General features: G+C 44.8%; 11 protein-coding genes across 42 annotated transcripts; 2 read left to right on the top strand and 9 right to left on the bottom strand.

The window, feature by feature from the left end:
- Window positions 1-40341: 40341 nt before the first annotated feature.
- Window positions 40342-53806, bottom strand: rab27a (RAB27A, member RAS oncogene family). Its single transcript, XM_049031500.1, has 6 exons — window positions 53598-53806; window positions 46501-46673; window positions 45106-45191; window positions 44888-44991; window positions 44495-44618; window positions 40342-43565 (listed from the first exon to the last, which is right to left on the bottom strand). The coding sequence occupies exons 2-6, from the start codon at window positions 46651-46653 to the stop codon at window positions 43361-43363; spliced, it is 672 nt and encodes a 223-aa protein (XP_048887457.1). The 5' UTR covers window positions 46654-46673; window positions 53598-53806; the 3' UTR covers window positions 40342-43360.
- Window positions 53807-54573: 767 nt separating this feature from the next.
- Window positions 54574-55754, bottom strand: LOC125752000 (uncharacterized). Its single transcript, XM_049031501.1, has 2 exons — window positions 55639-55754; window positions 54574-55250 (listed from the first exon to the last, which is right to left on the bottom strand). Exon 2 carries the CDS (start codon window positions 55179-55181, stop codon window positions 55005-55007), a length of 177 nt encoding a protein of 58 aa, XP_048887458.1. The 5' UTR covers window positions 55182-55250; window positions 55639-55754; the 3' UTR covers window positions 54574-55004.
- A 229-nt stretch (window positions 55755-55983) lies between these two features.
- pigb (phosphatidylinositol glycan anchor biosynthesis, class B) lies at window positions 55984-59500 on the top strand. Its single transcript, XM_049031495.1, has 12 exons — window positions 55984-56170; window positions 56438-56558; window positions 56728-56845; window positions 56941-57045; window positions 57164-57294; window positions 57431-57571; window positions 57664-57715; window positions 57854-58065; window positions 58196-58260; window positions 58669-58876; window positions 59029-59209; window positions 59300-59500. Exons 1-12 carry the CDS (start codon window positions 56056-56058, stop codon window positions 59429-59431), a joined length of 1581 nt encoding a protein of 526 aa, XP_048887452.1. The 5' UTR covers window positions 55984-56055; the 3' UTR covers window positions 59432-59500.
- Window positions 59501-59803: 303 nt separating this feature from the next.
- On the bottom strand, window positions 59804-72053 carry ccpg1 (cell cycle progression 1). 4 transcript variants are annotated; one of them, XM_049031490.1, is made up of 10 exons: window positions 71902-72053; window positions 70944-71014; window positions 68169-68310; window positions 67811-67908; window positions 67348-67531; window positions 65298-65558; window positions 64057-64184; window positions 63237-63362; window positions 61536-62902; window positions 59804-61089 (listed from the first exon to the last, which is right to left on the bottom strand). In XM_049031490.1, the coding sequence occupies exons 2-10, from the start codon at window positions 71001-71003 to the stop codon at window positions 60894-60896; spliced, it is 2562 nt and encodes an 853-aa protein (XP_048887447.1). In that variant the 5' UTR covers window positions 71004-71014; window positions 71902-72053; the 3' UTR covers window positions 59804-60893. The 4 variants fall into 4 exon arrangements, with proteins under 4 accessions (XP_048887447.1, XP_048887448.1, XP_048887450.1 ...); XM_049031492.1 differs by lacking the exon at window positions 59804-61089 and adding an exon at window positions 61212-61285; XM_049031491.1 differs by lacking the exon at window positions 63237-63362.
- Window positions 72054-73326: 1273 nt separating this feature from the next.
- dnaaf4 (dynein axonemal assembly factor 4) lies at window positions 73327-76026 on the bottom strand. The gene is made up of 9 exons (XM_049031498.1): window positions 75748-76026; window positions 75446-75593; window positions 75202-75335; window positions 74887-75100; window positions 74649-74785; window positions 74299-74408; window positions 74056-74209; window positions 73860-73965; window positions 73327-73665 (listed from the first exon to the last, which is right to left on the bottom strand). Exons 1-9 carry the CDS (start codon window positions 75868-75870, stop codon window positions 73535-73537), a joined length of 1257 nt encoding a protein of 418 aa, XP_048887455.1. The 5' UTR covers window positions 75871-76026; the 3' UTR covers window positions 73327-73534.
- Window positions 76027-76155: 129 nt separating this feature from the next.
- Window positions 76156-81993, bottom strand: pygo1 (pygopus family PHD finger 1). Of its 2 annotated transcripts, none has more exons than XM_049031497.1 (3): window positions 81735-81993; window positions 80652-80737; window positions 76156-80336 (listed from the first exon to the last, which is right to left on the bottom strand). In XM_049031497.1, the coding sequence occupies exons 1-3, from the start codon at window positions 81781-81783 to the stop codon at window positions 79179-79181; spliced, it is 1293 nt and encodes a 430-aa protein (XP_048887454.1). In that variant the 5' UTR covers window positions 81784-81993; the 3' UTR covers window positions 76156-79178. The 2 variants fall into 2 exon arrangements, with proteins under 2 accessions (XP_048887454.1, XP_048887453.1); XM_049031496.1 differs by lacking the exon at window positions 81735-81993 and adding an exon at window positions 81467-81716.
- Window positions 81994-88693: 6700 nt separating this feature from the next.
- On the bottom strand, window positions 88694-119347 carry prtga (protogenin homolog a (Gallus gallus)). The gene is made up of 19 exons (XM_048969439.1): window positions 119215-119347; window positions 117551-117853; window positions 107365-107509; window positions 106998-107131; window positions 105659-105955; window positions 105359-105518; window positions 104695-104942; window positions 102559-102723; window positions 100575-100880; window positions 98790-98978; window positions 93592-93687; window positions 92860-93046; window positions 92640-92767; window positions 92350-92520; window positions 90888-91070; window positions 90642-90765; window positions 90309-90447; window positions 90107-90220; window positions 88694-89074 (listed from the first exon to the last, which is right to left on the bottom strand). Exons 1-19 carry the CDS (start codon window positions 119279-119281, stop codon window positions 88694-88696), a joined length of 3537 nt encoding a protein of 1178 aa, XP_048825396.1. The 5' UTR covers window positions 119282-119347.
- Window positions 119348-124142: 4795 nt separating this feature from the next.
- On the bottom strand, window positions 124143-154156 carry nedd4a (NEDD4 E3 ubiquitin protein ligase a). Of its 4 annotated transcripts, none has more exons than XM_049031489.1 (29): window positions 153734-154156; window positions 152836-152909; window positions 151853-151931; window positions 151693-151731; window positions 147658-147711; window positions 138032-138082; window positions 137197-137258; window positions 136507-136609; window positions 135833-135996; window positions 135612-135726; window positions 134907-135074; window positions 134610-134681; window positions 133877-133996; window positions 133356-133556; window positions 133051-133128; window positions 131792-131846; window positions 131628-131686; window positions 130907-130972; window positions 130275-130504; window positions 129865-129986; window positions 127937-128007; window positions 127741-127836; window positions 127580-127653; window positions 126662-126722; window positions 126377-126436; window positions 126156-126263; window positions 125801-125897; window positions 125601-125673; window positions 124143-125383 (listed from the first exon to the last, which is right to left on the bottom strand). In XM_049031489.1, the coding sequence occupies exons 1-29, from the start codon at window positions 153779-153781 to the stop codon at window positions 125281-125283; spliced, it is 2703 nt and encodes a 900-aa protein (XP_048887446.1). In that variant the 5' UTR covers window positions 153782-154156; the 3' UTR covers window positions 124143-125280. The 4 variants fall into 4 exon arrangements, with proteins under 4 accessions (XP_048887446.1, XP_048887445.1, XP_048887444.1 ...); XM_049031488.1 differs by having other exon boundaries at window positions 151853-151934; XM_049031487.1 differs by lacking the exons at window positions 147658-147711; window positions 151693-151731; window positions 151853-151931; window positions 152836-152909; window positions 153734-154156 and adding an exon at window positions 144241-145750 and having other exon boundaries at window positions 134610-134675.
- Window positions 154157-158621: 4465 nt separating this feature from the next.
- On the bottom strand, window positions 158622-187837 carry LOC125751885 (DNA-binding protein RFX7-like). Its single transcript, XM_049031283.1, has 9 exons — window positions 187384-187837; window positions 173746-173779; window positions 167272-167357; window positions 166408-166530; window positions 165577-165696; window positions 164269-164350; window positions 163636-163843; window positions 162951-163252; window positions 158622-162585 (listed from the first exon to the last, which is right to left on the bottom strand). Exons 1-9 carry the CDS (start codon window positions 187515-187517, stop codon window positions 159286-159288), a joined length of 4389 nt encoding a protein of 1462 aa, XP_048887240.1. The 5' UTR covers window positions 187518-187837; the 3' UTR covers window positions 158622-159285.
- A 64-nt stretch (window positions 187838-187901) lies between these two features.
- Window positions 187902-196417, top strand: tex9 (testis expressed 9). Of its 22 annotated transcripts, XM_048969570.1 has the most exons (13): window positions 187907-187984; window positions 188440-188510; window positions 189336-189460; window positions 189644-189707; window positions 189907-189992; window positions 190831-190876; window positions 191116-191195; window positions 192209-192375; window positions 193021-193103; window positions 193622-193795; window positions 195254-195388; window positions 195901-196035; window positions 196127-196417. In XM_048969570.1, the coding sequence occupies exons 1-13, from the start codon at window positions 187978-187980 to the stop codon at window positions 196202-196204; spliced, it is 1251 nt and encodes a 416-aa protein (XP_048825527.1). In that variant the 5' UTR covers window positions 187907-187977; the 3' UTR covers window positions 196205-196417. The 22 variants fall into 22 exon arrangements, with proteins under 22 accessions (XP_048825542.1, XP_048825547.1, XP_048825528.1 ...); XM_048969585.1 differs by lacking the exons at window positions 195254-195388; window positions 195901-196035; window positions 196127-196417 and adding an exon at window positions 193352-193378 and having other exon boundaries at window positions 187902-187984; window positions 193021-193270; window positions 193487-193788; XM_048969590.1 differs by lacking the exons at window positions 195254-195388; window positions 195901-196035; window positions 196127-196417 and adding an exon at window positions 193217-193270 and having other exon boundaries at window positions 187902-187984; window positions 193021-193135; window positions 193433-193788.
- Window positions 196418-208741: 12324 nt separating this feature from the next.
- znf280d (zinc finger protein 280D) lies at window positions 208742-220301 on the bottom strand. Of its 4 annotated transcripts, none has more exons than XM_049031349.1 (20): window positions 220144-220301; window positions 219218-219437; window positions 218778-219097; window positions 218520-218595; window positions 217668-217976; window positions 217490-217576; window positions 217272-217381; window positions 216882-217108; window positions 214192-214349; window positions 213945-214045; window positions 213508-213654; window positions 212339-212473; window positions 211993-212243; window positions 211761-211901; window positions 211608-211670; window positions 211184-211326; window positions 211054-211084; window positions 210347-210392; window positions 210196-210254; window positions 208742-210028 (listed from the first exon to the last, which is right to left on the bottom strand). In XM_049031349.1, the coding sequence occupies exons 2-20, from the start codon at window positions 219375-219377 to the stop codon at window positions 209476-209478; spliced, it is 3117 nt and encodes a 1038-aa protein (XP_048887306.1). In that variant the 5' UTR covers window positions 219378-219437; window positions 220144-220301; the 3' UTR covers window positions 208742-209475. The 4 variants fall into 4 exon arrangements, with proteins under 4 accessions (XP_048887306.1, XP_048887305.1, XP_048887302.1 ...); XM_049031348.1 differs by having other exon boundaries at window positions 211184-211302; window positions 218520-218619; XM_049031345.1 differs by having other exon boundaries at window positions 218520-218619.
- Between the last annotated feature and the right edge of the window lie 5955 nt (window positions 220302-226256).

The following is a 226256-nucleotide window of genomic DNA, read 5'->3' on the forward strand; positions in this document are numbered from 1 at the left end:
TTACAGCATCCTCACCCAAAGCCCCCAGTGAGTAAGCCATAGGCGACAGTGGCAAGGAAAAACTCCCTAGAAGGAAGAAACCTTGGGAGGGACCAGTCTCAAAGGGGGAGCCCATCCTCCAGGGGCCGGCAGGGATAGTCAAATAGAGAGAAATATCCAAATTCAATTTTGCGATTATACTTCACATTGGCCCCACAGATTTTTTTATTTAGGGCCTTACAGGTAATTAAACATAAAAAACAGTCAAAACATTGTCAAAAGTCAAATGTCAAGTAAATGCAATGCTATTACATATTTTCCCAATAATGTTCTTAAAATGTGTGTGACCGTGTACATTTCATGTTCCAGCACAAATGTGAAACTGGTCTTGTATAATAATTCCAGTAAAGCATGAAAATACCAGCATGGGCTGCACTTATATACTGATACCACATATATCAGATTATATAATTGATAGTTATAATACGTGGTCTTCACATGCTTTTTAAACACTATGAAGCTCCTACTGACTCAAATTGCAACAAGTGTGTCTGTCTCTTCCATAGCCATTTCTCTAGAACAAGGTCATGGTAAGATTTGACTCATCAGCTTAACATACCACTCCAGAGATTAAGTGTCAGCTTGTTTGAACATCACATTTCTGTGACCCTTATATGCAATTATAATAAATGGGCACAATTATTCCATACTGCTCATTGTGGTACCTACAGGGTCAACATACACCAAACACCTTCTCAAACAGAGTAATGTCCTTTCTTCAGGTCTAAATCGTTTCGCAATAAATTATGGCTCTAGTAAAGCAACCCCCAATACATCATTACAATGACAATGCTGGAGATGTCTATACACCGTACATATTAACCTCAAGTTATAATAATAAAAAAAAAAAAAAGCACGCACTGATTTTTAGGACAAGTAAACAAATCGTGTACATGGCAGGGCACACAGGATCGTGCAAGTTCATCCACTGTGCACGTACGTGAAACTTTCCCTAAGAATTTTATTTGAAATTATAATAAAAAATATGAAATATAAACTTCCTAATCTTTTATTGGTATGTAAATTATGTCATACAGCTGTACGATATACAGGAAGTGTTAGAGCTTAAAATAAATCTGAACTAGAGCACATGTAAAATGTGCAAATTTACTCTTATTATCTAAAACCAGAGGGCTGGATTTGGTCTCCCTTTCTAAGGCTATTTCATCAGTGAAGAAAAACACATTTCATGAACTCCTTTGTGATCTTGTTTTATTAGCTTCCGATTGCCCATGCAGAAGGATGGAAACTGCACCTTCTGGTCATGAGGAAACTGCACTTCTTACCTCCAGCTGTCACTGCAATACTGAATTATGTATGATGCAGGACTCACTGACATATTTAGCATCAATGTTGCCACCACATAAATCTCAGGAATTGCCATTTGAGGACAGACACCACAAAAGAGGAAAAAAAACACTGACAGCAGATATAAGTAGTTATTTCTCATTTTAAATCATTTACTGCACAGGATACACACTGCTAATTGTGTAGCTCTTTTAATCTATTTAACCATAACAGAACACTGGATCCTGTTACCTACACTGGCAAACAAAACTTGCATTCGTTCTTGACCCTAAAGTACCCTAACCTCCAATTTCAAATGAATGTGTCAGCCAGACTTGCTTGCATTTATATATAAATAGATACTGCATTAAAAACCGTAAAATGTACAAAACGTGTAGCATGCATAAATCATTTGTCAGTCATATTCTTATATGTATGAATACATAGCATTGCTGTATATGTATGGAACTAGTTTTGCAAATGTCAATAAGCTTATTATAGTGTAAAAATGTCTGCCAATTTGGAGTCTGATTTAATCTTTAACCTTCCAGTAATTTCCAAGCTTGTCAGTCTGTTAGTCAGGCGGCCAGTCAGTGACCAGCACGAGGCTGTGCACAGTGCCGTGTTGTGATCCTATCACTGGGCACTATGACACGGTCATTGTCGTTATCCTGTAATCCCTTTATCATATAATTCCCATCCATACTTACTAGCAATTTTCATTCAATTCAAGATTTACCTTAATATGTGGCAGCCATTTGGACCCTTGGAGATCCCTTTTCTCTCTTGTATTCTGCAATTTCTGCTACATTTCCCACTCAGAATTAGAAAACATGAATCAATGTTTACATTTTACACCATTCGTACTTTTGGGCACTAAATAAAAATAACCACAGCCAGGAGTCATACCAGTTGCAGTTCAGACTAGGTAACCCTCCTGAAGCTAAGTGGGCTTGGGCCTGGTCAGGATTGGGATGGAAGACCAACTATGAGAGCTGGGATGCTGTTGGAAGAGGTGTTGGTGTGGCCAACAGGGGAGTCTATCCTGTGGTCTGTGTGGATCCCAAAGCCGCAGTGCAGTGACGGGAACACTATGCTGTAAAAATGGGGCCGGATGAGATCCTGACACTCTGAGGTCATAAAAGATCCCTGAGTATCTCTCGAAACAGTAGGAGTGGCACCCCGATGTCCTGGCTAAAGCAGGTCTCAGAGTTATCAGTCAACAGTTCTAACCACTAAAAATGGATCAAAATGGCTTTTCACTGCAAGTTATATTCTTGCTAATTCATTTGTAATGTCCCAGTGAAAATGCATTAAAATATCAAGGCATTCACATATCGCTTCTTACACACATCTTACTTCTAGCAGAGTTTAGGTAGTAAATGAAGTTTTGGTAGCAGTACAGTAAGCAAAATAAGTCAAAGTACAAAAACATGGGACAGAAATCAAGGCATGAAGTAGGAATATCTCAACCACTGGAGAAAGTAATGTTTGGTCAGAGCTACTAATGAAAATTAAAGCTGATGGTGAAAAAAATAATGATTTTAGCGAAAAACTGACATTAAGCTATTCATTTTGTTTTGTTTTTTTTCCAATTCTTTAAAATTACGAAAGACAGTAGGAGGCAGAGCAATTTAGACATACGGAGCTGAAGTTGGGCTCTGTCTAATATTTAAACCCTGGGTATTGCGCATTAGAGGATGCCATTATGACTAATAAAACCTTAATTTTCATGCTTATCAATTCCTTCCAGGTTAACATTCTAAGTATCCACATTATTAAATAAAAAAAAAGACCCCCCTCCAATCCCAATCCATTGCCAAACACAAAATGCAGATGCTGGATTGATACATAACGCACATCTAGTCTATGTCAGCAAAGAAGTTTATTTACCACCATTACATGTCATCTAGTCAATGTTGACTCCTAATGCCCATACAGACAGCATTTCACCAGAAAGTGATGTTCTCTGTCGGGGCCTCTTCGGGCTTCCCAGAGGTGTGTTCAAACTGGCATGCTTGTAAGTTTCCAAAGTCAAAATGGATCACAGCCATACACATTGTGCCTCTCTCTTTTGATGCTAAATTATACCTCTTTACCACGGCGGTGATATTGATCTGCTGTTGAAGCCTCTGCCCCTCTTTGGTTCCCTAAACGATATCTATGTATCCATCTGTAGCTCGTGCTGAAATCCACCTCTATCTGCTCAGGCCTCTATGTTAATAGCCCAAATCCAGTTACTGGCCCTGCTTCCAGACATAATCATCCTGGTAAAATTCTGCATGAATAAATAATTCTTGATTCCTTAGATGAGATTTCCTTGCACTCGGCATTTGTTCAGTTTCTGACATAAGCCAGACTGTGTCGAAGTAAATCACCACCTGAGACCTTCCAGGCCTCCGTTTTCTATTTACAAGTGCGATACAAACACTGCAGGCAGTATAAGGGACTTGCAGCAATCTGATAAGACTGATGATAGGACTGGTCAAATTTTTACTTTTTGTTACACAAATCAAAATATCTGAACCTTGCAGTATTGTTTGTGCTGAATTCAAATATCATATCTAATTAGAACTGACCTATCACGCAAAGATTTGAGTGACACACAATTAGCTTCACGCTATAGGTATATTTTTAGAAAATCATACTGTATGCATGGTGGAAGTGACTCATCTTAAAAAGGTAGAAGCGTATGATTTTCTGCAAGCATTCTGGGACTCCGCTTGCCTTGATATCATTTTTCCATATCAAAAGGAGAGCAGGACCCCGTCAACACGTCCAAACATGTTACAGCCTGTAAACTCTGGCAAAATTGACTTACACTACTTTACATTCTTCTGTGAAGTCCTAAAACGTTAGGAAATATCATTAAAATATTTATTCCTGAATTACTCTTAAATATGCACTTATATTCTTAATAAGAAGTTGCATATCAATACAGCCTAAAAATGACATCACCGAAAAAGTAGGGGTGAGGGCTAAATTCTGAGCGCATTTCTTAAATCAGCATTAAAATGTACATAAGACACAATCCTCAGATGTTCCGTGTAAAAAATCTTTAACCAGTGTTTTGCAAAAATACCCAAGTTTTAAACATTGTATGTAACTAACAAAAACGACCAATAAACTTCTCAAGAACTTCATGTGATGTGAAAATCAATTTCTGTGACCAGCATCACAAAATCTGTCTGGCACACCAAAAATTAAGAGAAAAAACCCTTGTAAACTACAGTTATGATCAATTAAAAGTAGAAATAATAAAGCTAACAGTGATATTACAAAAAAAAAATCAAAAACCTGAACCTTTCCGAGAAACTAGACCACAGAACAGCTTTTCATGCATTTTATACAGAAAGATTACTTACCACGGCAGTCATATCCAATAAGAAATACAAAAGTCCAAGAACTATTATAAAGCAGAGCAGCAAAATGTGCAATATTAACATCAATGTTAGATGTTATGCATATGTAACTGTCACATTGCAAGGACTGCAATAGTCAGCTGGGTTGAAACAATTAATAATTTATGCTAAAACATCTTTAGGCAGTGACAGGAAACAACACTACCTAACAAGATTTGCAATTTCAATTACTGTTGCTTTTCAAGATTATCTACAGTAGGCCTAGTTCATGTTACAAAATTAGTCTAAAGTTTATCGCTGCTGCTTTTGCCTGAGCTCCTCATCGGTTCACAGCCAATCACAATCCTTGCCGTCAGACTCACTCATAAACAATGCAGCAGATTTGTGAGAAATTCAGCAAAAATGATCAAGGAGTAGAAAAGCAAACATTGGTAACCAAAATACATTAGTCTTCCACTGTTTGAATATCAATTCTGGATTCCATAAAGGCAATATTGATTAAAAGCAAGTGATTTGCACAGTGTTTCAGCACAACTCTCAGCAACACAAACCAAATTTTTCTGACAGACTATATTGTTTTATAGATGTGGCAATATTTATCACAAAAATTTCAAAAATTGCAATGTGAATTTTTTCCAATTACCATGCAGCCCTATTCTGGAGTTCAAAGTACAAACGATACAATAATGACAACTTAGATTTAGGCAAGTTACATTATTAAAATGTCTGAAGAGGTGGGACCTGAAGGCTGGCCGATATACCACACAGCCTTCCGAAATTACTTGAAGCAGATCCAAAATTCTTTGCAAGCATGAGAATCGGAAGGATCGCCGAATGTTTTCAAATCACCAGACTTCAGAACCATCAGAAGAACCTTCAGTTCAACTGGCAACAATCGGCAGGCCTTCAAAGCCCCAGGCCTGTGTACTCGGGATGACAGGCAGACACACTCACACTCTCTGTACTACTTCCTAGAGAGCTATGGCAAGTGCTTTCATATCCCCTTACAGCACATTTAGATCTAAAATACAGCTACTCATCTCTTAAAAAAAAAAAAGACAAATTGACACAAGAGTAAGACATTAAACTAAGTGGGGGGGTCTACAGTACATTACCAAAGAAAGTGATAATCGTCACCCAAGGAGCCATGCCATTTCTTGAGCGTGGCGCGACGAATCGGTTTTTGCTACTCTAATGTACTTAATTATGAACAACTACAGCTACTGGCAAATTAGAACTACAGATATCTGAATTTTATAAGAAAGAACAGCAAGACAAATCCAATTTTATTCTGCCGTGGTTAGTGAACGTATTCTGGTTCATTGTCAAAAAGACAATAATACTTGAAAGGTTGTGCGCACTTTACCTCAGGTTTGACAATAAAAACAGAGAAAACTATTTCCAGTGGTCATCCTTCAAAAAACTGCAGTGGGTACTGCTTTCAGTTTCATAATCTGCTGAGAGAAACAGTGGTTCGGGGCAACAGCAGGCCCACAGTTTTATCCTGGGTAATGATCGGCCCTCGTCTTTACACAGACCTCCTGTCGTCATGCTGAAAAAAAGCCACCCTCTCTCCTCAGCAGAGGTTTCCGGAAAACAGCAGCCAGCAGACAGACTAATGAAAACTGCACCCAGCCATCTACGGTAAAGTGCCAATAAGAGCTTCTGTCACCGATGGCACTGCCGGCACCAACCACTCCCCCCACCCACTTTCTCTTCTGTTCATCCAATCACAGGGGTGTACTTACACCTACGCTACAGCATAAATGAGGGAGAACTGCAAAGTGTACTAACTCTGTGTGTGTTGCTCCTTGACCATATGGCCGCCAGTTCATGTTATCCATAATATTTGTATGTGCCCTTTAAAATTAATCCGATACCTTATATATTTACACACACACACACACACACACACACACACACAGTATCTTACAAAAGTGAGCCTATTGAGCATCTGTCGGGCGCAAGGTCTCACATAACCAGTCATGCCAAGCCGCCAGCAAAGCAGGGTGATTCATCACATGGTTGAAAAAAATAATAATAATCAAAGTCCCAACCCACAGAACTGCCCCCACCCCAAACAATTTTTTTGGTCAGTCTCTCAAATGCGCTCCATCATCTCCAGCTCTTCACTGTTGTTTTATATTAATTTTCCAATTCATATTAATTTCTATGGGTAAAACCTGAATCCCAACAATTAACTCCATCTATCCATCCATTTTATAAACCGCTTATCCTACTGGGTCGTGGGGGGTCCAGAGCCTATCCCGGAAGCAATGGGCACGAGGAAGGGAACAACCCAGGAAGGGGGGCCAGCCCATCGCAGGGCACACTCACACACCATTCACTCACACATGCACACCTACGGGCGATTTAGCAACTCCAATTAGCCTCAGCATGTTTTTGAACTGTGGGGGTAAACCGGAGTACCCGGAGGAAACCCCACGACAACATGGGGAGAACATGCAAACTCCGCACACGTGACCCAGACGGCGACTCGAACCCGGGTCCCAGAGGTGTCAGTGCTAACCACTGCACCACCATGCCGCCCCTACCCAACCCATTCCTTAAATAAAAAAAAATACAAGACTTTTGCCGTTTATAGTTTTTTTATTGCAATCACAAATTTTTATACATTTTATATATTTATATATAAAGTCTTCCCTTCGTAGGGACTGTAAAAAAGGTCCCCAAAACATAAAAAATAGACTATCACCACATTGTGGGGACATATGATTCCCACAATGTAATATATACCTGACCCACACACACACACACACACACACACACACACACACACACACACACACACACACACACACACACACACACACACACACACACACCACACCACACCACACCACACTGTCCTCGCACTTGTGACCTAAAGGTCGTCCCCATTAACAAAGGTCACTCACTGAAAGGTCTTGGGCCTTTAAACAATACCATGCTTCAACATAGAGTTAGTCATGGCAGCAAGTTGGAGGGGAGCTGGGAAGAGGCAGCTGTCTGGCCTGTAATCGCTGTGACGAAGAGCCACATAGCCGTGCCACCGCTACCCAGCCCTCGGCATTGCCGAGCACATGCCCGGTGACATGTAGCAGGACAGAGGCAACGTTTGACTTCTTTGCCCCTAGCTCAGAAGTGCCATCTGGATCTTTGGGGCTGCCCAGGGAATTTCAGTTAGAGATGTGTGATGACAGCGCCCACAGCCCTGTGGTGTGTGCAGCCAGGGGTCACTCCTGTCCCGCCTGGGGACCAAGCTACATAACAATCCCTGAGCTGTAAACCCATTAAGGTCAAATGGTTTGATGTTCAGGTCTACCTTTCATGACCATGACTGGTAAAAAAGCAGTACTTTAGTTTGTAAACCAAGGGCTGCTGAAATTTTAGGCATCTAACAGTTGCTAAACTATATTTTATTTCTTGTTTAACGAGGGGAAAATTGTGTTGTTCTTTGCAACAGGATTGAACTTTTGCTAAGCAACTGAAAAATCCATATGAAAAATATAGCTTCAACAGCGACTGTTACATACTACATTAGCTAATGACAGGAAATAAGGAGCTACACAAACTATACAGCTTCAGCACAGACTGTTACACAGCGCAACACCCTACATTACTTAATGACAGGAAATAAGCAGCTAGCTATTGCCTTGCCCCTATATTACAGCATCATTATACCCTTAATGGTGATCTGCAGGTATTTCTACTAGTCACAAAGAGAAATACAGCTTAAAAGCCTAAGTTATGAGTTTTTTAAAAGGTCAGCCTGAAAAGGGTGACAGCCATCATAACCTGAAATAAATTACATTGAATTCAAACCTGCCCACTGTCAGAGTTTATATATTCTCTCATCAGATACAGCCATTTCAAGTAACAGTGATGAGCTATGACAATATTAAAAAATATAACCCTTTAAAAACCCCTTCAGCCACACCAGAAATTATTATATGAAAGACTATATTCACTTTCTACAGGTGAGACATTTTTTCCTTCCATTACAAATTACATTAAATTAAAGCCGCCATCATTACTCTACTGAACTTGATTACTGGATTTAAAAGCATCAATTAAAAATTTCCTTCTCGATTACTCTGCGATATGGCAGAAGACGGCGCATAGCGGATGAGGGCCCAAATTAAGAGTGAAAGCATCATGTGCGTGGAAGCATTACAAGTGCAGTAGTCTGTCAGTATTGCAAAGCAGAACTTAAATATCACCACAGCAATGCAAATATGTCTTCAAAGAAGACATTTGAGCTTGACGGACTCACCATATGTGCGCCATTTAGCCTCGGAGTAGTCTAGCTTACCGATTTGACTAATATTATTTTTCTGAAAATCGGTGGTTCTTAACGTCTCTTTGCACCGCGACCCAATTTGTACCATGCCAGCTCTGTCGCAACCCTACATCAAGTACAGGTTTACTATGATCCAGCACGCAGTGCACAACAATTTATGGCAATCGATCCCAATCGCACAAATCTGATTGGATGTGGCAGTGAATTTTAAATTAACCATCGGTGGTTTAACTTCTTGGATTGGTTGAATGTTCACTAGTTTTGCGCTAAGCAAAGACCCGTTTATATCGCTTAACTCTAGCATTAGGGCTGGAAAATCTGATCACGGACCAGCATAATAGCTGGCTGGTTCTAAAATGCTTACATTTCCAACTCTGCCTCACAGCCCTTTCAGAATTTGGGTCATGACCCATGGGTTGAGAATCACCGTCTTAAATTACTTTCTACCATTCCATTATGTCAAAATAATCACTGCTAGTCACATCTGACATAATACAGCACAAGACCCATACAATATTAATTATTTTTTGTAAATGTATTGTGTTTGGGCTGATCGATATTGGAAAAAATTTCACATTGTGATATCTGAAATTTTTGAGATACTTAGGAGTTGAAAATTAATTATATGGACAGATACAACTTATCAATCAATAGAGCAGACGCAAAACAATGCCGACAAATCACTCCCTTTTGCTCAATATCGTCTCAATGGAATACAAAAAACAGCAGAAGACAAATGTCTTTTCATGACCAGTTCTTGTTCACCTTTCTCCTCTTCACTCATTTTTGTTTAGTTTAATTTATCTCTTTAATGTCCCACAAACACACTGCACTGTCTATAAACAAGTGAAAAAGCAAGGACAAGAATGATTATGATTGTCTTGAAGGGCACACGCCGAGCTCATACAAAACCAGAGGCAGTAAACATTACACTGATTTTTGTAACATACTACACAGGCCTAATGTTGAAATGGAACCATCAGTAAAATTGCAAAGCTTGCTAAGTTTTGTTTCTTATGACGGAGTCAAAATGTTTTTTTTTGTGCAACATATTGATGGTTGGAAGCCAGCCAATTATCTTGGCCCTTGCAATGTGACAATTGCATATGTGCATGTAACGCCATGTCGATGTAACCTACTGCTTCGTGTGTGGAGTTTGCACGTTCACCCAAAGTGTGCATGGCTTTTCAACAGATCCTCCAGTTACTTCCCACTGTCCAAAATAAAAGACAAGCATTCTCCTCTATATAATGAAGCACTCCGGTACAGCAAACGCCGCACATTTTGTCATGCAGTACATTGTTCTGTCCACTTATTTATAGTATAGTCATTGACCAAATAATAAAACGCTTAATGGCCAGTTGAACGCCCAGAAAGTTCTGTAGTGCTCCACACAGTAAGCATGTGGGCGAACAACAAAAAGAGGTCCACAGCATGTGTGAAGCCTGCTCACGCCCAGACATACAGATGAACCTATTTCAGGGTTTGTCTTTGTGAGCACAGGCAGAAAATATGGTCCGTCTTTCCTCCCTGCCAGCCTGCCCCCCTACCCTTTATGGCAGTTTGTGTTTCTGGAACTTTCGTCACTACTGGTGTTTATGGGGTCCTCTGTTCAAAAGTATTGGATTGTGCATGTAAAATGATGTGCGGGGCTTTTCTTGCGCTGCGAATCAGAGCAAACCAAAGGCATCCTTAATACATCTCTCAGGTTCTTCTGAAAGGTACATGACGGCTCATTTCACTGGGATTTTGTTCAATTAACTTCACTTGCGATCCTACGGTTTGCATGGGCAGAGGATATGCATAGATCTACCCAAGTGACTCAAGTAACCTTTCAAGCCTGTATAATTATAGTCAATTCAATGGCATCTCTCTGCTTCTCCATTAATCTCCGGGAAAACCAGAGTCAGGCCCCATGTTAAATAAAGCATATTCCATAAACACTGCTCACAGTGCTGTTACCCATTCTGCAGACTTCCCCTCTGCATTCTTCCATTCATTTCCTTTCAGGATTAGCAGCTTAATGACCACTGTGGCAGTGTTTTGAAGAGAAGGATACCCTGTTGACAGAAGAACCCCCAAGCAGAAAGACCATTTCACCTATAAATAAAAGAGAGGGCTCGTGCGGTCTCAGGATTCAGGTGACTGTTACTGATCAGTACCAGTTTAAACTATAAGGTCTGATTCATTCTCAGACACCTGTCCAAAGTTCAGTACCCTCTAAAGCAGTGATCGCAATCGGCAGGACGATCTTTAAGACATTCTTAGTCGGTTGTGACACTTTCACACAAAATAGTCAAAATCTAGCCCTAGGTACCCAAAATGACCAAGAAGCACTGCAGTGCTTTCCTCTGACGCAGTGCGAGTAACAGCACAAGTCTATGGCACAGAGGCTCCCAGTAAGCCAAGGCACAAGCTGCTGCCCTTGAAAGACCAGAGGATCCTGCAGAGATCACCACAGAGGAAAGAGATGCTCGCAAGAACATACCACCACATTACATTTCACTTCCTTCAGAAAATGTAATAAGCTGTTGAAAAAAGACAGTTTTGAAAATTGCTGTGTTTTATTGTTTCAACCCAGTACATTGTAACACAGAGAATAAGAAATATAGAGAATAAGGTGTGTGTGTGTGTTCCACACAATGTAATAAAAACCTGTTGTAATGGTTCAATGGTGCCTATTGCTCCATCTTAAAATTAAGTACATTTCTTGTTACAATTATGATGATGATCATTAGGCTGTTTTGGTGTCCCCTCCAGCACTTGGTGCCAACAGTGCGTGATGCGTGTGTACATAGCGCTGGCACTGCCTTAAAATATTTATAAGATATATAGTGATATAAAGGTTTAAGTAAGCTGTAAGTCAGACTCAGACGTCAGTTGTTCAAAGTGAAGTGATTTTACTCCCTGCTCAGTGATATTTCCAATTGAAAAGGTGCTTTTTGCAATTCAGAGGGTGCACTTCATTTCATTTAGCGTGTGGGGAAAAAGCGCAGCATGGCGGTACATCAGACATCTAAGAAGCCCTTTCAGGGCTCTTGCAAGCAGTGCTCTGCTAAAACACCACTCAGCTCAAGGCAGAGACACTCCCCCCAGGGGAACAGGACCACCCCCTACAACTGGTGGTCTGGGTTTGTGGACTGCCAGTGGATCAGAAGCAGCAAAATGAAGTCCAGAATGATGATGTTTAACATCTGAGTTGCAAGCCCCCGCCCAGGGCAAGAAGAAAATTCTGGGTAAAGTCCTAGAATATTGCATGTGGACTATCAACAAAGTCATCATCACTGCACGCACAGGTCCTGCATGCAAATGAAACTTTGTCCAGGTATAAATGCAGTAAATAGGCTGTTAAACCCAGTGTGCTCTGGTCTGCTCTGGTCCACTTACACGTACAAACCCAATAAAAGCAACATCAGAGCATTTACCAAAACAGCCTGTTTATAAATGCTAATATGCATGTCTGACAACCTCTTAAGGGCTGATATCCATTAGAGTCCCTCGCTAATGGGCAGCAATACAAGTGTCATTTGGAGGGAAAAAAAAAAAACATTACATACATATACACACATATGCATACACACACATATGCATACACACACACATATACATACACACACACATACACACACACACATACATAAACACACACACACACCCAATGTATTACATCAGCAATAAAAATCAACTTTTGATTTTCAAAAAGACATCAAGGCTTGCTCACCATAGACAGTCAACAGTCAATAGATTTCGTTACAGCTCAACAGCCATGTTTAGACAAAAACAGAAAATATATAGACCTGTTTCTCTTCAGGAAACTTTTCCTGCCTTGACATTCATGATCAGCGTGCAAAGAATCTTTCTTCATAGTAACTAAAAAAAAAAATCCTTAATATCTATCTGGGTGATTAATAACAAATAAAATGGGAGAATTGAGGTTTGGGGTCTCACTAGACAGATATTTAGCAGATAACCGGTACATTTCTAAGTCAGTTATTAAATAATTGCTTTAAGACCCTAATAACTGAAATAGTCATTATGTCCAGTTCCAGATTAGCAGTTGTGTTGTAAATGACTAGAGCTTATACACAGAAAGGCTATTTCCCAGGGAAATGTTGGCCTGACGTGGGGGAACATTGGGTCAAGCTTTATTACCGCACAAATGACTGTGGGTGATTACAGGCAGCCCTACCCCAGCGAGGGGGGCTCAAGGCAGGGATGACCCAGCCCTCCTCAGCCGACAAGCTCAAGGTGACTCTGTTCCTTCCGCCCATGCGGGGCATCCCCCTAGTACGCACATGCCACCGCACAGTCGTGTCACATACTCTGCGGGAAAGAGAGTTCGCCGCTGGGCGACTACTCATCCCCATGCTGTCACTTCACCCCTCCTCTGGGGAAGAAAACCCCCCCTCCCCCAGCTGCCAGCCTTCTGTCCTGAATCTTCTTTTGCCTCGAAGGTTCCAGTGTGAGATGCGCCAGTGCTGTTTGGACATAAAGGTCACCACTGTATAATGTGTACAGCTTTCCAGATGCATCCCAAACGAGATGGTCACATGATGCGCTTGGCGATCCACATCCCCTGGGAATATGGGGAATTTAAGCAGAGCTGTAATTCCCACCCCAGCACTGTGTAGATACGTGTGACACTAAACAGCACTATCAGAAAATGCTGGAGAATTTTCCATGCAAGACGTGGGTTAATTTCAAGTATTTGACGCTATGATCACAGCCAGCATTTTGACACATGGGGATGCCTATTAGTACCGCCTACGACAGTCAGTCACTGAGAGAACGGGACCTTCTGGAAGAGCATGCAGTGCTTACTGTGATGACAGGTGAACAGCACGTCAACTGAGGAGAAACAAGAAAACAATATGGAAAAGCACTGTAGCAGACACTGCCATTCATTGGGAACCCGCTGCCACCTCATGGCTGGAGCCCTCAGCCTGCAGTGGTCTTCACTTTCGAGTTCGGGGAGGAAGAAATAAAGTGCTGACAGAAGCAGAATTCAGTGTGAAGAGCTATTTGTGCTTTAAGGATCTCGGTAAACAGAGTCAGAGGTATCAGAAACACTGTATCAAGATAACGTCTTTCCCCAGCCACACCGACAGTTTCTGGGGAAACTAACAGCAGAATGAAACCCTGCCAAACTGAAGACTAGTGAGCAAGTTAAACACCCATAAATATAATCCATACCCAATCAGAACTTCAGAATGAGGAACACAGACAGACAACTGGCTATCGGAGGAAACAGATGCTAATGCATGACCATAAGTGGAAAAAGGCATCCGGAATAAGTGAAATTGACATGTTATGAAGGTCTCCAGCACGGACTACTCTGGAACTATCTGAGGTGGATAGTTCAGTTCAGGTCAGGTCAGGTCAGGCTGGGGAGCTTGTACTGATGCAGCGCGTTGCCGCACCCACCACATGGCAAAACTCCTCAGGATCCTGGCTGGTGACCCCCCCAGGGAGACACACGGTCCAGTCCCACCCTCCAGAAATGGCTGTCTAGCTTATAGACGTGCCACATGACCGTAAAACTCTACTAGCAATCGCTCGTTCAACACATAGTCAAAACTGTGGTACCCAAGGATTCTTCAAAAGAGACACAGTACTAAAGTCCAGTCTTCGTCTCAGCTCACTGAATAGCATCCATGTCACAAGAGGACATGGATGCAAGACAGGGAGCTGTGACTCTGACTTTCCACTCAGCTGGTTAAAACAAAATCTTGATCTGGATTTTTACTTTCTGGACCTGAACTCCCCCCATGTCTCTGAGGGTTCAGTTCCTGAAAGTAAAAATCCAGATCAAGATTTTGTTTCAACCAACCAGCAGAGTATAAAGAGTCACAGTCGCAGAGGACTCAGCTGGTTGGTTGAAATCAGCTGGGTTTCTACTATCTGGACTGGCTAATACCCTGTGACTTCCTCATGTAAAACACATCCACACACAGGAAGAATGAGACTTTCCTGGACCTGCAGCTAACCCACACGATCCACCTCTCCCTTCCCCAGCAAACAGCATCTCGTTTTTACTTCATCTCTTCACTTAATTTCATCACTTTTACTTCATCATTGATCAGTTACGATAGTGTGTATTTCACGGGGAAAGCTATATCAGTTAATGATTTGTTCATGAATAGTAAATTAGTTAAATTATTTTTGCCCCCTCAAGTGGTTTTACAATTAACTGATTAGTTAACTAAGATAGTGCCTGAATGGAATACATGAATTGTCATGATTGAGTAATGATGAACAAGCATGGGATCAGTACATAACTAACACTTAGTTACTGGTTAATTACTGAATTAAGTAAGCATGCATTACTACATTATTCATGACCCCTCAAGCAAAGCATGACCGAATATTCTTCTTCCCTTTTGATATACCATACTCCATTTTGTCACTGTTCCTCATGACTTCAAGCTGAAGCGCTGCAATAAAGGGTAATAAAACTGCATGACCTGGGCATTTAAGGAGTGTTTCCAAAAATCAGTTAAAATGCTGGAGTTACCAAGCTCCCAGGCCAGCTTACTGACATGTCCCGCAAATTATATCTCACTTCAGTAGGCAGAGAAGCAGAGAGACACACAATTTCATACACGAATGGAGTGACAACGGATCAAGCATTGAGCAACATCTTGGCAGAGGCTGAATTAATTTGTCTCTAAAAATGCAGCCGACTTGCAGGGAAAGAGTCACATGTTCAAGATCTAGGATAATACTACTTATTCAATACAGTAATAAAAGTCAAAGAGTCAGGCACCATAAAGAGAAACGATTTGTGAAAACGAAAGCGTCCTACTCCCATACTCCACTGCGCAATAATGGTGCCATTAAAAGGATTAGCACATACCCCAGAGCAGTGGCAAAAATGCTAATAAGTTATTACGCTTCTTAACAAATGACCACTCTCCCTCCCCACCTCAGCCGACCCGGCTGGCCTTGCCCCCGCACGCCCAACATGAGCTATATGCTGGAGCACACTGCAAGAGCCGTGCTTTCACCGGATGAGCATGCTAACTGTCAGAAGCCTCTCTGCTGTCACCATATGCACCTCCACGCCAAAGTCTATCGATCAAACATGAAGCGCACACCTGAGTATGACGGATGACTGCTGAAAGTTATATTGCACAGGGTCAGTGTGTTACTTAAAAAAATTAAACAGCTAGAAAAGGGCAGAGTAGCCAGCTCACACACCTGGTGTGACACACACACACTTTCAAAGGCAAGGCTCACGCAAGAAATCTTACGGCAAATCTATATCATTCCATCATAAATCTAAAATTAGGTACATCAAAGGCGCTGGGGTGAGTTTTCAAACCCAGACTATTTTCAAGGTAAGAAAATTGTTACATACGTGTACATGTATGTGTAGATTTGTCTCGAATTGAAAATCACTCCACCCAGCTGAACAAAAGTTGGCAACCATGAAAAGGGTTCTTTGCACTACAGTCTTTATCCCTCAGTCACTTGGCTGGCATTTTCCTACATTCTTAGTATTTAAGACGGCATCATGGCAGGCAGCACCAGTCCCCTGTTTTGTAAGATTTGTGAAGAATGTTCAGTCCTCTTCATGATTAGCATAATGTAGCCGATCATTTCCATAAGTGTAAAAAAATTGACAAAAACGTATCTGGCATCGTTCCTGTGTATTAATGTTTACATTGCAGTGGTGCCATATGATTCCGCAGCATTTAAATAATTAAAGCTCATTAAATCCTTATCAGCACATCCAGTGGCAACAGTGATGTAAACGGCAGAGTGCAATGATGGGCAGCCTCAAATTTTCTTATATTTACAAAATGGGCACATGTTACAAGACATGGAACGAAATCACCTTGAGAAAGCATCACCCACCAAACACCACACAGGTCTGACCGAGACGATGTTCACAGCTTGAGAGACATGGCACTTTCCCAGACATCAGTGTCCTGTTTTTTACCACAATTAGCCCAGAGAAGAATGAGGCTGGCCATCATTTTAGACTCTTGCCACCAGACCGATATGTGTTGCCATTGCTTGTGTGCATGTAACTGCTGGGTCGATTTGGCCTGCAGCCTCACTGAAGAGCTGATGCGAAACAAATGCAAATAGCGCCCTCTACCTGTAGATGAGAGGACAACAACTACTGCATTATTAATCTGCAGAAATTAATGCCAACCAAGCACCACCCTTCAAACTGAAAAGGATGCCACTGACATTTACCCCTTCAAAAGGATCAAGTAATTTTTATGCACATCCTCTGACTATACTTGATGCTCTACACTCTTCTGAAGCCACACAGTTTGGAACAGAACAGAACATTGTACAGTGAAACTCTGATATGGCACCAAGATGGCCGCACATCCAGGTAAGATGGCTAATGAAAAGTCACATGTATTTGTGAGATGTCATGTGCTAATAGAGCCTCCTCGGGCTGTGATTTCTGTACAAAGTAATTGCAAAACTGACATCCTCTACAGTAATTCTGGTCTCTGAAAACTCCAAGGACTCAATCCACAGATGATTTCAGCACCATGTCTTTACTACAGATATAGGTTGCCATACCTCGCATGCATTAAAAGAAAGTTATTCATGTTTACAAAGAGGAAAGTCGCACGCAGGTGACAGCATAAGCCATGCATTTCCTCTCTGCACCTCCAGGTCACACAGGAAGCTCTTGAGCTAAATTATCATCCGTGAGTCACAAGGGGATAACAGCGTTCAACAAATTCAACAGAGATTAAAAGGATGGAACAGTCCTGCGAACCATGACCTCACAGATACATTAATGTATGCAGCTGAGACCAGCAAGATGGCGGGTGGAGGGGGGGGGGGGGGGTGAAGGTGGATATCTGGCTGCGGGCCACACTTGTGGTGAATTCCTCTCCCTTGTGTAATGTTATCCATTAGTATCCACTCTGCGAGTCTGTACCGATATTGGATGAGAGGTGAACAAAATTACCCTGGAAAACAACCTTTGGAAGATAAAACCCATTTCACCAGCATCTAGCTAGAAATATAAAAACATGAATAGAGAATTCTCTAGTGCCCCCCTCCCCCATCCCCAAGTCCACTTTCTGGCCTTCACTCAGGATGATGTAGCGTGTTTTCAGTGCCGACCAGAACACGTCCATTTTAGCACATTAATCAAGCCTGCTACAGACACTAATCATGAGGCCATGGCAATAAAGGGCCAGCAATGCAAGCTGTCTAAAGCCACAGTGAGTGAGATGGAGAATGAGGTGCCTTTCTTAACAACACTGAAGCTGCACTCTAACACTGCTGCACGGCAAGCCCACTCCACCGGCCGCCTGGCCATCTGCTCTGGCAAGCGGCGCCTCAACGCCGCCTCAAATTAAACTTCCTCGTGGGTATCAGCGTTTTCATTATGCCAGAGTGTGTGACAAGCAGGAGGCCGGGACCATGCAGGGAGATCACGCCTGCCAGACTCTCCTGGCAAATCATGGGGGGAGGAATTCTGTCCGTACACGCAGCTGGATGATGGGATTATAGTCTACATCCCCCCTCAGCCTCAGGTCTCTCACATCCATAAAATACAGGACGATGGTTTTGTGAAACCATACTACAATATAGGCTCCAAAAATGCATTGCTTATCAGAAAATACAGCTAAATTCCCAAACGCAACAAAGCAAGTCATTAACTCTTATGATAATGTGTTCATTCATCTGGCCATTCATTATCTATAACTGCCCATCCAACTCAGGGTCGCAGCCAGCCTGGAAGACAAGGGCATGAGACGGGGGATATCCTGGAAGGGATGTCTGTTGGCTGTTGGCACACAACCACATGCTATGGGCAAATCCCCCCAAACCACCTTTCTGGAATGCAGGATGAAACCAGAGTGCCTGAAAGAATCCCCTACAGGGCAGAAAATGCAGAGTACGACCGCAGCGAGTCGGGGTTCAGATCAAACCTGAAGGGGAGAACCAGAAACTCTGAAGGGGAGAGATACTCATATGTTCAGTTCCCAGTCACTGCATGACCCCAAACATAATGAACAGCTAATTATACTGTGTGTGTGTGTGTATATTATATATATATATATATATATATATATATATATATATATAAAAAAAACACACATACATACATACATATACACACACATTTTTAAAAAGGTTGAGTTACAAAAAACTTCTGAATGTTTTGACATGAAACTGACATACAACTGTCAGACCACAAACGCTTACTGTTTAACTTTGTCTTCATGGAAATTACCATACAGTATATTACATTTATTACAGTCGATTTATTTATCTGATGCTTTTATCCAAAACTAATTACGATAGAGGGAAGAGTTACAATTTGTGCACTCAACAAAGACTCATAAAAAAATAATGAATTCACTGTGAAAAATCTCTCTGTGGTGCCTGAAGGGGGGATAGAATTGACACTGTAAACTGCCTCTTTTATAGACAAGGTCTAGATGTTTGATTTGATACTCATTAGCGTCCTTTTGCAACAGAAATTCCACAGAAATTTCGAAAAAGTGTGGCAGATGGCATTATTATTTAATACTCTATCTACAGTGCAGTTATCGTTGTCTTGTATTGGCAATGTTGTCTGAAGAATACATCTTATTTCTACTATGCACACAACTTCAGTACTTCCTGGTAAAAGCTTCCTGGTACATGAACAGTACGTGGATGCACTGAAAAACAGACACACCTGCAATAAGTGCACATATTGTAGTAAGGTGTTAAACTTAATTCCATCAATTAAACTAAAGTTGTAACTTGATACCACATAGGACAAATGCATTTTCACAAGAGTCTTTACACAACAGAGTAATAGTGAAAAACAGTGAAAAGGGCAGTGTATCAGTTCTAACTGATTATTCATCCCAGGCGTCTGTCACAGTAGCAGTGGGGCGTCCCGCCAAGCCGTGAAGAACACATCCACATAGGCCACACTCGACATTTAAAAACAGTACAAAATTGACCATGTTACATTTAAACGCCTGACTGCGACAGAGCACAGACATCCGGCACATGAACACAAATCAATAGACGCCAGAAAAAAGGCAAGCAAGTGGTGGAACTACCATACAGATATCAATATATACGAGAATTAACTACGCAGCAAACAAAACCATGTGATAACATATGCTAGTTTAACAGGTCTATGAGCTATTGCTCACAATGGACAAGAACATATATAGTGCACAATAGCTATTTTAACCAATCCATACCCTCAGTTTGCACAACACATCAAAACATATTCATACATATTTGCAGCAAAACTATCAGCGTGAAACTCTTTGGTAATAATGTTAACTGCTCGGCGGCAGCTAATAATAAACCAAGTTCTTACCAGCAGCTGCACTTAGGCCTACTGTATTACTCCAAACGCGGCCTGGCGCTCAGGGGTCACGGGAATAAAAGTCCGGCATGAAAGCTCCGTTAATGCAGCCAACATGCTAAAACCGCCGCCATCGGCACGGAGAAATGGAGGGGGGCGGTCTGGCACACTGACAGAAATCGTTCTTGTCGATGATCTCTGAGACCAAACCAGGGCCCAAAGCAGCAGGAGCTGATGTGCTGCTCCGTGTCGGAGTGCTTTCTTCGATCCGCTGGTATTCCACGGTGCTCTATTCAGCTGCCATTTTACTAAAGAAATCGGTAACGCGTTTCAGTGCCATTGGGTCTTAGCTTAAACAACGTAATAGAGTATCTGGCTATATAATGTGACGTTTGTTGACCATGATACATAGTGTTAGGCTACTTATTCAGAATTGCTTACTATTTCTCAAAAACGTCATCAAATGTTTAATTCTTGTATAAAAACACGGGGGAAAGCATTTTAAAAGTTTTAATAAGTTTATTTTTATTATTATTATTATTATTATTATTAATCGGACAGGGGGTGCTGTGATGTTTACTTATCCAGCAGGGGGTGCTGCAGCACCTCCACTTCCCAGGGCTATGCATAGTAGTCAAACCAGAGAATTGGGTCAAGCACTTTTATCATAACTGGAGGAAACTAAGCAATGTAAAAAAAAAAAGAGTGAGAGAGAGAATTCTGTGGCCTGTACTACGAAGCGGGGTTGCTGGCTTATTGTGGTAATTTGTCGGATTTAAGGAACCACAGTTTAAATGGACTTCATATTTGTTCACCTACATTTTGCCCAGACTACCCTAAATCTGACAAGTTGCCCCGATAAGCCAATAACCCCACTTTGTAGTACAGGCCACTGGCTTGTGGAGACATATTCAATCGATTAAAAATCTCACAACAAAACGGCCTCCAACTTCCAGCAGAGGCGTGTGTGATCCAGAGGAGACCATGACCAGATTGACGACATGATGTCACAGAATTGCATGTGCATGCCTGTGCCATGTCCATCAGGCAGCCCTCTGCCAGCCAAGCCTGCCAAACCCCCAAAGGAGACAAGTGGCGGCAGCGGGAGGGGGCGTGTCTCCCCTAGTGACACCAATGCCAGAGGAGAGAAGGTGTGCCTCCTCTACTGACACCAGTCCCAGAAGAGAAAGGGTGTGTCTCCCCTAGTGACACCAATCCCAGAGGAGAGAGGGAGTGCCTCCTCTACATACACCAATCCAAGTGGAGAGGGGGGTGTGTCTCCCCTAATGACACCAATCCCAGAGGAGAGAAGGCGTGTCTCCTGAAATGACACCAATCCTAGAGGAGAGAGGGTGTGCCTCCTCTACTGACACCAGTCCCAGAGGAGAAAGGGTGTGTCTCCCCTAGTGACACCAATCCCAGAGGAGAGAGGGAGTGCCTCCTCTACAGACACCAATCCAAGTGGCGAGGGGGGTGTGTCTCTCCTACATACACCAAATCCAGAAGAGAAAGGGGGGGTGTGTCTCCTCTACATACACCAAACCCAGAGGAGAAAGGGGGTGTGTCTCCCCTACATACACCAAACCCAGAGGAGAAAGGGGGGGTGTGCCTCCTCTACAGACACCAATCCCAGAGGAGAGAAGGCGTGTCTCCCGAAATGACACCAATCCTAGAGAAGAGAGGGTGTGCCTCCTCTACTGACACCAGTCCCAGAGGAGAAAGGGCGTGTCTGCCCTAATGACACCAATCCCAGAGGGGTGGGTGTCTCCCCTACATACACCAAATCCAGAGGAGAAAGGGGGGGTGTGTCTCCCCTACTGACACGAATCCAAGTGGAGAGGGGGCGTGTCTCCCTTAATAATACCAATCCCAGAGGAGGGGGGGTGTGTCTCCCCTACATACACCAAACCCAGAGGAGAAAGGGGGGGGGTGTGTCTCTCCTACATACACCAAATCCAGAGGAGAAAGGGGGGGTGTGTCTCCCCTAATGACACCAATCCAAGAGGAGGGGGGGTGTGTCTCCCCTACATACAGCAAATCCAGAGGAGAAAGGGGGGGTGTGCCTCCTCTACAGACACCAATCCAAGTGGAGAGGGGGGTGTATCTCCCCTAATGACACCAATCCAAGAGGAGGGGGGGGTGTCTCCCCTACATACACCAAATCCAGCGGAGAAAGGGGGGGCGTGTCTCCCCTACAGATACCAATCCAAGTGAAGAGGGGGGTGTGTCTCCCCTACAGACACTGGGCGTTTCTGAAAAAGAATGCAATGAATCCTGTGTCAGTGAGGATGCAACAGTTGCATCCTTGATATTTGGGGTGGGGCAAGAATGACATCTGGGGATTTCTACTGTCATCCGTACTTCTCTTAGTATTACAACTGGTCTCCCACAATGGGAGATGATGTGAAATGGGTCTGCAAGAACACAAGTGTGCTTAGGTACCCATACTGAGAAACGCCCACCAAGAGTTTCACCTACAGACACTGCACAAAGAAGAGGGGGTGTGACTCAACAACAGACATCCCGCCCACAGTAGGGGGGGTTTGTCTCCCCTACAGACACACTCCCTGAAGAAAAGGTTCGTTCCCATCAAAAGAGTACAAAAACACAAAAATGAAGGACGGAATTCTGGGTTACGAAGCATGAAATGAGTTACTAAAAAAATAAATTATATTTAATAATGTCCTGTTTTGGCTCCGTATACTAGATCCAATGCAACACTAATTAAAATGAAAATTTTGTATTTAAATGATAATTAACACCTCGAGCTACAGTACAGTGATAGCAAGAATGTTTGATCTAGTCAGACACAGATATTCTCCTGTTCACCATCTGCCTCTGGGCACTGCATGGCCCCCCAGCCTCACTACCACACGCCCTCTTCTAGTCTCCTTCCATGGCACCTCTGAGGCACTAAACATTCCCCAACAGCCATGCTCCTGCTGCACCGAGTGGCCCCAATCGCCTGCAACGCTCCATCCGGCAGAGACCGTTTTTCATGACAAGGATTTTATCACTTTAACATTTTGCTGATTAGCCAATTCCCCCCAGGCCAGACAGACATCAAAATATATTTCTATATCTTACAGGAGTAATTTGGGGTAAATACCAGCAAGAGGCTTGTGTGAGCTTAGAACCAGTAGATTTCCACTTCTGAGTGTGTGTGCTGCAGCACTTTGCTCTGTGTTTGCGCCCTGCAGTCTGGTTGTAGTGGCCGCTGCCAGGGCCCCTGTGCAGTCAATCATATTGATGAACAGGGCAGCACTGCAGCAGCATATGCATATACATATGCGAGCATGAAGAATGCGTGTCCTCCAGGCCTACTTTACGAAGGTGGATCTCCAACTTCTGCATCGTCCCCTAGCTAAACCCCTATTTCGAACAGGCAACCAGCCACTGATTTATGATCCCGGTGCTTATTCCTGGGAGCATAACGAGAGGCACTGCTACCGAAAGAAGTGCTAACGATGATGTTCTTTTAAGCAACATGACAGTTGTTTGTGATTCAGCTGGCACTGGGGCCAGCAGGAAGACGGTACAAATTTCAAGTCTGCCACCTGAAACAGTGTGTAACAGTTGTAACAGTTTGTAAAAATAAAATGCGACAGGACATACTCAACATGTGTATGAGAGTGAGTGAGAGAATAAAATGAAGTGAGACTTAGATGCTGTCAAAGCCTAATTCCCTTTTTTAGTGGAAAGGCAGTTGGGGATTCTTTTCAAGGATACAACCAGCATGCACAAACATTTGCTGCAGGTCAAGGTTTAAAAAAAAGCAGGATAACAACAAAAACATCAGGGACATCAGGGCAATAATCACCAGCAAAAAATCCTTCAGCATCCTGCAGGAAAAGCGACTGTCCTTCTAGTATGAAATTCAAGTAAATTCATAAGCAAAACAGTTAACAGGCATCTTACCCAGACAGAAATAAACAGGCTGCAGGAAATGGCATAGAGGCATGAGGAATTTTTAAAGGTGCTGCTTAATGCTGGGCTGACAGGAGGGCCTGGAGCATGAAGAACATGCTGCTAATGTTGTTCGAGCTGCACTATTCACTCCTCTCTCCTCGGTAGGGTATTGCACTTTGTCAGGTTTGTGGCTCTCATGAAATCTAAGAACTATGCTGCCTGGAGTTTTAAACTCCTGTCAGAGGTAACCATAGCAAACAGGTCTCAGCAGAAAGCTACCGTCTATCTTGGCCATCAGTGATGTAGGATTCTATCAGCAGCAGATGATCACACTTGTAACGTCAACAATACAGTGTCAAACTGAAGGCAACTGTGGACCATTTCATTTATCATACGCAGAAAACCTGGATAGCTACACAAGAACAAATAATTATATTATGCCGATATAATGGCTCTCTAGTCCAAAGGCACTTAACATGTTAATGTGAAAAAGCTAAGGATCCTTTGGAGTACAGCTGAAGTTTATAATGTGGCTGGGTCAATGTCCTTTGGCGGTTAAATAACTAGCAAAAAATTAAGCACCAACAACTGAGTGAAACTAGCACATAAAGATCCATCCATCTTCTACAATGGATTATCCTGTTCTGGGTTCCCATGAGGAGCCTGCAGTGTATTCTAGGAAGCACATGGCCCAAGGCAGGTGGGGGACCATCACAGGACAGCAAGAGATGACTGTTGTAATTAAAAGAATGAAATAGCACTATGTTGCTACACCCACCTCTCAGAACACCATCTGAGTATCTGTCTGTTCAAGATGGATGTCACTCTAGGATGAGAGGAGAGGGACAGCAGAAAGTGCAACCAATCACCTCAGTCACCTACAAATCACACTCACAATATGAAATGTAACATCCAGAGTCTTTTGTGTAGATTTTTATTGATTATATTGACTTCTTTTTTAAAAAAAACTTACAGGTTAATCATTAGCCCCAAGGCGATTTCATTCAATTATGGTTATCGAGCAGCAATTTCAATGCATTGGAAACCTTTCACTATTATCAGAATTCAATTAATTGATTATTTGATTATTTTTATAACCTAAATTCAAACCATATCTAACTTCACTGAAAAAAATCACAAATATGATCATAGGAACATTTATTTTTATTGTTATTATTAAACTGGGAGAACAAGCAAATGTAAACGGACAAATGCAAACGGTCAAAAAAAACTACTGAACTGTACAAGAACAAAAAATCAAGCACATTAAACTTGCCAAGCTTGCCGGTTTAAAATTAGGGGAATGCGTCACATTATTTTTTGTTCGTGGGAAATCAAAGACCAATTTGTAGGTCCGATTTAAAAATGTATTTTAAACATGTCACGGGACGGTACTTTGGGGCCTCTAAGCGTTAAATGACCTAACAAAATCCATCATCCTCCACTACAGAAAATGGCTGATTGTCCAATGAGAGCATCTCCACTATTTCAGTAGTTGTGTCTTTAGCTCTGGTGCCGCTAACTGCAAAGGTTTAACTATTGGCTGGTAGCGTCGGTCAAGATTGTTATATCAGACCAATGCCAACATCTTGCTTTTCAATGAATATCGCCCCCTATTATCCAAAATGTCATGCATCACTAAAAGGTTAACATTACTTTTTAGATAGCTATTTAGCTACCTCAGGATCTTGACATTTCTGAGATACAATGGAGGCATTTCCCAAAAAGCATCACAGCGCCAATATTATTAGAGAGAGCAATCTGTGCTACAAACAGAGGCGATCTTCCCAAAAGCATCGTAGTGTGAAGATCATCAGCACTAGGTCCTCTCAGCCAAAGAACCTGGAAGCAGCACCCAGACATCCCCCAGAGAGGCGACCTAACAGGACCGCAATAGCCAACACCCACCCCCCAACCACCACCACCACCACCAGGCAACATGACATGCCAGGATCCCAGGTAATTAAGACCAAAATCAAAATAAATCTCCAATCATCAGACATGTACAGCAAGTACCATAGTCAGATTCACAGTCAGATGTATGTGACTGCATATGACCCATAAATACACCCACAAACTGATATTCTTTTAAATGTGAGTGCATGCGTTTGCATGTACAGCATACATAAATACCGAACCTTTATCCATATATGGACAAGCAGAATCTTCCCTTCAAGGACACTGCCTGTATGTCTAATCACAAAATGCCTCTTCACATTACCTTTGTCTCCCTTTCACATGCATAAACCATGGCTACACCGTCATACACACACACAAACTATGTAATTTTTTTCTCTATCAAAAGAAAAGTCCACATTACTCATTTTAAAGTGCACACATGTGTACACGGGACCAGTGAGAGGCATTGTTTACTGTTTAAGCTGATGCTGATAATTTCAAAACTTTCAAAAGCTTCAAAATACAAACAAGTGAATGGCTTAAACCCTTGGGAGCAAATATGTCAGGTTTCTCAAACACAAACGGTATATTTTAATATGCTGTTTCACAGGAAATTATGGTGCCTGTCATGTCTGCAGTATTTTTCATTGGTAAGGGAAGTGCTGACCAGCTGTGACCGGCCATCGAAGCGACAGACATTTCACCGCAGCTCATTGACCCATTTTCTGCATTTTTAATCTCTGCCTAACCAATTTAAATTAAATGAAGCTTTATTTGCTGTTTGTAAGAATACAATGGCATACGTTTTTTCACATACCCCATCCTGCTCTTTTTTTTTTAAGCTATACCCATACATATACAGTTCAGAGTGATGCTTGGGCTCTGTGTGCAGCCCCCCTGGAGCATTTTTCAGAGAATTAAGGACCTTGCTCAAGGGCCCAACCGAAATGTGGCTGATCACAAGGAGAGAAGCCTCACCCCCCCCCCCCCCCCATTCACTAAGCTTTTGATCAGTTTAAGGTTTACACATATCACTGTTATTTTGATAAATGTGCTTTTGTAGGTTCCCACATACATTACAGGCACACCTAACATTTTATGGAACAGACAGGCTTAAACTTTCCTAATTGCACATTAAACAGGGAGCACGGGGCTGAACCGCCGGGTAGCGTTTAACCCCGCACGGTGCCGTGAACCCAGCGGCCGTTTCTAATTACAGGCATAGCTCCGGATGAAATCTGCTGCCCGGCACGCATGCTGCGTTTATTAAACTCAGCATGATGAAATGCATCATTAGTTAAAGCCGTACTGTGCTCCGGGGTTCCGTGGACGCCGCTCGTGTGCTCTTTGGGGGCAAGAAATATCTTGGTTAGATACTAATTAGCTCATTTTCACATAAAAAATAAGCGCAAGGATGTAAAAAAAAAAATAGAAGGCACACATTATGTGTGCTGATTCTCCCACAAATTAATTCCGGTGGTTGCAAACAAAACGTCCATAAAGTCATTTGTAAATGATGATTGACAGGTGGAATGAAGGCTTAAAATTAGGCCTTATTAGCTTAAATAAAATAGATCACAGCACAGAAATCGCAATGCCTGTTACACATGAAAAAGATCTCTATTATTCCATCATTCAGTTCATACATCCATATTTATTATGAAATGTTTATTGTGCGGGGGGCGGCATGGTGGTGCAGTGGTTAGCACTGTCGCCTCACACCTCTGGGACCCGGGTTCGAGTCTCCGCCTGGGTCACATGTGTGCGGAGTTTGCGTGTTCTCCCCGTGTCGTCGTGGGGTTTCCTCCGGGTACTCCGGTTTCCCCCCACAGTCCAAAAACATGCTGAGGCTAATTGGAGTTGCTGAATTGCCCGTAGGTGTGCATGTGTGAGTGAATGGTGTGTGAGTGTGCCCTGCGATGGGCTGGCCCCCCATCCTGGGTTGTTCCCTGCCTCGTGCCCATTGATTCCGGGATAGGCTCCGGACCCCCCGCGACCCAATAGGATAAGCGGTTTGGAAAATGGATGGATGGATGGATGTTTATTGTGCAAGAAAGTTGGTTTTTCCTCATCAGAATAACTACAATGTTTTTTTAATCAGGCAAATATCATTCGAATGGCTTCAGACTTGCCATCATGCACTCAGATACGCCAAGGACCTATTGTGTCCCTTGGAATACACACAAATATCTGCTTGTAGTCTGCAAACCTTCTGTTTTTGCTGGAATCCACAGTTAGCATATTTACAAAGCATTACCTGCTTAAATCTGATTAAAAGTCACCAGAAGTCACCTGAAACACAGCAGAACCTGTATTTGTGCAGCAATATTCAACACCAATACTGACGTCACACTAAGGGCCAACAGATGCCACCACTGCATGAAACCCTTATAGACTATTTAAGTTTGTTTTCACATCTCAGCATCTCAGCGTTCTGTCTTCATCATGCATTTAGAGGTCAGAGGGCCCGTGGAAGGACAAAAGAATACAGGGAGCAAAATGGCCGGTAGCACATGCAAAAGACAAGGGTCACTGCAGGTTACCATGGTTACCTGGGACTACTGTTGGAGAACACCATGGCATCCCGCTAGTCTTGGTACTCATGCAACCCAAACAAACACACCATCCTCAGCTAGGAGTCAGGACCACATTGAGGAGACATCAAATGAGAGGAACTTCTCAGAAATGCATATTCAACCATCATTAGTAGATTGAACTGTTGCCTACAGCTTTTGCATGAGGCTGGAGAAAAAAAAACAACCAAATAAATGTAGAGAATCCATATATTCATCTGAAGGAAGAAAAAAGTGGAGGCAGCTCAGTGGTGCAGTGGTTAGCACTGTTGCCTGGGACCCGGGTTCAAGTCTCGGCCTGGATTACATGTGTGTGGAGTTTGCATGTTCTCCCCATGTCGTCGTGGGGTTTCCTCCGGGGACTCCGGTTAATCTCAAACAGCACATAACACCAGTGTAAGCATTAAAGCCACAAGATGAAGATAGGAAAAACATAAATAATTCAACATCAGCTCCACATGGAATTGAAGTATTAGAAAACTGGCAAGTTTACAACAAATGTGGTTATATCACTCAGCTAATGAGGTCTGCATTTGTTTCAGTGATGACGTGCCAAAAAAATGGTGGGGAAACCCAACCTCAAACTGCCATTTGTAAGCCGATGGCAGATGACCAGATTGCAAACACTACTCACCATCATTCTGGCAGGGAACCATGGCGACAAGCTCGACACTGCACAGCACAGCAATCATGTGACCTTCAGGGACAGAGAAAGACCCTCTAACTTGGGTTCTTCTGTCTTTCAGATTTTCAACTCAGTATCATTGACTTTCAACAACGAGAAAAATGATGGTGTAAAAGCAGATGAGTGCTATTTTTACATCCACCTACAAAAAGTCACAATGTAAGAAAACACTTTGGATATGTACATTGAGGAGACATCAAATGAGAGGAACTTCTCAGAAATGCATATTCGACCATCATTAGTAGATTGAACTGTTGCCTACAGCTTTTGCATGAGGCAAAACCAAACAACCAAATAAATGTAGAGAATCCATATATTCATCTGAAGGAAGAAAAAAGTGATGGCAGCTCAGTGGTGCAGTGGTTAGCACAGTCACCTCAGACCTCTGGGACCCGGGTTTGAGTCTCCGCCTGGGTTACATGTGTGTGGAGTTTGCATGCTCTCCCCAGATCACCGTGAGGCTTCCTTCGGGTACTCTGGTTTCCTCCCCACAGTTCAAAAACATGCTGAGACTAACTGGAGTTACCAAATTGCCCGTAGGTGTGCATGTGTGAGTGAATGGTGCATGAGAGCCTCCTGTGATGGGTGGGCGCCCTATCCTGGGTTGTTCCTCTCTTAGTGTCTGTCGTCTCCGGGATAAGCTCCGGACCCCCTGAGCCCCAGAACAGGACAAGCAGATGGATGGGTGGAAAAAAAAGTAGGGATTCAAGTCACATAAACAACACCATAGGCAGATAGCACATACATACAAGCAAGTAAACAATTTTACCAAACATTCAACATTTGAAACCACCTCCCTCACACAGACCAACATGAATGTCATCCTTGTTTCTCAAAATCACAAGACTGCTGAAAACGGGCCTGAAGATCATATCCAAAGGTAATCCGTATTGGGGGTGTTCCTTGACAGGAAGATTGCTCCTGCATAAACGGCAATGGATTGTGTCTGCCATCTTTTTCTCCGGATCACCGATAACATGGGTCTGATTTCAGAACAGGCCTCTGTAACCAGCTGTCACACCATTTTGGATTCTTCACCTCCAAGTTCAATTTACAGCCCTTAAAGAAAAAATCAGTGGGTTCTCCATTGATCAGCATTAAATAGAACATTTAGATAAATATGTTCCAGTTGAGAAGGTACCACTAACAGAAACATTAGAAATTAATTATCTTTAATTTGCAGCTGTCACTTGTGGGATTGAGACCAGGAAGCTTAATTTTGAACCTAATACAGATTTTTAGTTAATACTAAAACAAGATACATTAGCTTTTATTGCTGAGCATTTCAATTTAACATCTCCAATTATGTTAATCTTAAAGTGTCCCAGAAAAATCTAGTAGGGTGAATAAAGTACATCTCTTCATCCTCAGTAAGGGTTTCCTGTTTCCACAGTGAACAGCTAAGAGTTTCTGCTGATCAGATCCAGTGAAATTAACGACAATTACTTTGAAAAGTTTATGAATACATTAATTAACAATCTTTATTTGCAGATGACCTAGAAGTTACTACATAACCCCAAAGGACTTGGCCTACTGATCCCTATCTTCTGTACCAGTTAAAAAGAAGTAATCATGTTTATCCTGAGAGGTTCACAAGCCAGTAAGCTGGAATGACATTTAAAGCAACCACTCAAGGTTTAACTTGTTCTCTTAATTGACATATTTTAATGATAATTTTCACTAGCCATAGCAAACTGGGTGTAGTTGAATAAATTTATATGTCTACATAATGCAACCCTGGCCAGTTAAATGTAAAGTGCTTTGTGACAATGACTGTTGTTAAAAGTGCTATATAAATAAAATTGAATTGAATTGAATCCATATATTCTTCGCTATATGGCTTTTCAGCATACTGTACATACACACAGGTAACTGCTAAGCAGTAAGATTCTGAATAAGCAAGAGCATTCTGTAATACTTCTATAAAGCTGTCATTCTGTAAAGCTGTCAACTACAATATGTTATAAATTCTTCATAATGTATTATAATGGCCAGTAGAAGAATTAATGATGCATTACTGCGTCTTCTATTGACAGTCATAAGACATTATAGTGTTGATTATAATACTTTATAAGGTCCACTGAAGTTCTGCTCTATAAAGCACTATAGATACCTTCATAATGCCTTACAACAGTCAGTATAGTAATTAAGGATGCTTTGTACTGCATTATGAAGGTATCTTTAGTGTGTCATATATGAAAGCTTCATAAAGCATTCACAATGCGTAATAAACATGGGTAAAGTGTGTTATGCCTTCTTATAAATATTTATAGCCCTGTTCATAATGCTTTATTAATGCATTAAAATGTTTTATGTGTTTATAGATTCTTATACACATGTTAGTCATAGAAAATGCTGCCAAACATTCTGTCATACGATAAGCAATGTTGTATACATATATTTGTTATATTGTTTATAATACCCCATAAATCCCTGGTAATCTATGCTCATTTCTCATTTTTCTTTTTTATAATAGGAAATTGTGTTGAACTGCATGCATTTCCCATTCATTAGTCAGACTGCATATTTATGAAGCTTTGCTGTGCTGGGAATCCCCAGCTCACTAAATAAGGTGTACACAGTGCATATACAGTACAGGTTATTTCTCAATAATATTATTTCTTTTTTGCCCTTGGGTCATTTAACAACACATTCCCCCCAAATTGCCAGAATAAAGAACTTAAATTATTACTAAACCTCACAAGAATAAGCTATAACACAGTAATTGCTACCACTGTCTATAATGCATTTTGAGTAGTCTCACGTAGGAACATTTGCAAAGGAAGTATTTCCCAAATACAAATTTGAACAAACACAACATACATTTCCCTTGCTTTAACTAGACACAGGGGTTATACATTTACAGGACCAGATGCACAGAAAGAGCAAGGATTACTAAGAATCCAAACTTTGTATTGACTGCAACATGAATAAACAAGACTTGTCTTTTATTTATTTATATTTATATTTGAAATATGCAAATAGGAATTAAGGGGGGACATTTAGGCCCAAGAAAATGTGCTAGTTATTAATTAGCATGTCTTGATGGAATTATGATGATTGATGTGTATTTCAAAACAGGCACTGCATTTGTTGGTTTAAGGTAAATGTAATGGCTCTTTGTGAGAGCCTCCCAAGTCCTGAATAGTTTGACTAATCAAACCTCAGATCATTGACAAAATTAAACATTCTTATATAGACAGCTGATTGCTTCTGTTACTGTTTTAACAGTAAAATAAAAAGAAAAGGACACCTGGCTTAATGATCATGATGGGTGGACTGTCAGGAGATAAAAGGATAGTTTAAAACTCTTCTCTGTTACTAGAACATTTGACAGTATTATGATAGGTCAATTAAACAGACCGAAAAAAGTAGAGGAAACTAACGTGATTTTATAACAGTACAGTAGTACAGTTACTCCAAATTCCGATTATAGTAGGAAAATGACAGCAGTCTCTCACATTTATGCAGTGATAAATTAGAAAATCCCTATCAGTAGATCATGTGCATAACCTGATCTCACTTCATATTAAATATTCTTCTACTTTTTTATGAACAATAAAAACCACACTCCAGATAATGGCCTCTTTGCCAAAGTGCTCAAAAGTGTTTCACGCCCACAAAAAGTATGGCGGAGGTTATGATCTCTCTGCAATAAATCATACACAAAACCCTTTCAACCATGACCAATGTGCACAAACACACACACACACACACTCGGGTAATCATATCTTTTTTAGGGACCGCTCATTCATTTCTATGGGAAAAATGCTGACGCTAACAATGACAACTTTAACCCTAACCCAGCCCTAACCATAACCATAAGTAACCAAACAAAATACAAGAGTTTTTGCATTTTTTGTTTTTTCATTGCAGTCGCTGATTTTCATAAAATAAAGTTTTCCCATATTGGGACCAGGAAACTGGTCCCCATAAGGTAAAAAACAGGTATTCATTATGTTATTATGTTTGGTCCCCACAAGGTAAGGTATACCTGGACCACACACACACACACACATAGACAAACATACACAACTAGTTTTTCATATTTCTTCCACTTCTAGCACTTCAAATTTGTTGTATCACCTCCAAATTTTTTTATATTTGCGATATTAACATTGCACATTCTAATTTTTTCAAACTTAAATGACACAATCTGAATGCACTGACATAGCATAGATTCCTTTGTCATATTTCAGCAATGAACAGATGTGCATCTGACTACCACCAAGAACTCAGTGTCTATCCATATTCCATAACCTGTCATCCAGAATCATGATGCAGCTGGAGTTTATACCAGGAAGCACAGGGCATGAGGCAGAGGTCCAGCATGGATGGCATACCAATCCATCGCAGGGCACACACTCATATACAAAGTCACTTACTATGGGTAATTTAGAAACACCAGTTCTCCCCATACACAGGGAGAGAACGCAATCTTCACACAAGCAGCCAGGAACAGTAATCAAACCTACAACCATGGAGATTTGAGGCAACAGTACTACCCACTGAACCACTGTGCTACCCTGCTAGTTACTCAAAACGAAACGTCAAACTAACATTGCACAGAATTTACTTTTGCCAAGGCATTTTACCATCCACTTTGATTTTTAAAAATGGAACAAAAGCTTGAAAAGTCCAAACATTATGTCATTGCTGCCTTATCAAAAAAAGCTTAAAACCATAAACCTTTGGAAAAACTGGGCGATTTTGTGCCGCTTAAAATAAACAGGCTCCAGATCTAATGCATGTTTGCTTCTGAATAATCCTTGAATGGAATTCAAATTTTCAAATATCAAATTACAGAAGATTTTTCAGCATGTGAAAACCACATAGTAAGTGAGTCTTCTCCTCCTGGGGATAGCATCCAGGTGCCCCATTTACTCATTACTGTCAGGGCCTGAGAAATTACCCAGCAGGCCGTTCTGCTGCCTTCCCTGCAGTCAACACACAAGTCCTGTGGATCTATGGAGTTAAATTTGTGCCACATTCCTGGGTGCGCAGAGGGACATTCGCAAGCGCGCAGAAGGACATTTATAAGCAATATCTTCACATCTCTTTCTTTTTTTTCCAAAACTTTTATCAATAAAAATAAATGAGGAATAATGGATCATAGTTCATACAATACATACAAAATTTAGAACCTTGCAAGGGGTACATGCACAGATACATCAAAGAAAAACAAGAAAAAAATATTCAGAATTTGAAAGTCTCTAATAATCTTACATGTCTTCAATGCTTTCCTATTTTTGGACTTTTGTATAACATGTATGTATGTATGTATGTATGTATTGCTTGAACTCCTCAAAAAATCATAAAAAGTTAGGTTTAGTACTAATCCATTTTGTTTTATGTATATGAATTAGTAATAGTAATTGAATAACATATCATTTGTTTTGCTCCCTGTCATTCCAGATAAAACACAAAATTCCTTAGGCTTAATGGATACTTGAAATTTTTCAAGAAATCCAGTACATGTTAACAACTAACCTTCAGAATTCAACAGCTGCATGGGCAGAATAATCCCATGTTCAAACCGAAAATGATCAAGAAAGCAATTTATTTCTAAATAAAATATCTGTGTTATTCCAAATAAAACACCTATGCAGTGAAAAATTATACTTGTATACTAAATTGCCTGTTTATGAAAATTGGCTAATTTTAGAGGGAGTTTGTCAATTGAAACATTACATTTCAGCAGGAATTGAATGCCTCCAACCATGCCACATAAATGATTAGGAAGGATATTACACAAACTATCGCTATTTTTCTGGAAGTCAATAATCCATTTGATTTTAAAAGTGTAGTTCAGTGTTTCAAAATCTAAAACCTCAAGTTCCCCATTTTCTCTAGTATTACAAATAACTTCCTTTTTTAATGAATGAGACTTATTCTTCCAAATAAATCTGTCGAGCACCTTACTCAAATCCTTAATCACATTTAAAGGTATATTTAGTGAAAGAGAAATATACACTGAAAAGGATATTCCTCATTATATTTTGAGATATTTTGATTATAATAAAAAAATAACGAGTTGCAAGTAGTCTGAAGTCAATTTAAGAGCAACTCGAGTACGACTCAGTCTCGAGTCGCAAACTCAAGTCCCCATCTTTGTAATATGCATCCTAAACATTATACAGATAGGCCTATACAATGCCATATCTTTCTGTTTTGCCAGTGAATTTACTACTTTGAATGTACTGTCATGATTTAGACACAACTTAAAAAATATAACGAATTACCCAGTAAAACACATTTTAGCACAAATTAGACAGATAATTATCAGAAAATTTTGAATGATGTGTTTACAAACAGTAACCCACAAGTCCTGCTCATTCTGCCTTTAACGAACCTAATGCGATAAAGTCAACCTCTTCTGACTAAAGGGGAATGGACTAGACTGAGGGCAAGCAGTGAAATTTGGGCACAATGATAAAAAGGCATTCAGCCACGTGCTCAGCCCATTCAGTCACGTGGTGGCCCAGGGAGCAGGGGGACAAACTAGGGACAATAAAAGGCACCAACCATAGAAAGGAAGGGGATGACTTGCAACACCTGCTGGCCAACCAGGGAAATGACAGACATTGCAGGGACTGATCCTGACAAAAACCAAATGATATCCCTTGGCAATGAGATAAACTGTGCTACCTCCCGGCTAATACACACACAGTGTTGGTCAGTTTATTATGACCCATATCACTAATGGCTCTAATACAGAAGCCTGGCAACCATCAAAAGTGTGCTCAATAACTAGGGGAACAAAATCCTCATTTAAGGTATAAGCCTCCAACAAATAAAACAAATATTGAAAATTATGATATTTTTGCCCTGTAACGCTGAATAGGACAAGTTGTTACAGAAAATAGATTGATGGACGGATGACATTTCTTATCCTATGAGCTGTCTGGTAATGTTTAAAAATGGATTCAACAAAGTAAAGCTTCCTTGCCTTTCCTCTCCATCAGTTTCCCCAGGAGACGCTAACTGAATGTTTTGATGTTATGAGTTTTTTGCTGCCAGCGCCTAACTTTGACAACCCTAATTCTAACGCACAATAAAAGTATATTGATATAAACAGTATTCACTTCATACATCTCATTTGAAAATATATAAATTATATCAAATATATCAATATATCAAGCTGCTACTGTACCTTGATAACTGATGAAAAGTGACGCCATTTTAGTCAAATTTATCCTATCTTCTAACACTTTGTTTCTCTTTAGTTAGCCTTTTCTGTGTTCCATCTACACATTTTCCTCTGTCCTTCAACATTTTTATTTTTGTTTTTCACAGTTTCAGTTACCTGCAGTCAGTCGTGGTCCTTGAATATTCAATGGAAAACTCCATTGAAATAAGCAAGTCATAAGTTTTAAATTGTACGCCGTTTTGAGTAGCGTAATAAAATCTCGCGCCATCCTACCACTGTATATGCTACCTACCCATTAGTCACAGTTATCAGATTGACTGTCATGGTATCAATACTTGTGTTCAAATAACCCCCCTTTTAAATAATTGTTGTATTTTATTATTAGTTATTGTTGATACTTTTGTGTGTAATTTATAAGCAAAACTGTATCATAGGTATGATTGTACATGAAAACCAAGTTATATATGGTGTTTGCTTACTGTAGGTCTTGGAACGCATCCCCATGGATATGGGGGCACTACAGTACTCACTCTTGGAGACGGTTTTGCCTTGACAATGGTAAGATGTAATATAAATATTTGTAAACAGTTTGAAAGAGTGTAGTTTGACAACTGTATTGCTTTTTTGTTTCTGCTTGTTTTTTGGGTGTTTTGGTGCATTAGCTAGTTTTGCCATAAAGCAGGCAAAAAAGGGATACGAACGGTGCTAAATCCCATAACTTTCTCTCTGTATTCCCTATGTATGCAAATATCTCAGGAGTTTTGTTTCATATGTTGGACACAAACACATAATGCAATCTAAGGACCAGTCATGATGTCGGAGTCCTACTGTTTAAAAAATGTAGTAATTGACAGAATATCTTTTGACTGCCTACTTTTTGAAGTCGGTTTTATCAACAGTGTTTAGTCTAAGAATCTTTAAACTCGATGCCAACACTTTTCCCTAAGATAAGTTATCAGTATCTACAAAATACTTGACTCTCTTTTTAATATATTCTGAGTAATAAGCCTTTAGTTATTTCAACATAAATTACTAACATGTTAAGGCAGCAATCTGCCGCGACCAGTGGGCCACGGCCCCCTAGCGGGCTGTTAGGGTATTGATGGTAAGCCAACAAAAAGTTAAGCTAAAACCCAGCAGAAAATGGCTTTCAATCTATGGCTTTCAACTGGATCAGTCAAAAAAGAAAAAAAAAGAAAACCAACGAATGAAACCAATAAAGATAATAAACAAACATTAAATTAAGACTAGGAGAAAATAGTGAGTATTTGGTGTTTGCATTACAACACCAGCCCTCTCATTAGGTGAGTATGTTTATGATTAAACAGAAAACTACTTTCACTACAGCATTGCAAATATGCAATGAAAGTTGATGTTTGTATTCAGATTTCATATGTTTGCAGATTGGCATTTGTTAATATGTTGCTAATAACTAGTGTTGCACCAATACCTTATTTTTTCAGACCAAGTATGAGTATTACATTTTTATACTTGCCGATACCGAGTGCCAATACGAGTACTTAAGACAGCATTTATACCACGGAAAATAACAATGACCTAACCTGGCAGAACCAGACCAATACTCAAATGAGAATTTGTCTGGACCCCCCCCCCCCATCAGTTCATTTGAAATTTTCATGGGGTGTAACCAATGGGTAATTTAAGCTTAAGAGTTGGTATGTTCAAGTTTTACAATAACCTGTTATACCAGGCTAACAATTACCATCACAATGCAAAGAACTGGAAGAGGTTTTATTTTTGTCTCAGATTTGCTTAGCTTGTTACAATCCACATATTAACATGAATATCAAATAAAATGGTAACGAGGCCAGCCACATATAAACAAAATTTTGTGTAAACGAAGTCTGTGAGGTACAAGAGTTCTCCCTCTCAATTTAAATTATAATGCAAGCAATATTTTTAAAAAGATGGTGTCCACATTATCAGAAATGGTATGTGCTTTACAAGAGAATTATGTTTTCTGAAATGATGCGCAAGTATACTGGACTGTGTTTGTTTTCAGATAATCCGATCTGGCTCTCATTTTTAAGGCATACATCACCCTATTGAGGTGAAAACGAAGATTGGGATTTGAGAGCAGGGTCCATCCAGCATTTTTCGTGAATTTATGAGCATTACTCAAGGGCCCAAGGAAGATCTCTGACACTGCCGTGATTCAAACTCAATACTATCTAGTACTGTGCTTTCACAAAGCAGAGTACACAAATCAAAACACGATCACGTCAAGCCACCAGGTCGCTGATCGCTAACTGTTCTTTCTTTCTTACTCTTTCGTTTTGAGGAGAACTTCAAGAAAGGCAGCAATGACATTGAAAAGAACAGTTTGACTGGAGTAGTGTAGAATTAAACCAATGACATAGTCGGTAGAATTACCCTAATGTGAATGATATTACACAGAACAATTTAGGGGCATGGTGGCATAATTGTTTTCCACGGGGAGTGACATCCGCGTGCATCCCACAACAATTCGAACCCTGTATCATAGACATTCAGAGATATCACACACACAGACGCCGCCTTGGTTACTGCTGTTCATTGGCGCTATGCGTAAATGCAGACGCCATCTTGGTACGGCGTAGTCACTTCTTCTTAAGTCACGTCCGTCTGTAGAAGCAGATCTCGAGGTTTATCCACAATTACATAAACCATAAATCACCGAATTTTAAATAGATTTTCAAGCGGGCTGGTTTGTTACGAATGTCAGAAATGTGTTCATGATACACAATACGTGATCAAATTAAAAATTAAGGTTTTCATATTTACGATCTAATATAGACAGTAAATTGGCCTAGTATTTCTATTCCAAATTACTAATTCTTTTTATAAGGATATTGTATTTTCTTGCTCCATGTAAAAAGACTACCATGGTGTATTTTCTTTATAATTTTTGAATAAATATTTATTCAATTTAAATGTATACAGTGTATTATGTACCAAAATTAAGTGAAATGTTATTCCCTGTTCTTTAGTTTTATCATTTCTTTCATTAGACCATCCATAAGCAGCACAAAAGTCCGGCACCTTCCATGTGTGTCGTACTGGTCAGAACCTCGTCACGGGATGGCGGCAGAATTTAAGCTGCCAGACTCAATGCGGCATCTATATATTTATCTATGTCTGTAAATAACTATGACGTGTCGACTTAAGCATAAAGAATCAGGTTACTCCATTAATGTTTTATGAACCTACTCAATTTCACTCGCCAGTATGTTAAATAAGTCGGCAAAATTGGGCATAATTGTAACGACTTTTCTGTCACTGATATTGAACGGTTACGTGTCTGATAAACGCATAAATCTAAAGTTTTGCTCAGCACGTTTGTGTATTAGTATGGTTTAACGTCCGGCTTCTTATAGAATAAAATATGTTTGATAATACACAACATTGATTAGTAAAAAATTAATAAAGGTACGTTTCACTTACTTCAGATCGAGTTAATCACGCGGAGGTGCCTGAGGCGCGAATAGCTCAGCTGCACGCGACAGAATGGCATCACCGTCTGCAGTACTACGGACTCCATTAGTTCATAAAATAATTGAAAGTGTGATTTATTCTAACACAATTACGTCACGTGTGTAATGCAGGCATTCTAGTGCAAGACAGACCATGCTGTGCTTAAAATGACCTTTAATAAGGAAGAGTAATAGACGTATAATATTGACCTGTGAGAAAACAATGACTAAAAGTACAACCAATTTATATCCAAACACCACTGCGCAAGAATAATGCATTAAAATGTCTGCTTAGAGCTGAAACCATGGTATTTGTAAAACAGCACAGCAAAAATTATCAAACAAAAACAATGTCCAGTTTGCATTTTATTTGATTTATGAACATCAAGGTGCTTACAATGGATAACACATCTTTTAACTCTGTGACTGCCGTATTGAAATCAAAGGAACATTAAGTAAATAGTGAATTTTCTGTGATACGACCGGAACCTACTCACCTGTAGGCCTATCAGCAGCTGTCCTGCGCCCAAGTTTATTTATAACAGTAATAGTAACATGCACGTTGTATATATAGGCATATAAGTATTCACTAAAAAACTAGTGTAAAATATGCCTATATCAGTAATTTAAAATTAATTCCAAAAACGTGTCAACTGACGTTATGCAGGCAAGATAAATATCAAAGTCCAGAAAACCTTTCTCTCCTCAATCCAATGTCCCAGGCCTAAAGCATGTACAGAGATTTCAGGAGAGAAAATGATTTTGATAAATAAAACACAAGCATCTTCTGAATAAGGAATACAGTATACATATTTGGCATTAAGTGTGTTTAGGCAGTGAAACAGTAACAAACAGGATGGTAGATTCAAAACAGCTCACAAAACCTTTGTCAGACCTTTTAATGTTAAAAAAACCTGCGGTACAAATGTACTTAGAACGCAGCCAATTTAATGCATTGATCATATTTCAGCTTTAAATTCAAGAGATATTCAGATGGTTTTAAGTCTTCGCTAAAAATCACTCTCAACCGGCAGAGGGCAGCACTATGTCGCACGTGGGTTTCCTGTCGCGATTAAGGCAGCCGATGACCACGGTTTTATATTCCAAATTTCTCCGACATTTCCTTTGGGAGATCATCCCAATGTCTAATGCTGTTTATAACTATTTACACTGAAAAATGGCACAGTGTCTTAAAACTATAAAAACCAGTACAAAAAAATACATTTTTAAAAATTTTACCCCCACAGGAGCAGCTCCAGTGAACATGGTTAACGAGTGGTTCCTACACGGACAGTTCACCACTAAATCGTTCGTCACTTTCGTTGTGCTCCCAACAAACAGCGCTAACTTCATTTTCATAAACAGCAACATTTTTGTAATTGATTACCCCATATAGAGTTTATACTTGGCACATTTTTATATAATCCTTCTTTAAAAAAAAACAAAAAAAAAACCAATAATAATCTAGACCTACTTGCTTCTATTTATAGAACCAACAATTCATTAAAAACTGAGAATTTGGAAAGTGGTGGAGCGGATCCTGTTCTTAAGAAATATTACATTAAGAAATCAAATTTTCTGAAAAACTAAATTCACAATCATCAACAGGTAGTCAAGGTGTACGTACACCTGGCAAGTGCTGGTACAGTTTGTTCAATTCTCATAATTATGGCTTTGTATGTCACCACAATGGATCTGACATAAAACAATCAAGATCTGATTTAAGTGTAGACTTTCAGCTTTAAAGGGGTTTAATAAATTTATAAATTACAACCCTAATTTTTAAGAGTTCAAAATTAACTGGACAATGACTAACAAGCTGTTTCATAGCCCGGTGTGGGCTGTCCATAATTCTATTAAATACACTGTAGTGGATGACTGCAGAATGCTTTCTTTGGCGAAAAAAAAAACCCTCTCAACATCTAGCCAAGTTAAGAACACTCTGAAGGAGGTAGGGATACCTCGTATCATTTCCAAAGTCTGCAATCAAAAGACGACTTCATGAAAGCAAATGGAGGGTTTACCACAAGGCGCAAACCACTGGTGATCCTCACTAATATGAAGGCCAGGTTAGACTGCCAGAAAAAATTTAAAACGTTTGCCCAGGTCAGAATTCTTTGTATAGATTTAAAAAGTATGGAGAAGGGAAAGAATGGCTCATGATCCTAAGCATACCACATCATCTGTGAAACAGGGTGAAGGCAGTATTATGGGATGGTATGTATGGCTGCAAGTGGAATTGGATCACTGGTATCTCAGGGACGGATTACGGACCGGGCCAGCGGGGCCGCTGCCCAGGGGCCCTTGAGGTGCAGGGGGCCCGTGGGGCCCCTAGCCCAAAACAATTTGCAACGCTTATCAACAATGTATTTTCGTTTGTCTATTTTAGAGGGCCTACATTCTTTGATCCTCTGCCTACAAGAGCCCCTGACCCTATAGGGAGGGCGTTTGGCTGCCAAGGGCCCTTGAATTGTGGTGGCTGTGGTGGTGGGGGGCCCTCGCGAACGTTTTGCCCAGGAGCCCACACAACCCATAATCCGTCCCTGTGGTATCTATTGATGGTATGACTGCTGACAGAAGCGCCAGGATGAATTCCACAGTGAATGAGGCCGTACTATCTGCTCAGATTCAGCAAATGCTGCAAAACTGGGAGGACAGCACTACCCCAAACAGATGGACAATGACCCAAAGCAGAATACGAAAGCAGCCCAAGAGTTCTTCATGGCGAAGGAGGAGAATACTTTTCAATGGCGTTGGTCACCTGACTTCAACCTAACTAAACATCTATTCCACTTGCTGAAGGCAAAACCAAAGGCAGAAAGACCAACAAATAAAAAGCAGCAACTGAAGACTGAAGGCCTGTCGAGGCGTCACTAGGTAGAAAACCCAGCACTTGCCGATGTCTTTGGATTCCAGGCTTCAGACAGTCATTGACTATAGAGGATTTTCACCCAAGTATTAAAATGATCACTATTGTTATGATATTGTTAGTTTGTCGAACTACTTCCCTGAAAACGGCTGTAATTCACTTCAATCACATCTTGATTGCTTAATTTCAAATTCATTGTGCACATGTACAGAGACAAAATTATAAAAATCGCGTCATGGTGGAAATACGTACGGACCAAAATGTATGTACATCGAAATAACTGACAATTTCCTTGGGACCCACGACTAGTGCAGATGAGCAAAATTAACTTGATGTACCTGGTGGACATACGTTAGCAAATCCCACTTTTCACCTGCCTAGCAGAGGACTCCCAGTGCCGTTGGTCGGTAAACACGTGACACACCGTAGTACTGTGTAGTACCAGCTCTCCCCAGTGATGGCGATGGGGTCGGCTCAGTCAGCCCTGCCTGCCTTTCATACTCTTAACAGCTGCATTTGCCTTTCGTCTCCTCCGTCTGCTCTGCCATCTTCTCGCTGGTGCTGTGCCCGTTTGACCTCACCGTGCCATCTGGGATCCACGACTTGTCCACGCAGCGCTCCATCCTCTTCATGATCAGGTCCAGCAGAACCTCCACCGACTGATTCACGTTGGTGCCGTTTGCCGCGCTCGTCTCAAAGTAGGGAATTCTGCAGGGAACCGTGGTTACACAAACATCTTAGATAAATCATAGAGAGAAAAAGAAGTATTTAAGTCTTATTCACCAAAAACATTACTGACCACCTCCTTACCTCCTGAGGAACATAACAAAAACATAGCAACCAATTAGTCTAACAAAGCGGGATGACTCTTGCTGACAATAACAAAGTGTTTTCAGTCTTGCCTTATAAAACCCCTGACCAGCTTCAGTGGTGATCAATAAATACTTCAGGGATGAGAACAAAAACCAATCACCAATCAACACAAATGCCACATCACAATCACTGCGATTTTGGTCATCATCAGTGAGGTGAGATTCCTCCTCTGGGCTATTTTAGAGTACCTGCACTTCAGTGGCAGGGGTGGTTCAGATAAGACTGTCTGCCATGAATTTCTGTGATCAGACCTGATATTTGAGTCACACCTAGTCAACTGTGGAAACTGACCCCAGCATATGGGGTCACAAAAGTAGATCTGGAAGCACAAATTCCTTCATAAGTAAATGTACCACCCATCAAACAATATACTCATTTTAATCCCTTATTATGAATTTATTTTAATAGCAAAATTGCCTGCTACTTACTGTAACGTGGAAATGACAGAGGAAATATACTACACAGTATACTAAAGTACTACGGTAAGCAGTATAAATCTGAATCAAATGCGGCACTTTATTACTGGGAAAAATCTTCAAGAGTCGTGACATGGCGACTGACACATACATTGTGCAAGTCAAGAGAAGAAAGCAGCTTCCCTGTGTGATCCATGTACACATCCATGTATGAAGTGTACACACACAGAAACTGCCTACCACATTAGATGGATAGCGAGCGCTCAGATTTGTGTGAGTTTCGCTTGGCCCCACCTTAGGAACACTCCTCTACGTCCCAGCCCTCGAGGGCCACAGGAGGATGCATACCCATACTTCTCCGCCAGCTCCTTGGCCTCCTCTTCTTTGACGGCTCTCTGCTCATCCAGGTCACACTTGTTACCACACAGCACAATGTCTGGGTTCTCGCAGTATGCGTGCATCTGTAGCTGACCTGGAGGGTGGAAGAGCAATTCTCTCAGGTTAGGCTGTAGTAGGTGCCCTGTGAAATTGATCTTGACCTGTGCATGCTCTTTCAGGATCATACTAAAATCAGTGTTTGCCAAGCCAGTTCATGTTTTTGCTCCCTCCGACCACCCTGCCAGACATTCCACATTTTTGCTTCCTACCAGGAGCTGGGAGGAAGAAAAAATATGGACTATCTGTGGGTCCCTGAGGACCGTATTGGGAAACATTGTACTAAATGATTCTAAAGAGACTTACTCATCCAGTTTCTGACGTTGAGAAAGCTTTGCTCATTTGTGAGATCAAACAATAGAAGAAAACCCATGGCATCTCGGAAGAAAGCTGTCGTTAAGCTCCGAAACCTGAGGTCACAAAAAAGTCACTTCTGTTAAGGATCTGACCTCATGTAAGGGTGACATATCAGTGGATGGGTAATTCCCATTGGAAGCTTCGGACGTGTCCCATACATGCCTTACCTTTCCTGTCCCGCTGTATCCCACAGCTGAATATGGATTCTTTGGCCTTTTCCCGCTACCCCGTCAGGACCGTTGGATTTGTATACCTACAGCATGTAGACAGGACAGGATTTGCAGCCAAACCATCCCTTAACACAACTAAGCCTGCATCAGAGAGCTGGAAAGTCATCTCGAGAATTCAGACAAATGGAAACCTGCGCTTGACCAAAATGCAAAAGTAAAACCCAACTCTGCTAGTAGCTGACACTGGGCCTCAGGAATTAACGTAAATGGTGGGCATGGCCACGGGCTCCTACACCAGAGTTCTTGTTGGCACACTTGTTAAATATTTATCTTATAGGAGTGTGCAAACCAAACATGCTTGGCGCGTTGAGTTTAACGTGGGCACTCCTATCGTTCTCCTCCACTGAAAGTTCTCCTCCTTAATTGAGGCTTTACCTGGAGACACCAGATAACATATTTTCAGGGCGTTTTCAGTAATAAATAACTGCGGGAAAACGGCTCTTTCTTACGGAGGAGGAGGATTTGAGGAACTTCCACAATTCTATGTCCCTCGACTCAGGATGTTTAAATACACCGGTGACTGTCAGTCCAGATTATTTGTCCATACCCACTAGCTATACACCTGACTGTCAGCTAATTATAAAGCACTTTATTCCCCAGCTCTGAAATTCAACAAGTCGAATAGAACAGAGACAGGAAGTGGTTAGGGGTGCCACTGAAGCTGTTTATAGATAAATTATACATGACTGGTCTATTTCAGAGCTGCACACAGTTAATCAGATTCATCTGAGAGCCACAAGATTTGCTTTATTTCATTACCAAAAGACTGGAAAAGCGTAAAACACTTTCATCACTTCTGCCTCTCAGGCTGATCCATTCAACAATTTCCCATATTCAGCAAATAAATGTCTACTAGCTACATGCTCGCATTGTTGTTTCCATGGTGAACGATGACTCTGATATAAAAATAAAATCTTATCAGTGAAATGCTCTCAGCTGGCTAGATAGCAGTTTTCCGGAAAAGGGTGGGTCCACGCCATTAATTTTTCCCGCCCACAAGCAGAATATTAAATACAGACTTGGGGGAGGCAGATAAAAAAAAACCTGATTGATGGCCTACTGATGCCAAAGATGGGTAAGACAGAAAGATCAGCAGCTGACAGGATAACAACGCCAAGACCAGCAGTCCTACAACTTCCTGTATTCCTTTCCAAAACTCTACATGAAAATTGTCCCAAAATATTATAATATATCGTTAAGAAATACTGCTTCTGAAGTTTAAGATTAGTGGAATATTTGTTCCATTTTGGTGATTTAACATGCTGTTATAGGATGTACCAAACTCAGCAAGCCTCTCTCTCACATCATGACATTACCAGGAATTCCACTTACCACCCGCTTTTCTCTGAAATCGATGCCCACTGTGGTGATGAACTTGGAGCTGAATTTGCCATCTGTGTACTGATACAGGAAGCTTGTCTTCCCAACCCCAGAGTCTCCAAGAGCTAGGAACTTGATGAGGTAATCGTAGTCCCCATCAGACATAGTGAGTTCCTGCTTCTGTCCTGTAAACCACACGAAGAACTCAGCGTTACATCGAAATGGTTAAAGGTTTGGCGGAGACAATGCAGTCATAGTTACTTAGGATATTCACAAGAAAAGCTCACGGCAATTATGACTCTTTATTTCACTAGTTATCCTGAAATGACTGACAGGGGTCACGCTAAATGAAAAGTCAGCGAGACAATTTGAAGCACGCCGGAGAGATATTCTCGGACAAAGAGAGTAGAGAATAGTGTAAATTCAGTTAAAGAGAAATTCTGATTGTTATAACAGATGTGTGCTAAACATACAGAGATCATTTCCGTATTTCAGTTAAAAAGCATCTCTTTATAAGATGACTATAAAATCACTTTCACTTTCTAGCAAAGGCTGCACTCGCAGGGCTATGTCATCATTTCCCCTTAACACCAAAACCTGACTTAACACTACATAACATTGTAGGTCAGCAACAGTATTCTAGGCTTGTGTATACATCCATTCATTTCTTTGTTTAAAATTACTCATGAATGTATAATTCTCAAAAAGTATTTCGATAAACTGAAATGGTTCCTCCATCGCTCTTTATACTCAGATATATATTACAGATGATGTGACAAGCTGTTCAATTTCATTTCAATTGTACTATCACAAACATATATAGTATATTCCTCATCCACATACAAGTGCAAGTAAATTGAGCTACATGTATAGACATGGGACAGGCTTGCGGAGCTTCAGTATGGATCCGTGACTTATCTGTTTGCCTCTTTAGGCTGGTATCGCTGATTTGGCCCTTAAAAGCCACAACGTACTGCTCCATTAAGACACGACGCTGCTGACAGGAAAAAGGGCCACAATGCAGAATCCTCCAGTAATGAAATTAGTACATCTTTCGTCACCAAGGCAGACCTTTGTGTTTTAATTGAGTTTAAACTGCCCCCTAAATGGAATTAATCATTGTGACTTGTGTCAATTTTTTTACATCAACTTTTTTTCCCTTGCTAAAACCATCAAATTATATTTTTTTGTGTCAAATGTACATCATTTTAACAATCAAAATACCTTTTAGCTGGGGGTTTGCAAATGGGTAAATCCCTGCAATTTTATTTATCATGTGGCACAGCAATTTTCATTTCGCAACTTGTTTTGCCACTCCGATTGTACCATAAGGTACTTGGCGATTTTAAGTCCCGCTGAGCCCGTTTGTGAAGATTAATGCTCAGAAAGGCCAAGACTTACAACTGCAGTGATTGGCTCAAGCAAGCATTTATGGTTCACCCAAACAGCCAATCAACAAATGCATTTATAAAAGTTTAAGACTAGACAAAAAAAAAGTGGATGCCAGACTGACCAAGAAAACAGGCTTATTTATAAAGTGATTTTCAAAAACAGAAGCTCAGTGTGACCCTCAGTGGGAAAGCTGGAAGACTGTCATATGACTGCACCGGGAAAAGCAGCGAAAACAAGTCATACGCTCCTCCTCCCTCAGCAGTACTAAATCCCCATCCTCAGCCTTAAGTGGCTTAACGTCCAGAAGAAAAATCGAGCTCTGTGAGAAACGCAGGGTTACCCTCACCCTGGCCCTGGTCAAATCTCGCTGGACGGGAAGGAAAGGAAAACCTGGAGAGATTCGTATGACAGCCTCACATGGATCCCAGCACTGGCATCCTGATTCTCCTGTAAATCGAATTAGTGGGAATGCTTTGGGAAGTAAAAATTCAGTCTAAGCGTCAAGCTCATTATCTCATTACGGTAGAATCACATGGGGGTTAATAAAGAACCACCAAAACACAATGCTATTCCAGGAGAGGACTCTTCACAATTATTTGTTTCTCCTCTGCAGACAACGTGCTTCACCCCCCATTAATGAATGATTCATTTGTTTTAGCCACATAAAGTTAGTGCCGTTTCTTCAGTCATATCTGCCATCTTATCTCCTGCCTCCAAATTTCCCCCTAGAAGTAATCTTCTTCCGAGGCCATGTCTTATCATGGCGTTAAGAAGGAAGGACTAGCAGCTGCCGCAGCAAAATGCAGCACGCAGTCAGCAATGGCAAGCAATGCCCTGCAGGAGACCCAGCAGAGGAGGCAAAGACTGAGGGGGGAGGGGCTGGTGACACTGCGGGGGAGGAGGGGGCGGAGTCTGGCTGCTCACTGAGCTCACATGGTCTTTCTCCCAGCCAGGGAAGGAGAGTAATCCCCCTCAGGATCAATTCGTTTAATGTCACTGCATGCATTTTGGATGAATACAAATAGTGAAAAACTGTGTTATGGCATGTTACACTAACTGACAATGCTCACATACTGGCACCGCATCACAACATAAAACTCTAAGGTACAGAAAAACTGTAAAAGTGTAAAGCGTGTCTCTGCAATGGCTGGCAACAAACAATCGAAAAAGAACCTCTGAAACAGTGAACCCATTTCCAGAGCAAAGGGCTGGGGAAGGCAGGCGTGCTGCTCATCGTCCTCGGACCGGATGCCGTCCAGCCTGACTGCACAGCAAACCATGCAGCTTTTCAACATGCAATCTGAGATTAAACTTTCACAACTTTTTATCTGCTTAAAACACCGCAGCATCAATGAAAAAATGCATAGCATGTCAGAGAGGCAACCTCCAGTACCATTAACTTTTAGCCTATTAATACGTAGTTTTGCGGAGCTGACCTCATTGCACGCTGCACAGTCATGTTTCTCCACCTTCAATAAATATTTAGACAATTAAATTTCACACTTGCAACACACCCTTGTGTGAAAGGTACCCTCGCAAAAATAGACTGCTGAACAGAACAAGCTGTGGAATTACACTAAACTTCATACTATTCGCCGAAAATTTTCTTTCTATAACCACACAGGTGTTTATTTATAACATAAAATGCCTTGTTCTCCGCCATACCACTCCGCGATGACACCATGTAAACACTTCCCAGCCGGAACACCGTGGGGATTTCTGCCCCACCCCTGAAATTGTGCCGGCTTTGGATCCATGGAGGAAATTAGCGTCCAGGTCACGTAAGTAACTTCAAGACAACTAAGGGGAGGGGTTGGCACCTATCCGCCAGGACCTCTCTCACCCTGTGTCACGCAGAGCCATTTAATTTCATCATGTTTATGCCTAAAAAAAAAAATCAGGGACGATTACATTTAGGCGGGTCTGAATTATTTCATTAGCTGGCTTATCGTGCAGCCCATATCACATTAAATGCACAAATTTGCAACTTTTCTTGGTTTGCGTTAACTTGTATAATGAACTTCAGCTAAACCCCATTTCCTTAGACGCTGGATGGAGAGAAGGCCAGACATATTCCTCCTCCTCGTAATGAGTCATTAGGCTAGATGTAACGTGTCCTTATTTGGATGAAGCAAGAGACACAAACGTAATGGTCTATACATCTATCATAAACTTTACAGCTAACATTCTATAAAACCCAGATCGTTTCTGACAATACAGCAGTGTGTTTTATATACAGAACATAGTGTTTTAATACTTTGCTATTAAAATGGCAGTAGATCTGGAGTAGGTATACATAGAGAAGGCTCTAAAATGTCTGAAGAATTAAAGTAAGTCACAAAAATAACTTTCTGCAAAGGAAGTCCATCCGCCCATCCATCCACTTTCCGCCTCTTATCCAGGGCTGGGAGGTGGGTGCAGCAGCCTAGGCAGGGATGCCCAGACCTCCCTCTCCCCACCCTCCTCCTCCAGCTCCTCCAGGGGAATACCAAGGGGTTTCCAGGACAGCAGAGAAATAATCTCTCCAGCTTGTCCCCAGGGAGCCATCCAGGAGGCATCCTAGTTCGATGCCCGAACCATTTCAACAGGCTCCTTTTGGCGTGGAGGAGCAATGGCTCTACTTTGTGCCCCTCCTGAATGTCTGAGCTCCTCACCCTATGTCTAAGGCTGAGCCCAGACACCCTGTGGAGGAAACTCATTTCGGCAGCTTGTATCTGCGATCTCAGTCTTTCGGTCATTGCCCAGAGCTCATGACCACGGGGTGAGGGTAGGAATGTAAATCGACTGGTAAATTGAGAGCTTTGCCTTCCGACTCAGCTCCCTCTTCACGAAAACAGAACAGTATAATGTCCGGATTACTGCCGATGCTGCACCGATCCGCCTGCCGATATCCCGCTCGCTTTTCCCCTCACTCGTGAACAAGAACCCAGGATACTTCAACTCCTCTGCTTGAACCAGTACCTCATCCCCCACCAGGAGAGGCCAATCCACCCTTTTCCGGTCAAGAACTATGGCCTCAGACTTGGAGGTGCTGGTCGTCATCCCTTGCAGTCTAGGAAGTAAACTTTCTACATGGGAATGTGTGTCTACTTCTAACACCATGTGTAATCATTTATGCCGACTGGGATTGAGCTGTAAGAAACATTTAATGCCGGCAAGGGATGCCTTAATTCAGTAATAATTGGATGTTACAAAGAACTTCAATTATATGAGCGGCGAACAGAAAGGGGCTCACAATGACTCCCTCCCCTGACTACAAAAGCGATTTGAAATGCTCTCAGTCAGGGCCTTTCTTTGCAAAGCATTGATTAGCAGACATTAATCCAGCTCCCCACACAAAATACCTCATCTATAAGCATCAGCTGCTTCTCATGTGCTTCCCCTGACTGGTCAGGTGACCTAAGGCGTTCGACAAAAGCCCAGGAGCCTATTAGGTAACCGTATCTTACCAATCCTGGCGTAACAGCTGGGCCTTGCAACACTAAACAGCTACTGGAAGCAAAAATATACACTTAACATTGAAGTACTGTTTGATAACCAACACAATAAACATCACATAGCAAATATAACAACTCTGAAAGCAGTAACACCAGATTCTATGAACTAGGTTATTTAGAAATAAATCCCTACTGTCTCCATGACACAGGCCAAGAGAGGGTCTTTACTACATGTATTCAGGATGCTGGTTTCTTTTTATGCAATGTCAATAATAAAATGATTATTAAAGGCTATAAAAATATATAATAGAGGATAAGATAAAGGTATGTGCGACAATCTCGCAAACCTAGCTGTCAATTCATTACAAGCTTTAGATAAACCGGTACCCAAGTCATGCCATCAGCTTCCGGGAGACTTGTGAGAATTTCACACTGGAAGCGACTTTAACCATGCGATTAGAGAACATTCTGGAAGATTTGGTTACAGGAATTTGTTCCACCAGAAAAATATAAAGGTTTCTTAGGAAAACAAAAACAGGAGAGAAACTTAAACCTGTTTTACATTTATAGAAATGAATACGTATCTAACCATAACCTCTTCAAGATTCAGACACAAACAGTTTACTTCAACATTGTTCAATATGCTTTACATATTAGCAAATACTCAGAAATGTCTTTAACTGAATAAAGCAGAAATGCCTGTTTACGTTTGTCCCCGTTCTACATCTGATCATATCTGGGTTACAAACACCTACAAACACATTTTTGTTTTAACATTTTGATAAAATGCAACCACTAGGGAAAATATAAATCTCTACTCTTGATGCTAAATCCTTTCGTCAGATTTCTATTAAAATAATGATAATATGTCATACCTTTAAAGTTTGGTCAACTCACTAAATATATGATACTACACCGTCTGTATGTGTTTTCAGTTGAAATTACTACCAAGACTGAAATGGCCACCATTCACAATGAACACCAGTCTTCTGATCAAACTTTCAGGTCTGCACTGACGGGCAATTCTTATAACTTTACAATACTACTTCACGATAAACATCTGTTGTTTTTCCAAAATATTTCTAGAGGGTTACGGAGCTAAACTCTTTGCCAAGGGAAAGTTTGAAGTGTCTGCTTTTATTCGGTATTTTACTCCTTTATCACGAACGGAGGTGGCTGTTCGTGTGCGTCTTCCGAATCACGCCTAAAGTATGGTCCGTATGCCAAGGACAATGTCCTCAAGGCGTTTTACAGCAAGTAGACCTACTTCGGCATGGCTGTGTCACTAAAGACCGTCAAAACTGTGACCGTTTTGCCATTTTTTTAAACTCCTGTGATCTTAGGCCAAAACAAATACAAGTTTCGAAACAGCATCTTTCCGTATCGGCTTGCTGGTCAGTGCATGTGGGACAGATCGGGACACTTCATGGTGCCGAACTGTTCGCATGTTTATAAAAGACATCTTAAGAAACGTCAAAAGTTTAGGCTGTAAGTACCGCAGGCTCTCCACCTCTACTGAAATATGTTACCACCAGCAGTTTAAAGCGATTGGGAAAGAGGAAGGTTCATATCACAGACCGCAGTTGGAGCAGAGCAGGCGGAACCGAGCAGCCGGGAGCAGCTGTGCGCTTGCGGGGAGCTGCAGAGCAGCCGGTCTGCGCTCGCTGTGCGGACTTCGCTAAAGTCAATAAAGTCGATGGAGTCCTGAATGGCACCTGCCTTAAACTCAAATGTCACAGTCATTATTAAAACGTATTAAAATAATCGTGTCTCTTTTGTTCTGGTATTAATATATATGCAGTAGGTTTTATGCGCAGGTTGATGATTGTGTTTGCCCCCAAGACCATTTACAATTAAAGGAATTAAATAAGGTCTTAAAACATCTTCAGCATAAATTTTATCAGAGGAATGCCTAAAAAGAAGTATACATTAATAAAGCGGATATACAGAAACAGCCACATTAAATGCCAAAGAAATGAATATTTATATCCCGTTTTGTACAGTTTTCACAACTTCGCTTCAGTCTCGTCGGAACGTGAATATCAGATAAACTCCAAACGGTACAGTCACTGTCAAATGCATTTTGGCGAGTTACATGGCCTGCCTGCAGGGGAACTTAACGGAATGAAGACTAACAAAGTTAAAGTCGCCACTTTGATAGATATTAAGATGTTTTTATTTCATTTGGAAACCTCGTGGAGTGATTACTCATTTAGCTGCTCTTATAAGTCGTTTACGGAACCAGTTTAAGACATACCTGCTGCACACAGTTACACTCACCTCTGTTGTTGGTTGGAAAAACACGACGATACCTGATTCCTCTAGGAATTTAAGGATAAATTAAACTTCCATTCGCTGCTCTGTCCTGCTACCTACTACGTGCCTTTCAAAATGTCCCCTTTGTTCATATACTGTGAGAACAGCTATTACAGCCCAGTCAAATGTGAACGCATTTCCCGTTTTGGCAGGCAGAGCCCCTCCTTCACTAACCCAGGATGTGGAGACCTCCCCGGGTGAGCTGGAGCGCCGCCCTTGCCGCGACATCGCGGGTCTACTGGGTCCTCACCAGTGGACGAGTGGATACATGCACTATCAAACACAGTTAAGTGTATTAGAACGTGTAAGGTTTATGTTAACATTTTGTAATACTGATATTTAACAACATTTAAGTCTTTATGTGATAGTCTGTAAAGCCGAAGAACACAGCTTTGCCTTGAGCCCTGCGATTTGACCGTGCAAAGATTGGCGTGATAAGTGTTTCTGTATAGTGCCACCCAGAGGCATTTAACAAGAACAAATACGCCCCTCTGTAATCGCCAACAAAAATGTGCGTGTAAGAATAGCAGCACTCGATATCTTATGCTGGCGATCTTAAAGCAATATCAAGTTCGTCCAATACGGCCAGTTCTCTCCCAACTGTGAAAGTTTGCAGCAATATAACAGTTTATTCAGCTCACCAGCAATTGCCAACTTCACTATGTGTGTTTGAGCAGGGAAATTTGCAAAGTGTGTCACAGACTGACCCTCCAGGCCCGGAAGTGGGGAACCATCTGCTCAAATTAGTAATGCCCTTAACATCAAGCATGCGACGCTGGAAACCAGACATCCCTTTCTACATGGCCATTTGGAAACTGTTTTTGTTGGCTGATTACTTAGAATTCAGTGGGAAGCGCGAGCAAACGTAAAATAGTCGGAAAATATCATAACACATATAACATCTTATCAAAAAAGAAATTAAATCATTTAAAAATATATGTTCCATGTATTTAAACACATTTTAATAAGCCTACTTTACACTGGGTAAACATCGCAAAGCTCCGAAGCTCCTTGACAGAAAAAAACTTCAAACCAAACAATACTTTGACAATACGAGAGAATATAAAACCGTTAACAGATATTTTTTGGCAATCAGTTTTATCCAAGGTGTCGTGATTTGATTTACAACTCCCACCACGAAGTAATTATGATGATAATTAAGTTCTTTGACCACATGCAGCATTATCAATTAATGGGTATTTTAAAAGTGGGGATTTCGAGTCTTCAAGTGTACAACAGACATTCCTACAACGTGCAAAAAAGTTTCGTAGACTAAGTAATTTATTTAAGAGGAGGAGGAGGAGGATGATGATGATGATGAGGATGATGATGATGATGATGATGATTATAATTATAGCACAGGATTATGGGTTAATCTTTAACATTTTCTTCTGCTTTGCCCTCCAGATTCCCGCCGGGGTTTGGCTCAGAGGAGCGGCGCATCCAGTCAGGTGAGTGAAAAATCGGTCTGTATACATAAATGCCACCGACAACCCCGACTATCACTGCCATGGCTACCTGGTGAAAGGGAATACGCCGGCGAAACATTTCCCATGCAAGTCTTCCAACAGTAAACGTCCACCGATGAAAGAGAATGATTTTTTTGAAAAGACAATCCTGTTGAGAATGAAAATATATTAAAGACAACAGACCTAACACAACTTCAATGCACAAGAAGTTTTCAAACTCTGTGGTTGAATTCTGTTTCAGCCACCTTATTTAATGTGCTTTGATGGCACTGTCACTGAGCGATTACTTAGAATTCAGTGGGAAGCGCGAGCAAACGTAAAATAGTCGGAAAATGTTATAACACATATAAATATTTCTGAGGGGTCATGAATAACGTAAAGACTATTCATCAGCCAACAAGTTTACACTGGCAAACTGTCACCTAAAACCCCAATGCCTCAAAACACATTGTACTAGTATTTTTTATTATTATTTAAAGGCAGATATGTGCTGGATAGATATTTCTCATTAAGAACAAAATCCTCTATCTCCATACCTTGTTATTGTTTCATAAGCGCCAGACACACGAATCCTCTTTTGGGTCATTCGAATATCTGCATACTGCGGTTGAAAAATGCGCCGATAGTACAGCTTCCGCACATTCGCTACTTGTATTTCATAGCCATATAACCATACATATAAATACATGTATTTTACAGATGAGCGATAACTACATTGTTATTTGTCGCATAACGCTAAACTAGGTCCAATATAATTGCTGAATATAGCAATAGCCTGATGTAATCGTTATAAGAAAGAAGAATTTGCTAACAAAAATCAAAGCCACTTTTACTCGGGGTGTGTCGTCATCCTATGTCGTCATCCTCCGTCACAACAGAAACACGGAAATGTGAATTGCGTGCTTTTCAATGAGTTCCGGACCCTTTCCAGTACTAATGTGGATCCATGCAGTATGGAAAGGCTCCGGGAACGACTAAGCCGAAGGTCAGCCTCTGAGCCTGTCAAACTAAGGAAAAGAAAATCTCATCTGTACAGCAAAGATTATACGACCGATATATTTGAGAATGGTAAATATACCCCCACTGTAAACTACTATGTCACAACTGTGCTAAGCGTGTTCATGAAATATCACACCTACTTTACAAAAATAGTCTTACCCGATTTCTCACCTACTTCAAAATATCTGCACTCAATTATATTACGCTTTCAACAACAACAACAATAATAAGGATGATAATAATAACCAGAGTTTAGGGTTCATAGTGAAAAAGCATATCGCCTCTCGACGTTATACGTATGTATCACTATACATACATTTCTTCGATTTTTTTCAGGATTCGCTATCATTGGTTTCTCGGTTGGATTTCGGCTTATAAACTGCTTTCTGGTGCAGAGCAGCTACGTTCCTGATGAATACTGGCAGTCCCTTGAAGTTTCCCATCGCATGGTTTTCGGATATCCTTTCAGCTGCAAATGAAATCCAAGCAAACATCCCAGTATACCACTTCAACTTGTAAAATTAATAATGTTCGTTTAGGTGCTATACATTTTAGAATTTAAATACTTATGATTGCTTGTTTTCAAACAACTTGCTTTTCTCCCGTTAAATCCTTAAATATCTCACGTATGGGTACCTTACTTGGGAATGGACTGAGAGGATCCGGAGTCACTCTTACCCAGTCCTCATTGCAATCCTGTACAAGATGCTACACATTCTGGGCTACGACACCGTTCAGCTGCTGGTTAGTTTGTAACTGTCATGCACTTTGATAATTCATGGTGAAGGGAGTTGCAGACTTTTTCTTATTTACCAGCCGTATGATTTTGGAAACTGCAGGTGTGGTCACCTCGCTTGATACACGCGTTCCTCGCTGCCATGGCTGACGTCAAACTTTATGCTTTTGTCCGAAGACTGGAGCATCGTGATGTCGCCAGATGGACGGTAAGGGACCGTCACGCATTTTGAGGGACGCCGCGTGGCGAGAGTGTGGAAATGTCCTACAGAGCGGCAGGGAAGGTGTCTGATGTCGCACCACATGCCTTTGTTTTGTTCCCCTTAGTACTTCTGCCAGCTTTCCTCGTGGTTCACGTGGTACTGCTGCACAAGGACTCTGACAAACACCATGGAAACCATCCTCACCACTCTGGCCCTCTGTTATTATCCAGTGCCTGGCTCAAAGTCACACAGCAGGTGCTGCGAGGGCTCATTGCTCATTGGCTTCTCTGCAGTTCAACTTGGCTTAGCATTAAAATAAAATAGAAAATGTCATTTTGGGGCTTAATAGGAGTTGTTGGTTATATTTAAAATATAATTTCATTTCTTCCAGTTCAAAGTACTTAAGTTTGGTTGCACTGGCAATCCTTGTTCGTCCGACAGCTCTTATTGTGTGGATGCCTCTGTTGGGATTCCATTTCCTCCAGGAAGATGACAAACTGAAGCTTATAATGAACCATGCACTTCCTATAGGGTACGTAATGTCTCCTGTCCATCCTTCCATCATGACTTAATTAGCCTATCTACTGAAATTTAATGGAAAATGTATTTTCTTTCATTTTCCAGGGCTTTTACACTGGGGTTGTCAACAGTTTTAGACTGCATACTCTATGGCAAGGTAAATGTATGTGTGTGATGTGGACTTATATGCACGTTATTATATCATTTTTGACAATTGTGTATTTGATCCATTCTTGCATCTTGCTGGAGAATGAGTTAAGGCATTCCCAACAATCCAGTGCTTCCTTCTCCTTAGTGGACTCTGGTCCAGCTGAACTTCCTCAGGTTTAACATCTGGCATAATGTGGCCGAGTTTTACGGCTCTCACCCGTGGCACTGGTACTTCACACAAGGCTGCCCCGTCGTTCTTGGCCCTCATCTCCTCTTCTTCATCCACGGTTGCACACTGACACCTAAAAGATACAGGATCCTCCTGGCAGCGGTGATTTGGACAGTTTTAATTTATAGGTATGTGGGGATTTATCTATTTTATGCTAGGTATGAAATGTTACAGACTGCCGAAGACCGCTGAAAGATGAAATCGCTGTCCTCTATGTGGCCCCTTTAAGATATCTTTTGCGATTGTGTTTCTGTCTAGTTTGCTGCCACACAAGGAGTTTCGCTTCGTTTACCCCGTGCTGCCCTTGTGCATGCTGTTTTGTGGTGAGTGCTGAGACGATGCATTATGCAAAATTACAAAACCAACAATGGAACCAAAACTGCAAGATTTCTTCTCCCAAATTCAATAACAAAACGCTACTTTTTGCACATCGATGACCTTCCTGAAAGCATGAGAAAGCATCAACCCACTGGGGGTCAAAACTGCTGAGGATATTTGCTTAGTTTCTGCATTTAGTATGTGTTTTCATTGTAATGTCCTATGCATTTTTTAAGAAGTGCTTATTTTCTCAGTCTTTCGATTAAGCTAATGAAGTGTGCTATGGAGATGGAATGTCAAGTTAGCTTAACTTTTGACAGATAAAGGCATTTGTACAAATTTCATAAACATTTTAGTAAGGACACACCGTGCTAATCCTCTTTGCATATCAATCACCATGGTCTTGGCTTCAGGCTTTTCCCTGGCCAGGCTGAGGTCCTGGAGGAGACCAGCAGCAGGTGCCTTGGTGCTTATGAACCTGCTCCCTGCTCTGTACACGGGACTAGTCCATCAGCGTGGGGTCCTGGACGTCATGGGCCACCTCCAGCAGCTGTGTCACACTGCCAGTCCTCAGCCAGATGTCCTTTTTCTCATGCCCTGTCACTCAACACCTTTCTACAGGTAATGGGCTTGACACCTCATACTCCAGGTGCCTCCCTAATAAGATGACTGCACGCTCATTTTTCATGTTCTCTCCCAACCCGTAAATGTATTCATAGTGAAATTTTAATAGTTCAGTCTGAACTCTGACTCCTTTAAAATATCACATGTAGCCACATCCACTGCCCTATCAAAATGCGGTTCTTGGAGTGTCCGCCGGACCTCAGTGGAAACAAGAGTTACGTGGATGAGGCGGACGACTTCTTTGCCAACCCAAAGCATTGGCTGGAAGTCACTTTTACCCAGCAGGCATTGCTTCCCTCCCACCTCGTGCTGTTTGATGTACTGGAGAAGGTACGGTTTGTTTTTGCGCAGTCATACTAATGCAAAGAGTCTTCAACACGTGTAGGTGGTGATCATTTGTATTCGCTTCTCCTCCTCCAGGAAATCCTTACATTTTTGGAAGTAAATAAATATGTACGACAGAAGGAAGTGTTCCACACCCATATTCCTGACGGTCGGGTCGGAGAACACATCTTTATTTATGAAAGGACTTTGAACGATGCTTCTGATTAATTATGTAAATCAGCTTGGCATTCACTTCGAGAATAAAACCAAGGCTTGCTGTGCGAGCTGCGTAACTGGGTAGATTTTTTTTTGTGTTTTGTTTTTTAAATAGCTGATCTACCTTTAAAACGGCTGTCATAAGCTGACTGACACCAAGTCAACTGATTGTAGTGTAACTGTTTACATCCTCTTCTTATTGACTGTGGTGTTAATTATTTCATCTGAACAATTGTGTAAATAAACAAGCAAACCTTTAAAGCTCATACATGAGGCACTTGTGGTAGCACAATAAATCATCTTACAAAGTTTCACTGTCACAGGAAAGCCTTGCTTTACTTTTATACACATCTGTATTCATCCACACAATGGAAAGAAAACTGCCACAGGATAAACTCAGTTTTTATTAGACAACTACTGTCTAGTTTTTTTTTCCATCCTAACTGCAATCTAAAGGAAATTCCATCAGCCCAAGGAAGACAAACCACTACTGGAATGTTAAAAATTAATGACAGCACAGAAAAACAACTCCAAAGCCAATAGACGGTAGCTCTGTACTTCCTGATGATTATCTATTTAAAGGGGTGGCAAAGAGCATCAGTTCTCACAATATGGTTGGTAAGATAAACTTCTGCTACAACTGATATAAGTGCTTAATGTTATTTGTACGATGATTAAATTTAAGCTGTTATCCTGTTAAATTCCAAGCAGAGTCAAATGTATATTTCAGAATCTTTTGGTCACAAACCATTCTTTGAATTCTGGGCTATAGTGCTATAAAACTTTTTGAGTTCTACTCATTTTAGTAAAATGGAAGTAAAATTTGGCTGGAAAAAAATGATTAACAGTTCTAATTTGAAGTTAATATATTATTTCAGAATCCTATGTTTTACTCGATAAATGAATCCTCAACACTCGGGCCAGCCTATTACAATAAATAGTCAAATATGTTTTCTTTCAGATTGGATTTACACAGTAAAAAAATAAGTGCTGTCCACTTACAGAATCTGTAAAGTCTTCCAGTCATTAGCGATTTCAGAGCGTTGCATTGCCAGCCAGACTTCGTCAAAGACGCAAGCATTAACAGGTGCTAATTAACCTTCATGTTTTAAACTAAGGTTTTCACAACTATTCCCCACAAGGCAAATTAAAACGCATTGATCTCAATGTCAATAATTTACAAAAAACAATATTGCAGCAATTCTGCATCGCTGAATCATGCCACTCATATGAAACAAAAGACACGTTTCACAATTAGCAAACCAACCCAGTGCTGTTGCACTGCACAGCAAAAGGATATCAGGCAGCCAGCGACAGGGTTGCATTCCTAAATCCATTTGGAAAGAGAAACTGTGCAAAGTCACAAAACAAGAAGAAAATTAAATATCTGCCTCAAACACATCTATAATATGAACTTTAGCAATGACAGAAATTCAAGGAAAAAATGTTTATATAAACTAAGTTTTTTTTGTTTTTAATATTTTGGATCAAGTGGCATCGGCCCCAGCTGGATTTTTACGTTTGGCATGTGCCTCTCAGAGCCACGGGCCGGCTTGCTCCACTTCCTCTCTGCCTGGGGACGAGGGTGGCTCCGCAGAGGCCTGTGCTGGTACCGGTGCCTTGTCTGTCCGTCTTCTTTACTTTTTGACACAGGCCTTTCAAGGGGTCTACTGCAAATTTTCAAACAGAGATAATACGCGCACAGATACACGCACATGTGTATATACATACGTTTATGCAGGCACACGTATAAACAAACATCATAGTAAAATGTTTCCCCCTTCAGTCTGCCGTGTCTTTTTTTTTTAATCTTCACAATTCGTGCAGAGCATTCACTGAATGTGTAGGAATTACTGACTTTCCGACCTATCAACAAACAGAAAAGCATGGCACACTGAGTACGCAGTCATGCAACTGGAAAGAAAGCATCATACTCGAAGCATATTAGAAAATCCCACCAAAAGCATGCAAGAGGGTGTCCTGTATCTCTTCTAGATAATTCATCTAGACCATAATACAGTTCATTCCACTGCATTTTTTTAAAAAGTCACCTATTCAAATATGTTAACCAAAAATATGAACTAGGCATGCTGCACTGGATAAATTAAAAACTCACCTAGGCCCATATTGTTTTGAATAGGTATCTCCGAAAAAGTGCCTGTAGACATAGTCATCAAGATCTTCAAAGACGTCGTCATCATAACGCTGGTACTCGTCCATGTCCTCCAGGTAGTCCTCCACACCACTGACGAAGTCTGTGAACAGCATCTGGTCATGGATGAACACGCCGTTGTGAAAAAAGCGATTGATGAAGCTCTCCAGCTCCCTCCAGTGGTGGAAGTGGTCCACTTCTTGCTGGAGGTAGCTGTGGATCAGCTGGTTGAACTCCTCCGCCCTGATGGGATCCAGAGCCTTGTTGAAGAGGCTCATGGACTCCTGATAAGCACAGTCGAACACACCAGAGCAGCCCTTAGAAGTACTGCTATAATCCTTCTGTTCTGAATCTTGAGCAGCTTGGTTTCCTGACTTCCGTGTGTTGGAACCTACTTGAAAAGTATCAACAGTTGATTTTCTTGGGTGCCGATGGAGAGGCTTATGGGGCCAGGAGTCGTCAGAGTTTTTGGACTTGGGCTCCCTAGAACATTCCCGTTGCTTCTCAAAATCTTCAGCTTTAGGATCCTTCCTTTCATGGAATCTCCTCTGATGAGGCCGGCGAACCTTGTCGAACATGTGTGTGGCCGAGTCCTTGAAATGACGGAAGGTAGATTTGACAGAATCGGAGAACTTGCGGAGGTTCTCCTTGACTGCCTCCTTGGCCTTTTTGATCTGCTCCTTGTGGTGGTGCACAAACTCCTTAGTGGAATTCTTCACGGCGTCGAACGTCTCCTTCACCTTGCCCATCATGCTGTCCTTGCCTTTCTTCGCCCTCTGCTGGTCATCTCCCTTCGCACGCTCCTCCTTGGTCTCGACATACAGCCTCTCCCATAAGTCAGAGCGCTGCTGCTCAAAGCTCAGCTTCTTCTCCAGCTCCAGCAGACGTGTCTGCAGCTCCTCAGTCTCTAAGTCGGCTATACCCCCAGCACCTGCTTTCCTGCTACTCAGCTGCTCCACCTCCTCCTTCAGACGGTCAGTCGCCCGACGCTCCTTGTCCAGCTCCTTTCGCAGCATCTGGGCTTCCGCCATCAACGTCTCCTTCTGGTTGAGGAAGCTGCGGATTCGCTGCCTTTCATCCTCCAGGTGACCCTTCAGCCTTTGGTTCTCTGACAGGACAGCATCAGCTGCCTCTCCCTGCTCTTCCAGACTCCTGATTTGTGCCCGGAGGTTGCGTAGCTCCTCCTGGAGAGAGGAGACGGACTCTTCCTCACGTTCCAAGAAGCTTTTCAGCTGCCGGTTTTCCGTCGTCAGGTGCTTCTCATGAGATTCTACCTCCTTCATCTGCTCCACGGTCTGCTGGAGGTGCACGGACATATCTTCCTTCTGGGCCTAAACCCGGAAATGAGCACAAGGTCACATTTACACGGCATCATCTGACCCACAACGTTTGCCCTTTTCGTGAAATGGTCGTATCTAAAGCACTTACCCTCAGTTAGGTGCGATGTGTGACAAGCAAAAAAATTAAACAAAAATGGCAGGACATGGCAGATACATTTCAAAAGAAACTGCTCACACAAAGCCAACACTGGTGAATTTTGTTGCTGAGATGGAATGCAATTATGTTTTATGCAACACAACATTCTTCTGTTGCTTTCATCTTTGTTTACTCGACTGTTTCTGAAGAGCTTGCTGTGTAATAAGCTACAATATTAACAAGAATTACCTGTAGCTGGGCCTGTTTGAGTCTAAGCTGTTGGTTCTCTTTAGTTATCTTATCCATAATGCCTGTCAGGGACAACAGCATGCTGCTCTTTTCCTCTAGGTCCTCCTGCAGCCGCTGAACCACTTCCTAGACGTGTGGAAACAGCGGTGTGAGGGTGGAGAGGGTCTTTTGCAAACTCAGAAGTCTGCCACTCAGAGACGGACATGACGTTTAGAAGATTGCGAGGGGTTAAATGCAGTTTTGTTTCGCAGAGAAGACGCCAAGAACAGGGACCCGCTTCTCTCTGCCTGGAATTAAGGTGGTGTGATCGAATTTTCATTTCGAAACCGGCCCTCAAATCATTACTTTTCTCGGTTACTTGAGAGAGCAAAAATTGACTACTTCCAAAACGGTTACCCTGATTTCACTATGACTGGAGGTAAACTAATGCAGACCATAATATACCGCACGTTAAAAAAAAAAAAAGATTTTCTAAAATGAGCAAAGAGTCTCATTTCATGTTATGGGAGGGAAGCTGTTTCTAAGAAAACAACTTTCTCCTTGAAAGAGACAAGAGGGTAAGAGCTAAAGAAAAAAAAAACAAAATCAAGAAATTAATAAAGCCGACATCAAAAAGATGACATGACATGACAAACCACATGAAAGCCTTCAAAGATGCAACTGAAAACACAGGCAAAGTATAGTGTCATGCCAAAACGAGTAAGTATTTCGTCAGTGTGTGTCACAACGTTAGTGGCAAACCGGGGCTGTGGAAGTGCTTAACACCGCTTGAGCGGTGGATCCGCCGAGCTCGTGTGAGAACGCTGCCCACATTCCTGACCTTGCTCTTCGTGGCAACGTCCTGCTCTGACTGGCACAGACGCGGGTCGCCTCTCATCTCCGACAGCTCGTTCACTCTGAGCTTCTCCACCACCTTCTGTCTCTCTCTCTCCTGAATCTGCACGGTGCCTGTGGAACAGGGAAAAAAAAAACATTGATGGTCTGCACTTCTGAATGAAAATGAAAAGGAAACTGCAGGCAGTTAAATTAACATTGCAAAAAAAAAGCCTTGAAAAGTATGTGAGGACAACCTGATGAGGTCCTACCCAAGTTACTAAGATGCATTAAGCTGTCACACTGCAATGCCACACGGTGCCTGGACTCAGGTCTCCAGCAGCCAGCGCCATCATGCCTGACACGAGCTAACAAAGTGTCCTTGACAGCGCAGTGACCCATTTGTCACCCACTCTCTCACTCTCAGAGCAACATGCAGGGTCTGTGCTCATTCCAAGCCGCTCGAGACCCGTGCTGAGGGGCTTTGCCATTCGCCACCATGAATACAGGACGCATCTTCAAGCCGGACTATGGAATGACAGCTCCTGGCCACGTAAAGCTACTGCATGACACTGCTACTTGGTTCTAGTTAAAAGCAAAAACAGGCATCATGCATTACCAAGGACTCACCATGCGCTGCACTCTCAGGTTTTAAAACATTTCATCACATATCAAATTCACTTTGCCCAAACCACCTCTGAGGACACATTTGACTGACTTTTCCCATCCAGGCAGTTTGACTCAACCCCACTTACTTCATACCTTCAAATTTCCCTGGAAAGCAAAATCAACACAACTTTCTGGGGAATGCCAACCGTGCCAGTTATCAGAGCAAAGAACACAGAAACCCACTCATTTATTCAGACAGACAGAAATGAACTAAATTTATATTTTGCTGTCCTGTCGACTAACTGGTCCCCCACGTGGCACAAGCACTGATCCCCCGTAAAGGTTCTCGAAGGGGGGTGGTTTGTGCTTTTAATGCCCATGTGAGGCACCCACATAAACATTTACTCAGACAGAGGATACATCTCCGCATAGATCCCCATACCCCCTTAAATACACATTGACCGCATTGTTACATTGTTCATCTGCACAAACGGTACTTTACATTACTGTACTATATCAAAGAACACATTGTGTGACTCATGTTTGTTAAAATGTATCTATTCTATGTATCTATTCAGCTACACAGAAGAATGTAACAGGTGTTAAAAGGGCCAGCTGGCTGCTGGATCACTGTCTCACCATAGAAGTGGCCGAAGCCCATGCTGATGGCAACGACCAAGGCCAGTAAAATGCACTTGTTGAGGGTGCCACTGACGTGTCCCCGAGGGGGGGGCCCAGGCGGCCCCTGTGGCTCCGGCAGCTCGCCGTGCGGCTCTTCCGCATCGGCTTGGGTGGCGGTGGGTCTTCTGGTCCTGCGTCTGCGCAGCGCGGCGCTTGGCTGCGCCTCCGTCTCTGTTTCGCTGCTGCTGGAGTCAGCCGGGGGGGGCAAGGGCGGGAACACTGTGATACAGGGGAGCAGACGCACTCAGGCAAGACGCAGGACCCTGGAGCTCCGTTTGCCTTTTCAATCGTAAGAAGAAGATCATTTCTTTCTTAAGCATGCCTCTTCCCCCAATCACACCTTCATGCTGCCATAGTGAAAGATCTCTTCATTCCTAAAAGCATTGCAGTCTCGCCCCTTTGAGTCACCTAGCATCAGGGCTCCATACCACAATCTGCCACCAATTACAGAAATGCTTCAAAGAGCTCTCGCCACACAACATATTATTCTTATGAATCATTACAGAAAAATATGCATCGCTGACCGGAAAGAGCAAAAGCAGGCTGCCCTGTCGGTTTCTGGGAACGGCTCTTTCCACAGCTGGTATACAAACACAAAACACACCTCACTGCTGTAAAACATACTTCTCCTTTATAATGGCAGTTATGCAGAGCTCTCTCTCTCTCTCCCTCCCTCTCTCTCTCTCTCTCTCTCTCTCTCTCTCTCTCCCCCTCTCTCTCTCCCTCTCTCCCTCTCCCTCTCTCCAATGCCTGAGAGACAGGAACAGAGTTACTCTGCCAGAATTACTACGATAACTGTAAGTGCCATTTTTAATCAGGGCAACCGAACATTGCCTTGAAAGCAGTCCCTGACTGACACCATCTGTGACCTTCACAACCAGAAGTTAAACAGAAATCTGAGGGAACAGATAATGAGAAAGGACCCCGGGCAGAGAAACGCTGGCAAACTGCTTTGCAATATTATCCGACAGCCTCTTACGGCCAGAGCCAACGCGCCCATCACCTCTCTGACACCTCATGTGACCAGGGATTTCAGAAGCTGATTGGAGAATCACACCGGTGTTGCACAACCAAACTGGGAGGTAAACAAGGCAGTGCCCATATCAGGTTTGACTCTGGTAAATAAGCAGCCCAACAGAGTGAGCATACCAGCGAAGGAGGCCGGGATTCATGGTACCTTCGGCTCGGTCCATCAGTCACACTCGTAACAACAAACAGATTAAAAGAAAATACATATTAAAAGGATAGGAAGATGGAGAATCAAACAAAGAAATGTGGCAAAATTGACTCTGAAACACGTCTACCTAGCTGTATTCCAATGGACAAGTCGGAAGAGATGCATTCGAACGATATTAATAGTAAAAATATGTGTGTTCTCTCAGCGAACCGGTTCCACAACCTTCGGCGTGTTTACCGTCCGTCCCAGCCGAGCACGCACACGCAGGCAGAAACACAGATCCCATCATGCACAGCGCAGAGGTTCACCAGAGGCCACATAAGCAGGACCCCTTTTAATACCCAGGCAGCAAAACACCCCCGCGGGATCGTATCTGCGTCACGAGTGCCGGACACACCATCACCATCCCTTAGAGAGACCCGCCAAACAATCCCACTTCAGGCATGTCCCTAGTCCCAGAGACTCCCAGAGACTCCCAGAGACTCCCAGAGACTCCCAGAGACTCCCAGAGACTCCCAGAGACTCCCAGAGACTCTAATTTGTGGTGAAATACAGAGGAGTGAAGTAATACTTTTGGCTGCCTCATTTCTCCTCTTCTTCCAGTGACCCCCCGCCCCCCCCCCCCCCCCCCCCCCATTCCCAGGAGACACTGAACAAAAGAGACATTGAAACACACGTTTAAAAGCCTTCACTGACCATGTGCTTTAACGTATTTTACAATGCAAATATTGTAGGAGTTCCTGTTGCAGTTGGGCGTTTTATCGATGCCTCATCTCGGCTGACACACGCACAGCTCAGAGCGGATACAGAAGGTGAGGCGGCTCTGCTCACAGGTCTCGGCGGTGCTGAAGGTGTACTGGCTGCTGGAAGGGGTCCCCATGCGCTGCTCCCCTGGGGCCGCAGAGGCTTCCTCCTCCCCGCCCTGCTCGGCCGCACACGGCTCCAGCGTCACAATGTCAGAGTGATCGCTGCCGCTCAGGGTCACCTGCTCGTCCGCTGCTGCCTCCCCCACCACCTGAAATGGGGACCGGGCAAGTCCCTTGGTATCTCAGGGTTTACCAAACCCGCTGACAGGTAACACACACAGATGGAGGTTTCATTCTTTACAAAAAAAATGCTGTACATGGATTCTGAGACGAGCCAAATGATTCATGAATCATTATTATTGCTACCATCTACCTAGCTACATCTTCCATAACTGTCTATATAGTTCAAGGGCGCGATGACTAGTATCATCAGTATTATCATCAGGTACTAGTACCAGCATCATTAACTTTCCTAGTTATTATTGTACCTCTGAGATGGGTAGATTTTCTTCAAACCCTTCAACTTTCAAAGTGGAATCAAGCGACATCTCAGCAACCTCTTCATCAACCTCTTCGGCGCCCTCAGCTAAAATAAAAAAGGCTGTGATTTTAAATCATCATGTTTACAAGATTTACAAGTTTGGCAGGAAAAACACGTACACAAGCTGTTTATCTGTATTAGGCTCAACGACTTTTTTGAATGTAATACAATGATTGAACTCCACTGGCTTTCTGCACCAATGCCACATTTTTATGCCGTATCGCATCACGAAGTTGATGACACAATGCGGAGAAAAAAAAAAGAGACAAGAAGATAAGAAGAGGCTGCCCTGACCGGCCACTTACCGGGGCATGCGCTCAGCTCCTCCTGCTCCAGGACCTGAGCAAGCCCGCTCGGATCAGGAGTACCCTCTGAACCATCATGGAGGCCGACGTCTGCTCCACCGTCCACTGCAGTCTCCGGCCCCAGGGTCTCGATGTCTGAGCCCTGACAATAAAGCAAAAAACAGGAAGTTTGAGTGAACTTCATAGCCGCTCAGGAAAGAATACACCTATTTGTGTGTATCACTGGTATATATACATACAGTGCTCCGTAATACATGCACAGGTCCCACACATATGTTGTGTGGGTGTCCTCCAGGGAATCTGTTCTCCTCCCTCTGTTCTCTAACATGTGCTTAGACAATCTGCCATTGGCAAATTGTAGCCAACTTGGCCAATGACTGATTGTGTGTGTGCCTGTGTGTGTGTGTGTGTCCTGCGATGGACTGGCATCCTATGTAGGCACCCATCATGTGACCCGTGTGTCCCAAACTAACACCTCAATCTCACACTGAATATGCAGCTGAATAACGGGCGTATTGGTGTGGTCCGAGTCACATAATAATCGGTCAATAATTGGCGCGTTAACGGACGAACCATCTAAGCTGAGAAAAGCAGCGGCTGCCTGGCGAATAAAATTAACATCAGGCCTTGGGTTTGTTTACTTCTTGAAGGCACCTGCAAGTGTGATGTCTTACATTGACAGCTTCTGCCAACAGCGTGGTTATATTACCTCCCTGGGATCTCCGGGAATCAAAGAGGATAAAACAAGGGGGTGGGCTTCGCAACTGGAGACACGCAGAGCGCTCTAAATCCAGCCCAGTACGCGCGCCACATCTCAGGAGCACGCAAAGCCGTCACAGAGTCCCACAGAGAAGGAAAAGCAACACGTCTTAACTGCAGGACCCCCCCCCCCCCCAACACACGAATTTAACAGAACGGCGAAAAACATCTTTGGCTCTCGCATCCAATCACACGGCTGCACGCACAACCGAAAACCAACCTGCACGATACACAGGATGTGGAGTCTCTCGAGAATGACATTACTAACAGCACAGCTCAGTCAGACGCTCATCAAGGAGTCAGAGCGGTATGGGGGGGGGGTTAATTCTGCTCCGAATACAAACCATCAGGGTAATTAGGAGATATTTCCTTTAACCCCAGGAATCATAATAAGGTAAACTATGTGCATAATTCAGGTAAACACAACCTACTGGCTGTCCACTGCCTAGGTAATCTGAGCAAGCTAGCGAACCATTAAATTAACATGGAGCCCTAGATGACTGTGGTCGTTACCAACACAGTCACACATCCTGAGTGAAAGAGGCAGCTTCCCTAAGGACAGTACTTATATAGACTGACTCACTTATCTGTACAGCGTATCACACAGTCCTCACAGTCCCTACATCTATGTAAAAAGGTAAAACTGAATTAGAATCACAGTTACACCAAAACAAATGTTTATTCCAACTCCAGTGACTGTATTAACTGGCATGTTTAAAATTTTTCCATATCACAACATGACATGGACTTCAGCTTTCAGCTCAAAATGCAGTAGGAAGCCTTCTGCAGTGCACTGGAACAAAGCACTTAAGCAAATGTCCATCACTTCCTAACAGCTGGACTTAAACTGAACAACCCTATAAAAATATAGGGTATATAAATACCCCCCTACATAAGTGGGCACATATTGAAAATCACCTGCGATAAAAGCATCACTTCGAAAAATATTAATTTCATCGGAGCAGACTGTTGAAGATATGTACACTTTGCAGTTCAGCTGAAATGTCAATCAGAAATTAAATGGTACTATGGGTGCTGAGTTACACCATTTATAACATGATTGTTGATGCTGTTATTTATTCACAAAATGATCTATCAAATCAAACAACAACATATGCCATTGTCCCAAAAACAAAATGTAATCCATTCTAAATTCCAAAGCAAATAAGTACACCTTCGACACGTCATTTATTTTGTTAAGGGGATCACATACAAAAAACACTGATAGAAAAATTCTGCGCTTACTTTTCTGCGCAAATGTCAGACTGACACAAAGCAGATTTGGATGAAAAATTCTGCTCAAGTACGTGTTTATTCTACGGTCTGTATCGATATTGTTATTGCACTCCATTGCTACATAATGATAACGCAAGAATCACTGTAAGTTACCCTAACAACAGATGAGAGTGAAGCTATCAATCTATTACAAACAACACTGATTCAATGAAGACGATTTAATCATAGAGATTTATATATTCTATTAAATGTTAATACACAATATTAAATTGTGTACAAATTTGCTTTTTTAAAAATGCCACGAGAGTTATTTTCTATACCAACACACTAATCACACAAAAACGGTAAGACTATATAAAGCAAATGTAAGAGAAAGATCTTGATAGAAACATAATGCCTCCACCTTCCAAAAGCTTATCCTAGTGATGTCACAGGACAAACACCATATGGTTACATTGTACACATGTGTACATTGTACACACAATGACAAATAAACAAATATTTTTCCACTCATCTTCAAAAAAACATGTCTATTAACAGCAATTTAAAACTAATAGAGTGAAGCATCAAGATATAATTATTTACATTACAATATTAATATAAATATACCATCCCCACTCCAAACCCCTAAGAGATACCACACATCAGTAACAGAGTGGGCAGAATCACTAACAGGGAGCGAGAAGGTTTGAGAAGGGCAGGGGTCTGCTGGAGGATGCTGGTTCTCCCACCGTTAGGGTACACCCAAGCTCACCGTGGTTCACCAGCGCAGAGGCTCACCTCGTTGTTTATGATGGTCCAGCCGCAGGAGGACTCGGTGTCGCTTGAGCTCTCTGACATCTTACCGCCAGCTGTTAATAAAACGTGAACAGTCCTTTAAACCGTAATCTGACTCTACAAAATATGACAGTCTTTTGGATGTGCTAGATACTTTCCCTTAATATCAAAATAAGACAGCTAATCTATAACACTAAACGCACATACCATAATCACGAGTCATATGAAGAGCCAAAATATTGTAAAACCCAAATCTAACAGATAGTACCAAAAGTAGGCTAGTTTTAATACATTTTGACTGCCAACTGAAAATCAGAAAAACTATAACCTTCGTAGCTTATTAAACAATATAAATTTCACTTAATTAAATACCATTACATATATTCCCAATTTAACGTCACTCATTTCACATTATCTTTTTGGTTTTGTGACGGTCTGTTTATTGCTGCAAGGTGAAACCCACTAAAGGAAACCAGTTACAGCACTGAATTACATCGGACGAGAATCACGTAACGCAAAGACAAATGCATACGCTTCTGAAACTGAGGGAGACCCATTCTGGTGTCCAAGATGGCAAAATGTCAAATGTTTCATTATGAAACTACCATGTATACTTGTTTACTGGGAATCCCGCGCCGCACCGTTGTTGCGTGGCCGCTCCGGCCTAAATGGAACATCAGCTCGGAGCTTCTCAATAATAACACAACTGCAAATAGAAACTAACGCACGAAGAGTCATGGGGCCGAGCAAATAAGTACGGCACTCAAGAGCACACTACAAATAAACCCAACAGCGGCGCTGTCACGATGCTGCACTGCAGCAAAGCGGGTGCGATTTTATCGGCAGAGAATCGTAAGGCTAGCTAGACTTAGGTTAACCACATAGGAAACTTCGTCACCAAACCGAAGACACATATTATCTCCGTAGCCGCTAAGAGGTTACATGCTTCGAAAATGCCTACCGTGTGTTTCAAAATATCCAGTGAAGAGTCCGAGGATGAATCAGTGAAATGTACAAAATAAACGAAATTCCCTTAATTAACCAAGGACGGAGCAGCGCCGTCACATCATTACAAACAACAAAACAAGACGGTTCGACAACATAATAAACTGAGAGCGGATGCAGGGATGCAAGGGAAATGTAGTTTTTATTCCTATCGCTAACTACCAATAAACACACACATTCGTTGAGTAAAAACTACATCTCCCATTTCTAAATAAAACATTGTGCTCGGAAAATGGCACGTATTTTTTTTCTGGAGCAGGTGACTAACTTCGCCGTCCAATCAGATGCCGTTGCTAGGGTGAGGTAACCATAACGAAAATCGTGCCTCGGAGGCATTTTCTCTCGCACCAGAGTGAGGTAATGTACATTTATGACATGACTTTGTCTTATAAAATAATCAGTTATTTAAACTATTCTAAAGCTTCACCAGCCCAAATAACTATATTATTATATAAACATCGATACCTTTATACTATTATATTATTGTATAAACATAGAATCACGTTCTGTGTATAGTATAAATATATGTATAGTTACCCTATTGTGCTTTTATTATAATCTTATAATCTTTTTAATAGATGCCATGCAGCTGTTTGGTTGTAATTCTAAAACAACATTGATCTATAATAATTCTATATTAACGATTGCACTTTTTTTGTTTTTGTTTTCTGTGATTCCTGTGATCATACCTTACAAACCATCTTATTTGTTTGTTTTTCTCAAGTCCCAAAATACCTCACCAGCGATGTCGCGAGCAGTTTATTCGGGGACAAGTCACAGTGACCTAACGTCGTGTGCAAATCCTGGTAACCCTATATTTTCCTGCATGATGACGACAGTGACAACCTCAACATCAGCGGGATTTTCGACCAAACTACAAAACCCTTTCTACAAGACCACATCCAGTGACTACGGAGCCCATCCTCCGGTGTATGAAACGGCACCCTGTACCTACCACCCATTATCACAGCAATTTTCCAGGGATCTCGGAAAATGTGGGATGTATCGCGATAATTCATTTAACACAAGTTTGGATAGTAGCAGGGTGTACGACTGCCCAAATTTACAACGCACTCTCTATTAGCCACTAAAGATAGTACTGCTATGACGATCTCCATGTACCGTTTGTTTCTACTCAGTAATTGTTCCGTGGTTCGTATTTGTGATGATATCAACTGAATTATATGTTACATTTAAAATGTATTCCTGGGTTGGATACTATTTCGCATTTTTTTATTAACTATTAGTGTTTAGAACATTTGTGACTGCTTAACATTGCTTATCCCTAACACGTCCATTTTAATGCAACTAGTCGTGTTTCTTTATTCAAATGTCCCACTTAAAAATGAATGAATGAATAAATAAATACGAGACAAATAAGTGAATAAGAAGGTACATGATATGGGTATCTTTATTGGCAATCAATATGCTGATAACCAGCTATCTGTATGAAAAGTTATTTTTTAAATATATAGATAGTGGCAGTAGAATGTTTTACATATGCAGAATAAACTCATTATTATTTTGAGCCACAAGTACTCATGTATCACATTAAAGCTATTAAAGGACACCTGTGTGAACTGTATGGCCTACATTTTCTTCTCGGGGTCCAAATGGTCAGGCATACTTCCTTGAATGAACTGTCGGATTTTTTCTGCATCAGACAGAACAGTTTGGTTGTAAGGGTCTATCTTGAGAGCCGCATCATAATCTTGAAGACCTAATAAAGTTACAAGCCAAAAAATAACCAGGTATCAGATATGCAACGAGATGAAAATAAGTATGTGGAGAAATACACACCTTTATGTATGCCTTTACAATGTAAAATTCTGTGAATATCATGTCGAAGAAGAAATGAGAGCAGACGCTGGTTAACAAGCAGTCCGGTTCAGAGATTCTCGATATAATACAAACCTTCAGCGTAGAGTTGCAGCTCACAGAAAGCCGTACCCCGCCTCACATAGGCTTTCATTCTGGCGTCTGCATTGTCGGCAACTGCCGGCAACAATAAATCAAGCGCCTGTCAAAAAAATGCCGTTTTAAATTGTACTCACACTTATTTATAGTTCAAAGGGGAGCATGCACTCTTTCAAAGAGACCAAGAACTCACTTGAGAGGAATCTTCTATTGCTTTGTGCAGGTTTTTCAATTTAAGGTGGCATGCAGCTCGGTTTAAATATAGTGCAGGAATCTTCCTGTTCAGCTGTATGGCAAGGTTATAGGCATTGACGGCAGCGAGGTAGTTACCAGTCACAAACAATTTGCTAATAAAAAAAAGAGAGAGAAGCAAAATAAGCCATAAGCATAATCATGTGCTCATGTAGCATGACTCGGCAGTGTCCGCCGTACTCACTTTCCCTTCTCTTTCAGCCAGTCAGGGTTCCGCTCATCTTCCTTCAGGTCATTCAGTTCTGATACATCTGTGTTCGTTTGTCTCCTGACGTCAGCTTGCTTTTTAAGCCACTGTCGCACACAACCAGATGTAGTGAATGAAAACTACGAGAAGAGTATCCCGTAACAAGCGCTCAACAGTAAAAAGATTCGGCTACTCCAATAGTATCTTTCTATATTTTGAAAGCTGAAATGTGGCAGTAACATTTTCTTATAATTTGACTGTTCACACAACACCTATACGCATGATTAGTTTTAATCGTAGCAGCGGACCAAAATAGGTATTTATTGGCACCAAAACAAATGCATTACTTCCTCTTCCTCTGGTACTCTGGATTCTCGCAGGGCTGTTGGAAATACTCGTGGGGTGAACTGAATTTTGATAGTGCACGAGGACCTTGGAGCAGGCAAGGGTGTCCGGTTTTTCTTGTCAGAATCTTTTCGCTGGTCTGCGTGATAAAAGAAAATAGGCTTTTGTGTGCGTAAAGACCTTAAAATAAAGATGTCAATTCAAAACGTCTGTTTTATCAGATTTTGATGGGGATATTACATTTAACGGTGCCTGCATTTTTCGTAGATGATAACTGGGACGTATGGTTTAGCTGCGTCTTCTGTTCTTGTGTTTGCTTTTGCCTATTTCTGCGAGCGTCTTCCTTTTCAGCCTCCCGCTTTTGTTGGAGTTTCCAGGCCTCCAGCTCTGCTGTAGCCCTCTCACGTTCATCAGCTTTTAATTTCTCAATGTTGTTCCTCTGTTCCTCCTCTATCTGAAGCAGTGTAAAATAGGTATATTTGACAGTGTTAATTGGGCAAATGGCACAAGTGCCTTCCCACAACAAAAAGAATAGATGTCATTGGCATTATTCACCTTCATCATCTTCTCCAGCGTGTATTTGTTTTCTTGCTGTTTTTTCTCAGCCCTGGCTGTTGAGTCTGCTGCTGACTTTTCCTGAGCTTTAAGTACAGCTCTCTCTCTGATTGATTTTAATATCTTTTTGTCAGCTAAGACGAACAGGAACAATTATTAATATTGATACGTGTTCAATTTAAAAACATACTGTTTGACATAGACCTTTGTATAACCAAATCACTCATCACTGGTAGCGCCGCACCGTCGTTTATTGTAAGTTGTTCCCACATCCTGTCCTCCTTTTTGCGCAACGTCAATACCGCTACTCCATTTCCAATCTTTGCGACACTTGTGTCATCGTCTATAGCTTCCGAGAAAAATACTTCTAACAGAAAAGGAGGAAAATGTACCTGAAACAGGCGGAAGCATGGTTATGACACATCATCAGTTGGAGTTGGAAATATATGGTTAAAATATTGCATCAGCGTTTCGACTTTACCATATACACGTTATTGTTGCTGCGAGCTCGAGTGAGTAACTTTTACAAATGCAATGGGACTCTACCTTAAGATATTCGTCTGTGGCGAACACATCCACCTTCCTAGGGTTTGTTCCCTTTAGCGGAATAGTTAAGCATATTGAAGACGGCGTCTGAGTCCACGAGTAATCCTTAACAAGCAAAGGCATTTTTGTTCATTCAGTTGCCATCAAACATTTAATGAGCGAGTCGTAATGCCGGTTGCTATAGACGCGTGAGTGGTTGTTAGGGGCAGAGCGCGTGGCCTTCTTCCGGGGACGCATGCGCCATAAAACCCTGTCCTCCTTCCGGTTTCCGTAATGATCTTTTCAAAGGGGCAGGTCGCGATGAAACCATAGGTCGAACACCAAACATCGAAGTATTTTATTAGCGATGATAATTTGATTAAACCGCAGCACATGGCTGGCAAAAAAAAAAACAATCGAAACGAGCGAAACATTTAAAAGATTTATTCATCATAATACTTCATGCAGAATAGAGCAAAGTTTTGAGAACTTTATACTACATAAGAAGTATTGAATTACCGTAACGTATTTTTGCCCAGTGCTCAATTACTTGTCATTGCATTCAAATATTTGAACGAACTAGACTGTGACCCTTAGATTTTTTTTTATCACTACTTCTCGTAATAATCTGCTGGTCAAACCTCACAGCACGTAACTGCTATCAGATTTTGCTGTCATCTTTTACAAGCATTTAGATAACAACAACTGCAGTCATTAGAACTTAAACACTAGATGTGCCTTTGTTATACTTCAGAAAACACTGTCTATACATTTAATAAAAGTCACATCACCTTGCATATAACAGAAAAAAAACACAAAATGTTGTACAACAGATGCACATTCAACGCTTGTAATGAGGAAATGTGCACATCCCAATACGTATTTCCTACGAAGCATTTCTCCGACGACAAATCAAAACCTTGCAATTAACAGAAACGCAGCAGGTGAAATGCATATCATCACACGTACGTGTGGAAAATGCAAAGGACCTGTCGAATCCACACTGAACCCACATGTTACAGTTGTGACCAAACACATTTAAGGCATCTGGTGTCAACAGTCATATAGCATTAAATGTAGATGTGCATAAGACCATCTTCCATTTTAATATTTATAAATTAGATGGGTGTGGAGAGTGCATTATATTAAAACATTTGCAACATTTTTGTCAGATTCTGCTATACAATAACGGAGCATGTTAGAAATCACAGCCTCACAAAACATCATTCTCAGCTAATGACGAAGAGTGTAAAAAAAAATAACAAATTCCAAAGAATCCTCAATTCTCAACATTTAATTAAGTTTAACTGGTCTGAACTGAAACCTTATTGTCATTTTTATATTCCTTACTAATTCAAGTGAAATCTGATTTAAATGTGTAAGATAAAAAGAAAAACTTATTTTTTTTTGGCATTCACAAATACCATTTTAGGAACAAAAGAATGTTGTAAATAAGTGTCTGATATGTGGTAACAGTACATAAGTAAACAGTAATATTTAGAAGTTGAAAACATTGTGTACCTTATACAAAAAAGTCAAATTCAACTGCATTAAAGCTACTTAACCAACAGCTAGATGACAGATCATTACCCACTTCAAACAGTGTAGAATATGTAGAAAAGTGTAGAACATGCCAGTCCCACCCTGCCGGAAATGAACTATCATTATTAGACTGGATGTAGCTGCTAATGTGACCTACAACTGGTGTACCACCATTTAGCTGCAAAGCAGTCTCACCACTTCATAATTTATCAGCAGTAATCATTTTAAGAATACTAAACAACACGGTATGCCTTACTGCACAACCAAACTTAGACGACTTGCTGGTATCTGGCAGGCCAACGTACTATATTTATTAAAAAATACTTGCCATAGCTCTTTCACAAAAATATAACAAAGATGTACAAAGTCTAACCTCTGTGTTAAATGTAAATAATCTAAACAAATTATACTCCACTCCAAATGGTACCAGTCCTATGTTATTTTGTTTCAGAATGATGCAAACAGGACTGCACCTTTAAAATGGTCAACTCTCCGTGTGCATCTGTGGTCACGAATGACAAATGAAGACTTGCACATTTTCCAAAAACCTCTGTATCTTTTCGGCAACATTAAAACGCGGCACCATTAAAGAATTACACAGGAATGACTAGTACAATTTAATAATGTAAAAGGAGAGACAAATAACTCTGCAGTCAGAACAGGAGGATCGCAATCACTACAGGATGCCACAATATATGCTGAAATTATTTATAAATGTGAAAAGAACAACAATGAAAGGTTAACAGGAAATGCAAAACTGTTTTTAAAACTTTCGGTGACATTTTACTTTAGGCCATGTTTTTAGTAATTTATAAGCACATTCATAATGCATTATAATGAATTTATAAAGTATAAACAACATGGCTATAAATATCAAAAGGCATAACATTATACTCATGTTTATTATGCAGTATGAATACTTTATAAAACTTCCATCCACAACGCACTACAGATAACTATTATTATTATTTATTAATGTGTTTATAAATTAAATCGTGGTCTTAAATGTTAAACTTTCAAAATATTTTCATCCTCTGTATTTTTAGAAATGGTCAGAGGATTGACCAAGCTGACACACACACACAAGACCCCAAGGCGCTCGTCAAATTCACTGTTATGAAAAGCTATGGAGACCCTCCCTCTCACGCAACAGTAATCCTTACTGTTACCATTACGCCGCTATTACAATCATCGTCATTTACCCGATAACAGAATTCTCTATTAAGAAGAGCATGTAAGCGGTTATCCGTCACAGGAAAGAATAAGACATAAGAAAAGCAGATTTCATTCAGCCAGATCACCGTCTGGCCCTCTCAGTATTGTGATTATGCTAAACAGTAAATGACGACTCTCTAAAAAGACGAATATCAGAAGAAAAAAATCCGATGCAAAATAAATTCAAACACTTTGTTAAATTAGGGGAAGCCGAGACAGTAATTAAACATCACACAGCACCTAATTGTGTTTACCTCCTTAGATGTCTGTATAAAAACAGCCATCTATCTTCATTATGCACTAACGAATCACACTGAAAACAGCCATAAGGGGTTAGTGTAAAACATTAGGAGACCGGATTCCAAAGGAATCTATAACAGCATAAAGAAAGATGTCAGAGCTAAAGTCATTCTGCAGAGACTTTGACGGGAGGGAAGTTACACCAAGACAAACCTAAAAGTCAAACCGGACAGCATCATCAAGGAGAGACAGACGCTACGAGAGACTGCAAGCGGAATTCCTGACTAAACAAATGAGACTGCGCTCACCAAGACCTCCACTGGGACAGATAACTGTAAGACCAAGGAAGAATGCGAGAATAAGAAGAACGCAACATTAATTTAGAAAATAAGAGCAAGATAGGCAGAAGAAATTAAAGCAAAGAGGAAAGGAGGGCCAGTCTTCAGTGGGGCCCGTTATCCCTCACTAGTGACCGCAGGTGGAGCGGCGAGGTCCCGGGATCTCAGGAGCTGTGCCCCCTTATCCTCCATACAAATGTCACAGCCCCACACAGCGGAGGCCTCTGCTGTCAGCAGGTTGTACGCCGTCTCAGTCATTCCCGTGCAGATCCTGTGAAACCACTTTTGGCAGGAGGCTTCACACATGATGGCTTCCTGGTCGTCGTTCACTTCGTTCAGGCAGATCCCGCACGGGTAGATGGGGTCTGAGGAGCAGGGGCCTGGCCTGCTGGGTGTTACCACGGTCTTGCTGCCGCCACTGCCTTGTCGCCTCCGGCCCGCCCGGGGGGGCACATCTTTGGGGCCACATGGCTGGGGGGAGTTTTTCAAGGTGTCAGCACTGGGGGAGATGATGCCGTTGAGCTTATCTACGGCGTGAGGGTGGGCTGGCTCCTGGCAGACGGGGGCATTTCTGCCCTTCGACTTCCGGTCGGGGGACACCTCGTGACAGGGGCTCTCCTCCAAACTAGGGCCCTGCTTCTGGGGGGAGCTGCCGTGAGACGCGCCGCCGCCCGCGGCCTCGCCCAGCTCCTGTTTGGGTACAGGAGGATCAGGCTGCTGGTTGCTCCTCTGCAGTGCAAAGCCCGCTCTGGGGTCCACACAGGTCCGCATGGCCACATTCACCCCAACATTGCCCTCGGGGCCAAACGCAGGACCATCGCAATTAGTGCTGCGGTTCAGCATCTGTGGGGGCCCCTGGCTGAAGGCATCTCCGTGACTGGCTCTGTAGGGCTGACTGCGAGCTAGGGGAACACCGCTATTAAACCCCGGCTGATTCCCATAAGCGGGGCTCTCAGGGTGCGGGTAGCCGAATCCCGGCACCCTGACAAACCCCATGCCCATCTGGTTCTGAGCAAATGGGTGCAGTTGACTTCGCAGCTGGTAAGGGCCCCCGTACGGAGAGGGGATGCGGGGAGGCACGTGGGGGGGCATCCTGTGGGGGGCGTAGCTGCTTAAGCCTGGGTAATGCGAGTGGCCGGGGTATGGGTTTCCGGAAGGCAGTGGCTTGAACGACAGCGCATTGTAGCTGTCGTCAAAGGGGTTGGAAGCCACCAGGTGGTCCGCACTTGGGTTAGGGGGTGGGGCATATTCAGAGACGGGGGGGAACAAAGCCGGCTGCAGAGATGGAAAAACATAACCCGAATCACTGAAAACAGCAAAAAAAGAAAAAAGAAAAAGAATTGCGTATCTCTATTAAAGCCCTAATATGTTAAAACCTTGCCATCTGCTGTAGGCTAACTCCACTTTCAAGTAATAGGCTATTTATTAGCATGTGATACCTTTAAAATTCTTATATGAGCTGAATGTATAACATCAGGGAAAAAAAGATCAGAAAAAGGAGTTACTTCTCCCTACTCTGACAGTTGCAAATACTGAAACGCTAGAAATGCAAGGTGCATCACAGCAAACAGTAAACTCAGTTGCAGCTACCTGAGTGTTTGACTTGCGCTTTTTCTTATCTGGGCTCGCCAGTAGTACACCCGGCCCTGCTAAACCATCCAGCCCACCGTCTCCACCTGCAAAATCATATCCCAACGCATGTTAGAGATCCAGCCCGCAAGCGCCGCCAACTGCAACACCTTCCCCGGCGAGCAACGCACTCCAGCGCCGCCGAGCATCCGTGTTTGGAGTAGCGTTGAAATATGCAATATCTGCCCGATCTCATAAAAATAACATCGAAACCATTTAATACAAGCTTATTATTGTAAAGGCGATCATTAAATCGACCGGTTTGTTCCGACCAAACGGTGGTAAACTTTGTTTCTCCAAGTTCGGCCCAAATTTGTGTTTATAAATTCGGCAGGGCGACAGTGTTAACTTCATGAATTACAGCCCGATTCCAGAACAGCGCAATTCGATCTTTTTTAATCAAAAGCTTCGAAATACAAAACATGGGTAATAACTTTTCTATTGAAAATCTGCCTCCTTCGGTTATTCGTCACGAAGTTATTATCGATCCAAAACATTATTTCACTGCATAAACTCGACGAACGGGACGAGAAAAAAAATAAACTCTCAATACGTTTGACGCAATTATACTGCAACTATAACCACATTTCCTACTGGAAAAAGGCTCAACTTGTAGCCTCCCGCCCGCAAATTCACTTTAATTACAGCTACCGACGGCTATAAAAACGTCAAGGAGCCGCAGTAAAAGTTCACGGCACTTTCCAGCGCCAGTGCGCACATTCCGGCGTGCAAAAATAAGGCGGACCGCTTCGGCGCGGCCAGCTAGCTAAACGCACCCGAGGCGCGGCGTGCACCGTCCCCCCTTCCCGATCCCCCTAAAGCCCGCTGCGGCGCGGCTCCATCCATTTACAGAGTTTCATTCAATTCTTCAAAGGCCTCGATGTAGGCCGACGAGCTCCTTCGCGGTCGTAATTACGGCCGGGACTCGCGTACAAACCTACCGTGCCCCCACCCCCCAGACACCAACACGGCGACGCACCAGCTATCGGAAAAAAGAAGAGGAGGAGGAGGAGAAGGGAGGGGGGACGAAAGGGGCAAAAATACCTCTGTTTCTTTTGAGGGACAGCGCGTCTTTATCCTGCTCTGTTGACATCACGGAGTCCCTTGCATGACTCGGAGCGGGGGGGGGGGGTAGTAATGTGTGCTGTTATTGCATTAAACTCGTGGGCTGGAGGGTAAAGTGCGCCTGTCCTCACCCTCCGCGGTGATCGCAAAGGAAGTTTGGGAGGAGCGGACGGATCGAACTGGGGGATATAAAGCGGCACGTGGCGCACGCGGCGGGGAGCCGCGCTGGCGGAGGGCCGCATATCTCCGGGGCGAGCGGCCGACGCCGCTAAAGCGCCGCAATCTGCCCGCCCGCCCAAAATGGTTATTAACATGCCGAGGTGGAAACCCCTGCATTAGCGTGTTAGTGTGTCTGATGTAGCGCCGCGATGAGCCGCTGATGTAACGCAGCGGCCGCAGGCTGCCCTGGCGGAGCCGTCTCTCTACTCTCGGCTGCCTCTGATCCTTTTTCTGCTGCTGAAACGTTTGATCCCGTTTGATTTTTTTCCAAGTTTTTATTTCTTCACTGTTGAGAGCGTCTGTTGTTCGGGACGTCTGGAAATAATGAGAAAATTATCGTTTTAAGTGTTTTGCATTACTGAAAGTGGACAAGATGTGTATGAAAGAAATTAATGTACCTACACAAAATTTTACTGAAAGGCAGAGAATTAGAAAAACAGTCTTGACTTACGACCATCTTGAGTTACGACTAGCCCTCGCGAATGAATTGAATTCGTAAGTCCAGGGCCTGTATCACTTCGCTTATAGAAATCGTAGAACTGTCCCAATAGTAACAAAACGATGAGTAGGCAAATTATAAAACGAATTAATTGAATGGTTATAATCCAAGTGTTCCGAACCTCCCAAAACACCCCTTACCTAACCTGCTGACAGGGGCGCTGTAAAGGGGGGGTAAACGATGACGATTCTCGGGGCCCATGACTGAGAGGGGGCCCAGAGAAGCCCCCAATAAATGTGTTGGGGGCCCTGTCAAGATTCTTTTCATGGGGCCAAAAATCCTTAGCAGCGCCCCTGCCTGTTGATAATAAAAAAGACTTGTGTAATGTGTACAATTTACCAGAAACACCAATAATTTTCCTGGTGTGCTCACCAAAAAGTTATAAAATGTGCCTAGCCTACCAGAAACAACAATTTCATACTGTACTCGCCATTCAAGTTGACATCTTTGGCTTGCAGGAATGGAGGAGGTGGGCATGAAATGGAAGGTGGTTATTGTTTGGAAAGAGAGTCCAGTAAGATTGTCAAGATGGTGAATTTCGACACACTGTACATATTAGCGAGATCAGTCACACAAACGAACTAACGTTAATAAACGTAAATAATAATCAATAGTAATGATACTAATAAAGCGCACCAAAGGAACAGTTTTCCTTCAATGGTATCTCTGGAGCTCAGCTGCTGTGTCAACCACCGGCTGCCGACCGTCCTGCCATTTCTCCTCCATCTCCTGCGCTCTGCATTGAGAGCAGGTGGTTCCCGGCCGGCCTGCCATTTCTCCTCCATCTCCTGCGCTCTGCATTGAGAGCAGGTGGTTCCCGACCATCCCGAACAGGGACCCCTAACAAGGCAAACGTAGTACAGAGTCAGGTTTTAATCGCTATTACACAGAATTATTTAGAGCTGCATCAAGGGGCATTGCTAGAGATTTTGGGCTCCAAGAAGTCATATCATATTGGGCCCCCAGTCCACAGCAATCTAGTTATTTTCCAAATTTCCTATGCCTCCTGTCACTCGGGGACCTCCTGGAATCGCCTTACAGCACCCCTGGGACCACCACTATCTCATGCAGCCAGGTGTAATATTCTTGTGCTGGAGAGTTCCTGGAAGAGGAACACGTCAGTGAGCGGAGTCTTGCATTGACCTCGGGCTCTGACAGGTCTTGTCTTTCATTCATCACACAGAAGTCAAATGCACTGCTACAAAATTTGGTATCACTGAATATTTTGCATGGATTCTTTAATTGGGTGACTGTTGCTCTGCATGTAACAGCAGTGGTTTTAGGGTTAGGTATTGTTCTGACTCTTGTTTTGGCTAGAAATTTATAGCGTATTCATTTATACATATTTAATATATTTATATATTTTCATTGTCCAAAAGTGAATGTCTTAGGTAAGCACTTTATCACAATATGTGTGCCATGTGTATACCTTGTAAATGATAACTTAAAAGCTTGTTTTATCTGCCAGTTGAGTGTGCTGTTTCTATAATGTGGCAGTATACTCGTATATTTGGAAACTGGTATCTCTTCCCCTCAGCGCAGCAAATTTACTCTTTGAATACACCTCCCTGTAGAATAAATGTGCAGATTAAAAGTGTATCCATTTGCGCAGACGAATGGCATATACAACTGGTGTGAAATCCTATCCACTGCTTCAAACACAAAATCCATTCATCCATGTTCTGGGGCTAGATTCAGCAAGCCCAGCACTTTATTGGGGCCCCTAAATATAAAACATGATATTTTATAAGCTTAGTAATTTTTATCCCGCTCACTCAGTAAATTCTATCTATCATGGGGAACTGATATTTCTTCAGATTTCAAAGAGGCATTCCAAGATGACGTTACATCAGTAGGCTCCGGTCTAGCTATGCTCCTGTCCATCTTCCAACTTCTCTCATGACTCCATACATGCTTCCCTACTTAATCATTTACACAATGATAACATAAATGTGAAATGTCGATGATGAGAATCCATCTCTAAATAACTGTAAATTAATGTTTTAAAGCACCACCGTGCTCCAGTTATTAGCGCAGTCGTCTCACTGATTCATTTTGTTGTAGCGCAGCTTATTACAGCAGAGGGCGCTGCTCTCTACATTACGTAAGTGGCCTTTGTCAGGTAATGAAGCTGCATTTCCCATCTGAACTTGCGTTCGGGCGGCTGCCAGAACACGTCGTGCACGTCAACATTGCTGAGCTGTTGTAGGTACAAGGCAGGCAGTCACCAGTGAATAAACACCAGTGAAGGACAGTGAATAAATGCTGAAAATGAAGTTTAAAAAGCAGTAGAAGATTAAAAACGAAGCCATGAATAATGGCTCGTGTGGACCAGATATTTCTATAAAACAATTCAAGGCAGACTTATGAATTTTGATTTCCTGGTACCAATGATTCTTACACCACTAGGAGGAAGAGCCCAGTGCTAACAGAACGATTTAAAATGAAAAGTAGAATTTTAATATATATTAAAATATATATTATCCTGCTTTAATAATATATATATTAAATATATATCTGCAAAAGCAACGAGCGAATGTTTTTATTACTGTTGAATATATGTATGTAATCGCACAACACACCGTGGTTCTTGTAAAAGATGACTGTGGATGGGTGCGGCAGCCGTGTTCAGTACTTTTACTTTTTTACTTTTACCCGCAGTGTCTGTGCACGGGCTCGGAGCTCCAGCGAGCACAAACTCACCACTGGATTGGTAAAACATTCAAACACGGCACAAGAAATCTCACAACAAAAGTAAAATGCACTAACCCCAAGTCAAAACTGGGCTCATTTAAAAAAAACAAACAAACCACAAAAAACTAAACAAACCATAAACAAAATCCATAAAAATCACGAACAAACCACCGCATCTTTCATGAAAATGTTTTTATTTAATCTAAGCAATTGATTATTTTCACAATTTATGTGAGCTTACAAAATCATTTTTTGGCATTTAGGTATAATTGTATAGCATTTTTGGCATAAAGCATTTATGTTGTAGCAGAGAGAAGAATCTTGGATACTGACAAAAATATAAACATTATGAATAGATAAAGCAGTAATAAGTAGAAGACATACATTCAACACTGAAGGCTCAGGCCCGCGCTCCTCTAGCAGTGGTGTGGGGGCTGCAGACCCCCTGAGCTTAACTGTATTTGCTGCCCACAGCCCCACACTACGGCCAGGTCGGTGCTGAACGTCCGGCGGCAGCCATGTGTCGCCTGGCAGACCCGAGTCTCCAGCCCAGTCCCTTTCACATTCGGAAAAGAACAAGCTTAATAACGTAACTGAATATTCGTAATAATGCTGAAAAATTGCACAGGATGAGGCCCAAACAGGTCTGTCTCCTGTATAACACCAGCTGTCGGGGCGTTTGCTTCCTCAGTGCTCTGTGAAACCCAGAGCTGGGATCTTGCTGCAAACACTCACAGTACATTCTTGGACATTCATTATATATATAACAACTCTACAACTGTAACAGAGGTATTCCTTTACATGTATTTCATGGTTTGAAATGTTGCAGAAAAAGTTTAATTTCCCAGCAAGAATAAAAGCAAAGGGATATCTCTGCTTGGCCTGCAGAGTCTCAAGCTGAGGTATTGCTTGGAAATTGCCTGAATAAAAATTACGATTTTCCGAAACCATTACAGAGCTGGATTGCAGTCACTGAATGATAACAAGATGTTCAAATTACACAAGGGGGGGGGGGGGGGGGACAGAAAGATCCAGATCACATGATAATGACAGAGTAACAGCTTCCCAAGTTAATGCTCCTATACAACATTTTAAAAGACAGTTGCACTTTAAAAAATATTTTAGGCATCTCAAGGGAAAACCTAAATAATTCAGTCACTGCTTTTCTCCTGATCGCTGGGGTGTATATTTTGCTCCCCGTTAATGTAATAGAGTAAAATGCACTTCTCCTCCAGTGAGAAATGATAAAAAACACCATTATAGAAATATCTGCTTCTGTTTGCATAAATGTTTTACAAATAATGTTTTGAAAGCACTGACGGTGAACCACTTCCATCTTGGCTTGTGGTTTTAAAGACACCTGATATTAAGGATAAAAACAAACCAAGGGAAAAAAAAACATTTAAACATCATGCAAAGATAGGAGCATGTTGCTTTCTAGGTGATTTGCAATGGTAACCGAAAAATCTTTGGTATATATTCTTTGCCACTCCAAATAAAACTAAAATGATTGTGTCACTTCAACGCCCAATCCTTAGAGTCCCATCATCAAAAATATTATCGTAACATCTTGGGAACTACTGTAGCTGCTGATCTAGCAGTACTTGGAATGTTAGATAATATTAGACGACGAACATCATAAGAACTTTCCCATGAGATTGAACCCCTTCTATCTCTCAATGTTATACACAAAGAAAGGGGAACTTGAGCTTGAGAAGACGTTTTTTCACTCTACATACAGCATGTCCACTGTGGAAAGCTGCACTGACCATCTCTGATCCACCACTTCATCCCCAGGACCAGTACAGTCAACCGAAATCAACCGAGGAGGCAAACAATTCTTTGGGGGAAAGCGTCGATTACCACTGCATACAAGCTAAAACTTTTACAACTCAAAAAATCACAAGCTGAAAGTTAAACTACGAAACTAAACAATTGTACTCAGTAGTACAAAGCAGCCAGCAAAAATATATCTTTGAAGATTAAAGGGTTTTTTTTTGGGCGAATAGTTCATTTCATTGGTTCTTCAACACTCTCTCTACCTTTCTCTCTCTCCCAGGTCTTAAAAGGGTCCACACTCAGTTAAATGACTTTGGTATTCACAACTTATTCCATCCCTGACATCTGGAGGACCTTTTTCAGCATTAAGGCCATTTTTAAAGCTTTTAAAAGTTTGTTGTACTGTGCATAACAGAACAAACATTTTTTTTGGTTAATTCTTATGTCCCTTCACTAAGGAATTTCACAAAACAAACCCACAAATTAAAAACTGGCACAGAAGAAATGTCTACAGAAAAGGTTCTACATGCAACTAAAAAAAACTGCAGCCAAGAGTGATAAGGTCATCTCAAGGCTGTGAACCAATACTGGCACTAAATTCTAGACACATTTATATAGATCTATAGCAACTAAAACCCTACAACAAACTAAATTGTAACAATATACCCTGTGAGTTAATCATGTGCCAACGAGCAACACGCAACTATTAAAACATACTAAACCTTGTTCCCTGAGTTAAGGAAAAGAACACTGAAACGACGCCTTAAAGGAGGTAGTGTAAAACAGAAATTGTAAGGTCAACAGCATTAAAACAACATGAACAAACATTCAGATTATATGCCTGGGTTCTTCTGCAGACGAAATGTCATCACACAATGCTTCATGGGACAGAAGCCAATGTATCTAGATTTCTCCACGTTGAAATGTCTCTATGAATCGCTGCATATGGCAAACACAGTCATAAGAGGTTTTAACTCCACAAATGACTTTGCCCCGTATTAATTATTCAGAGACAAGTCTGCCACAAAGTAAAGAGAGCTGCCAATCCTCACGACAACTAGTTATCTATGAGTACAATGTTCAGAAGTGCATACTGTAACTACAATTTTACAAGCAGCCATGTTGATGCGTACCAAGTGTCGCTACATTTTTCTTTTTCTTCCTAACTTCGGATGTCCTTGTACCGCTAGTGAAGGCAGAAGTCCCAGGCTTTAAGTGAAGTGCTGTTTCCTTACAATAACTTACTTCAGAACCAAAGACAGACAGACAGACAGACAGACAGACTCTGACAAACACAAAGTATTGCTATAAGTTTGAATCTTGCTATGGAAATGAAATACCCAATTTATATAATTCATGAAAGTAGTTAAATAATACATTTTTGGAGTTTACCGTGCGGCAAACTGAGGTAGATAATAAGCTAAGACAGGCCGGCCGCCCTCTCAGCTCCAGTGATACACTCTCTTAAATATAAAAGTCAGAAATGTAACAGTCCTAGTTCACATTTTTGACAATCTTTGGACACATTCATGGTGGGTGAGATTTTCTTGAACAGACACACATTTAAAATAAAGAATGATGCAAAAAAAAAAATTAAAAAACACATTCACAAAAAAGACCCTGAATAAAATCTTGAGAAAAAACAACATTCTTCCATGGATCTTTCATTCCCGCTCTCCTGCTCACAGTCCTTCAGAGCAGTAGTGGGGTTGGGTGGGTTGGGGGGGGGTCTGGGGTTTTCCAACCCCTATAGAGGGGGCGACTGGGGGGAATCTGGGGTCCGGCCTCGAGGAAGGTTGACGGTCTCCACTGAGCACCCCATCTCCACTACCAGGTGTGTCGGCTCTCCCACGGAGGCCTGGTCCTCCCCCACATCTCCTCCAGGCTCCACGCCCAAGGGCGACGGCTGAGAGCTGGAGGACAGGTTGGTCATCTCAGTTTCGTCGTGCGAGTAGCGCCCCGAGTCGCCCGTCTCGTGGCTTCCCTCGCTGTTCTGGGAGCCCTCGGTGTCCCCTGGGCATCTCAGAAGGATCTGGAGCGGGGATTCCGGGTGAGGTGAAGAGGGGGCCTCTTCGTTGTACCTGAGGATAGTCATGCCTGGCTGGTAGGAGCACGTTCTCCTTTGGACCTAGACAAGGTACAAGACACCATAATCAGTGACGTCCAGAGTACATCAGTGCAGATTGTAAGGATCCAGTGCGCGCCGCAGTAAGGATCCAGTGCCCGCTGCAGTAAGGATCCAGTGCCCGCTGCATTAAGGATCCAGTGCCCGCTGCAGTAAGGATCCAGTGCCCGCTGCAGTAAGGATCCAGTGCCCGTTGCAGTAAGGATCCAGTGCCCGCTGCAGTAAGCCTGAGACACTTGGCTTGAAACTACAAACTGAGATGTCAGCCGTGCGGAAATTCTTGAAATCGAAGAATAAAACTCGAAGCAGCCCAACAGCTACCCGCAGTGTTTGCGATGCCATTGTTTCATAGGAGGCAGCAACAGGGCCTCGTGGAACGCAACGAATATAATTAGGCACTTGGAGAAACCGCATAAAGCTTATCAAACGAAGAATGCACAGACGCCTACTGTATCTGCATGAATTTTGACACATTTATTAAAAGCATTGCATTGCATTGGAAACGACAAATATAAATACTGAATGGATCAGATTGGGGTAGCAAAGAAGTGGATTGGGACGTCCTTCCAGGATGGTTAAGATCATAGCCAAGAAGGCCAAAAAGATCCAAAAGGTCCTGGTTCAAAGCCCCACAGTAAAGGTACGTCAAATGTGTGAGATTTGATTAAATGGACAACCTGAGCTTTTATTGTAACTAATGAATTTAAGAGGCGCATGCTAAATGTATCTTAGCCCATCACGGGGAAATGGGTGTTCGGAAACTCATAGTTAGGTTTGACTGCTGGTTAAACACCGATTTAAGGGCACTTTTCACCGCGCCAGGTTACATACTTATAGTACTTCAAGAAAGTACAAAAGTACGGTACTGCAAGGTGGTATTGGTTGTACCGAATTTATGTCTTCAGAAGTGAGGACAGGAACAGATAAGCTACTGCCACTGACGTGCCCCCTTCCCAGGCCTTTGAGGACTGCACCTGCCTTCCCTTGCAGATCTGATGTCAGGTGAACCCCCCCCCCCCCCCCTTTCTGCCTTACCTGCCCTCTCCCGAAGTTCAGCTTCTCCTCCCTACCAAAGAACAGCCACTTCTTCTTACTTTGGCTTTTGGGGTTTACCGGGCCGGAACTATTGATTATTAGATTCGACCCACCCTAAAACACAACACAAAAGCTTGCATCTGTATGTGTTCATTTACGAAGCACATCTTACATGTAACACTTCCACCCGTCAACACAATACCTTTGCATCCACAAAATGTCTGCCTGTCACCGGAGTGGGGGCCTCAACGTTCTGCGCTTGCTGATCGTGGGCCAGAGGGGGTGTCCCACGCTGAGCCTGATTGTTCCCTTGTCTAACTATCTTAGTTGCTAACGGGTTTCTGTGAAAAGCCAGGAGAGACAATTAGCAATAATTATAATAAATGGACAGGAAATTAAACTGGTCATATACTAATGACAATTGTTTTTTTTTCTAGCACTTCCAACCTTAAAATCTGTGCTGGAACATGCAAGTCTACAGAACCTTCTGTGAACGTAGACAAAGGTCCTGTTTCTGCAAACACAGGCATCGTACCTTGCTTTGCCTCTATAGACAAGGATCAAGACACAAATGATGATGCAGGCCAGTGCGATAGACACTCCCACGATGATGCCGGTCATGGATTTCTCATCCAGCTGGTAGAAGCCATTGGAGAACTCTGCAAGTGTTAAGCATATGCAAAGCCCATTAAGAAGGCCAGTAAATATGGCAGCCTAAGAGAGAATGGAATTCGGAAAACTGGAGACATGTGAACATCGAGTGAGGAAATGCTGCCCAGACCTTCAGCTTCTGCTGAGCCGTCAAGGTGCTTCGAGTTGTGACCCAACGAGGAACCTCCAGGGAGAACTGGCAGCTCCACGGCGGTGGAAAAGGGCCCTTCTCCCATCTGATTAGACGCGGAAATTTTCACGAGGTAGATGTTCCCGGGCTCAAGGTTCTCCAGCAGCGCCATGGTGGTGCTTCCTGCAAGAGAGAACCGTGTTTTCTAACTATGTTCGCTGGCGTTTTTTGGAGAGCGTCAGCAAAAGGCCCAGATTGGAGATAAATCAGTGTAGATGTATGACTAGTGGCCAAAACTGCGGCAACACGTCCAATTTCTAGAGACTGCAGAAATTAATTCAACTGTTGCTTCAGCGATGACTTAGTTGTCCAATGTTTGATCTTTGGAACATTATTTGTTTATAAAAACATTACTGCCAATATACTGCCAATACTTGGTGTTTTCACAATTTTGGCCACTAGCATATGCACGCAGTACACTAAAGAGATGAGGAATGCAACAGCGTTTCCTTAACGTCCTGTGTGTACAAGGGCTAACTCGATTGTAGTTCTTGTTGCGTGTGACCGCTGTCACTGAGCAGTCATGTAGTGTGTAAACCACAACTTCAAGATTCACAATTGCGAGAGAACAAGTGGTGTAGTGTGAACAGTACAGCGTTCTGACGACTTTGAAAGTCATGCAGTGTGAACTTAGCAGTTATGTGTTTGGGACAAGACTCCAGTGAGAGGTACGTTTAGTGACCAAACACAGTTCCTGAATGTTTCCCCCTGGATCCTCTGCTCACTTTTCCCATGAACAAAAGTATTTATGATACACATAAAAACTTCAAGCATCTAAAGGGCCAACAGGAGAAAATAGCCAAAGAACGGGCCGCAAAAATGTCAAGTCCTGCTGCCGTTTGCCCACATAACACCACAGCAGTAACTGTCTGGGCATCAGTCATGACTTAGAGCGGATGGGGGCAGGGGGGTGAACCCTTTCATTTTTGAGCCCCCCCCCGGTGGCGAGACGCAGACAGTGCACACGTCGCATTTCCGTGGGCCATCTGCAATCGATTACACTTGAAGCTCTGAACCCACAGCACCCCTGTGGTTTGAGATGGGCAGGGGCTCGACCCCAACCCTCCTTCTTGTCTCCTGTCCATAAGGTCACCACTCCATCCATGACTTTAACTCGTTATATGTTCTGATAAAGCATGTGTCACACAGATCATTTTTAGTGGTTCTTGACTATAAAACATTCTGTCAAACGTGCTTCTACCTATTCATTGATAAAGCAACTTGGAGTCATTATCTACTTCGAAACAGAAATCGGTATAGACCAATGGTGTACAAAGGAAGGGATTACAGAATGAAATGAGGTATTGATTTCCAATGGGAACTGGGCCATGGATAAGAGCCAAGCCGTTATGGCTCCCTGGAGTGAGGGTGGAGCCAAGCAGGTAGAGGCGCGGCTGCTCACCTTCCTTGTGAAGCACCTGCCACTCGCCGGCGACCCAGGCCTTGCGCGAGGCGTACAGGATGGTGTAACGTGTCACGATCACATTGCGCTCCTCGGGCAGCTTCCAGGACACCAGCGCCATGCCGTCTTCGATCAGGGTGGCCTTCAGCGCAGACGGAGGCTGGATGGGGACTGGAATGGAGAAGCGTTGCAGTGAGGAATATCACTGGATGTTATGTTACCAAGGCAACCTTGATTGGGTTAAACAGGAGGGATGGATGGATGGTAAGAACAAAGTGTGTTTTGCTTACCACTAGGAAGAGTGGTTTGGTAAACAACAGGACTCCAGGGGCTGGAGAGCTGGTCAACATGCAGGCGTACGGCAAACTCGTACCGCGTGTTGGGCTCGAGGTCCGACACCTGCAGACTCTGATTGGCGCTGCATGAAAATGAAAGGAGGATGTTTTTGCACTGAAGAGCCTGCAGCCAATGGCGCAGAGGGGGCTTGGCGTGGACACAGAGCACACTCACGTCTGCAGGTACAGCACCAGCGAGGCATTCTGGAGGCCCACCGGATTGCAGCGCACGGTGTAGTTGACAGCCTGGCCCGTGGTGAAGGCGGGACGGCCCCAGCGCAGGTGCACCGAGGTGGAGCTGTTGGTCTGGGCGTATACGTGGTGGGGGGGCGGCGGAGGGGGCACCAACCGATCCCTCACCGCTGATGGAGCATTAGAGCACAGCGACAGCGCTCAGGTAAACGTGCATCAATAAAAGGACACTGCACACAACGTTCTCCACATCTGCCACTCAAAGTCACTACTAACAACACATAATTTTCTTGTTATATATCATTGGAATTCCAATAAACCTATTTTTCAGAACCACAAGAACAATAACAACATAAGAAATTTATAAATGAGAGGAGGCTATTCAGCCCATCAAGTTTGTTTGGGGAGAACTTAGCTAATAGCTCAGAGTTGTTAAAATCTTATCTAGCTCTGATTTAAAGGAGCAGGGTTTTAGCTTGTAGTAGACTAACAGGAAGACTATTCCATACTCTACACGCTGTGTGAAGAAGTGCTTCCTCAAATCCATTTTAAAAAGTTATCTTGCTAATTTCCACCTATAGCCACGAGTTAGACTAATATTAGCCAAGTAGCCATCTGTCTGAACAGCATCCAGACCTGTTCGGCTGACTGTTAAACTAAATGACCACGTCGATTTAAATGGAAAGTCCTCACCCCATCCACACTGTGAACTTACAGACACATCCGGGGGTGCTGATAGTCCGGTCCGCCTGGTAGCCTTCTCCCATGGAGCTGTGGGCCAGGAGCTTCACGTGGTACTTTCGCCTAGGGTCTGGACAGGGAAATGGAGACATCGGACTTCCGTCAAACTAAATGCGGCGTTTCCCTGGGAACGCTCACCATGCCTCTCACACTCTACTGTGATCGCCTGGGCAAATGAAAAGGCCTCTTCTTCCAGAGTTAGGAAGACTGGAACGCTCCCCCCAGGACCATCGTCCAGCACCAAGTGAAGTCTGACCCCCCCCCAGGCCCAGCCCATGTTTAAGGGCACAGCCTGACATACGCAGAGCTCCGGAGCACCGACACCTGGCCGGTACCCCCCCCCCCCCCAACACTACTCTGTCATGCAGCCTTTCCGTCAGACAGAAGGGGACGCCTGCCCTACCCCCTCACACCCCCCCCTCGTGAGGCCGTCCGTCTGCTGGCCAGTGGCTGCCTCCCTTTCAGGGCCAGGGCAGTTGGGGTCACGCCAGGTCAACGTGGCCCGCTGAGAAAAGTGGATGAGGTCCACAGCATGGCCGGAATCGCTGGCCTCAAAGGCCCCACGAGAACAAAAGCGGCAGCAGCAGATACTCTCCGTCTCCTGCGGACAGCACCCCGTTCAGCCCAGAATACTGCAGATACGTCAGTAAGCCTGATTTTGCCAGCTTAACGTCTTCACAGACGTCACAGTCGTCTCTGTTGCTTTGGTGTCTCCGGTTCAGAACATTAATAACCCCCCTGAGACTGAGAATATTTTTAAAGAACACTAAAAGGCTGTTTAACCCCTTCTGGACTTCCCCGGCATGACGGCCGCGTGCAAATGACATTCGGACTTTCGCCACTTCTGTAGTTTTTAATTATGGAATAGCGGATTACGGGCATCCTTGCATCTACATGACTCTAGCTGCCGAAAACCCATTTGCAAACCCAGTAGACAACGTCCTGGGACTACACAACATGACCACTAGGTGGTGCCCTCTGACAGAACAGATCCAACACATAGCATCATCAGTGCTGAACGTGGTAGACCAAGTATGACGAAAACATAATTTTCACGTCTTGATGTCTGATGACTACCGAAGAAAAATACTGAATGCAAAAAAATGCAAAAGAATCTGTTCTTAGATGTGCTCTACCCATTGTAATGACAACTGACTTTAAAAATAAACACCACATCCATTTTCTCACTCATCATAATTATTTTTTATCAGTATCTAGTTTTAAATCAGTAAAGACACACTGACCACAGTGTCCATCCTCTTAAAAGTGACCACAGCAGTTCATCCTTCTAGGCCTTGCGAAACAAGTAGATCTAAACTTTAAATGCTCTTTTAATGGTAAAAGACCAAGATCACATCCTTACTGAGAGTAATTTCCTCTCTGCCTCTCGTCATGAACACTTAAAAATCAAGTCTGTTTTTGTAAAAGTTTTTCCCATCTCTCCGAAGCTAAGAGGTGTGTGGAGGAGGGAGGTGGGGGCTGGGTGGAGGAGGGGGGAGGGGGCCGGGGGGAGGTGGGGGCAGGGGGTCGCAGGAGGTTTCAGCTGCTGGGATTCGAGGCCTGAGGAGCTTCATGGAGCCAGACTGAGGCCAGGAGGTCAGAGTCAGATAAAACTCAGAAAGAATCTGAGGTCAGGGGTGTGGAACACGAGCTGGGGGCTCCTCTCCTCCTTCCAGGATCTTCTCTTCCCCAAAATGAGCCGTTAGCGCTGCTAAGGGCAAGGTAAAGTAATCAACTGGCCAGCCTAAATAACAGTATCCCACAATGCAACTCAATCCAGCAAACGTTATCATTTGTCTGCATATTAATGAGACCTACAACATTTAGCATGGCCCCAGTCTGAAAAACCATGAAGTCAAAGAAGTCACAGGACGGAGATGTGGAGCGAGAATTCAGGGAGTGCACTCTCCACAAACAGAACAGGTCTGGGCTTGTTCTCATCTGGTCTTGGGAGTTACTTAATTTACATCCTCCATAAAAAAGCCACTTTATGGAGAAATTTAACTTTGGCCACATTGCTGTTTCCCAATTTTGGACCTTGTTCTTGTCAGTGTCCTGATGGTCCCTGGGGCTTTTGTTCCGACTCGCTGTCCAGCTGAACACAGGATTGGCCAGGGACCCCCCACTCCTCCCCGCACCACCCCCCTCAGCCGAACTCCACAGCACAATGGCCTGCAGTAATTATGCACAGCAGAGGTTGGGGGCTGACATCTGGGCCCTGACCTCTGACTTGGAATCTGGGCAAGCTAAATCCTGCTCCATGAGAGGTTTGGCAGCAGTTCTGAGGGGGGTGCGGGAGGAGGGAGGGGGGTCAGGGAAAAGGAGTTAATGGGGGAAACAAAGTTCCATAAAGGGGATCACAAATGAGGTGGACCGGAAGCAACAGTTCATGCAGGAATTCCTGCTTTTAAAGGGTGCGGATCAATACGCACTACTCAGTGCTGTAGAGTGTCGTCATTTTAAAAAGCTGCACTGCGCACGGCCAACTTGGAAACTTGTGATTCTTAGGAGCAGCCACATGGCGACGTTTCAGACCAGGTATGGGGGTGATCTGCTGCAGACCTGAGCATCAACAGGGCTCCCCGCGAGGATTCCCGTCTGCAAACAGCCATACCTGCACTGATGGCCGTTCACAGGCAACATAAACAGAGGACAGTGTATTATCCCAGCGCTATTCCAACTCACAAACCCCACTCACAGATAAGAGATTCTTTGGTTGTCAGGGGTAACAGCTCCGCTCACAGATAAAATATTCTTTGGTTGTCAGGGGTAACGGCTGCCTTATGCTACAGGACAAACTCATCAGTGCTTTTCGCCTTAAGTTGTACCACACAGCAAAGCTTCAATATCACCCACAGGTACAAAACCACAGCCGTAACATAATTTACAATATATACCTCATTACTGTTCTTCTTCTCTATTAACGGAAGAAAATATACAGCTCATCCTGCATGGGAAAATCTTTTTTTATGTCGTACATAAATTACACAGGCAGCTCTCACATGAAAAGAAAGTCTCAGGGCTTTCTGGTCAGCTGACTTTTACAGCCCGCGTGTGGATTCAGTTTGGGCTGCACATCTTTTTCCTGCCCCACCAGCAGGCTCCGGACTATAAGCAAGGGCTGAGAAGGGGCAATAAATGTTACCTCCCACCCAAAACAAAATATTACTAAAGATGAAAGGTGTTCACTGGGCGTTCCATGTTCTGCGCTGGTGCACCCAGCACCACACAAAAACAGACAGGTTTGGAACCTTTACTAAAATAAATGCTTTTTTAAATCCCCACACAAATGTAACTAATGTCGATTTGCCCAGAGAAAAAGAAGAAAATCGGCCTTGCTATCAATTTACAGACAGGCGAACCCACTAGGAAAGTTAGGGGCTAGCAGACAGGGAGGTGAAGTCACGGCTCAGAGAAAACCCTGCTGTGCTGTACGCTGGTCCTTACTGGTCTCCCCAACCATTTGGCTTAAGGAACGACTGTGGGCGGAGCTACTGTTTGCCATTGGTTCATTTCTGATAGAGCAGCAAACGGGTGGTAACTGCCTGAAGTGGCCCCGGTTACGGCTAAGGTGAAATATATCCAATAATAAGGCACTATATTAGAAAGCGCAGCGAAAATATTCCCCCCCCCCACCACAAACTTGCCATGTCACTTGCAGGGAACACACTACGTCTCTCCTGCCTTTCAGTTCACACCTCAGCCGCGCCTACTGATCACAAGCCCCCCTCCTCCGGCCGAAGTGGGACCAGGGAAACAGACATCAGAATGTGGGGGAACGGTGCCCAGATAATTGTTCACCGTCTCCAAGCGATTACCCACAATGCTCCGGACAGAACATGCATTAGAAAGCTGTGCTGAACAGTGCTAATAGGGCTCAGGCAAGATCTCACATGGTGTAAAGTACAGTAAGGAAAATGGGATGAAGGAACTTCTGGGCTGTGATGGCTGAGGGGCGTCTCATTCCCTACCAATAAACTCTTTGTGCCACCCTGAGGTTCAGCACAATGAATGCCTTTGATGTCCAAATCTCTCCACTGCAGTCATAAAACACACCATAAATCTTCTTCACAATAACAGCCCCTCTTTTTGCTTCCAGTGGGAAGGCATACGACACCCCCCCCCCCCCCCCCCCAGCCACCTAGTTTATCAATCATGCATGACTTGGGCCATAAAACGGAAAACCAAACTGCAGAGGCCTGCTTGAGTAGCTTCAAATGTGTAACTGATACAAGCCAGCGAAGGCAAGGTGGTTCTCATAGAGAGAAAGCAAAGAAAGAAATGGAACCAGCATATTGTAGAAACTGAAAAGAAGGCAGCAACAACCATGTGGATGGGAGCCAAGTGTCAGGTCCCCTTGGAAAAAAATGTAGGCCACTTAGAGCTGAATCATTTGTCCCCATTCTGCATGTGCTCGCATGCACTCCAAACTGACTTAAAACTTTGTCACCCAGAAGGGCGAGTCCCTCCCTGTCAGCATGGTAACACTTACTGTATTTATGACGCTAATTTGTCCTCACCTCCACCATCCCAGCTCACGGAGGCTTTGATTCAAACGTCAGCTGCCGGCCACCTGGTTGACCTTCCCCAGCCACAGATGGCCAGTTGTCCGCGCGGCCGGCGTGGGATTCCCTGCCCCCCTCCCCGAGCACAGAGAACCTCTCCCTCCCCCACTGGCACCCCATGTCCCGAGCAGGCTGTGTTCTCAGGAGCCACACGCTAGCATGCAGCACTATGTGCCCATAGGGTCCAAGAATAATCCCACAGTGATAAATAGCCCAATGGCTTTGTCTCTTGCGGAATCATCACCGCGAGAGCTAACTCTGAGCATGGTATCACCCAGGCCTTGGCAAAACCAAAGCACTGGTTAAAACCACTGCAACTTAACCAGGACGCCACAAGTCCATCATTACAGAGATCTTTACCCGCATACAGGCTGCGCTGTAGCTGGAAATACTTCTGATTCCTAATAAACACCTGAGTCAACCCCGCCATTCCGAGGTGTCCTTTGCGGGCTCCTTCTAACCTCGCCTCCTATCTCACACACATCACTCAAGGCGGCAGACACTCAACACTCGGACACCAGCAGCAATTTCCTGTGCAGAAACGTGCAACAGTACCAGAACTGCAACTAGGAACGCCTATGAAGAAGCGCGTGGTCCGGAGACTGACCTAAGCCGCCGATGAGGCGCTGTGTGTCGCGTCCCGGCAGCTGGATGGGGGCGCTCTCCGGCTGGCCCTCTTCGTGGTAGAAGAGACGGTAACCTTGGATCATGCCGGCGTTTCCTGGGGAGGGACGCCAGTGCACCACGATGGTCGTGCAATTCAGGGGCTCCAGGTGGAGCTCTGGAGCCAGAGGCACTGTGGGTAAAACAAAGGAAGAACACACGAACACACGCGTAAGTCAGATGTATGCACGACAACCACGGATTAAAGGTTAAAGACTGGGCCGCTTGTAATGGGTCTTCTGTTTATTTACTCTGCTCCGGCTCACGCCATAAAGGGAGAGGAGGGTGTAATTCCATTAGTATCACCGTCTCCCTCCGCCTCACCACTCTCATTGGTATTTCATCAAAGCGACATGCAGACCTGATAAGGTCCGAATGTCGGGTGGCTTTTAAGCACCGGATTTTTGCGACCCGTCGCATGATCTACATGTACAAACGCTCAGCACATTAACGGACGTGTTAAAAATTCAGAAAAACAAGAATTGGTAAGACACTTTATCAAATTACAGCACATATGCTATACATTTGCAAACGCGTAGCCAGTGATCCACTGCAAATCCTGAAAACACACGGAGAACAAAAAACACTGCGAATCTGCTTGCTACATGATGGCCGTGAGCCACAGTCCAGCAGAAAGAGGGGGACGAGATATACCACCCAGTCCTAATGGTCTATCAAATGTTATGGCATATCAATATATTTTCAAAACAAGATATAGGATGACAGAATACCGTTTATATCGATATACTTTTATCATGTGTTAAATTTAGAGCTCTATTAAAGATTATGAACCAATAGTATTCCTTCCTGGTTGTAAGCGACACAAGTGCTGTGGGTGTGACGTTGCACAGAATCCCGGAATTCACCGCTAAAATCAAACCACTGAGTCAGCATCTCAAAGGGATTTCGACGGAGGGGAAAGACAATGAATCTTTGTATGTCTTACTGTCGAACTGCACACACGCAGAAATATCATAATGCGATATTTCTCGATGGCTAATATCGTAAAATGAGGATCTTTCCAGATGTCAACCAAACTTTGTCAGGCTTCTGTTGGCTAAATATGTTTTACATTCAGGATTGTTCATGGACAGAAAAATCTTTCACCTCATGTGTTGATAGCAGTGCCATAATTGGAGAAAAAAAAATTATCTGTTGGTGGACATAGCGGAGTGAAATGCTATGACGTCACCACTGTTTTACTTAAGCCCTGCAACACAGATATGAGCAAAAATCTGCTTGGAATAAAGAAAATGTTTATACGGAATAGTTGTATATTTGCAAACAGGGACGAAACCCCTGTATCTGCATTTCATTTTGACCACACATTGTTTTAATACGGCTGTTTGTTATTTATGCGATATCTCACATGTGGTTTTGATTAATAACTGAACATTCAGCACACTTCATTGAAAATATAGTTTATCGCTATTCTGTATAAAAACAACAAGATATGTTTTTGGTTGTCACGGATCATACAGAGGACAGAAGGGACACACAGCCTCCCAAGTTATGAAGTAAATGAGATACACGATTTTTTTGCTAGCTGCCTATGACTACATTTACGTGCAATAACACGATTAAGGTGTTTACGTGTGTTTTTGAAAACCCGATTACTGTGTTTATAAGAGTAGCTCGTTAATTGGGTCATTAAAAACGCCGCAAAAAAAGTAACCCTACGAATGATGGGGTGATTCTCCTGACAATTCGGGGGCTTCAGCTCACAAACCTTTAGCGCTGGAGGCCCTGGGCGTCCGATGGGAGGTCCAGGCGGACTGTTCACCCCAGCCGACCTGTGTAGCGGCTGTGATGCGCAGCAGGTAGATGGTGTCTGGTTGGAGGCCTTCGACGACGTACTGGGTGGCCTGGCCCGGGAGCTCCACGGAGACCACTGTGGCATCCGCGGCCGTGCGGAAGGAGAGCCGGTAGGCGGACACAAGACCGCGGCTCAGCTTGGCCGTGAGCGGCTGCCAGGACACCTGGATGTCTGTGGGGCTGCGGCTGGTCAGGCTGAGCTCAGGTGCACGGAGGGGCACTGCGACAGGGACACACACACGCACACCGGGGGGTCAGGCGGACGTTACAGCAGCACCACCTCCACAATGCCACCAGAGGACAAAACACACAGAAGCAGCCAAAACCTGAAAGCAACTTTCAAAAAATGCATCAGGGACAGCGCGCAGATTATGAAAAACACGAGAGATACCTTTATCACCTACATAAACAGATCACTAACATCTTAACTATGGTGTCGTCAAGTGACAACAACAAATACGTAAATTCAATTTAATAGTCTGCCTGGTTTGGTCTTGTAAAAGGGAACTCTGCCCTGGTCGGCAGTCCTCTATAAAAACACCTCTGTTTGCAGACATAACATTTGGCCTCTTTCAGACATTCTGCTACATTAAGGGGGAATTCTGTAGGCTTGACTCTGGGAAAGGTTATCGCATATTGCTTCAGGGCGCCGGGACCACTAACTTATTCATAATCCCTTAAGAGCCCAATACTACAAAAAGACCACCGGTAGCAGGAAATGGCTCATGGACAACCAGGGATCAGTCGACACTTCCTGTTCAATTCATGAGGGCATTCTGCAGGAAGTGTGCTTTTTGCGTTACTCTGCTTCTTCAATTATATGCTTCTCTCTTTGTGAAACTGTAAACACTTATCCCTTGAACTACCAGCCTGATTTGTTCCTCAAAATCTGTTTGGAAGGTGAAAATTTGTGAGTCTGAAAAGTGATTTTAGTAGATGTAAATATACACAACCATTAAGATACATTATTCTTGCAAAGAATGCCACAAAAACATAGCAAACGAGTGATGCAAGCTCATCACAAAAAGTGCAAATAGGTGGTTTGTCTTTATACAAAAAGTTACAATATTGGGAGTATCATAGTACAAGTGACGTTTACAAAAAGAAACTGCAAATAATTCTATAAAACAGTGGTTCTCAAACTCGGTCCTCGGGCCTCACTGCCATGCTTGTTTTCCAGCTATCCCTGCCCCACACACAAGTCCCAGCTGTCTTTCAGTTTCTGATTGACTGAACACACCAGATCCAGGTAATCAGCAGTGTGTGGGGCTGGAAAACAAGCAGAGCAGTGGGTCCCGGGGACCAAGTTTGAGAACCGCTGCTATAAAGTCAGGCAAAAAAAGAGACAATTTATTTTACACAATGAAAAAAGACTGATGTCACGTGGGCTGGTAGAGGGATTGCACTGTTTTTGAAAGAAAACGTCGAGATTACAAAGAAAGACGTTCAGAAATGCACGAACTGGTCACTAACTCTTTAGGTTAGTGTAGAAGAACATTTGCATACGGAACACTGGAAAGTCAATGAGTGGGTGTATTAGATTACAGTAAGGTGTAGACTGTTTTTTTTCCCCGTTAAGTAATTCTGCGCTGAATAACATGTGTTTGGGCATCTGGTACAAATTGCCACCAGCAAAATCATTACTGACAGGAGAAAGTAGACTTGCAATCCCAAGGTGGGTGGGAGTATCGTGTGCCGTCAATCTCCCACAGCAATGATTGGATTACTTCCTCAGTTCCTATTGGGGTACAGCAGGCAGTGATTGACAGTTCCCTGCAAGTCCCACCCATTGTGTGTTTCTCACGGCCGTTTCTCCTGACATTACAGATCAGCTTCAGGACCCCGAGGCACTAGTCGAAGCCTGCATGCCCCCCCGAGTCCCTAGAGTGGCCACTCACCATCCTCCAGGGTGTGCTGGATAATGTGGTCGGACATACGGCTGGCTCCCATCGGCATGTAGGCCACGATGTAAAAGGTGTAATTGTTCGCCGGCTCCAGGTCATCGATAATGTAGCGCGTCGTGTCATTGCCAATGACGACCTGATATTCTTCATTGTTTAGACCTGTTTGAGGGTGAAAGTGTGGATTAATTTTAAACACAATTTTCACAGTTTGTTCTCTTCACACCAATTGTACGTCTTAACGTTCTTAAATAACAGAACACAAAGAAACAACTGTGCTATCCAGCTATGCCTACATATCATGAAACTGCAGTTGCATAGCAACAAGTTTCTACATGGTAACATGTATCACCCTAAAACCATCCTATAGCTCACTGTCTTTTTAGACGGGTTTGAAGCAATTAAGCAGTAATGCTTCCTTTGTCCTTTAGTCGGCCATATTTTTTCTGAGGGTAGTACAAAACCAGGCCACCCCACCTGAGGCTAACACGAGGAGTCCGAAGGCTTCCAGCAGCCATTAATGACAACCGGCACGATATGAAAGGTGAGAGTCCTGGACCTGGTCCTTAAGAGGCACTCAGGTGCTACTATCCATCCCACCAGTATAGAAAGAGCACAGAGAGAAACCACACCTTGAGGACCAGACCCTATCGAAGCTGTCATCTTCATCAGCCACGAATGTCGAGGATTTCCAGATTGCGGACTGAGTTTTGGGGGAAAATGCCTCAGCGCTACATATAATAAGTCGATTGTTTTCCAGTCTCCGGTTTAAGGTACTCGAACGGAGACCTTTCCTTTGCCAAAAGCATTCACACAGATCGTGAAGATCCGCATACATTTAATGCACAAAGGAAGGTCCTGACCGTTTTTCTTATAGCCAGTCGATGCCAATTAGAATATCGCCACAGAAGCTCAAGGAGGGCCTTGTCGGAGCTGCCTTTTTAACAGCATAATTGTGGGGAACTATGTGCTTCTGAAGGGCAGGGAACCACGCTGGCGGGGGAAAAAAAATAAAAAAATAGTAATAATAGCCGTCAACTTAATCAAATGTGCTCCGCCCATTTGAGAGAGCGATTTAATCAACAAGGCTGAAGGCACATTCCCCAGTTACACTTTCCCACATCGCTGAATGTGGCTGATAGCACTTTAATTGGTGCAGATTGGAAAGGTTACACAAAGGGGGCACTTACAGCCTGCATGCATCAAGCAGCAAGACCCGATTTCTGACCCAGTAAACAAGATCCTCAAGGGTAAACAGAAAGGGCCTTGTTCAGGCGCTGAATGGCTCCAGCGGGCCCCACGCGGGCCCCACGCGGGCCAGGCAGGACGGGAAACAAAGGGTTGCCCCCCGGCCGCACTCACATTCCGGCAAACGCGTGGTGCTGGATTGGCGCACTGCAGATAATTAGGCAGCCGTTTCGTTAGAGAACCTTTCACATTCGGTGACCCCCCCACCGGCTCTGCAGCGGAGGAGGCGTGGCCTCAGACCAGAGAGCCTCCTATCGTGGCCTTGGACAGGGACACGCACTACACCCTAAATGAGCCGGCCAAGAAGCGACACGTGACGGGTGCGGAACATTCTAGAACAAAAAGGCTGGTTTGTTCTCCATTAATGCCAGTGAAGAGGCAGAAACATTTCTTGGCAGGTGTTTCTTTCACAAATCACCCTCACCCCCTTTTCATTACACTATAATGCTCGTTATTCAACTCCGGACCTCAACTGTAAAGTGAGTGAAACTCTCGCATTACTTAAATGCAAATCATACCTCACTCAATCAATATGACACGTGAAATAAATGCTTTGTGGCAGCAGAAGACAGCCTTTACTGGGGGAAACTAAGAAAAATAACTCTGGCACCACACAGAGTGATTTATATATTCTCTGATCCTAATTCAGCCCTCCTCTTGGCTCCTAAAAATCCTAAAAGGCACAACCTCCTGGGTCTCACTTCCGGTGGGATGGCCATTCTGTTTCTTTGACTGCTGCCCAGCAACTACCTACAATTATAGCCACAGGTAGCTGATCATAGGGTTGCATGGTGGGTCAATGCCTCACTCCTGCAGGGTGTTGGTTCGAATCCCACATTTAATCTGTGTGTTCTTAAGCCACCGTGTCATTTGCCCGCATCTCACCTTCTGCCTTCATGTAGTGTACGGAGTAGGCGATAACTTTGTCCGAGTTGTAGAGGGGCCTGTCCCACGCCAGGAGGATAGCAGAGCTTGATACTGTCTCGGCACGCACGTTCCTAGGGGCGCTGGGCCGGTCCTCGGACATGACCACGATCAGCCGGGCCATGGACAGGACCGAGCCCTGCTCATTCTCCGCCAGGCACTGATAGATCGCGTCGTCCTCTGGGATGATCTGGTTGATCACCAGTTTGCTGGGCGATGGGGAGGAGAGGAAGCTCATATTCACCATCAGTGATCTTACAATCATCAAGACACATCGATCTCTGACAGTCAAGCAAATAAGAGAGTGACCTGAGACTCCAACCACAATGCAGAACTATTTTATAAATGTGACCGAGAGACAGAAAGGCTCCAGAAATCACACTCAAACTCTGCAGCCTGACTCCAGATTGCTGTCCATCTTGCTCCCAATCCCGATGTCTTAAGTGGTATGAACTATCCCATTGATATTGTTAGGTCCATTCCACTCCCCCATTCCTGTACTGAGTGGATCTGCCTACAGCTTGCAATACAGTATCTATTTGTACTCAGCAGATACCCAACTTGATGCAGGTATGGCAGAAGAAGCGAATGCAGTGAGAATATGTGACAAGTGCGGAAAACACACCTGTTGTACATCTTGATTCTTCCGTTAGAGTGCACCCTCTCCCCATTCTTCAGCCAGGTGATGTGGGGCGGGGGAACGCCGTCTGCCTGGCAAACGAAGCGAGCAGTGCCCGCCCGGGGGCGAGTCAGGCTCTCCGGCCACTCCACCAACGAGGGAGGGGCTGTGGGACATTCGAGGGTGACAGGTCAGTGTCGGCCTGACGTCGTCTTCATAACGTCACAAGCGGATCTCATCGAGATGCGCAATTCCACCAGGAGACCTCAGGCTGAACTAGGCTGGACGTGGCATTCAGGAACTCACCCAGGACAGTCAGGTTCGCCGCGGCGATGGTGTAGTTGCGTGTGCCAGGCGTGGTGGCCCTGCAGACATAGACGCCGGCGTGCTGCGGCTTGACGTCCGAGATGATCAGGTTGCCGTTCCCCAGCACCCGGGTGTTGTACACGTCGATGGGCTTGTGGTCCGCCCTGCTCCAAGAGACGAGGGGCTTGGGCCGACCGGTGGCCATGCATTCCAGGACGGCATTCTGGTGGAGCGTCGTGGTGAGATTCTGAGGCCCTGCCACGATACGGGGTTGCTGCGGGGGCTGGAGAGCCGGAGCTGTGGAGAGAAGTATCGTGTTCAGACTTCGCACGCGCCCCGCCCTCTCGCCCCGCCTTCTCGCCCACGCGCCCCGCCCTCTCGCCCCGCCCTCTCGCCCACGCGCCCCGCCCTCTCGCCCCGCCCTCTCGCCCACGCGCCCCACCCTCTCGCCCCGCCTTCTCACCCACGCGCCCCGCCCTCTCGCCCCACCCTCTCGCCCCACCCTCTCGCCCACGCGCCCCACCCTCTCGCCCACGCGCCCCGCCTTCTCGCCCACGCACCCCGCCCTCTCGCCCACGCGCCCCGCCCTCTCGCCCACGCGCCCCGCCTTCTCGCCCACGCACCCCGCCCTCTCGCCCACGCACCCCGCCCTCTCGCCCACGCGCCCCGCCCTCTCGCCCACGCGCCCCACCCTCTCGCCCACGCGCCCCGCCTTCTCGCCCACGCACCCCGCCCTCTCGCCCACGCACCCCGCCCTCTCGCCCACGCACCCCGCCCTCTCGCCCACGCGCCCCGCCCTCTCGCCCCGCCCTCTCGCCCACGCGCCCCACCCTCTCGCCCCGCCTTCTCACCCACGCGCCCCGCCCTCTCGCCCCACCCTCTCGCCCCACCCTCTCGCCCACGCGCCCCACCCTCTCGCCCACGCGCCCCGCCTTCTCGCCCACGCACCCCGCCTTCTCACCCACGCGCCCCGCCCTCTCGCCCCACCCTCTCGCCCCACCCTCTCGCCCACGCGCCCCGCCCTCTCGCCCACGCGCCCCGCCTTCTCGCCCACGCACCCCGCCCTCTCGCCCACGCGCCCCGCCCTCTCGCCCCGCCCTCTCGCCCACGCGCCCCACCCTCTCGCCCCGCCTTCTCACCCACGCGCCCCGCCCTCTCGCCCCACCCTCTCGCCCCACCCTCTCGCCCACGCGCCCCACCCTCTCGCCCACGCGCCCCGCCTTCTCGCCCACGCACCCCGCCCTCTCGCCCACGCGCCCCGCCCTCTCGCCCACACACCCCGCCTTCTTGCCCACGCGCCCTGCCCTCTCGCCATCCCCGCCGGCCAACGGCAGGTTACCCGGGTTGACGATGAGCGCCGCTTCCATGCTCCGCCGCCGGCTGGCGATGTTGGTGGCCACACAGCGGTAGTTCCCAGCATCCCCCTGTTCCACCCCATGGATCTGCAGAACTCCGTTAGGCAAGGCAGTGATCCTGGACAGAAAGCCGAAGACTCATTATGGCGTCCGTCAGCCAAGAGAGGCTCGGACACAAACAAAGAAACTAAAGTCTTCACGCTGACAACACAGCTGACTTTTAAATATTACATGAGCTTTAATGCATTTGTCTTCCTAATTTTAGAGCAATATGTTAAAAAAAGCATCTGGAGAAACTCCTACAGTGAGTTTAATCCTGGTTATGCACATTTCAATAACGCAGAAGTTTACCTTTGCGTGGATAGGGGTAAGGTTGCTCGATTGAACTCCCAGGTGATGATTGGTGGGGGACTGGCTGTGATCCGGCAGGTGAACCGGGCCACAGATCCCTCTGTCACCGCCGTGGACGTGGGCTGGATCACGAATGGTGAGATACCTGGGGGGGATTGCATATGGGGGAGGGCACGGCTTAATGAATCGGCTTAAAAACCCTGCCTTGTATCACGTCAGCTCAACACTTTGTCATTTTTTTGTGCAAAGTCTTTTTCCACAGCCTTAGAAATATCAGGACAAAGATTAACTAGAACGCATCATGTCACCACTGCAGGCTTGATGACTTTTGGTCCGTTTTTGCTCTAATATCAATACAGGCAAAACAATGGAATCCTATTTTGATTCCAGGCTAACAATTTTTATGTGCATTCACTAGTTACTCTCTGATACAAACCAGATCATCAACATAACTGTTGTTAGCTAAACATGTCACAGTTGAATTAATGCATTTAATGCAGTCACTTGTTGACTAGAAGCAGCATTAAAAGCAGGCAGTGAAAATCCTGCTGTCTTAGAGTAGATGTGTAATATCAGGCAACAAAGCTGTATCTTATAGTCAGGCATATACAAAGCACTCAGAAGAGACCTTGCCAAAGAAGGTACAGTATTAAATGTATTATCTGAACAGTAAAAAGATCTCGTTAAGGGAGATGGTCTGCAGACACTCAAACAGACCACAAAAGACCATCCAAGATCATCCCAATATACAAATGCTTCCCAACCCGGTTCTCTGGGATGCACAGGCGGTCCACGTTTTGGTTCTCAAACCGAGCCTGATTGGTCCCCAGGCTGGCATTGCTCCTTTTTAACACGCGCAAGATGAACAGCTTCCCACGTGAACCTGGACGACCAAAGATACTGGCGCAAGCGGCCCTATATTAGGGGAACCTTCTGGAAGGCAGCTTCTCCGCAGTCGACGACGGCCTCTTCCTTGACCGAACACTGAACACAATGGAATGCCTGAAGTAAGCTCTAGGTACCATTGTGTTGGGTAAAGAAGTTCCCTTACTTTAAGCGGGGGCTTTGACCGCCAAAGAGGACAGTGGCAGCCAATAGGGAAGCTGCAGCTTTAAATGACATTAGATAAACAGATAAAAGGGGCAAACTGGACGAGCAACACACACGCATCAACTGGAAAAGGTGGGATGTCGGTGGGGGGTGGGGCCGTTATCCAGGAGGAAGGTATTGTTACAGAGGCTGGAGGCTCCGTCCACTGGGCCGCGGGGGATGGGGGTTCGTGTTTCAGGAGTTTGCACCCCCCCCCAACCAGAGGCCAGCAGTGAAATGGGACCTGAGAGGACCCATGGTCAGCGGCGCGGCCCTGTCAGCCTCCCGCCGGCATCCGCTCCTCACTGCTGAAATATCTCTCCCCAGCTGTATGCCCCCCCCGGCCCGTTTGTTTGCCTAAACTAAATCAGGCTCCCTCTCCCACCCCAGAGCGGGAGTGTGGGGGGCCCAGGTGGACGTGTCAGGGGAAGAAAGGCCGGCGTGTCTGCACGTCGGGCCCGTTAATTACGGTTTTAAATAACACGCCGAGAAGAGCAGGCCGCCGTGGTGTTTCACGTGGAGCAGAGACACCGCGGAGTGAAGGCCAAACACGACACACACACACACACACACACACATACACACGCATGCGCAGTCCATGTATTCAAATCATAACGGGGACACGCCATTCATTTCCATGGGAATAACCTTAACCCCAGCTATCACAACCTTAAACCCTGCCGAGCCCTAACCTTCGCCACAAATAACCAAACAAAATATGAGACAGATTTTTTTATAGAACTGAGTTCCTCCTTGTAAGGACTGAAAAATGGTCCCTGCAACATCAAACTAGCAGCTTTGCGACACACTTTGAGGATGTCTGCTCCCCACAATGTAATATATACCTGACCCACACAAACAGAGAGAGAGAGAGAGAGAGAGAGAGAGAGATCTACTGCAATAGCTTCAGGTCAATAATTTGTTAAAATAAGTCAATAGGCATGGCACCCTTGGAGGAGTCCCGTAAATCACGTCTGGAAGGGGATGCTTCCAATCAATAAGTTTGGTTACTATATCTAAATGGGGAGAGGACCAATCGAACCTGCGGGAGGCACTGTGGGTCAAAGAGCACCACCGACAACTGCTGGGCCACTGCACTTGATGTCAAAGATTATTCCTAAGTCAAGAATTGCATTACAGGGTTTACGTTTAAATCCTGACCCGATTTTGTTTACCTCAACCACCAAAATCCCATTACTGCAGGACCAAACCACCCGAGGCTCCCACTTCAGAAGGACGCCGTTGCAGGTCACCCCGAGTGACCCCCGCTCTTAAGAAATGCTCTCCCATCTCCGCAATCACAACGGCTCCGCACCAAGAATGCAACCCGCCACCGGCGTTAGCCCCGCCCCCTTGTCCAGGACACATGTTATCTCAGGAAAGAAAATGCTCACATTGTCCTGGGAAGAGGCCCCCGGTAAACAGCGTCAGATAAGGGACTGGGAAAATAAAGGGGGGGAGGTTAGATGACACAGATCACTCAAGGTGGTAACTAGGTCTCCCTGAACTGCATCTACTGCCCAAGCAGGCGTTTGGATGGGATCATGACACTTAACCCAACAGCACGCATGACGGTTCCTGTGCTCCTCCATCCCCGAATGCCTGGGCCACTGCCGAATTTACGGAGAGAAAATGACAATGTCAGGTTCTCCGATGATGAAGGAGCACAGAAATGCTATTTGAGGGTGATGTGGGGGGGTAAATGATAAAAAGCAAGGGCCGCGAATCTCAGTCACCGTCCTGTTGCCTGTGGGGCTTCCCATCAGCCCAAACATGGTTGGCAAACCTTCAGCGACAATACAGAGATCTGAATGGCATCAATTCTGGTTTGAAGTAGAACAAACGCTATATTGTTCCCATGAATCTCTCGACTATAAGTGGATCCATGATCTGGTGGAGTCAGGTGTTTCATTTGAAAAGGCAAATGTTGCGTTAATTCTGGCACTCTTACTTGAAATTGGGAGCAAATATCCAGGAGGAGAGCTTCCCAAGACACACTTAAAGGACATCAAGCCATCTGCCCCTTCCTTTGCGCTCACATTTCACCTCTGACCTCCTCTATCCTGTCCAGCGAGTCGAGCCGAGCCCAACAAAGCCACCCCTCCAATGGCCAGCTCTCCTGCTGGCTCCTAACAAACTGCCGATCGATCCCGGGATAATGGATGGGGAATGTGAGGGAGCTCTGCCATTTACGATTCGCAGCCTATCGATGCCGGACACAAGCACCACATTGACCCTCACTGCCATTCAGATAATATCTCATTTTAATTCGTCACTAAATTCTGGTTCATCTGTGAATTCGGCTCAACTCCCACATGGTGCAGGTATCTCAAAAGAAATTAATTCTTGCCATAAGAATTAATGGCTATAAATAATTAACACCTATAAACAAGAATCATGCAGAACAGCTAATTCGAAAGGGAGAATCAAGCCAATGGATAATGATGAACCTGGTGCCTGATCATTATCACTGCCTGTATGTGACAGAGACTGAAATGAGAGGAAACCTATTTTGTCGGTGGAGGATCTGCAGTAGGATCGTAATGAATCCACGCTGAGGCTTACTGGTCTTTTCCCTCGGCAAATATGGCAGACGGGCCGAAGCTGGCGCAGTAAAAGCCGGGTCAGTGGTCTGGGTCAAACGCAGACAAAGGTTCCCTTAGAGACCCTGCGGCCAGCTCAGCTCTGCGGCCATCCCCCAACCACCCTCTCCATCACGCCGTCCATCTTGCCCCATCTAGTTATTAGGTAGTTCTCTGCTTGTCCAAATCCCTAAACACAAAACCTCTAAAGATTCAATCACAGAAGATTCTGGAACCCCACTGATACATGTCATTGTTATCCACCCTTTTCTCTGGCAACACGTTCTAGTTCTGCATTTTTGTATGAGTGTATTTTACCAGAAAATTTGGTTTTAGTTTTTTTTTCCCCCCTTCTGAATTTGGCCCCTTTTTGATTTGTCAAGTTTTGAAAAATCCTAAAATCCGCAGAATTTAAGAGAATCCTGCTCACGTTTATAAGCCTCGGAGCTGGGGCTGGAGGCTACAAACCCAGTAAAATAAGCATCTGTATCATATGCACAAGCTGGGAAGTCTGGCAACAAAATATTTTAAAAAATATTTAAGAAAATTTAATTCTACATGTCAATTTAGCGTATGTGGCTTTTTTTTGTCAACTGGGCTAAAAGTGTAAATAGGAAACAATTTTAGGAATTTTCACAAGGCTGGAATTCAGACTGTTTAGACAACAAAAAAAAGACAAGAGGTTTCACAGTTGTGCCAGCCAGCAGAACGGTGGACACTTTTATAACTTGGTAAGCAGTTTGGGAAGATGTGTGATTATCCCAGCAGATCTTCATAAATGGACGTTCTTTAGTTCTGAGGAGAAAATGTTAACATTTCTGCCTGTTGCACGGAGTGCAAACACAATCTGCCACCGTCAGATAAACAAGCAGATAAGCCATCAATCAGCCACATTCCAGCAGACACTGGCGGGACCAGGATTCCGCTCAGAGTCCGGAAGCGGCTTGGGAATGCTCCACTTGTGTGGCGTCTTTCTACCCCCTGGCCCGGTCAACGAGGATCAGGAGGCCTGGCTTCCTGGCCCATTGTCTGGGGTGGCCTGTCCAACAACTGACTGGATACAGCAGCTCCTAATCCTGTGGATGGCCAGAGCGGAATCCCTGCACTGCGTTACTGCCGGAACAGCCAGTGACCCAAGAACACTGCAAACTCACAGAGAGGAGGGAGGACTAGAAAGGCCGCCTACGACTACGGCTGCACACCTTAATTAGCATCTAGCTAAAACTCCAAATACAGCAAGACAGCGAATAAAAATTACTGCACAAAGACATAGGAAAAAAAAAATTCTAAACCAGAAATGTAACAGGAAACCATGCTTGACATCATTAATTCTGACTCTTCAGTGCTTTTTAGGTCTCAACTGCAATGCAGACCAGATAAGTGGATATCAGATGGATGGATTCACATGTAGACTTATTACACTGCAGGACGAAGGCGAACAATTTAGGCATCAGCACCCGCTCTCCCAAGAAGGACAATTCACGAGCCTGAGAGACAAAGCTGGACTGAGTGTTACCTCAGGATCCGAGCAGCAATCCTGACTGATGGGGTTAGAGTGCAGAGTCTCATCCCTTAGTAGCATTAAGTGATAATGAATCTTCCAGAGTGGGGGAGGGAGGAGGGGGGGCATGTCACATGCATCAAAGCTGCGGCTCCACAAGGGCATCTACTTCACCTTCTTCTGGCCAACAACCAAAGGCCACTCAACAGGTGATGCGGCAGAATGCCTGCAGTATGCAGCATGTGCGAATAAGCCTCTCTCAGGTTGTGTTATCCGAGCACGTCGCCTTTCGTTTACAGCTGCACCTAACTGTGTTTCTGTTTTCAGTTTTAATAAATAATGGGGGGAAAAAAATTCCTGCTATACCAAAATACGAACCCAAAACTGAGGTTTGCACCAAAGCCTTAAATTTTGTCTGCAGTTACTTGCGTGCTGTGTAGCGTAATCATACCGGAATTAGGACACCAGGAGGGCTCTCTCAGATCCCACTGAACTTTCACCCACGTTCCACCCTCACCCCGTTTAAGAGACGGCAGGCCGTGAAAATGAAAGCCGCCTGCCTGACTAATGACCACAGAAAAAGCTCCTCAGATCAATCAGTGGCCAGTCGTCCGCAGTGCCGCTGGCCTGTGAAGCCGGCGGCGGAGTCTGGTGGCCGGCAGCCAACTTGGCTGAGAGAGTCCATCCTTCAACGCAACTTCCTGGGATGCACTTAATGAGCTGCATCCCAGGGCTTGCAAAGTTAAACGATGGTCCAAGGAGATCAGGCACAGCATGCTAACTCGGCACATGACTCCTGCTAAGCTTAACCAGTAAAATGAGATTCAACTGCATTGATCTGTAACGTCAGAATTGGTTATAATCGATTTCTGAGGGTAGAATCCTCCTTAAAGACATTCCTACTTCCAGGTTGTGCATTCTCGCATTCCTGTTCTGCAGGTCGACGTGCAAACTAGCAGTGCCGGTGCATTTGTGAACCGTAAAATGGCAGGGGATCATTAATATTCATAAAGGAAGCATTACTTGATCTTTTGCCAAACAGGGAAACGCTCCCGTTTTGTAGACCTGAACACTCTCCCTAACAGTTCAGATAATCTTCGCACTATGACGCTTTAGCACAACACCCTTCTATTTTTAGAGTAAGAATGTTTTCCTCTTTCCTGGCCGGACCCTGGAGCAGCTACCTAGCCAACTAAATAAAAAGTTAGGGTTAGGGTCAGAGATGCAGGATATATTGTAATTAAAGTTCCCATGGTCTTACGAAACTTTTCCTGTGAAGCTAAAAAATGATTTGAATTTAACTTACGATAATAAGCGATTAATTAATTAATTAATTCGCGCTGGAAATCGACGATTTCTGATACATGGAATATTTTCTTTAATAACTTTTCTAATCAAATCGCCTTGGTGCCATCGATTTGTATCCCTAGTCGAACCAACATTACTTAGTTCCATCAACTTAATTTAATTCCAGTATACTCTGACTGGTGCCTGTATTGTGAGCTACAATCATTACTGGGAAAAAGTTTGCAAACCAAGGGGTTCGGACGTTTGACCCCCTTCCTTAAAGTAAATGCCATTGAGCTTTTCTTCCAGGAGAGGGTCAAACACGATAACGCCATCGGGAGTATCACTGCAGGAATATGGGAAAGGTGTGGAAAACAATGCTGCCATCATATCAAAATAATTTCTCATGAATCTCTGGAAACATGACCAGAGTGCTTCAACGGCATCCCAGTAAACCCAGTGTGCCCATATCCAGCTGGGACCAGTGATCCCAGGCCAGCAAACATCTTCCAGGAAAGGGATCCCCGCCATCTTTCATCATACAGCTTATATTTAAGTTGACCCAACGTCCATCTTCCTACTTCCAATAAAATGACATATATGACAAAATGATGCATCTGTTATGTTATATGACAAAATGATGCATCTGCTTTCAGAGTGTCTTTGGCAGACATCCACAACAGTACTGCATACTTGATCTCCTATAAGAGATCAAGAGTGGGCCAGTCGGAGGTGGCGTGCCTCCATCACAGGTACAAAACTCGGTGCCTGTGTTAAGAAGCGGAGAGCATGCGCAGCGCTCCAGGAGGAATATACTGGGGATATGGGGCTACTGCTTGGATGGCATGCCGAGGTCATAACTTATTTGGGGCAGCGTGTGGCTCTGTGGGCTAAGCCTGTGTGCCTGTAATCAGAAGGTCGCAGGTTCAAACCCAGCCTCAGACTGCGGGTCCTTGAGCAAGGCCCTTAACCCTACGGGTGGCAGCCCATCGCAGACAACTTAATCTATGAAAAAAGAGCAAGTTGTGGGAGGCATAAAGACAATTTCCCTATGGGGATCAATAAAGTATTGATTATTATTATAAAGCCATTTTCCCCACCTTTTAAGCAAATGTTACACCAATGTCTGATACCCCGCCTGTTTACAAAGTCACCCAAGCACTCGTCCCAACAAGATTTTTAACTACTGACCGAAGTAACTGTGTAGCGACGTTGAGGGACACCACCCAGGCCTGGAGGTGAAGAACTTTGAGGGCAGACGCTACAAAAGGCCCCCAAATGTTGGACAATCAATCTTTGTGACGACAGACACAGCACACAAAGGCAGCAGAGGCCAAAAAAGTCACACCTACTACTGACCCATCTCCTGCCCTTCACAGTGTGCTCCAGCGCACTGCTCAGTACAAAGCATAAGACCTGAAATGGCACTGGAGCAGTATTTTAACTGATTAAAAAGTAACCTGCCAGTGATGCTCCAGTTAGGAACGTCACACCAAAGGAGATGAGCACTGAACTGCGGCACCAGCAGAATATCACTGTATTTTTCATATAAAAGCAGTTTTACATAAAAATTTCACACGTTCAGTATGAGAAACGTTTTGAGGACAGCCATCTAATTCTCACAATTCTCCTGGTAGAGGTAAGAGAGTCCAGCTGTTCTGTCCAGTGATCTCTGGATGAATACGTACCCCCCTCCCCTTCTCAAAAAAAAAAAATCCTTTCTTTTCAGGCACTGGGGACAATAGAGGCCAGGCTGAATAGCATTTCATTAATTCTTAGGGGTAAAGGGGCCGAAAAAGCAGAAGCAGCCCACATAGCGACGGCCACTGCTTCCAGCTGTTGCGACATGCAGGGGGCTGAGGCACAAGCAAGCAACCGAGAGAATTAACACCACTTTAAGGAGGTTAGAAGCCCCATCCGAGTGTGCTGCTCCTCGCTGGGCGAGTGTGTGTGAAGGAGGACGACCAGCGCCGTTGTCTTCTCCCACTGACTATTTCTCAGGTACCTGCAAATTTTACGAGCTTCCAGATAGACCTTCCATCAGGGTCGAGTCTCTTTAAAACAAGCCTGTAAAAGCAACCGGCCTCTTTTATTACCCCTTTAGTTCATAACATAAAATGGTACACACCTTCAATTAATAAAAAAGGCAAGCAATTAGCCTCCATTAGCAGAAACGCCATTTGCAGAAGAGAATCTGAAGCTTGCGTGATTTTATTTTTAACAGATACCCCCTGTTACCAGACTTTGATGGATTACTTCCCCCCCCCCTTCACAAATTTTCAGCCCAACCTCAGGGTCCATAAACTGGGAGTTTTACGACCACTCCATTTACAACACTGTGCAATGGCCACTGTGCAGTGACCACTGCAAAAGTCATTGTTATTATTTGTGGCTCGATTGCTCCAAAAGTCAATTCAGACAACAGAAAACGGACAATGTGGCAAATATTCTGTTAAACTCAGATGTGCAAACCTGACTTACAAGCTTATTCGGGGTTGACGAGTTTCCCCGGTACAAGATTTCTCCACCCAAAAGGACACAGACAGAAACCAGTTTTTTAGTGGCTTGTAAATAAATTTACACATTTTTATAAAATACATTTATTTTCGTGTGTAACTGCAGAAGCTACCTTATCGAAGCAAGATGTCTAAATTTCTTGGAAGAACCCCTCTTATCTCAGCCTGACGTAAGTACATCCACATGTGGGCTCGCTCCTCATTCTTTTGATCATGGAGGCAAAACCGATGATGACGTAATCCACACGGGGGGGGGGGGGGGGGGGGGAAACACACTAGAGAACTTGTATTCTCAGAACTAGGTGCCACTGAAAAGATCAGGTTTCCAGCATGAAAACGAGAGCAGGGAAGGGGAAAAGGGTTGGCCAGCGGGCTTCTGCGAGGAACAGGACAACAAGCGCCTTGGCCTGGGGTGTTGCTGATGGGGGTGTGTGAGTGGTGATGTTTGGGGGGAGGTCCCTTAAGAGCGGTTCTGATAAAGCCTCACTACCTCCCTTCAAAAAGGCCAGCTCCTATATACACCACAAAAAAAATTGCATTCCAAAAGAACAATTCCTGGTGACCACGCACTTTGTGAATAACAACATGAAAGGCTCGGTGAGTGAATGGGGGGTCATCTCTTCCTTGGCGGGGGGGGGGGGGGGGGGGTAACCCACATCCTGGACGGCTCCTAACCTTCCAAACCCCACTCCCTGATTTGCACATGAATGGACCCATTTTCACAGAGTAACTTCTAAGTTTTGGGCTTCTAACTTTACAGGCATTAGCCCACCTCCCCCCTTTACAAAAAAAAAAGCACCCCCCAACACCCATGCCTCTTCAGCTAATAGATGGATTAGGGGACCGGGATTCCCAAAATGCAACAATGGAATTACACTTCTGAAGAAAGAGGTTAATCTATCCGCCCTAACATTAGACACAGGGAACTAAAAGGGAAATGATAGCACCCTGCTGCTGATGCGAGAAACCTTCCTTCATCCCTCTGATAGCCACAGAATAACAATTTCAATGCCTATCACTGCTTCAGGTCTCTATCCCTCTCTGAAGACTTGAAAGGTCTGGTAGATTCTACCGCAATACTGGACCCTGGCCTGCATTTCAGAAGAAAAACCCACACACTGTCTCATCCAGAATCCCATCCAACAGGTAACTAAAGTCAAGGCAGCCACTGCCCAATGCACGGCACGGAACCAAACTTCAGCAATACTTACTTGCAATAGTTAGACGAGCCTTTTGGCTCAAAATGGCACCATATTTGTTCTGAGCAAGGCACTGGTAAAATCCCTCATCTGACTTGTCCGCCTTCCTGCCCTCCGCCTCGGAAATGTACAGGGAGCCGTTGGAGAGGAGGTAAACGCGTTCGTTCTCTGAGATCCTCAGTCCGTTCTTCAGCCAGGTGACGGCGATGGGCGTCTCCCCGCGAGCCTGACAGTCCAAAACGACACAGTCCCTCCGCGTTACCGTCACGTCGTGGGGCTCCTTGATGAAGAACAGCTCACTGAAGCATGACACACCTGTGATGGGGAGAGAAGTGTGGCAGGTGAGGCACAGCCCAGGGAAGAACGCCGGGCGGAGCAACAGACACTCATGAATACATGACCACCAACTGTCCTGCTCTGGACTTCACTGAAGATGGAGGATTCTGAGCAACTCAAAACTATAAGAGTCTCAAGACTGAACTCACACAATGGATCTGGTAGAACCACCACAGTAATCAGACAAATATCTGCAAATTCATCTCTCCAGCAACATTCACACAAAATTACATTATATATAAAGATACTCGCTTTGAAGTTTCTCATTCCATCACAACTTAGAAAGTGCAAAGTATAGTATTTGTATAAAGACGTAAACACAGAAGTATTAGCAGCCTAATTAAACGCCTCTCATACAGAAGCATCCTGATACTTTATTTCCAAAGTGCCCTGGGAGGCGCTATAACTACGGTCATAATATGATCATACAGAATTTGCCGGTATTGATCCCTATAATTACAAGGGTATAAACATGCCTGTAGGGGCAATTAATAGGGATCTCCTACTCCTTAATATAAAGGAGGGTATTTGGCATGACGATTTCATTTCAAAATCTTAAATTGAGTACATTGAAAAATAAAGGCTTTTCCAATTATTAAAGATACAGTTACGTACGCATCACGTGGGTTGGTTTATTTTATACTATTACTTAAATGCCAAATTTCGTCTTGTATATTCGAAGCTTAGAGTAGGCAACATACAAGCCTCTGAACCCATTTAAATCACAAAAGTTTTTTGACATATAATGCTTTACAGTTTTCAGTAATCTCAAACCTCAGAGCGCTGTAAAATGCAAAGCACCGACTTATCAATCGAATGCTGCATTAACTGTGTGTAAAAACAGCCCATACAAATTCAGATGATTAAAATAAATATGTTGGGATGCAAGAAAAGAGCTCGTGCCCTCTGCCAGGCTGTATGTCATCTACAATGTTTCCCAAAGTGAGCAAAGATTTTAATAACGCACGTGTATCAAATTAATCCAAACTCAGGCCTGTGACTCACACAATGATCGAGAAAAGTACGACCGGTTGTTCATGGAAAAGCGACATGCACTTTCCATTAAATAACCCGAGAAGACACGATGCACAGTGGACAGGATAGGTCCTGAGACATTAAACTGACCACAGAGTACGTGAATGTACTACCAGACAAACACAAAACATTTAAGTCAGAGAAACTGTCTGCAGAAAACGAAAAATAAGCCTTTAATTAAAAATATATATTATAAAATTAACATAAATACAACAAATAACAGCAGGCATGTCAATGCGCTTTGCAATGATACACATGCATTACCTGTATGAAAATAAAACAACTCTCCTCAAAAATTCACTTACCTGATATTGAAAGAAATACTGCAAACACCAGCAACCGCTGATATATTTTCTTTTCAGAAGACGCCATTTATTGAGATATTTCTGGCATGCTAACTCGGCGGGCTACGTGCCTCGCGCTCTAACTCGTGCTTATCCTGGATCGAACTGAGCGCGCTTGGGATCGCATCCGGCACTATTTTCGCTCGGCGTAGCAACACAACCACTTTAACTCTACAAAATTGCGCTCCATGCCGGAGTGGTTCGGGAACGTGAATGTATTCATCCGCCTCTGCTACATGGGGCACGTGAGCTCTGTAAATATTTTCATTTGTACTGCGGCCGAGGCTGTTTAAGAGATGTCAGTATATGTGTGGGCCGCATGTAAGAAAAACTTATAAGATAATAAGAAAAAGATAAATCATCCAAAACATTTACTTTTACAAGTATTCCTCGTGTCTAACTCAATTTAAGTGCTGTGCCTGAATTTTCTATGTTATCTTGCGCGCATCAAGTTAAAACAAAAATGTAATTAAAAAATAACCGGAAAATGTTATAAAACGACTGTATCCGAATTTGCGTTTATTTGGTCTGTGGGAAAAGTTACATAAAGGTATAAACACATTTATCTAAAATCCGAAAGTGTATTTTGAATTTAGATATTCGTTCACATGCATGGGGCATTTTCAGATTTCATTTATTAATGATAAATCAGAATTACCCCATACATGAAAGTATGATGAGTAACATGAGTTTTTGTGTTTTGCCAGTTATGTAGCATATTACAATAGTGCTGTATATTAGTAAGGACTAGTAAATGCTGAGAAAATAATTCCCTGTCCATGTAGCTATGGCAGGGCGCGGCAGTCCAGCCTCTTGTTTTCTCTGCCATTTTGGCTGGCTCCCTGCAGAGGCTAATTTCATACGCCTTTAACCTCCTCACGCACTTTTGTGAAGTGACTTGTGCTTTCTGCGTTTTTAAACGTGCCTAAGGGGAGATCTTTCCCTCACAAGAGGAGCAGAAGACTTCGTGCCAACATGTACATTACCCGGAATTCAGCATCACATGCATCATCTGCATGCTTCCAGTACCACAAACCACAGCTTTGCTCTTTTTGGTCCAGTTGTTGGTCTGGTTATTTAGCGGCAGAATTCCTGATTCGCAACATTGAAAAATGATGAAAACAGACGGCATAACCATTCGGCTCGCTGAAAAACCCACAGAGATCCATTGCAGTGCCCTGGCATAGTGGGACGGAGAAGCAATGCAGGCCCCCACAGCCACAAACACCTCCAGGACTGACATTCAGCTGTATAAATGAAGCTGTTTTTACAGCCAAATAACAAGAATCACATCCTGTTTATGTGGGATGAAGACCCACAGAGAAACTCTATTCATCTTCTTTTCTTTGTGTGAAAATCTTCCTGCCAGACACTTACTGTATCTCTGATCTGTTATCTGCATTGTATTTTAATGTTACTGCCTGACTGTGACTAACGTCCCTATTAAACTGTGTGATAATTTCCTTCTCAAGTTAACCAGTCAAATTAAATGTCATAAATCCTTCATATAGTCCTTATTATGCATTGGAACGAAAATGTCAACGCCTGGTTGGATCACAGTCACAGATTACAGTGCTACTGTCACACCTGCATATGATTAACCCCAATCACGTCCCTCTAAGCCACCACACCTCCAACAGTGTCTATAAAGCCCTTCTAAGTATGTTCTCGTTTCTAACCTCCTGCACTTATGATTCTTGCCAGCGTGTTTTCCTGGTCTTGGTTACATCGCCGATTGCCTTCCTGATACCAAGCCATTGCCTGTACTTCAGTTCTCCCTGCTGCATCACACCTTCAGATTGTTTTGCTTCCCTGCTTCACTGCTTCTGGGCCTTCGCTGCTTTGCTGACTTTGATCTGAGCTTCGGAATTAAAACATCCACAGCTCCTGCATTTGGATCCACCCTTGTCTGCTCGTGACAGCTGTAAAAAGCAAGAGGAGCTTCTTCAATTCATTCTAAATGCAGCAGCATGTCTGGGGCCTTTCAGCACTTGCTTAGAAAGGAGATATGATACACGAGGTCACATGAGAGGATTTCTACAACAAAAGGTGAGGTGATAGCAGTGAAGAGACATTAGGCTTTGGCACCTGCTGGGATAAGCTCAGCCTCATGTGGATCCACAGTCCGAAAGCCGCGCTGTGTAATTATGAGAGGATATCGACGGCAGCAGGGCAGCTGCTGAGCAAATGCCGATATTGATCCAGTGTCCATTTTTTTTGGGGGGGGGGGGGGGGATCCACCTCCCCTCTTTGGATTCTCATTCAGGAGCTGCACAATAGGCCCAGCTGCAATATCAGCTGTTCACAAGGGCAACCAGAGACCCCACTGTGTATGTTTCACACACATACCTGTTTGTTAATTTCTTTCTTGTATGTTTTAGCAGATACTTCTTGGCATGTAAGTAACATTAAGCATCATATGATGCAGCCGCCAAATTATTTTTCCCCTTCATATAAAAGACACCTCAAGTATCAGGGCTACTTTTACTGGTGTACATTTTTTGCTATGAGTTCAATTTCAATATTCCTTAAATGAATATGTGAATTTAAAAATGATGAATCCACGTGAACGTTTTATTTAAATGGTTCTCCACTGACTTTTTTTTTCGCATTGATTTGAGGAGCTGTTGCATAGTATCACAGGTAAATGGCAAGGTCTTATATGTGCTGATTTAACAAATCACTTTTCGCATGACTTCTGTTGTAGAATTTGGTCCAAAAATCTGCAAATAGGGAATGGTACAGGGGGGAGTTTTGGGGGTTGGAAATATCCACTGTGGTGCAGGTTGAGCTCCCATTCCAGATCAATAGAGCAGTAGTCATCACCATTGTATGACTGTCCCACCAGCCCAAGGAAAGGAGATCCGGCACCTCTGGGCAATCCGTTCATTGGACAAGGACCAGGTCATCCCGCTCCAGAAAAGGACCATCCCCAGTGACCCTCAGTGTCCAAAGGGCTGAATTGTGTGTGACCTGACCCCTGGAAGGGTGGTCCCATACCCTGCAGCATTCACATTTGGTTGGGGGTTGGGGGAGAGGAGTGGTAGCCATTGCCTGGACAATAATGTCAAGCTTTTAATGCAGACCATCTCTGAAAGAGATCGCCTTCTGTTTTTTTCTTATTCCTGCTGCAATATTAATTCAAATAACTTCGTCAAATACTAAAAATAAGATTAACACAGTCCAACTCCGCAATCGATAGGCTCATTACACATTAGAAGAAATGCTAATGACTGTTTAGAGGATCCATGTTTCAGATATTTCATTTTTAGAATATTTTGGTATTTTGCCTACTTAGTTTATTGGTACTGGTTGCAATAATATTTAATGCACAGACATATTTGATACATGTTTTGCGTTTGTTTTAAACAGAAGAAGAAACCGTATTTTGACTTAGGTGTATTCGCTGTGACGAACACAATCACTGCAGCTGAATTTTTTGTCATTATATAGTAATAATTCGTAAGTATAAACGTATGCACACGTCGCCTTCACGGGGGAACGATTCTCCCACAAGCAGCCCAGACAAATACCTAGGAGCCGGAACATCCTTGTATACCACGTGTTTTTTTCTTTAAGTTACGCCTCCTGTTAAAATCAAGACCCAGAAAAGCAGTCTTGCTCAGTTTTAGGCGATGTCAGTACCTGGTGATTTTTCTTTGGTTAGAGGCATTCTTGATAAAAGAAATCGACCCTTTCGCTTTTAAAAAAGAACGCTGGAAACATCAAGATATTTCCGTTACTCTTTGAAAAGAAAATATAAATAAAACTTGTTTTATGTACATATATAGAAAAGTAATATGAATGTAAAAGAACTATAAAATGTACATATATTTTTACTCAATAGTCCTTTCAGCAGTTTCCTGACATGATTAATAGTATTTTATCACTGTTCTTAATCTCTATCTGTAAAATAGACTTAGGACCGCGTGCGACAAACATTGCAACGCCACCTTGTGGATCATCAGGGTACTGTAGCTTGTGCGAACACCGAAGCATAATAAAACGCGAAGAAATGCAAAGCAAAACTTTAAAAAACCCAGAAAAACTCTTAAGTTATATATTTTTGATGATAAACTGCATATTAATTTGCCATGTAGGTGCCTTGCAAGATGCTGGAAATTTGTCACTGATTTACACAGCAATAGAAACTTGGTACGGTCCAGCTATCGCCGACAAACCGGCTATGAAAACATTCGCATTTGTCCAGTGACACTTTTAGGTTGACCATTCCGCCAGCTTTTTTATGACTTGGAACAGTTCCATACATGTAAAAAGAAAGTTATTAATAGTAATTTAATAGATTTACCGCCCCTCCCCCTTTACTGTCTGGCACAAATCAGTGAGCCTTGCTACACTGAATTAAGACACCTTAAACTGACCATGCATGTTCACCAGGATCGCACTATAAAATGGCACGGCTGTGCACAGAACCTGTCTCCGGGACCCGGTATCCCATTCAGGGTGTATCCCCGCCTCGTGTCCTCTGCTGCCTGGGACAGAGGGACCTGGGACACGGTATCCCATTCAGGGTGTATCCCCGCCTCGTGTCCCGTACCACCTGGGACAGAGGGACCTGGGGCCTGGTATCTCATTCAGGGTGTATCCCCGCCTCGTGTCCCGTACCGCCTGGGACAGATGGACCTGGGGCCCGGTATCCCATTCAGGGTGTATCCCTGCCTCGTGTCCTCTGCTGCCTGGGACAGATGGAGCTTCGCACATGCGAAATACCGACACAGAAGTTCTGTACAGAGTGTAAATAGAACTCATATTTAATTGTGACACAAAAGTACTAGTATCAGTTAAGAGGTGTTGAGATCAAACTAGTATCTCTGCACATTCATGAATCTGAGGTAATCAGCCTGGTTAACAAAGCGGGACAAATCTAGAAGAAGTCACATTCTTTTAATTATAATACTTTGTATAAGAATCCACAAATTACTTCCATGCACATTTTTAAACACCAAAATAGCTAAATTATGAACTATAGCTATTTTAATAATTTATTCCAGGTTTGAATTAATATTCTCATAATATATACATGAAGTGATTCATTATTCAACTTTATTATTAATTATACATTTTAAACAATCTCACCATTGTTGAATACAATTTTCTTAATCAAATATATTTCATACAATATTTTATAAAAAGGTTTGTAATTTAACAGTCTAGTATATTACTTGCAAAACAGGTCTGTGCTTATATCCAGCTATGTTTACATGTAAACATTTATTCAGGAGTCAAGTATACACAAAAGCAGAATTAGGAAAAACTATACATTTTAAATAGCTAATTGGGTGAAAAACACATTTGAAGGTTGAAAAAGCTTCAGAAACTGAAGGAGGCAAAACTGATTTTCAAATAGAACAACAGTAAAAAAGTTACTTCTGAAAACACGAGATTAACATTGTCAATCTTCTGTATACTTACAAGATTCTGTAAACATAAGATCACTCAAACCTATACTTTAGAGTGAAGAGTAAAAAAAATGTTCGATAACCTGAAAAGAACAAGTCAGTTATAGAAGGAAAGTGTTTTTAACGACTGGGATGGTCAGGTATTTCAGTAAGTCTGCATCTGTGTGTAAGAAACTTTAAACACTGAAGTTTATAAAGTTTCCTAATAACTCAAGGCTAGATCAAAGTCTAAAGTCAGCTTCCTGGAAACAGCAGCGAGCCGCTTTCTGATGTCATGTCATGTCAGTTTGTAGCGCAGTGTCTGTGTCCGGTCTACAGGTTATCCAAGCTACAGTCGAGGTTTGCATACACAAATTATACTTAAGTAAATGGATGACACATAAAAAGCTAAGAGTTTCCAAACTATACAGGTGATCAGTACTACAAACACTTAAGTAGGGATACCACCACGTCAGTCTGCTTGGGGTCCGCAGGAGAGGATCACACGAGGGGGGGAGACACCTGGGACATCGGCCGCTTCACAGGTGTGGAGCGCGGAGACTTTGCGGAAGCGCGACGTGCGGCCGCTCGCGCTCAGCGGTGATGTCACTTCCGGGGAAACGTCGCTCTAATCCACTCCGTCGAAGCCCTGCGCGTTCTCTATCGCAATGTGAAGCTTTTCGCGCAGCTCCTCAAACGATTCGTATGGGGGGAGATCCAAGCGGTTGAAACTTTTTTTTTTTGGGGGGGGGGGGTTACAGAATAACAGAAACCATGTGACACAAAGACTCTTCCTCTGCACGTAAACAAACACAGCTTAAACTAAATTAAACATCGCTCTGATAATCATTTTATTCATGGAATGCAGTGCTTTGCTTCCAGTTAATCATTTGCAGTGTTGAGACAGGCACTGTGAGGAGGACAGAGGAGAAGCGAGGAGGGACTCACCAGGTGTGAGCGCGGGGGAGTTTGTCTGCCGTGCCCCACTGCTCAATGGTGAAGAGCTGAGGCCCGTTGGACCCTAACCGGACAAAGATCAGTCAGAAGCAGGAACCAGAAGAACACCATACCTACACCATTATCCTGGAGTTAGCTTCATGTTCAGGGCAGCCATGTTTAGGGCGGCATTCTGCAGAGGAGAAACTCACCGTAAAGCTCTGCAAAGCCGTTCATGGGCACGCGCGATGTGCCGGTCACAAACTGCAGAAGGCGAATGCGTTTTTCGGCATCCATGAGCAGCACAGTCTAGTGGGTCAGAAACACAGAACCAGCCTTTCAGGTAAAAGCTACAGGGCAGAGTGATGACCTGGGGTTGCTTGGACCTCTGAGGCCACTCGCTCTCACAAAACACCCAGAAAAATTCAGAAGTTCCTGTAAGATGTGACATTTAGACGTTACTCCAGGCTCCACCCAGCTTCAGGCCCCCTGCCCGTCTCGTCTAATAATTTGCGAAGGGAAGTGCTGGGATTTACGTACGACCTGGAGCAACACGGGAAGCCTCACCTTCCAGAACCAGATGATGACAGGACTGTTGGCGCAGTAGCCATTCTTGTACTTGGTGTTTTCCCTCCAGTCGTTGACATCAACATCACCCAGGCCACACATCAGCAGCTGTGAGAAAACAGGACACACACACACACACACACACACACACACACACACAGCGTGTCTGATTTCAACCCCGAGGCAGAAACACGTGCAGTACCTGGATACGCTGCACTCACCTCCAGCTCATTTTCATCGAAGATCTTAATGAGATCCAGGGGTATTAGCTCATAAAACCCCTGTGGCAGGGAGAGAGAGAGAGAGAGAGAGAGAGAGAGAGAGAGAGAGAGAGAGCGCAAAGGGGAGGATGGACACATTAAGGTGCAATGCTGAGTTTAGCAATTGTACGCTAAACCATCCAGAAATTAAAGTGCCAGAATGAGAACCACAAAACAATCCCCCCCCCACTAACACCCAAAACGTCCAAGAACACACGGTTCAGAAATGGGTCAGGTGTCGGTTACCTCCTTGAAGGCCGTCATCTGCTTGATTATTCTGTTTACAAACCTCCACTGGATAACGAGACTACGGCAAATGACAAACGGGCATCACATAACCAACTGGGGATGCATTCAGGGAAATGCATTCAGGCGAACACTCACTGGTACATTTAGACCAGTATATTCAAGACAATTCCATCTAACACTTAATTTACATTGTTCTGAGAGACACCTGCTAATCACCTACCATAGGAGGAGTGAAATGAGGGCAAGCGAAAGACAAGCCATTGCTGAAATTCAGTTGTTCCCATAAAAAGGGATCTAAGGGATGTAAATACCACTCTTACATAGAAGACATAAGATTCTAACAGGTCAGGATGCTGTTCAGCCAAATGGCTACTTCAATATTAGCTTAAATACTAGAACTCGTGGCCATAAGTGTAAATTAGCGGGAGAACATTTTAAAGTGTATTTGAGGAAGCACTTCTTTACACAGTGTGTAGTTAGAGTATGGAATAGTCTTCCTGTTAGTGTAGCGCAAGCTAAAACCCTGCTCCTTTAAATCAGAGCTAGATAAGATTTTATCAACTCTGAGCTATTAGTTAAGTTAAGGACCGAAGGGCCTCCTGTCGTTTGTAAATTTGTTATGTTCTTAAGACGATTTCACAGTACAGTAATGTCAGAGTTGACCATGAAACTCATCATCATTTTAAGGCAACAGCACAGCATTATGACTCAGTAACAGAAACAAGTCATAAAAACTGGCTAAAGAGACTCCTTTTGCCTGATGAAGGGCACCACTGCAGATTCTGGGCCTCTGAAAGTGCATCATATTGGGAATCCTAACTTCATCACCCCTGGCCATGATTGGTGACCAGTGGGTGAGCCAGAGATCGTCCAACAGCTTTTTTTTTTCTGCCAGCAGGTGGTGCTGATACTCACTGGATGTATTCCTTCTTGTTGTTGTCATTGACCACAATGTCAGCTCCTCCCGGCTTCAGCTCGTGTTGATGAGTCTAACAATGGACAACAGATGAACAACAAAATAACAGGTGGTAACAGCTAACAAAAAAAAAAAACAACAACAACAAAGTAGGACTAACCTGCCCGAAAAGATCCTCATCAATCGTAAATCTCAGGTCCAACTCTGTAGGGTCATTCTCGAGAATCCACTTCAGGGAGTTGAAATACTCACTGTCCTGAGGCAGAAAAAAAACAGAAATGTATTCTACAAACAGTATATTTAACGGTGTCACTGTGCCATCTTACAGTGTGACTGTAGGGTTCTACAAGACTCACAACTGACTCCATGTCTTGTAGGGTGATCAGCTTCTGAAGCATCATCTTGTAGAAAGGCCGGATGAAGAAGGCTGCAGGGAGAGGGGGCACAGTGTCGGACGAGACCAGGCTGAACCAGTCCAGCACATGTTCAGCCTTGTAGGAATGCCAGGGGAACATGGGGCATCTTGGCTGGTTAGTCTGACAGGTAGACGGCTCAATGACCAAACATCTGCAGACCCTCTAAAAGGACAAACTGCCATAATGGACTGAGAAATCACATTTATTAGTCATAATGGAAACAACTGACTGGCTACACACAGTGCTCATAGAAAGTCTTGGGACGCTTGCTTAATTCGGCAAAAATATTGCAAATTTAGTGATATTTGAAAGAAATCATTACTTTGTTCATTTCGTCTCACACACACACACACACACACACACACACACACACACACACACACACACACACACGCACACCTCAAAATTAGAAACAACTGGAAGTTTTAGAGTAAAACATTCATTTCAAGTATTAATAAATTTCAACCCAAATTATAGTCCTAAAGGGGCTGTTCTGAGTTAAAAAGTTCTTTGATAAGCAGTTGTACTGCTTTGTAATTAGTAACACCTTTGAAATATCATAAAACACCAGTTTGTGTTCAAAATCCATTTGATGAATGAATTAGTCAAAAAAATTAGTCAATCACTTTATTAATAAACGTGGGGAAATCGTCTTCAACTGTAGCAGTGCCCAGGGAGCTGGGGGTCGAGGGCCTTGATCAAGGACCTGCAGACGTGCCGAGGGTTCGAACCGGTGACCTTCTGATTACAGGCACACAGGCTTAGCCCACCGAGCCACACGCTGCCCCCAAACCTGCGACATTATTACACGTTATCCCAAGACATTCTTTGAAGGTTGTAGGTTCTCAACCTAAGATGCACAGAATGAATGGCTGGTTTTCCAATTCCACCCCACCAGTCACACACACTGGGACTGGACCACACAGTGCTTGTGTGCTGTGGGAGGAAGACAAGCACTGTGTTGTCAAATATTTGAATATCTGCAGTGGAGGTGCACAGCGACAACATTATCTGTCTGTATCTGCTCAACCAACAAAATTATTTGTCTATGTATCTATATTCTGACAGAAGACTGGAAGTGAGGGTGGTAAATACACCATAAGTGTATTGTATTTTCTAACCTAGTATTTGCTGGTGATGCAACTGTTATGTGGATTATCTAAACACAGTTTCATGATGCATTCGAACCCCCTCCCCATTTAACTGGGGGACACTAGACAATCAGAAACTGCGGAAAAAAAGTTGAAATAAAAAAATTCTGTTTTGCATTGGAAATAGAAATTATTTACAGTAAAGATATGCAACAGTCGCCCTGTTTCTGCTATTACAGTAACCGCGATTTCAGTTATCCGTCTGAAAAAAAATTATTAAAATGTGTAACAATACCTGTCATATTGTTCCCTTGTCCTTTGAAGGGTATTAAAAATGTGGTTTTCATTGCTTTGTCATCCTTTGATACGTGATATTTTTTGCGATGCTCTATCCTTATCAGAATTAGGCTAAAACGTCACAATACCTTTCATTCGAGAGAATACAGTGCTGCAAAATACTATATAATCACGTACGAGGTTCTTTATTATTGCTGTGTTTGATGTTGGTAACTGGCCGTAATTTATCATTTACCGTATGTAAGTACACAAAAATCCTGTTATATTTGGGGTTCATGGACGGTTCACCGCGGTAGACCTTGGAATGCATCAGCCGTGGATACATGGGGTGGGGGGGAGAGGGGGGGTTACTATATATAAACTTATCTTTCAGCGGATTTCATATTTGGGTGCATCCCTAATTTGCAGACACTGCTGAATGGGACCGATCGGGGATAAACCCCCCCCACAGGGGTTTGTGGGTTAGGGGCGTGCACTCACCGTCCAGCAGTTTGCCATGGTACACAGCCATGCCGGCCACGCGCCCGATGAACTTGAAATAGGACAGATGATCCTCGTTGCAGAGGCCTGAGTTCGGGTTGATCTGTAGCGTGTAATTATCGCTGCGGCCACAAGGGAACACAAGAAAAGTGGATACAATTCATATCACATGTTACTGCTGTGAGACACCCATCCCTTTCTGTATGGGGTGAGGAAGCAGGCAACCATCCAGCAGAATTCATGGTCATAAAAGCCCAAGACAGCGAAAGACTACCAGGTCATGTCCCAGTACTGGGTCACGGTGAGAGGCAGGAACCAATCCCCCCCCCCCCCCCCCCAACAAGATGCCAGTCCATCGCAAGATAGTGAAGGAATTAGACAGTTAGAAGGAACAGACAGTTAACACTCACGTGGCTGAGTACTCAAACAGGCCGTAGTAGGGGTTGAACATCTCCTTGGAGATGAGGAAGAACCACTCTCGGGCCACTCCACCATAGTCCAAGCCCTTCTCACCCTCGAACTCGATCCACAGACGAGCCTTCAGGAAGTCCGGCCTCTTGACGGACAGGATGCGTCGGTAAGAGTCCTCCAAGAGAGCTGACCGCTGGATCTTCATCTCGAAGCGACTGGGGCTCTCGGCCTGTGAAGGGGTGGGTGGGTATTCTGTTACACTTGAGGAAAAGAAATGTTCTGGCGGAGTGTTCTGCCGGTAAGATGTCTTGGGGGGGCAAGAATTTAAGTCCTAAGAATGAATGAATGAAACAACAAATATTCAAAATGTGCTAAAGCTGGTGTATGACATTTCAGTGCTAATGCAGGTGTATGACATTTCAGTACAAATGTTGGTGTATGACATTTCAGTGCTAATGCTGGTGTATGACATTTCAGCAAAGATACCTGCTGAACATGGAAGCTGAGAGCCACCTCTTACGCTGCCACAGCTGGGAGACCTCGCGATGCACCCAGGCTCGAGGGTACAAACAAATAAATCTCCCTCGTAAAAGAGAATCCGACAACCGACAACACTTTGTATCAGGCTTACCGGCTTCCTCAGTTTCTTCCGGAAATACTCGTACTTCTGCTTGTAATCCCTGGAATAAGGCACGGCCTGGAATGGAGACAACGCTGTAAGAATGGCGCCAAAATTTGAGCCTTAATTACTCCCGTCCGCACTGATTAAATTGTGTACAGCATTAGATCCGGAACAAAAGCAGCCCAGGAAGGGATTACCCCTGAACAGAACCACAGGGGCAGTCACCGTCAGCTGCAGAACACAGAATCCTTTATGTCTGTTGGAGCCCCAACAGAGAGTCATTTCAAAGGTCACTCCTGCTCAATATGGGCCTCTCTGCCGGCTAAAATGCTCAGCATCTTGCCCACATGTGCAGTTCTCAAATCAATTAAAAAAACTTTATTTGTCCCCGAGGGGAAATTAGAAAGGCATAGAGGAGCAGCGCACACACATAACAGTTGCAACATTTGACACAACAGATGACATACAACAGACACACAATGAACTATGAACAATAATAAATGACTTTAAATACAGAGGCAATAAGGTGCATGATGTTGAAAGTGAAAAAATGAGAGAGAGAGACTCTGATCTGAGGGGGTCTGGATTGTAGGGGGAGGGGGAGGCGAGAGTTGTAGAGGTGATAATGGTGGGTTTGGGGGAGTGTCAGGAGTTCAAAAGGACGACAGCTTTAGTTCTGGTTTTGTTTAAGGAAACAGTCCTGCAAAGAGAAAGTTCAGGGCATACTCACTGGACCAGTTATGGCACTATTCTGTAATCTGGGATCCTCCCATTGTGTGGTCTTGGTATCTAAACAAACAAAGAATGAGTCAGGCAACACCACTGGGTAGAGAAGTCACCTTGGAGGAAGAGACACAGGTACACGATGCCTGGCATGCTGTGCGTCATACGTACTGTGATCAATGTAGAATATACGCCCGTCGCTGTGCTCTCTCTCCTCCCACCCGGGCTGTACAGACACAGAAACATCATTAGTACTGCATTCCATTTGAACTCGAAAGTCGGAATTTCCGAGTTCCTAATTGGAAATTTCAACTGGACTGCCCATGAAGTCGGGAGTTACAGCTCGGAAAGTTGCAGGAAACTCTGCAACCCCAACCTCAGAATTCAAGATGGCTGCGGCCTTCATCAACAGAAGTGAAAGCTTTATACCGTTTATTAGAACTTTTATTTGTTTATTATTTTTGGCTCATTAAATCAGATGTACACTGTACTGTGTGACAGCCATCTGTGGACTGTTCGTCGGCATAAAATACAGCAAACTGCCTTGTTATTAACTGGGATCGCTATTGCCTGTATCATGAAACATGATTTCTTGCTTAGCTGGATAACTTAATGATTTAAGGTAGTCTGGGCTCAATGCAAGTGAATTAAGATAAAGGCCATTAATACTGTGGTACCTTAAATCCGGTTAAAGTTATCCAGACAATCAAGAAGTAGGGTGACCAGATAATCCATGTCAGGGAGGACACATTGAGTTCTTGCTGCGTGCTGATTGGTCAGTCTCCTATAATCATGCACATGCCAAGCACAGGTGCCGTTCATTTTTAAAGTAGTTTGTAAAACCTGGAGTAGCTTGAAGTGTCCTCCCTGACATGGATTATCTGGTCAGCCTATCAGGAAATCCTGCTGTTTGAAACGGGTCCCTGGTATCGCCAAATGGCTTTCTGACTTCTTGTACTGGAACAGCGTTAACTCGGGTGTGGCGTCACTCCCTGCTCCGATTTCCGAGGTAAACGGAATGCAAGATAAAATCTAGAGAGAACAGCCAAAACTTCTGAGCATCTTTAATGGTCCTTATATGGAACAAACACAATGGGGTCCTGGTCTCACATTCTGACGGACACCTTAACTTTACTATACTTCCAGGAAAATGTATTTGTTTTTCCTGCCGTTGGCTACTGATGTCATTTGAATAGAACCACGTGCAATAGGTTTTAATTAAATGGCTAAAAAAATGTTACTCGTTACAGACATGGACAAATGACCAGGCTGTTCATTCGGGTTCCAGGAGGAGAGCTGCAGGAACCTGAGCCAATAGCGAGATGAATCTCTGTAGTAGGGTATCTTCTTACATCACTGGATCACTGCAAGCTGCATGACGACAGCATCAGATATGTAACAACAACAACAACGATTATGAACAGACTTACTGGCAGAGGGCCAAGGTCAGCAGGATCCAGGGAAGGTCGTCTTCTCATGTGTACAGGGATTTTTAACCTGGGGTCTTCCTGTTTGGCAGACAGAGGAAGAATGGAGTAAGAGATCAGGCGTTCCAGGGAAGCAGCATGTGGAGGACGCGCAGGGTGTGGAGGGGATGGAGGATGAGGAGGGCGTGGAGGACGCAGAGGGCGTGGAGGATGAGGAGGGCGTGGAGGACGCAGAGGGCATGGAGGATGAGGAGGGCGTGGAGGATGAGGAGGGCGTGGAGGATGAGGAGGGGTGCAGAAGCAGCTACCCAGGTGGTGGTCTTGGTGTTGTGATCTATGAAGAAGGGTCTTCCATTGGGGGCGCTGCGGATCTCCCAGCCAGGGGGCATGAAGCTGCAGTCAGGTTTTGGCCGGGAGCCGGGGGAGTGCTGGGGTGACACGTCCGGAGACAGCAGGGGGGGCTGGTACAGGGTGGGGCTCATGGCCGTCTGAGCTGCCTCTGTGGTCGTCTGTGGTCAGCCGGATCATGACCGTTGGTTAGAGTTCATCTCCACATACGTGCTCACATATATGGCAGCAGACAACAGATATTTAAAAGAGCAGAATGCAAGCACATTCAACAGGAGGCAGACAGAGACAGACTGCAGCAGCCCAATGAGGACAGCTGAAGAGTGGAACAAGCTGCCAAACATCCATGAACCACAAAGGGGTCCCGATTTTCTGGTCCTGCAGTTTCAAAAATTCATTAAGAAACCAGAAAAACCAGCCAACTTTAAGAAATCTCAGAGGGAGAGAACACACAGCGGCATTTAAGGGAGAGGGGCCCTACCTGAATGAGCGGCCGGGTCCACGTGGTGGTCCTGCTGTTGTGGTTGACATAGTAGACCCTGCCCTTACTGTCCATCTTTTCCTCCCAGCCCGGGGGCAATCCTGCCGAGGTCGGTAACAGCTGCCAGGGACAGAAGTGACAGAAAATCCGAACGCATCAGAACTCGGCGGGATCCGGGAATACCCAGGTGGCCACCCGTAGGGAATCTGGCACACAGCCGTTTACCGTGAGCCCCAGCCCCGCCCCAGATGTTCCCGCCCAGGTGACTCGGTGCTCCTACGCCACACCGCAAGCGACGGCAGGCAACAATGTGTGGTATCCGAAAACTGCAGTGGCCTGGCCGCAGCTAGCATTCCCCGCAATCTCGGCGTCGGTCACGCAGGCCTGGGTTACCGAGCCCCCAGGGCGTGCTGCCACGGCCTGGCATGAGGCGCAGACCAGCAGCGAGGTTCGGCTACTGGCTCTAGCAGATACCGGAGTAAATAAACCCTCTTTCAAACCCAGGTCCCACAATTTGTTTTTCCTCCCCTGCACGAGCCTGGACCGCGTGCCAAAATACCTTTCTGCCACATGTCTTCCCTGCAACACCAAGGGATCCGGTTTCATCCTGCCGGAAGGTTACTGTCACCCTCTTATTGGCTTCCACTCGATTTTGCCCCATATGCATAATTTACAAGGAGCAAAATCATGCCATGGCCAACCTGGAATGACACGGCGTGGGGGGGTTACGCACCATGGTAAGGGCGGGGTGCTCCTCTGCCGGTGTCTGGGCTGCGCTTCCCCGGGCACTGGAACGACCCTGCGGCTGAATGAGAGACCAATCTGAGCACTGGTGTGGGGGGCCACATCTAACAGCCCAGGCCCCATGAAAAACATCATCGCAGCCCTCGAAACATGGCTGCCTGAATTTGCCGTAATTATCATAATCCTACTAATCATAATTCAAAACCGGCACTGGGCATTTCATACAGGGGCCACACACGGAACATGGCACGCTGAAAAGAATCCCAGGACGTGAGGAGGAGCTTACCGTCAGGGAGGTGCGGCGTTCCCCTGGCCCCACCCCCCCGGAGGGCTGCAGCCGACTCAGATCCTCACAGAGGGCATGGAACTCCAGGGGGGAGTGGGGCGGCGAGGGTGACCGCTGGCTCTGATGGCTGTACGCTGTCGTCTCGTCCTCCGTGATGATCTCCCAGCTCTGCGGCAGACAGCCGACGTGCGCGTGAATCTGCATGACCTTTGCCCTTTCACTAATGTGCTCAAAACATCGTCAAGCAGCCACGCATAGAAAAAGGAACTTAAGAACTTAAAGTTTCGATTCAGCGATCAGCCCGTTGAGGAATCTTGGTCTGATTCCTTTGAAGCACTGAATGCTGCCTATTGGCTGCTACAAGTCTAAGGTTTTTATTTCATCACACAAAACCCATGCTGAAATGTGATGCTATTTTCGGAGGGTAATTTTAAATGGTGCTCGGGGAACATCCTGCTCTCGTTCCTGCCAAGTGGCACACTTTTGTTATTCGCACATATCGGCTCCCGCTGGGAGAGATGGGAAACTCCACAGCGCGGCCTTCAGTGCAGCCGGAACACCTAGGCCAGTCCCCACGCCATAAGGAAACAGGTCACCGCCAATGTAGAATAAACCAGGAGGACGACAGGAAACTGAAAACAGGAAGCGAGCACAGCAAAGATGACCCGCAGACATCGGATACGCTGCCGACTGCGTAATCTCCACCTCGGGCGAGTCGCGGTGCCCGTCTTCGTGCTCTGAAATCTGCCGGCGGGCGGCAAAGGCGTGCCTCGCGTCCGTGTGCCCGCTCCTCCGCTGCTCCGCCGCCTCCTCACTGTCCCTGGCCAGAGAGGACAGAGAGCACCCTCAGTTGGCGCCCGTCCATCAGCCACACAGTCACTGCGGCATCAGCAGACAGAGAGAGAGAGGGAACAGGGAGGACATACTGCATCGTGGGCCTGTGCCATTGCGTAGTCCTGTTCTCGTGGTTGACGTAGTAGGTCCTGCCCAAGTTGTCCTGCCGTTCCTCCCAGCCAGGGGGCAGCACTGGCAGTAGGTGATGGTGGTGGGGACCAGACATTTCCTGGCTGTCCAGAAACTCCCAGCCTGGCTGTGTGTGCCCACCCCCCCCAAAAAAAGCTAATAAGCAAACAGACAAACAAATAAAGTACAAGCAGGACTATGTCACATTTAAACATCGCTGGCGCTAACGGCAACGCAAACAGCAAACGGCGGCGCCCGGCTTTATGCTTCATCTTAGCAGTGGATTCGTTTTGCAGCCGACTGCAATTTCCGCCACTAAGGAGGGACAAGCAGCTCTTCCATGCGACAGATACAGTTTGGCTTTTCGGACACCATTAATTCCATGCACAGGATAAACATGTCGTTTTTAGTGGGGGTCTGCAAATTCACCGCTTTACTCCAACCCCAAGTAAACAAACAACCAACCAACCAAATCCTATATGTCCTGTTGTACACGTCGGCTCTGACGCTGGTGGGTTATCTCAACGTGAACATTAACTGACACAATTTAGGTCAAAGAGGCAGGAAACAAGAAAAAAAAACACACATAAAAGCTAATAATCACGGCATGGTGAAGAACAGCTTCCCAAACACCTACGTCTAAATCCTCGCTTTGCTCTCCAGCTTCATCTTCAGAGCCGCCAGCTTTAGGCAAGTATGTCATCTTTAGTCTCAGGTGACCCTTGACCCGGGACTTGTGACTACAGAGAGGGGAGGAAATAGGCGCACACGCTCAGTCCGAGCACCCCAGAGCCTCAGGAAAAACGACGCGGCCAGTAACGTCAGTGTGCAGTTTTACGTGGAAATCCTGGAATTCTTTTATGAATAACGTGTAAACGTTACCTACTCAATCCTTTCTGAAACGTGCAATTCAGCCCCATAGGAACATGCAGATATTTTGTTTCAAGACTTTAAGAACTTAAAACATGGAAAATAATGTTTTCAATGTAATATTATAGCACAAATCAATATATAAATATTCAGTCTATATCCATGCATTTAAATGAATGTAAAAAATGGGATTTGCTACAACACAGATAAATTTCTAAGCTGAAGAAATATCTTTTCAAATTCACGTTTCAAATGTGAATAACATCGTCATAGCTGATAATTTTATCACATTGTCAACAAAACATACAATCTAAAACCAGACCAATGTTGCATCTACTTCCCAAAACAGAGGTTCTGCTGTAGAATCTTCCTGTTTTACTTGGCTATGCTAAAAACTTCAAGCCGCCACCGGTTCCCACAAACAGAAAAATACTGGAGAAATAATGCCAAAGCAAACCTCCGTGGATGAAGGAGAAAATCCTTAAATGTGTACGGCCTTTCAATGTTAGGATTTTCTGTCTGAAATAAAAGCAAACAAAAAGGACTCAGGAAACAATATCTTATGTATGAATATTTATATACAGCAATTCTACTGTATATATATATATAAAATATTAACACCGTCACGTATAAACAATCTGCCTTGAAAAGCAGCTACTCTGTGAAAAACAACAGGGGCGGGGAGCAACTCTGGTATGACAGCAGAGCAAGTAGAAATCACAGAACAACTAGAGGAGCAAGCACACCAAGAGCAGGCTTCAATGTCCAGGACAGCAATAATGTTGTATGCTGTGGACCAAACCCACTGACAGTGCTGTCCAAACACAAGACTGTTATTCCCAAGGACTTGGGTGGGCTGACATCAGAGACCAGGATTGCCATAAGAGGGAGGGGGGTTAGGAGGACTGCAAGGGCCTCTGAGTGACTGGGGCCCTAAAAAAAATGGAAAATAACTGGATTGGTCTGGACTTGGGGGGCCCAATATGATATGATTTGGGGTCCAAAACCATTAGCAATGCCCCTGTCAGAGACACTATAATGGTAAATGAAATCACCGCAGGATGGAATGAAGGATGAAGTCAAGCAGTGGAACAAATGTGTTAGTGTGACAGCCGTTGAATTTAAAGGGGCAGAAGCCACCGATATTAAAAGCTCGATTGTGGGAATGCCAGGATTCGGCATCAAACATATAGCTCAAAGCTTTAAGCTAAGTAGACTACACGTACAGGAAACACAAAAAGTCAGCATGAAGCATGCGCCTTCACTGCTGACTCGCTCGGGTAAATACTCACCGGTATCTGGTGCAAGGGAACGTCCACCTGGCCCAGGAAGTCATCCCTCGTCTAGTACGGAGAGAGAACAGAGGGGCAGATTCGTCACAGAAGGGACGAGACACTGTTCCCCGCAGGCTGCCCCCTTCCACCTCCTTGCCACACACCGATAGGAGCCCCGGATGTAGTCCAACATGGCTGACAAGCACAGCGGTATATACCAGGATACAGGTGGTAACAACCACCATCTGTGCAGAGGAACGTAGCGTTTGCCTATCTGATCCTCAGGGACCCACAGACGGTCCATGTTTTTGATCCCTCCCAGCTCCCAGGAGGGAGCAAAAATGTGGGCTGTCTGGCAGGGAGCTGGGAGGGAGCAAAAATGTGGGCTGTCTGGCAGGGAGCTGGGAGGGAGCAAAAATGTGGGCTGTCTGGCAGGGAGCTGGGAGGGAGCAAAAATGTGGGCTGTCTGGCAGGGAGCTGGGAGGGAGCTTAAACCTTGGACCGACAGCAAGTCCCCGTTAACTGGATTGGGAAACCCTGGTCTACTGCATCACAGCCCACATGACCCCAATAGCCAAGGGACGTGATAAAAAAAAAAAAAAAAACTGCACAGTCAACCTCTAACACATTGAAAAACATTAAATTAAATAGAAATTAAACCCAAGCAAATCTTAAATCATCACATGTGTGAGGAAGGTGGATTAATGGCCGCCAGGATTCCTCATGTCAGCACACGCCCACATTGTTTCATCACAGTCCACGTCTCCTCCGGTTCCAGTTCTTAGAACCGTTTATTTTCAGCTCGTGATTAATCAGCTCGAATCAATACGAGCCGTCAGCAGCGCTGTGTTTACTGGACCCAGGGCCGGCGACATACGTAGCCGTCAGCGCTTCGCCGGTCACACGCGGTGCCGTGTGGACACCGGTAAGTGCAGAGCGGGCCTTGTAAGGCGTCCGCTGTGAGGGTGCACGTCCAGGACTTAGCACCTTCAACCAAGCCAAGCAGCCTTTAATGAGTTAAACGACTCGGCTCCAATTCCAGGGAGCTCTGCCCAGCCACCTGTGCCAGCTTCTCTGCAAGGGTGCCAACACAAACAGGGGGAAGCAGGGGGCTGACCTGGGGCCCCCAGAACCCTCCAGCACCAAAGACCCACAGCTAACAGACCAGCAGGGGGCCTGCATCACAAAGCTGGATGTGTTACTTAGCTGGTTAACTTGAAGATAAGGTAGTCTGGGCTAAATGTGACTGAACGATAAAATCAATTCAATCTGGGATACTTTAAATCAGACAAATCATCCAGTTAAGCAAAAGATGCCGCTTTGTGATATAGGCCCCTGGAGTCTGCATTATTACACTGTGTCCTCAGCCTTTTCACATTTACCGACTGGAACTGTACGTGTTACAGCTTGCAGTTAGACACTATTGTCTGTTTTCTACTTGGAATGAAGCTTTTGCCAGTGTTTACAGCTACAAGCTCGCTGTTTAACGCTAATCCACTATCGTGAAAAAACTGCTATAAACACGGTCTCGCGTCTAAAGAGCTCCTGACATGAATGTGCTGCGGAAAAAAAGCAGGTTTATTAAAGTTTGATAGTAACGTGGAAGATAGCTGCAGCTCGCACTGACGATGGAAAAGCAAACAATGACAACAGAGGCTGCCGGTCCGTGGGAGGCACAGCACAAGAAAAGAGGGGCAGCTGATAACAGAGACTTTACTGTGGAAGCGTACTGGAAAAAAAAGCAGGATAATTCGCTCTGGAAAACTTATTTATTGGGGGGCGACACCTACCTCAGGAGAAGGGAGAGTGGCTGTCGGTTAGCTGGAACTGCCAGACAGCAGCTGGCTGTCGACTGCATCACTCAGCACGAGCCGATGAAAAAAGTGCCACACGTATGTATAAATGTCATCGCTCCCTAAGCAGGTGCACCCCCCCCACACCACAAGTCTTACTTAAATCAGACTGAACAAAAAATAATTCAAAATTAAGCCTAGAGTACTGACCACAGGAACTGCAACAGTGAGTCAATCCATCAGTCCATCCATCATGTACACATTGCCGCCCCCCCCCACCCCACCCTACACCACACCCCCCATGGGTGCCAGCGGCTTTGCCCTGCCATCTGCTCTCCATTTGCATTAGAGGGGAAATCGCCGTTTTCCAGCTTCTGCTGGGTAAACAAGGTCACATGCCAAACTGCTGTCACGGAGGGGGCCGGTCATGTGACACGCCATCCTGGAAGCGGAATCCCGCATCTGCGGGCAGCCGCTCAAACTCTGAGTCTGAGGCGTTGGCGCTCAGAACTAGCCGTCATACATCAATGCGCTCCCCCCTCTTCAATGAAGGTAATACCAAAGAAAGCAGGTCACTTCTGAAAGGCTGGGTTCTGTAGGGCGGGATGAAGGGATGTCGCCCTGTAAATACCTCTAAACAAACAAAAATTAAAAATCTGAATCTTAACGAGAAATGAGACAAAACCGCAACTTGTTTTGTCCAAAAGAGGTTCAGCTTAACTGAGTAAACTGACATTAATATCCAACGGCGAAAAACCTTTTTTGAAATGTGAGCAGTTCATTCTTTTGAATCTGCATTTCATGGTTCAAAGCATAATCCCACACAGCTCCAAACCCAGATGCATTTTAACCAGCTCTGACACCAATAAACGGCACTGAGAAAATGCAGCTCAATCAGAAGGACCCGCGAGAGAAGCCAAGGTGGAACACAGTCAGACTGCTTCCTCATATGAGCTGCTGCTGAAGTCCCAGAGCAGCCTGGGAAGTCGAGCGTTCCCCCCCACCCCCCCCCCCCTCCCGCACACAGGAGGAGAAATAAAAATATTGCATGCCTGATCTAGGCCATGACTCAAGGGCGGAGGGATTCCACAGGAAAACCAAATCAGCATCCTGAGTGAAGAATCCAGACTTCCGGGCAGACCAGAAGTGGATGGTTCCCCAAGGGGGTAGGGGCGGGGGGGCTGGGCCATCCTATCGCACCCCATCCCCAGGAAAAGGGGCCACACCCCTAGGAGCAGGTGAAAATGTGCCATCCTGCTGTTCCTCATCCCCTTTTCCATTTACAGATGGTTGAGCAGAGCAGACTGCCATTATTCTCACTGAAGAAAATCAAATTCAGAAACAATTTCAGGAGTGATGCGTTTCTGACAGTTACTTAATTCTAGGAAAAGCATTCCCCCCCCCCAAGCTAAACGATATGGGAAACCTTATAGGGCCCCAGAGGCAGGCAGCTATGGTAACAGAAGACGTCACTTTCCAGCGTAACTAAATACAAAATTAACATTAGTGATGCAGGTAGAAGCCACTTAATGTCAACAAACAAACAAAGTTAATACAAGATGACAAGACATTTTGGCTGAACCCCCAGCCACTGGCAGATGGCACCTTCAGGAGAAAAAAAATAGACTAGAGAGGCCTATCCTTTCTTCTTGGGGCTTTTTCTATATACACACATAAAATTGGTATTAATCAATCTACAAGAGGGGAACGATTTGGATTAAAAAATTTTTTTTTTAAAGAAACACAGTCAGACACAGGCATGTTCTTCTTGCTATGTGAAAGGAGATGGCGTCACTATTAAGCGTGCACCCTAACACTAAAATTCACTGCAAAGGCTATTATGTGTGTGCAGGAAGCAGACAGGCAGATAAGTGCGAATTAAGCCTCAAATGAGGTGACATGAAGGGCTGTAACACCATCCTCCTGCAGGGCGGCGAGGTTGGCGAGCCCTGACCCCCCCATAGTAACACCTGTACCACGGGTTAGTGTTGCCACAGCAGGCCACACTATTCACACTCAGGAGGAATATTTTGAGGTTGTTTATTTATAGCTGAGGTAGGAGGGGGTCCACTCTCTCAGATACATGCTCCTATAATTAACCCAGGGTAAATATTTTAAATGAAGACAGAGCGGCAGCAGAATAATAAAAAGGAGACCCCCCCGCACCCTCCAAACACGCACACGCATGCACACAAACGCACGCAGGAGCACGCTCGTGCGCACACGCGTAGCAGTATATTCTTTTCCTGGACAGGTATCGGATTCATTAATCCCCCGACAGCGATTCATTTGCACACCATTAACTAGTTACTGTAACGTAAACAAACAGCCCGTCGCGCTCGTAAGGCGGTACTCGTCAGTCTCACAGCCAGAAAGGAAAAACACTCCGTACACAAGCTGTTTTATGAGTTTGTACGAAACCCACCCATGTCGGATCTTCCCTCACAAAGCCGACAAAACATCTCTAGCAAACAGGGAGATTCTATTTCAAAATAAATCTATGAACAGCCCGACTGCCTAAAAACGGTCCATTTCACAGCCTTTTCCCGAGCTCTTTCTGGAATCACACATCAGGCATTTTCAGCTTTAAGTAAGTGTATATCCACCAAGTCATTCACGTAAGAAAAAAATTTTGATCTGTGCTTTAAAATTTAAGCAACGAAAGACTGCTGATGTTTTATTTTGTCACAAGTTAGGACTAAAGTCCATTTGAGAAGATAGCAGAACGCGGCACTGAAATGTTAAAGGTCACTCGTAGGAGGGCTACCATCACTCCATCATCACCAAGCCCGTCTTGGACGGACCACCTAAAGGCATAAACCCGTCACCCATCACGGATTTAAAATGTCTATTTTACGAAAGCTATTTCCAAATACGGCTTTACTCTGAGCGCACTGATGAGTACAACACATGGCTAGACCACGAGCGCCAAGGGAGCGCCTACATATTAGGCTAAATATCAACCACAGATATATCACTTTTTAATGGCTCATCACTAATACCCTAATACCGTAACCTTCTGCCATCATAATCAACTGGATATAGCTAATTCATGTTTCCTTTCAGAAAAAAATGTTATCAGATATTTTTAAATCTAGCACCGATTTTCTTGCGTCACATTAATGCTGAGAGGAGAAGGCAAAAGTTTGCATATTCAAACCCCATGCGGTGAAAGGCTGTTTGACGGCTGAAAAGTAAAGTAATATTTTTTAAAATATGCAAACGGTATGTATGTTGGTTAACCAAGAGATTTTATAACTGATATAAATTGGTGTAAAACAGTTTCCACTACAGTTATTTCCACACACACTATACACACCATGCACACACACACACACACACACACACACACACAGACGTAGGGTATACCTATCCTTATGGGGCCTGCTCATTCACTTCTATGGGAAAAATGCTAACACTAATTATGACAACCTTAACCCCTACCCAGCTCTAACCATAAGTAACCAAGGAAAATGCAAGAGTTTTTGCATTTTTAACTTTTTCATAGCAGTCGCCGATTTTTATAAAATAGAACGGATATTTATCACGTTATGGGGACATTGTGTCCCCATAAGGATAGGTATACCCGCTCACACACACACACACACACACACACACACACACACACACACACACACACACACACACACACACACACAAACACACACACACACACACACACACACTCCCGGTTAAGGGACCAATAAGACACACTCCCGCCCCTTCCAGAAAAAAATTCTCATTTCTTTGCTGTTCCTGTGTTTGCCAGCACACAACACCACAGGCACAGCATGGCCGTCGACGCCCTCCACGGACAGCAGTCCCGGAACAGCGTGTCACACATGAATGCTTCCGGAAGGCAGCGGATAAACCATGCGGACGGCGATCAGAGGCCGGCCGCCCTCAAGGCCACACGCATTCAAGCCGACATGAGGCCGCTTTTCAGTTCATGCCGATCTGCTTCATGTGCTCAGTCTGGCTAATATAACAACTACTGCGGAAAACATAGAGCAGTGACACTTTACTCCTCAGCTCTTAAAAAACTGTTACTAATCATTTGATTATATTGATAAAAATTTAATTGTAAGTGAATATTTTAATTTAAGTGTATTACAAAGACACCTTACTTCTGACTCAAAGTATTTACTAAAGAGCTTGTAAATGCTCAATTATACCTCTTTTCTCAGTATGCTTGCTAATCCATTGATTTATATTTGCAAGTGATTTACAAGACATTATAAAAACACTAGCAGGTATGACGTTAATTAGACTAATCTTGCTATCTATTAATAGAAAATCAAATGACTAATCCGCGTTTACAAATATTTAAACTTTAAACTAACGTCACCAAAAAAAAAGAAAAACTGACGTTCAATTATTATCAGCAGATGAGCGACTGGCAGCTTGCAGAGTCCGCGTGGGTGGAGCCCTTACCCCAGTGCACCGTCCCTGGCTCTGGATGGAATCGTTTCTCGAGTGAGAATGAAAATCTCCCAGGACTGTAGAAGGTCCGCCCACCCTGCCGTGGCACACACGGATGTGCACCTGCGCCAGGGTGCTCACTCCCCCATGGAGGGGCACGCTCGTGCGCGGGGCATCCAGGGAGACGCTGCGCTGTAGGGTACGGGGGCAGCCACACGCCAGCCTGCCTGCCGGAGCTGGGCGCGGCCAGAAGGCCGAGGTGCTGCGGAAGAGCTTCGCCTGGGGCCTGCGGATCTCAGCCCCAGCTTCGGGGACCCAGGACCCCGTGGCGTGTCGGGACGGCCGGGAAAAACGCAGCAGGAGACTGGAGCGCTGAGCTCCGGCGACTCGCCCGGTGCTGCCGCTGCCGTCATCCTGGCCTCCGTCTGGCAGGAAGGCAGTGCAGTGCACAGGCCTGGCACCCCTGGATACTGACACAGCACCCCCGCTCGTGCACAAGCGCAGGCTGCTAATGGCCATCGCCACAGACCCCTGGGGCTCCCCGGCAGGTAGCGCCAGCTGGTGAGAACTGTCGACGGACGGTGCTGGGGGCGTGTGGCATGGATTGTGCGGAAAGATGACCAGAGAGGAGCAGCGCTTGAGAGGGGGTGGTGCCGTGGCCCGGGTCCGATCCACATCATCGGGCTCAACCGCGCTGCCCCCGCTGCAGTAGCCCGAGTCACTGGTCCCGCTGCTGCTACAGGAGGCCTCATCCGGGCTGGGGGAGGGTCGTGTGCCGGCATCTTCACCAGCATCCTCACTGGCATCCTTGCTCACCCGCCGTGGCTGCAGGCAGATCTGAAATGTGCACTTCCTGCTCCTGTGTCCGTTAACCCCAGGGATGAAGAGCGATGAGCAGAGGGGCTGGCCCGGTCCCCCCCTTGGCCACGAGCCTGCCTCCGCCGGTGTCCCGGGGTCACTGTCCTCCCCGCGACAGCGCCGGCCCTCCCACAGCGGCTCTGTGTTGCTCCTGCGAGTGCCGAAATGCAGACGGAGCCGTCGCGCCATACCATCAGAGGGGCATGGCAAGGGCGGCCCGGGGAAGAGGCTGCCGCTGCCGGACTTGTCTGGGTCCCCTCCGCACGATTAAGGTCATTAGCCGTGGCACAAGGACAAAATAGCTCCGGGGACGAGCCGCATTGTTCACGCTGCAGCACTGGCGTTAATAGCCATGGGGGGTCATCAGCTGGACCCCGGAGATGCGGACACAAATGAAATCGAGACCCGGCAGGCCGTCTTCGAGGGGCCGGGAGGCTCCGGAGGAGGACCGAGCCCAGCTGTCGAGCTCACGAGCAACCGAACCCACTTTAATTATAGTTTTCCGATCCGTCTACACTGGTCCGATGCCCGGCCCCTCCCCGAGGCTGGCAAAAAACCTAAACAAGCAACAAAAAAAAAAGAAAAGACGAGGCAGAAGAACGGCTTCAGTGGCAGGGAAGGCTCCCGTGCGCTTCAGCACAGCAGCGAGCCGGCGCTCCTCTCCGCAGTAGCCACATGTCTAAAGTTTCTACTGCGCTCTACAGCCGCTAATATTTTTACCCGCCGTATAGAATTACAGGAAATCAGGAGGAATGAGGTCCGGCATAATTCAGCATCAAACCGAGTGTTTAATTTCCACATAGTCTTCATACTCGGGAAACCGCTTCGGTTTGAAGGAGCGGTCAGGAAGCTGCTGGCGTTTATAGCCAAGTGCCGAAAAGCTGCCGGTGCCTGAAGAAACAGAGGCCGAGATGCGGCGGGCGGCGGGCCACAGAGGAAGCGGCGGGAGCCCTGTGGGGGCCCCTCGGCCCTCTCTGGGCCACCAGACAGAGACAAAGGCATAAATACAGCCCCATCTTGAGAAAAACAGATGACCGATGCTACTTTTTTTTGTGAATCAGAGGCACAGAAGCTCAGAGGGAGAGAGAGAGAGACCACCTGTCATATGAGACCTGCATGTGGGCAGAGCTGGTCCAACGCCAGTCTGCTGATCTTCACAGTCTGTTCCATCAGTCGAGAGCATAGCGATTACTAAGGGTTTGGCCTACGCACAAAGGCTTTACTGAAATGTTACCCAAAAGCAGACTGATCAAACTAGACTGGAATATTCCAGAATATGACAATGACAGCCACGTAGAGGCAAGCAGGAATACTGTGGAATATGGTGACAAGGGAACCAGGGAATTACTGAATATTACAATTACAATAGTACAATTACGTGCAGAGGTATTACACTGGAAAGAGCCCAATGCAAATTCCTGCGCTCCGATCCTTAACCTCAGAATTCGACTTCCTGCTTCACACTGACTTTCTACTCCAGAGCCCAGTGATCAGCATAAGTGATGAATCATGCTATGTGTCAAGACAGATGAATTAATGAAGTACCTGACTATTTGGAAAGATGCCTCCACACAGTCTCCACAGACCCAAGGATTCTGGCAACAGAAACACCTCTGCAGTCTGAGGGGAGCTGGGAACAGTGTTCAGCGTCAAGATCAGGGCTAAGCCACCTCGCCCCGGCGGCCTGGTCTGACGGCCTCCTCGCAAAGTAGTGTCCCAATACACCCACATCACCGGGAAACTCAAACCATCGTTATTTAACTCCACAAAGCACAGTCTGACTGCCGAGAAGAGGACTCGCTGTGGTCAGCGAGAGTGTGTGATGCATGCTCTGTGTCACGGTTCATTGGCAACCAGTTAAGTTAGTGTTAACACCACCCCCAGGCACAATCCATTTCCTCTACCAAGGCTTTACAGATTTAAAACGGCTATTAAATCCTACACTGGCCCATTCAAGGTCCCCGAAAGGTCAGACCATTAAGGCATAGATCCCTATTTAAACAACACAGATAAAATAGTCAATTCATCACTTCTCATTTCTGAACACAGTTCACTTGTACACAGTTCACCGATTTGAGTAATTTCCTAAAAATCATGTCACATTTTTGCTGTTTTTGAGATGAGACCGCCAAAGACCTAAAATCAGGCTTCCTCACAGTTTGTTCCAGTACTGAGAATCAAAACTCCCTGTCAGTCGGTCAGAACTTTCATCGCTTTTCCTACGCAAACTAAATCCTCAGAAATGTTCCCGAAAACGAATCCTGCGAAATGAGTGAATTTTGCAAATTAGTTTTTCCAATATGGGCTGAGAAAGCAAAAAAAAAAAAAAAAAAAAGTGAATGAATCTAGCAACACAATCATAGGGGGTAAAAAAATGTCACAATGTGTAAGCAAGCATGAATTTTGATCACTGCTGCAGATTTAATGTAGATCTCACCACCCCGCAGACAGCTGTAGCTGTGCAGCAGGTGACTACCGTACTCGGGAACAGCAATGGAACCGGCAGTGACACCGCTGACCCACAGACGGGTCTTACGGAAGCCGCTAACGAGCCGGGCCAAAGACACCTACCAAGCGGTTTTCGTCGAACACTTCGAACAGCAACCGGTGCTTGCGGGGATGAACCTAGAAGGAAACAAACAACAGGGAGATCAGCGGACCTTTGCCAGTCTACCTCGGATCTCTCCAACCACCCGCATCCAACCAGTGGCAGCAGTCCCAGACTGACAGCCTCAAATGCAGGAAAAGTTAACCGCCCACGGAAAACATTATACTACACCCTTGCATCTTTGATACAGTCTTTGAAAACTGTGAATAAATTACACGGCAATTGGAAAGCCACCCCCAACATGCACTGCACTCAAGTTGTCTGACAAGTATAAAAACAAGGAATTGAAGGTGTTTAAACCAGGAAATGAAAAAGTTAATTTCAATAGGCACACAAAGAAAACACAGTCAGTAGAAATGCGGTCGCTCTGCATTCTGCAACAATAAACTATATATATATATATATATATATATATATATTAAAAAATGCCCCAATAGTGGCCATTAGACGGATGGAATGTCAGCCCAGGCGGGCGCCCAGTGTTTGCTCCGGTTCTGGAGCAGCTCTCGCTTTCCCAGTCCCTGGGCCCTGGGCCCACAGCCCTGGGGGACGACAGTAACCCAGTATGGCTGAAAAGATCCCCGAGAAACTTCACACTCACTAATCAGCTGTCAGGACATTGGAGAAACAGACTCCAAAGTTCGGCACCCCAACAAAGCATTCCTTCAACCTTTTTAAAGCCACTTTTACAGCCAGCATGAAACATGAGACCTTACATAAACATAACAGTACTTACACTCAACAGGAGAGCACCAACATCGCTTTTTATCTCAATATAAATACATTTCCACCTTATTAACATAAGCCAACCAAAGTGAGTTTTCATTTAATCACGCTAACCTAGTAACCTATATGGATGGAGGAAAAACAGGGCTATGCTTCACAAATAATCATTTGTGGCTGTAAAAGCAAGTATCACAAAAATAACTCCTCACTGCATCAGTACACAAACTGAGACGTATCAAATTCTGCTCTCAGACTCACTCACTGTAGGCGACACCACTGTTATTAAAAATGTAAGCAAGCAGGACAGTGCTTAAGTACTGGCATCACACCACTCTAAAGCCCAGAAGGCACAAAACCACACACACACACACAGACACACACATACACACACATACACACACACACATACACACACACACACGTGTGTGTGCCTCCATTCATTTCTATGGCCATAACCCTAAACCCAACAATGATGACCGTAACCTTAAGCTTAAGTAACCAAACAAAAAACAAGACTTTGGCATCTTTAGTTTTTTCTGTAGCATTCACAGATTTTTATGAAGTTAATGTCTCCTTGCGGGAACCAAAGAACTGTCCCTGCAGGGCAAAAAGTTTGAGATTTTTTGTCTCATTGTGGGGGAATATGGTCCCCACAATGTAATAATTACAAAAATGGGAACTCAGGTGTAGGCGCAGACATGCGCACCCACCCACCCACACACCCCGCACCCAAACACCCACACACGCAAATACACACACACACACACACACAGATGCAAAGCTGGTGATATCAGACCTCATCTCTTTCCATTGACGAGAGTCAAACAAAATCAGATGCAAATTTTTAAAACAAGAAAACGGCACCAAACAGCCAAACGGGTCCCCTTCCACTTTAAGTAAGGAGAAGTTCCTTTCCTGCAGTTTAAATGAGGGAGGTGGTGCTTCTCTAGAACACAGATCACACCCTATCTTTCAGAATTAACAAGAAACAAAAACACGAAATAAATGAGATATTTACCATCAAGGTGCATGTGTATTGATGTAAATACCCATAAGAGTCATGTGAGCTTAAGAGCACATTCTCTTATAGCGCGCTGGGATGCAGGGCCGCTCAGAGGCAGACTCTGCCGCTTCACACCTCCAGGGATGGAGGCCTGACTCCCTCCCCCGCTCTATGAGTGTCTGTACTTTGCATGCTCTCCCCGTCGCACATGGGCTTCCTCCAGCAGTCCGAACGCAGTCAGGGTAACTGACATCTCTGAATCGCCTGTAGTGTCTGATTGTGTGTGTGCCTCACCAGCGTGTGCCCAGCCTCATCCCCCGTGCTGCCTGGGACAGACTCCAAGAGCCCCCCCCCCCCCCCCCCCCGGCCCCCTGACCCTAACCAGGATAAGCAGTTGGGAGATGGATGGAAATCAAAAGCAATAATTATCAATCATGCCCTGCAGGGAGCCCACAATGTGTCATATAACGCTATTAATAAGACAGAGGCGTGAGAAATAGCACAGCCAGCGTAACCTGCGTCCAGTTGGCAATGTAGCAGGGCCTAAGAGAGGAGAAGCACATCCAGCGGGGAGCGGGCCAGACTGCTTGGCCCCACGCCAAGGTGGCAGAGAGCATGCAGCCTCCCCCCGTAAAACAGACATGGCCGTCATGCGGGGCCAGTGGCCGCACTGACAGGTGGGGTGGGGCGCAGCCCCACGGCTAGGGGTGAGGATAAGAACACAGGTCACGTTAAAAGTTAAAGCATCACCGCGAAAGAGCACCATACCTCTCACGGCGTGCCCCACCCCCCACAAAGTAGTGTGCACTGATGGGCTGTAATTCACCTATTATTATATCATTTAAAGTTCCCCACTAATTAGAGGAGCCTCTCTTTGATTCCAGGGGAGGGGACCAGGCAGCAAACGCAACAGAAGCACTTAGTTTTGCAGTAACAATGAACGCAGGCTTGACCTAAAAAAGCAATCAAGCCTCCTCCAGGTCCCTGCGCGACCTTCAGCCGAGACCGGGAGCCACAGGCCCCACCCTCGCTGACTTCTCCAGATTTCAATCTTTGATGGAGGGGGAAATAAGGAGGAGAGACCAGCTGCGTGCCATTATACCGACAACCAGAACTGGCACAGAGAATAAGAAGCAACCCCTGACCCAATTACCGCCCTTCAAAGGCTCCGGGACGGCGGGAAGGAAGATGGCCAACAGCGGACGGCAACGTGCTTCTATACACGATGGCAGTCAGAGCCACGCTGGGTATGGCAACTAAAAAACCCAAACAGCTACCACACCACTAACGTAGATTCCATACAGTCCTGCCTTAGTCAGAAGTTCCCATTTACTGTTAGGAATAGTATCAATTTGTGCCCTAGAGGGTACAGCTAGTCATTGGGGTTATAACCTCAAGGGTTTGCATACTGTACCCAAGCTGTAGGTAAATGTACCCTGCATGTTGTTTGTCCCTCGGGGAACAAAATTGTACCAGGGCTTTATCCTTTTTTTCCTGACAGTGTAGCTGGGCTGAGTGACGCAGTGAATTTTCCCGAAGATGCATCAGCCACCACTGCAGTGGGTGTCGATGTCTCGGCTGACATCAGCCTGAAGCTGATCTGTGACCCAAACAGCTGCACACTAAGCAGAAAAACCCCACGCAAGTTTTTTTTTTTTTTTTATAGGCAAACTACTGAGCCCACCAGCGCTTACGGCAGCGTCTGCTGGAATATCGGCTGGGTGGAGAAAACGGCGGGTCACGCTAGTCTAAAGGACACGGGCGACAAACAAGCAGCATGACATCGAGCTAACCGTCGGCTGCGAAGGGGAGGAATATGTCTGAAGTTTATACGCTGCTTCCTCACCCCCAATCGCAGACACGCAAACAAGCGGCGCGGCATTGTCGTACCCAGAGTACACACCTCCCACCAAGAAAGACACGTCAAGGCTACAATCGCTGGCACAGCCTGGGTGAATGTCGTTAAAGATAATGAGAACACCTCACTGAGGCAGCAAAGCCAAGATAACTGCCTCCAGCTGACAGCAGGTCTAACGTTGTATCTCTAACAGCAGCACAGTATGCACCTTCCTAAATCTCAGGAACACTTAACTCTGAATATTTCCCATGTGACAACGTGAGATGAAATTCAAAATGACCTTCACTGCCAGGTCAGAAGCTAACCCAAGTAAATGAAATTGAAATAAACACAGTATTATGCACGGACAATAAAAAAAACAAAAACAAAACAAAGCTAAATAAGAACAGGACCCACTTTAAGATCACTTACTCTGAAATAGAATTCCTCATTCCACTTTGGGTCCAACGTCTTCAGGCAAAAGGTTGAGAATAGCAATGAGAAAGGACAAAGATCCACCGTCATTCGCTGTTCCCAGAATAAAATACAGTGGCAGCTGCAAGTGGACGCAAGTCACAGTGTGGATACCTACCTTCTTTATGGTTTTAGTCTGGAGACTGGTGAGTTCCCCACTCACGGGATCGTATAGTGACACTCTTGTGTAAGGATCACTACTAGGCACAATGAAAAAGGTCACAACACAGCTCTACTGATTTATAATGTTCATAATTCATTTATAATATATAGGTTTTACTTTGGGGGCAGGAGGGGCGGGCTCTGTGCCACATAGTCGTCTGTGTGGAGAACCTCTGTTCACAAGACTGACATCAGAAAACATTACTAAAAGATCATTTCAGTATCAAACTCATATGCATAAGCAGATATCGGGCATAATTCTAGTATCTGGCAGCCTTGCGTTTAACGGGTCTGCTTGGAAAGCATGTTCCAATCACAGTTGGTGTTTCAAAGAAGTTCCAATTTTACCCTAGGAAAAGAAACATTGAAAACAGCGACACCTATAGCCACCACAAAATAGTACAGGCAATTATGCACGGACCTGAATTAAAAAGGAATTCAACCATTTTGAGATCACAGACATTGGAGATACTAAGACATGATCTTTCCCCAGCATTAGTTTAATACAGTGCAATATCATATCATCATGCCAAGTAACATGACAACTTCTACTGTCAGGAGGCTCATGTTAAATACACTATCCTCAAATATCTATACCCAACAGGACATAATACAAAATGAAGAAAGCAAATACGATTTATAAAAGGCCGAGCAAAATGTTACGGGAGAGGTATATTGCTATAATTCATCTCACTGTCATGTCACAATACCTTGGAAACACTTCAAACGATGAATAAATCACTTAGGAAACCTGCCTGACGTGTTCCAGTCTCTGCCGTCGTAAAAAACCTATCCAGGGAAATCCCTCTAGTTTCGCATGTGAAAGTCACGTCCAGTCCTCATCTTTTTAAAAACTTGGCAGTAAGAGACTCCTTAATGACATTAAAGGACAAAAAAAACGTCATTTCTTAAAACAAGAACACCAAGCCAAACGCTCACCTGGCTCCTAAGATGTCCTTCTTCGCGAGTCCAATTCCAGCAACAACTTTCACTCTCAGGATTCTGGATTCCTCCTGTGAGATCAGCAGCACACCCACCAAGGAACGTGAATAAGCGTAAAAATGACACAATTAAATCCTCACTTCCAGCATTCCAGTCTGTCACCACCACTAACTGTTCTTAGCTGTACCTATCTATCCATTCCACAATAAATACGGTACCACTTTTTAATGGGTCTTTCTGAGCAGCCAACTCTCCTGGTAAGAAATTAAGATGTAAAGAAAGCTGTTTAGAGCAAAAAAACAAAAAACAAAAATGACCCTAGCTGGGCCAAGTGTGACACTCGCCCTTCAGGACAGTATCACCAGCAGCTACCTCGCAAACAGCTATTAAATTTGCCGTTTATATTATCGTTTCCTTGCAACCTTTTTAACAGACACGTGATGGGGTGAGGTGCTATTCAAGGCAAGACGGCCGAAACACTTCAGAAAATAGCCAATTTACCAAATAACCAAATAAATACCCAAAGAAAACGCAACGGTAGTAAATAATAAAAAATTTCATTTGTTGCTGTTAATAATAAAAATGACAATAATAATAAAGGAACGAGGTGCCAATCTGACTGTATTTGAATTAATTCTTTGCCTTCACAACAACTGTATAGATATATAAAATATGTACATTGCTATTTCCCAGCCAAATAAGTGACCTAAAACGATATGGCCTGACACACACTCAAATACACACAAGCGCGCGCGCGCGCCCCCCCCCCACACACACACACACACACACACACACACACACACACACACACACACACACACACACACACACACACACACACACACACACGCACACACACAGAGGACAGTCAGTAACAAATAGCAGGGTATTTTACCACATCAGTCGGAAGCCCTCGGACCTCAGGCACTGCAGACGTGCTCATGCTTCCCGATCGTTGTTTTCCGTCTGGTCCGACTTACTAGGGACAAACTGGCGAAACTTGCGACAGCCAGCTAACTTCACACCCCCACAACGCGAGCAGCTTCCTTCGTCAGCATCCAATTGCTGGCCAGCGGTTACAGCTTCAGCATTAAGTTGCGTCTGTTACGGCGCAGATTAAATTGTCATATGTGGAGCTGTTATGTCGCTGTCCACCATCCTGCCCGTGCTCTTCTTCCGCCTCCGCCCCCCTACTCCTACTCCTCCTCCTCCTCCAAGGCCGTCGCGTTGCGTCGCGTAGCGCAAATGTAAGCGGCGAGCACCTTCCTGCCCCCCAGCGGCCCGTCTCCGCTGACCTGCGGCGAACAGGAAGCCGGGGACGGGGCCGGGGGCGTGGCGATGACGTCACCAAGCGTGCGCTCAGCGTTCACCGGCAATTCGGTTTGCCAGGCGGGGACGCTGTTTGCGAGTTTCGCGCAAATCTGTCTGTAAAAGCACGTCGTCATGTATATGTCCCTCAGGCAGTAGAGCTGAAGGCAGAGTTTGGATTTTTGAAGTTAGCTTCCAAGTCGACTGATCTTTAAAAAAATTGTGTCCAAATAATAAAATGAATTTTAATAACATATTTTGTGGCTATATTTTTTTTTGTCAAGGCGGTCTACAGCTGAGTCGGGAAAAAAATAGTCGATTATGAAATACCGGAAATAAAAATACAAATGAAAAAAAAAGAGAAAAAAAATCACTAGATTAAACTCTTTTTTTTTTTTAGATATTCACCTTCAGTTTCACATAGCTTTCAAACATAATGTGTAGGTCCTAAGTATATTTTTAAGTTTTCTGTTGTCAATAATTTGAGATAATAGGTGTTGTAGGTATCAGGGAGCTTTTCAATTTTAAATTGAAAAGTATTTTTTATAAGATATTAAAACACACCAGATTTCTAATACCCTATATGTCCAGACAGAGGTGTAATATAAAAACAATAATCATAATAAAGAAATATTTGGGGGTGTTACCGTGGTAAGTCACAATCTGTATCGTGTGTGTATTACCTTGCTCCACTCAGGATGATAAACGAGATGGAAGTTTACTGTAGTTTACTGGAAAAAGATCACAATTTAACACTAATCCATGTTAAACGTGCAACCAGACTTGCACAATAACGCACTGCCACAACTACAATTTACATTAGTGCTGATACATTTTTCATGGACTCAAAGAAACAGTATGCCCCAAGGTGGCTACTTTTCCAAACGCAAGTTTTTAGGAAAGTATTTTGAAATTAAATAATTAAGCAATTTCATAGTTAATGGTCAACCACAGGTAAGCATCCATCACACAGAAGACATTACAAAAAAAAACAACAAAAAGACGACAGGTTCCTTAAAAAAAAAAGTTTATTGGTTTTTAAAACCACTTAGAAAAACTCTCAACATCTGTGAGCACTTTGAATTAAAAAAAAGAGAAACACAGCTGAAATGCTACTACTGTACGGTCCGCTGTACACCAGACAACAACAACAAGATGGAAGATTCTTCTACGAGCCTAGATGGGTTCAGAGGAGGATCTACTGGGTCAGTGTAGAATAGAGCACAACGAGGGGTGCAGACTGGCCCCCCTGCCCGTGCATGGGGAAGTGTCTTTTCATAATGCGAGTCCAAAGATCAGTGCTTACTTAAAACAGGTTTGCCAAAAAAAAACGTTTAGAAAATGAAAAAGAAACGGAACATACAGAACATACTAATCTGAATTAGTAAACATCAAACAATGCAACTAACTTTGCAATAGTGAGTCAGCTATACCTTGCCAGTCAACAAGAACCAGTCCTCATTACAGGAAAGGAAGTGGTAAGAAAGAATAGTTTGTACAATATAATCCAACACACATGCACACCAATGATCATTTATCAACATGGTGACTGAGACTTAATAAAGTTCTTTTTTTTAAAATTTTCTTTAATTCTTTTTATATTCTCCTGCATGAGAATGAGTTAGATTTTATCTCACTGAGATCAATGCAAATTGCTACATAAGACAATTAAATGGTGTCACTTTTTAGATGACATGTTTTCCTTCTTTAGTTAATGTTTTTTTTTTTATTTAAACTCTTTATAAAAAATATTTGGGGGCCATAATTGTTGCATTTGTCCTAAAAGGGATGCAAACCCTTTTCGTAAAAAGTTTAGTGCAATAATGAGAACCGTCGAAAGCTTCGCTGAAATTTCGAGCCGCTGAATTTCCATTTCTCTGCTGCCTCGCCCTGGGCACAGGACACCTCTGTCGCAGGACGATACGAATCCCACCAACATGTCACAGATGTATCTCAATGAGCCATGCTTTTGTTCTTATGCTAAGCACACATCTCCGCTGCAAACTCGGACCACTATAAATGTCAGGAAAAAAAAAAAACCCAAAACAAAAACAAGACGAGTCAGAAGCCACTGACTGTACAAGAATGAGATTCTGAAGAAAAACTCTCTTGATGGGGGGGGGGGGGGGGGCTACGGGATCAAGGATGATAAGTACAGTATTTCTGTCAGAGCACAGAAGTATTTCACAATCTCTACTATAATACAGCTTCTCGATAGACTGGGCTTGTTTTCTGTAAATCTGTCATATATACAAATGGAAGTTCAACAGGATTTTCAACAATTACAACAAAATTCACCTGGAGAACTTCCCACTCCCAACAGTTTTAAATACCAGACTAAGTAGTGTGGCTCTCAGCATGCTTCTCAACACAAGGTTCTCAGTGCTGCGGAAATGCTGCCCGCTTTAAAAATTACATATATAAATTTACCCCCCCCCCCCCACCGCCCCGCCCCACCCCACCATATTACCGCTCCTATTCCACACGTTAACTCCCACTCCAGGCTAAAGAAACAATGAAAGCCTTCACGCCACCATATTTGCACAGAATGTCCAACCTGTTTGCCAGAATAAGCCAGTGCTTTTACCGCAAAGCATTAATGGGAGAGCAAACGCAAAATAAGCATGGATCCCATTTTCTTCTCGGTCTTGCTGAACAGCATTTCTTTGGTATGGACATAAGGCTGAGAAGGCTGAAACCCTAAAAGACTGCGAGTCGAAGTTGATAATCGCTACGCAAAAAGGATCGTGAGCACCTTTTAGCACTCGGAATCGCCCCCCGATTTTCAGCATGCCGCCGCAGAGTCTTCGGTTTTGTAGTAAAAACTTGGCTACCTCCAAAAACATCTGCTATTCATCACTGATTCTCGTCGTCCGGTGTGATCTTTAAGCTACTACGCCGTTACTCACCAGAATTTCTTGCAAGGGCCCAGATTAATTCCAGTGTTTATCCTAAATAAGAAATGACTCTCCTCCCTTATCTGAGACATACATGTAGTACATACATGTATTTTGAAATGCTTAGAGTTTCATAGATTATATTGCTTTCTCCACCTGTAGCCTGATACTTTAAAAACCGAAACAAGCAATGAACGATTATCCTGAACTAGAAAAATGTGTTACTCACATTTGTTACTCAGCGAAAGTCCAGGTCATTTTCCTTTTGGATTTACAACAGTACAGGGAGACGCATTTTATTCCTGTGCATTGCCAAACGCGCAAGCTGTCAATCATCCGCTCCAAGGCATTTCAATAGGTTGGTTTTTTCTTTTTTTACTCTTGCATTAATATCTAACCATGCCACACGATGACATTTCATTTAGAGGGTTGCATGTTTCTCAGCAATGAAAATACCGCCATCATATTTTCAGTGAATAGATGAAACAGCCAAGACTGAGAACGCAAGGAGGAACAATGAGGGTTGAGGATGCAACCAATAGACGTAAAACTCAGTAGCTAAAACATGGCATTAAAGAGAAATGCATAGTTGCAAACATGTGATTAAAATGCACAACTAAACCGGGAACAATTAACCCCTTCAACTAATTCTCATACATATCCTCCACTAATGCCTCAGTAAATAATACTTTGGTATTGGGGTATTTCTAACTTTACTTGAAATCCTAGTATCTCCAGTAACAACCGATCAGCTTTCATATTTTTTACATCTCTTATTTTGCCACCAAATGAGCTGAATCCTGAACAAATTTGAGTTCAACATTATCCCCTCGCCACCAAAAAGCCTAAACCTAAAATTTAAACTGAATGGTGAACTGCAAAAGAAATGGAGGGAACCAAGCCGCTGTAACAGAATGCCAAGAATAACCTCACTGCTTTCAAAGACGCCTCGTCCTCTAGCACAACTGCAAACATATCGATGTACATGGATACACCAGGCATAAGCTTGCAGCATCGCAGGGCGATTTACAGCATCCAGTGTAACAAGCGAAGATAAAGTGAGATGTTTGTTCAAATCGAAAACGGAAATGGAATTTAACAGTACAGGTGTCTTACAGACTGATTTCCACAGCTGCCATTTAATTTTAATGCTTAATTCATCTGTAAGCTAGATGATACTGGTAGTTATGAAACGTTTTCTGACAGAGGCACCTTGCGAGTACCTGCTCACTAGAACCCTCATCCTACGTTAAATCCCAATTGAAAAATACAGTCATTTGGCAAAAATGATTTTGTCCATTGTGGAAAAAAACAGTACAAGTTAATATTAACACAAAGTATTCCTACTGTCATTTGGATGATAAAGCCATTTGTTTTGATTTGGTAAACTATCTCATATGTCCCTTTAATTCAGCTTATGACAAGCACCTGTTAAACAATCCTGAAAGGAAAGTTTCATAAACTATTAGTGTCAGCTACTTGAAATATTCTTATCAGCCAATTCACATACATGTATGTACATATACAAACATATATTATAATATCTGTAATCACACACCCCACAACTCTCTCCACAAGGTTCGTTTGCACAATGCAGTCTTCGGGAATTTATCAGAAGAAAGATTTTTTTTTTTTTTTTTTGTGAAACCTGTTTAGTAAACAAGGTTGCCTTTTAAGAACAGTCTAGAAGAATCGAAATACTTGATCCATGAAATAATGCATCCTCTGTCTACTAAACAAATTTAGGTTTTTTAAAAACATGAGCTCAAGTGACGGAGACAATATTTCTTATTGTCCAAATAAAAATTTTAAAGTTTCTTTTTTTTAAAATGGGAAAAAAAGTAATCTAAGTCCAAATTAACATTTCATATGTCCTAATGCGACAGTGCTTTCATGTCTTTCTGACGAAATTATTCAGCTGTGATCATTTAGGATTTTGTTTTGATTTTAAGGAAAACGCGTAGAAAGAGGACATAATAGCACCAGCAATGCACCTTGATGCAGCACATAAAGTAAAACAAACAGAAAACAAACAAAACAAAACAAAAAACCCAAACAGAAAGAACGATCATTTCTGTTTGGCCCGGCACTTCTTACTGGACAAAATGTCAGTGTCCAGGTTCATGTTGCAGTGTGCTATAGAACCTTTACATAGAGATGGTTCTCTAAAAGAAAGAAAAAAAAACAAACGAAAATATAATAGAACTAACATTCAATAATAAAAAAAATTTAAATAAAACCATTAACCCAACATTTCAACTGTGGGATGGTCTTTGCTCTCCAGCCAGTCAAAGCCGGCGGAGTTCACAGTCTCATTGCAAATCTGTTGGAAAATCGGGTCGTTCTTCAGTTCTTCCAGTGTCGAGTCTTCATACTGTCCCTGCTGCCGATTGGGGTCAAAGAGCAGGTTTGCGTCTAAAGTGTTCAGGTCGCTTATGCTACTGGAAAGCTCCGACGTGATGGAGAAATCTGATGCCACGGCATTCAGTTCCGATGCCACTTGCCCCACCAGCTGGGAACCTGGGTCCAGGCCGTCCTCCCCTAGGAGGTCCTTGACAGTGCTGTTGAAGTCCAGATGCTGCTGCTGTGGATCCTGGACCAGCAACTGCGCCTGACTTTGATCTTGCTGATCTTGAAGCTGCTGCTCCACAGACTCTGGCTGCTGCTCCTCAGACCGCTGTTGTGCTTGGCTGTCGGCAGAGGAAAGGCTTATCTGTTCACTTCTGGCGTTTTTAATGAGGTAAGTCGGCTTCTGAAACTCATACGTGGAAGGACCAGGGCTGATAAGAGCTTGGGTGTCAGTGGCACTGGAGAGGCTAGGGTCAGTCTCCAGCATCTGGGTGAGGTTCATGCGGGCAGTGTAGTTTGAAGGCAAATTGTTGATGCCCAGGCCTCGCACGGCATCATCACCATCTGGATCCATCTTGCTCAGTAGGACGCTGGTGATGTTCTGGTTGTTGCCTGCCTTTTGCACCGGAAGCACCTCGGTCTGCATCATCACGTTGAGTGGCACCGACTGGCTCCTCTGCGACATGCTACCGACACCGACGTCTGGGCTGTTGGCAAGAATGCTGAGCAGTTCTGGAGCCACAGGGGAGCTGAAAGAGGACGCAGCGGACCTGGCGATATTAGCCAAGGCCGTGTTGCCGCTCAGGTTGCGCTGCCGCACAGCCGGGCTGACGCTGCAGCAGCGGAAGGTGCTGGCACCTGACGACGACGTCGCCCCTTTGTTGTCCAAAGGAGCAGGCACTGCGAAGCCTTCCTGCTTGGCCAGACCTGTCATGGTGGCGACCTGCTGCTGCACCGGAGAAATGGGCGTCAGGCGGCCCAAGTGGGAATCGTGATGCCTGGACTGGGACTGATAGGACTGTCCAGGAATGGCAAAGGCGTGAGGCTTCCGAAAGTGGTCGTCCACTAGATCTTGGTAGCTGGGAAGAATCCCAATGCTGGCAGAGGCTGTGGACGTCCCGCCGCCGCTGTTGTACCCGTTGCTCATCCACTCCAGTTTCGCCTTGTCTGGGTGGGTAGCCATCGGCCTCTGCATGGGCTTGACGGGGCTGCTGGTGACGATGCTAGCGTCATGGTATCCAGTCATGCTGGAATTGATGGGTGTGAACGCGAAGGGGTTTCTGCATTCTACCGGGCTGGGGGGGACGCTGTTGCTGCAGTTGGAGTGCGGTGTCCCAATGGGAGTGTGGCGGCTGCTCCCCAGGGCACTGTCCACGGGGGTCGTCTGCGCCATCCTGGAGCAAGGACTCTCCCGCGTCAGACCTTGGGTTCCCCCCATCATCTCGGAGGTGGGCGTCGGGGTGGGCGTCGGGGTTGGCGTAGGCGTCTGGATGGGAGTGCTGCTGCTGTGGGCCGAGTGGTAGAAGGTGGCCCCCACCTGGTGGGAGGCCAGCATGGCGCCCTGCATTACAGTCGACTGACCCTGCAGCGTTACGTCAACGCAGCTACCATAAGATTGGAGACTGCTGTTCAGCTTCATCTGCTCTTCCATCTGCACCAACTCTTCTACAATACTGTCCTGGGTCATTTCATCATCGTTAAATGGAAAGTAATCCACGCTGGACTGGCCTCCTGCAAAGTCAACGATGTCCTGGTGGAGGTTGAGCTGACTGGCATCTGAAGCCAGGATCGGTATCTGGTCCATGGCTGGCGTGACTATTTGCTTATGATCGGGTATCTGCTGGACATAGGTCTGCTGCTGAATGCTGTCAAGCTGCCCCTCTTCCCACAAAGAGCTCTTAAACCCATTGGCGGCGGAGGAGTCTAGTACTCCGGAGCCGGTGGCCACAGCTTGCAAGTTGCTGGCAATTTGCTCCAGAAGGGACTGACTGGATGCAGAGGTCTCTGGAAGGAGGTCGTCAGGATCCAGAGTAGGAGTCCCCTCATCCTTTTCTTCTGGAGCGGCCTGTGGCTTCACAACTGTCTGGAAGCCACTTGCATTCATAACGGGAGAATCGGTCAGTGCAAGAATTCGAGTTGGGATGGTGGAGTTGAGTTTCACAGTCACCTTGCCAGGTACCATTGCTGGTGCACTTTCGGGTCGGGCTGGAGCCCCTGCCCTTGAAGCTTTCCTCAGAGCGGAACCGATATTCAGTTTGGGACTGTCAGCATCCCTGATGGGCTGCTGCGTGACAAATACCTTCTTGACAGGAGCTTGGTTCAACTCGGACCCAATGCTCGTGCGTTTCCGGGGGCTTTTAGAGCCCAGACAGACCTCCTTCGGGGATGAGACGGCTTGGGCACTGCCGCTGTGCGACAGGTTGATGCTGGTGGCCTGGTTCGAAATGGTCAAGTACAAAGTGCCCTCGCCGATGTCGTTATTGCTGATGGCGGAAGCTACCACAGTGCTGCCGTTGGACGGAGACTTTCCGTGGAGCGCTGGGGACCCCTTGGTATGTGGTGTGGGTGCACTGCAAGCCCTGGGCTTGGCATCTGCCACACCCTTCTGCACACTGTCAGGGTCCTGAGATGCGAGCAGCCTGTCTGCCCGGCTGGCATCGGATATGGCTTCAGGCTCCGGCTTCACGTCGATCGTAGGAGTCGTGGCCATGCGTCCATGCCTGGGCACAGGTGACTGCACAGGAGCTGCGGCACCGCTGTGGACCTGTGCGCCGAACCTAGGCTCCTCTGAAGATCCGGTGCTGCCCACTCCGGCAGAGGCCGGTCGCAGGGGGGTGGAGGTGGTACCACTAGTGCTGCCGCCGTTGGGCGCCAGGGATATGGCGGTCATCTTCACCACGTTGACGTGCGGTGTTGGCATCACGGCCTTGATGGGACTGTTGGTGATGAGCAGCGTGGGTGGGGAACGCAGCGTGATGGCACTGCTGGCCGAAGGCTTCGGCAGGATCTGGGCGTAGCGGTGCCGGGCGGAGCGGTCACCTACGGGGCTGGCGGAGACATTCTGCGGCGTCTTGGGGCACTGCTTCACGGACTGCACAGACTGAGCGACCACCTGAAAGTTGACTGGAACAACCTTGCCTTCTGGTGCACCCACAGGGCTGGGAGAGGTCATTAGCTGCCTGCTCCTCTGTACCTAAAGGAACAGCGGTGGAGTAATTAATAGACAAGAATAAACAACCTTTCTGAGGGCGGCAGATATAGTGCAATTTCCTATCAGTCGTTAAAAGTAAGGACTGGACATACAATCGTAAAATTAAGCAACAGATTGCATGTAATAAAATGAAAGGTGTATTTTAGAAATCTAGAAAATACACCCCAATAACGATCAAATTATATTAAATAGCCCAATAAAATGTATAAACTAATAAAAAGAATAAAAATTACCGACAACATTAATAAATACAATAAGTAAAATCAATTAAACAAGAAAGCAATATGCTTGAAATACACAGTTACAGGCACAATTGCAATATAGTAACAATACAAGTGCACGGTTACCGTGATTGGGCTCGGGACGGCAGCCACTACGATGCCAATGGTTGGCTGAGGGGACAGCAGGGCGGGGCTTCTGCAGGGGATGCCGGTCCCTGCGCCTGCAGTGCCGCCGTCCACCCTGCGCACCTGGGCTTCGCCCGGCAGCGGCGAGTGCAGCTTCTGCTCCTGCTGCTTCTTCTGGATCTTGCGCTGCAGCTGCTGCTTGGCATCGATGGAGGGCGACGCCAGGGTCTTCACCTGGGGCTGGAAGGAGTTGGCTTCCGCAGTCGGCACAAACGCAGACGCCTGCGTTGGCGTCTTCGTCCCTGAGATTGTATAGTTCCCGGGGGAGGAAAAAAATAGTTATAAACGAGGAAAGTGAATCTTTACCATCTGAATACGGATGTGTGTCTGGTACGGTCAAATTATTCTCTTTGGTTACATAAGGCCAGCAAGCACCACATAACATGAAGATCATGCAATTAATGTCAGTATTACCCATAACCAGCAGATGGCGCTCCATCCCCTTAAATCACATTTGCTTGGGAGGAGTAACAACCCATTGTATGAATGGAGCAAATTAGCCCTTGTTACCAAACAACGCCAGCTGTGTTTTCCTGTGTGGGTGCCTCTGTCTCTCATTTCATCATGCCTAAGCGAGGCCGGCCAACACACGCACACACACACGCACACGCATGTGGGCCCGTACCGGTCGCGGCCCCCGTCATGACCGTCAGGGCTGCCACCGACTTGGTGCCGATATAGTGGCTGCTGAGTAGGAACCGGGCCAGTTCCTCGACGGAGTCGAACTGCCGGCTGAGCACCTTCTGGGCCCATTCACAGACCAGGCCACAGGCGGCCGAGCGCACCTCCCCATCAGCGCCAGCCAGCTGGCTCGAGGCCTCCAGCACCTCACACTGGCAGGGGGCAGACAGACACATCAACAAACCGTCCACTTGTACTTCCTGGGCTTTTGATCCACCCCCCGCTGTACTCTACACGTTATAAATCACTTCAGAAACACTCCACTCTCCGGTATCCCATTCTAATACCTAAATTAGTTTATTCCATCATTAATCCTTAATTATTCTGCTACCTAATTTCCAGACGTGGGTAGTTCAGGTCCAGATAGTTCAAGTACAGACCAAGATTTTGTTCCAACCAGCCAGTTGAACATAAAGAGTCACAGTCACAGAGGACTCAACTGGTTGGTTGAAATAAAATCTTGGCCTGGACTTTTACTCTCCAGACCTGAACTACTTACCTCTGCCAATTTCTTCAACAAAACATCACCTAGTGACAGAGAAAAAGCGCAGCGAGGTGAGGAAGCAGGTCCACCTACCCCGTCTCCTGTTTTATGCAAGTCCAGGTTGGGTAACGAGGGCATGTGAACGAACGCCTTCTTCCTCAGCCCACTGTAACAGTATGTGATGCTGCATTAAGGAATACAATTTTGGAAAACATTGACTTTTGGAGAGCTTATCCGGTCAAAAGCTTTTGGTCTCATCCCAAGCAGATGGTACATGGCTTATGGTGTAACGACAGCATATCTACAGTTACCACAGCAATACACCTGCCCTTCCACCCCAGTTGTTTGTGTCAGGAGCAGCACATGAAGATCCACTGATAGGGCACAAAAATTAAACACAATCCCCAACAGAAGACAGATGAGAGGGTCTCCATCACAGTCCAGGAACGCGTAGCCATGGTGACGCGCCAAGCCAAGACAGAGATGGCTACTCAACCTGATCCCAGCCAGTGGGACCGAGTTGCACCACGTGCTGCAGAAGGTCCCCGAAAAACAGCACAAACATTTTTTTTATTAAATGTTACAATCCTGCTGGACAGAATTAGCAGACAAACACATAACCCCCCCCCCCCCCCCCCCCGGCTCTGATTGGACAGTGCATCCGCGCCCGGGGGGTGGTTCACCAAGCCCTGTGAGGCCATGATTAACCTGACGCCGATCCGCAGGAGATGTAGCTGCGCTACGCAAGTTCACAGCTAATGGGCTGTGAATTCTTTGCGACCGCTGCGTCCGACATGCCGGTGCTTCCAACCCCGGGTTCATGGTTGCCACAGCAGCGCAGCCCGGCACAGAAACAGCTGACGGTGAACGGCATGGACTTTGAAACGTGCCACGGACAGTAAAACCCATAGCTATACGGGACGTTTCGGGGCGCGGAGACGCTGCCACACAGACCATGGCCTTTAACTTTCATAGCGACCCCCCGGTTTGCTCGGAAGGTCATATTGAATTTCGGTTCCCATCACAACCAATGAAAACAAACAAGGTCTATTTCTGAATGCGTCTTGAGTATAAATAAAATGTGCACCAGCGCGCCTTTAACTCCAGAGTTCACCTGCCCTAAACATTTTTAATGTTGCCCCGCCTCTGTCCCCTTTCCAAATGCCAAAACGTCAGACGTCAGAGACCCGAAAGTTTAATGCATGCGAGACGCTTGTGGAACGTGGCGGCCCAGCCTGCCACCCCAGAGGCCAAAGCGTGCCCCGCCATTCAACGGCCACTGGCCCGCTGTTTGTTCATTCCTCCCCGGCTCTATATTTAGGGCCGAGATGAACTACAAGAGCAGATGTTCGCGACCGAGGCCCAGCCAGGCGGGACACCGAAAAGCCGCCCAGAGAAGGATATTTTGATTTGCCCCTCATGCCAAGTCGACGTGCCTTCATGTTAGGAAAGACGTTTTTCATGATCTTCCCGAAGTCTGCGGCACTGAGGGGATGGTAGCCCAGACTGTCACAGTAACTCCTGAAAATCAACAAAAATATAAATTAAAAAAAGTAAAACAAAAAAAACACTGATTGACTGAGCAAACTGAGCCCAAAATCCCTGTTACCGGGAGGGGAAAAGTGTGAACAGAATGTTTATTTTTAACAAACTTTACTGTTTGTTCATTCATTTCTAATCTGATTATTAGAAAATGATGGAGTATTTTAACAATTGCATGTGACTAATGCAACATTTGTAACAATGTTGATGCTTAATGTCCACTGGTGACGTTTCTGCAGCTTATTCAGTATCAGGGATTTTTATTTGTCATTTGTGGATTACACAAAGGGACAGTAAGTAGCTGTATAACGAAATAAACAACAAATTACATACATATACACATAACAATAAACATAGTATTAAATACTATAGAAATATCAGACACAGGAAGAGAAATATTTCCATTTTACATATTGCACTGCTATGACGTATATGGAGGTGAAGGTACTGCACTGTAGTTTTGAGAAACCCAAGGAGCTGTAACTATTGGGCAGAATGGTCGGTCACAGCAGCATCAGTGTTAAGGGTGGTGGGCGAGTGATTAACCAAAGCACCTCGCACTAGAAACGTCTCTGAAGCTCACATCTAGATTAAGGACCAGAATCACCTCCCACACAATAAAGCACGAATCTCCAAAAAAACAACAACAGGAAATAAGTCACAAAGGTCACTGCAGCTCCTCCTACGCACTTGTACTCATCGTAGACCTCCTGTTTGGGCAGCGAGGTCTCTGGGTGCTCCTCTAGGTGATTTCGGATCCAGTTGAATGCGTGAATTTGCTGCGTGCGGCTGGATGACATGGAGCTCTGGTCGCTGGAAGAGGACAGGAGAGTTAGAGGTGTGATGTAATTTAGCCAACCTGCTCCCGCTTTCAGCTCGTTTCTCTAGAGCATTTGCCATTTACTCTCCCCCTCTTTTCCGTTCCTGGAAAAGAGAAACCTGGCAGGATGAGAGTGATCCAGGATGGCTGGACCTTTTCTGATCCGCATTCCTAACGGACTCCATGTGCCATTTTGTGGTTGCGGGGGTGACGGGCAGATGCGCGGATACTAATGGAGACCAGAACCTGCAAACGGTCGCTATCAAGGGCTGCTGTTGGTGAATCAGGGACACTCATGCTTTTCCACGAATCTGAGTGCTGAAAACAGCACAACAGCAACGGAAAGTAAAAATAAAGATGTCCCCCGTGGGGGGGGGGGGGGGCTGTGGTGGGACTAGACAAAAAAGAAAGAAAACAGCACAACAGGAAATCTCTGGTTTTGACCCATATTGCACAGGGAAAAAGCCAGTGATGCTCTTGGATTTTGTAACTTAAGAAGTGGCAGCCCTAAGATAAATATATTTAACTCAAACTCCTCCGATGAAACATGGAGTTGGGCTGGACAGGAGATGGGGGCAGTGAGCACCCGCTTAAACTGACCCCAGCAGCTTCCTGGATCAACATCATCCCCTGAAATACTTGTACCTAATACACATACAGGTGCTGCATCGCTCCCAAAAAAACGGACACCTGTTAAACGAAAACTGGCTCCTTCAGGGGACTGGAGCAATTACCTTTTGTCACTGCCATTGCTGGGACCAGAAGGCAACCTAAGGTAGAGGTAGAGTTTTTCGATGTCTGTAAACTTCTCAACTTCTTGCTGCAAAAACAAAGACAGTAACATTTTAAAAGTCTCGCTTGGAAACATGCATCCATCTTCGCAGGACGGTAATGCATGTGAGGGTGAGTGTGAAACTGCAGCCTATACTAGGGAACTTGGGGCACAATGCGGGGGACACGATGGATGAGGCGACAGTCCCATGCTGGGCACCGAATGACCTAAAGTGCATGTCCTTGGACTGAAAGTAATGAGGGAGGAACCGGGGATAAGAGCTGAACCCACAACGCTGGAGGCATGAGGTCGCTGACCGACCGCCCTAAGTGTACACTACTGCTCTGAATATTCCACTCTATAAAGTTCACATGATGAACAGACGCCCCCTTAAATCTAAGGCAAGGAAGACTTCGGTACCTTCAGGTTGCGGTCGCAGTGAGCACGGGTAGGGCCCTGTGTGCAAGAACGCAGTGCCACACAAGGAGCAGAGGCACCCTGAACTTAAACCCCCCCCCACGCTGTGCACAGCCCGGCACTCCCCACAGCATGGAAATAACAACAAGGCGGCCAGGGAGGGAGGCGGGGCTACTGGGAACAGGTGCCAAAGTGCAGGGGCAGGGCTAACGGTATATAAACAAAACAGCTGACATAAATAAGGGCAGAGAGGGTGAAGTAGCCTCAGAAACACTTGGACGTGTTGGAGGATGAGCAAAAACAAAATGTTTACGTATGTATTGTAATTATTACATATATGCATTGTAATAATCTCCAAAACCCCGTCTGGCAACATGAACAGCTGCATGTTAAGGTGCTGCATGCAAGCCAGGGGGCCTAGAGCTACAAACAGCTAATGCCCACCCTCCCCCCCCCGTTCCCCCCCACCCCCCGCCCCGCCGCCACGACCCACAGCTTCAAAGGGAATAGGGAAGACAGCAGGGACGGGCAGGCGCGATTTAAATTCTGCTGGAGTAGCACAGGGCAGACGAGAACCCAGCTCCAGGAACAGCTCACCAGTGCTGGGCTGAGCACTTGAAAACGGGAAGAAATCACTAAAAATGTTGCATTTTCTAGAACTGCCAAGGCTGTCTTTCCCCTATACAGCATGAGTGAGGTTTTCAGTGGCCCAGTTACCGTTCAGTGCGAAAAAAGTCCAAAATCCTTCTGTCTGGGGGCAGAGCGAAGGATGGAAACAGACGTTAATACGCGCACACATGCGAACGGAGTGGCTCGCTACCCAAACCTTCACTGGCCTGCCGTCGCCGGAATGCGATTGTGACACAAATTTATCGGAGTGCAGTCTCACTGCGAAGAGAAGGTGCCCTGATGGGCGGGGCCACGTTATTCGACACAAAAAGAGGGCGATTTAGCCCAAAAGGCTACAATACAGAGAACACAAACTTAGAAAACCAGAGAGGAAGATAAGCCAGAAAAAACAGGACCTGGGAGACAGCGCCCCAACTCCCTTAAATACCCCCCCCATACCACCACCACCCCCACAAGATGATGTCATCCGAGGTCGCGTTAATCCGAGAAATACCTAATCTGCTGCCAGCACGAACAGACAGTAAATCCGACGTAAACAAGACCTTTGTTTCAATGGTGTCTGCTATAGAACTGGAATATAAGTGTATTTAATATGCAAGCATATTGCGCGAGAAGTCGAGCACTAAGAAATTTTTTTAATTTTATTTACACACAAGAAAAATTGCACATAAAAAAGTGCACCTGCATGTGTGATGATGCAGAGTTGGGGTGCGTCTGCACTGTGACGAGAGCACAACCCTCGTAAACGTGATTAAGTCACCTTTGCAGGGCACCTGAAAGGCTGCAGGAAATGAGGAAGACGGAGCATCTGGCTGCAGCGCAGAGAGATCAGAGACGCGCATCGGGGCAGGGGGGCGGACAGTGCTGGAAGGCGGGCGCGGTTGGGGCCGAATATGCGCTGGTGTTGCAGGACCGAAGCAGGCGAGTAGCCGCTCGCCAGGGTTAGCTGCAGCAGAGCCATGACGGCCCACCGCCAAAATGCGGCTCTCCCCCCGGACCGATCCGCCCGCTCCAATTGGGCTCTAAGAATAGACGCATCTCACCCCATCTTTTCTATTCGCTTCTTTGTTGCTAGGGGAACGGGAGCTCATGAATGGCTAACGCTATTAGCCGCTGAGCAGTGGTAGTGCGGTGTGCGCGTGTGCATGTGTGTGCGTGTCGGCAGTGTGACGAGGACTTCAGAAAGGGGGGGGGGGGGGGGGGGGGGGGGGGCGGGGGACGTGAACAGCGGTCCCTCACCCCGCCTTCTAGTCTTTCACCAGAGCAGAAATTGCACCGATGAGACCATGAGGACGAGCACGGGGGTGAGATCCTGCTGAAGGTGTGTGTGTGTGTGTGTGTGTGTGTGTGTGTGTGTGTGTGTGTGTGTGTGTGTGTGTGTGTGTGTGTGGAGGCACTGACTATACACACAGCGACACATGTGTGCCTCCGCTAGCACAGACAAAGGAGAGCCTTTTGCTAACCATCCCTAACCGTCTCAGGAGCAGCCTGCCCCCCCCCCCCCCCCCCCCCCCCCCAAGCCACACCTCCCTGAGCCACAGGGACAGGACGCTCGACATTGACTTCACCTGCACCAGTCAGGAAAGGCGGAGCTGAACAGCCACAAAAATCATGGAGCCGGAAATGCCACTGCGGCGACTGCTGAGCCCTAATGCCTGAACGGACCACACATACACATACACATACACATACACACACACACACACACACACACACACACACACAGCGGCAGCTTTCAGTGATCTGTGCTAGCGGGGCAGCTCATCCCATCAGAGCGCGGAGTGGGGCATGAAGGGGATGCCCCGCCCACCAGCCACCAGCAAATGCCGATCTGCGGAACTCGGTCGCCCGCAGCCAGGCTCAACGAGCCGTCCAATCAGCATGAAGGCTTTGCTGTCAGCGTGCAATTCATCAACTGCACGTCAACGAGACACAGTTGTGCCACTTTCAGAGATCAGTAGTCCTGAGAGCTGGCCTCACAGGCACGAGCGCACATGCACACACACACGCGCATGCAGGGTATACCTATCCTTATGGCGCGCACGCGCACACACACACACACACACACACACAACCATTCCGCCATCCAGAGTGATTCGGTTCAGAATGCAGAGGTATATACTGAACCCGGCTGAGTTCCCGCCATCACTGCCCTGGAAAGAACTTGCCAACATCTAGTTTATAAATAATTCAGTGGCCTGGGAAACAAACTCTAAATATTAGTGTTTTGGCTTTCATTAATCTGTTCATTTATACCTCGTTTTTAAACACCACCCCTATGTTACACTGGTGACTGCAGGTATAATATTAATAAACTGAAAAACCACCCCACATGAAAACAGGGGCCAATAAACACTGAGTAATACGGGGCAGCAGAAGGTCTTAAAAACTGTCTTAAGTGTCGGCAGGGGTGGAAACAAGCACTGAGGTAGAATATGACTTTTAAGCAACTTTAACAGACAGATTCTGATGCAAGGCTCTGTGTGGGATTGCAACATTCAGAGAGGTCTGCGGCAGTCTGGACCACGGAGGTCACGTCGGTCTCACAGGCCTGGCTTAGCAGACCTGCCTCCTCCCTTCTGCCCTCGGCCCCAAGTGCTAAAGGGAGCACTCTTAGGACCCGCAGCCCTTTGTGCACAAAGGCGGGGGCAGTGGAGTGCAGTGCAAACTGCGTCAGGAAAGCCGAAAATGCCCGGGGAGTCCCGAGAGTTGCTAGTGTGCTCACCAGCCCCGTTCCACACAAAAACGCACCAAACAGTGTGGTGCTAAACTGCCCTGACAAGAGGGGGGGGCGTGGGATAGAGATAAACCATATGGACCACAACAGCAGACAGGGGTGCAGCCCTCAAACCAGGGGGCCCAGATTTATTTTTAACCTTCTTGCAGCGAGGGATCAGGATCCTCCAGCGATGTGCCACTCTCAAGTGCTGTTTCCCCACCGAGAGAAAGAGCATCTTTGATCTCCTCCCCAAGTTGATATAGAAGCCGGCTCTCCGGTTTCGAGTCGCAATCCAATCCAGTCACGTTTCTACGCTTGGAGCATCTGAAAGAACTCGAGTTTACGATGGAAAACGTACTAGCAGTGCAGAAAGTGTAAGAGGACAGATCTCGAGGAGCGCGTCTCGGGCTCAAGGCAAACACACACAGGACAATGGAGAAAGTGTAAGAGGACAAATCTCGAGGAGCGCGTCTCGGGCTCAAGGCAAACACACACAGGACAGTGCAGAAAGTGTAAGAGGACAGATCTCGAGGAGCACGTCTCGAGCTCAAGGCAAACACACACAGGACAGTGCAGAAAGTGTAAGAGGACAGATCTCGAGGAGCACGTCTCGAGCTCAAGGCAAACACACACAGGACAGTGCAGAAAGTGTAAGAGGACAGATCTCGAGGAGCGCGACTCGAGCTCAAGGCAAACACACACAGGACAGTGGAGAAAGTGTAAGAGGACAGATCTCGAGGAGCACGTCTCGAGCTCAAGGCAAACACACACAGGACAGTGCAGAAAGTGTAAGGGGACAGATCTCGAGGAGCACGTCTCGAGCTCAAGGCAAACACACACAGGACAGTGCAGAAAGTGTAAGGGGACAGATCTCGAGGAGCACGTCTCGAGCTCAAGGCAAACACACACAGGACAGTGGAGAAAGTGTAAGAGGACAGATCTCGAGGAGCGCGTCTCGAGCTCAAGGCAGACACACACAGGACAGTGCAGAAAGTGTAAGAGGACAGATCTCGAGGAGCACGTCTCGAGCTCAAGGCAGACACACACAGGACAGTGGAGAAAGTGTAAGAGGACAGATCTCGAGGAGCGCGTCTCGAGCTCAAGGCAAACACACACAGGACAGCGCAGAAAGTGTAAGAGGACAGATCTCGAGGAGCGCGTCTCGAGCTCAAGGCAGACACACACAGGACAGCGCAGAAAGTGTAAGAGGACAGATCTCGAGGAGCGCGTCTCGAGCTCAAGGCAGACACACACAGGACAGCGCAGAAAGTGTAAGAGGACAGATCTCGAGGAGCGCGTCTCGAGCTCAAGGCAAACACGCACTGGGGCCAGGGAGTTTCTTTATTTACTGCCTGAGTACCTTCCCCTGTTTGCACACAATGACTCTGCAGATGAATCAGTGTTTCATATGCAAAGAAAAAAGCCTGGAGCAGCTGAATCAGTTTGACAGAATTACAACATGCTCATTTTTCAGTCTTTCATTCAGGTTCAGATTGTACTACAAAGGATGGAACGCAAAGACTATATCATCAAAACTTCTAAAAGTATGCATGTGCGTGTAAACTGATTTTTAAATGTAAATGTAAGTATTTCACTCATGTCGTGGTCAGACTGGGGAAACAGAGCAGAAGCAGACAAACACTGCTAAAGACGATAAACACCTCATGTCATGACTCGCATTAAGAGTCACTGAACTCAGCGACCCCACTTTCTATAGGGTGTGTTTTTACTGGTGCCACTTATGGAAGGCTCCGGAAAGTAGATCCATCTGTTGTGCCATATTTTTCACACTGATATTGATTATGAACATTTCAATTGTGTTTTTTTTTAATAGCAGGACTGACCAGCATAGCATCCGCTACAACGGCCACAGTCTCCCGTCTCTCTTCCGGTCTGAAAGTTTTGCGTTAATAACTAGCAGCTACAGTTCAGCGGCACTGAACTTGGCCAAGGCTATGCTGCAGAACCTTAAGGCTGAAATCCACGGGTTGGAGTTTTTCAAGGCACGGACCCAGGCAGACATTGCAGGGGGGTGATTTTGTGTCGACTACATGCTGAATTTTCTCCATACAACTTCCTCAGCCTAGCGGACGGCTTCATCCTCTTGTTTATCTATCTGAAACTGGCTTCCTCTCATCATAATGCTGCTTTTCTCTTCAATAACAAGCATTTCCCAGCAGCCAGAGCATCCATACCTGCCTTTTTTGTACATGAATGTATCCAAATTTCATACATTTCAACTATACTTCAGATGAACATAAGCAAGCCCCCCTCCCAAAATCACCCCACACCCTATGTCTTATGAAAGGGAGGTACAGTGCATTTGCATGCAGTTCCACTACGTCAGCTGGGGGCCCTTTTCTGCAGAGCTGACATCACTCCTGAAGGTCACCGCTACGCCCGTGTACGATCACAAACTACAAACTTCACCCTCCCCCCCCCCAGTCGCCTTCTTAACACGCGGCGGACGGATTCCTCCGAAGGAAGTACCGGGACGTAGGAAATGAGTCAGCCGGACGTCTTGCTCGGGTGAAGCGGCGGAGAGCTGGCCGGGGTCGCCGAGCGCTCAGGCACAGCAACAAAACACGGCTGGCCAATGGCGGCATGCGGCCGAGGCTATGCATTCACGAGGAAATACAAATGAAGTCATCGCAGGCACTAATTACTCACCAGTATGTTGTCCACTTTTGATTGTACTGATTTGCTGTAGGGAGGGAAAAAAGAGAGAGATTAGAATAGTAAACATGTAACCTGAGCATGTGAGGAACATACTTATTAATATACCAGTAGAATGTGAAGTATGGACCCCCCCCCCCCAGAACAGGACCCTCTCCATAACAGATATATCTCAGCTCTGCGTGTTGCCATGTGTAAAGAGAGAAGGGAGATGCACAGATAGATATTATGTCAAATATCGGCGGTCTAAAAATACCTCCTTGTCTAGACACGGAGGTCTGGTGCTCCAGGAGCCGCTGTGAACCGGCACAGGTACTGAAAAAGCTCCCCCCCCCTATTGAGAGTTCAGTCTTTAACCACCTGACACAGGGCTGGGGCATCATACTCATCTGACAACAAAACACATCCCGTTGTCCGCTACAATTTGGCACCGCCATCTATGGGCACGAGGTTCAGAGATGGAGGCCTGGGGCCACCAAATAAACAATGACATCACCGCTGCGGTGCACCCCCCTACCCCCCCCCACCCCACCCTCACCACAACCTCCACCCCCCACTCTGACCCAATTTCATGCTGTAAGCCCACGGGAGCGTCACTTCAGGACAGGTCGGCTTGGGCTTTCGACGCAAACGAGGTTTCCATGGGAACGTACCGAGACTTACGAATTGCAAATGGGCAGTAAGTCTGATTTTTATGACTCTGAATGAGAAAAATATTTCACAGACTTCTCCCTAAAGCACCATTATCCGGCAATGCCCAGTAGGTATTCCAAAAACACACAAAAAAAAGGCAGGCACAACTGTTTGGGCATGACACTGTTAATTGAGACCCTGAGACACACATTTTTTTTGCGATTACGATGTGTGAGGGGACTGATCAGCGTATTTCTAGGTGGACCTTAAGTAGGAAAATACAATAAATTTTCACTACGGTAAGATTTTTATAGGCTGTTTCTAGGTGAGACAGGGCCGGTCGGACTTAATTAACTGCTATTAGAAAAGACTATCATATGGACTCTTGAGCCTCATGTACGGGCAGCTTGGTGCGGCATCGTTTACGGGGAGCCGTCCGCACGAGATGGACGTCACATGGCCACAGCCCAAGCGACAGCATGGGGCAGCATGTCTTGCACCGCGGAACCTTTGTTTTCCCGTCGCTCAATCGCGATTCAACACCCCCCCCCCCCACCCCGCCGACACCTGACGGGACTCTACTAGACAAACTAAGCCCTTTAATCGCCTCTGCGGAGCCCCAGGCCACTCTTCCCACGACAGATGTTTTGGGCAGGATAACGTGGTTGTAACGCAGCGGGAGTCCGCATGCGAATCGCATACCGCGAGGTACGAGGCAGCCCTTGTGGGGTCCGCAGAGCCCCAGAGCCACGGAAGGACAAGAGGCACGCTTCCATTCATACGACCTTCAACACACGCTGTGTGTGTGTGTGTGTGTGTGTGCGTGTGTGTGTGCGTGTGTGTGTGCGCGGGCGCAGGCATGGAGGCGGAGTCACAGAGGATTATTATTTTGCTGTTTCTGCCCTGCGTCGTTCTGTGTGCTCAGCTGAATCCCACAACGGTGGCCACCACGGCTGCCTAGTCTCTTCCTCTCCATGTCCTCCTCCTCCTCCTCCTCCTCCTCCTCCTCCTCCTCCTGCCTTTGTGGTCGCTGCCATTTCGCACACGCTCAGAGCGCCATCTCGGAAGAGTAACAACAGCCCGCAAACAGCCTCAATGGCCGCAGAAAAATGGTCACTTTTGCTTTTAATTTACATGTATGTTTTTGTAATATATTTAATATGCATATTGTGTGTGTGTGTGTGTGTCTGTGTACATACACACGGTATGTAGCTCAGTGGGCTAAGCCTCTGTGCCTGTGATCAGAAGGTGGTCAGTTCGAACCTGTCCCTGGCAGAATAGTCACATGTCCGTAGGCCCTTATGCAAAGCTGCAACCCCCCGCACCCTGGGTACTGTGGGGGGCCCTTCACTATGACCCCCCAAGCTTACTCTCACCTGCATGGAGAGCAAGAAGGAGCAAAGCGAAAAAAGAGAATTTCCCGAGGGATTAATGAAGTATCACAATTGTGTATTTGCATACTGATTTCATTATATAAATACACACACACACTCTCTCGACTGATCACTTAATAGTGCGAGCTGACAGTGAGTTTGGCCTAGACAGCACAGGGCAGATGGCAGGGAATTCCAGTCCATCACACAGGATATAAACACTTCTATAAATTTCTAGACACCAACTCCATAACTAGATGTCTAGATCTAGATTACTAGAACTGCAAGAGAAACCTGGAGTTCCAGGGGAAACTGAACACTGAACATAAGGAGAGCATGCAAATTCCACACACAGAGCAGAGACCCAGGCTGAAGCAGCCTTTAAATTGTGGGTCTTGCCAAAAGAAATGGACGGGCTGGCTGTTGACAGGATCCGGGTAACGAAGGCCTACAGCGCCGACGCTCTCGATCCGGAGTCTGAACAGGGAAGCCCGCCTGCAAAGCGCGCCACTCGACCCCCTTCCGGAATGGCCTGATTTCTGAAACAGCAGAGTGGGTCGGGCCGGGCTGGGCCGAGGCCGCCATGCCCCAGAAACCAGCCCAGCTGCTCCTCCTGCATCATTTATCCAGCATGTAAACAGTAAGGCAGTGAGGGTGCTGCCCACGCCGACTGCCTGCTGCTTCAATATGGCTGCCACACAAAGGCAGGGGCGGGCAGGCTGGGGCGGCGGCGGTGGGGGTGGGGGGGGGGTCTGTCTGCTGCCGCTAAACCCTAGCAACTGGCTACAGAGGCGTGCAGAGGCAGCCTCAAAGCCGGCCTGCCCTAAACCGAACCTCGCGGTACAAACACCCTTATCAGCCTGGCTGTCAGGGGAAGACCTGGCCCCACTCAACCCAAGGGCACCCCCGCACTGCCAGTTCCCTTTATCCTGCCATTATCACAGCCTTGGCGGCACCCTTCAAGAGCTAAAATGCATCCTACAAGCGATGCATAGGTTAAAATGGGTTAAAATGGGCAAAAACACAAATGGAAAACGTCGCTATCGATAAAGTATATCCCACTTCGCGAAACAGGAATCTGAGCAGAATCGTCTCCTGGGTTACATGCAATAGAACTGCTTGTTCCTCACAGAAGTGCGTTTCGCCTGTACTCCGGAGTACGAGGCGGTCTCCTGTGCCGGACACCACAGCTCCATCGAGCTTCAAGGGTCCAGCTTCCCGCTTTGCTAAATCTGAAACATCTGCCATTCGGGGGTTCAGATTAAAACCCCAGCACCCTATTAAGGTGCCTGTTATGTGCTTCCCACCCCTGTATCACACTGACCTGCTTGCCATTTGGACAGGAACGAGGCTGTTTTAGGGGTGACTCAAAAACAATTTTTATAATCGCGTAATATTCTGGGCTGAATAAAATCCCTGACACAATGTGCTGATATTTAAAAACCTGCCATGAATCTGAGAACAGTTCGTCCGCTACTCTACCGATGAGCAGCCTTTGTGAAAATGGTCTCTGTGTTCTGATCTAAAACAGTCCCCAACTAGTTTCTATTCAAAGCCTTGTTTTGTCAAATCAGTAACTAATATTAAAGCATCCCTCAAGGCTGACCTTGTGTGCGGCCCATTTGGGTTTCTGTAAACTTAAACTGTGCCTCTCTTAGTCACCTGAAGAAATGAAGCACTCACACCTCTTCTGTGAGATCAGGGATTTTTCTCTTTGCTGAATAATAGCCGTTCTGAAGGGAGATCACAGTTACTTAAGGTGAGATCTTTCCAAAGCACAGCATGCCCTCAGCTAGACTGTAGCACACTGAACCACACCTTTAGAGACATCACTGCTTCCTGACCACCCTAAAGACGAGAGAGCGGTAGCGCCAACGGCCATATCGCTTCAGAAACTCAAAATCCACCGTGAGGTTCCTGTGTTGTGCTTCTAGATATTATATAAGATACATCTCAGAAAAGGCTGCCTTCAGTTGAAACACAAAATTTCAGGTCAAAGTTTTAGGGACGAGGACACAGGGCAGACACTGCAGGCAGAGAAGCTGCCATGTCAGTTTGTTCAGTACAGTGGTTGTCAACCCAGTTCCTGGTGCCCCCCCCGCCCCACCGCCAGAAAGTCTTCATTCCAACCCTACCTTAATCAGCCTTACATGATCTTTGTTAGGCTAGTAATGAATGTGGCAGGTCAAAAGTAGTGTGGGCTGGAATGAAAACATTCGGACAGGGAGTGGGACACCATGGAAGAACTGGTTTAGTAGAACTTTATTAAAGTCTCAGTGGATTCTGGTGCCCGTATCTAAAATACAAAAGGAGAGAAGCTTCAGGAAGTCTGCACCTCCTAGCCACATTCAGAGCACTCCATCCGCATTAAGACCAAGGAGACATCTCATGACTAAACAGTAAAACCCCTTACAGATGACCCTGGAAGCCGCCACCTGTCCAGAAGGTGCGACAGACAGATTCAAGAGTCGCTGCCGTCTCCATCTCCATCTCAATTAGAAGGTCAAGAGAGCCATCGCCAAAACAGAGTCCACACAAACGCCACACAGACAGTGTCTCCCAAGCAGGCTTTGCACAACCATCTCCACCGTGGCCTGTAATAAAACGGAGGTGAATCATCATTCAGAGAAAATGGAACTGGGGTTGAGAGGTCACCTTCTGGATGGGAAAGATCTTCGCCTACGATGCACCGGTCCACGGCTGTGACGTTCTCACGCCGGTCTGGGCTTCCTGAAAGCCTACCAGGCAGAACTAATGTAGAGCCACACCAGGTTGTGCTACACAGCAACAGGAAGAAGACAGATTCCGCAGGGCTGGCTGGGGGCAGGGGGAGGATATGTCTAATTAACATAAATGGGGGGGTTAAGATTTCACTGGAGTATGACCGCCCCCTCACAAGGCAGCGGGGATTAGCCATTTTCGGGTTTTGCCTACTCTCATTTATTTTCTAGGGTTTACCCATGAAGAAATAACCATCTTTGGTGCTGGCAGGATTCCGCACCAAACAGTTTGTTTCCCTGTAAGTATAAACATAAGATTTTCTTTTCATGTGTTTCTCCTCTGGCATGTGGGCCACAGTTAGCAATTTCATACCATTTCCTGTATGCATTTCATGGGCATCTACATGGCTGCCTTTCACTGTACAAGAGAAGCAAGATTTAAAAAGTGGATGCAATGTGAGAATGTTTTAAAGTATTGATCAAATCAACCAGCATTAGACAGCAAGAAACACAATCGGCAGCTACCTACTGCATTAGGAGAAAAGCAGTGATCAGATGAATTTGACACTGTGATCTTTCAGTAAAAAAATTATATATCATGACTGTCTTGTAATATGCTTATAAGTTACATTTTACCTAAAAAACCTTGTCAGAAAATGGGTGTGATTCCCCTTTAAGATGGACAACAAGTCTACAATAAATCAGACAAATGCTCCAGAACATCTGCTTTGTGATGTTTACTTTGACTGTTTATAAGAGAAACTTTATAAGGGAAGCTTCATCCATCTTTAATGGAACATTTTTATTAATATGGCAGCAGAAAAAGGCCATTAATGGAACAGGGAATAATGAGAAAGACGGAACTCTTATTTTCATCTGCAACACAGAATGAGGGATCTTTTATAGGTGATTATCAGCCACATAACAGACGCTGACTATTTTATTTTTTTCTTCTAGGAGAAGCTTACAAATGACACATTTAGTTCTCTCCAAAAGTAGCCACGAAGGCTTCAAACTCGCGGAGATGCTCGCCTTCTGGCTGGACACCTGGGCCAGACAGGAGAAGCATCGATGCCCCCATCAGCCAGGTCTCAGCAGCGACGCAATGGAAATGAGGCCCCTTCACTTTCATCTATAAGGCTTCCTAGAAGTGAGGGCTGAACTGAACTGAGCGCTGGGAAGAATCCTGACCGGATTTCAATGGGTTTCGCACATCATTCCCGTTCAGGATGCCCTGGCGAGAGGCTAGTGCATCGAGGCATTCGGCTCCAAATCGCCCCCATTACAGATTGACGGAAACACTACCACTGTTCATAAAGACAGAAGCGAAAGGGCCATGCAATAAGATACCACTTAACATCTCTGCTCGTCTGATTGTCCATTCTGCCCCCCCACCCGTGAATGAATTCTACTGTTCATTCACAGAAAAAGAACAACAAACAAGGAAAGAAAATGTCTGCCCTGGCAACAGGAGAGCTGCACAGGAGAAACATGCTCCGCTACCATGTTTGCGATTGGAAAAGCTCATTTCGAATTCTCTTTGAAGACATTCATCCACATTGTGCTGGGATTTACTTGCCTCCCTTTGGTTCTCTCTCACACGCGCACACACACACACACACACACACAAAATGAGTTTCCACTTCAGGCTTCACAGATAAAAACCAGAAGCGATAAAAGCCTCCATTTTAATTCGACAAGAGGAATCACCTACAAGGACGGACATGACAGCATCGCGAGCTAATCCACTATTTCCTACAAATGCGAAGTCAGCTGCATCTTAAATCGCAGATTACACGGCAATGGCGAAAACAAAATGCAAACATAATCTGCATGAACAAAAAAACGACCAAATAAAACAACCTATATTAAATCATTTTCACTTAAATCTATTTAAACAGCTCAATACAGAACACTTAAACTGTCTGCTATTTCGCAAAACATAAAAAGGATTAAGGGGCCAGCTAAATACAAGGGAACAGTGGCCATTGAAGCAAATCCCAAATTCGGAATGATAAATATGACCGTGTATGACACTAACCCATTTAGGATGGCAGGGAGCCTGCTGCTCTGGGAGGCAGACTGGCGACCTCAGGATGGCTGGTGGAAAAGGCCTCTGTCGCACAAGGAAGGGGACCCAAATAACCAAGCCGACCATCTGTCTACACAAGCAGGCATCAGAGGCCTTAAATCGCAGTACAAAGCCCTTATAAAACATACGTCTAAGCATCAGCTCACGTTAAAACATTCCTCAACCTCTTCAGCCATTTAGAAGCATTTTCGTATCAACAAAATACAAGCCTGGAAACCCGCAGCTTAATGTTTTTGTGCCTATAAGGGACGTGCAGGTTAAATTAGGTGTACGTTTAGGTGCTTAACACGCGCGCCGTTGACCTGACTGTGCCGTGACGGGCATATCACTGGACGAACTCCCATTTCCAGTCTCAGACAAGCGGGACGGTTATTCTTAGCTTTCGGAAAACAAACACTAGCCGTGTGGGCACCATCACCAAATCTGTAATCCCCAAAGCATCTGCATGTGTGCCAGTCCAGCGAATGAGATCCAGCTGCAGAGACTATTATCCAACCTTAACTAACCCAATACTATACTTTCATAACCAATTAACTCTCCCCAGTATTACCTTTCCCGCAAAGCCATTTTTTACCTCTTTGCATGTGTGATTTTACTGCAGCTATTTATTTTTTCCTCACACAGAATCTGGATGCTTAATCTCACACGTAAAAATCAGTCACCCCATCTGATTAATGACTCACTTTTGCTTACTGAATGTTTTCCCCTGTGCACTACAACACAGTTCCACGCTTCCTTTTTAATTGCGGTTTCTTCTTACGTTTCCACAGTGCTCACTGTGCGCCAGCACTCCCTCTACAGCCCGTTTAAGCATCTCTGAAGCATGGCTTCCTGCGCACAGAGTGAGAAGATTTCCTGCCAATCAACGGCCCCTGCAGCTCCCTTGGTTTGGTATTTTAGCCAATAGCTGAATATTTCGTATAGCTTTTTTTTAAAAATTGTTTTGACTAAACATTTTCCATTCATTAAATGAAGCCTAAGGGATTCTGTGGTTAATTATGGGAGGAAAGATTCATGGAATGCTAGACAGTCAGAACTTGTGCTTGTGATCGGAAGGTTGCTGGTTCAAATCCCATGGCCTGTAGAGTGATAGCACTATTGGATGCTGCGCTGTGACAAATGTCAAACGGACAGCGAGGTCGGCATGGCTTCCCAATGGGAATGAGTAAAGTATCGCTGTTATGTTGTAAAATTGTTACAAGAAACACGTGAACTGGATATCAATCCACTGTTTAGACTTCAGAAATTACTGCAAGTTACTCACAAAGCATGGAATTGAGGCTCAATACTGACCACAGGGGACAACCTCTACAGACACATTATCACAAACAATAAAAGTTACCCAGGAATAACAGGACTTTCTGCCTTCCCGTAACAGAACTGTCAATAAATTTTAAGATCGATTAACAGAAGCAGGGCCCAAATCCCACACCTTTCCTATGTTTCTGTCGAGATTAACTACAAAAAGGAGCATTATTTGGCCAAGGTAGCACACTCAAGGTGGCAGAATTTCTGTACATCACATGTGCCCTATATATAGCAGACAAATGTAACCTGTTACCCGTATTCAGCAGCACTTACAGCAGGTATAAAACAACCAAGCATGGCTTGGATCTGTGTGTCACTGCACATTACTGATATTCACATCCAAACCCAGCACCATGACCACCTGGCAAACTCCGCGATGAATTACACGAAAACCTTTAATCTCTTGTTTCATTCAACCTGTAAGTAGATGGCTGGTTCACGGAGTGCACCTCCGAAAACACCGTTACGGTAACCAGGATATGAAAGCCAAAGCTGCCTGTTATCATTTTCAATAATTCCCCATGACAACAGCCTTGGTAGCAGTAACACAGAGCAGGGAATAATGCCACGAAGGCGCATGACCGCCTTAAACCCTGGGCTTGTGTCTTTTAATGGGAACTGCAGGATCTAACATGGGAGACCTGGATCAAAATTAATTAACGTAAAACATTTTTAAAAGCATCCGGCAAACATCTTTGTAGTAGTGCAGTGTCTCCCAAACCGGTCCTTGGAGATCCACAGACAGTCCATGTTTTTGCTCCATCCCAGCTCCCGGTAAAATGAGGACTGACTGCTTGTTCTCGAAGACCGGACTGGGAAACACTGGTGTAGATGTAGCAATACTAAAACTTCAAACTGCAGAAAAGCAAGATGCATGGATAGTTACAGAAGGGTGCGCCCTAATTTACTAGTACTACCCATGGGTCACACCATCGGTAATTCTGACAGACATTTTGATTAAAATGCCATTTTTACCTCAGACAGGCTGGTGATCGCTAGTATTACCTATCTGATATATCAGAATGAAACAAGTGCTATAAAGGAACAAGAGTTACGCAAAACAAAGGTGCATTTAAAAGTTACACGTATCTGATTAGTGAATGCTTGCTATAAGCAACAAAATCAGTTCCTAGGGTTTCATTTCTCAGGAAATTCGGCGTGTGCCCTTTAAATCTCAACTAAATATAATCCACTTACATGACCAAAGAGATCCAAAACCTAAACATATTCCTGAAGGCCCCTCACCCCCCCAGGGGCTCCATAAAAAGAGCCTGGGATGATTCATGGAGTGAAAGTTATACCAGGACAGAAAAAAATCTGAAAATCTGACGGTGGCCAATATAAATGAAATGTGAGATGAGTCAACAACTGTTTTGAATGGAAAGATCAACACACACTTGCGGCTTAATAAAAGCTGCTGACTATCTGAAGTGAATCACAATCTCGAAACGCCGGTTGCTCATCCGAACCTTCACAAGGGCTTCACTGGCAAGACAGCTGATGAGTTGTTTTGTCACACCACAGCGTGGTCAGTGCCTCGGCGAGGAATCCCCGAATGGTCACAAACCAGCCAGCAGCCTTACTGGGCCCGTCAGAGCAGACAGAAATGGCCAATCTAGCCACATTAGCTCTATCATATTCTTTAATGGAAACCGAATTTCAATTATTCAAAATAAGTTTATAATAAAGACTGATTACCTGAAGAATATAAACAGACACAAATACAACATGTACGCCTGTTAGGGAATGCATTAGGGCAGCTGCCAGTGGAAAGTTTAGTGGTATAATAGAGAAGCTAACACAAAGGAATTGAGGCTTAAGGGGAAAAAAAAGCGTTCAAAGATGTCAAAGTGCTGCAGAAGTTGTAGATAATGGGTATTACGCCTCTCTGTGGTACGGCAGGCTGTATATCCTGCGTAGGGCAGCGGTCTGCTGCTGCAAGCACAAGTGAATCCTCTATCTGAAGCATTTAATATTAAATAACAAATGAGCTTCAGTGATTTTTATAAAACAGGAAAAAAAACTATTTTACACTAAGAACAGAAACAGTTATACAAACCCAACGGTTTAATATGCCAAATCATAGAAAATACGAATAAGTGTCAGCCTTCGAAAAGTCCGATTTGTTTGCAATGCAGTGAATGCAGTGAAACTCAGCAAAGTCAGCTGGGAGCATGAAATCTACGGATTCCTGTTCTATGCTGTTAAACGCATGAGACCTGAATTCACAAATTTGACCTGACGGGGCTCATTATTCATGCACAATTTGAGCCTATTAACACTGCATGTTTCACATGAGCAAGGAAAGATACTATCAAGAGCAAAACATACTTTAAAAGTTTAACTTCAACAAAATATATTTCAAATGTATGATAAACAATGTTTGAAATTATTTCTAAAATACTAGCTATAGATCAAAAAAAAACCGCCAATGCCCTGTTACCAAAGACCTTTCAGAAGTGTACACAAAATGCGGTGATGAAACACACATGCGTGTAAAATCTGATATCATCATAGGTCCGTTCATCGCTTGATAAAAGCATGAGAGCACCTAAAAGCCTCGGAGTGCGGTTTCTGTAAATCCATAATAATGTCAAACACACTTACCTGGAGTGCCATCGATTTCGGCCTCCCACTAGAGAAGGATACGTTACCACCCTTAAAGGCCAATTCAAATCCTAAAACACAGTATTTTTCCATATAGACAAGCATTATGCATTAGCATTAAGACAACATGTATCAATCTTCAAACAACTTCAAACCCATAAAACAATTATTGGTGAGTGACGGTGTCTCCAGAGCTCATTCCACTCAACAAACTTATACTAGAAAAACATGTTTATGTCTTATTTCGCACTTATAAGTTTGCATATATTGTATGCAAATATTTGTGCAACTAGCTTAAGCCATGCTAAATGAGCAGTATAATATATTATAGGTTTGGTTCTCAGGCCAGGCTCCGCATACATGATGTCTGTATATTCTGCCTGTGCAGATCCTTCCTGCAGTCCAAAAACACATGGCTAAGCAAACCGGTGTCTCTAGCCTGCCCGCAGTGTGTGGGTGTGAGCCCAGGGACAGACCTCAGGCAAACCACAACCTTGTGCTGGATAAGCACTGATGAAAGGTAATTGTGCAGTATATGGGAAGACTAAACCATTATTACACCCATCCATCCATCCATCCATCCATCCTCTATACCATTCACACACACATTCACACCTAAGGGCCATTTGGCTACTCCAATGCAGCTCAGCATGTCTTTGGACTGTAGGGAGAAACCGGAGAACCTGCAGGAAACCCCACGGCGACACGGGGAGAACATGCGAACTCCACAGACGTAGAGCCAGGTCAGAACCTCAAAGGTCGGTTCCAGAGGTAGGAGGCAACAGGGCTAACCTCCGCACCCCCACCCCCAACCATTATTACATTTTAAATATAAATGATATGCAAACCAAAGAGAACATGGACAAAGGCAAGGTACCGGGTTCTACTGAGCAGGACGTGTTTGATTCGACACACAAAGCAGCCCAGCTGACCCACATCAGCATGAAGGGCCTTGTTGTGGTTTTAATAGGGTCAGTTGGGTGCAGTATGACAGATGCTCTCATGAGCTACTATGTTCATGGACAGGATATGAGCAGTGCTACCTGTACATATTTCATTCCCATTAGTGTACTTTCACTGGTATACATTTTCTTTCCTTTTCAATTTTTCTTTTCTTTTTTTTAAATACTGTTTCATCACTGAGATCCTACTGTCTGCTTCTGTTCCATCTTTGGAGTAGGGGAATATGAGAAAATAATTTACTTTTCCAAAATACATTCTGTAAGAATATGACAATCTTCTAAGGTTTTATACCAACAGGTATAAGACCCAATCCTAAACAGACGCCTAATGCCTAATGACAGAGACTAATGATAATGCTGGTCTTCTATAACTGCTGACCAACCTAAGACTGTGTAATATATAGAGAAAAGAAAGAGAGAAAAAAACATGCCTAGATCTTAAATTTCAGTCTACCGCCATGCAATCCTGAAAACCAAGGTCCAACATCCACTTGACATTACTGAGCTTTTAAAAACGATTTAAGCGGCATATACTGAGAAACATATATCCCCGAGGTGATATAGGGAGAAGAATCGTAAAAATATGCCAACGTTGATTTAAAAACCTTATTTAACAGAACAATGCATGTGACGAGCATTTCTACGCTATGGTCACATGGGGCTGCGGCGGCTAACAGCAGACACACTACTTCCCACGTAAGTAACATGCAGGCAATACCGCTATTTACGGCTGCCATAAGCCCTCGGAAACACTGCAAAAAATAAAAGGCTGTCCTCATTAATCATCTGGTGTGTTTTTTTTTTTAAAGAGAAATGTCAGTGCGAATATAATAAATGTCCGTGTTTTATATTTCTTCACATAATATACCGTCAAAAGAATAAATCGTCGCAATCACCACCGGCACTGTCTGTTAATTTGACCTATAGGTACATGGCTGGCTTCTCGTTTCTCTATGAACAGCACGCAAAAAAACAGGGTGGGGTGGATGAGTCGGGAGGGGGTTAAAAAAAATCGAGTCAGCGTTTCCACCACCGGAATACCGATGAATCCACCACCAGGCAGCATTACCGGCAGACATACACTTGCAGATGATACCTGTTCGTCGCATCCCGTCCAGCAAGGGAATCCCAATTCAATTATTTACCCCCAGTGAATACATATAATCGGCCGTCGCTTGGTTTCTTTCCCCTAAGTCATGTTGCAATGCAATATTAGTCCTACTGCAATATAGCAACATCACCAAACGTGCCACCCAAATGCAACCGGTTTCGATGCAACAAATCTATGCCCCGTGCTATCGATTAATATGCATTTGCAGTAGAGCGATTCAAGCACAATCTGTCTGCATTATATTAGCGGACGTCTGTTTCCATTACACAGCACCGGTGCGCCACCCTTGTCGGTGACAGCGGGATGTTCAGCCACGATGTCCATGCTCGCCTTTCATGAATGACCAGATTCACTCTCGCTTAAATGCGCACCATGGTAGAAAGTGCCTTGAATTTTAAGTCTTGCCAGTCAACTTACAGTAATGACTCGATTCACAAACCGTTAAAACCAAAATGCATCCGCTGTCATCAGCTCATAAACAGCCGGCGACATCTAACTACAATTCTGAACTGTTGATCTTGTAAATGAACTCGTACCGGCTATCTAGTCGAAAATTAAAAAAAATAGAGAGACGAGAAGTGAAAACAGCAAAATAACCACGATATATGGTTCTCTCAAAAATTCGGTGTAGGAAAACATGAATTCAACGGCGACTGTCAGCCATGCAATCATTCTGTAAAGTATACAGACGGCTACCTACCAACAAACCAGTGGTCAACTAAAAGCAAGGATCTTTTTCCCCCCCACGAATTCAATATCCGTTGAACGTGCAAAAAAATTAAATGTGGGATAATGCACATGTTGGACGTGTTTACTATGCTCTTACCAGATCGAGTTCTTTATTTTGTGCTGCAGCACACTGGCCTCTGTCCCCTGCAGTCCCGGAACGAGAGCTGGTAAAGAGCCTATTCCCGAATTAGGCTTTTGGTGCTGACCAGGTTGTTGTTGATTCTCAGCCATCACGACGAGATTCAGGAGGGGAGGAAAGGGTAGGGGTGGTCTTTAACAAGTAGGCCTCGACCTGGACCTAGAGAAAACAGTCCTTCTCCGGCTATGGTTCATCACTAACCCAGCCCGACCGCCGAGCGCCTTTGCTTTAACCTCGGAATCCACCTACATGAAACGACAGGAAGCCATAGCTAGACTGCAAACACACAAGCGCGCCGCACGTATGTAAAACATTAATAAATAAATAAAAACGGGAGGGGAGGGGGAGGGAAAACACGCGTCGATCCGATTCTGCTGCAGCCAGGAGACACGACGTGCACGCCTGCGACCGCTGTCGGTGCGACTGCTGCCAGGCAGTGGTGGCGCATGCGCACTGCGCGCACGGGGAGGCGGACGGGGAGGGCGACGTTACAAAGAGGCTCAATGTCCCAGCACTGCACCAGCGAGCCGGGGGAGAGGGGAGTTGGCCTCAATGACAGGTTGCTTAAGGCGTATCGATACACTCTGGCGATCACCAATGCCGTCGTTATTCGCATAAGGAAGAAAATCAATAATAAATTGTGGTGGTGGTGGCGATCGTGTATAAAATCTGAAATTCGTCACAACGGCGACGTTAAAAAACATCGAAATTCCAGTCTATCTGTCTTTACGGCACGGCACTGTTTCCACTCCCTGTAAGATAAAAGTGGTCCTTAGACTCAACTTGAAAACATGCCATTTTCGAGAAAAGACTACCTGTGCACCAATAATACGTCTACGCAAGTAATTGACAAAATATACCACACAAACACGTCAAATATAATGAATGTCATTGGAAGCCACATAGACGCATTTTGTGACGTTAATAAATGCGATGTAAATAAAATGCTTTAACCTTTAAATCGGTACATCGCCATGTCGCGAAGCCGGACTGACCGCGGTACCTTGTTGCTAGGCGACGGGGACGCCTGCCTCAGCGCAGCAGGAAAGATGGCCGAAGCGGGGAGAACTTCGTCCTCTCAGGAGGTAGGGCGTCTTTAAAAGTCCGAACACCTTCCCATTTCCGTACATGAAGAGTCTGCACATGCATCGGTTATTTTTTAAAAATATATGTTCTATATACTATACCGACCGACTCCTTCATTTGGTGCTTATTCGTTTCTTTTTCTCGCGACCGTGACCGAGTAACATCTCCATCGTTTCACTGTGATATACGTTTACACTTTATAAAAAGAATTTGTTTTTTAAATAATTGTGCATGGGATCATGATACATTTTTCTAACTTTGTTCGGTGACCTTGTACTTTTTCAGTTTTTCCTTATCTACCGGATTTCTCTGAGTACTGTAGCCGAATAGACAATTATTAAAGACCAATGTTCTACTGCCGTACGTTGTGTTACTACCAAATAAACCACAATCAAAGAAAGCACCTCTTCAATTATCCCGAAGTATTTTAACTTAGGGGCAATTATGCTTAGCATTTTACTAAAATAATATCCTCGAATATGCTCAAATTTATCCCCCTATTTATCTCAAAAACTGCTTCATATCTAAAGATAGTGAAAAGACCGAGATGTATACAGGTATTGTATTCTGGACATGGGTGCTGCTAGAGATTTTGAACCCAGTGAAAACATGTCATATGGGGCCCTTACCCAGACCAATCCAATTATGTTTCACATTTTTCAGGGTTCATGCTGCTAAACGAACTTTAGATTTTAAAGTTCCTTAATAATTTAGTTGTTTTCTCTTCACAACAGATTTCACTGTCAGGGCCTCAATTTGCAGTGACTTGCTAGCTCAGTTTTCCAAAATGTCTGATTATATAATTATGACCAATGTTCCGTCAGCCAAGGAGAGCTTCATCGTCAAGGACTAGGAAGTCTCAAGGTGGCAGGCCTTTTAATAGGCCTTCCACTGTCCCTCAGCTCAAAGCACCTCAGACGGACCTGCTCCTCAAGGAGGAAGAATACAAGTAAGAATACTTGTCTCATGGTTTCAAGAGGTTAAAAGCCAACGTCATTTCCCTAATTCCTAAGATTTCCTGAGGTTGCTCCGATGATAAAGTTGACATTATTGTTTTTAGCATATACATGTGTACACAACTTAAGAATGCCCTTTCAGACTCACGGATTATACTGTAATCATGTTGTCCTAGGCGCCTGAATGCAGAGCTGGAAGCAAAAACTGCTGAACTTGTTCAGCAGGCAGAAGAACTTATGGTAGGATAGATTTTTTTTCCATTTCAGATTCACATAGTAATATATGTAATTATGTTGCATACCCCATGTTTTACAACAAAGGTACAGCAGAAGTGACTTCATCTGACTAATTCATTTTAAATTGAACTGGTTAGTGAGTATCTCTCCCTCCATTTGAGAAATCGTATCTGTTTTTAGTTTTTTTATTATTTTTTTTTAGAGAGAACAAAATGAAGTCTTGGCAAAGCCAATCCCGTCTCACATTGGCTTCAACTTAGACATTGAGGATGATGAGGAGGATTACAGGTAATCAGTATGGCCATTCATTTGCTGTAAGGAAAAGTCTTATATCAGCACTATCATATGGAGAGTGATACACAATTAATTATCTATGCAAATTAGAAAGGTGGATGGCATTGTTACCTCACAAAGGTATGAATCCCCCCCACTCTGTCTATGGAGTTTGTATGTTCCCCTCATGTCATGACGGTTTCCTCCCACAGTCCAAAAACATGCAGTTTGACAAACCGGTGTTGTAAAGTTTCCCATAGAGTATAATTTTGTGTGTGTGTGTGTGCCCTGCAATGGACTGGCACCCCATCCAGGGCATACTACAGCTCTGTGGTTCCTGGCCCTCCTGCAACCCTGACCAGAATAAGAGGTTAAAAGAAATTAAAGAAGCAGTCATGGATTAAGGTGATACACATAGTTGATTGATTGTAGAACCATCCATCCATCCATTTTCCAAACCGCTTATCCTACTGGGTCACGGGGGGTCTGGAGCCTATCCCGGAAGCAATGGGCACGAGGCAGGGAACAACCCAGGATGGGGGGCCAGCCCATCGCAGGGCACACTCACACACCATTCACTCACACATGCACACCTATGGGCAATTAGCCTCAGCATGTTTTTGGACTGTGGGGGGAAACTGGAGTACCCGGAGGAAACCCCACGACGACATGGGGAGAACATGCAAACTCCACACACATGTAACCCAAGCGGAGACTTGAACCCAGGTCCCAGAGGTGTGAGGCAACAGTGCTAACCACTGCACCACCATGCCGCCCCTTGTAGAACCATATAAAAATAAATATTATTTAGTTTAACTGTTTAACATGCTATTTGTTTGTCTACTTATGTCAGCAACCTCAGTCTCATATCACCTACTGAAAAGCAGCCACCTGTAAAGGTACAGTAACCACCATCACGTCGTGTTTCCTTTAACTTCAAAATAAGAATCTAACACTGTGAGATTAACCAACTATTCATTTAGCAAATATGTATAATTCATGCAATAATGCCTGACACCACACCAGTGTTAAGTATTCCTGACTAGTCTGTGTTTATTTTGTAAGACTGATGCTGGATGCTTCAGGAAATGGTGTTTAAATAGGCCAAGCTGAAACCGGCTTTTTCTGTTGATAAAAGGCAGTGAACAAAAGGAAGAATATGTCAAAAAATGCTGCTGTACAAAACAGACCTCCATCAGGACAGCAGATTAAGTCAAAGTAAGTCATTTGCAGTTATTTTCAGTGTTTTTAGTATGTACTAGTTGCATAATATTGGTTTTAGTAGAATGCTAACACATGATAGGACTATTTAACATTTCACCAAATTTCCACTTTTCTCATTAAGGCAGTTCATGGTGTTCTGTGTCTTTAGTCGTCCTTCTATAATGAATATCAAACTAATAGTGAATTGATATTGGCCTGTTTTTTTAACAAAGCACTCGACTGTGAATTCATTTTTAGCTAATTTGAAGGGTTTAGGGGGCGGCATGGTGGTGCAGTGGTTAGCATTGTTACCTCACACCTCTGGGACCTTGGTTCGAGTCTCCACCTGGGTTACGGAGTGTGTGTGGAGTTTGCATGTTCTCCCCATGTCGTCGTGGGGTTTCCTCCAGGTTCTCCGGTTTCCCCCCCACAGTCCAATAACATGCTGAGGCTAATTGGAGTTGCTAAAATTGCCTGTAGGTGTGCCTGTGTGAGTGAATGGTGTGTAAGTGTGCCCTGCGATGGGCTGCCCCCCCATCCTGGGTTGTTCCCTGCCTCGTACCCATTGCTTCCGGGATAGGCTCCAGACCCCCCCTCCGCAACCCAGTAGGATAAGCGGTTTGGAAAATGGATGGATATAAAGAGGTTATAGGAGAAAGCCAATAGATTTTGATTTTTCTTTGTCAAATGTTATGAACAAGACTGATATCCACACATTTTAGAGTAAACCAGGTCTAACGGCAGATTTTATAAATTGCTTATTCTCATTGTACTTAAAAATGCAGCATGTAAAATAAATGACAAAGCTTTTTTATTGCATAAGCGTGTATGCATTTTTCACTGCAAACAGAAGTTTATAAGTTCAATTAAATATTCACTCTGGAAATATACTGGGTAATAGCACTTTTATTGACTTTCAAGTTCTAATAAATATATAGACAACTAGAAATGATGTCATTGACAGAAGCTCCAGTACCTATGGGCTTAAAGCTTGTGCGTGTCTAGCGTGTTGTTCTGTCTTCTTACAGAGCATTGGCAGCCTCTGCAGCAGATGACGTCGCAATAGTTGAAGACTCTGTGGACTTCTCCCTGGCGAAGACCATAAGCAGCATCAAGGGCAAAATGGAGGAAGGTGCCACACCCGAAGATGTAATGGATGATGTGATGCCCAGTGTTGGGGAGGAAATGGGATCTGGTGGGTCTATTTCTAATCTTTCATCATGGCTTATATGTGTGGATATGTTGCCATAATAATTAGTGTATGTGTATGTGTGTGTGGGGGGGTTGGCCATGTATACATTACATTGTTAGGACCAAATGCCTCCCACAATATGATAAACTCCATTATTTTGACCTTGTGGGGACGTTTTTCCTGGCTTCACAAGGGGAAATAAAGTTTTATAAAAATCTGTGACTGCAATCAAACAATTGATAATGCCATAAGTGTGTTTTGCTTGGTTACTTATAGTTAAGCTTAGGGCTAGTTAGGGGTATTTGTTGGGCTTGGGGTTATGCCCATATAAATGAATGTCCCCACAAAGATATAATTGCAAGCCTGTGCGTGTGGGTGTGTGTGCACGTACACACACATTTTGCAATATTGCAATAATGAAATTTTCCAAAAAAGGGAGAAAATGTGTTTTTAAATGACAATAAAATTTCAGTAATTTCATTCAGTAGTTCATTCAAAGTCACTTTTACTCTCAAAAATACAAGAGGTGCCTCCATGCACTTGCTGTTACTTATAGTTTCTAGTTTTAATCAAAAGGTGGTTAAAATGTTTTGTTGAAAATTCCAAGAGGATTTTGAACGTTTATCTGCAAGTTTTCTTTATTTCCAGAGGCACAGATTCGATATCTTAAGGCCAAACTTCGGGTGACGCAGGAAGAAGTGAACAGGCTGTGTCATGAGTGCAACAAAAAGGTAAGGCCAGCACTGTGGCACAGGGAGAGCAGGTCAGCACTGTGGCACAGGGAGAGCAGGCCAGCACTGTGGCACAGGGAGAGCAGGCCAGCATTGTGGTACAGGGAGAGCAGGCCAGCACTGTGGCACAGGGAGAGCAGGCCAGCACTGTGGCACAGGAAGAGCAGGTCAGCACTGTGGCACAGGGAGAGCAGGCCAGCACTGTGGCACAGGAAGAGCAGGTCAGCACTGTGGCACAGGAAGAGCAGGCCAGCACTGTGGCACAGGAAGAGCAGGTCAGCACTGTGGCACAGGAAGAGCAGACCAGCACTGTGGCACAGGAAGAGCAGGCCAGCACTGTGGCACAGGAAGAGCAGGCCAGCACTGTGGCACAGGAAGATCAGGTCAGCACTGTGGCACAGGAAGAGCAGACCAGCATTGTGGCACAGGAAGAGCAGACCAGCACTGTGGCACAGGGAGAGCAGGCCAGCCCGCTTCCAGCTAGCAGCAGTGTGTCTTTTTCTGCTTGCTGCTCGGAGGATGATGAAATTTGCAGCTTGACGACCAAAATGAAGGAGTCCGAGGCAGAGCGAAGCAGGCTGCAGAGGACGACCAGCGTCCAACAAGCGCAGATGGAAAAGAACAAGGCATTAGCGGAAGACTGCAGTAGGAAGAGTGAGGGGCTGCAGCAACAGGTGGAGGTCTTAAAGAAGGTGGGTGTGTGGATGGAAAGTATGTGACAATAAAATGCAGCAAAAGGCCTTTATCATTTCCCCTATCGCTCTCGCCGGTCCTGCTAAACAGCAGATCGGTGTCCTGAAGCGACCCCTGCGTACTTCAGCATTTTTGCACTAAACTTTTTAAGGGACTTTTTATTGGGTGCTTTTTTGCTCTAGATATTATATGAACCTTTTAAAAGCCAAATATCAGTTAGGGGTCAACACAAACATTGCAGAAGGATGGCCATACGTAGGGAGAGGATAGGCAAACTTGGGTTTCAGTCTGTTTTGCCTGTGACCTGGTGTTGTCTGTGAAGGCCCTGCTCTTAGAGAAGGAAGCTCTTTGCTTCTGAGGAGATTGCTGACAAAGGGCAAAACGAAAGCCCACCCGTGTAACAGTATCCCGCCCGCAGGTGGCGATGGCGCGTAACTTGCGTCACAGATGACTTCCGAAAACGAGAAAATCCCCGCACCCCTTTCCCCAATGTATCGACCGCCCACCGCTGAGGGTCAGCTGAGGGTACATTAAGACATCCGAGGTCAGAGTGAAATAACATTTCCCAGGGGGTATACAAAACACAGTGGCCTTTGTTCCAGCGACTGTGGACAAAAAATGTTGCAGATAAACACAGGATCTGCTTCTGAAATCTAATCCCAGCAAGAAGAAAGTGTTGTATTATGGCTTCCAGCTCGGCACAAAATTATTCTAAACGGGCATTCATCACCTCTCGTTCTTTTCGGTGAATGAATGCTGACGCTATCATTGAGAAAGCAGATATTTTAACAGCTCAGGCACTGGGCTTAGAACCCGAAAGCTGCTGGACTGAGTCTCAGGGGCTGCTCTGCTGCAAAATTTTCATGGCACTTTACCTGAATTACATCAATGATGATATACAGCTGGATAAAAGCTGGGAATCATAAATCGCTTCAACTAAAAGCAACAACTGTGTCACAAAGATTCATAAAAAGCCAGTTATACTCTCTCCATACCTAATATTTTAGGGCTCTTGGAATTTTTACCGCACCGGTTACATTGGAGCAACAAGTCAAAAATGATTTGAATGATTTTTCTTCTACAGAAGATCACCTACCACATATACATGTCTGTAGTTTAAACGGACGGCAAGCAGTGCAGTGTTTTGGGACACAGATTCATAACACATTGCTGGTGCTGGTTGCTGGTACTGGGAAGGGCTCAGAGTTAAGTTCAGGAAGGAACATGTCCGACTACCAACTAATGCCAACTTCAATACCGCTGTATAACAACTGTAAGTCACTTTGAATGATGGTGTCAACTGATTGACTGTATAAATGTGCATCCTCTGATTCAGAGGATTTATGGGGGGGCACTTAAAGCAGGAGTTCTTAATCTGAAATGCCGTGTTCTCCCCCATGCAAAGAGATATATTTCAAAGGGGTGTCTTCTTTCACATGACTTACATTGATGCTTAGGAAGTAGAGAGCTTGAGAAGGGTGCAGAAGCAGGCAGCAAGCACACACAGCGCTACGGAGGTCAGGCTGAACCGGGCCCTGGAGGAAGTGGAGAGATGCAAGGCGCAGCTGTGTAAGATAAAGCAGAGCGGCAAGGTGAGTGGCAGAGGGCTGGCTGGGTGTGCCAGGCTGGGTGTGCCAGGCTGGGTGTACCAGGCGCATGCAGGCACGTACTCAATTACTGCCATGCAATCAAAATTTTATATTACACGAAGCCTTTGGGACTGACTGGAACAGGAGAAAACCAGTTTAATTAAAAAACCAGCCTGGGAATGGGGTCATTGGGCAGTTGAAGGTCTGCTCTTGGATCAGGCATTGATTGAAGTCCCAGTGTCAGTGTTGAAATATTATGTATGTACTTTAATGTGGTAGTAAAAATAGTTTGTCGGTGCCAGATTATCTCAAAAATAAGTGAAAAGTTACCAAGACAGCCTGTGTGTAATAAAATTAAAACCCATTAAAGCATGGATGGAAAAGTACAGAGTTTTTTTTGCATGTTTCGTGCAACTGCATCTTCTGAAGCTTTTGATCATAATTTTGAAACACTATTTGCTATTCCTGTTGCCTGGATAAAGGCTGTAACATCATCTCTTTTTTTTTCCTGAAAGGATTCTGCCAGCCAGGAGCACCAGAAAATGGAAGTGCTTCGGGCCGAGAACAAGAAGTTAGAAAAACAGAAAGCAGAACTTGTAGCTGGCTTTAAGAAACAGCTCAGACTGATAGACATATTAAAAAGACAAAAGGTGAGATCCTGGCTCAGTGTTTAAGCAGCGCTCTGGGCCTCAAATGCACTGCATCCCTTTTAACAGACTGTGTGATGAAACGTTTTCACAGATGCACTTTGAAGCCGCAAAGATGCTGTCCTTTACTGAAGAGGAATTCGTGAAAGCTCTGGACTGGGAGACATCATAGAGCAAGACAGAAGAATGCAACTGAGTAAAATGTAAAATACATTGGTTTTATGATTTGGCTCCAACTGTAAGCAGATCCCACTGATCATTTTCTGATAACCCATGAAAACAGGCACTGTGATAAAGCAACTGCGGACTCTCGACGTCTTTGACTTTTTTAAATGGATGTTTTATATTATGGCAAGTCCTAATAAAATTTAGTTCTGGCATAAAATACTGTATCATTCAGTACAAGTGTAATTACAGCACAATTACATAATTGCTCACTTTATAATATTGTGAACGGCTTCACCAGAAAAGATAAGAATATCATTCTGCTACACACAAGGTGATAAAGACAAAACCTTTCTCTGGACGTCTGGTACAGATGGGGGTAACTGCAAGTAACAAAACAATAAATAAATAAAAAGAAGCAAAAAAATTTGCAAAACGAAGAGTAAGATGTACTTAGTGATCAATATGGATCCATGAATATTGCAGCAGTGAGTAGACAAATAGTGCAATTGGCAATTTGCGTTATGTGTGTGCAAAATTATAATACAACGTGCACAGGTATTTGAAGGCAGTAATAGGTATTTTGAGAGGTCTTATGTCATATGGCACATCGTTATTCAAGAAGGGTCAGAGTTCAACAGCCTCAGAGCACAGGGAGAACTGTAAGTGTTGTAGTTCTGGTCTGGACGCTGCAGTTTTGGTAACTTGTCTTCTTGGTGATTAAAATTCAGTTTGAAATAATAGTCCAATACCAAAAAAAATCACATCGATGCGTTTTTAAAATGATATTTCGGCAAGCCCAGAAAAGAAATGGTACTAAATCATACTGGCAGAGGATTGCCATCTAGTGGTGTAATGTAATAACGCACTATCTTTTTTGTACGATAAAAGGCGTCTACACGGCTCTCTTTCAATTCAGCTATCTATAACTTTTGTAAGCCATTCAACTTCAAAAGATTTAAAAATTAATAAACCAGTCATATGGAGACGAAGCGAAAATGCACATAACATACCGCCCTAATTAATAACGACTAAGAAATCGCTCAAATTATCAATAGAAAGCTTCTAATATGGATACATATTTTTCACCTTTTGGCCAAGCAGTTTTATCCATTGTTTTTATATGTCTAAATATTTTTTTATGCCTCGATTAATAATACGGATTTTGAATAACTAGCGTGTAAATTTAATAACTGCATCCAAAAATATTCGAACGCTTAAGAAATGGGCTTCCGTCCATTTTTGCATTAGAGAATTAGCATCTTATTTAATGTTTTTGTATCTGGATGTCAACCTGATAATAAATTGTACCTTTTTAAAAGCCATGTGCAAAATTTAAATTTTCATATTATTTCAAAAATCATTTATCAGTTACCATATGGAGCCTAATACATACTTGGACTGAAGCGGTACTGAGAATGGATGAATGGATGTTCGAATGACACCCTCACTACGTCTGGGCAGCACCAACAGAGTGAAGATCAGGTATAATTGTATAATTTTCATCTGTCACTCGTTCAGTAACTGATAATGCTATGTTTTTAATTACAGTGAACGACGGGTCTTTTGGGAATAATTATGCTAATAAGTCTTAACGATTTCACCAAATTAATTACGGGGAGCATTGCAGACTTCGCGTTTCCACGCCCTCCAGAGCGTTTCTCCCGCATGTCTGCGTTTCGCCGGGCCGAACCGGTCCCACTGGTTAGCGCCACTCACTGCGGGCCGGGAAGTGCTGATGCCGTTTTACCGTGCAGGTAGGCTAACGGCCTGGACCAACTCAAAAGGGACAAAGAAGGTGGCCAATGGGAAGCAAATTCAAGCAGTGATTGACAGTGCCCCACCCAACCACCGTGGGCTCACCTTTCCCCTCCCAGACAAGCTTCTCTGGTGGTTCCATCAGCATTGTTTATATAATCTGGTTGTTGGATCTTAGTCAAAATGTTAATAATAACAGATAAAACAAGAACTGTCCACCCTAATATGCGCAATAAATTTTTGACACATTCCAAGAAATATATAGTGATGTTGTACACACATTTTATTGACATAACATTTTGAGAAGACATAATTAAGATGTAATTGGTTGGAAAATGAATGGCTTATTAAAAGGGAAATCTTTTTTAAACCAGTGCTTACACTTTATTATTACCATGGACAGGCAAAGGGCTTCATGACATCAAATGAAAATCTCCAATAGCTGTAATCTTTAGGAGCTTTGATTTCTGAGTACGTCACTTGATGTAGTGCAGACATGGGTCACTGCAGCTTTAAACTTACAGGAAAAGAAATGGGTTTTAAAAAGACAATGAACGACTTTTGTTTGTGGAATTTAACAGTGGGGACATGACCTCGCTGGACTTCATAGAACTGGCATGTTTCCAAACCTTTTAAGATTCTATGTGTCAGCGTTATGCCACCTGGATTCAGGTGCTGGGAGACACCGGAAAGGAAAGTTAACTTTTATGTATGTAGCAGGAAAGCGTCTCTGCGACATCGTCAGAGGGCAGCCGGACCCCCACTCCCGGCTGCTGTCGGAAGCCCCCCCCCCCACTCCTGGGGCGTCACGCTCTCTGACAGCCGTCGCTGGCACGCGCTGTGAGAAACCCGCTCCCTCTGTGCATCATTAGCTGCCGTTTGGGCTGCTTCCAGAAAGAGCATGGGGGGAGGGGGTGGTGATGCTGCCAGGTTCAGCCCCGAGTCGGAGGTCCCCACGGCAACCCCGCCGCCCCTCCTCAAGTGCCCTGGACCTGCCTGACAGGAGTGCATCTCCCCACCCGGGTTTCGTCGGCGGACGCGTGACAGGAGTGTGACACCTTCTCCAGCGTGCAGGAAGACGCAACTGAGCTTGACAACAGATTTAGCCGCAACTCGGGGAAAAACCAAGATGGTGGCAGTAAATCTCGTACTTTTATCCTAGTGGCGTCATGCTTTTCCTTTCATCTTAGCTACACGGCATTTGGAATGTTCCAGATTTATATGAGATAACAGTCCTTGGAGAAAACACTCATGAGGCCAGTGGATCTAGTCCAGTTCAGTGTTGCCTTTTTGGGGCGGGGGGGGGGGGGGGGGGTGGAGGCATCATGACCTATAGTCTATAAGGGCCAGACAAATTATTATTTTTCTAAATTGCCTTCTAAGCTACCTTCCTCAGGAATGGCCTGAATTACTTGATGAATTACAGCTGTTGGAAAAAGAGTAATTATTTTTATTTTGGGTGGTGTGTGGAGGGCTGCCACGGGTCAGGAAAAAAACACAGGACAGCTGGGTCTAGACAAACAAAAGATTTAATTGAACAAAAACTAAATAAAATAAGGAGAGTGCCTTTTTACAAAACAGAAATACTGGCCCACCATGTGATTGGTCGAAATGCAAGGCGATACCAAAGATCTGTGTCGATATTCAGTATCGCACATCGTGATGTATTGATGCATTCCCGATAACTTGGAACCTGAACATTTCCAACCACCTACTTAAAAAGTACTATAGCTCAGCTGAGCAGAATGGATTTATAATGCTAATTTACACAAGGGAATGCTAATTCTGTTAGCGTTTGATCCTAATATAACACAGTGATTCTGACAGATTTGCTAGCGAAAATTAGCATACAGTAAATAAGTGTTTCTTCAGCAAGTGAAGTAATCTTCGCAGTACAGGTCGGGTCAGCTTAGCTCTTGTATGCCAATGGAAAAATGCCGTAAATGACCCTCGCAATGTGCCAGCTAGGCTTCAGTAACCAAGTTTTCTGTTGGTTAAAGGCGGTCGATCACTCATCATGATAACCAGAGCTCAGCCTGTCTCATTATTCTCCAGCACACGCTAGACGAAAATCTATTTCTTTGATGATTGTCCCATTTTCCAAGCACACGTTTCCTGTATAAAGAATTGATAGATCAAGAAGATATACGCTACCAGTCAAAAGGTTTTGCACAACACAGAGTTTCAGCACTTTTCCATTTATTTAATAAACTGCAGATTTTTAATTCTTGTTAAGCACTGGAAAGTTAAGTGAACAACTAAAAATGAAAATATAAGTCAAGTTAAACAAGTTTCCCTTATAACATGGAAAGATGTATGTAACAGTGCATGTGTGACATCCTGTTATGTGCTTGAGTGGTGATGGCAGAGTCAGATTCTAGGCTGTCCTTTAACTAGTGAGGCAATTCATCCCATGAAACAGAGCAGAATTTAATGTCTCTTGTAGAAGGAATGCCTTGAATTTTCTCTGCTGTTATAACTGCTAGAGGAGGTTACTCTGATGAATCGAAGGTATGACATTTTCTTCCTTATAAAAGTACTCAAATGGTGAACACACTGTAAATTTAATTGTTAGCAAAGAATATTGAGTGTATTTTTAGTAAATGTTACGTGAGTAAAAAGCAAATGTAGAAAATCTCAGTGTGTGTAAGATCTTTGGACTGGTGGAGTGTAAACTCCTTGGTTACCCTATATTTTTTGTGTTTGCTATAACATTGCCCAAAAGAAACCTATTCTATAGCACATAATAAATTGATCTTATGAAGCTTTCAATCTAAGTTCATTGAAGAGGCAGGTGTTTCTCTCCTTGCTGATTCAATACTACATTTTCTCTCCTTGCACCACAAGGTGTTTATATCTGTACCCAGGTTCTGCAGGTTCTACCTTTCCTGCACAGAGGGAGCACAGCTGCCAGTAGAGCAGATGACTGAAAAGGTGCCTGTTCTGAGATTCAGTCGAGCAGCATTTCGCCGTTGAAGTCTTCGGCGGTTCTTGGGATCACTGTGACAACGTTAAGGATGAAGACTCGCAACCTTGAGGTTACTGGCTTGAGCCCCAGGAGAAGTCCACTATCAGGCTGCACTGATTCTTGCCCCACCTCTGCTCTTAACTGTTTTCGTGAGGCTATTTCAGGCCAGGTTCTAAGTTCACCTGGCGCTCCAGGTGTAGACGAACCGTTAACAGAAAGATAACCTAGAAACCTGCTGGCACCTCGGCCGTCTGCGGAGGAAGTCCCCCCACCCCCCCCACCCCACCCCCGCCGAGATGCTTCACCCACCTGTGCCCCTATGTTGATGATCTGGAACAAATTTTAGCTGTTAAATGATCTTGAAACATCCCTCTGTAATCCCTGCGCTGTGGATCGTTCCATAGAACTCACCATACTAGTTAAACTGGTCTAACATGCTGATTGTTATAAGTGTGTCTTCCCCCTTTATTTTTGGTGTAGCATGCATATGACATATTCTGCACAACAAATAAAATGGCAAGAAAGAAAGGCAGGACCTGCAGTGTCACTCAAATATCCACATTTATACAAATGTTCTTTGTTCACTAATAAAATACAACATTATGTTTTATAGATAAATAGGAATCGTTTATCTATAGCGTTTATCTACAAACCCAGACTTTGGTAGGCTAAGCTAAGTCAGTGTCATGCCACATTCTGGAGTCCATTGTAATGGTTCTCAACCTTTATTTCACCGCAATCCATATTTTACCACGCCAGCTCAGTCACAACCATATATCAAGTATAGGTTTAAATCAATGCTATTGCAATTTGCACTCTGCAATTTATGCCAGTCAATGCGAATCGCACAAATGTGATTGGATGTGCCAGTGAATTTTAAATTAAGCATCTGTGGTTTGGCTTCTTGGATTGGTTGAGTGTTCACAAATTTTGCGCTAAGCATTTACAGACCCAAGACCCTTATCGTGGATCAGCAAAAGAACTTGCGGGTTTTAAAATGCTTACATTTCCAACTCTGCCTCACAACCACTTCAGAACTTGCGATTTGGGTCGAAACCCATGGGTTGAGAAATGCTGGTCTATTGCATTGAAGTGGTTCAAAATCTCAGCACATGGTTCATAAAATGATTAATTTAAAGGCTTTACTTCTGCGGTCTGTATTTTAAACCTTGCATTTACCAAAGGTCTTAGTGAGATGAGAGTTTCAGTTCGGATGGGCAGGTTCTACAGGTGTCCTTGAAAGCTGACCGGCTGCTGTCATTAATAATGCATCATAGTCATTTATAAGCTCCCTTCTCCAATCATCTTTCTCCGAAGCATCAACAACACTAACAAGAGGCTTACTGCGATCAATTACTCTCGGGATCAACTGCAAATCTGAAGAAAAAAAATGCGTTTTATCAATCAACAGATTGTGTTTTTTACCGAGGTGTATTTTTTTTCCACTGTTTTCACTGTGGTAGTTTAGTCTTTGAGACGTGTAAAGGTGCACAAGGGCATAAGGGAACAAGGGCGGGCAGCTCAGGGCAGTGCGTCTCCTGCCAGGCTTGCAACACTGTCCCTTTCCCAGGTCTCATTTTGTTTCTGTTTCACCATTTGAACCGAATAATCATGGGTTTCATAATTATCTAACTAATCACGTGTGTGTGTGATGGGGCTGGGGGAGGGCAGAGAATTTAGAACCACATAAGAAAAAAGAACAGCCCGAGTTTGAACAATTGACTTGGTTGTGACCCAACTCCAGCCTCCTGTATTCAAGAGTAACTGGCTTAGTTATTATAGATAATTGTGCTTTTAAATATAACTTGGTAATGATTAACTGCTCAACACAGAGCTAAGTGATTTATGCCAGTTTAGAGTCGACACCAGCATTCCCCTGCAGACTAAGTATCACACAGCAGTAATAAGTCTTTTGTCACTTTTGCCCTTGGCAACCAACTTTCTGGAGTGCCATGTAGTCATGGATATTTTTGGAATGGTAGGAGAATGTGTTACCGCTGTTAATGAAACTTCATTACTGTCGAATGGAAGAGATTAAGGTTTAAAATTGCACAGCTGTTTCTGCTGTACAGGTCCATATGCAATGTGTTCCTGCTCCTTTTACAGCAAACTGTCTCTGTACATGGCCCCGGTGTGCGGGGTGACCGGCCCCGACGTGCCCTCTGCACCGTCCTGCGGGGTGACCGGCCCCGGCGTGCCCTTTGCATCGTCCTGCGGGGTGACCGGCCCCGACGGGCCCTCTGCACCGTCCTGCGGGGTGACCGGCCCCGGCGTGCCCTTTGCATCGTCCTGCGGGGTGACCGGCCCCGGCGTGCCCTCTGCACCGTCCTGCGGGGTGACCGGCCCCGACGTGCCCTCTGCACCGTCCTGCGGGGTGACCGGCCCCGACGTGCCCTCTCCACCATACTGCGGGGTGACCGGCCCCGGCGTGCCCTCTGCACCGTCCTGCGGGGTGACCGCCCCCGACGTGCCCTCTGCACCGTCCTGCGGGGTGACCGGCCCCGACGGGCCCTCTGCACCGTCCTGCGGGGTGACCGGCCCCGACGGGCCCTCTGCACCGTCCTGCGGGGTGACCGGCCTGGTCTAAGATGTCCCTTAAAACACTGATTTAGGTGACGAATTAAGTGATTTTAAGTAAGGAAACACTTGAACCATTAGTTCATTGTACCCCTAAAACTGGCATATACAGCATAGTCCTGCATACCTACAGGAAATAAGAACGACAGCGGTATCACTGTAAATCTACTGTAAATCCACTGAAGATGTTTAACTGAAATAAAGACACGGGATGGAGACGTCATTAAATGACTTTATTAACTTCCTGTTTTCATAGTAAGTGGTCTGGAAATGAATTCAGTTGCTAATAGTCTTTACTGTAAGCAGCTGTAGACGGTGATTCTAGTTATCAAGAAACTACAACACTACACTTACTGTATGTAAACCTTTTACTTAACTGAACCTATGGTTGACTGGAGCATTAAGAAAATACTTCACAAACCATTTCATAATTTCACTCATTTACTGTACCAGCATATAACAAAAAATATCAAAGTCACAAGGTCATGACAGCAAAACAGTAAATATTACCTCAAATATTTTTCCCCCCCAAATGATAGACTGGGAAAGAGAAGGAGAGAAAAACATTTCTTCTGTTTGACGTATTGGGATGCCAGGTCATTACACCTACAAGAACCTACACCCCATTCCACACCCACAGACATCAATGTGGAGTCGGTCCCCCTTTGCAGCTATAACAGCTGCCATTCTTCTGGGAAGGCTTGCCACAAGATTTTGGAGTGTGTCTGTGGGAATTTTTGCCAATTCATGGCAAAGAGCACTGGCACTGAAGTTGGACATGAAGGCCTGGCTCACAGTCTCTGTTCTAATTCATTTCAAAGGTGTTCGATGGGGTCGAGGTCAGGGCTCTGTGCAGGCCAGTCAAGTTCTTCCACACCAAACTCACCCAGCCATGTCTTTATGGACCTTGCTTTGTGCACTGGAACAGAAAAGGTCCTTCCTTCCCCAAACTGTTCCCACAAAGTTGGAAGCACAGAATTGCCCAAAATGGCTTGGCATGCTGAAGCATTAAGAGTTCCCTTCCCTGGAACTAAGGGGCCCAACCCCTTACATCATGGAGCACCCTTCCTCACAGTCTGCGAGAGATGCAGTCACTTACCATTGTCAAGCTTCAGTAGAAAACTCATTTATTCCATGAATGCAATAATGTAACTGCTACTAAATAACCCTTCTATTGTTGTTCTGTTATTGTTGCTGTTGCCTTTTCTGTATCATTGTTTGCATTGTAAAGCGTCCTTGAGCGTGAGAAAGGCACTATAAAAATAAAACTTTATTATTATTATTATTATTATTAACCCCTGAAAAACAAAACCATACCATTATCCTCCTCCTCCACTAAACTTTACAGTTGACACAATGCAGTCAGGAAGGTAATGTTCACCTGGCGTCCACCAAACCCAGACTCCGCCCTCAGACTGTCAGACAGAGACGCGTGATTTGTCACTCCACAGAACACGTTTCCACTGCTCCAGAGTCCAGTGGCAGCGTACTTTACACCACTCCGATGCTTAGCTTTGATGCTTGGCGATGTGAGGCCTGCATGCAGCTGCTCGGCCATGGAAGCCCATTCCACGAAGCTCCTGGTGCAGAGTTTTCATGCTGGGGTTAATGCCAGAGGAAGTTTGGAACTCTGCAGTTATTGAGTCAAGAGAGTGTTGGGGACTTTTATGCACCATGTGCCACCCTGCTCTGCCACCCACTTTACGTGGTTGGCCGCTTCACGGCTGAGTTTCTGTTGTTCCTGAACGCTTCCACTTTGCAATAATAGCACTTACATCTGACCATGAAATATCTAGCAACCTCCAACCCTGCCCACATGGAGAAGTTTTTTAAAAATGGCATATGATCCAAATCATATAAGCTGTTACTATGGTACTCAAAATTAATATATAGTCCCGTCCAATATAGACATATGTCCTATATTGATGCAAAATCCATACGAAATTAATGTATCGTCTACAAATGTCCTATATTCAAGTACAAGCCGTATTAAATGTAGTTTAATTAGTCATATGTCCATTATTCATGTAAAATACAAATTAAATTAAGTTCTATATTAATGTACAACGTATATTAAATGAATGTTTTGTCAGTATTAGTTTTTATGCATAATTCCTTGAATGAACTCAATTGAATAATGGACAGTGGCAATGAGTAATTTGATAAGGAAGAATCGAGTTTGTTCTGAGAACATAACATTCAATTTTCCATCCATCCATCCATTTTCCAAACTGCTTATCCTACTGGTTGCGGGGGGTCCGGAGCCTATCCCGGAAGCAATGGTGGGGCAGCCCATCGCATACTTACACACCATTCATGCACACCTACGGGCAATTTTAGCAAGTCCAGTTAGCCTCAGCATGTTTTTGGACTGTGGGGGGAAACCGGAGTACCCGGAGGAAACCCCACGACGACATGGGGAGAACATGCAAACTCCACACACATGTGACCCAGGCGGAGACTCGAACCCGGGTCCCAGAGGTGTGAGGCAACAGTGCTAACCACTGCACCACCATGCTGCCCCTCATGCAATTTTTATTCTGAAATAACAAGTAATGTATTTCCTACTAAAGCCGCATGTCATCACATATGGAAAAATGCTAAGTTCATGTAAGTTTTATATTCTTCCAATAAGCTTTTCCCTTAAGTGCTTTACATGTCAAGTGTATTTTTCGGTATGAATAAGGCCATAATCATACAAGAAAAAAACACCAAATTGTAGTGAACATATAAAAAAATCAGACATTGTCATATAAAATTGAAATTTGAAAAATGCTTGATAGACGTACATAAACCATGTGGTTTGTTTTTCATATGGGTGCTTCTGGGTTAATATCCATGACACATAAAGCAAACAAGTTATCAACAGTCTTCTAGTTTAATGGATGTTTGGTTGCAGCTCTTTGTGTTTTCACCTGCAAGCCACAGACTCATCATTGTTGGGTGATCAACATCAAAGTTCTTTGCGTATGTGAAGTGTGTGTTTTATGTGAGTGATGTTTGCAGGGTGTGTGTGTGTGTGTTTGGAGGGCGGGGGTTGTACATCATCACTGAGTGGAATTTTGATATCTGTGTATATGTGTTCTGTTTGTGTGTGGTGTATATAGTGTGTTTTCAATCGGTCGTAATGTGCTGTGCGTGAGGTGAGTGATATGTGTGTAGGTGATGTCTGTGGGTTGTGTGAGCTGTCGTAAACCAGGTGGGATGCTAAGTGAGGAAATTTAAAGAATCAGATGAAAAATTTAATAACTGCTCAAATATAATGTGGAAATCTAAAGAAATAAAGAAAATGACAGACATAGATGCACAGGCAGACAGACCAACAGAGAGAGACAGACAGGCCAATACAGAGAGAGACAGGCAGACACAGAGAGGCAGACAGACAGTCGGACCAACACAGAGATAGACAGAAAGACCAACAGAGACAGACAGTCGGACCAACACAGAAACAGACAGACAGATCAACACAAACAGACCAACAGAGAGAGACAAACACAGAGACAGACAGATGGTTGTTTGTTTAAATGCTTTACAGAAAATACTTTATACTGAAAATACTTTAAATTTACAGAAATCACTCATAAAATTCTAATTGAATTAATCATCAAGTACATCATATTATGCAAATTGTTTGACACTGCAAAGGGCCTGTTCGGTATTTAGTAGTATTTAAACCTACCAACCACTCATTACAGTGGAGATTACACTATGCTTTGACTGACCTCTGAGGAATTCCAATGTGCATTCAACTCCCTCCTGAAAATCCAAGTTGAAGTTGCAATAGGTGGCAACCAAAGTTGCAAGTGTTCAACAAATGTTTGAGCACGGCCCCAGGACCAGCTCACCCTCCATAGACAGCAGCCTGTTCTATGCTTTCATTGTTTTACCTGTAACAGATTTGAGGGAGAAAACAATCAGGCCAGCAAAGAGTCCGCTGTTCACACGCAGCTTCACTAAAGACTTTCAAACTCGGTGCTTCACAGCTGCACATTATCAGGGCTACCAAACCTTTCATCTGTGAAGTTAATCTGGGTATCTGCTTCCTTTCGATAAGAGGTAAACTGTCAAAAAAAGATTTACTTCCACCTTTATTTGCTTTATCAAAATTTCGGTGGGTCAAAGTTTTACGTACAAACCAAGGCGAATGTCTCTTTAAGCAGTATAAAAGACTCCAGAAGTTCAACAATGGGGTAAGCAGCCTCCGATAGGCAAACCGAGTTAACTGAGAGTTCATCTCTGGCTGTATTTAAGCTCCTACCTTTATGATCAACACCTTACTGTCCTTTGTGCCATGAGAGAATGCAGGCAACTCGGCCAAGACCTCATACAGTAAGCCAGTTTCCCAGCTTATTTTTACCGTCGTGTTCACCGTGACCAGCTAATCGGCTGTTCTTGCCATGTCATGAGTAGAATGGGGAACTTAATGCCGTATGTACAGTATGTTGACTGCGAAGGGCAGTCACAAATGTGTTTCGTCACAAACGTATCCCAGCCCTAGGCTCTCTGCTGTCCCCGTGACCACACACTTGACAAGATCAAGCAACTTGTCTGCAGCACTCATCTCTGAGTTCACGAATTGCTGTAGCTTCAACTTTTTCCTCTCGGAATTCAAACAGGTCCATATCGTCACCTATACATGTCTGGAAAGGCTGAGAAACATCTGTCAAATACTTCTTGAGTTATAGCACTAACAGCATCAAATATCTGAAACTGCCTTTTTGGCATTGCTATGCAGTGCTACTGCAATTTTGGGGTGATTAATCTCAAAATCTGACCCTTTTTAGTATGTCATCCACACCATGTGTCCGCAAAGTTTAACCCTCCCCTCAAGCTATTTTCACACGCATGCAATCAAAAAAGCAAAGTATCCTTCTGAGTTTGAATCCAGCCAGTTTCGCACCTCGGTAATTTATAAGGCTCCAAAATAAATCCTAATCGCAGACACTCCTTTCAGTATCAATCAATGCTAAGACATTCACACCAGTTCCTTGACGACACCAAAACTGTCCAACAGACTAACCGGATTCTGTTTACATACTGCAGCTCCTACCATCAGGGCAACCTTCACCAAAAAAGGTCTCACTTCAGCAAGGAAGTCAAACGAGGGTGACAAGATGGGCAGCAATTCTGTTATTTCCTGTAACGATAAAATGGCGCAAACCTAACAAGACTACAGCACAGAAATCGGTTGTTATACCCGAATTAAGTCCCAGCTAAACAAACGTGGCGAGATTAAAGAGGTGAATATTAATGATGGCTTTTATTTACAATTTCATTAAAATCAGCCAACAATGACTACCTCAGACACCTTTCACATCCTCCTCTTTAACATGTAGCTGGGCACATTAATTTAGTAGCACTGAAGATGCCATGTGCACCATGGCAAGTGAAATGCAGAGCAGGTGATGCAGTGTATGGATTTGTCAAAAATCCAAAAATCTAACCGTAGAAGAGAGCAGTAAAAATACCAGAATCAATTTCTCGTAGTTTAGCTATATGGGTCAGTTTATGGAGCCCTTGCTTTGGACCAAGTACCCCCTGATACACGCCCATAAGCCACTTTAATGCAACCTTTCGCAAGGAGAAGAGCCCATACAGTTTAAACATGCCAGGCGAAGGAAGAACCATGTGAGTAACCATTTCTAAAAAGGCAGTAACTTTTTACGGCCCACTGTCTTAATTCAATTTATACTTTGAACTTAAAAAGCAGCAAATTCTCTACAAGACGACTCCACACAAACTCACAACACAGATATCCACACATATTAGTGATATAACTTTCGTTGAAAGTCAACTGTTGAGTGGAGAAGCCTGGTGGGAAGACACACTGTCCCCCCCCTTACAGGCAAGTAGGAAAAAAAAATAAAGTTCCTCTCCTATTTCTCCTGACCCCCGCCCCTCGCCCAGAAACAAGACGAACATGTTCTCCATAAACAATGTTTGTTTGTTTTTTTTGTTTGTTTTTAAAAAAGGAGTCATTTTCCTCCAGCTTCCGTGGTTGAGCCATGACCTGCTCCCGTCTCCGGGGTGACACGTCCGCTGGCATCCGGACATTCATCCGCAGCCGCCTCCTGCGTCTTGGAGGGGGGGCCGTTTCCCTGCTGTAGGATCTCAGTGGCCTCGTGTTCCAGCACCTTGGAGGGCGTGAGAGGCTCCAGGCTAACTAAGCCGTGCTTTGAGCCGCTAGGGCTCACACTCTCCCGTTGGTCTTCCTTCCTCAGGAACTCCTCGAAGGGGACGCCGTCCCCGGCCTGCTCGCTCTCATCCCTGGCAGTAGAGCAGTCGCCCCGTTCAGTGTTGGGAGGGGATGTGTCTTTGGGGCCGCCACCCTCATCTTGGGCCTCGGCCAGGCCGGGATCTGCGGGGGGGCCCGGGGTCTCGCTCTGCTTGCCGTGTTCGGGGTGTGGGGTTTCCCCGGAGTTGGGCTGCTCTGGCCCTCCGCTCAGCGTTTCGGAATCCCCACTTCCAGAAGCTTCCTTCGGGCTCGAGACAGGCACCGAGTCCTGGACCTCGTCTTTGTCCTTCCTTCTAAATTGAAAACAAGAAGCAGAAACAAAAACTCAGGACACAAAACGAAGTAAAGTGACACACACACACACACACACACACACACACACACACACACACACACACACACACACACACACACACACACACACACACATACACATGAGTCTTTTGGAAAGCATCCCTACCCGTTCGTCTCGGTGGAGGACGGCTCACTGCTACAGCCATTACTAGCAACTTCATTGTCCTACAGGCAGAAACAACAGGACACATTCTTAGCATCCTTTACATTTTACGGACTGGGGGTCTTTGTTGTCCGTAAAGATTCATTGGACAAACCTTGGGGTCACTGAGGTCCTGACAGGACTTAACATCAGGCTCAGATCTGTGAAGTGAAGAGTGATTAACTGTCATTGGTGACACACCACAGCACACGTCACGCAACAATGAAATGTGTTTAACCAATACGTGACACTGTGACATAGCGGGGGGCAGCTAATTCAGTGCCCGAGGAGCAGTGCTTTGGGGGCGGTACCTTGCTCAGGGTACATCAGTGGTACTTTGCTGGTTGGGGATTCGAACCAGCAACCTTTCGATTACAGGTGCGCTTCCCTAACCTTCCCAAGGTCTCCCCAAAAACTCACACCCATACTGCTACAGTCTTGGTGCTTGGTGATGTAATTGAAAGAAGGAACCATTTTCAAATAAAAAACGGCAGTAATCTCACAGTATGATCGCATAAGGTGGGACGGTGTGTAACTCAGTGGATTCGGGCATTGTACCCGTGACCAGAAGGTTGTGGGTTCAGCAGAGTAATCATATCACTGTTCGGACTTCGAGTGAAGACCTCAAGTGAACTAGGGGTACGGGCTGACCCTGCTGGCCAATCCCAAACTTTAAATTTTAACAAAATGAAAACAAATAGTTGTTTTAAATCAGTGTAATGGCAAAAAACATTATTCTCACGCAATGTTGGGGGCGAATTTGGGGAAAATTACCACAATGACAGATTATAAATCCCATAATACAAAGCTGGAAATACTCACTCAGTTTTTTTGGGTTGAGCAATGGAAGTTCCTGTCGAAATGAATAGGGGACATTCAAAAAGTTACCGACTGCTGACAAAAGCCACACAGGGGCGAAAGAGACTCGGGACACGGTGCAGCCAGAACTGACCTTTCTCAATGATGACCTGGCATGTGTGGTGCGGCCTGTCGATCAGGTGTTTGGTCATGAGGTCGCTGCCGGAGGCGTCCTCCAGGAAGTCGCAGTTAAGGCACACCAGCGTTAAGCTCCTGCAATGTGTAGCAGCTCGAAATCTGAGCTTTTCAGAATAAAACTGCTTAAAACAATGGCAAGGCCACGGCACAGCAAGCACCCAAAACAAGAATTACAACAACACTGGTATAAGGAGACATTTTCAGAAATATCCCATTCCTATTTTGTGTTTAAGGGAGTGATTACACCATTAACGCTGTAATTATACCAATCACGGCATTAACCGTGAAAAGCATCAGCCATCTTTGATTTGACAGCCACTTCCTGCTCCGCAACATCCCGAAAGGTCACATCCGCGACGGATGCAGAAAGTCTCCCATACCGCAGCTTTCCGGTCGGCTTGCGCATCTTCCGAAACCGGTCCCTGGAGATGGCGCTGTGAAACCTAGAGAGACGACAGCTCCGGTCACACGGCCCTCGCGGGGAACTCGGAGTGAGGCGGGAGCGCGCTGCGTTTCGCCGTTTCAGGAGCTACCTGATCATGTGGTTCTCAAACGACTTCTTGCAGCTGGTTTGATACTTGCACGCGCTGCACTTCATGACCAGGGGATAGTGCCCGTAAAAGTCCTTGACTTCTGTATAACATTCAACGCACAACTGTGCCCCAAATTCATTTCTGACAAGAAAGAGAGAGGGCAAAGGAAAAAAAAATCAGCAAAGAAACATTCACCACGTATTTTTGCATGAAGACAAGATGGTGGACTCACTGGAGGCTCTGCAGGGCCTGGTTGCTGCGCTCCAGCTGTCTGGAACTGGACAGACGCTCCTGCCGCCGACCCTGGATGGTTCGGGACTTGGCCGCACTGGCTGCCTGCAGGGACTTGGATTTCACCGTGCTGACTGGCGACTTTCCCAGCCGCCGGGGGGTTGGACTGCTGGGGGCCAGGCTGACGATAGACTTTTCGGGAGTTTTGGGGCAAGTGGAGGAACCGCCGGACAGAGATGCTCGGATCGTCACCTTGAAGGGCGAGGGGAGCAAAACCCGAACAAATAAATACTGCAAAATTCACGACAGGGGTCCGGAAAGGCATGTGTGTTTGTTAGAGGATGAACCTTGGTTCCAGGAGGGAGGCCTTCCAGGGTCCTCGGTTTCTTGAAGGTCCGGTGTAGCTGTGCCCTGTGGTCCGATCTCTCCTTGTACGTGAGGAAATTTAAACGGCATTTACCACATCGATGAATCCCCTTTTTCTGGGGGGGGGAAGCAAGTTAAAAAAAAAAGATGTGTGAATAACAAACAGTTAATGCACATCACAGAGAAAATATACAGTGATGTGCAAAAGCCTTAGACAAAAAAAATGTCTAAATGACAGTCAAGTTGGTGTTTGTCAAACAGTGCTAATGAAACCATTTTAAAACCACTCCTGAAGTCACCACAGGATGAGATGCCAACCCAGCGCAGGGCACACTCACACACACACTCACACACCACTCACACACCATTCACACACCATTCACACACACACTCACACACCATTCACACACACATTCACGGCAGTTTGCCAAGTCCAATTAACCTCAGCATGTTTTTGGACGGTGGGGGAAACCTGGAAACCCCACAAACGATGGGAAGGACATGTGAGCTCCACACACGCAGACCGAGGGTAGCGACTTCTGGTCCCAGAGGTGTGAGGCAACAGTGCTAGCCAATTTCATTAATTAACTAAATTTCACCACCAGCCCAATTGACCAATATGTGGAATGGCTGTAGGTCCCGGAGAGGCTGGGGAGGTGATGCATTATTTATCTAGCTATCCAACAAGATATCAGTAACTTTTTGGAGAATGGAAGAAATTCCTGTTGGTTTTTATTGTGTTACAGTTAATTTGTATATGTTCTAATCAAATAATTTTTTTCTGAGCAAATCTACATTTACAATTCAGATACAGCTCTGAACATTTCCTTTGACTGCCTAAGACTTCTGCACAGTACTGTATGTGAAAAAGTGAAAAGCCCGTGCGTCATGTGGCCGTGTGCTGATCTACGAGATCCATTTCCGCAGATTACCAGCCCTCTGCTGACTTTCGGATGCAGTACAGCGGTCGTCAAATCCCCAAGGATCAAAACTGCATCGTGCAGATTTCTCTCCGTCAGACGAAAAAGCAGCACTAAGCTAAGCTAACAGCACCGTGCAGGGCCTCCATTCAAAGGGACAGACATTAGTCAGCGGCTCATAACAGGACCCAACCAACAGAATCCTGGGCCAGAGACCCACATCCTCGCACCTGATGTCGCATGTAATGCTGCATGTAGGTATGGCCGCTCCGCAGGACTTTGAGGCAGAAGGGACAGAGGAGGTCCTTGGTGTTCTCATGTACACTTCGGAAGTGGCTCTCCACCTCAGAGAAGAACGACGACCTGAAGTTGCAGACCTGGAGAATGTACGGCTCAGTTTTGGCATTTATTTGTATCTTTTCAAAAGAGACGATCAAAAACAAAAAGATTATTCAAACCCGTTTCATGAAGAAGGATTTCTTGTTTGGCCAGATAACTTGTTGGATTTATGGTAGTCTGGGTTAAATGTGAGTGGATGAAGATAAAGTCCATTTAAAACGAAGTACCTTAAACAAGCAAGAAATCCTGCTTTATGAAACAGGCCCCAGGGTGGTCGATTTGAATAATCTTGCCTCGTCAAACCGCTGTGAGCCCGTTGCCCGCCTACCTGGCAAACATAGGGCATTTCCCCTGGCTTGTGGTTGAACTTCATGTGTTCCAGGAGTGCCTGTTCACTTTCAAAAGCCAGCTCACAGATCTTACAATTAGCTGCAGAAGACAGGAAAACGGCATTAAACTCGGGAAAACAACTCCTTGCATAGACGAATGCCAACATCACAATGCTAAGTTAAAGGTAGAGCAGATGCTAGCGTCAGAGAAAGGCTTAGTGGAAGAGCGAGTGCGGCCTGGCGTACTGGTGGACTCGTAGGGGCTGTGGGCGCTCTCGATGTGGCACTGCAGCTGGAAGGGCGTGGCGTACTGCCGGTAACAGTGCTGACAGGTGGTGTGGCTCTCCCAGCTCTCGTTACTCTGCTTCTCCAGCTCCAAGTGGTGCTTCATGTGGTTCATGAACCTGCGGAACACCACAGGCATCAGGTCGCGTCCCCGAGAGCCCTGGGTCCGGGTCCGCACGCACGCACGCACACACACACACACACACACACACACACACACACACACACACACACACACACACACACACACACACACACACACACACACACACACACACACACACACACACACACACACACACACACACACACACACACACACACACACACACACACACACACACACGTCTGCATGTCCCGTCACTCGCACGCCTGCCGGCTTCCTGACGCTGCTTTCATGTGGCTTTTTGAAAGTTCCAGAATGAGTCAAAAAAAAAAGGACCTAAGACCACAAACACTTTCAGGGTGTATTTTTATTTATACTGGCGTCTTTTCGCAGAGAAACACTTTCCTGGACGCCTCCAACATCCGTCTGATTCTCTTGAATGCAACGCCGCTCCTTCGTTACCAGGGGTCTCCCCATACATCTGCCATTTCCCCAAATGTGTGTTTTCCCACTCTGAATATTCCAGAAGCATATGGAGTTAACGTGGGGATATTAACCAAAAACGCAGCTAGTCAGCAACATCCAGTGTCTGAAAAAAGTAAACTAGGTTCTGTCAGCTCTGTGCTGTCCACACACACACACACACATACACACACACACACACATCTGCCATTATAAACGCAGACAGCTACCGAAATCCTGCTTTCATTTAACGGTGGGTTTCCCCCCGCTGCCACCACAAATCTCCGGGAGCTTCACAGAGGCCGCGGTTTGTCAAGGAAAATTCCATTTCTCAGTGCGCACTCTGCCATTTTGCCATCCTTTAACAGAGCTTACAGGGACGACGGCTGCACGGCTGCCAGATGTGCAACACAGTACAAGAAGTCCCCTCTTAAAAGAGCTTACGGAAGGCTTCTTTTTTCCTGCTGTACCCAGAGCAAAGCTGTTTAGCTCATGCAGGTCCTACGCAGCCTTTACCGCCAGCTCCAAATGGGATTTTCAGCTCTTAACTGCCTGTCCAACGTGGCCAACAGACAAGAATTCCTGCTGTTGTCTCATTTGACCCCAATCAGTCTGTATGAACAGAAGTCGTCAATTATTCACCTGTCAGTTTTTTTACCTCGATCTTTTGTTATTTCTTGTCCACTGGGGCCTTTATTCCCAAAGGTGGTTGTTGTTCTGTTTCTGAACATGTAGCAGACGACATGACGATACACTTGACATATACAAACCCCAGAGAGGAATGACGAGATTCGGAGGAGTGTATGTATTTAATGACATCACCAAAGAGGAGCCACCACGAAAAACACGAAACTAGAAACATGGGAGCCTGTGTTCACGTTGAGCGCCGCGATAATTTATGTCGCTGTCATACTGAAAGGAACAGCTACTCTGTCAAAATAACGTGCCAGTCTCCTGTAAAGGGGCAGCTCACCCCAAAATTGAAAGAAAAAAAAAAAAACTATTCACTGCATTTTATCCATCAAGGTTGTTCTGCTGGGAGTTGCCAAGTTTTGGAGATATTGGCCAAAGAAATGTCAGTCTTCTCTCAAACATAATGGGAGCTAGAGGCATTTTCATTGGCAAAAAAAAAACATTTGAAAAAGTCAACAGCAACGTCTCTTACAAGCAATAATGACCCAGTTAGCAAAGATAATTCACTTTGTAGCGAGCAGTTTAATGTGGGAACTATCCCCCTCTTCTGAACCCCACATACCAATTGCACCACTGCCCAGAAGATATTGCTGAGGTGCTTGTGCTCCTATCTTCTGCACAGCACTGAAGCCCCTCTTAAGCCCACTGTAGAAGCAATGCCTGGGGTTGACAGAACTCTGTGACTGTGATCCTTTATACTGGTCGGTTGAAACAAAATCTTAGTCTGGATTTTTACCTTCTGGACCTGAACTATGCACCTCTGCTGATGCACTAAAGCAGTGGATCGCAGTCTTTTTTGCATCGCGACCCAATTTCTACCACGCGAGCTCAGTCGCAACCCTATCCAACAAGTTATCCGGCTAATCAAGAAATCCCGCTTCATGACACCAGCACACTTGATTTGAATAATCTTATTGTTTTTTTTTTTTTTAACTGTGCCGTACACATTCTCCACAAGGTCTGTTAAATTATTAATGTTAAATTATCACCATGCCAGCCCAGTCAGAACCCTATATCAAGTGTAGGTTTAAATTAACGCTATGACCCAGCATGCATTGCGCTCTGCAATTAGCGCCAATCAATGCTAACTGCACAAATCTGATAGGATGTGCCAGTGAATTTTAAATTAAGCATCTGTGGTTTGACTTCTTGGATTGGTTGGGTAGTCACTAGTTTTTTTTTTATATATATATATATTTGCAGACCCAAGACTGGTTTATATAGGTTAATTCTGGTACCGTGGCTGGGAAACCTGGATCGTGGATCAGCATAGGAGCTCGCGGGTAATTCAAATGCGTAAATTTCCAACTCTGCCTCGGAAGTTGCTGGGTCGCGACCCACGGGCTGAGAATCAATGCAACAAAGCACGCAGACAGCCGTGAAGCCCCACCTGATGTTGCTCTTCAGGATCTTCAGGCAGCTGTTACACTTGAAGGTGGTGAGCGCCTTCTCCTCCTTGACCTGCACCGTGTCTCCCTCATATCTCCCATAGTAGAAGTCGGATACAAGCATGATGATTTTACCCTTCCCAGTGGTCTTCACGTGCAGAGGTGAGGACGGCCGGTCCGGCGTGGACGTCGTAGGGAACACGCTGTTTATCAAATCATAGCAGCAGTACTGAGGGACGACAAAGAAGCTAGTGAGTCCTTCTGGAAGCAGCATCCTCCCCGCAGAGCTGCCTACTGACCGTATAACCAAAAATAGGCAGGAAATGCTGATTCTACTATCAGAACTTGCCCAGACATGCCTGGACCTTTAGCCAGGGGGAATTCAGGCCCACCTTCATGTGGCGTTTCATGGGATCCGGAAGGATGAACTGAATATTGCATTTTGGACATTTTTTCTTGAAAGGTGTTCCATTCTGCATGGAAGCCGCGGCATCGGGGGGCCCTAGGAGAGAGAGAGAGAGAGACGAGTGACACTTCCACACGCTGCTGTCCGTTCCATCACCTGGCCTCTGAGGTGGGTTGGGGGGGAGTGGGAGCAGGAGACACACACCAGGTTCCAGCTTCATCTTCTTGACCGGGCTCATCGAGTTAGGCTGAAAAGTTCGCTTCACTGTGCTGCCGTTGCCTGCAGAGGGCGCTGTCAAGGGGTAACCATGAATGAAAAAATACTGGTTAATAGTTTAGGCCCACACATGAGAATTCCTTGGGTCGAGGCTGCGCCGTCATACCTGAGTGACTGCCGGCATGCAGAGCCGGCAGAGGCGAGCTCTTCTGATTGGCCGAGGTGCCTGGTTTGGCCTGTGACGCCGAGCAGCCCAGCTGAATTGGCTGAAGCGTGGCCGAGTTTGTGTGCACGGCCTGCAGGGTACTGGTGGTGAACTGCGGGGGCGGCTTCGAAGGCCCCTGCTTGGCCTGAGGAGGACTCTGCATGCTGGTCAGGGTGACAACGTTGTTCTGTATGAGCTGCACCTGGGGCCTGTGGATGACCCCCGGCACTGGGCCAGCGGGGGCCACCGGCTGCAACAGCTGCTGTCCAGCTGCATGGACAAAAAAATAATAATGTCACAGTGGACAAACAGGTACTGACTCCCCCCTAATTACTTCAATTGCCCTAAGTCAAGTCATGCTTGTTATGCATTCACAACCATTTTTACATTATGCATTTATAAGAAATCATCAGTACATGTTAGATGCCAAATCAGACACATGAATTAAACAGCAGGCACAGTAATCGGGTGGGGGGGGGGGGAGTGAAATGGTTATATAGAGTTAAATTCTTAATCATTTAAGCAGCTCTCATCCGAGTTAACATATAATGCCCATCTAAGGAGACGTCTTCATGATGGATGCTATAGGAAAGGTATTGGTGACCCAAGGTTAAACCCCCCCCCCTACAAGACTCACACAGTCAAAAAAAGTCTAAACATGCAGACAAGATGAATTTAAGAGATTGGAGGCGCAGTGGGCAACACTGTTTCCTCACAGCTCGGGGGGGGGGGGGGTTCAGATCCCACCTCGAGCCTTAGACTAGCCTTCAAAGACACAGTTAGGTTTAACAAACAAAACAAGAAACGTGGTACCTGGAAGTACAGCAAAAGATGTACCACTAGTGTACTGACTTCCAAGTGGTGTGATGAAGGTGGAGTTGTTTGGTATCTGGGGAGAAGTCAATATATATCCCTGATAGATCAGAAACACAAAAACATTTTGATACAACATACCACATGAGTGGCAAATCCTCAGCTAGCATGTCATTGAAAACACCGCATTAGTTACTTAAGATCATCAAGCAGGTAAAAAAAAAAAAAAAAAGGCAGATGTGTTTTCGGTGTGGTTACCTGATTGTTGATGATGATGGGCTGCGGGGACACTGTCGTCAGGGCGTGAGACACGTTCTGTGCGGCAGCAGGACTGGACCCAGGCTGGGACGTCACTGGGATGAGCAGGGACTTGGCCATTGGCTGGGGTGCCGCTCTGACCGTGAGCTGAGCAGGACCCGAGGACACAGGCTGTGTGCTGGCAGGAGGCTGCGAATGTCTCTGAGTGGGAGCCACTGTGCCACTTCCAGCCCTCTGCGCTGGAGAAACAGGCATGGGGTTCTTGACCGGTGCAGGAAGCTTACGCCACTGACTGGGGGCTTTGACGACAGGAGCGGGACCTGAGGACAAAACACACGAGAGCTGAAACTGAATCAGGATAATTTTTTTGTCACATTTTCTGGTCACTCCAAGTGAAGAGCAGCTCAGCAGAGGCGAGTATAGAATACAAGCATTCATACTTGGCCTGGTGTTCGGAGTGACTTTGGAGGCACGAATCTCTCCAACAAAGATGGGCTCATCATCATCCTCGTCGTCATCATCTACTAGATTTATCTCTGGTATTCTCCTTTGCCATGGCTCCAACTCCTCTTCCTCACATTCCATAAAAAGCTCAGACATTTTGATGCTGTTATTGGGAAAATGTCCTGATGCAAACAAATGTCATCAAGCGTCAGGAACCTGTGATGGTAAGATAAAACCACAGACCTAAACATGCTGTTGCATCAGATCATGGGACAGTCTCTTTCATAACGTGATGTTCGTGCAATAAATAACTATCAATACATGCAGACTGCATTACAGAATTCATTACTTCGTCAATTATATAACGCTTGGTTAATGCAAATGTTCATCAGTATTCTGACATGGACAATCAGATCTTTGAAAAACCGAGACCGGGGGTGATTATAGGCTGCACCGAAGATTCAAAGAGAGGGACAAGTAAAGCAGGTAATTTTTCAGGGATCGCGCAATCGATTATGAAAAGCAGACAGTGGAGATAATAATGTATCCCGAACCGGCCCTCGTCCTTCCATGGACGTATTGTAAACAATAGCAGCGAATGGTTACATATAATCCCAAGGGAAATAACTCAACTTTTCATTATCTTCTTAAAGACGGCACCGGGCGTATCTTTTCTGCTCGGCTATGATCGAACATGCACGTATTGCAAATGCATTTGTCTGTAAAACGTTAAGCATTGATCAGCTGGCGCGCATTACAGTAACAACCAGCCGAACATGGCGTCCGGCGCAACAACTGCGGCTGCTACACACCGTTCCGACTCTTAATTTTTTTCATCACTGCGCCGAAACGCAGAAGAAAATGTTTCTCTCTCGCGGATAACGTAATTACATAACGTTGTGCAAATTAAAGACGAGCTTACCGTTCGTATGCTATAACTATTTAGCATTATACACAATTTAAGCTTGGCCGGGACCGTTCCATGGGAGTTTGCAGAATGCCGCGGTGCATGACGGGTACGACCAGCTCCTCGATGGATTCCTGACACGCCGCTCGCTGTTTCCTTCCGTCTTCGGTTCACAAGTCATTCATGCCCGTGTGGCACAGACTGGCTCCTATAAGAATGGGAGACCTGGTCATCATAGAAGTTACGGGTAGTGTGCTTTTTTTGTAAAAAAAAAATCACTGCATTATTTTCTGTTTTCTAGCCCATGAGTAACACTAGAGGATGCCCCCTCCTTTTAAGTCACCCTCTTCCAGAAACGTAGGCCTTTGGTGTGATGGGCACAAATCGGAATAGGTTAAATTTATTACAATTACAATTTTCAAAAAACATTACGTTAGTGTGACTTTTCATGTATATCGAATCTTTTATAGTGTGATATATCTTTAAATATACCCGCACAGGTCACTATTACAGTCAACTCCAAAATAATTTACATCCTTCATGAAAATGAGCTGAAAATAATATATACGAAGAACTACGCGTGCAATTACTTGATTTGTGAGGTGATTTGTTGGGGTTAAGCAAATGGGTATGCCTCATGATTTTATTTTCAAATAGAGTTTTGGAACAAAATAAAGTTGTCCTTTAGTGAAACAGATTTTTATTAAAAATGCAGATTCCAAAAATACTGGAACCCCAAATTTCAGTATTTTTCCATGTTAACATCTGCTGAATGCAGCCACATATTCGATTGCTTAACCTTGGTATCCTGGATGTATTTTTAACCTCTTATTTTTGCATGTGAATTTGGACCATCAAAGTGAAGGAATGGGGGCGGCATGGTGGTGCAGTGGTTAGCACTGTTGCCTCACATCTCTGGGACCCGGGTTCAAGTCTCCACCTGGGTCACATGTGTGTGGGGTTTGCATGCTCTCCCCATGTCTTTGTAGGGTTTCCTCCAGGTATTCCAGTCCTCCTCCTCTCCCCCCCCCCACAGAATCCAAAAACATGCTGAGGTTAATTGGAGTTGCTAAATTACCCATAGGTGCGCATGTGTGAGTGGATGGTGTGTGAGTGTGCCCTGCACTGGGCTGGCCCCCCCATCCTGGGTTGTTCCCTGCCTCGTGCCCATTGCTTCCGGGATAGGCTCCAGACCCCCCACATCCCAGTAGGATAAGCTGTTTGGAAAATGGATGGATGGATGGATGGAATTGGAGCAACTTTGAAATGTTCTTTGAATTTTTGAAACTTGATTTTTTTGTAATTTGTATCTTTAAACCCTGAATTTGTTTTATCTTGAATTTGTGAACATGGAGAAATAGCAGCGAAACTGCATTATAGAAAATTTGAAGAAAAAAAATCAGATGCATATTTCCAATGCAGAAATATTCAATGTTAGAATTTCAGTGGAATATAAAATTCAAATTATGAAGAGATGGACTTACTTCCATATAGATTTTATGTCCAGCTGACATCATGTGCACTGATGCAAGTTGGCTGCGCATGTGCAAGAAAATTGACCAAGATAGTAAAGCACCATGTGACCCCTCCCAGACTGTGAAAACCAGGGCACCACTGGAACCACCACACACTGTATTACTGTAAGTTAATAATACACAACCCTAGTAACAACTTTAAAACTATTAAGAAAAGGCCTACCAGTTTCATTACACTGCTCATATTTGTGTTTGTTGCAATACATCTGTCCTCTCCTGGGGCCTCATTTATCAAAGCTGCGTACGCACAAAAAGACGCCCCAAATATGCATACGCAACTTTTTACGCAAAATCCCAGATTTATCAATCAAAACTTGATGCAAAAAAATGCATTTATTTATAGAAGCTCAGGAGGAGGTGTACACAGCCATGTGGATAAATCAGGAAAAAGTCAACACCCATTCTAAAGCAGGGAACTGCAGGGAGGCCAGCGAAATGACCAAACACACGCCAACAAATATCGCCAACCCTTGCCTTCATGCAAGAAAAATGTGAACTGGGATGTATTTTGATTATTATTACTTTTATTTATTATTATTATTTTATTGATTTATTCTTTTTATTTGTGTAAGCCGACAACTATAATTTTGCCTTGAAGAATTTAATTTGCCCTTACAAATACTACTTCTTGTCATTTCTTCCCATGAATTGAAAATACTTGTAATTGTCACTAATTACACTAAATGTGAATTAGGCATTAGACACTGGCATACATGCATCTACATATGAAAACCATCACAGGACTGTAATACAGCATAATGGGGTTCTTGCTAGTGACTAAATAAATAGAAGGATTAGATGGGAACAAGTTTTCATGGGGGGGGGGGCGGGGGGTATAGTCCTGGGTATGACGTTAAACTGCATCCGGCCCTGCAAGCGGTTCTCCAACTTGCTGGGAAACAATTTTTGGGGGTTGGTGGCAGGATTGGCACTCCAGCTACCGTGAAACAACTCACAAATGCTCAATTAAAACAAGCTAGATACTCTTCTGCTCCCTGTGGGAGTAACTCTGTTGCAGCCGCCTGTAGGAAGGCTGCACACACCATGAAGGGGATGGGGAGGAGCCTTCGGGAGCCCCATCAATGGACGACTCGAAACTCAGGCTAAGGGACTCCTTGGGTGTCTTGTCTGTCGTCTCAGTGTTGCTCCGACCATAGTGAGTAATGTCTCGTTGAGGGAGACATTTTACTCGCAACTTCGCTCGGTGGTTGAAGGTTGCCCACGAGGAGACACTCCTCTGGCCATGGGTGACTTCAGTGCGACCACAGGCACTGACAGGGCTGGCTAGAAGATTGTGTTGGTCCCCATGGGTCTGGAGACCGGGGTGAAAGTGGCTCCATGTTCCTTGACTTTGCGAAAGGTCAGGGGCTGCAGGTCATTGGATCCGGATTCCATCACCCTTAGCTGCATCATTGGACTTGGTACTCCAGTACTGGTGGTGCGGGGAAGGAGATCGATCGCATCCTCGTATGCAGACACTGGAGGCTCCTGCAGAACTGCAGGCTCTACAGAAGTATCCAGCTTGTGAATTCTGACCACAGACTTGTTGTTTCTACTCTGAGTATTCAGCTTAGATCCTAGTCTGTCCTGTGATGGGTTTGTGCCCTATCCAAGGTTATTCCATACTTTGCTCCCATAGGCTCTAAACCAATTGCAACCCTGAAGAGGACAAGTAAGTACAGAGAATGGATAGAGCTATCATGTCCACCAAGGTTATTTTTTATTTATTTGTCTACTGTTTTCACTGTGTGTGACGTCTTTGCACTTCGTCTGGTTTGCATTAAATTTATGTTTCCTTACACTGTAGGTGAGCAAGCAAATGTAAAAGCTCTTCAGCTTTCCTAATGTAACTGTGGCAATCGACTGCACACCAAATCAAATTGAAGTTTATTTATCAAAATGCATGACAGTACAACATGCAGTAGTAGATGCAGACAATGGAATAAGTGCTAATTAAGATACTTTTGTCAATCAAAAGTCATTTAATGCTATTAACGCCAACATGTTGTCGACAGCCTCGTGCCCATTGCTTCCGGAATAGGCTCCGGACCCCCCGCGACCCAGTAGGATAAGCGGTTTGGAAAATGGATGGATGGATATTTAACCATATTATCATTCCACAAAGTACAAGTACACGGACAACAAAGTTTGGTGTCTAATTCATAATCCAAAAGAGTAAGATAAGGTAAAAGTGCTAGAAACAGCTGTGCAATATAAAGCAATCAGCCATAACATTAAATCTACTGACAGATGAAGTGAATAACCTTGATTATCTCATTACAATGGCACCTGTCAAGGGTGCCATTAAATTTTAGGCAAGTGAACAGTCAGATTTTGAAGTTGATTTGCTGGAAGCAAGAAAAATGGTCAAGGATCCGAGTGACTTTGACACTCAGCTAGACAAGTGGGTCAGAACATTTCCAAAATGGCAGGTCTTGTGAGGTGTTCCTGGTATGCAGTAGCTAGTACCTACCAATAATGGTCCACGGAGGGGCGACCATTGAACCGGCGATGGGGTCAAGAGCGCCCAAGGCTCATTGATGTGCATGGGGAGTGAAGGCCAGCCCGTCTGTTCTGATCCCACAGGAGAGTTACTGTAGCACATATTGCCGAAAAGGGCAATGCTGCTATGATGGAAAGCTGTCAGAACACACAATGCATTGCAGCTTGCTGCGTCTGGGGCTGCATAACCACAGGCTGGTCAGAATACTCATGCTGACCTCTGGTCACTGCCGAAAGCGCCTACACTGGGCAGGTGAGAGAACTGGACCATGCAGCAATGGAAGAAGGTGGCCTGGTATGATAAGTCACTTTTTCTGAAAGGGAGAAATGGCACCAGGATGCACTATGGGAAGAAGGCAAGCCGGCAGAGGCAGTGTGATGCTCTGGGCGATGTTCTACTGGGAGACCTTGGGTCCTGGCATTCATGTGGATGTTACTCTGACACATACCAGCTACCTAAATATTGTTGCAGATCAAATACACCCGATGATAATGGCCTCTTTCAGCATGATAATGCACCCTGCTGCACTGCAAAAATACTTCATGAATGGTTTTGACTTGGCCTCCAAATTCCTCAGATTTCAATTCGATCAAGCATCTTTGGGATGTGTTGGACAAACAAGTCTAATCCAAGGAGGCCACACCTTGCAGGACTTAATAAATCCGCTACAAATGTCTTGGTACCACAGGACACCTTCAGAGGTATTGTGAAGTTCATTCCTTGATGGGTCAGAGATGTTCTGGCAGTACGAGGGGGACCTACACTATATCAGAAGGTGGTTTTAGCATTATAGAGAATAGAGATACTTCATTAATCCCCATGGGGAAATTCTCTTATCACATCTTGTTCTCCAAACAGGTGAGAGCAAGCAATGTGACTGTTCTGCTGAGGCTAACCTTAACCCTATGACTTTTTGATAACAGGCACAGAGGCTTATTCCTCTAAGTCACACACTGCTTCTGAAGTGATTTTGGCTGATCAATGCACATCTGTACATTTTCTTGCTTGTGATGGATGCTATTACACCCCCAAATATAACATTTTTATCGTGTCTCTACTAATTCCTAGAAATGCTTAATTATATGAGCAATATAATATGAGCATGCATATCATTTGAACCGACCATTTATGGGTATTTGTGGGTGGCAACTGGCCAAAATCTGAAGCTTCTACACTTACGTACCTTTACAAGATCCAGTTTATGAAGGGTATACGTGCGAACCCAATGTTTGATAAATATGAATATTTCTTGTGCGTCCGCATTTTTTTTTTAACAATGAATTTTACACAAGGTTTGATAAACGAGGCCCCTGGTCTGGTGGAATATCATTGCTGTACATCTGCACCGACCATCACCATCTGTGTGTGTGGTAGTATGTACACAGAGTCCATGCACATAACTATGCTTAGATCATAGCTACTTCCCAAAACCTTATTTTCACCACCCTTGCTCTCCATCTTTCCTTCGTCCTGGAAATTTTTCCGAATTCCAGATGTTGAAGTGTCATGCATGTCAGAAGCATTTCACATGTGAAGTGTGAGAGACTGAAGTATAACTTTCGATTTCTGTAACGTGCATGCAGAGCATAAAAGCTTCTACTTCAGTGATGACTTTATACATACAGGTGGAGCATGGAAAGTCATCGAGGATGCAAGTGTGTCCTGATATCACTTTGTGTTCCTCCCTCGCTCACTCACTAGTTCCTTACCTGTATATTTATTGGCTTAAGTCATGAATAGCTTTTTATATTATATATGTTTGCCATCAGCCCCCCCCCCCCCTTAGTAAAGATTCAGCCCCCCATCCATTCATCTCTAACTAAGCCCCTGACATTACCTAACAGTAAACATGGATAATTATTCTCGGATCTGTAGTCGTCTCAGTCGGCCGCTATCAACACTTAACTATAAACCAGTCGATTTCCAATTTCAGATTTTGCTGCTGTTACTACAAGTGGATGTTATAAACATAATTACTATTGAAAACCCACGACGTGTAATGTTAGGCCTATGTGTTTATTTAACTTCAGTATTGTGTTAGTCCTCGGTGAAAATATGCATACCTCACTATTATTGTTATGACCTGCTCG

Source organism: Brienomyrus brachyistius, chromosome 11, assembly GCF_023856365.1.
Source record: "Brienomyrus brachyistius isolate T26 chromosome 11, BBRACH_0.4, whole genome shotgun sequence".
Classification (NCBI taxonomy): domain Eukaryota; kingdom Metazoa; phylum Chordata; class Actinopteri; order Osteoglossiformes; family Mormyridae; genus Brienomyrus; species Brienomyrus brachyistius.

Excerpts from the sequence above, each read along its gene's own strand:
- rab27a (XM_049031500.1), bottom strand. The coding sequence starts at position 46,653 with ATGTCTGATGGGGACTACGATTACCTCATCAAGTTCCTAGCTCTTGGA. Across the intron at positions 44,992-45,105 it reads GATACAGCGGGACAGGAAAG|GTTTCGGAGCTTAACGACAG; the intron begins GTAAGGCATGTA and ends TTGTGACCTCAG. Across the intron at positions 44,619-44,887 it reads CAACGTCAGAAACTGGATGA|GTCAGCTACAGATGCACGCA; the intron begins GTAAGTCTCTTT and ends TCCACCCTCCAG.
- LOC125752000 (XM_049031501.1), bottom strand. The coding sequence starts at position 55,181 with ATGTTTCGCCGGCGTATTCCCTTTCACCAGGTAGCCATGGCAGTGATA.
- pigb (XM_049031495.1), top strand. The coding sequence starts at position 56,056 with ATGGAAAGGCTCCGGGAACGACTAAGCCGAAGGTCAGCCTCTGAGCCT. Across the intron at positions 56,559-56,727 it reads TCCCATCGCATGGTTTTCGG|GTATGGGTACCTTACTTGGG; the intron begins ATATCCTTTCAG and ends TAAATATCTCAC. Across the intron at positions 58,877-59,028 it reads CACTCAACACCTTTCTACAG|CCACATCCACTGCCCTATCA; the intron begins GTAATGGGCTTG and ends TATCACATGTAG.
- ccpg1 (XM_049031490.1), bottom strand. The coding sequence starts at position 71,003 with ATGTCAGAGAGCTCAAGCGACACCGAGTCCTCCTGCGGCTGGACCATC. Across the intron at positions 68,311-70,943 it reads GGACCATCATAAACAACGAG|GGCTCAGACATCGAGACCCT; the intron begins GTGAGCCTCTGC and ends CTTTATTGTCAG. Across the intron at positions 63,363-64,056 it reads ACGTTGCCACGAAGAGCAAG|GAAGTGGTTCAGCGGCTGCA; the intron begins GTCAGGAATGTG and ends CCACACGTCTAG.
- dnaaf4 (XM_049031498.1), bottom strand. The coding sequence starts at position 75,870 with ATGCCTTTGCTTGTTAAGGATTACTCGTGGACTCAGACGCCGTCTTCA. Across the intron at positions 75,594-75,747 it reads CCACAGACGAATATCTTAAG|GTACATTTTCCTCCTTTTCT; the intron begins GTAGAGTCCCAT and ends CGCCTGTTTCAG. Across the intron at positions 75,101-75,201 it reads CGCTGGAGAAGATGATGAAG|ATAGAGGAGGAACAGAGGAA; the intron begins GTGAATAATGCC and ends ACACTGCTTCAG.
- pygo1 (XM_049031496.1), bottom strand. The coding sequence starts at position 81,536 with ATGGATGGAGCCGCGCCGCAGCGGGCTTTAGGGGGATCGGGAAGGGGG. Across the intron at positions 80,738-81,466 it reads CGGTGCACGCCGCGCCTCGG|GTGGAGACGGTGGGCTGGAT; the intron begins GTGCGTTTAGCT and ends ATGATTTTGCAG. Across the intron at positions 80,337-80,651 it reads AGCGCAAGTCAAACACTCAG|CCGGCTTTGTTCCCCCCCGT; the intron begins GTAGCTGCAACT and ends CCATCTCTGCAG.
- prtga (XM_048969439.1), bottom strand. The coding sequence starts at position 119,281 with ATGGCGTCTTCTGAAAAGAAAATATATCAGCGGTTGCTGGTGTTTGCA. Across the intron at positions 107,132-107,364 it reads TTACCCCTATCCACGCAAAG|GATCACTGCCTTGCCTAACG; the intron begins GTAAACTTCTGC and ends CTTTCTGTCCAG. Across the intron at positions 98,979-100,574 it reads CAGGGCCTCCAGCGCTAAAG|TGCCTCTGGCTCCAGAGCTC; the intron begins GTTTGTGAGCTG and ends TTTTACCCACAG.
- nedd4a (XM_049031486.1), bottom strand. The coding sequence starts at position 145,275 with ATGGCGCGACGGCTCCGTCTGCATTTCGGCACTCGCAGGAGCAACACA. Across the intron at positions 133,129-133,355 it reads ACACCAAGACCACCACCTGG|GAAGACCCCAGGTTAAAAAT; the intron begins GTAGCTGCTTCT and ends TCTGCCAAACAG. Across the intron at positions 127,654-127,740 it reads ATGAGGATCTTTTCGGGCAG|ACTCATCAACACGAGCTGAA; the intron begins GTTAGTCCTACT and ends GTCCATTGTTAG.
- LOC125751885 (XM_049031283.1), bottom strand. The coding sequence starts at position 187,517 with ATGGCTGAGAATCAACAACAACCTGGTCAGCACCAAAAGCCTAATTCG. Across the intron at positions 166,531-167,271 it reads AGCAATGGCAGTGACAAAAG|CGACCAGAGCTCCATGTCAT; the intron begins GTAATTGCTCCA and ends GTCCTCTTCCAG. Across the intron at positions 164,351-165,576 it reads ATGAGGGGCAAATCAAAATA|CTGTTACAGTGGGCTGAGGA; the intron begins TCCTTCTCTGGG and ends CAGCATCACATA.
- tex9 (XM_048969569.1), top strand. Across the intron at positions 189,993-190,830 it reads GATGATGAGGAGGATTACAG|CAACCTCAGTCTCATATCAC; the intron begins GTAATCAGTATG and ends TACTTATGTCAG. Across the intron at positions 190,877-191,115 it reads AAAAGCAGCCACCTGTAAAG|GCAGTGAACAAAAGGAAGAA; the intron begins GTACAGTAACCA and ends TGTTGATAAAAG.
- znf280d (XM_049031345.1), bottom strand. The coding sequence starts at position 219,377 with ATGTCTGAGCTTTTTATGGAATGTGAGGAAGAGGAGTTGGAGCCATGG. Across the intron at positions 217,977-218,519 it reads ATCTTTTGCTGTACTTCCAG|CTGGACAGCAGCTGTTGCAG; the intron begins GTACCACGTTTC and ends TTGTCCATGCAG. Across the intron at positions 210,029-210,195 it reads TCCTCCACCGAGACGAACGG|AAGGAAGGACAAAGACGAGG; the intron begins GTAGGGATGCTT and ends TTTTCAATTTAG.